The following is a 288,358-nucleotide window of genomic DNA, read 5'->3' on the forward strand; positions in this document are numbered from 1 at the left end:
TTATATGCGGTCATTTACATAATCATGACTACTTATCAATCAAGAAAACAAAAAGAATAGTCTTTCAACAATGTTTTTAAAAAGCTACTTTGTTTTATTTTTATTTTATTTGTTCGAAAAGGAGTGAGAAAGAGAGCTTGCCATCCACTGGTTTACTCCTCAAATACCTGCAAGGAACAGGGCTAGGCCATGCTAAAACTAAGATCCCTAAACTTCCATTCTGGCAGCATAGGTCTAACTACTAGAACCATTCCCTGTTGTCTCCCAGGTGCACATTAATTAGAAAGTAGGAATTAAGAATGGATCTGGACTTTGAACCTGGAACTTTGACATGCGGTGTAGCATCTTAATCATTATACCCCAAGAATATACTTAAAGGATACAGTAAAATTAATAATAATAATAACAACATATCACAGCTGGTTAAACGATCACTTAGAAAGCCTATGTTCCAGATTGGAGTGCTAGTTCAAGTCCTGGCTACCCAGTCACAGCTACCAATCCAGCTTCTGGGTTAAGCACCTGAGAAGTATCAGCAAAGGCTCAAGTACTTGAATTTCTGCCAACCATGTGGCAGACCTAGATGGAGTTCCAGGTTCCTTGCTTCAGCATGAATGAGCCCTAGCTGTTTGGGCCACTTGGAAAGTAAACGAGCAGGTGAAAGATGTGTTTCTCTCTCTCTCTCTCTCTCTCTCTCTTTCTCTCTCTCTCTCTCTCATTTTGCCTTTCTAATGAATAAAACTTCTCAAAAAGAAAATAAAAATTAGTGAGTTGAAATTATGTTACATTTATCTGACAGGAAACTTCTTCATCAATTAAGTTTTTGATGGGCAAGGACCTTAGTTCATTCTACTTCAGTGCCACAGAGCCAGATTCAACAAATATCAACAGAGTTGAATGAATCAGTATTGGTCTACAAATTGGTCACATATATACCCAAGAAACATCCCATTGTATGCATGCATGCATGTATGTATGTATGTATGTATAAATATTTGTATTTGTATTGTGACCTTTCAAGTTTGTAATATCTTGAAGTGTATAGGTGAGTGAATCTGTAGCAGCTTTTGGGGAACCTGATTTAATAAAATATTTTCTCTAATTGTATTTTTCTCTCCCTGTGTTCAAATCAACCATTAGTATCTCTCAAATAATTTGAAAATATTTGCTGGAGATGAATTCCATGGGGTCTATCCAGGAAGGAAGGCTACAATGTGTACTTTTATGGCAGGTACACATGATTTGTATAAAACAATTCTACAAGAGAATTTTATTGTTGTTTCCTTTGTACACTTCAGGAAAAAATATTCAGATATATTACTTAAGTATCCTAATGTCCTGTAAAGTATGGCATAGCTGAGGTATAGTCCTCAATCTGTCTGGCTTGCAGTATCTGTTGCAAAGGAGTAATAATTTTCTGTTACCATCCTCTCCTAATTCTGGCATCATAAATGACTCATTATATCTATTTTCTCAGTGATTTCTCTATTAATGTACCCAACATGATTTTTGGCTCTAATGAGCTATAGAACCCTTCTGCGACAGGTTTAGTTTTTATTCCTATTAGAAATCCTTTGTAGAAGTTCACAAAATGTCTGAAGTACCACAGAGAAACTCTTCCTAATTAGACTTCCTGCGAAATTTTCTAAATCCTAAAGTAGATACAATCTTTTACAGAAAGAAATAACTCAAAATACTCAAAACCTACCAATGTAGCCCCATTTTACTCGAAGTATAAAGTATCTGACTTCCTCTAGCATCCAGAACACTATGCTATCTGTGCTCATCTATGTGTCCTTCCTGACGATGCATCCAACTATTCTCTCCTTGGTTCAGGCTTCTCTGGCCTCCAACGTGTGCCATTCCTATTCCCAGATCAAGGAATTTGCAAAGGGTACTGATTCTGCTTAATATATTCTTTCTTGGTACACTGATAGTGCACTCCTTTATATCCTTTCAAGGCTTTTTTTTCCCAAAAGTCATCTTCCCAACGACATTTTTTTCTCCTAGGTTCCTACTTTAAATTGTAACCAAACATGGGAAAGAACTCTAATCAATACCCTGTTAAGCTGGTTTTCTTTTATTTGGAAGGCTGAGGGATAACATTTCTAACACTGTTTATATTTAAATTATTTTTAGCCTCATTATTCACTGTTGATAACTCCACTAGAATGTAAAGGTCACAAGACAGGGATTATTTTACACTTTTTTTTCACGTTGATACATTCTAAGTGAATGATTATATATGTAAACACATATATCCATATACACTCAAGTACCTGAATTTCCTGAAAGGAGTGGCCTTAAACAATAGTGACTGATAGTTATTTGGTTTATGAAATTATATTCAACCTACAGTACTTCATATTTCATTTGGATCAAAACACTTAGGAGAGTCTATGAATACAGTAGAAGATACACATTCATTTCACCAAAAGACAATTGAATATTATGCATATTTTATTGTCATCACTAAAATGAACTATATGAATTACAACTATTAGGAAGAAATACTTTTACATAAACTGAAAAATGGATACAGGAAAAAAAAAGACTAGCAAGACTGAAGTTCATCATTTCATCTATCTATAACTATTCATCCTTGAGCTTTCTGATGCCTCTTTAAGTCCATGCTATTCTCTAAGGTACAGCATTTTATTTCTCCAAACTCAAGAGGAAAACAGTCTTCCATCAAACATGGTGCTCTAACGCAGGCTTCCTTAAGCACTGCATCAGATTTATAGCTAGCTTCGTCACTTATCAATAAAGCTAGTATACACACCTTGCTCTATCTTGACAGCCGTCTCTCCAGATGTCAGGAACCAACGTTTACATAGACTCCTGACTTTATCTGGGCTCTGTGATGTACAATATAATGGCAACAAGACATTTTCTCTTTGTTCTAGGGAAACTTGAACCATAATGTGCCAGACTGGTGTTCATGCTGTGACAAAGAACAACACACTCCAGCATTTTCTCTCACTCTTTTTTTTTCTCTCTCCTCTCTCTCTTTTAAAGAAACAGGTGTTGGCGTGGATTAGAGAAAAATTACATCATCTTAAAGAGGAGCAGGAATGGAAAGGAGGAAAAAAAAATAGGGGAAAAAAGTGGCAACCAGACCCAAATGCATTTGCACATATAAAGCTGTTCTAATGAGAGCCAAATTGATTTGACATTCAGTGGCAGTTTGAAGCCAAGAAAAGCAAAGCAGCCTACAAAAGGCCTAGCTCATTGTTTATGGAGTGTCATACTGTATCATCTGTGAGACCAATAACAGGAATGGGAAGACCTTTAAAGACAGAGTGTGTGCTGGGATAGGGTGTGTAGATACCTCCAATGTCAAATCTGATAGACGGATTGTACACAGTTTCCTCAGCTGGGATGATATTTGTCAGATGAGGCAGATATTCATTGCAGATTACACATTAGACAGCAAATTTCTAAAGTATTAACATTCTTGGAGGATATATGTTATGCACAGGGGGATTTTGTGTTGATCAGGGGAAATGATTCTTATAAAAATATTAATCAATAAAACAGCTACGAACCGCGTGTCATCCAAATGGAACCATATATGTATACTGCTAGAGAAGCATCATAACCAAAGCAAAAAGCAAGCAGTGTACATTGCTGATGTACATGTATGTACAGTTCACAGAAGGAAGAATCATATGAAAATAGAAAATTTTTCTATTGACATTTTTTGAGAGAAGCTATATAAATGTTTAGTCATTTCAGGACTCTTAACTGGACAGGGATTTACTATTCTGTAGCTCACTATTAAAAATACTTAGAGAGGAATACAGTGTTTATTGAATGTCAGCATATGACAAGGTGGATTAAAAAGTCTTTCTAGAAATACAAGGGAAAATAGACTGTTAAAATCTGTGTACAATGAATAATTTCTTTCTCCATATCCTGTATCCTCAAGTCCAGTTTAAAAGCATTCTTCTGATATTAGATACTACATAAAATTCAGATTCAGTGTCTACTTTTGGGCCTCACAAAAGAAAACTGATTTCATTGCAGAGTATTGCTAAATGATGTAAAACCCAAAATTTCACCCTCTCTTATCTACATTTTCTTATCTCCATTCATTGGTCTAAATGAGATTGAATCTTAAGATATCTATACTTTATTGTGTCTTTCCAGTATAGATTTTATAGCACCATAAAATGCTGCCTATATGAAATGAAGAATAAACAAAATATGACAGAGCATATTAACATATCATGAATAACCAGAACCCCTTTTAATTTCAACATATACGTCTTTAATATAAACCTGAGAAATTAAAAGAATTATTGTTCATAGGAATAATAATAGTACAAATTGGAATTTTATTATTCACATTTACCTTCTACAGCTACAAGATCCTTATTCAGTCTCCTCCTCTCTGTATATCTGACTTTGCCATAAAAATAAATAAATGTTTAAAAAAATCCTTACTTGGTATTCCTATAATCTCAGAGTCTCTTGAAAATCCTCTGTCCCATACACTGCTATGGGTCAGAGGAAGTAAAGAAAAACAATTGGAAGAGTCGGTTGATCCCTTCTCCTAACTACCTGCATTCTGATACTGGTTTAAACACTTTTTGTAGTCCTCTTAAGGAGCATAAAGACCTTACTCTGAACCAAAGCATTCCTTTATCCCATACCCTGTGTAGGACACAAGAATGAAAGTTAAGGCTCAGACACAATGTTTGATATACAGTTCTCTCTCACCCTCTCTTATTACCACACTAACAGAGTCACTGCAAGGAATGCAATTCTCTAAATATTTATGGTACCAATGATGGCTTGATGCTGAGAATATATGGTTAAATAAAACTTGCTCTTTACCCTCAAGAAGATTTAATGTCATTTTCAGAGTATTGGACATTAGCAACCCTCACTCTGTAGCGATCGGAAGTTGTCACACCATCATCTGAGTTTATGCTACCCGGCTTATGCCATCTGAGCTTATGACTGCATGCCTCCTCCTCTCTTTCCTCTTCCCTTCCCTTCCCTTCCCTCCCCTTCCCTCCCCTTCCCTCCCCTCCCCTCCCCTTCCCTCCCCTCCCCTCCCCTCCCCTCCCCTCCCCTCCCCTCCCCTCCCCTCCCCTCCCCTCCCCTCCCCTCCCCTCCCCTCCTCTTCCCTTCCCTTCCCTCCCCTTCCCTTCCCTCCCCTCCCCTCCCCTCCCCTCCCCTCCCCTCCCCTTCCCTCCCCTCCCCTCCCCTCCCCTCCCCTCCCCTCCCCTTCCCTCCCCTTTCTCTTCCAGCCTTTCTACCTTCCTTCCCTCCATCCTTCCTTTTGTCTTTGAAAGGCAGACACATGGAGACAGAGGGAGCTCTTCCATTCCCAATTCATTCTCTAAATGCTTGCATCACTTGGTTTGGGCAGGTCAAACTCACAAACTCTGAACTCAATCCAGGTCTCCCACATGGGTGGTCACAACTTGAGCCACCATTTGTTACCTGCCATTGTGAGTATCAGCAGAAAGTTGGAATCCTAAGTGGAACTTGGATTTCAGCCTAAGCATTTTGGTATGAGATGAAGCTGTCTTAAGCAAAGACTTAACCGCTGTACAAAACACCCAGCCACACAGTGGTTACTTTCAAAATGTTTTCAAATAGGCAATTTTCTTTGATAACTTCAAGGAATTTTGTTATTTAATAGGACAGTTAAAATTAGGTTCTGATAGATAAATTATCAATCTATTGATTTAAGAGCAAAATTTGGTATGATGTAGAGACACAGATAGGTCATCCAAAAGGCACAGTTTAATTACATGTACCCTAGATCCACACTCCCTTTTTATGTGGTGATATAGTTTCTATGAAGAGCAATAAGTATATTTAAGTTCTTATTTACATCCATGGTCAATGGTTTTGAGAAATACTTTAAGAATAACTTTAATAGGGCCCGGCGGCGTGGCCTAGCGGCTAAAAGTCCTTGCCTTGAACGCCCCGAGATCCCATATGGGCCCCGTTCTAATCCCGGCAGCTCCACTTCCCATCCAGCTCCCTGCTTGTGGCCTGGGAAGGCAGTTGAGGAGGGCCCAATGCATTGGGACCCTGCACCCACATGGGAGACCCGGAAGAGGTTCCTGGTTCCCGGCATCGGATCGGTACGCACCGGCCATTGTGGCTCACTTGGGGAGTGAGCCATCGGACGGAAGATCTTCCTCTCTGTCTCTCCTCCTCCCTGTATATCTATCTGACTTTGTAATAAAAATAAATCTTTAAAAAAAAAAGAATAACTTTAATAAAATCTATTAGGGCGATCTATGGGTCCAACAAAGCAAAACAATTAATGTAATCATTCATTCTGAATCTTTCTCATACTAACCGATCCATGCTGATTTTTAAAAACTAAATGATTTTTTAAAAATCATTTTACTCCAACTTGATTAATATGAATTTCAACATTGCCTCTGCTTCTTCATAGATGGATAATCTAAAACAATTGAATTAGTCCTTTCTGTACCTTATTTTCTTCAACTATAAAATGGTGACAAAATAATGGTAATTTTAACCTCAGGAAAAATCCTAACAACATACTTTAAAATTAAATTTTAACATTCACTGGAATGTTAAATATTTACTTTTAATTTTCAAACCTCTATGTTTTTTAAAGATTTATTTATTTATTTATTTATTTATTTATTGGAAAATTAGAGTTCCAGAGAGGAGGAGAGACAGAGAAATCTTTCATTTTCTGGTAAACTTCCCAGATAGCATCAATGATCACAACTGGGTCAGGCTCAAGTTGGGATCTAGAAGCTTCATAATTTTGGAACCTCTATTTCTTTGATGTTGAGAGTAATATTAGTTAGGGAAAATATAAAGAAAGTGGGAGAAAGTTTGCCAATTATTTCTACCTGACAAATAACATCCCTTTTGGAATTGCTAGATAGTGTGTACTTAAAGTATATTAAAGAATCTTCTACTTCAACATGTCTTTACTGAACATGAATATGTGATTCTTCCCACTGGTTAAATCAGTATGGGATATACTATGTATTCCTTTCATGGTATCTCTTTACATATACTGTTATCACTTTTCTTCAAGTTGACCAGTCTCATTGATTGGATCATATTGAGACTAATTCCATAAATGTGTTTGCTACTCAACATCAGAACCAAAATCTCTTAGAAAAATATTTATATTTATTTTCTCAACTTTGTTTATAAACTAAAGTATGAGCCTAAATACAATAATTACTTAATCAGGTGCGAGAAGTAGGTATTATTACCATCTCTATATTGCAGCTGAATTAGAAGGAGTTTGGAACTGAAAAGAGAAATTCTGTAACACGGTTAAGTCAAGATAAACTTCAGTCTTGCATGTTCTTTACCCCAGATACATGGCTTCTTGGGACTATATGTACATTGTCATCTTTATAGGGATCACAGTCTTAGGTAACTGAGCGACAATAGGCCATTCTCAGCAATGACATACTGGCTGCCCTTTCAGAAGCAATAGCAAGAGATTACCATTTGTGGCATAAACAGTTCCACCAACCACATGTTTGGTAGTAAAATTTGTTTTTGTAGACATTTCACAAATCTGGAGTGGTGGAATCAATATTTTGCTGTTTACAATGAACTTTAGATGAAATGACTTCATGTTCAGTAAATGTACAATAAATAATGAAAATATATTAAGGAGCCTAAAAAAAAAAATCATCAAAACCAACTGACTTCTCCAGTAACCATACATTCTACTTTTAAACTAATTAATACATGTTCAATGTAATTCACATGCTTAAAAGATTAGGTTTAAGAGAATGCCATAGTCTAAATAAGTTTATAAAGTAGCATTACTTAGTATTTGGGAAAATTCTTTCTTTCTTTCTTTCTCCATTTAATTTTTTCTGCATCAATATCATATTAAAAAGGTACACAACATAATAAAAGCAACCCGAGTTTTAAATTGATATGTGAGTTTTCTATTCTTGACGCAATAGTTCTGTGTTGAATTTCATCAAGTGAAAAACGTTTTGCCGCTTCTCAACCTGAAGAGATGCATTCCTGTTGCTGAGACAGACAGGTAACAATTTTTTACTGGGTTACAGAACATTTATCACATTTAAATTGTAGATATTTGAAATGTTAGTTTGCAGGCAAACAAGCTTAGATCAGAGCTCATAATGCTGAAACATAAAAAAGTGCCTGCGATTAGGCAAAATGTCACAAAATCCATCATAACTTACACAGAGAAGCTGAACTCTTAGAACACTTTGTTTCCTACAGTACAAAAGAGATTTTTCTTTCTTCCAAATGCCACTTCTACAGCAAAAGAGAAAGAACAAATTAATGGGTAAAGATTGCTATTTGCGGGCACATTGAGATCATGAGAATATGCTGGCTTGTAGTCTGATAGTGAAAGTATGTAAAAGCAGTTAAAACTGAATCTGTATTCCTATCTGGGGCCGCTTAGTGTTAGAAAAAACAATTCCTCAAAAATCAAGCCTCATAATACTGTTTAGATTATTAGTACATAGTATAAAGCAATAATTTCCATCCATGATGATTTTATACAAATAGGATAGCACAAAAACTATTTTCAATATATTTTAAAAAAGAACATTTTCTCATGTATTTTTAAGAAATATGTCCACAAGAAATGATTCAAATTTTGCCTTGGTCTTGATATTTAAATGATAACACTAAAATAACCACAACTCTCAAACATTAAAAAAAAAACATGCATTCATTGAAGGTTCTAGACTGCTGTGGCTGTACTGAATAGAATGATTTTTGAAGAATAATACTGATATGCCTGAATGGGTAGATGCCCTTAACAGCTCGCTATTCATCCACAAAGCAAGGGTTTTGTAAAACTGCAATTCTAATACCTGTTCTAGAAAACATCTCTAAGCTCCATTTACTTCCCACAATTTCAAAGCCTCTAAATCTGGCTTGGTGTTCCCAGTCACTACCCTTTTACTCTGAAATTGTTTTGTGTTTCAATGGGCTGTTTAATTCGTCACTCTGGCTTTGGTCTGAGATATAATTCAGAAACCCCACAGCTTCATGCCATATGGTAGTACTATGTAATAGAAGTATAATGTGAGCCACATACATAATTTTCTCATGACCACATTTAAAAAAGTAAAAAGAACAGAGATAAGGAATTCTGCCACACACTGTACTTAATTCAATATGTGGAAAAAGGCATCATAAAATATTGGTATCTTGCCTTCTTTTCCTCATATTTTGGAAATCTGATATTTTTACACTTATAGTATATCTCATTTTGGACATACATGACATGTGCCCTATTGCTACATGCAACCAATGGCTACTATATCAAACAGTAGTGCACTAAAGTCCTTAGGTCACTATCATTTTAATTTCCAGAATCCTTACTTTTACTGGAGTATCAGACTCTGGCTGTCAGTAAGGATGGTTCATGCAGTTTGTTGCAATATTATTTGCTAGAGGCTCTGTATAAACGTTGGTATGTGTCTAATAATGAGAGAAGAATGCAGTGAGAACTGTTTGATTTTAGCTTAATGCTCTTTCTATGGTTCCTTATTATTCATTCAGTCAAAGGATGATGCTATTTTCATTGATTCTTGGGTGCATATTTCCAAAGAATTCAGACATTTAATCAGTAGCCCTGTTCACTATGATGAGCAATGATATCAAATATATATATATATATATATATATATAAACATGTGCAGGCAACTCATAGATATCAGGCATGATAAAAGAAAGTCTGTGTTAAATATGTGGGAAAGAGGTTTTCTCTTCACAAATAAGCAGAACTAACACTTGGGTAATGATTAAATCACATTAAGAAACCTCAAAGACGCATAAAAAGAGAAATTCTTCAAGGGTTTGGTTCTTGTTTATTTTTTAGAAATGAAGTGATCTAAAAAGAGAAGACAAGCTCGTTCAGTTATAGCCTTCATATAATTACCACAAACTCTAATGCAAATTAGACTGTAGGTCTGCTCAATGTACATTTCTGTGCTTGCCAAATTATGTTTGGCAATGTGGTCAAGCAAGAACAGATGCACACTGGGCCGAGTTTTCTTGGGCTGTTCAATAATTAGGAGGACCATGTATTATAATAAACCACATCCCTTTGGCTAAGATTTGGATGCAAATTGCACACTAATTCACTTCCAAGTTTTTTGGAAGCTCACCAAGAGAAATGGAAATCAGGGAAATATACTGTTTACTTCAGGAAATTTGTTTAAAACTAAATATGTCTCTTTTATAAGAGGCATTGGGGAACTCCATAAGAAATGTAACAATAGCTTTTTCAGGTTCTACTCAGCAGGAATAAGGAAGTGTTAACGTACTCCTTTGAAGAGCTTTCCTGTGTTACATGCCAATTCTAACCATCTCATTATGAATGCATTGGGAAAGTTGTAAGTGGAGGATAAACAGCAGTTTCCCATATCTGTAAAATATCATGTTCCTTAAATGGAGGGTGAAATCAGTTCAATGAATGAGGTTTGACATGGTCAACATTTTCTACAACTGACAGATTGGTAGCAGGGTGCCCCTTAAGTCAAAAAAAGGAATAGTTGAAAAATTTCCTGCAAAACCATAATATTCATTCTAATAATAAAAATCTTTGAATCATTTCAGCTGGTATTTCTTAATCCAATAATTGAAAACACTATCTAAAATAGAATATAAAAATGTTAAAGATGAGTCCTTAAAGACCAAAGCATATGCCACATTCACTGTATATCCTCATTAATTTGCAGTGAGATGTCACTGCCTTCCAGCATCACTCCTATTCTTAGATTTAGTTACATCCAATTGTGATGTTAAGGAGACCTGCACATTTGTTCCAAGTCTCTTTCTCCATACTCTATTTTTTGACTAGGTTTAAGTCCTCTATTAACCCAATCACTGACCGCGGTCTATGTATGCCTGGAACTTCCTTCCAGGCACAACTTACTGTCTCGCTGCAAGAAGCACAGTCAGCAGAGAGCTTCCAGCTGTCAGCTTTTTCAAAACCCTATCTCTGCTGTAGACAGCCATGTCACCTGAGGTCAGACCCTCATTGGATAAATAAGCCAGGCCACTGCGTACAACTCAACATGACTCTGAGAAACAATATTCACTCTAGAACTCTATTCGGCTCAATCCTTCACCTGTCTTTGTTATATTAATTCCCAATAAACACCCCAAGTTTCAGTTTATAGTCTGCTTCCAGAAAATTTGGCGTAAACCCAAGCTTCTGTTAGTGCCCATCTGCCCACCCTGAACATGAACGCTAGCACTTGACCATTTCCTCCAGTTGGACCAGGCACTCCAGCATCTGACTTTTGCCATCTTCTTCAGGACTCACAGTTAATTACTCTTTCAAAATAGTCCTCAATGTTTCCAAGCATATACTGCAGCCAATCATGTCATGTAATTCTTTAATTAACTGTAGAAACAGTGAGTACATACTACTGTAGTAGAGTTATACGTGCTTTTAATTATTATTTTTTAACTTTTTATTTAAAAATAATAGCAGATTCATATTAAGTTATGAGAAATAATACACCAAAATCCTATGTGTACTTCTTCCACTTCCCCTTAAAGGTAACATCACATCTAACCACATCACAATATCAAAAACAGAAAATTGTCTTTGACAGAACCAATTGATTTTAATCATATTTCTAGTTTTACATGTACCCAACTGTGTTTATATATAAATGCAATTTGATGCAATTGTATCTCACATATAGATTCATGGAATTAGCATATCGGTCAATATACAGAACAATTGCATCATCAGGATGCCTTATAGCTACAGTGATCGCCCTTGTAACTCCCCTCAGTAACCCTTTTAAACCACTAGTCTTTTTTTTAAAAATTAAATTTATTCATTAATTACATTGTGTTGTAATTTCATAGGAACTGGGATTCTCCTCCCACTTCCCCACACCCTCCCCTCATGGTGGTTAAACCACTAATCTTTTCTCCATTCCTATAATCTTATTATTTCAAGAATGCTATATAAATGAAATCTATAGCATGAGTGCTTGAAAATGTCTTTTTCCTTCAGTGGAACTCTCTTGAGATCTATACAAGGTATTGCTTATATCAATAGCGGAGTTTCATGGAAAAAGATGTACTACAGTTTGTTTAGCATTTTTCTATTGAAGAGCATTTGAGTTATTTCAAAGTTGGGGATATTATGACAAATCTTCTCTGAATATTCATGTACATGCTTTGGTGTAGATATACATTTTTGTGTCTCTGGAATGAATGTCAAAGATTCAATTGCTGGATCATCTGGTAAGCACACATTCACTCTAAAAAAAATTTCCACCTTCTTTACAAGGGTGGCTATGCCACTTTGTACTTATTACAAGAATATTTGAATGATCAATATCACCAACAGGATTTTGTATTTTATTTTGGGGACATTAATACTATTTTTATTACAGCCATTCTGATAGTGGTCATGATATCTTATTACTTTTGATTTGCCCTTTCCTAATAGCTAATGATGTTGGGCATCTTTTCATGTATGTTTTTGTCATCTATATATCCTCTTGAGCAAAATGTCTGTTTGTATTTTTACCCATTTTCTAACTGGATTACCTGCATTTTTGCAGTTGAGTTTGGAAATCCCTTTCTAGTTTTCATAGGCAAATTCTTCATCAAGTATGTGATGTAATACATTCTTCAAGTCTGTATTTTATTTTCTTATCTTTATAGTCTTTAGCAGATCAACTTTTTAAATTTGGATAAGATCCTATTCATCAACTTTTTCCTTTAATGGATTATGCCTTTGGAGTTAAATATAAGTAGTCAGTGCTCATTGTGTCTTTTTAGTTTTGTTTGATATTAATTTGATATTAATTTGGGGTATAGCATTGTCACAGAAGCCTCTGCCTATGATGCTGGCATGCCATATAAGTGCCATTTTAAGTCCCTACTGCTTCACGTCTGATCCAGCTCTCATGATGGCCTAAGGGAGCAGAGGAAGAGTGCAAGCATTTGGGACTCTACCACCCATATGGGAGACCCAGATGAAGCTTCTGACTCTTGATTCAGCATGGCCCAAAGCTGGTTATTGAAGTCATTGGAGAGTGAACCAAGGATGGAAGATCTCTATTTGTCTGTCTCTCAATCTCTCTGCCTATCTCTTTTTAAAAAGAAATTTTATTTTATTTCTTAGAAAAAACTAAGTCTCAAGGAAGCAGGCATTTAGCCCAGTGGTTAAGGCACATGCAGAGCACATCAGAGTATCTGTGTTTGATTTGTGGTTCCAGGTTTCTGCCCAATGAAGATCCTAACAGACACAAAATGGCTCAGGTAATTGGGTTCCTGCTACCCACAGGGGAGACCTGGATTCTATCCCCAGCTCCCAGGGTTGGCTTCAATTTTCTTTCTTTCTTTTTTTTTTTTAATTAATTACATTGCATTATGTGACACAGTCCCATATGCACTGGTATTCCCCCCCACCCCTTCCCAAATCCTCTCCCCCATGGTGGATTCCTCCACCTTGCTGCATTACCACAGTTCAAAATCAGTTGAGACTCTTTCATTGCAAGCATATACCAAGCATAGAGTCCAGCATCTCATTGCCCAGACAAATTCAACGGCTTGTTGGGGAGACCATCTCTGGTCTGAAGGTAGAGCCAGCACAGCACCATCCCTATTAATTAAAAGCCCCGACCTAACATCAGCAACAATTTACAACGTCATAGAATTAATTGACATAGTATTGAGCAACCAACATGTTAAAAAAAAATTTACAAAATGGTTGGCTTCAATTTTCAAAGAGCTATTATATAAGATTTTAAAAATCAAACAGCAGAAGCTTCCTGTTACAAATTGGAGAAAATTAGGAAAGACATCAGCTGTGTGAAATGAATATAATTAGACATTTTATTACAGAATATTTTTAAATGATGTACTCCCAATTCAGTGAGATGCATGATTGTTTATAAATGACACTCTTCTGTATGTTAAGTGAAAATCTGTTCATTTCTTTGTTCAACCAATATTTTAAATAATCACCACATGCCTAGTCTACTTCTGACTCACTTTAATTCAAAAACTGACTCCTGGCTTCAAGCCTGGTCTAGACCTGGCTATTGCAAATATGTGAGATATCAGCCAGAAGATGAAGGACCTCACTTTTCCTCTCATTCTTTCTCTCTCACGTACAAACATCCTCTTTTTCTCTTTTTCATGATGCTTATCAAGTAAACAAAGTCTTAAAAAGTTCATGTCTCCAATTAAATGCTACCAAGCATTCAAAGAAACAGGAAAGTATGATCCATAATCAAGTAGAAAACAAATTATTAGAAATATTTCAAACTGATATAGATAACACATTTAGAAAAATTTGATAATTGAATTAATATACTCTCAATTTTAATAAAATAGATAAAATATGAACAGGTTGGGGGAGAAAATAGGGGTTAAAAATTAGCTACAAGAATTAAAAGTAAAGTACATGAAGCAAAATTATATCAAATTGGATTAGGCAGAATAAACTACACAAAAAAATTAGCTTGAAAAATATCAGTGTAAATTGCACAAAATAAAGCATAAAGAGAAAAACAAGCGTGAAATAAAAATCATCCATCAGTTGTGGGAACGTTTCAGGAATTTCAATTAAGGATATTTCAATAATTAAAATAACAATGACTAATAACAAATAACAATGATTTAAATATTCCTAATTTTATGAATACTATAAACACACAAATCCAAGCATCTCTACAAAATTGAAGCCAAAGAAAATTATGCAAAAGCGTGTGATAATTGATTGTAAACTAAAAAAACAATCTCCATAGTGGACAGAGAAGACAAAGAAATTATGTACAAAATAAGAAATGATGCAAACTAGAAGACACAGGAAAATATTTTTTAAGGATCAAAGGGAAAATAACTGCCCATATAAAATGTTATATCCAGAAAAATTTTAAGAAAGATTTTTTAAATTGTATAACTTGCTCAAACATTAAAGAAATATTCATTTCTAGAAGACAGTAACTCAAGTAAAGATTAAAAGAAGCCTTTCAGACAGAATGAAACATCAAACTTGATGATAATTTGGATTTAACAAACCTTATGAAAACCTTACAAGACATTATTATATCCTTAAAGCAAAAGTACTAACATATATTGTGGGACTTATAAATCTGGAAGTAAAATTTATTACAAAGATTAACACAAAACTGGAAAAAATATGAATATAAGTCATAATTGCCTTATATTAAATATAAATTGATACAACATTATGTGGAGATAGGAATAAATGTATGTAATATAAAATATACAACATTATAAATATAAAGTGAAGTATAAGTAACATGCCATAATAGAGATAAAACATAATTAGTTTAAGCTAAAGGACAAAAGAAAGTGACAAAGAACAAATAAAGTCTATATATAGAAATATGATAGTTTTAAATTGGCTACATCAATTATTATACAACAAAATTATTTTGTTTTGCAAATAGTAATCATTCTGACTATTGTGATGACTTCATCAATGCATTTATAAACCTAACTGGTTGAATTGTCTATTTTAATTACCTACGGTTTCAATCATAGTGAATGTTTTAAATAACTGAAGTTTAAAGGAAAAAAAAATTAATATTGTAGTGGAGATCCTAGCCACAGCAATACAGCAAGAAAAAGAGAAAAGACACACAAATTATGAAAATAAATAAATCCATCTGTTTTTGGAGATAATATAGTTTTGCTATTGAAAAATCCTACTGTGGAGATGGCAAGTGCCTTTAGCAAAGTTACAGAACACAAAACTATACAGAAAAATAAATTTTATTTCTAAACTTTACAGGTTGAGAATCACTAATCTAAAATTGCAAATTCTGGAATGCTCCAAAATCCAAAACATTTGAGCACTACCATGATGCCACAATTGGAAAGTTGACCTCATGTTATGGGCCAGAGTCAGAATGCAGATGCACTAACAATATTCTTTTGGGCCAGTGTTTTAGGATAGTAAGTGAAACCAACTCCTGTGATACTGGCATCTCATCTGAGTGTTATTCATGTTCTGGTTTCTCCACTTCCAATCCAGCTCCCAGCTACTGGCCTGGGAATAGCAATGAAAGATGGGACCCTGTGACCCCATGGGAAACCAACAGAAAGCACCTTGCTTCAGATTTGCTGAGTCCTGGTCATGCAGCCATGATGTGTGTGAATAAGTTAATGGAGGATCTTTCTCTGTCTCCCCCTCTATCTTGCTCTCTGTAGCTCCCACTTTCAAATGAATAAACCTTAAATAAATAAATAAATACATTACTTTATTCAGACTATGTGTATAAGCTATATATGAAATGTAAATGGATTTCAAAATTAGAATTTGACCTATCCCCAAAGACATCTCATTATTTGTGTGAAAAATATGTCAACATCCAAAACCTGCAGCACAACTGACCCCAAGCATTTTAAATAAGTGATATTCAACTAATACTGTCTTTAAATTATAAGAAGCTAAAATCATAATGTATAAAAGACAGTCTCTTAAGAAGCTAAATTTTCAGGATACAAGCCTAGTTTTATTACCAAAGAAGGCTGTGGGGAATATTCATTGAGTTTTCATTGTGACAATGTTGTTTCTGCATAGGAACCAAGCTAGGGAGTACGGCTGTAGGTTCCAGAGAAATTTCCTTGGTTTCTTACACGAAAGGTTCTGCAGAAGCTTTATTTTTTCAGTAATATCAGCAGAACCTTACATCCAAGGTTATATGCATGCAATCCTTTTAATTATATTGCTAGATCTAATCCTGAGACCTGTGAGGTGGCTCAACAGACTAACTCTCTACCTGCAAGTGCTGGTATCCCATATGGGCATCAGTTTGTATCTCAGCTCTCCACTTCTCATCCAGCTTCCTGCTGGTGGCCTGAGAAAGCAATAGAGGATGGGACCCTGCACCTGTGTGGGAGACCTGGAGAAGGCTCCTGGCTTCAGATCAGTCCAGCTCGTCATTGTGGGCATTGGGGGAGATCTTTCTCTGACTCTACTGTTTGCAAAAGTGCCTTTCAGATCAAAATAAATAAATCTTTACCAAAAAACCTTCCACTTGATAAATCATAGTTCCTTAATATTAAAAAAAAAATGTTTGACTTCAAAAGACATTGCTAGGGCCCAGCGTAGTGGCTTAGTGGCTAAAGGCCTCGTCTTGAAAGCCCCGGGATCCCATATGGGCGCTGGTTCTAATACCGGCAGCCCCACTCCCCATTCAGCTCCCTGCTTGTGGCCTGGGAAAGTAGTCGAGGACGGCCCAAAGCCTTGGGACCCTGCACCCGCGTGGGAAACCCGAAGAAAGTTCTTGGCTCCTGGCTTTGGATGGGCAGAGCTGCTCCGGCTGTTGTAGTCACTTGGGAAGTGAATCATCAGATGGAAGATATTCCTCTCTGTTTCTCCTTCTCTATATATATCTGACTTTGCAATAAAAATAAATAAATCTTTAAAAAAAGACATTGCTAGTCAAATTTAAGAGCAATCTGTGTCTTACCCCAAATGTACTAAAACAGACTGTCTAAGGATGGAGGTCTACTAATAATTTGAATCATAAACAATAAGAATCATTGCCATATGTTCTTCAAAATGAAGTTCATTATATCATATTGATTGCCTCCAGGTAAAATCAGAGTCACAGTGAGAAACAGACAACACATTTACAAAATTTTTATTAAAGTACAATATACAAATCAAGAAATAGATAAAATGCACAGATGAATGAGTTTTGTTTCCTTTGATCACACTTAAGCATCCAATTTAAGAACAGCATCCAAATTAAGCATTGTCATACCCCAACAGTTCTCACTCTTACCAAACTATTTCTTTTTTCTTCTAATGTAAGAAATAAGAAATATATGTTATCATTTACATGGTAGGAATTAATGAAGCAATATTCATAAGAATATGCCCACCAACAAAATATCCATGCATAGCAAATTAACAAGTATTGGCCTGCAAAACTACATATTGTCTCCACACAATGGCCTTTCCATAGAATGCAGAGCATGATGAAAATGTCAAAATGAAATAGGAAAACCTTAGGCTAGAACTCAAAACTGATATTTGATTGCAGGTTTCAAAATGAATCACAGGAATTTTCACAAATGTTTATCAAGAAATTTTTTTCTTCAATCAACAAAACGATTCTTACCATAAGAAAACAATTTCTTCCAGAAAATGACTTTTTGAGATACTTTGTGAAGGTGACAAATAGTGGCATCAAAATTCTTTTGCCAATAGAGTTTGTCTATTCACAAATTGGATATCAAGAAAATCCCTGCACTAATATTGGTTTTTATCATCTTTTTCCTTGCCAATAATAATAATTTTTTTCTTCATCAGTATGCTTATAGTCAGACCGTAGTGGGTAAGCAGGAAGATAAAAATTTTTAATAAATTTGTTTGAATTTATATGAATCAGAAACAAATCCCACCACCAGTCAGAGGCTTAGCCTACTATGCCAGAGTGCCAACCATCTATAGTTGTCTAATTTTTAAGTTGATAATTTACTATGCTTATGACAGATGTTGTAACTATCCAAATGGCCCGTGGCAGAAAAAAAAGGTTCCCTACCCTTTTATGAGAAATAGAATCTCCAATGAATTTACAAACATATCTATTACTATTACAGCTATTATGCAGGATGAAACTCACCATACTTTAACATGAGACTCCCCCTAAAAAATAAGAGTAGAGTTATGGCCAAAAAGAGTTCACATTCACCAAATATATGGGTTCAGAGTTTTGCAATCTTATTTATCTAGTTACAAGCATGATACAGTAGTACCTCCTATTGCTTGTCATCTTGACTTCTAATCATGAGGACATTATTTTTTAAATTTTATTTATTTGAAGTAGAAATGGAGAAGGAGGAGGGTATAGTAAAACAGAGCTAGACCATTCACCTGCTGGTTTGCTCCCTAAATGCCCACAAAAGCCAGAGTTGGGTCAGGCCAAGGCCAATACCTGAAACTTAACCTAGGTCTCTTATGTGAATGGCAGAGATTCCACCACTTGAGCCACTGCATATTTCCAGGGTGCACATTATCAGGAGGCTGAAATGGGAGAAGAGCCAGAATTTGAATTGAGGCACTCCAATATGGGTTATGGCTATCCCAGTTGGCATCTTTGCTGTTCGCCAAATGCCCACTTCAGGGATGTCATTTATTTTTTTTAAGGATGTCATTTTTAATAGAAACGTGTTACCTTTACTTTATCCCCAATTCTCTCTTTTGGAAACTTTAATTTTCCAGTTAGTAGAAAAATGGACATTAGTTAACTGCAGAGATTACCAGAAAATAGATTGTGATCCTTTAGGGTATTATTCAGAATTCTTCTCTACTTTAAAAATAAGTGTTAGTCCCTTAAAGGTAGCAGTGATAACTTGTTGCATCACAATAAAATAATGCTGTACAAGGAAGAAACTATTATTGTTGCTCATTCTTGCTGTTCTTTTTCCATGGCCACAGGAAGCCAAATTACTAATCCTTTATTGGATTTGTCATTGAAAGTGTTGCCAGTACAGAGTTGGAAAGAGAAAACAATTGAGCTTCCTAAGCAGAACACAGAGCGCAAATCCTCGAATTAGCTCTAATAATTAAAACATCTTGCGAACACTTCAATGACAGGATAAACTCATCTGTCCCTAGCACAGGACTCCTATCAATTAACTCAGGCTTGAGCAGGCTGGTGCACAAAAAAGGCAATCCAAACGCAGAGGCTTACAGTTCAGACAAAGCCTGGTCTGGTCGGAGGCGGCCGCTCTGAGTGTTATCCTCAAGCCAAGTGCTTTTTAAATAAGTTTAACTACCAACAGGGGTTAATCTGAAATCAGTTTGATTCTATTTTTTTTAATAAATGCCTTTTAAAATCTGCTTTTATAATTTCTACTTATCAAGGATTGCCCTTCTGGTATAAAAACCGAGCCAAGACTCAGTTATCAAATACTATGAAGGGTTCTGTTAATTAGATGGTGTATCTGTGATGAATTGTTGACACTGAGATGATGTGTGTTAAATAATTTTAAAATATTCTGTGGGGCACTAACTTGGTGGCTCAAAGCATTATTTTTCCATTTTTTCAGACCTTTCTTTGAGCCAAATTAGAATTCTTTCGTAAAAATCCATGTGAAGGTTTATAATACATTTCTTAAACATAAAATCATTCATACATCCAAATTATTGTATATGAGAAAATAAATCTTCTTTATTAGGCTTCTGTAGCCCATTCTAACTAATCCAACCTCTTTCACATCCTGGTTGGTCTGTAACTGCTTGGTACAAACTGCCAGGAAATTCATCACTGCTGTTATTAAACACTATTCTCAGAATTTGCTCTTTTCATAGTGTTTCTTGTAAAAGCTCTTTTGGTGATTTTTTCCTCTGGCTTTTCTTTCTTTCTCCATATAGGGCAACCCAGGAGAAATCTCAGAAACTGAAATGTTCCCCCCGCCTCCCCATGTAGGTAAATTAAAGCTCCAGCTGCTGAGGGTTATTCTCTCTGTCAATTTTCTTTTTCAAGTTATGGTCTATAAAGTTAGAGGCCAAGAACAGTCCACAGGGAATAGCTTTAAGTCTTAGAACAAGTGGATATCTTTGTATTTTCTAAAGCAAAAAAATAACTGAGCACCAATCTTTAGCACAACAAAACCTAGTTTTAACTGTCTTATAAATTGCTACAAGTAAAAATCATTCTTTATCTTCTCAGTAATTTCATTTTTAAACTCCTCAAACATTTTAATTTACAACTTCAGTTCTTTCATTTATTCTCTAACTGATATGGTAAACTACAGCAGCGATGTCTTACAGAATCTCATGGCCTGAATTTTAGTGTTTAATTAATAATCAAGTGTTTAGCAAGTAAGTACACATGTCAGAAAAAGAGATGGTTATTTCAGGGTTTGAAGTTCTCTTTTAAAAATCATTAAATTCACATGAATCTTTATTTTAAATACTATGTTACCACTATTTGCATGGTCTCAGAAAAGTCAACTGACTAGGTTGTGTTTATAAAAGTAAGAAAATAGTACAAAAACAGCCTTTTCATCTCTAATAATCTATGATTTTTCTTCATCAGAAAAACTACAAATATGAAAGAATAACAATGACATTCAAATGAGGAAACACTTGGCAAATAATCATGCTAAACTGTTTTTGTTAAAGAAACTTATCAACAAAGAAAGGAGAACATTAGATATTGGGTGAAAGGAAAGAAAACCAGACAAAAGAGTGAGGATCTGACTGTATTCAAGCGTTTACCTCTTCAGCTTAGAAGCTACGAGTTGTCTTCCAAAAGCTTAGGTTCAGAACTAAAAGGCACAAGCCAGTGTCTGCCTGGTAGATATGGCACCCATGTTCCATATCACAGTGGCTGGGTTCAGTTTCATACTATGGCCCTAACACTTGCTTCCTGCCAGTGCAGACCCTAATAGGTAGCAAGCTTAACTCAGTGATGAGTTCCTACCACACACACAAGACCTGCATTGAGTTCCTAGCTCCTGGTTTAGCCATACATGTTACGAAATGAATCAGCAGATGGCAGTTCTATCTTTATGTTTTGTTTGCCTGTCTCTTTATCTCTCTGCCACTCAAAAAAAAAAAAAAAAAAGACTAATTTCATTAGTTTTTTTTTAATTTTGTACTACTTATTTTTAAGTTTTATTATTATGAAGAGAATAGATTTTTTTTTTAATTTAATTTTATGACACAATTTCATAGGCTCTGGGATTCCCCCAACCCCTCCAAAAAGCCCTCCCCCCCATACTGAATTCCTTCATATTGTTGCAGTAGTACAGTTCATATCCAATCATGATTCCTTCATTGCAGGTATGGACCGGCTGCTATACACCTTAAAATAGTTATAAGGTAACTGTATCATGTCTATTTTCATTTTTATATTTAGCAGCTTACTGTATTCAAATGTGATTTTGACTGAACTTCATGAATTTTAGGCTAGTCCAAACAGGTTTATAACTCAAACATGCCATATATTAACAATTGAGGAGCAGAACAGTTTTAGGAGGGGTGTGCAGAGAAATCTTCAAAATCTTAGTGAGGAGTAACTAATCTTTGTGTCCTACCTAGTAAGGTATATGGGAGTCCAAGCTGACTGTTTCCTGTCTGTTCTAAGCTTTCCTTATTGGTCTCTGTCTATCTGATCTAATTTTTTTTGGGGGGGGGAATTCCGGAGCGACCCTGATGGTGATTGCAAGAGAGGGTAGAGAGCCAAAGTTGGAACTAAGTAAGGACCAGAGAAAGCTCCTCTCCAGAGTCCCAAAAGTTTACTGTTCTTCTGTTTCTGAGGACCACTCAGGGCTCCTGGCTGTTGTTCTGATGATATTAGATCCTGTGAGGAAGAATCTGGGTTTCTTCCAGCCCGTGTAGGAGATCCGATAGGGGATGGATGACCTCAGAGTTCTCGGCCTGCGAGGGCATTCCAATTCCCCGTGGTCTCCTTGGCAGATGGGATATAGCCCTTGGTGCCCATACTGATAGTCCTTGGAGGATCCAGGAATCTCCATGATTGGGATACAAGCATCCTCCTGTCCTCCTGCTCCACTCTGGGGTCCCCCTGCTCTGTGCATATGACCTCCTGTTAAAGGGCTTTCAGGATCGCTCTCGGATCCCACTGTATGTCTTGATAGTTTTTGCTAATGTCCAATGCATATTTGAGTCTGCTGTCCGTAAGTTAACTGTTACAATCTTGATTGGTATACTTAACATTATGTTTCAAGGATACAATTCAATGAACATAACCATACTTCCTCCACTCTTTCCCTCCTCCTTCCTTTTCTCCTTAATATCTGCCATCATATAATTTACTTCATAATCACAGGCTTGATATAGTATTACCTTATTCTTTTATAAAACAGAAATGATATTACTCTATAACAATGGTTCAAAGGCACAGAGGAAGATACCTGGAAATGCCTTAATTACTATTGCATAATCTCTGTGCTTTTGTTTCTTTTGGGGAATGCTCAAACAAATTTGGGGACCCAGAGAGATGGCTCAGTTGGCTAATCCTCGTTTTACAAGGATTGCCATTTAGGTACTGGTTTGGGTTTCTGGCTGCTCCATTTCCCTTGAAGTTACCCGCTTGTAACCTGAGAAAGCAGTAGAGGATGGTCAAAGCCTTGGGACTCTGCACCCACACTGTAGACACAAAAGAGGCTCCTGGCTCCTGGCTTAGGATCTTCTCAGCTCCAGCCATTGCAGCCACCTGGGGAGTGAAGCAGTGGACAGAAGATCTTTCTCTCTGTCTCTCCTTCTCTCTGTAAATCTGCCTTTCTAATAAAAATAAATAAATGTCAAAAAAAATTCTGTCCTGAGGTGTGTGTTGGAGCACAGATAGTTGAGCTGCTATTGGAAGAACCGAAATCTCCATCATAGTGCCAGATTGTATACTGGTTATTCTGCTTCTAGTGCAGTTACTAATATATCCTGGAACACAGCAGGTGATGGTTCAAGTGATTGGCTTACTGTGAACCATGTAGGATCCCCAGAGTTCCCCAGCCTTAGCTACTGCAAGCATTTGGAAAATAAAACAATAAACAAAAGGTTTTCTCTCTTTCCTCCTCTGCTACTTCCCTTCCCCCTCTTTCCCATTCAAATGGGTCTAAATAACAAAATAAACAACTCAGAAATAAAATATTACTTTAGGGACACTAAAAAAAATCTACAGCTAAGGATAATTTTGTCAATATTTTTTTTTAAGATTTATTTTATTTTTATTACAAAGTCAGATATACTGAGAGGAAGAGAGATAGAGAGGAAGTGGAGCTGCCGGGATTAGAACCAGCGGCCATATGGGATCAAGGCGAGGACCTTAGCCACTAGGCCATGCTGCCGAGCCCAATTTTGTCAATCTTACCATGTTAGTCCTCATGGTGGAAATCATTGTGTTCACCCTGAGATTTAAGTATATAAAAAAATTGTATACATTTCTATACATACTTCTTGTGTTTCTCTTCTTGATTTTTCCTATTTCTTGACACAGAATTGAAAAAGCTACTAAAAATCAAACCAGTACTTAATATCTAAATCTTGCTGGTATATTTCAGGGCTGTTAGTATGTGTAGAGTATTTCTTCTCTATAAACTCTTTCAGATCCTCAAGGCATTTTCTATCATACTGAATCATGGCAAAGTAGCCATAGTATCTCAGCCTTTTAACAAAATGTTTTTATTAATATTTTCTTCATCTCCATTCCAGTTAAGGAAATTGAAAGAACCAATTATCAAAGGGGAAAGGTAATATGGCCAAAAAAAGGTAGTAAAAAGCATAGTGCACAGATTTTAATGATTTGCAGCATTTTATTTTTTCCTTCTAACTCCAAGAACTGGACAGTACCCAAGGTAAAACTACAAAAGCAGATGGGATAATCATCCCTTCCAGATACTTCTCCTGCTTTCTTTCCGCTTGCCTCCTTGAAATCCCACCAGAATCTTCTTTGTCTCAGGAATCTTTGTCTCAGGAACCCTTCCCAGTTTCTTCATTGCCCTGATACTCTATCTGGGTCAAAGTATTTTAACCAATTCCTCTTAGTCTTGTGTTTTGAATGTGATTTGGCTGGTAAAAGAGTAAATGGGAACACTTGAATACACCTAAATAAACGAATAATTATATTTAAGTGGAACTAATGGAAATGGAATAACTAAAACTTATAAAGTTATTATTTGAGAGTCAGAAGATAGAAGTGCGAGCAAGCAAGCGAGTGACAGCAAGGAATGGAGAGCTTTCAGGCTCCAGTTCACTCTCCAACTGCTTCCAACGGATGGGGCCTAGGCCAAGACTAATCTGGAGCCCAGAATATATTCTTCCAAATGGATCGATGGTGGGATTCCATTTACTTGAGCTATTACTGCTGCTTTTCAGGGTCTGAAAACAGAAGACTGGAGCCAGGAACCACAGCAGGGAAGAGAACCATGTACTCCAATAAAAAAATCAGCATTTTAATTGCTGGGCTAAACACCTTCTTCAGTTAAATCTTTTATCAAGGAACAAATAAGAAATCTGTACTCCCAGTTTTCCTTCATTAAGTTCTTGGATCATAGAAACAAAGTGATTTCCTTTAACCTCTTGCACAATCATTTCATTTTGAAACTGGAAACCTGAATAAAGGTTAAATGAATTCCTTAGCCCCACAGTCTAGGTTAAGGGAATAACTTATTTCCTCAATAAAAAGCATTCACTTGAAATCTCCTCAAACAAAACAGTTCCAACGTGAATCCCTAAAAAACAGAACCACCAAGTGCGGGAAAAAATATCAAAACACTCAAGATACGAAAATAAAGCATAACATATGTTTTAAGACTTAAAAAAATAGCAGAAATCTTAAGACTATTCCCTTAAAATAAGATCTTGTATTACTTTTATTTTCCTCCCATGATAAAGACTGGAAATATATACTTAAGTGATGATGAATTATTGACCACAGTTTAAAATAAAGTAGCACAAAGAAGATGGAAATTAAACAAATTCTATTGCCTCTAGAAATATTCTGAAGATTAGAACCAAAAATAATTGGTAATTGAGTATACAAAATATGTTGAAGAAGGGAATATCTAGAGAAATGTGTCTGTTTTCTGACTTAAGAGACCAAATGCTGCTGTTCAATCAGATGGCAAAACATGGAAAGGGAAATAGGGAGAAGGGGGAAGGGTCAATGATGAATTCGAAATTACATAAACACAGAATCTCACAGAACACAGAGACATTGGATATGAAGTTGTATCTACATAATTGAGCTCAATAGAAATATCTGTGACTTAAAAGTCATCATATATCAGCCAATGTGCTGATAAAAATATGTCAATAAAATAAAGATTGAGCTATGAAATATGCTAAAATATGGATAAATCTTGAAAATACTATATTAAGCAAAAGAAGCCAGATAGAAAAGGTCAGCTACTTTATGTCATTCCATATTTATGACATACCTAAAATAGGCAAAAACAGATTACTGCATGTTAGGGATTGGGGGAACAGGGAGTGACAGATAAATTGGTATAGTGAGGTTTTTTTCAGTGGCATGGGGTGATGGAAATATCACAGTTGCGCAACATTGCGAATGTTAACAGTCACCAAATTGTACAATTTTAAATGGTTAAAATGGCAAATTTCATGTTGTTAATTTTACTTAAAAAATAATAAACGTCTATGGAACACACTGTGGTCAGCCACAAGAATCACAGGAGAGATGCCAAGCACTGTGAGACAAGATTGTGTGCTCTGGGATGGGAAAGACACAGATACCAAAGGAACGTAGGAATAGAAGCAGAGAGAATGCTTTCAGTACTGAAGTACTAACATGCAGGAAAACGTGGGTTATGTTGACAGAGCAGCTGACAGCGCATCTGACAATCTGAGAAGAAGTCAAAGGTATCAGTAAAAAAAAGAATTGAGGCATGTGTATCCTGGAAGTTCTCCTCGCTTCTGAGAGGACAGCATTTCCTTTCTGCTGTTAGTGCTGAAAACACATTGTTTGAAGCAGTTCTAGAAAGCAGGTCAACTAGCTGATTCCTATAGTAAGTGCCTACATTAGAAGTTATGACTATGCCCTTTCTCCTAGTATTCCTTTTTTCACTTTAAATATATTTGGGATAAAGACAGCAATCATGAGATGTTCTTGGTGCAGTGTAAAAAAATTCTGTGTTCCCACACAGGTTCTTAGCTAGGTATAAAAGTCCTAAATATTGGCAAGCAACATTAGCATCCCTATTGTAGCTTTGCTGGTTTCAAAACCCAAAACAGCCTCAAGTTACCAGAACACTTATTTTCCTTTCTGTGATTTGATAGCAAAACCATTTATTCACTTCATTTATACTTTTGCTACTGTAGAGGACACAGACACCTTAGGTATCTAAAACGTTAATGATGGAATATAATGTTTAAAATCTGTAAACTAGTAAATTGTACACAGTAGAAATTTAGTTCGTAGAAAATATTTGATCAGCACCCACGGAGCGATGAAGCTGAATGGACTTGAATTAACCACTAAGCTCAGTCTGTCTCCCTTGGAGTCCTTGGACAAAGCTCCAATATTTTCTTCTGAATCTCTACAATATTCATCTTCATGACAGGGATCATTACCAGTTTTTTTTAAAAAATCAACACAAGAACAGACTGAATCTCAGCTTGAATTATTTAAAATGCATCACATCTACATTTGTGGATCCACCAAATCTACATACTATAAGGTAATCCCATAGCCATTGCTCCTTGGCAGTCACATCAGAGGAAGTAATCCCCTCCTCTGAATGTGCAGATAGATTTTGCGACTTGCTTCTATTACATGGACTATGGCAAAGATCATGGGATTAATTACATATATGCAAATATAGATATATTGTGGCACCCAAAGTGTTAGTTTTCCTTTCTCTCTGCTGCTGACATTGAATAAACAAGATGTTTTGAGTCCTAAAGCTGCTAGAAAAATAATCTACTAATAACTCAGGAGCCGTGGATGAAGATATTTCCCCAATCGAGCCTCTGGTGAGAACATAACCAATGTAATAACTTGACTACAGCCTGTAAGAACTCAAGCTAATGACCCAGCTAAGCTACAGCCAGACTTCTGGCTCACAGAAACTGAGAAAGACAATATATCTGTATGGTTTAAAATTCATTTTGATAATTCATCATGCAATGTTATAAAAGTAATTCAACTCCCAAGAAGCATGTTATTTTTTTTAAAAGATTTATTCATTTTATTACAGCCAGATATACAGAGAGGAGGAGAGACAGAGAGGAAGATCTTCCGTCCGATGATTCACTCCCCAAGTGGGCCGCAATGGGCCGATGCGTGCCGATCCAAAGCCGGGAACCTGGAACTTCTTCCGGGTCTCCCACGCCAGTGCAGGGTCCCAATGCATTGGGCCGTCCTCAACTGCTTTCCCAGGCCACAAGCAGGGAGCTGGATGGGAAGTGGAGCTGCCGGGATTAGAACCAGCACCCATATGGGATCCCGGGGCTTTCAAGGCGAGGACTTTAGCCGCTAGGCCACGCCGCCGGCCCGAAGCATGTTATTTAGAACTGATACAAATGAACCATGAACCATGAAAACATTAATCAAATATGTAGAGACTGGTAACTCTCTCTGCAGGACAGAAGGATAGCATCAAATGTAATTTAAAACTTGCTAATATGTGCATTTATTTAGAAAGTAGAGACAGAGTTCGGCTCGGCACAGTAGCCTAGCTGCTAAAGTTCTCGCCTTGAACATGCCAGGATCCCATATGGGTGCCAGTTCTAAAACTGGCAGCCGCGCTTACCATCCAGCTCCCTGCTTGTGGTCAGGGAAAGCAGTCGAGAATGGCCCAAATCCTTGGGACCCTGCACCAGTTGGGAGACCCAGAAGAGCTCATGGCTCCTGGCTTCAGATTGACACAGCTTCAGCCTTTACTGTCACTTGGGGAGTGAATCATCAGATGGAAGATCTTCCTCTCTCTCTTGCCTCCTCTCTCTATATATCTGACTTTGCAATAAAAATAAAATATAAATCTTAAAAAAGACAACGAATCAAGAAGGAAAAGAGAGAGAGAGAGAGCGCCCATCCACTAAGTTAATTAAACAACTGCTCAGATATCTGCAACACTGAGGTCTAGTTCAAGTTGAAGTCAGGGGGCTGAATTCAATCTGGGTCTGCCATGTGGTTGGCAGAAACCCATGCACTCACACCATCACCTACTGCTTTCCAGAATGTACCTTAGCATGCAACTAGGTCAGAAGCAGATATAAGATTAGAATCCAGGAATTCTGTTATAAAAAACAAATGATTCAAGTACCACCTTAATTTACACTGTAATAAATTCCCATTTCTAAACAATTTTCACACCAATTAGAGAACTTAAAAATAGAAATAGGTATAAATTCTCAATGTTAAGAATCCAAGTAAGAGAAATGGTACATCATACGACTTCTGAGCATGGAATTTAAGAAGTTTTAGGAAAGTTCCTATGTGCCTAACTCTCCTCAATCCAATAATAGAAGTAACCCTTTCATGGTTTTGCCTGAGGCTTTGAATTCTGGACATCTATAAATATTCTTTAAATGTAAGACATTTTAAACCATTGTCAACCATGTTCACACGCTGAAATTGAAATTTTACATGAAGAGTGAGGAGAAATATGACAATTCTGGTCAGGACAGCTCAGTCCTTCTATAATTATGTCTTTACCCAGACAAAACTTTTTACATTCACATAAAAGTGACATGCCCAAAAACAAACCCTATTTCCGGTTGTGGAAATTGAACTATTGACTTCAACAGGTAGTGTAATTGTCTTTTCCTTACTTTCCTCTTGTGTTTCCTGATTCTGTCTCTGGCTTCTATTTTCACCTGATTTAGTGACTACTTTCTAATTATCCTACCTTTAAGCACGACTCCATTATCTTTCCTATCATTACCTTTGAGACTGCAAGGATGAATGTGTAAATAATATCCCCCAGTACTTGCCTCCTTACCAGTGAAACCTTTTAGCCATCATTTTATTGGGGAAAATTCTGTATCTACAGATAAGATCTAGATATAGGCACCTACTGAGAGAGGAAAATGGTGTGAAGGAATGAAAAGGCCATAATACAATTTTATCTAGTTTACGGTTTGCATAATTTTGTGTGACTACTATTATCCACACAAGTAGGTATTTAGATCTTGAAATTACATGATCTAATATCTCTCCACAGAGAGACTCAACAATGCTTTAAAGAAAACAAAAATAACAACAACAATAAAAAAACAAGAACAGAAAATTCTTACTCTTTCCTAACTCTTTTTCACACTTACTGAATAATTGTTACATGCAAGGTCTTTGCAAGGCCAAAAAATAGCACTGTGATAGAAGCACAGAATGATAAAAAGGGGATGATCATATACGACTGGAATAGAGGAAGAGTTTGGGGAGCCAGGAATTAAAGCAACTGGCCTGTGATTCATTACTTCTTCTTTACCTTAAGGACACTTCTAGAAAAAGAATAAGTGTAATGATTTAACCTAGTATGCTTGCACATGTCTACCCAATCAAACTGTGGGCAGTCCTGTGAGATGTTCCAATCTGTTCCCTGCCTTCCCTGCGACTTCTACTTCTTTTAGCTCAATTGTACAGTCTGATTCTGGATAGTGGTAAGTCAGCTTTGATAATATAATCTTGGGCATTAGCTCAGTTTCCATGAAGGCAATAAACTGAAATGAGCTTCAGGAGTTACATGGAATTTTAAAAAGGTAAGATGAGGTGACTGTCAGTGTGAGCAGAGAAAAGACAGGTCCAGAGGTAAGGAAGTAGAAAAACACAGCATATGTTCAGGCCATAAAACACATTTTAGTTTGGTTGGATTATATATCCCATGTCTAAGGGGATAGTAATAGCTCAAAAAGGAAGTTGAGGGCTTTGAATTAAATTTCAGGCCAAGAATCGTATATTTCAGTCCATATGAAATTATGGTCCATTGAAGGTTTTGTATGATTACAACTGCAGTATTGACCAGTGGAACTTCAGGTAGATTGTGGCAGTAGCTGTGTGCAGGTTGTCTGTAAACATGCAGAAATTACCCAGATCAAGATATGGAATGGTTTAGCTCAAGGATTCTCAAAGGAGCATCATGAACTAAGGTGGTTCAAGTGACACAACTTAAAGTTCTCTTTGAGGATTTCATTGTCACTCTTTGCTTTGCTTTTTGAAGGTTTAAAAAGTGGTATTTGTTCATTTTGATGATAATTTAAAATTGAATATTCAGGAACAGTCAGATAACCACACTATTTTTGAATATTAACTTGAATTTTAGAACAGTTGTCTTAAAAAAGTTAATGCAAATTAAAATTATCATGTATTAATAAGGTAAAAAAATGGAAGAAATTTCAAATCTAAACCTGTATTCATGCCAAGGCAAAAGGCAAACATTATTACACTCATTTGAGTTTAAAAAAAGTAGAAGAATCATGTCTATAAAAAGTACCCAGTAAATACAGACATAGCTTCAAAAAATGTGAAAATGCATTTCCCTTTGCTTCTTAGGACCACTGCGTCTATCTTTCTCCCCTTGGTGTCTGTGACTTTCACAAGCAGTCATGGATCTCTGGTCTCTGGTTTCTAAAAGCTTTCAGAAAATGAGAGTCCGAAGCAGGTGGCTGAATAATGCAAACATGTCAGGAGATTTTGCTGGTTTCCTCCCAGCTGGATTCCTACAAGTTGATTGCAACCCTCTATAGCAGACTGTACCTTCCCTAAGTTGTTCCTCTCATAATCGTGGACACAGCCACCAAGTTCTTCATTTGCTTTCACAGTTTTCTAGGTAATGGCTCTTCACCATTACTACCCAGCAACTATTTAGTTTGTTTTAAGCTAGTCTACATAATTCCTACATCATCTTCAGTTACTCCTGAAACACCAGATTTTCTTCAATAATCCATCTGATACAATGAACCCAAATAGTCTTTAGCATGCTCATAATTGCAACATCGATTTTGTTACAGCAGCACAATATCATCTGTCACATTAAAATGAATGTGTTACTCTGAAAGGTACTACTTCGATAGTTTTATTTGTATTTAATTTATAAATATGCTTGATTTCTTAGTTGTATATGAGATCTAATGAAAAGAAGCTTATGCCTAGTTTTATGTTTGTGCATATTTAAGTAAGTTAATGGTAAACACTACTAAGAATAATTTCAATCAACATGAAGGAGTTTTATGAACCTTCACCTTCAAAAGAGGGTCATATATTAGGTAAATGTGAGAATTACTGGCCTAGTTTATTGCTTCCAACAAAGGTTCCAAAACATCTATACAAAGCATCATAAAAACTGTCAGAGTGTGAAATGGACAATTGATAGTGAATGAATACTGAAAGCCAAGAACTTCATAAAGTCCATGACTTCAGAATCCATGGCTAGGAACATTTGCACATTCTTCCACCCCTCACAGGGATCTGAGAGGGCCTATGTGAACTAACATTGCTGTATATGAATGCCAATATTAAAACTCCAGGTTGAGTTTTATTTTATAAACTGGTTCTTGGCACAGGTATGAGATGGATGTGGAACGTCAGCTAGAATAGCTAAGCTATATTGTAATAACAAATGAACCCAAAATATCAGCAGATTTACACAAAAAGGTTTTGTCCCATCAGCCTGATACAAGTCAGATGACTCTTTTTACAGCTGTCATCTAAGAATGATTTAGGAATTTGGTATGACTCTAGGTAAGGATCCTTGACAAATTAATGTTCTTTCTATCATTGATATTCTAGAAAAAAAGGTTATCTCATGTGTGCACTTAACATTTTTTGACTAGGAACAATGTAAACTTGCCACAGAAACTCAAAATAAATAGAAGGGAAGAAAATATAGGAAAATCGGTAAAAATTTCCTGAGCATCCTAAAGATGGATAAGTCCTGCAATTTTCTATATAAAAAGTGGAGCAGTCCAGATTAAAAGCAAACTTTCCATTCAAGCAAGCTTGCAAAACAATTTTTCAAAACATATGAAAAAGACCTACTACTAATCAAAATCAGGACTGTGATCAGAACATGATTTTTCTTTATATCAAATTAATTTCATAGAATCAAAGTACTTTTAAATAAGTATATTTTATAACCTATAGTGATAAATATTGGCTTCCATTTAGAAATTACAGAAAATAAGAATTCATATAAAAATGAGTTAACTAGAAATATAGTTATTGAATAAAAATGGCAATAGGTGCATAAAACTAAAACAGATGAAACTGAAGACATGAGTGGACAGTAGGAGAAAGAGGAAAGGGTCTATACAATGATCTAGAGACAATTAGATTTTTGAAAAAGAGAAGTTTGAGAATGATTCCCACAGTGAGCTAATAAAATTCTCAGAATAATAAAAAAGAGAAAATGGAAGAAAACATTCAAAGAGATATCAACTGAGATTTTTTTTAAAATTGAAGAAAATAGAAAATATATTGCAAATAGCAAGCTAATAAAATGATGTTACATTGAAATAAATGTTAAACTGTAAAATATCAAAGATTGAAAATCTGCTTTAAGAACCTATTGTAGAAAATAATTTTCACAATAAAAATTCAAATAGAGTAACAGGTTTCACATCCCCAGAAAATAATGAAAAATCTTTTCAAAACACTGAGTAAAAAGCTATCGGCTTAGAACTTCACAGTCTATTAAACTAATGCACAAGAAGGAGGGAAAATTCAATGCATTCTCAGATCTAAAAAGGCTTAGTTTACCATATATAAATCATACATAAACACTGTTAATAGACCTACTTCAACACAAAGGAAAGTGAACAAGGAATCTGAAGTATTTGCTATAAAATGTGAGGACAAAATAATAACATTTTATTAACAGTGATAAAATAATAACTAATAATGCTTAAAATGCAAAAATTTGAAAAGTCACACAAAACAGAATAATGAAGAGTAGTTGAGGGAGTTAAGACCTTTAACATGTTTGGTTTCCATTGCTTTGGGAGTGTGATATCACAAACTACTAGCTGTGGTGGGGAGTGCCTGGTAATGCTACAGTGTTTCACTTGAGAGAACAACAGAGACAGAGACAAGGCAGAAAATAGAGATTTTTCTATCTTTTAGTTCACTCCCCAAAGCCAAGAACAACTGGGCTGGTCCAGGACAAAGCCAAGAACCTAGAATTCTGTATAGGTCATCTTTATACATGGTTAGCTTGGAAGCAAAGGTGAGTCTTTTGAAATAATTTCTATTAGTCTAGGTAAGTAATTGTAGTTGAACTACTTGTAGAAGGTATGCATGTTTTTGAAATAATAAAGAAGTATTGTATTTCTGAATTTTGGGGGGTAGAACATAGTGTTCTTGTTCAGTTCTCCTCAAAGATTACAAAACTATACACAGAGACGTATGCAGTATAATGAACTTTTTCGCTGGTGCTAGCAAGGTGCACAGACTACTCAAAACTTTTATTAACAAACTGCACAAGACTTCCCAACTACATCATAACGATGCTTTACTTAAAAATAAATTTGCCATCTGCATGTGGTAAGAATGCAAATGATCTAATATAATTTCTTTCCTGAATTATAACATGAAGAAAAAAGTGTTTTGTGGTTGGAAAGTGGGAGCTCCTATCCAATGTCTTATATTTGGAGTTTTAGTTAGTATAAATATTTAGAATGATATCAAATTTTAGGTCCCTGAATATTCTTTGACTGTCCTAATTTAGTAACGAAAGAGTGACAACTTTAGAGGAGTTTATGTATAGTTGCTATTTGTAGCCATTGTAATGAATTCATCTGTAGCTCATTACTTTTTTTTAGATTTTATTTATTTTTATTGGCAAGGCAGATATACAGAGAGAAGCAGAAGCAAAGAGATAGGTCTTCCATCTGCTTCGCTGGTTCATTCCCCAAGTGGCCACAATAGCCAGAGCTGAGCCAATCCTAAGCCAGGAGCCAGTAACTACTTCCAGGTTACCACACAGGTGCAGGATCCTAAGGCTTTGGGCCATCTTTGACTGCTTCTACAGACCACAGTCTGGGAGTTGGAAGGGAAGTGGAGTAGCCGGGACAAAAACTGGCAGCATATGGGATCCCAGCACAGGTAAAGTGAGGACTTAAGCCACTTGGCTACTGCACTGGGCCCTGTAGCTCATTATTCTTATTGCAAGCAACAAATAGGTCTGTTGCTTAGTGATAGTGACTGTAAGAAGAATTTTACTACAAAAAATTCATTATACAAAATCTGTTACAATAAGGTTATTCTTTTTATAGATAGTAGATAAATGACCTGAGTATTTTTACTCTTCTATCATATTTTAAACATAATTAATATGAAATGTAACGATCAGTCTCTTATGGATCTGTCATTTGTGTCACAAGAAAACGCAAATTAAGTATATCAAAGGAACATAATTCATGCATTGACAATGTAAAAAAGTTCTTTTTTCTTAAAGATTTATATTATTTATTTGAAAGACAGAGTTACAGAGAGAAGGAAATACACAGACAGATTTTGCATCTACTGGTATATTCTCTAAAAGACTATACCAGCTATAATGGAGAGATCTGAAGCTAGGAGTTAGGGGAGCTTCTTCCTAGTTTCCCATATACACGCAGGGGCCCAAGGACTTGAGCCATTCTCCACCGCTTCCCCAGGTCACAAGCAAGGAGCTAAATTGGAAGTGGAATACTGGAGACATGAGAATCAGTGTTCATATGGAATGCCAGTCCATAGGAGGCCACTTAATGTACTACATCATGATGCCTATTCCTCCATTAGTTTTTGCTACTTAATCCAACAACTTTTGAGAACCCAAAACCCTGATTTGGTGAGTAGTGTGGATGTAGGAACAAAGCAAATATGAAATTTCATTTTACCATGGATTAAGTAAAATAATTTTGATATGATTGAGTCACTCCTGGCTTTTTACCTACGAATTCTCAGAAAAAGTAATGAAACCACCAATATTTATCCCTTGTTATCTCAAAACACATGAGGTGAGCAACAGTAGGACACAACATAGATTGAAACCATGAGAAAACAAATGCCTGAGTTCTAGAAGTCCTGCAAAGTTGTAAGGAGAAAGCACAATTTGGTAGGAAGAAAAAGGCAGGCGTTCAATGTATGAAGTTCAAAGTATAGCATAAATAAGCAGAACACAGGAGAGATTGAGTTTGTAATTTGTGTGTGTGCATGGCGGGGACTGTCCTCCACAATCTTTGACTTCTGTTCTAAAACAAAGTGTTTATAGGTATAAATAGAAACAAAATATGGACTACAAAAGAAAAGAGCTGTGCGCCTGTAATGCTAAGTAGAAAGCAAGATAGTTTGCAGTCAAATGGGTGCTCCTCTGGCCCATTCCAAGCTGAAGCTAATCATGTCACATCACCACTATTTCTTGGGAGGAAAATGCAGGAAAACAACAAAATGGTCAATGTCCTTTATCTCCTATCTTTCCAGAGTAAATTTATGTAACAGCTACTGTAGATCTGTCTAGTGTGTACATTACCTACTATTACATGCATTCCTATTTCAAAGACAATGCTACTAAACACACAGAACTAAAAATGGTATCATCATTTGCAGCTTTTATTTTAGAATGTAAGGACGATGGACAGGCAATGTTGTTCATATGCAACAATTCCACCTCTGATACATGATTTTCTATCACTGAATGATCAAAAGAAAACTAGCTTGCTGGTATGAATATAGGCTATTTTTCTAACTCAGCCTCAAGCTACTTCAACTTCGAGCTTCCCATTTTCAAAGACATTGAGTCTTAAGGGAAATGTTGTATTTTAAACTGCTATATCAAGTTGGCCAGTTAAAAAATGTAGCTACGTGGGATGCACATCTTATCCCAAACAGAAACCAGACAACATTTATTGGAATCTATATAAATAACCTCATTAGAGTAACATTTGGCATTAATACAAAACGATTTAAGTAAAAATTTTCCACATTGTGGAAGTTTCTAAACAATAATAAAATAAAATCTTGTCTTTCTTTTCTTTACTACCTCCTTCTTCCCTCCCAAATTAGCTTTTATTCTAAATGATCTTATTTTTAGCCAGGAAGAATTGACTTATTTCAAGTGGTAACCTCTTATAATTTATGGCAGAGATTTAATATAATAACATTTATATTGTAATGCTAGGCGATAAATGGACATGTTACTGTAAGCTAGTGAGGCTTTGTGCCCCCTGGCCCTTTGTCTATGGGTTAAATACACATTCATCAATTTGAAAATGAGGCACAAAATTTTTGTTTATTTTCATCTAGGTATATGGCATTGCAGCCTGAATGTAAATGTTTTGGTAGAAGCCCTGTCAATCAATACACTCTATTTTCTCCTGTTTTCTTCCTCCCAAATTCCGTATTTCACACCAGCAGAGACAACTTTAAACCATGCAAACAGGATGAATGCAAACCAGGTGTTTTGGAAAGAAAAAGGATTTTCAACAGGACTTAATCACAGTGACTCTGAGAGTAAAAGACATGTGTGACTGGGTTAGAACACTTTTGAGGTGACTTCAAAAAAATTTTATTTCTGTTTTGATCTTTTTAAAGATGCATTTAATCAGACAACAAATAGTAGTATATTTACTAGAAAAAACACATTTTATTTATTCCCCTGGTCCTATAAACAACCCTTAAACTATCTTTTAATGATAATTCTGTTTCTGAATAGTAATGCTAAAACAGGTATCTACATTGCCAGTGCTCCAAAGAAACGCCAATAATTACAGCCAGTACTTCTTTGAGGTTGCAGAGAGATATTCTTTCCATACAGATTCCACCCAGAACCACCTCAATCTATATAAGAAAAAGAACAGGTATGAGAAGTGAGGCATGACTTTAAGTAGGTAGCAATGATTATAAGGCTGAAAATCAAGACAATTGTTTTCACATGGAGGGGTAGGGATGGCACCCTACTCACCAGAGTAGATAAAAGCCCTGAATTATTCTGCATGACCACCAAGTTTCCCTACTCTTAATTTTTGGCAATTGCTGATAATTTATTTAAAACTTTCTAGGCTACATTCCAGGCTAGTTGGCCTATGTTGGATGTGAATAAAGGACAAAAAGATGGTACATGAGAGAAGGCTGTGACAAAATCCATTAGACATGGATCATGAGCCACTGAGTAATAGTACAAGTTTTAAGCTTTCTTCCAGCTTTTAACCCAAGAAGTCCGTCTCTTAAATTAAGGAACTTAAGCAGCAAAACCATTGTGGAATGTTTTTTAGAGAGGTGTGATACCAGAAGCAGGAAATTAAAACCAAACTGGATATTGCTCTACAAGAGATTATGAATGTGGGCATTTCTAATTCCCCAAGAAACAAGAGAAAAATAGTAGTCAATTAAAATTTAAAGGTATAACAGTATTGCCAAGGGAAAACCTGTAAAGGAAAGAAGCTATGTCCACCAGAGAAGCCTAGGGAAGGGGAAAGGAAAATGAGCCACAGATCTAACAGAAAGAGGAAAGCTCTGAATTGAATGGGAGATTAAAGTTGAAAAAAAACTGAGTAACTTTTTAAAACTAGAGATATTATTTTGATAAATGACTAAAAAGTCATGGAATTGGAGGGACTAGCTTTGCAAAATTGGAGATGTCAGTATGGTACAGTAATTATATAATACGTACTTCCTGCTTATCCTTCTGTAGACTGAGGGTCTTCAATAGATTCATTACAGATTAAACATTTTTTTGCATATTAAAATAAATTTTAGAATAAAATAAGTCCCTGAAAATAACATCACATCAACATATCGATACCATTTTTATGCATTTATTTTCAGGGTTTGTGCATATGTATATTTACATATTTATATAGTTATAATATCCAAATTTTATTTTAGAACCTGTATTATATTCTAGCATATTAAAACCATCCATTATAAAAGGTAGCTTCCATTTCATTAAATTGTTTAATAGTCTATAAGTATACCATATTTAAGCATATTTCTAAATTTTAGCATTACAGAAAATAAAATCTTATTTTCCATTCACAAGGCTTCCATGATTTTGTTGCTGTTTTCTTCTTTTGAAAAAAATGTATTTATTTGAAAGTGTGGTAAAAAAAATACAAAGGAGGAGTATGGAGCAGAAATAGAAAGATATCTTTAATCCACTATTTCACTCCACAAACGGTTACAGCAATCAGGGCTAGGTCAGGTTGAAGCCAGGACCTAGAACTCCATCTGGATTTCCTAGCTGGTAGCAGGGGGTTCCAACATCTTCCCTGAGCACATGATCAGAGAGCTGGATCAATAATAGACCAACCAGGACAAACAAATGCTCATATGAAATGCCCATTTTGCAGGCAGGTGGTTAACTTGCTGGGCCATAATGACCCCCCTTGAGCTATCTTAGTAGCATTGACTATGTACACTTCATAGGACTTTTGATATAATTAAATAATCAAATTTATTTCTAAATAGTTCTATAATGCAAAAAATTCAATCAGCAATAAACATATTTTGGCTTCCCTATAATTTCACTAGCATGATATGGTATATTATAAAATTTTGCTTACTTTAAGAAATATGAAATGGACCCTTACTGTTGTTTTGATTAGCAACCACATCTTGCATTCTTCATAAGGGAACACTTTTTATATTTACTGATTTTATTCTTTGGGGAAGTTGCCTTTTCATTTTCTTGGTCCATTTGTCTTTCTGAGATTTTGGTGTTATCATCTGTATTTTTATAAGTGGTTTACAGATTAAAAATACCAACTTAATTCTACTTTAAATCTGGGTACACTCCTTTAGTACTGATCTTTCCTTATATATGTGGTACGAGAATGGACACAGGCATCTCATGTCAGAATGGTCCCCTCTATCTAATTATTCTTGCCTTCTAAATTATTCAAAAGCTCAGGCCATTTGGGAGCAGAAGTTCATCATTTATTACATGATTCCCACTTAAGTAATTACATGTGCTAATTAGGACTATTCTTATGGCCTTCCTGAGGGACTGGATTCTCTAGGAATGAGAATCTTATTATGGTAGTCAGGGACAATGTGTGTGGGCAATGAAACCCCTCTCTGGCATTCCTCATCACTACAATTAATGGGGGAAAAAAGGGAGTTAGCTGTTTCTCTTCCTACTAGTTTCATCCCCTACTTCTATCCCAAAGCAGAAAATGTGTTGCCATTATGCAGTTAACAAAGAGGAAGGGTCTATACAGCCTTTCCCTGGAACTTGCATGAGATATATCAGGATGCAAGCAACAATTCCACAGAAAAAGACAATGAAGATGAAATTCTTTCAGATGTTTCATGTCCAGATAAGCTTTAGGGCCCTGGCTGTAATCTCCTAAAGAACAGATCTTCTAGCAACACGAGTAAAAGGATTGTATGTAGGTAACCTGAAGTTTCTCCTTATATTGCTGAAAAATAAAATGCAACAGAACCATCTTTGTAAGAAACCAAGGAAGTTTCTCTGGAACCCACAGCTATATTCCCTAGCTTGGTTCCTACATAGAAACAATAATGTCATAATGAGAACTCAATGAATATTTCCAGTAGCCTTCTTTAACAAGAATGCTAGGCCTGTGCCATAAAGTTAAAAAGAAAGGGGGGGGCAATGAGTACTAAATAAACGACAACGTTTTCTATTGTTTCATTGACTAACTACTTATTCCATCCTCCAGTGCTACCTCCTTAAATTTGCCAAGGCTTGGCTCATATTTTATCTTTCTGTGGGATCTCTCCCTATATTATAGCAATGAAAGGTTTGTTAAAATGAAAAAATGATGATTCTGAGGCAATGGTAAAAAACTTAATAAAGATTTGAGCATCTCCAGTTTCTGAACAAAAATACAGTCTAAAACTCAGATAACTGTCCATATAGATGACTAAACATCTTAAATTAAGATCCATATTACCTAAAATATCTCTAGTCACTCTTTTAATATAAGCAGATATGGATTTCTTGGAGATTTGCCCATAAAACTACAAATGAATCCAACATGGAAGGAAGATATTGCCAACCTTTCACAATTTGATACAAATTTCTTCATGAAGCTACTCAGTTACTTGTAGAAAATAGTTTTGAAAGAAACAAGAAATCAATCCAGAGAACAAAATGTTTTAAAGATAGTTTGAAGGCATATTTATGTTTTCTCTAAACTATAACTGCTAGATAAAAATCCATTAACAAATTTTTATCTATGTTAAACTGTAAATGAAAATTAAAAATCTGACTTAACATAGTCATAACAAAAAGGTCCATTTAAATTGTTGCCTGAAAGAATACTGTGAATACGAATTTGTTTTTCATAAAGGTGAAACCAAGGATCTATGCTCAGAATTTATGTTCTGGTAACTAAATTAATTCCCTGTTCTCAGCCCTAGAATGAACATAATTTGTTGCATACTCAATATCAATCCTTACTTTTGCTTTGTCAATAGGCCCCTGACTTGGAGAGGCAGCAATCTGTCCAGCTAAAAATACTTGTTTTCCCAGACTCCCTTGCATCCTAATCAGGTGGCACAGTCCTGCTTTAAGAAATGTAAGCAGACATCTGCTGGGATTGATGGGAAAGCTGTTGCTTTCCTGATATAGTTATCATGCATTCCTGCCTCCCTCCTCACTCCTTTATCTTTGCTTTGTGTCTGTTGAAATATTAGCATAAAACACAGCAAGCAGGCATTTTTCCTACAATCATAAGATGCCAAGATTGAGGGCAAAAGCCTACAAACTATATTGGGTAGAACAGAAAAAATGGAAATAATTCAGGTTACTGGTGACAAAATTAGGTTGCCACATCTATCCTGGATGATCTTCTCCCAAACTTGTTGCAAGAAACAAAATTAGTTTAGCCCACTGTGGCACTTTTCTGCTACATACAGCAAATACATCACAAACTGGTCTTCTCTGGACTTATGCTGACCCTACAGAAATACTATATCAGAACAGATGTTAGTATGTACTTTAAAAAACTTTACAAAAAGTTATTCTATGCACAATATCTACTATGATAAATACATCACCTGTTTCAAGCTGTGTTTCCTCTTTAGCATGCTATAAAGAATTCACATCCTTCCTTCCATCAAGAAATATTTATCTAGCATCTACTCCATTCTAGCACAAAATGTTTCTGTTATTAGAAATTATATTTAATTTTCATAAACTTGGTCTTCCACAAAACATGCTGATTGACTGTAATGACACTGACTGAATATTTTCATTCGCTACTTATTTATCTGATATTATATAAAATTCAAAGCATTTCTTCTATTTAGCTTTAAATACAGTTTCTAAAGTAGAAAATATCACTAAGCCATACTGAAAATTTTAAAGCAAGGAAAATCCAAATTTTTATTAAAAAATCTTGTTTAAGCAAATAATTTTTTAGACACGTAGGATTTTGTCCTTTTCTGGTTTGCACTGCCCTTAATTCTTATATGGGTCTGATTAAATTAGTGGGCATGGGTATAAAACAGCCCTTTCGAATGCTAATAAAAGATATGTTTTGTGTATTATAAATTCCGGTAAGTGTTGTTGAAAAGTAGCAGGCTGGCAAAAGATTTTAACTGGCAAGGCTTCCCAACTTGAATTAAATAGTCCAAATTGTCATTCATATAAATCTTGATACCGTGGGCCTCTTCACAGCTGGTGTTTTAGAAGTGTCTAAAATTAAACGATCAGCTATTGAGGCAGGGAGGGCACATTTAGCTAAGGACCGATACTCACTTTGCTTTTCCCTCTGGAGACTTGGTATTATTGGACCAGTTGTGAGTTTTAGTTCCATAAAGAATGAGCCTATTTTAGAGAAAGCCAGTTTGGGAAGAAACAAAATGCATAATAACCCTGTGTTGAGTATAAAGAATTAGAATGTAAAGAAAACACGAAAGAAGTCATTCATGAGTACAACTCAGAATACACAATGCTGGATGCACTGTATTTTCTACCAGGTCAGCGCCCTGCTATGACATAGATTCAGTAGGATTCACATGCCTTTTGTTTGTCTCTGTATTGGCAATATGCTTATAATGAACTGCATGGCTTCCATGAGCATACTAAGGATTAAATGAATTAGTTTTCTTGTTTGGTGTCACTAGTTCATCCTACTCCAATACAAAATGTTGACAATTTCAGAATTATGCATTAGTATAAAATATGGATCTGTGCACTTACGTTTGAATATAGACTATGGATTCTTTCTATTAGGCTGTTAAATAGATATTTAATTTCTTTCAAAACAACCATAAAATTTCTTTTTAATTTTTGTGATGTGATTAAACATGATTATTATGTTCTTTAAAGGGCTTTGAAATAAGTCTGAAGACAAGATCAATGTTAGTAGACTGTGTGCCATCTTTCCTCACCCTTCTTACACATATGCCTGAAGAGCCCCTCTGACGGGCAAGTATTTAAAAGCCACAGGCATTTGAGACCAGCATGATGGCCCTGGGAGTGAACCATCTGTGATGTCACTGGCACCCTTTTTCAGGTTACTCACATAAGTCTTGTTTGCTCTACTTCCAATCCAGTTTCCCATTGAAGCACGTAGGAAGGCAGCAGATGATGGCCCAAATATGTGGGCCCCGGCAAGTCAAGTGGGAGACTCAGATGGAGTTATTGCAGGCATTTTGGAAAAAAGAAGGTCATACTCTTTCTTTATATCTCCCTCAATCTCTTTTCAGTACTTTCAGGCATGCGGAAAAGGAAGGAGAGTTTAAAAACAGTTACCTAAATGAAAATATATAGTACTTACATAAAAATTCAAATTCAGCCTCTAATAAGATAATTACATGTATAGTCTTTCATTTTCTCAAAAGAAAAATCATTCATTTGTGCTAATATGAAACGTTTGATCAAAGTGCACTTGGTTATACTCGTTATCTTCCCTTCCAATATCATCTAATGTGCTTGAACACACACACACTGAATAAACCTGAAGAAGACTGGTATATGCATCTGTTGTGCTCTGATTCAAATAGTGTCACCTCAGTATAGGAAATCTAGTCAATGTAAGAAAGAAATGCCAGTATAGTTGTGTGGTGGGTAAAGCCATTTCCTGTAATACCAGTATGCCAGAAGGGTGCTGGACCAAGTCCCAGATACTCCACTTCGAATCTGACTTCCTGTCAATGCGCCTGGGAAAGCAGCAGAGGACAATCTAAGTGCTTGGGCCCCTGCACCATGTAGGAGATCCAAATGAAGCTCTTGCCTTTTGGCTTAAGCCTGGGCTCGCTGTGCCTAAAGCAGCCATTTGGGGAGTGAACAATAAAAGGAAAACATGCCTCTCTCTGTAAATGCTTTTCAAAAAAATGATATAAATCTTAAAAAAAAATCTAAGAGATGAAACTCTTACATAAACTTAAGCAAATAAACAGAATCACAGCATGAACAATCAATAATTCTTAAATCAGCAGAGGTGAAAGGGTAGAATGCTCTACTGAGAATATCAACTAGCATTTATTATCTGAGAATCTGATAATGCACCGTGTTGGGGAGTGTTCTCATTCTCTAGGGTATATACAATTTTACAACATTATCATTGTGGTTGTTGAGCCTATTCACATCATTAAAATCATTCTTGTCATTGATTTCATGAGGTTGCTTTGCATATCTCCTAACATAGGGCTAGCATCCCATAGGACTAGCAACTGGAGTGTCAGTTGAAATCCTGGCTGCTCTGTTTTTCCTATCAGGTGCCTTGCTAATATGCCCAGGAAAACAATGGCAGAAGGCCCAAGGACTTGCGCACCTGGCATCCACATGGAAGATCTGGATGGAGTTCCAAGTCCCTGGCTTTTTGCAGCCTTTTGGGGAGGGAACCAGCAGCTAGAAAATCTTCCTTTCTGTCTCTTCTTCTTTATGTTGTTTTGTTTTTCAAATAAATAAATAAATACATCTTTAGAAGAAAACACAAAAAGCGAAAAATGAAATTGAAGGCCTCATACTTCCTGACTTCAAAACATTTTAGGAAGTGACAGTAACCAAAATAGCATGAAACTGGCATAAAGACATGGAGAATATTGAAACATAGTAAGAGTTCAGAGAGAAACCCACACATACATAATTAAATGGAACTTCACAAGGGTGCCAACACTACACAATGGGAAGAGGCAGTCTCTCTAATAAATGATGTCGGGAAAACTGGATATTCATATGCAAACAAATGAAACAGAAGCTGAATCTTACATAATTCAGAAAAATCAATTCAAGGTAGATGAAAAAATAGACATAATATCTGAAATTTTAAAACTCACAAGATATAAACTTAAACATAAACTTTTGCAATGATTTATTGGGTACAAAAATAAAATTCAGGTAACAAAAGCAAGAACAGACAATTGCTCATCATGAATAATTATAAGGAATGGTAAATCTCACACCTATTAAAATGACCATTACACAAAAAATAAAATGTAAAAAAAAACAAAAATGAAAAAGCAAGTTTTGGCAAGAATGTGAAGGAGGAACACTTTAGTATTCTTGATGGGAATGCAAATGCTGCAATGGCTATTTAAGACAGTAAAGGCCTTTCCTAAGAACATTAAAAACAGAATCACCGTATTACCCAGCAAGCATTTTTCTAGGCATTTATTCAAAAGTAATAAAATCAACATCTAAAACAAATACTTGTGTCCTCACCTTTGTTGTAACAATATTCATAATACCCAAGACATGGAAACAATCTAAATGTCAACAAGATATGAATGAATAAAGAAAATATAATATATCACATATGAATATAATTCAGACACAGACTAGAAGGATAATCTGTAATATGCCATCAAATGGATTTACCTTGAAGACATTATACTAATTGGAACACCATGGATAGACAGACATTGCATGACTATACTTACAGGAGGTGTCTAAAGCAGTCAAACTCTAAAAGCAGAAAATAGAATGGTGATCTCCAGAGGCTGAGAAGCAGAGGAATATAGAGAGTTGCTTTTTGACAGCTGTAAACTTTCAGTCTCGCAGTTAAATATAATGTACTGTATTCTTAAAATTTTTTTCCAGAGGATAGATTGCATGTTTTGTGCTTTTTATTATAATATAAAAACTTAAATGACAGAGTGAACAACCGATATATTTTTGTTGTGTAATTGTTAATACACTTTATGCTCTATATGATCTCTTGAATTTTCATGTGGTTTTATGTATTCATCAACTATTGTCAAGACACCCACTTATTCACTGGCACTTACTGAGCATCTATGGCAAAATGAAAAGCATCATTTAATAATGGACATATAAAAAAACCTTACTATTGTAGAAAACTTTGCATTTTCTTATTTACTTTACCTAATTGTTCTTTTAAAAATGGTTTCTGATGCTATTATTTCCTTGAGAACAGATTTATACAAATGTTGCCAAAAAATTAAGACATAGTATTAAAGTCCTTTAAAAAATCAAGCCATACACTCAGGTTTGATTTATTAACAGAAGACCTGCAGAATGAGGAACACCAAAACAGGAAATGACAACTGTCTACCGTCTCAGCCTAGGTTGGGGCTTCTCTCTCATACCACTGTGCAGACTAAACTCTTCCAACAATTCAAAAGAAAAAGAACAACAGAGTTTGGCAAAAGAGAAAAGAATCTATGGTGGCTATAATAGCACCAGGAATTCAAGGAAGAATATGATTATGTTTATGTTGGTGCAAAAAATTTAGATCCATGCATATGCAGGATTCTCAAAAAGTTCATGGAAAGGCATGATATGAAAAATCTTAGGAATGGATTTCAAACTTTTCATGCACCAAATTAAGCTTGTATTTTGAAGTGTCCTAATAAAGACACAAGATAAGAATTTCTGCTTAAGGATCCCATTTTTTACACTATTCTCTGGAGTCTGGCTGTCCATTGGGACCCTTGCTCTCAGGTACATGTGTGAGCCGAGAAAGCCACCATTTGCTTATTATTCCCCTGGGGGCCACCCAGCTGCCAAGTGCCAGCTGCACAGAGGTGAATCAAGAGGCCTGCAGTCAAAAGGCAGCAGGATGGCCAATTGCCATCAATTTCTGCAGCAAGTCTGGCATCTTGGCATCTTGCTGCTCTCTCCCCTCCCCCAGGTTAACGCTGAGAACCTCGGCTTGGAAAGCTGCTTATCCTACCAACTTCAGCTGCTTCCCTCTCTCCCTGTGCCATTCTAATACTTTATCTTCATACACCCTGGTAGTAAAATGAGGTCTTTACTTATGAGACCACCCAAGGTCTAATGTAATTGTTTCTCTCCTCCTAGCCCCCACCCCCTCATACCCATGGGTAAAGACAGAATTGCCACGTCCCCCTTGGACCTGATTGCTAGGCAACAATCAGCCATGTGAATTTGTCACTTCTGTTTGGCGCAAATTTCAATTTCACCTCCAACTGTAACAGCACTGCTCGATATATTTTAGATGCCACTGTGGTTGGATGGCATCCCAGGAAAGATGTGAAGTGCTACTGCCAGGAATGAATGATTGGCATCGGGTAAAGCAATTCTCTGAACTCAGCCTTGGCATACCATTAATTGTTAAGTCTGTTCTGTTACCACCAACCTCTTGTCAGAATCATGTCTATTGTAAGCTTTTGCGACAAGAGTCCAAATGGTAGGGCTCTTTCCCTCCGTAAGATCCGAATTATGTCGATAATGAAGCAGTGGATTTCTCGACTCACAATATACCACTACTTCCTACTTCCATCTATTGGCTGCAATTTGGTGTGAAAAGAAAAATAGTTCCACTTCTGAATATTACTGAGCTAAGGAGTTACAGTGTGCCAATTCAGGTTCTGGCTTTAAGTTAGAGATTTACCTTCCTTGTGGTTTCTTCAACACAATTTGCTTTCTTTGTGGTAACAAATATTACAAAGAGGAAAAGAACAAGTTATTAAGGAAGAACATACAAATAATACTGAAGATACTCTGCTCAGAATAAATATGTGATATTTGACATGTAAAATTTACATACTGACATTAGATCAGAAAATATGCAACATGAAAATAATCATAACTCCTCAATTAACACATGCCACTTTTGCCAAAATGCAATGTTATAACCCCCAACTCTTCACCTAATATTTAAACATACATATGTGGAAAATTATTTGTTGTTAAAAAGACATTAAATTGCCTAGCCATGTATCTCGAACAGCCTTAAATAATCCACAATTGCTCAGTTGACTAAAGATGCAACCATGTTGAATGCATTCATTCGGTGATCTTTTCTAAATAATGGTGACACAGTAAAGATTAATTTTGATTTTTTCATTAATCCTTATCTACCAATTTTTAAGTCAATGGATTATTTTTTTGTGAGAATGTAAAAACATTCTCATTCTCACAAAGGTTGGAAATATTTTCCTGGAATGAGTTCTAATTAAATAGAAGGAGTCAGAGAGTTACAAGTAAAAATAATATCTTAGACTTTATGTGCAGTCTCTGATTCATTGGAAACAAAAGGAGATTCTGTAATAGTGTGAATGAACCATGAAGTGTGCATGTTCTTTTAAGAAAGGCCAAGGGTGCAGTTCTATTTTCTTAGCTCTGCTTTCATATTTATGTGTCTCATTTCCAGCTCATTGCTGATGCCTCAGTTGCGCTATCCATCACCACTTTTATCCTCCTTGTTCCTCAAAAAGAACATAAAAACCTTTTTTATGTGGTGGTAATATTATTGCAAATAAAAGCAAATACCAAAATCTTTATTAGTCTGCCAAAATAATAAACTATTTAATAAAAGCATGCTGTAAAAATAAGGTCATTTGCATCACTCAAGTTACTTGCAGGAAATACAGAGAAATATTGGTCAAAAAAGTACGAACTGACAGCAATTATTTCTGTTGTTCATCTGGCACACTGTGCAAGAGGGTTAAAATTTTGTTTGTATTTTGTATATTATCTAAGTGAAATGGCCTCAATGTTGCCCGAAACGGGACGCACATTTGAAAGTGAGAAAATATCCAGTCCTCACAAAATACCGATTTCCTCTTTGTAAAAAGGTTTTTGGTAAAGCAGATAGATTCACCAGACTTATTTCTTTTTGGTACCTTTTCTTTTTCAGAAATGTGTAAGGTGACCTTCTGATAACCTTGATATTCTAAGATTCACTGCCTAAATATTTACCATGTTAATATCCAATATTAATTTTATTTACTGTGGATTTGTGTTCATGCTTCAGCTGCATAATTTCCTCTCTTTTTATATTCACCTTTTGTCATTTCTGCCTGCACACCCACTTATGATTTTTTTGAGAAGGTTAGTTAAATAGTGAAAGTTAACAATAAATGTGCTATTTCTAAATAAATGTGTAAGTTTGATCTTTTATCCATTATAATACAAATTCACCAATCCTGTTCCCCTTGCAATTTCCACTCTTAGCTGGCAGACTTGTAAATATATTATTAATATGTTTGTGACACAGCAAAATCAGTAGCCATGGTGAGGATCAAAATATCAATTTGTAAAGACCTTATGTTCCTAATAACAACCTGTTTACCAGTTCTTCTACATAAAAAGTGAACACATTAAGTAAATATTATAAATCTTTCAAAAATCAGAGATTAAATATTTACATTATTTATTCCATGATGACATTTAAATTAAGAAAAGCTTTTAGTAGTCTAGCTTTTACCATCCCCTTTTGTTTTGTTTGCTTTAGGACACAAATTAACCATTGCCCATTTTATTGATAAGAAGGCAATATAAGAAAATGAGGTGCAATTGTTATACCAGGTAATAAGCTGTAGGATAATTCAAATATGGAAATTTGGAAACAAGAAATTACATTTCTATAGCCGATTAAGACAAATTCAGATAGTATATGTATGGACAAATTATGCTTTTCCAAAATTCATGTCTTAAAAAGCTAAGCCTTAATCCTTTGGAATATTACTATATTTGGAGACAGCATGTCAAAAGAAATTAAGCTTATATGAAGACAAACAAATAGATGCTAAAATAATCTGATTGTTGTCTTTACAAAGAGATAAAATGTGTATGTTCAAAGAGACACTAGAGCAACACAGCACAGAGGAATATGTGAAGAGGCAGCAGGATGGTAGCCTTCTGGAAGCCAAGAAGTGGTCATCGAGGTGATCAGTTCTGTCAGTATCTTGATCTTGGATTTCCAGCCTCAGGACTGTGAGAAAATACATTTCTGGTATATAAACCTCCCAGACTTTGGCTTTTTATAATGAAAGTCCCAGAAACTCAAACATTAGACCATACAAATATAGATTAAAAATAATGTAGCCTCCCCCTAAGGAGGAAGAAGAGACAGTAGAGATAGCACCAGGGTCCTCTGGGAGAAGCCACTGGGCTGGTGTCTTGGCATAGTAGGCTAAGCTTCTGCCTATGGTGCTGGCAGCCCATATAGGCATTGGTTGAAGTCCCAGCTGCTCCACTTACAATCCAGCTCCCTGCTTACAGACTGGGAAAGCAGTGGAAGATGGTTTACTTTCTTGAGCCCTGAACTCATGTGGGAGACCCAAAAGAAGCTTCCAGTTCCTGGCTTCAGAACAGCTCATCTTTGGCCATTGTGGCCATTTGGGGACAAACCAGTAGATGGAATTTCTCTCTCCCTTTGTCTGTGTGTGTGTGTGTGTGTGTGTGTGTGTGTGTGTGTGTGCGCTCTGCAATTCTTTCAAATAAAAATAAACCTTTGTTTTTAAAGTGTTAATTTTGGTCAGCCCTACTATTCAAATGGTTTGAATACAAACAAAATCGGATGGATTATAAGGGGTTCAAATTCATGGTAACAAAAAGAAACCATCCTGGGCCTGGTGTGATAAAAATCCTCACCTTGCATGCGCTGGGATCCCATATGGATGCCGGATATCCTGGCTGCTCCACTTGCCATCCAGCTCCCTGCTTGTGGCCTGGGAAAAAGGTTGAGGATGGCCAAAAGCCTTGGGACCCTGTACTTGTGTGGGAGACCCAGAAGATCTTGGCTCCTGGCTTTGGATTGGCTCAGCACCGGCTGTTGGGGCTGCTCAGGAATGAACAATTGGATGAAAGATATTCCTCTCTGTCTCTCCTTCGCTGTATATGTGACTTTCTAATAAAAAAAAATCTTTTTTAAAAATTAAAAAAAGAAATCATCCTAAGCACGTACATTTTGTTACTGCATCAATGTAATCTGAAAGCCTTGCTCTGCATTTGATATTCTTTTGTATCACGAGCATTCTTCGTTGTCTAAGGATCTACTTATTCTTTTATCCATGTATTTGAAAGGCAAAATTACAGAGAGAGAAAATGAGAAAAAGGGAGACAGCCACTGTATTCCTCCTCAAATGAATGCAATGCCTATGGCAGGATAAGAATAAAGACAGAGGCATGGAAATCCACCCAGGTCTCTGCACGGATGCAACAGGCCAATTACTTGGGCCACCTTCAACTACTTTCCCAGGCACATTAAAAGGATTGGAGTTGAAGTGGAACAGCTGGGACAGAAAGTGGTGCCTATATGAGAGGCCAGAGTCACAGGTAGTGACTTAACCCACAGTGCTACCACACCAGCCTCAAAAGCTCTTAACCTGTGGTTCACTGCAGCAACCTAGCGATATTTTATTTTAGGCCACATTTTGTGAGGTTTGTGTGTATTCATTGCAGTGGAGAAAGACATTACATCCCAGAAGTTAAGAAACACTTAAATTTCAGGAGACTATATCTGACCAGTAAATAGGAAATAGAGATTGTACCTTGATGGAAACAAAGATTAATATCATGACACATGATTTAATTAATATATTTAAATGGACAGCAAGATAATATCAAATGAATGATCTGACGGATCCTCATTGAGATGTACGGTTTGTTGGATGAAGAGACAAAGCTTAAAGTTATCAGTAGACCAAATAAAACACTCTTCCAAGTAATTAAACATTTTTGAGAGAATTAACTAACCTGTAGCTCCCAAGCTCATAAACATCACATAAATTCTGAAGACGTTTCAATATAGTATGTCCTAAGAAGGTATCTACATATTTGGTGAACCTTTCTCTATGAGGAAAAGAGCTCAGGGTTAAAATCTACCTGGGGCCCGTTGCTGTGTTTTGGTCAGTGACATTGTGAATAGTCTCTGGATGGTAATTGTTTTTTCTCGCTAATATTAATATTTGACAGTCCACCTAAACAGAATGGCTATTCCTCAAGTAATACTTCACGAGTTTGCCAAAGGTCATTACAATTTAAGCCATTTAAGGCTTTATCTAATTGTAATGTTGGAAATTGAGCTTGGGAGAAAATAACTACCTGTTGGAGAACCAAAAAAGCTGAAACACAATCTACATGGTTCTGCTTTGGGACCTAGATATCACTATTGGGCATAGTTTGGTTATAGGAACATAGATAGCAGGAAAACTCTCACCCTCCCCTTGGCTGCACAACTCCAGGCTCCATTCTTACTACTCAGTGGAAATCTACTGAGAAGGGACCAGGAGCAGACTGTTGTCTCCCTTTAAAAAGGAAGTGGAGACAGCATAGATAGCACCAGGGCCCTCTGGGAGAAGCATTTTACATGACCAGCAGTTTTTAAGTCCCATAGACATGACAGCCAAACGTTGCTTCATTCTTGCACAATGAATGGAGCTTTAAACTCTGGAGTGTGTAGTAAGGGGATGTCTAGAAAAAAAACTGGAATTCCTGTCTTTAATGGGAATATGAGTTTATAACACTGAAATCTCATAAATACAAATGAGATTTAACATAGTGCTCTTAAATAGCACTCCATAGACTTATAAAGTAGTTTTTAAAACATCTTGTTTTTTTTTATTTCTGAGGAAACTACAACTCAAAGATGATAAAAGCTCACAACAGATCCAGGATTCAAGGCTGGATTTATCTGGCTCCAGAGCCCATACTTTTTTCATAATAACAAATAAGTTGCTTCATTTTTGTTTTGTTTGACTTTGCTTGACCCATGCACTCTTATTGCTTGGTAAAATTTTTCAGGTCGCTATGTCTATGTGCACATGTAAGTCAACAAAAAAGCGATATTATCATCTCTCAGATAATAATTATCCACATATTTTAAGCAAAAATATATATGTCATTAAGAATATGGAAAGGGGCCCGGCGGCGTGGCCTAGTGGCTAAAGTCCTCGTCTTGAAAGCCCCGGGATCCCATATGGGCGCCGGTTCTAATCCTGGCAGCTCCACTTCCCATCCAGCTCCCTGCTTGTGGCCTGGGAAAGCAGTTGAGGATGGCCCAAGGCTTTGGGACCCTGCACCTGCGTGGGAAAACTGGAAGAGGTTCCTGGTTCCCGGCATCGGATCGGCGCACACCAGCTCATTGTGGCTCACTTGGGGAGTGAAACATCGGATGGAAGATCTTCCTCTCTGTCTCTCCTCCTCTCTGTATATCCGGCTTTCCAATAATAATTAAAAAAATATGGAAAAATATTGATTGGATGCTTACTGTGTGTTAGCATAGTTCTAAATGTTTCATATAAATTGTACAGTTTAATAGCAGTAAAACAAATAATGATGCTGATTCTTTGCTATTTCTATTTTATTGCTGAGGAAAGTTAGGCACACAAAATGAGATGATCACATTTGGCCAAGGCCACAATACTGTACTGCTTTAAAATACCCAGAATAAGAATCTGCACAAATCAGAAATATAACTTAAAATGCCATTTCATGGTGGGCATTTAGTCTATCAGTTAAGATACTGGTTAAGATGCCTGTGTTGAAATACCTGAATTCAATCTATCTCAAACTTCTAACTCCAGCTTCCTTAAAGCAGAGTTTGGGTGGCAGCAATGATAGCTCACATAATTAGGTAACTGCCAATCAAAGTCAAAGCCCTAGATTCAGTTCCCAGGTTGTAGCTTCAACCTAACTCAGTGCAAGCTGTTCTGGGTATTTGGAAAGTGAACCAGTTAATGAAAATGTTTTCTTTCTGTGTGTGTTCTTCTCCCTATATCTCCATATCTTTGCCTCTGAAATACATAAATAACAAAAGTTTATAATTTTCAAATGCTTTATTTGAAAAATAGAGACTGACATGAAAGCACATACAAAACACAAAAGACAGAAAGAGATGAAAGAGAGAAAGAATCTTTTATCTGCTGGTTCACTCCCCAAATGGTTACAACAGCCAGGGCTGTCTGGATGGAAGTCAGGAGCCCAGAACTCCATCCAGGTCTTCCACATGCATGCCAGGACCTCAAGCATTGGAGCCATCTTCTACTACTTTTCCAGGCCCGCTGGGAGGGAGCTGGTTTTGCAGTGGAGTAGCTGAGACTCATGGGAGCACCAATGTGGGATGCTGACCCACAGATGGCAGTTTTACCTTGCCACAATGTAAGTTCCAAATAACAAAATTTCTAAAAAATACCAGAACTTTAAAAATGCTATTTATGATCTTTTTCCAGTACATCGTGCAGTTTATGAATATCAGCAATGTGTTATTTTAAGTTTTACTTCCTTGCTTTGGTATTCTAACTTACTATGGGTTTTCAACAATAAATGCACTAGTTTTTCATTCTTCTACCAATATTCTTAATTTTATATCATGAGCACGTTTCAATATAGGACTGCATAGATTAAAGGACTCAGTGTTGTACAGTAATAGAAGGCAATGGTGACCAATGTTATTATTGGTCAGATACAATTTAAGCAAATTCTATGAATTATGAGTGCTTGGAGTAGATAATGGTGAGAATAAGCACTTAACAGTCCATACAGCCACAAAGTTTAGGGAATAATTAGTAAAATGGTTGAAACCCAAGAGACAATTATGGTACCAAAACAGACATCTGATATAGAAGAGAGAACAGGTTCCTCAAGTGACTTAGCAGTTTCCAATAACATCAGCAGTTGCAGTAAAAGCAAAGACTTCTAATCTTAGAATTTGGCAGGTGAGTGAGTAACAGATTTGCCAATGTAATGTTTTGATTTTTGAGAAATGAATGGATTTTTTTTGCCTTCTGCACATTCAGTCATATTTATTGCCCACTTAAGACATTGTTTTCAACTATTTTTTAATTAAAACTATTTGGGGTTGTCTATTAACTGAATTGCTCCCATGATTTTTTGCCCACTTTAAGGGTCTATAAGATAGCTTAAGTCTATGACAGCGAGTATATTACTGATAATGCTGCGACAGAGATCCACATAGAGAGGACCTAATTTAGAACCTGAGGTTTTCGGTGTTAAGAGTGTCTCCTTGGGCTTTACTGATTCTATCCAATTAGTAATGTCTCTCTCAACTTTTAAAAAAATTTTTACTGTTTCAATGTCAGGAGGAATGTTTAGAGTTATTTAGAATATTTTTATACTCCATAGCATCCCATCTTACATTTTTTTCAAGGCAATGAATGCCATATTAATGAAGGCTGTTGTCAATGCTATGCCAATAAAACTGCCAATTAAGCCAAGAACAGGTACTCTAAGAGAATTTTTCTGGACATAAATTAACTGAGTAATTGGCCTATATAAAAATATATTCTAAAAATAAATTTTCCACTAATAAGATCCTTTTGAATGCACTAGATTGCACCCAAACATTTTGTACATTGTCAGATTCTACACTAGCCTTATAAATACTCCCATAATCACTTGCTTTCTACAGGTAATGAAGTGGGCCTCAAAGGAAAAAGGACCATAAATTAACTATTCAGACGTGTCAACTTGAAGAGGAAAAACACCAAGCAAGACAATTATTGAAAACTATTTACAGAGCTGCTATTAACATTTTGCACAACGAAAACAGTCAATGGAAATGCACTATACTAACAGGGAAATTATAACTCAGAAAATTAGATTTTCTTTTTATCTATCTATCTATCAGAAAAATATTTGAGGAGGTTTCATGAAAATGAATCTAACTACTCTTATGATCAATTAAAATTATATAAATATGTTTACATGTATACATGTGTTATCATTATTTTGAAATATTTAAATTATGCCAATTATAATTTTATAAAGAATCTATTTTCTATAAACATACTAAATTTTCCAGTCAGAATATAAAACTACATAACAATTATGTTTAAATTGTGAGTGTGCAAACATTCACAAAAACAAAATGTGAAAAATTCAAAATCAATACTTACTCAAAGATACGATAAATGCTGCTTCTAAATTTATGTGATTATATTGTGTAATGACTAATTTAAGTATTCATTGTATTCATAGCATTAAACATGTTTCTTTGTTTTGACTGTATGGACACTTAAATAGTAAACTTTGCTTGCTTAAGTATCCTAATTTTTCATTCATATTATGTTTCAGTATTATTGTTTCAAGTTTTAAAAATGTATTTATTTGTATTTATTTGAAAAGGGGAGAGAGAGAACACACAAAAAAGCAGATATACATGTAGAGCTGTTATCTACTGGATCACTCATAATGCCCGCAACACCTGGGACTAGGACAAACCAAAGCCAGGTGCCGGGAAATCCATCTACCACATGGATGCGTGGATCCAAGAAAAACCAGGATCACTGGCAGGAGAGTTGAACCACAGAGAGACTTGAACCCACACACTACCAAACTGGACAAAGATGTCACAAACACATCTTAGTGATCATGCCACATGACTACCCAATGGTTTCTATTTTAAATCAATTAAATGGTATCAATGACATATTCTTCCTCATCACGCCTGAGTATTTCTGAAATACTGCTTACTATCTCTCTCTCTAAATACATATGTGCACATGCTCAAATTTAAGACCACGTTATAATTATATATACATGTAATCTAAAATATGAATTTCAACACAATTATATTTTAATCAATTTAGTTTTGAAAAATATTAAAACAAAGATGAAGAAAGACTACTAATGAAATGAAAGTTTAAAGAGAAAGTAACTGTAGATAAAATGTTCAAATTCTAATACATTGCTCCAATTTCAATGAATTTTTTTCCAATTGAAGTTTTTTTCAAAAGCTAATTTTTTCTTGCAAATTGTTCTGTTTCAGAGAAAAATGGGTTTTCGTGTAAGGAAGGTATTCAACTTACACTGTCAGCATGGAGTTACACTTAGAACTTAGTTTGTTGGACTGCTAAATTAATCTAACTACTAAGAAATATATAGATGGGCAAAAAAAACTTTTATCATCTAGAGTCAAGATACGGCTTTTAATGACTTCAGTTTATATGTCTCATGAAAAAAGAAATGACAGATGAATATGATGCTTACAGTCCTTCCGATATTATCAAAGATTTGGTGGGCCAGTTTTTAAATGATTCATTTATTTAAGCTCTGTAACACTGGCATTGTTGCCCAATATTTAAGAGAGAAAATGGTGGAACATCAGAAATGATGTCATCATATTTAATGTCATGCAGAAAATTTCTTGATAAGAAGATCAGAATATGTATGTTCTGTACTTTTCTTGTAATCCTTTTTCTCCAATAAGACTCTTGAAGAAAGACTTTCTTATTTTTAATAGGTTTTATCATAAGTTCAGAAATCCAGAACGTCTGAGTATATCATGACATTTTAAGAATTGCATAAGAAAGTTTTATGATTTGAAACTTATGGGCCCAGCGCTATAGCATAGCAGTTAAAGTCCTCACTTTGAACGCTCCAGGATCCCATATGGGCGCCAGTTCTAATCCCTGCAGCCCTGCTCCCCATCCAGCTCCCTGCCTGTGGCCTGGTAAAGCAGTTGAGGACAGCCCAAGGATTTGAGACCCTGCACCTGCATGGGAGACCTGGAAGAGGTTCCTGGCTTTGGATTGACTCAGCTCCATCCGTTGCTGCCGCTTGGGGAGTGAACCAGCAGAAAGATCTTCCTCTCTGCCTCTCTTTCTCTTTGTATATCTGCCTTTCCAATAAAAATAAAATAAATCTTTTTTAAAAAAGAATAAAGTTAGAATTCATCTTGAAAGCCCAATCTTAGATCTACTAGTAACACACTGTTCACTCAAACACTAATAATGTGATATATCTGTGATTCTGTATCCACATTTGTAAATGGAAAAGAAAATATTTTATTCAATCTATGTCACAGGGATGTTGTAGGATAAATGAAACAAGACTTGCTAAACTACTGGAAGCTTATCAAATGAAAGATTGTCTGTAAATCCAGGTCATAATTATATAACAGTAAATATTCCTGTCTTACCATACCTGGAACATCTTCCTAAATCAAAGTAACAATGAACACAACTACCAAATAAATGAAACTTTGAAAAAGGACTTTTTGAATAGTGATTTTTTTAAAAAGATTTATTTATTTTTATTGCAAAGTCAGATATACAGAGAGGAGGAGAGACAGAGAGGAAGATCTTCCATCAAGTGACCGCAACGGCCGGTGCTGTGCCAATCCGAAGCCAGGAACCTGGAACCTCCTCCAAGTCTCCCACATGGGTCCAGGGTCCCAAGGCTTTGGGCCATCCTCGACTGCTTTCCCAGGCCACAAGCAGGGAGCCAGACGGGAAGTGGAGCAGCCGGGATTAGAACCGGCGCCCATATGGGATCCCGCAGCGTTCAGGGCAAGGACTTTAGCCGCTAGGCCACGCTGCCGGACCCTGAATAGTATTTATTAAAACATTAATTTAACATTTCAAAAAACATTTTCAAAAAAAGTTCTATGATGCAATTTTATTGAAAATTTAATGATTTTAAGTGGATGTAGTTATTTTCAATACACTGAACAGGTAATAACTTCAAAAAGATTTTCATTATTTATCCCTTAATGAGACACCTTGACAATAGAATGTACAAAACTTTGGCGACTAATTTCAGAAAGATAAGGAAAAATAAGTTAATTGAAATAGGATGATGTCTTTCAAAAAAAGAAATTAGTGAAAGGTGAGTTGGGAGTGACAGGAGGTAAGATACGGAATTTATTTTGAACAGAATGAAGATGTAAGTGTTCAGCATTCCTTAAATTCTATTGTAATCCTATTTCAGAGGAATTTCACCAATACTTTTAAGCTAAAATATGTAGACCCTGTTATTTTGGATGAAACTATTAAAAAGTATGTATTTTTATGGTAGTTAGGAAGAATGAAATAAACCTATATGGAGTGACACAGAATGATGCCTGAAGTATATTTGGAAAAACAAAATACAAAATAGCATGCTCCCCTTGGAAAGAAATAAATGTAATATATGCTTTTATATTCATGAACTCATTATGGGAAGATACAGAAAATGGATAATGTGTTGCCTCATAAGAAGGGACCTGGGACTGTAACTCAAAGGAGTAATGATTTCATTGGCTCTAAAATCTCCCATTTAGATTGAGTACTGTTTGCATGTCAGCTATCTGTTTCCAATTCTTTTATATTTAATGTATTTGCTTTGTTTCTTGTGGATAAGCTTTCCTGTCCAATCTTTCAATTTGACATTCATCCTTTGATATAGTCAACAGTTTATGAAAGGTACTTAACACCAAAATCTCAAGTGTTACAATTTAAATTATTGAACATATACATGGAGATTGTAAAGAGGTAATATGTCTCAATACGACGGATTATTAGAATTTGGAAATGAAATGAAAATGTGAATGTATTTCAAGGTTTCTGGAAGAGAACACAGTAAAACAGAATGAGGACATAAGCTGTCTGCTGAGCTAAAATATTATTCTTAAATATGCGTTAAAGCATGTTGCCAATAATAGTGTATATTACAAGATTATTTTTAGATATTTATAAATTAATAATGCCTAGATGAAACCAATACAATTTATCAAAATCTGAGTGCCAAGCTTTGGGATATTGCTTGAGTGCCTGGGTTTGAGTCATGCCTCTGCTTTCAATCCAATTTCCAGCTGATGCACACCATACACAGCAGCGGGTTATGACTGTAGTGATTGAGTCACTGCCATGCATATGAGAAACCCGTATGGCATTCTGGGCTCCTGGCTTCAGTTTGGCACAGTCTTGATCGGTATAGGCATTTGCAGACTGGGCCAGTGGACAGAAAATTGATTCTCTCTCTTGCTCTCACTTTCTTATCTCTTTTTCTCTGTCTCCTTCCTACCTGTCAGAATGCATCCAACAAGATAAAATTCAGGGGTGACAGATGCTAGGAACTTGTTGAGAAGAGGCTCCAGAGAGAGAGAGGAGGCAAAGGGCTCCTCACCCAGAGTGAATGCTGCCTCCAGTGCATCCTTGGAAGTGTTTTCAAGCTCTCCTTGATAAAAGGCAAGCATTTGTGCTCTGTCTAGTCAGCTAACCAAGGACAGACAGTACTCCTTATCTATTCCCCATTTCAGCAGTGCTTTGATCAAGGCACTTTGTTAGCTTTCCTTGAATTCCCTGCTTACAGACATGACCTAGGTCTGAGTTGCGTTTGAACTATTGTTTTCCTGAATGTATGAAAACTGTAACCCTGGAAATAAACTTTTGTCAGTAGCCCACAAGAGCACTGTCCTTGCATTTCTTTCGGCTGCTTTCCTCCACAAGACTCACAAGATAAACTTGCACCTACCTCCTTTCCAAATACAATGAAAAGTGATTTTTTTTAAAAAGAAAGAAATTATGAGTGCCACTGAGAATGATCTGGGAAGCTATGTATTTTAAACTTCTGTGTAACTTCCAAGAAGATAAAACACAACTAAGATTATGCTTACTATATACAAAGATTTAAGACAGGTCCTCACACCTCTGTGTTTAATTAAACAGCCACTTTTAAACTCCTTGATCTAGAAATTCTAGAATGTTTCATGGTTTAGAAAAAGGAAAAAAATGCAAAATTACATTCCACTAGTAGATATACATATCCTCATCTCTTTCAAAGTTTAAGTCTTGCATTATAAATGGATATATTCAGAAAGGAAATTAATGAATGGTACCATTTACTAGGTAATAAAACAACATTTTCATTCTCACCAAATAAGTATTTTTCCAAATAAAATATCATTAGTTTCTAATAAACTTCTGTGCTTTTAATGTACTATTTCCAAAGTTCAGAATAGCCCTCTTACTCCAACAGTTTCCTCAGTCCCCTTTGCCCTTGATGATGTCACCATTTATCCTAACAAATGATGATCTGATTTCCATTAAAAAAACTTTTTTTAAGAAATGAAAACAAAACCAAAAATATCAAAACCTATGAGATGTGGCAATAAGAGTATTTAAAGGGGTATTAATCTTGTATATTGCAAGGAGGGTGCCTTCTATCAGAGAGAACATATGATATTTGTCCATTTGGAATTGACTTATTTCACCGAACATAGTGGTTTCCAGTTTGGATCATTTGTTTGCAAGTGGAGAAATTTCATTCTTTTTAATGACAGAGTTGTATTCCATGGGTAGATATATCGCAGTTTCTTTATCCTCTCTTCTTCGGATAGGATCTAGGTTGCTCCATGTCTTTGCTATTGTAAATTGTTCCGCTCTAAATATAGGATTACAGATCTCTGTTTCATATGCAAATTTAATTTCCTTTGGATATATCCCCCAAAATGGGATAGCTAGGTCATATGGCAGGTCAATTTTCAGTTCTCTTGCATAGTAGTTTTACTAATCTACACTCATTGAAGGAGGGTACCTTCCTCCCCACATCGGTGCCAGTAGATGTTGTTAGTGGAGCTCTGAATGTAGAATCATCTCACTGGAGTTAGGAGGTACAATCTCAATGTGGTTTTCATTTGTATTTCCCTGACAGCTAGGGAGCCTGAGCATTTTTTCATGCCTACTAGCCATCTGAATTTGTTCTTTTGAAAAATGCTTGTTTATGTCTTTTGTCTGTCTTCACATGGTTGTTTATTTTGCAGTTATTGAGTTTCTGAAGCTGTTTGTAAATCCTGGATATTAGCCCCCTATCAGTTGTGTAGTGTGCAAAGATTTTCTCCTGTTCTGTTGGTTGCTTCTTCACTTTGTTGATCATTTCCTTTGCTATACAGAAGCTTTTAATGTCTTCTTATATATCTTTTTGATATTTTATAATTTTCATCATAGAGGTCTTCTACTTCTTTGGTTAGGTGAATTCCACCCAAGGTATTTATGATTCCTCTCTGCTATTTTTAAAGTGGACTATACCTACAACTTCTTTCTCAGCCATGGAATTATTTTTGTAAAATATTGCCATCAATTTTTGTTCATTAATTGTGTATCTTGATATACTGTCAAATTCTCCTAAGCATTCCAACAGTTTCTTGATTGAGTCTTTTGGCTTTCCTAAGTAGAGGATCATGTCATCTGCAAACAGGGATAAATTTAAATCCTCATTTCCAATTTGAATTCCTTTAATTTGTTTTCCATGCCTAATAACTCTGGCAGGGATTTCCAATACTACATTGAATAGCAGTAGTGGAAGTTCTTCCATCAGCACCCTATATACTGATTTATGAAATGATACTCATGAGTTTTATACACTGTAGAAGTGAAGACAACAGCATACACGTTTCTGTAATTTCATCAATGTATTGCCTACATGTGAAACCAGCCTAAACACTTAAATATCCCACTTTCTTTTCCCAATCTTTCCCTGTTCTCTTCCCTTTCTTACTACTGATCTATTCTTTCAATTACCATCTACTGTCTTTGAGATATTATGTATTAACTTTAAAAACTCAAAAACAACAAAATATGCCTAAGAAATCAAAATGAAACAAAAATTAATCAATATCATTATCCAGACATAGCTACAATTGACTTGTAGAGGTATTTTTTCAGATCTTTCATTATATAAAATAGCAATTGATTTTGTGATGTAAACAGATAATTTAATTCTTACAACTATGTGTTAGAAGACCTTTTTACCCCATTTTGCAGAAAGTCAAACTAGAGAAAGTTTCAGCAAACTGTCTTTGATTAAAAAGCTTAGTGAATGGCAGTGGTCACATTGAAATTGAGGAAGTCTGACTATATAGTACTTACCTATATTCCTGGCTGGACATCCATGTACAATGCCCTATAAATGATGTTTATGCATTTTGGGATGCTAATTTAATCATATTATTCTTCTGGATACAGTTGCATGATAATAAACAGGTAGAAATTAACTTTTATACAAATTGAAGTACCTTTTTGCTGTGTGGATCTAAGATGACACACCCTCTACGTGGATATAACATTATGCATTTCTTTAACCAACTCTTTAATTACCAATATTCAGTTTGTTTTCTGTTTTAAATGTTACATATAACAATGCAAGAAATATTCTGATATTTGCATCTGCAGTATTTCCTATTATTTTCTCAAGATAAATCCCTAGGACTATATCTTACACTCCATGTGTGTTGCTATAACAAAAAACTGAGTTTGAGTAAATCATAACGAAAAGGATTTTAAGCTCACAATTCTGGAGGCAGGGATGTTTAAGGTCAATGCACCGACATCTGCTCAGCACCTGGTAAAGACTTGACACTGCACTGATTCCTAAAAGAGAAAACAGAAACATGAAGAACAGGTCAAGCATATGGGATGGTCTCACTTGATATCGACATGCTCTTGCAGCCACCAACCCAGTCCTGTGAGGTCTAGTTCAAATCTGTACAGGGTAGTCCTTTAAGGAAGACATTAACGCAATCATGAAGTGGCACCTTTATAACCTTATCACTTATCAAAGATCTCATCTTTTTACACTGCTACACTGATGAATTGAAACTTGGTCTGAGTTACGGCAGGGACAAATCAGACTAAGAAAGCTCACAGTACATTACAAATTTAATGTGTATTAACAAAGTTGTATTCACTTCTTCAGAAACTGAGCATAAGGCTTACCAACATTGTCTTCTATCCTAGCTTTTTTCTTCATTTTTGCTAACTTGAATGTTTAAAATACCAAATGATTACTTTGCGAGAACTTACATTCATAAGGCTTAGTAGGGCTAAATATTTAGTCTTCTTAAATATACAAGTATTACATATATAATTTTCTAAAATAGATATATATGAAGTAAAAAATTAGAACCTCTCTGTTTTAGTACACTCTGCAAAAGTATCACTCTAAGAGTGAAATTCATGACTTCCTATGGCTAACATCTACTTACATATTTTTGCATATCATATATATCAATTTTGCTTTGATATAAATGAAAACATCTTCTGCAGCTTTGTTTTTTATATTTGACATTCAACAATATGTCTTTGAAAGTTTTTCATTTTTCTTTATCTGTTACATGGTATCTTGTTGTATTGAGACATCATAGTGAAATCAACCAGTTATGTTTATTTGCATTATGTATTTCTTCAGCAAATAAACAGTAAGTTCTTACTATATGCTAGGAGTGTTCTAGAACTGAATACACAAGGTATCTGCCTTGATGATGCCCATTTTGCAAGTGATGCTGCAGCAGGAATTCTTATACATTTTTCACATATGTAAGGGCAAATAATTTGTAGGAAAAGGTATATGCATTTAAAAATTTTATGCGTGAACAGGAATCAGGTAATCCACAAATATTAGTAAAATACATCAGTAAATATGGCTCTTCAAATGACATAATTAACACATAAGCAAATATGTTTTATTTGGTTTACACAAGGGAAAATTTTGATTATTGGTTCCAACCTTAAAAAATTAGTTAACCAAAATTTAAATTTCTGTGGCATCTTGAAAAATTATATCTGGTAATATTGAAGCTGCAGTTGCACAGGGCAGTTGGAGTCAGGGTGATCAGTGCGGAGTACTTTTCTACAGACATTAGCATTTCAGGTCACATCACTCATTTCTGTTACCCACCTGGCAACTCTAGGTTTTGAATTTACTGTTTTCCTTCATAGAGTGAAGAAAAAATATATCTGAAAAAGAAAGGATAACCCAGATATACATGTTTAAGTTACCTCATATGCCAGTCCATATACACAATTTGTATTTAGAAAGAGGGATGGTCAACTTGGAGCCACAGAAAAAGAAGATTCAGGAGGTCCATGATGGTAATATTCTTCCCAGTATATTTTTAACACAATAACCAGATGTTTGCTTCAGTGTCTCATACAGCATACTAACTAGGGGTTAGAGAGCCTGAGTTTGAATCTTGGCTCCATCACTTACTAACTTTAGCAATTTTGGCAGACTATTTAACACTTTTGTATTCAGTTACTTCATCAGGAAATGGGAATAATGATGAATCCTACTTCATAAGTTTCCTGTGATATTTAAATAAATGATTGATTAATGGCAAGTTACAATTATTAATACAGATACATCAAACACTGAGATTCAAATGTCCTCAAATTTATACTCCAAAGGTTTATGTAATTCTTTTTTTCCTCTCTAAATCCTCACCAAGCTTCTGATGGCTTCCTGTTTGGTATGATTTAAGGGAAAATACACTAAAATTCTTTCAATGCATACTGTAGCATTCTTGATTTGATTACTTGAGTCTTTATCAATAATTATATCATTGAGATGTTCTGCCAAAAAAGCAGAATTTAGTGACAGCTTGCAACTAGTTTATTACCAGAAACAGTGTTTGGCTATACTTCCCCCTGGATAAACTGGCAAAGGAGTGAGGTTTATCTTTGAGATTGATTTTCCGTTCACCTATTTTGTTGAATAAAAACTAATCCATAGTCATTTATATTAGCAGCTTGAGACATTACAAAGCTGGTTCACAATACTTTGGAAAGATGAGTCTTGGGTCATTTCAATAAAATGCAAAATCAATTACTTTAGATTGCACTGATACAAAATGTATTAACTCATCATATCTTCTCATTTGAGTTACTTTTACAGTATCTCTACAGAAAACTGTGTTTATAGAGATTTTATTAAACCTAGTATTCTTGAAATTGGAGCACATTACATATAACCAAAGGGATATTATCAGTTAAAAGGAAGCTTTCCTTGATAACTTATTGGTCTTCTTAAAAAGTTTCCAGCAGGTGTTTGATGCAGTGGTGAAGATGTGATCCCTGCATCTCATATGGAATTGCCTGAGTTCAAGTCCCAGCTACACTTTCTAATCCAGCTTGCTGATAATACTGAATTACAGGGATCCCTGCCACCTACATGGAGGTGACTGAGTTTCAGCTCCTGTCTCCTAGCTCTGGCCTGTCTGAGTCCCAGTTATTGTGGGCATTCCATTAAAAACTGTTCTGTGAGTACCAATGCATGGGTAACAAAAAACACAAAAGTCTTTGGGGTAAAATCTTGCCTCTATAATCCATGAGCCAGCAATGAATATACTCAGTGACATTTTTTTTCAAGGTGCTGTAATTTCGTTATTGTTGTTGTTATAATCCATACCAGTTGTTGACCTTATTTCATGGCTTCTCATTTATGGGAATGTATAGTGTTGCACTAATAAAGACTACCATATCCAGATGTGGGCATACAATGCAATATGCATCCCTGCTTCCAAATCAAAGATGGATTCCCAATGAAATTGTTGGATATGTGTAAACAATTGGATGCTGGACTGTATGACATTGTTTGTAGCAGCAATGTTGGGGCACACTTAAATAACAGACTGATGGAATCATGACTGCTTATGAAGGACTAAACTTTTGAAGCAATATGGGAAAAATCTGTCGAGGGGAGGGGATTTAGGTGGGGGCAAATCCCGGTTTCTACAAAATTGTAACAAAAAATTTAAAAATTCAAAATAAAAATCTAACAACAAACAACAAAACAACTGTTCTTTGGGGATCCAGCACAGTAGCCTAGCAGCTAAAGTCCTCACCTTGCACACACCCAGATCCCACATGGGCACCGGTTCTAATCCCAGTGGCCCTGCTTCCCATCCAGTTCCCTGCCTGCGACCTGGCAAAGCAGTCGAGCACGGCCCAAAGCCTTGGGACCCTGCACCAGCATTGGGGACCTGGAAGAACATGGCTCCTAGCTTCGGATTGGCTCAGCTCCAGCCATTGTGGCCACTTGGGGAGTAAACCATCAGATGGAAGATCTTCCTCTCTGTCTCTTCTCCTCTCTGTATATCCACCTTTCCAATAAAAATAAATAAATCTTTAAAAAAAATGCCCACTGTGGAGACACAGCTGTCAGATAGCCTTTAGCTGCCCCATCTTCAGATTCAGGTTTTCAGCTTTATTTTGTAAACAAAGCTTAATCCTCTGCTAAATAAAGAAATCAACAAAAAGAAAGTAGAAAGCCACTGCTCTTTAGAAGTATAGACAAAGACTATAAGCAATAATCAAATTTCAAGATATCCATTTCACTCATACAAATTCATTTCTTTGCACTGTATGCATTAGCTACCACCTATCAGAGAAAACGTGTATTTGTCTTTTTGTGACTAGCTTATTTCACTAAGCATAATGATCTCCAATTATATACATAATAGTACCAAAACCCCCAAATTTCATTATTTATGTCTGAGTAGTATTCCATTGTGTGTGTGTGTGTGTGTGTGTGTGTGTGTGTGTGTGTGTGTGTTGGCGGGGAGGAGTGCCTTGATGTGTGTGTATTATGTCTTTGTCGTCTAGTCATCAACTGATGACATTTGGGATGCTTTTGCAATTTAGCCACTGTGAATTGAGTTGATATAAACATCAAAATAAAATAATTTTTTCTTATGCTGGTTTCATGTCTTGGGTAAGTTCCCAGGAGTGGAATGAATGGGTCACAAGGTAGATCTATTTTCAGATGTCTTTGGAACCTCCATACTATCTTCCATAATTATTGTGCAAGTTTATATTCATATCAACAAAGCGATAGGATATCTTTTAATATTACTGCTAGTGTATTCTGTTTATGGGTTTTTAGATGATGGCCATTCTCATTAGGGTGAGGTGAAAAGTCATTGTGGTATTTGTTTTCATCTTCCTAATGGCTAGTCATCTTGAGTATCTTTTCATGTATATTTGAGCCATTTGTATTTTATCCTTTGAAAAATGCCTGTTCATAGCCTTAGCCTATTTCTTTAATTGGATTGTTTGTTTTGTTGAGTTTCTTGAGCTCTTTATATAGTCTGGATATTAATCCTTTATCAAATGTGCACCTTGTAAATATTCCCTTCATTCTTTTGGCTGCTCTTTGACTTTGTTTTTCCTTTGCTGTGCAGAAACTTCTTATATTCACATAATTTAATAATTTTACATCTTAATTTTAGATTCATTATCCAGTGAGTTGATGTTTGCATATGGTGTAAGACACAGGTTTTGTTTCATATTTCTACCTGCAGAGATCCAATTTCCCAACATTTATCGAAAAGTCTGTCATTTCTCTAGAGGGTGATCTGAGCTCATTTGCCAAAGATTAGTTGGTAGTAGATCTATAGATTAATTTGGGGGTTTTCTAATCTGGTCCATTGCTCCTCGTGTTTATTTTTGTACCAGTTTCAGGATGTTTTGATTACAACTGCCCAGTATCATGTCTTGAAATCTATTGTGATGCCTACATCTTTGTTTTTACTGTTTAAAAATGCTTTAGGTATTTGGGGTCTCTTATGTTCCCATAAGAGTTTAGGCTCATGTATTCTAGTTATGAACAGAATGTCCAAAGTGTTTTGAATGGCATTGAATCTGCAAAGGGCTTTGGAGAGACTGGATATTCTGAATTAATTATTCCAAGATAATCCAATATTTTTGGGTTTTGCTCTCTTTTTTTCCTTAATGTTTTGTAATTTTCATTACAGAGATAGGTCATGTCCTTGATTAGGTTTGCCCCAGTGTATTTATTTCTTTGGTAGCTATTATAAATGGGACTGATTTTACAAGTTCTTTCTCAGCCATAACCTTGTTCATGTACACAAAAGCTACTGATTTTTTATGTGCTAATTTTATGTGCTGCAACTCTGCCAAATGCTATTAAGAAGTCCAGCAATCTTTTAATGGAGTTTTTTTGAGCTCTCTAGGTATAGGATCATGTCATCTGCAAATAGGCATATTTGGTTTCTTCCTTTCCCATTTGAATCCCTCTGGTTTCTTTGTCTTGACTAATGGCCCTGGCCAAAATTTCTAGAAGTATATTAAATAATGGCGAGAGTGGATATCCTTATCTGGTTCTGGATTTTAGATGAACTGTTTCCAGTTTATCTCCATTCAATACAATACTGTGTGTTTATCATATATTGCATTGATTATGTTGAAATGTCTCGCTATACTCAACTTGCTTTTTTTAATTAAGAAAGAATATTGCATTTTATCAGATATTTTCTCTGTATCTACTGTGATAGTCCTATAGTTTTATTCCTCAGTTTGCTAATGAGATGTATTACATTTATTATTTGTTTATGTTGAATTTCCCTTGCATCCTAGGAATAAATCCCACATGGTCCAGTGGATGATCCTTTAGATGTGTTGTTGGATTTGATTATCTAGTATTAGTTGAGGGGATTTTTGCATCTATGTTTATCAGGGATTTTTTTAAAGATTTATTTATTTTTATTGGAAAGGCAGATACACAGAAAGGAGAGACAGACAGGAAGATCTTCCGCCTGCTGGTCCACTCCCCACGAGGCCGCAATGACTGTAGTCGAGTCAATCCGAAGCCAGGAGCCTCCTCCAGGTCCCCAATGCTGGTGCAGGGTCCCAAAGTCTTGGGCTGTCCTCGACAGCATTCCCAGGCCACAGGCAGGGAGCTGGATGGGAAGTGGGGCTGCAGGGATTAGAACCGGCGCCCATATGGGATCCTGGCGCATCCAAGGCAAGGACCTTAACCGCTATGCTATCGCACCGGGCTCTATCAGGGATTTTGGCATACAATTGTTTTCCTTTGCTGTGTGCTTTTTGATCTTGGAATTAAGATGATGTAGACTTTACAGCAATTTGAGAGGATTTCTGCCTGTCAATTGTTTAGAATATTTTAAGAAGAATTGGGATTAGTTATTCTTTAAAAGCTTGAACAATAGTGTTGACCAAGATCACTTATTCTGTTTCTTGGTTTTCTTTCTCTAGTTGCTCTGTCCACTAAAGAAAGTGGGGTGTTGAAGCTCCCTAGTATTACTGCACTGGAGTTTATATCACCCTTTGGATTCATTAACATTTGTTATAAATAGTGAGGTACTCCAGCACTGGGTGCATATAATATAGCCACATATTCCTGTTGAACTGACCTTTACATAATGTCCTTTTTGTCTCTTTTAACAGCTTTTTTCCCCCCTTAGTGTCCATTTCATCTGACATTAGGATGGCACGCGGGCTCATTTTTATTTCCATTTTCATGGAATTTTTTTTTTTGCCATATCCTCCATGTGCATCTGGGTAGGCCATCCGCTGCTCCTTTCATCTTCATTCCTCCTGTATTTTGTTGGGGAGGTATGTTTCTTGTAGGCAGCATGTAGTTGGATTTTGCTCTATAACACAGTAAGCCTAGCTGTATCTTTTAAATTATAAGAATGGTTCTATTTACAGATACTCCCAAAGACATAGTGCAAAACTCTGGGCTTTGCTTCCCGCAATTCTGGGCCGAGCAGAGGGAGGGGTTGGATGCTCGTGTTTTCAAAGGTCGTCCTATCTTAAAAGAAGACAAAGCAAAAATCCGCTTAATGGCAAACCATGTACTGCTACCTCTTTGTTCTGAGGCCAGAAACAGATTTAGCAGAAACAGATTTTTTTGACTTATTTATTTTTAAATTTTGTTTTGATGATATTTACATAGTTGATTATGTTTGGAAGGACCCAGGATTAGAGAAAACTGGGTGACACCAATGTGTCCACATTTTCTTTTTCTTCTTCCTATATCTGGGGGGAGGAGGGAGATAAGGGGAGAGGCCGCACCCAGCTTCCCAACCATCTCAGTACCTGGAGATGTGGAATGGACACCCAATGTCACTAAAGGGTCCCTGATGTGAAACATGTTCCAAGGGTTCTGCTCAAGTGGTTTCAATAGTTTTGAAATGCTATCGATCTCACCATTGCAAGGATTGGCTGACCTAGTCCACCCCAGAGTCTCCATTTGCCTAGATATTCACTGCCAATGCTTCATTGGAGTAGTTGACCAATTTGTTTCCCCCCCTCCTTCTTCTGCTATGGTAACAGATATCCTCTGTAGGCTCCAATGGACTGCCATATCCTCCATGTGCATCTGGGTAGGCCATCCACTGCTCCATCTAAGCCACTGAGGAAGACCAGTTCTAACACACACTCTCCATGGTCAGTCCACAAATCCTGCAACTCTCCCCATGGACAGAGTTCTGAGTCCAACTGTTCACTTGGGGAGATCCCCAAACAAACCTCATCTGAAGTGATCCCAGACCTAACTCTTTGTGTGTGCTTGCTAGTATGGGGTCAGACTCTGCCACCCACAGCAGCCTATGCACACACTGCTAGTTGGAATTGCTGGGTTGTTTCTGTCTCCAATCCTGATTCTTACATAAACCATGAATGCTGAGGCACATATTTGGTCCTCACGTACACCAGCAGGAACTGCAGCCTAGTCATAGCAATCCCCAACAACCCTCACTAGCCCCATCACAATCCCTGGTTCCTGTGCTTGCCAATATGTGCAGCCAACTGGTCCAGTCTGTCCCACATCTCTTTTAGCTACTGTATATATCAATGGGCATTGAAGCCTGGCTCAACCTAACTGACCCCACTACCAGCCCACATTCATGCCAGTGGGTGCCACTGCCTGTCTAACCAGGCCCTCACCCAGCCCTGGTTTTCATGCTCACCAGTGTGAGTTGCAGTCCATTAGAGAAGTGCCTTCGGTTTCCCTACTGGGCCCATTCCAAGTCCTGGATCTTGCACTCTCCAGGTACTTCTGCAGTCTAACTTGACAGGATTTGCCCCCAGTCTCAGCACTGATGCTGCGGCAAAGCCCAAACAGCCTGCTCTTACCCTGGCCTATTCTTGCACCAGTGGGTAGAGTCACTTATCCCAGCCTTGCTCTTCCCCTAATCCAGTTCACCTGACCTGCAGGCCAACAGGTGTTGTAGCCCTCCCCCCACCAGCCTGGTCTGCCACTGATCCCAGTTATCAGGCTTGCTTATCGTAGCAGTAGCCCAGCAGAGAAGCTTCCTATAGCCCGATTACCAGGTCCGCACCAATCCCCACAGATCTCATGTGTGCTGGTGGGTACTGCAGCCCAGTCTGGCACGGCCCACCTCACCTCGGCATTTGCTAACGGGTGCTGCAGCTAGTCAGGTCTGTCCTGTCCCCAGTTCTACCTCATTATAGTGGGGGCCACAACTAAGTCCAGCCCAACAAGTCCCCCAGTCACAAACCTAATGTGAACCAGCTAGTGTTGCAACCTGACCCAGTCTGTCCTGTTTCTTGGATTTGACAGTGTGTGTTATGAACTAGCCCAGTCTGGCTTACCCCAAGACCTCACCCACACATATGCTGGTGGGTTTCATAACCTGGCATGGTCTGGGCTGCTCCCAGCCGTGCTTCTTATGCTCACCTGCAGGAACTGTGTCCTGACAAAGGAGTTCCCCAATATCCTATCAGATCTCCTCACCATGGCAGATCTCTTGCACACTGCTGGGTCCTTGGCCCAGCCTGATTTAATCCACCACCTGTCTTGGCAGGCCCTGCCTGACTGGCCCATACCCGTTCCAGTTCTTACTGTGGGTGCTACAGCCCAGCAATGCCTGGTCCATGCACAGAAACAGCTCTCCCACACTTCAGCATGTGCACAGATAGCCCAGTCCATCCTACATCCTCCCTGGCTCTCAAAAGCACCAGTGGATGCTTGAGTTGAGCCCAGTCTGGCACACCCCAGACCCAGTCTACATCCATGCAATGGATGTAGGACAGTGCAATAATGACTAGACTGGATGGCTGCTTCTATTCCAGCTCTTTCTTGTGTACTGGTTGGTGTCATGGCCCAGCCTAATGTGACCCATCCCCTATCCCAACACTCACTGGCAGGTACTATTATCTAGTTCTGATAGGTAGACCCCAGGTCTTAGCTTTTGTGTGCACCATGTGAATGGTGGTCGGCAGTGGTCAATACTAATTAGTCCAACTCGGTCTCCCACGTGGGTAGGTGTGTCAGTCTGATCCAGAAAGGTCCTCTGGCTTTCTCCCTCTAAACTGCTTAGTATCAGCCACCTCGCTGACCCTCAAGTACAGTGGCCTTGTTGATGGAAATCCTCCAGAAGTCATGCCTCACTTGGAACATACTCCCTCAGGAGTCCTCCATCCCACACATTCCTTTACCCACTTTCCTAAGCAAACCATAGTACCTGTGCCCAGGAGCTCATGGGTTCCCTAAGCTAGTTTTGTTTAAGCTATTAAAAACATAGCTAAAATATGTATGAATGCGAGAATAAGTTTGATGGCTGGAACAAGACCCACAGATACATGCTGTTTCCATAAATACAAATACATATATTGATCCAAAATGGATTGAGCCTATCATTTATATGGTTATCCTAATGAGATACTAAGCACAGAGCCTGGTTTAGTAATTTAGAAAGGTCATCATGTGATCACACTCAACTTTTTTTCCCTGATAATTATTTTAATTTTGATGATTTTTACATAGTTGATTAGGGTGATAAAGGTCAAGGAATACAGGAAGGTGGGTAAGATCATTATTTCCACATTCTCTTTTTTTCCTTCCTGTATCTGGGGAAAGGGGGAGATAAGGAGAGAAGTTATATCCAGTCTCCCAAATGCCTCTGTACCCTGGGATGGAGGAGTGTTCTGTTATAGTTTATCAAAATGTCTTACGATGTTAATAATTGCAACAATCTTCTGAGAAATGATAGTAAACAGTCAGCATCACCTTTCTAGTACTGAAATCCTTAATCTTGGCTTTCTATGACCTCATCCTAGTTTTAGCCTTGCTTTAATATATCTTCACAATTTGTCCTACTTGTCTCCCCGCTGCTCTTCAACATATAAAAATCATTCTTGTCTTGTTGCTTATTTGGAAAGTTTATTTTCTTCTGCTATTCCATTGTGTTCATATTTCATACCATATCCTTATTATAATCCTTATTTTGTCATTTCCACTCATAGGACTCTTGCCATATGCATTGCATAGTTTGTTCTTTTCAACATATGCTCCATGTTTGCTTAAAGTACTGGCTCTAACTCTTGAAACAGACTTCAAAGTTAACTCATTTTATAAATTTCTATAAGGAAGACTATTATTGTTCTACTCACACTGAGTACTGGGGCTGACAAGCCTAATGAAGCTGACGGCATACCCTGTAGTTGGTGTGATTCTAAGTCCCTTACACTTTACATTTACTTACCATAGTTCATGGCTTCCCCTCTTCCATATATCATATCTAAGCCCCCTCTGATTTTCTTGGCTCTACCCTCAAAACAGAGCGGCAATTCCCACCCTTCTTGGAAAATTCACTATCATGGTTGTAAGCCCCATCATCTCCCTCCTGGATTATTACAGCATCCCCTTAATGGATTTTTTCCTCAACACTGCAAAGTACAATGCTTTTTAAGGTTTTAAGCCACCCCCTCTGTTCAACAGGCTATAATCACCTTTTCCGTTCCTCTCTTCTTCAATCAGTCTAACTGCATTTCCTACCACCCTTACTCATTTTGTTCCAGCAATGATAATCCCGCCTTGCTCTTCCACAAATATATCACATACCCAGTGTTCAGCCGAGTTTTATCTTTTGCTTGTAATTATACAAATAGTCAACTCTCCTTCAAGTGAGCTTAATTGTAACACTCTTCAATTCTGTAATTTGCCTTTCTAACTCTTTCCTAATGGTCCTTAATTTGTACAGTAGTTGGTTCTTGAAAGGAACATATTAAATGTACTCGGCAACAGGATTTAACAGCTGAGTTTTCTTATGGCAAGATAGATTTCCTAGCTTCAACGTGCAAGTACTTCAACAAGTTGGCAGAAATCTTAATTACAAAAATAATTTGCAAGGATTTCAAAATCTACTTTGGTACCAATTTAAATTTCACACTTTCATTTCATTTTCCATTAACTTCCTTAAGTATTTAGTAAAGGGCCAAACTATTTGGGGGCTACGACAGGGTTAGCCATGGATACAGTGGGTTACTCCACCATAGGCATCACCTAGCAGAATGCTGGGTGGAATCAGGCTGCTCTGATTCCAATCTTCCTGCTGGTTAGCCTGGGGAAGCAGGAGAGGTTGCCCCAACCCCTCAGGCCCCTGCCACACCTCCCATGTGGGAGACCTGAGTGGAGCTTCAGACTCCCTCACTGTGGCTACCGGGAGAATGAACCACGAGGGTCAAACATCTTTACTTTGCCCTCTCTGAAACTCGGCTTAAAAAAAAAGTTACCACAGCCCTCAGAGGATTTTACCTCAGAGGATTTCACCTCTGAACCCTGTAAGTGGGAGGCCAAAGGAGACGTAAGTGATAAAGCTAATGAGTGTGGGTAGATGTTTGGGCACTTCTGAGGGAAATACTTCCTCATTCCTTGTACCGTTTAGACTTACACAATTCTCTTACCAAAGCCAATCCCGGAGCTGCTTTTACCAAAGCCAATCCGGAAGCACCCTGAGAGGACGGTGCGACGCGCACCTTGCCCTTGCTCCAATAGCTTCAATTCCCTGACTTAGGTGGTTACGGCACGCCTAAATTAATTTTTTCCGGGTCACCACTCCCTGCTACAAGGACAAGGCGCCCGTGAGACATATCCTACCCTCCTCTGCCAGTTCTCCCGCAGGCAGCTGCACGTGCCTCCGTGCCGGTCCGAGACAGGCGACGAAACGAACACCCGGGCGAGGCCCCACGGCGCGTCAATCTTGGGGAGGTGACTTCCCGGACTCCGCCCGCGCCCGGCGCACGCACGCATGCGCACTGCAGTCAGCATGAGGGTCGCGGCTCTGATCAGGTAAACAGCTCGGTGGAGCCGCTTCTCTCCTTCCCCGGCGGGCTCTCGTCCCATCCCGCCGTCCTTGGCGCCCGAGACGGCGTTTCTGTCAGACCCTGTTGGGCTCTGCCGTCTTACGGACTGCAGGAAGAGGTTTCGACGTCGGGCTATTGCCCGTCCCTTCTGACCCGAAGCTCCCGCTCTCGTCAGTGTTCCGACTCCGGGACCTGGGTTCACTGTGGATTCACTTCCCCTGCCACAGGTGGCCGAGTGCTGGACTTTTAAGTGCTGTCATGGCGTGACTGTGACAGCTGCTGCTGAATGCACTCAGTTCACGCTCCCGCCCCTTGTTCCTCTAGGCTGTTCTTGCTTCCTTGTCTTACAGGACGATTAGCTAGCTGCCCTTCATCTCCCTCGGGTGAGGCAGGCAAGACTTGTGCAGGTTGCTCACGTTCTAACAGTTTTACGTTAGGCCGGATGCTGTTACTTAGGGCATCCATCCTTGCGTTTTTTGTGGTGACCTTATAGTAACATATGCCATTTTCTAGAAGAAGTGTGAAATCTGTATTAGATCGTCTTAATTGGGTGTCAGAAGAATTATTCATGTGTCTGACCCACCTGCCATAGGCCACTAAATGTTACCATACATACTCACGTGAGGCCAGAGAGAATACTTGGGCAACATTTCGTGAGTTTAAACGACTTATGTATTTTGTTTCATGAAATTTGGACCTGTGTAGTCACAGATAAAATAACAGGATGTGTTTTCTTTTGTAAGCACATTGAAGGTTTCATTAAGCATTGTGATTCAACGCCCTAGGCAGTTGATGCTTGTTGAGGATCCTTGAACTGTTGAGGACTTGAGTAGTCCTTCAATCCATGCTAGTGACTTTGTCTCAGTCCCTTCTACTTTAGTGCCATGTTAGACTAATGTCACAATAATTACTGTTATTTAGTAAATTCCTCTGTGAAGTGAATGATTAAGCTTTTACCATTGTGGTTTTTATTTGGTCTAGATAGATAAGAACTTAATGACCCAGGAAATGAGTGATTACCCTGCCCATTCAGTTTGCCCAAAATTTCACTAGTTACAGACTTAGAACTATTAGAGACCAGAATACGTAAGTGTAATATGCTACAGAATAGAACTGTGTACAAGCTAGGGAGGGAAGCTTGAGTAGGCATGCGTAAGCATATGCTTGTGATATGCATGTCATACATGTCTCATATGTAGTTATATCTATGAACTTGTGTCTGTATAGGAACACTTCAAAAAGTACATGGAAATAGAATTAAAATGTAAGTTTTACTGAAAAAAAATTTGACATCAATAGAGAGTTACTCAAGTAGGGGAATATCCAAATCTGAAGAAGGGAGTATGTTTGAATATTTCACATTGCCTCTTGGACTTTTCCTCTCTTTGAAAGGGAACAAGAGGGAAGAATAATGGCTGAAGTAGGTACTGACGGGATGATATTTACCTTTGTCAATGGGATTGAGCATTCTGCTTTTTACCTCTGCAGAATTTGATTCCTTCAAGTATGTCAAACTTTGTCACTAGATTATGATTGCTATCATTGACTTGGCCCTTTAATTAGTGATGGTAACAAGTAGCAAGTTAGTGGAACATAATTGATGTTTTCCTACCTTTTTTTTTTTTAAACTAGACTAAGAAATTTATTAATCTTTGTTTCGAACTTTATTTCCAGGCTTTTTCAGCTTAATTGACTGCAAAGAATGATTTGTATGTAAGCAAAATGAAAAGAGCTGCACTGTCAAAGAGGCTTGAGCTTAAAAATATTAGCAGTCTAGATTTTATCAGATGATAAAACAATTTTGAAAAGCAGTTATAATATAAAATAGCAGCTCCCAGAAACTTCCTCAAGTTTTCCTACCCATTCTTAAGTAATTTCACCTAAGGAATACATCGAAAAAGTATCTAGGATATAAATAGCACTTTGTGTATTAAGCAAAACCACTATCACAAACCGAAGAGGTATTATACTCTGTTTAGAAAGTTCTTTGTTATAAAAGCTGTATTTTTAAATGTATTTTTTGAGCAACAACCTTAACCGCTGAGCTTCATTGTCTCAATGTGTTAATGATTTAGAAAAGGTCAACTGTTTGCTTTCTAATTGTAAAATAGTCTGTCACATATTCTGGCAAACTGAGCAAATAATATGTTTTGTTTCAATATATAGTTAGGCCATGTTGAATCATGATCTGCAACCTGATGTTTCTCTCCCTCCTCTCTCGGCATATTCTTCAGTGGTGGGAAGGACAGCTGTTATAATATGGTACAGTGCGTTGCTGCTGGGCATCAGATTGTTGCTTTAGCGAATTTAAGACCAGCTGATAACCAAGGTAAGTGTATGCCTCTATTGGGAAAGTCTCTAAATGATTGAAACCCCAATTTCATCATTGCATTGTATTATATATTTTATACAAAGGCAGAAAAAGTACCAGTATACACATTTGATACTATCGCATACATGATTCCTTGTAAAACTGGACATTAAGTTTTTCTACTTACGTATCTTATAGTTCTTCTATGAGAAAGATTATTAGACTTTCAATAGACAGGATACTGAAGCTCAGGATTTTATAAGGTTATACAAAGTAAAATGTCTGGCACAACATGCAGAGCTGAGATTTGAACCTGGCATTGTACAATACCATATCTAAATGTTAGAGATGCTGTACAGGATGACAAGACACGGTATTCATACCTCAGGAAACTTAGACATATATTAAAGTATGAATTCTTATTAAAAATACTGCAGCTTAGTGATCTTATGTGGAGTTCAAACATGGGACTTGAAAGAAACATAATGCAATACATTGCATTATCAGTTTGTCTGAACGATTGAACAGGACATCCACAAATCCATAGACCAATTTTGACTACTTTTTCCAATTTTCTCCTTCCTGTCTCAGAGGAAAAGTAAAATTTATGTAAAATATTGTTAATTAAAAATTCAGTAGTATATGGAGTAAGAATAATTTGAGGGGCAACCCAAGACTATGTAGCACACTCCAGCTGGTGGTGATGAATGTCGCCTGAAAGAACAGGGCTACCGACCCCAGTATCCTCCAAGCAGGCAAGATAGCCTAGTGGAGGGTGGAGGCAAAGATAAATTCCTGTTGGCTCCAGGCCTGTAGGCTGCCATCTCTGCCGGTTGGTCTGAACTTTAATTTTAAAACTCTGCCATGCGGAGGCTTTCGTGATAGAGAAGAGCGTGCCAGTGAGCACCTCAGACTTACAAATGCTTGCTGATGGAAGAGTTTGTGGTGGTCACAGAGTGCACTCCTGATTCTAGTTTCCAGGCTGAAAGCAGCCAAATGTGATTCCTCAGGGCACACTGGAGAAACTAATAAGCATCTCATCAAAAGCTACAGTTCAGGTTTGCTGGAACAACATTTGTTCTGGAAATTTAAGGAGACTGTCTTGGTTGTGGGCTTGGTTTTCACTTACGTGATCATTATTTGTCCACAACACCTAGACAGAGACTCTGGAAAGGGTCCAAAAGCAAATTGAGTCCATATAACTATATTCCAGCCTTTTATGCTATGTCTTAGAGGCCCTAGTTGAGAAAAAGTGTAATGGACTGATTTGTACCCTTGGTTCTTTGGAGCCTTGTGGTAGTGTCCATTTCCCATTTTCCTTTTCTGGATCATGAAAGGACAGAATAAAAACAGTAAAATAAATTAAAATAATTATACAAAATAAAGAGCTGGAAAAATGAGTAAGTTTTATACAAGAATGTTGATGGCTATGAGGTGGTAGATTGAGAGAGTTTAACTAATTTGATTTAAAGTCAACAGGAAGTTGGAATTGTGTGATTGTTTGAGTGGCTTCTTCTCCCCAAATGGTGGTAAAAGAATATGCAGTTGGAGTGTGACTATTAGAGCCAACTCCAATGTAGAACAAAGTTGGCTAAGAATAGATTCATAGCATTAGATTGATCAGTAGGGAGCCTGGAAAAAAATTTATTCCCATCAATGAGGGTAATGTGAACCTGTCATAAGATTGAAAAAAATCATCTCTTTAAATTTGCAGTAGGAACTTTTGTGGTATGTTAATTGAGGTGCTTCAGGCAACAGTGGAGCCTTTTGGTTTTATTTGATCTCACACCATTGTTATGTAGCTTCCATTAATAAAAATTACATCATGGTTAGGACTAAATGGAGCCTTAAGGGAAAATTATCTTCTAGGTTCTGAAACCAGTAAATTGTCTTTATTATTACACTAACATCAGAATGTTTCTTGCTGAGATTCTCAAACTTCTTGTAACAGACTGGTTCGGTGTTTCAGTATCCTTTTTTTAACCAGTTTAACTTTGAGATAAGGGAAGGCAGGAAGGTTTCTTTTTGGCCATATCTATTTTTCTTTAGGATCTCAGAATTTGGCATAGATAGGTTTATGATAAGCACCAAATTACCAGGGGGATTCAGAAACCTGATGAGTCAAAATGGAATGACACATGAAGGTGGCTTTGATTTTTGAAATGGCCATTAAAAGTTAATTTTTCATTCTTTTTAGTGGGACATTACACATTTGGCCCAAAGTCTGGACTTCCTTGAAATGTGTTATCATATAAATGTATCATATATATGTAAGCATTTATCAGATTCTTTTGTAACTTCTTTAACATATTATAATCACATTTTATGTCATTAAATATTATTCTACGTTAGCACTTCCTATTATTTCTCCTTTGTAACACATTTTGCCTCTTGAAATGAAAGTGTTCTATGAATAAACACTTTTGACAGTTCATGCCATGTCCCTTCACGTGAAGTACCAGAAGTACAGTAAACTGATGAGAAGCAACAATAAATGTGCTCATTTAACATTGTTGACCCTCAGGTCAAAAACTTACTTTACCTGGAACATTTTTCCATCGCATGCCTGGTAGACGAATTGCCTGCTCTTAATTTTTTTTGAAGATTTGTTTATTTTTATTACAAAGTCAGATATACAGAGAGGAGAGACAGAGAGGAAGGTCTTCTGTCCGATGATTCACTCCCCAAGCGAGTGCAACGGCCAGGAACCTGGAACCTCTTCCAGGTCTCCCACATGGGTGCAGGGTCCCAAAGCTTTGGGCCGTCCTTGACCGCTTTCCCAGGGAGCTGGATGGGAAGTGGAGCTGCCGGGATTAGAACCGGCGCCCATATGGGATCCCGGTGCGTTCAAAGCAAGGACTTTAGCCACTAGGCCATGGCGCCAGGCCCATGCTCTTAATTTTTAATCCGTTATAAATGAGCATGTTGATTGTATTTGAAAATAATCATTGTATCCTGATTCTTTTTAAATTAATAATTGCAATATCAAATGGTTATTCTAGTTTATTTTGTAGTTCATTAACCTGTTTTGAATATTTTACCCATCTTTGTGAAATGTTATAATAACCAGTGATCGTGTTACTTATTTGCTTATATAAGCATGTTTTTTTTACATATTTGTAACTGCTCTACAACATTGAATTTACATGTTTACAAGTTTTGTTGTGGTGGGTGAGCATGGGCACCGATGACCTGGTGAACGTCTACTCTATGCCCATGGGAGCCAAGGTGGTCCTGGTGCCCAAAAACTTGTCCACCATGTGCTGCGACGTGTGTAGCAACAGCTCCCTAGTGGCCACAGGGACCAGGGACTGCACCTCGTGTACCAGGTCACCTACTGAGTGGCCGTTCCCCGCCATGGGCTCCTTCTCCTGTGATGAGCCTTGAGGGATTGGGGGGTTCCTGTCAGCACTGTGAGGTTTAAGTTGGGAGTCCCAGGTCTTTGCTGTGGGTCACGTGGAATAAAGCATTCAACAGAAAAAAAAAAAGTACTGACTATAAAATATACCAAGAGCATGCACATTGTTTTGTAAATATTTGTCCCTTATTAAATGGATTTATTCATAGTCTTTCATGCAAGTCGAGGTGGCTTTTGAAGAACCATGAAATATTTGGTAAAGCATTTATGTAGCAGTATCTTCAATTGAATACACTAATCAAAATTGACTGAATACATTCTCTTTAAAAAAGTTTGTTGTATACAAATGTATTTTGAAAGTTACATATAACTGCTGACTTGAATTAGAAACAACTATTTGCATAAAGGCAGTGAGCTAAAGTAAATTTAAGTTCCATGTTGACTTTCAACAACCTAGATGCACTTCCAAATCCTCTTTGTCTTTTGCAATGTTTTATTGATTCTTTGCATTTTAATCATTGTAGTGGGGTCTGATGAGCTGGATAGCTACATGTATCAGACAGTGGGTCATCAAGCCATCGACTTGTATGCAGAGGCAATGGCTCTACCCCTCTATCGCCGGTCCATAAGAGGAAGAAGTTTGGACACAGGACTGGTGTACACCAAATGTGAAGGAGATGAGGTTGAAGATCTTTATGAGCTTTTGAAACTTGTTAAGGTATGCATAATGAACCAATTATAGTGTGTAGTTCATATTTACTGAATTATTTAGTTACATTATTGGTAGACTAACACTATCCCTCTCTTCCCTTTTTTTTCTTTATCTTTTTTTTTAGACAGAAAAAACAGACCTATTCACCTTTATATTAAGTGTATTTAAAAATAAGACATTCAGGAGCATGATTTTAGTAATTGCAGTTCAGAAATGGCCTGCAGTTCATGGTAGAGTACCTGAGTTTGCGTTAAATGCCTGAGAAGAGCAGTGGGATATATCTCAAGTAGCATTTTGGTTTCAAAAATATATAAAGCATTTTTTGAAATGGATAAAGAAAACGTTGAACATAGGTCTATAATTTATTGTTTCTTTATGTATAGCATAAGAAGTAGCTACTTTTCAAAGGAGATCATGGTGATTTGGTTTCTTTCCTCTTAGAAGATTGATGTTAATAAGAACTATTTTGATTATCTAATGAGAAAGACATAAAATGGTTCCACTTTTAGTGATTGACGCTATGTTCTTGTCAGTGTTCACCTTGAGATGTTTAATACTCAGTGCAAATCTTGGATTTTCAAATTTTCTTTTTCAGATTACATGGGAATTAAGCATTAAGATTTTTAAAATATAGCAGTATTACAAAATGAGGAGACTCTTACTAGGAGTAATTGAATTGCTTAAAAATCATGAACATGGTGATTCTGGAGAAATTCTATGATAATAAAAACCTTCGAAAAAAGGAAGCATAATAAATTACTAATGAATTTAATTAAGATGGGTAGAGTAGTAGTAATTAAGAAAAAATTTCCTTTTTGATCCATACTGTCTTTGGAGAAATGGATGCTTTGCCATTATCTTTATAGTAACCGTCAGTCATGACATAAATTGATGCTAATGTTAAATCTTGACAACTTCTGCTTTGGAAGTTCGTGCATGATAATTATAACTATAGTTGAAAGAGATGTTATCAAGTTGTCTGGGACTAAATAGTTCCTTTTTTCCTGTGTAGAAATATTAACTTTACAATAGAATACTTTAAGGACATAAATATTATAAATACATTACTTCTGTTGAAAGCATTGTATAAGTAGGGTTTTTTTGGTTAGGTCTGTTTGTAAAACACTGGCACAAAGATTCCAGGGCAGAGATTTCATAATTGAGTAATTATAGGAAAAAATGAGGATAAAATGCTACAATTTTTCACGTTAGTATTTTACTTGTTCTAAGAAGAAGAGCTGCATTTTTTAATCCTTTGAATATTAATGAAGTTTGAAAGCATTTAGATTTATTTCCATTTTATACATTTATAACAAATTGCAGTGTTTGACTTTCATATTTAAGTCAGTCTTTTTGTTTTTGTAACTCTTTTTCTCTACAAATATTGGAGCTAATTTTTGAATAAAAGATATACCGTTTTGCAAAGAATAGGGTTTACTAGTTAAAAGAAATGGGAAAGCCTAAAAAGATAGTTATAACTTTCCTACCTATTTTGTAGAGGTAAAGAAAGCTAAGAAATATAATAAGGCTTACTGTCTTACAGATTACCTTGTGACCCTGATAGTCGTAATTATATGTATTATAAATTTGCAAATTATCTGGTTTTCATGTGGCTGATTTTTAGTACTTAGAATTTCTTTAATATTGAAATGTAACTTTTGTTAGGGCCTATTGTGCTTTGGTTTGTTAATAACCTGTATTACTTCCTAAAAGTATAGTAATTTTTCAAGTTCTGTGTGTTGTCTTTTAAGTTACATAAACAATATAACCCTACTGAAAAATACATATAAACTTCATATTTCTATAGAAAATAAATTTAACAGTGTTTGATTTCTGTAATATTTTGGAACTGCTTTTAATTCCTATCTCATTGGCGTGGTTTTTTTTTTTTTTGTACCATTTGTTCACTTTTGTTAGAAAGGCAGATTGCCAGACATAAAGAGAAACAAAGAGAAAGATCTTCCATCCTCTTTCCCACTCCCCAGATGGCTGCAATGACCAGAGCTGAGCCAATCTAAAGATAGGAACAAGGAACTTTCTCCAGGTCTCTTGCATGGGTGCAGGGTCTGAAGGCTCTGGGTCATCCTTTACTGCTTTGCTGTGCCATATGCAGGAAGCTGGAAGGAAAGTGGAACAATTAGTACACGAACTGATGCCCGTATGGAATCCCGGTGCTTGCAGATTTGACAAACAAATGGCAGAGCACATAGAATTGAGGTCTAAGAGTGGCTCTGGGAAGTCCTCTTCCGTTCCCTGATTGATAAATGCTGCTTTTGACATTTTCTGTTCTTTTATTGTATGAGTTGGGAATGTCCAGCCAGATTAAGGCCTTTGTATCATTTGGTGAGATCTTGCCAAGGCAACCACAGGCAAAAATTGAAATTCAATAAACCCATAGCAGACTAATTTTTAAGTGGATAATTTTGTATGGCCTGCGGAAGGTGCTACAAATATCCAGATGGTCCTTGGCAGAAAAAAAGATTATCCACCCCTGCAACTATTCTACTGTCATTGGTCTTAATATCTTCTAGATTGAAACATTCTGTTGTCTTTGCTATGAGATTTCCTTTTAGTTCTCCCTACTTCCTAGTGATTTTTTTTGTAACTTTAGAAATTGTGTTTTTTTTTTTTATAATCAGGCCCTTTTATTTAGTTGTCTTTTACAAGGATGTGTTTCTCTTTATATAGACCGATCCCTACATTCTTTTTCTTTCTAAAGATTTTTTTTTTTTTTTTACAAAGTCAGATATACAGAGAGGAGGAGAGATAGAGAGGAAGATCTTCTGTCCAGTGATTCACTCCCCAAGTGAGTGCAACGGCCGGTGCTGTTACGATCCAGAGCCAGGAGCCAAGAACTTCCTCCGGGTCTCCCACGTGGTGCAGGATCCCAAAGCATTGGGCCATCCTCGACTGCTTTCCCAGGCCACAAGCAGGGAGCTAGATGGGAAGGTGGAGCCGCCGGGATTAGAACCGGCGCCCATATGGGATCCTGGCACATTTAAGGCGAGGACTTAGCTAGGCCATGCCCTCGGGCCCAGATCCCTACATTCTTAAGGCCCAAAAAGAATTTTACTCATTGAACTTTTTGTTTCCTAAAATATTATGATATTTTGGGGGTGTTTTTTTTCTCTTCATGTTGCGGGCTTTTCTCACAATTATCATTGGCCTGTTCAAATATACCATGTGTTTACCTGGAATTTTTGGTGTTACCCATATGCAAATGTAGGACTTTCTCAGACTGATTTAGTCATTATTCTTACTACTTCTCCTTTCTGAATCAAGAATTTAACTGAAAACTTTTTTTTCTTTGATGAATCCCTTTTGCTTTTCTTGATTTTGTGGTATTACACCATTTTTTAAAATTTTAACAGATTCCCATGGTCCAGAAATCTGTGTTAATTTCATTCTAATAGAAAGTGTTTGATACACTTCCCTAAATTAAATATCTCAATCTTTCCTTGGCATTTTTCTTCTGTAATGTTATTTTCCTCATTGAGTATCTTATCTTGGTGTTGCCTTTGAATGTCTTAGTAGACTTTTATATATTGTAATTTGAATATAATAAGTGAATGATCGCGTTTTTTATTTTTTAAGTGGAATGTTTAATGTTGAGAGAAATGAATCAATGATTAAATAAGTAGATGATAGGTTTTCTTAAAAATCATATATTAATTTAAAATTCTATGAACCATCAGTTGCCTCTATAAGTTTCTAATATTAGTTGAAAGTCATTTTATAAGAGACAGGGAATCATATTCAAATCATTTCAAATGAAAACCAAATTGATTGACAATAACCTATAGATATATTTCCCTACAAGTGAAGTAGATGTAGTATACAAATTACATAACCAAAGTCTACTTTTCGTGTTTGTCATTCTGTTTCTCTGTGTCTACTTCATGTTGACTGCTTAGGACTCTTGTTAAAGGGTAACTCTAAGTTACCTTTTTCCTAGTTCAATAGGATCAAAAACTCAGTCTTCTTAACTAACTAAAAGAAAAATACTATTGTTTGTTACTCAGTATTCTACCTCATATCATCCATGTGCCAGTCATTGTTGCAAGAAAATTTCATTAGATTGATCAGGCTTAGATCATGTGTCATTTCTGGAGTGAGAGATGGAGTCAGTACTGTTAGGACAACATTTTCTGAGAGTGAGGGTGATAAGGCTGTTGGTAGATAAGTGAGTTAGGTCTGGAAGGTAAACAGCAACATGTTTCCTAAAAAGTGGTGTTTCAGCCTTTTGCAGACTTGGAAACCATCCTCGATGATGATTCTTTTATTATTTCAATATCTTCCTCCTTTTCCTTTCAATTTCTTTCTTTCTGTGATGTTTCCTTCCTAACCTCCCCATTCTGTCTTTCTTTCTTCTTTGTCTTCTTTCAAAGACTTGGCCATTTGAGCCACAGCAGTGAGCTTCAGTGTTTAGTTGCTCATGATTTGTCCACATTAATATCATTTGTTGGTGAACTCAACAAGTTTCAAAATTACTTGTTATTTTACTACAAATATGTTGCTGTTTCTATATTTTCTTCTTCATAAAAAGCATCATTACTTACCTTATAACCTTATAACCTACAAAACCTGAGCCTCACTACTGGATTCCAACCACAGTACCTACTAGGTTACTAGAACCAGTGACTTCTAACATCTAGCACTTCAGGAACGTGAGACTTACCAAAATCAGCTAACTAGTCAGCTTGTCCATGATCTCTTCAGGCCTCTGCTACACTAGTATTATCTGTTGTACAATAGTACATTAGTATTGACTATAATGTCTTCCTTCACAGATTTTAATGTTATTGAGACACAAACAGAGATGCAAACACAAGGTAATGTTGCCCTCAAAGTATGCAATAAAGAGTGATAGGGATTCAGAGGCCAAAATGTTCCTGTATTGGAGAATCAAGAGACGCAATGAGATACTGTATATTTGTAAACTTGGAGTATTGCTCAGATCTTTTTAAAAATGTCTATTTATTTATTTTTTGAGAGGGAAAACACACTTATACACACACACACTCAGTGTGGTGGTGGAGAAAGAGACTTACACAGAAAGATTTTAGCTGCTGATTTATTTTCTAGGTATTTGGAACTGAAGTTTTCCATGTGAGTGAAAAGGATCCAACTGCCTAAGCTGACATTAACGTTTAGCTGAGATGGGAGCAGAGCTAGGACTCAAGCCCAGGCAATCCAGCATCAGAAGTGGGTGGCCTGTGTGTCGTCTTCATTGTTAGGTCAAATCCCCACCTAGATTGGTTGGATTTTGACAGAGGCATGCTTGGAAGAATGGCTAAACAGTGTTCCAAGCAAAGAGTAGAGCTGAGCTGTGTTAATCAACTTTTTGTCACTGTAACTGATTACCTAAGACAGCTGCTTTTGTTGGAAAGAGGGTTATTTTGGAGATCCATCATCCCTAACGTTGAATGAGGCTGAAGAAAGGCGGTGGCAGAACGTGTGAGGAGGAACAGTCATATGGTGAGGCAGACACTAGAGAGAGAACAGCTGGATCCTTCCCGGACTTACATAACCAGTCCTCTTGTAAGACCTGCCTTCTCTGATCATCCCTCTTAGAGGCTTAAAGACCTCCCAGAAGCCGTAATTGGATCAAACTTCCATCTTCTTTGTACCATACATCTATGACTTTGAGTCCTGACCATCTGCAGGTGATCAGGAGCCATATCCTTTCAAATCAAGGCATTATCCAAAATTTTAGAATCAGGAAATTATAGGATGTGTTGGGAAAATAGGAACTATTTTAATTTAGCAAGATTTCAGGGATTTATGTTTGCTTTTGTTTGCTTGTTTATTTGAAAGACAGTGACAGAGGGAGTGGAAAAGAGACAGAGTAAAAGGAATTTTTCATGTGCTGGTTCGATCCTCAAATGGTCACAACAGGCAGGACTCTGCCACGGCAAAGCCAGGAGCTTGGAATTGCACCCAGGCCTCCCTCTTGAGTAGCAGGGCTACAAGTATTTGGGCCATCCTCTGCTGCTTTCCCAGGTTGGATTGGAAATAGTATAGCTGTGAGTTCAAATAGTACTCACATGGTAGCTGAGTCACTAGTAGTGGCTTAACCTTATGCACCACAATGCAAACCACTAGATTTTAGAATTTGAAGAAAAATGAAAAGTGAGTCTATAAAAAGGTATTGAAATCAGCAGCATGTGTTAAGTGCAGCTCGAGGATTGCTTAGGCGGTAGAAAGCCTGAGAGGTAGTATTTTCCAGATTCATTTTATTATTTTTTTAAAGCTTTATTTATTTTTGTTGGGGAGTCATATTTACTGAGAGAAGGAGATAGAAATAAAGATCTTCCATCCACTGGTTCACTTCCCAAATGACCACAATGGCTGGAGCTGAGCCGATCTGAAGCCAGTAGCCAGGAGCTTCTTCCAGGTCTCCCATGTAGGTTCAGGGTCCAAGGCTTTGGGTCATCCTCGGCTGCTTTCCCAGGCTACAAGCAGAGAGATGGATGGAAGTGGAGCAGCTGGGGCCACTATCAGGTGTTCTTGTGGGATCCTGGCATGTGCATGGTGAGGATTTAGGTACTAGGCCACTATTCCACGCCCTCCAAATTCAATTTAATGGGTCACAACCATTTTCTTCTCTTCTCTTTTCTCTTCTCTTCTCTTCTCTTCTCTTCTCGTTTCTTTTCTTTTCTTTTCTTTCCTTTCTTTCTTCAGACCAAAGTAAAATAGAAAATATTGAAGCACATTGTACTTAATATAGGTAATTAATTATTCTTTTGTGTACCATTGCATATGTGTTTCCAGACATATTTCTGCTAGCATGTCACATTAGGGGTGTGTGTGTGTGTGTACATGTTTTATTATGTTGAGGAATTCTGTGGTTAAATAAACCCCACCTTTTGCTTGGTATCCACTTGGTGTCTTCATTTATTCACCTCATTAAATGTAATATCATGTTTCCTTTAACCTTTGAAAAACATTTTATTTCTCTTAAAGTACTTAATCTACCTTGACATAGAAACACATGTTTCTTTAAAAGTTTCTGTGGGTTTTGTTAAGGAATATTGAGTAATGTAAGGGTAACAATATTGTATTTCATTCTTTTCTGTTTTTTTTGTTATAACACTCCAGTAAAATTTGTGGACTGTATCAAACATTATGATGAATATTAATCATATAGAATTCAGTTATTCCGTTAGTAAAATGTAGATCTAACTTTCCTCTTATGTATCTGTTTTTGAGAACAAGCAGAAACATATATGAGAACATTAGGTTTCTATCATGAAAAATGCTGTATACATTATCCTTTTTTTTTTTTCTCAACTTGTCAACCTCATGTCATTCTCAGGTCTTTCCTTAGCTTCCAAAATTATCCAGTAAAGATGTCATTTTTTTCTATCACATACAAAGTTCTGTTAGTGTATTAGTATTCATTTGTAAATGCAAATGTCATTCTTCTTGACTTTATTAGTAAGTTACAGCAGAGAAGAAAAAGAATGATAATTGTTCGGATTTTGAAATAGTTTTTAATGGGACAAATTTGTATCAGATTGTTAATTTAATATATCCTTCAATGTTTGACCCACCTAAGTCATTTTTGTAATTTTTCAATTAGGTAATTAAGCCTTTGAAGAGATGTGGAATTAATACTTTCTATCCAGTTTCTAAATGAGTAAATTGAGGCAAGAAGCATTTTAAAATTAGATGGTTATGACACTAGCTGATTCCTGTATCCTAACTCCCACTGCCTTTATTCCATACCTGGTTCTTCTCCTGATCCCAACTTCTGATAAAGTGCACTGTTGTGGCAACAAGAGCTGGGTCCCTATCACCTGCAGAAGTGACCTGGATTGAATTCTCAGCTTCAAGCTTCTCAGGCCTAGCCGTGGGTCTCTCTGCCTGTCTATCTCTGTATCTCTCAAAGAAATAAAATACATTTTCAAAATTAAAGATGTATGTTTTTTATTTTGATGTTGCAACTGTTTTTGCATCCAAGTTCTTCTATTTTTACTGGTCATATAGTCTGGTGTTGATCACAGAAAGCTGGTAAGAGTGAGACTTGTGGACTTTAATAGCAGATAGTGGGATACTTTAACAAAGGAGCATAATTTGGAAGGGAGAGGTGTTGTTGAATTCCTTGGTGCTCTATGCACATTTTTTGTATATGTAAACTTTTCTGGGGAGATGTCCAATATTTATCGTATTTTTCACAGTGGTCTCTTCTTAAAAATTTAAGAATTACTTTTTAAAGCATAGACTTTAGAAAACGTTTTGGCCTGATAACACTACTGACTGTTTGAATCAGGATTGGGTTGTTTTCTGAGCTTTTAGCGCCTGCTGTTCTGTGTGTTGTGAGATCAGAGGGGGCATTGCATAGCATCCAAAGAGAGAAGTGTAACATGTGGCTAGCATCTGAGTCCAAACAAGGTACTCTGTGGCTCTCAGAAAAGACACTAAGAGCATCTCACAGAAAATGGTATTTAAAATTTAGGTGAGAAATGATGAGGACCATAGAAGGGCAACAAGCATGGAGACCTGACTGGTTTTTAAATAGGTTTTAGGATTTCATGTTTTATCATATTTAGATAGGGGTGCAAAAGCTATTGCTCCTGAATTCTTTAGTTTAGTATTGCTTTTAGTTGCATTTGTGAGGAATTTTTCTGCCTTCCTTTACATAGTTATTTGCACGTATAAGTTTAAGGGAGCCTCGCTGTTAGTTTATAACATCTTGAAGTTAGGGACTGTGAGTTTCAACTGTTGATACTCTGCAATAACCATGTCCCTTGTTGTTAGGAAAGACTTAGAATTGTTGTGATTGTTGCTGTATATTTGCTCTAGGGATGCTGTTGCTTTTGAATATTTTGTCAAATCACATAGTTAATTTTATAGTAATCTAAGAATGAAGCTTCAAGATTTGATATTTTTGATACTTTTGGTTTACTGAAACTGTTGGACAGTTTCTGTTGTCAGAACACTATAAGTCATGCAATTCACTTCACTTTTCTCTTGGTGTTATTGAAAAATCCAACAAGGAGGAGTAATTATTAAACATGTAATCAAAGTGATCTGTGTTCTCATTTCAGAGCTCTCAGAAGAAGTTTAGTTCATGACTACTGGAAGTATGATCTAGGTTATTAGTCCCATGGTAGACCATAGAAGTGTTTGTTAGTGATTCAAGATAAGATATATGTAGAAGCTGAAAAGCATTTAGGAACTTCAATGGTAATTTGAAAGGGTAATTTCATAAATTGACCAATAATAAATGTCACCTTGCATTTTGTATCTTTGAAGATTATTCTTATTGTAATTCATTTTTATTGTATTTCAGAAAAGATTGTATTATTAAAGGTTTGGAAAATTTTTTTCAGGGTGATGCTTAACATACTTTGAGTAGGGTTGATCTAGAAGTAGTGATAATATCGACCCTTTTTGCTTTGCTCTCTCATTACAGCTAAGTTGCACACACCAGCTGGGTGCCCTGTGATCCTGCATATTTTTTATACTGTCTGGGGATAGTGTCAGATCCCACAGATCGAGGGCTTAGTCCCCAAGACTGCCCACCTCAGATTCGTGCCCAAATCTAGTCCTCCAGAAATTCTGACCTACTGACTGCAGATTGCAGTTCCCATGCCTCCTCTTTAAGCTGGTTAATCTGACAGAGCATCTCTCAGAACTCACAGAAACACAATACCTACATTTACGGGTTCATTATAAATATTGCTTTAAAGGACACAAGCAGGTAGCCAGATGAGTAGCTCCATAGGATTAGGTGTGCAAACCTAAGGAAGTGTAGCTCTTACTGTCTTGTGAGGATGGGCATGTCTAGCAGTGGATGAACCTCTGTTTGCCTTTCTGCAGTTTTCCACATATTCCACTATCCAGAAGCTCTCCACACCCTGCTTTTTGTTTGTTTTGCTTTGTTTTGTTTTCTGAAGATGTCACTGCATAAGTATTATTGAATCATGGGCAATCCTATCAGAATGTGATTAAATGAAAAGAATGTGATTTACCGCTAGCAGACTCAGTGGATAAATCCAGCAAGGCTCATCTGTTCTTGACTTCCCTGTGTATCGTTCCTCCCTTAGCATGTTTTCAAATGTTCAGAAGTTTACCTTCAAATGGGGATGCAGGTTTAGCATATGAGCAGATATTTTTTCTGAGAAATAAATTCAAATGACCGAAAAAATGTTCTACCTCAGAAACTAAAACATGAAGTTATCACTTGAGTAGAAATAAGAAATGATACTCGGTCTGAGAAAGTGGTACTCCGCGTACTGTCAGCAACATTGTAAATTGGTTCAGACGGTAGAATAATTTGGCAGAACTCATCAGACACCCCGCCTTTACCAAGCAATTGCATTTACGGGAATCTAAACTAGGAAAATAGCTAAAACTACACTTGAAAATTTTTAAGTAATTGGCAATCTAAATTCTGATGTATCCATAATGTGGAATGCTGTGTAACATCAAAAGTGAAGCTGCAGATATACATCTGTACTTAGCATTAACAGTAGAATCTGTTGCCAAGTAGTCTGTGGGGTATCAAAGTTAGTTTCATAGAATGTATTTGAATAAGTCTATGCATAAAAGAAATCTGAATGATGTATCTTACATCTGAATGTGGATAGTATTAAAGAATATGCATTTTGCACATTTGAATATTTTCTATTTTTTCCTAATCAACATGTATTTGAAATTTCTTTGTTGAAGATTTGGCCTCTATTAAAAATGTACAGAATAGTATAGGGAGAAAAGAAACGATAATCAACATGAAGTTGGTCATTTCCTTGGTTCTTTCTGAAGGTTCAAGAGGAGCCTGTTTTTCTTTCAGAGCCGGTTCTTAAAGCTGTGTTTTAAAATTTTTTTTTTTCCTGCAACAAATGCCTATCGTTTTCTAAACAAGAAAGCCAATGTCTCAGTCAAGTTCGTAGAGTTATTTTCATTCACTTATGGTCCTGTTGTGTTAATACTGAATAAGCAGAGACAGCCTGACTGGTGGTGAAAGATGGTAAGCCAGCCTCAGGGCTTTCTGGTCAGTCCTAAACCTCTGACTGCCACGTTTTCCTAATTTCCCATTTCCAGGGCATCACTAGAGTGACCTTGCTGGCTGAATATGATGCTCTGAATCTCCAAGATTTTCACATGCATTTGGAAGTGGGCAGCCAGGCAATTGTTTACAGCACTCGAAATGAACTGTGCACTCACAGCAAGTTTGATAAACACACATTTCCTCCTTTTATCAGTGAGATTGCAGAATGTGAAGTACGAGTTTCCAGTTTTACTCATTCCCCCTCAACCCTTTTCCTGTTTAAAAACTTAGACATACTAATTGGATTCTGATATGTCCCTGTTTTTCATTCTGCTTACTGGTAGTTGACGGCTTATCCCTGTGCTTACCTAGGCAAGGTTTGGCAAATCTTCAAAAATAAACTTTCCATGCATTCATTCAGCTTAAAGGAGTTTCATCCCAAGGAATGTAATGTGAGCACTAATTAACAGTAATGACTGCTAATCACTTTGCTTTTTATACTCCTTTAGGAGCACTGCTATTATCCAGTGCAGTTAAGTAAAATGCTTGTATATGAATCAACAAAGCTGCATCCTTTTAGCATCTATTGCTCACAATCAAGCTTTGCATAAATTTGAGTTAACTAAAATTGATTTTAATATGCTGTGTTTTTCCAATAGTAAACTTAAATATCTAGTTAAAAATCTTGGCTATTAAAATCACCACCTGATTTCTTTCTGCTGCGATCATCTTTGTGCTAGGTCTTCTGAGTTTACAACACTTTCTCATAGATTTCTTTGAGATTGCATGACTTTATAGTTACACTAATACTTTTATTTTGCTGTAAGTACTTATTTTCTCAAATCAGGGAAAAACAGTAGGCTTGCTTTAACTCTTTTTGAATGTGTCTGTTCAGTTCCTGGAGGATCTGACAGATTCTTTAAATCATTTAATCCTTTTTAGAAATGTGCATTTCTACACATGGTTGTGTATTCAATAGTCATTACAAAAGGTTAGCTTATAGTACTTCTTTTTTTAAAAATTTTTTTGGGGGAAAGTCAAATTTATATAGAGAAGGAGAGACAAAGAGAAAGATTTTCCAGCCACTGGTTCACTCCCCAAGTAGCCACAATGGCCGAAGCTGAGCCATCTGAAGCCAGGAGCCAGGAGCTTCTTCTTGGTCTCCCACATGGGTGCAGGGAGCTTTGGGCAGTCCTTGACTGCTTCCCCAGGCCACAGGCAGGCAGCTGAGTGGGAAATGGAGCAACCAGGACAAGAACTGGTGCCCATGTGGGATCACAGGGCATATAAGGTGAGGACTTTAGCCATTAAGCAACTGCTGGGTCCTATTGTACTTCTAAGGTGGTACTACAAAGACTGTTTACTTGCATTCAGCACACCTGTAAATGGCCATGCCTCAAAAGGAGACTAAGCAAGACTGGTAAATTAATAACTTAAAGAAACCCTACTCAGGTTGCATTCTGGTTAAGTTAGTAAGTTAAATCATTGCAGCCTGTAATAGTTACTTTAACAATGCTTTTGAATTTTATTGGCTGAAAATAATTTGTTAAATTGGGACTTTTACAATACAATTAAATTGTACGTACCATGTAAAGCCCTTCTTTTCCTTTGGATTTATGAGTAGGATCAGTTGTTATTGAAGTATTTGTAACAGTTTCACAGTTGCACACTTTGATGTCAGAGAAGGTGCTAATCTCTTAGAAGTTTGAGGTTGACAAAATGAGTTGTGTACCCTTTTTTTCTTAGGAATTTGGAATTGTATAGTTAAAACTTTGATTTTTATTGTGGAAACTATGTAAAGGTTTATTTTCTTACCATATATACAAGTTGGTTTGGATCATGATGTCTAATTTTTATAGCTAATATTGTTAGTTCTTCAGAGGTTCAGCACCTCAGAACATTTGTTTTAATCCCACAGTGAGATAATTTATCCTTGAGTTTTGTAGTATTTATAAATAAATATTTAAAATTAAAAATTTTAAATTCAGAGAATTGTAAGAGAAGCAAAGTGAAAAAGGAAACAAAATGAGAGCTAAATTGGATGCTATCCAGATGTAATTCTAAGATTTGTGTGTATTGTTTCATGTAACTTATTTAAGATCGTGATACTGTTTGCATAATAGCATCATATATATTTTTGGAGCAAAAATTTGCTTTTCTACTTTGAGTTTTCATGGGTAATATAATTATGTCCAAAAAAAGTGGACATTTCAGTTTTCATTTCTTTTTTTTTTTCTTTTTTCAGTATTTGCTTTCATTTGAAAGTGATTGATCAGTGGCTGTCATTTCATCCAAAGAGGGGACGAATGGAATTGCCCTTTTAGACAAAAGTATGCAAACAGACTGCATTCTTTCTGGTGATAGAATTGCAGAAAGATTGCAGGAGGTGCCACATTCATTTTCCCATTGATTGTGAAGAGGCTTCTGCCACTGGGTGCTGTTTCCAAAGGATAAGGAGGTATGGTGATGAGTTACCTCTCGCAGAAAAGCACCACAATGGCAAAATGTGTGCAGCGCAGTGCTCTCGCTTTGACAGCTGTTTTTGTGAAGTTTTTTTCTCCCCATTGACGTCCAATGTATTTTAGGAAAACATACATTTTGGCTTTTTTTTTTCCTTTATGTAAGACTTAGATTTCTATGTGTTTGACCTGTTTGCGAAATTATACATTATAGATATTTTCTTTTCCAGGTTTCTATTGTAATGCTTCAAAGCTGATGCAACAGTGCCCTCTATAGTCCCTTAGTGAATAGTAGATGGATACAGATGATTTGGAATATTCAAGCTAAAAAGCAGGATATTATAATTTAATTTTTGCTGTAACAAGAGATCCCTTTCTCCTAGGTAGACATTCTTGTTTTTCACTGGTGGGTTTTCTTTAAACAAAGGGAACAAAAGGCCATTCTGAGTTTTCATTTAGAATTATTAGCTACTGCCTGTTATCCAGTGGTAAATCTCAAGTTTTATCAGGCATTCATCAGAGTAATATGAGATAGAAGGAATCTTATAAGCTGTACTGTCTCTTCATGGGTTAGGTATCCTTCTAAAGTTCAACTCCAAAAGGAATATTTAAGAATTAACTATTTTCCTTAGTATTTATTTCTTCTATTTAATTTGGATCTGAGTTGGCCTCCTAAAACTTAACTTTCACTTGTGCCTGAATTAAATAACCCAGGCTTTGTACATGACATTATATTAATTCAAAACAAGGGGATTACACAGTAACTAAAGTGTTTGTCACTCATTAGCATTGATTTAATTTATAGAGTTCCCTTCTCTTTTTTGGTTACCTATTTGTATAGGCTGATAGCTAAGTTATTCATTATAAAACACAAGAAGAGGTGAAGTTATTAATTGATAATAAAGGCAAACATTTTATTCAGATACGATTAGAAGAAAAAATTTTTCACAGATCAAGTTTATTTTCTTTTCCTAGAGTGTTTTAGTAAAAGGGTGTGAGCCAAGGTTCCAGTTTCTCCATGTATTTCCGTGTAGTGTTGGGCATATTTCTTTTTTTTTTTTTTAAAGACTTATTCATTTTTTTATTACAGCCAGATACACAGAGGAGGAGAGACAGATAGGAAGATCTTCCGTCCGATGATTCACTCCCCAAGTGAGCCGCAACGGGCCGGTGCGCGCTGATCCGATGCCGGGAACCTGGTACCTCCTCCGGGTCTCCCACGTGGGTGCAGGGTCCCAATGCACTGGGCCGTCCTCAACTGCTTTCCCAGGCCACAAGCAGGGAGCTGGCTGGGAAGTGGAGCTGCCGGGATTAGAACCGGCACCCATATGGGTTCCCGGTGCCTTCAAAGCGAGGACTTCAGCCGCTAGGCCACGCCGCCGGGCCCAATGTTGGGCATATTTCTTAACCACTGAACCTGCTTTTACATCTGTTAAGTGTAAGTAAAAATAGTTTATGCTTTGAGGTTTTTCTAAAGTGTTAGAGATAATGTATATAAATTTACCAGTCCAGCATAAACGCTCAAATATCATAGTGCTTTATATAAGACATTTTTAATGTAAGATATAGAATATACTTAGTGTATATTAAATGCTAGAAGTCAGGTCTGGCAGCTTGTGGTGATTTGTGTGTCACTACAGTCCTTCGTAGTGTGAACTGACAGAATGAGTTGTGCATCAGCTTGCAGCTCCTGTCACCCTCGTTCGGAAACTTCTTAACTGTGCTATGTTGTAGATGCGTATGCACACATTAGTAATTGGAAGTATGTTGAAAACTTCTGGGAAAGTTAAAGTGAACAAAATTTAAGCATTTTCCTCTTTTGGTATATTTGAGAATGTTTGGTTTTTTTTGTTTTTTTGTTTTTTTTTTTTAAAACCTGTGTTCTGTGTAAAAGCCTAGTGCCCTTTGTGTTTTCTAGATGTGTGATATTCGGCTTCTCCATCAGCTAGAAATAAGTCAGAGGCATCAAGTGATGAAAGTAGAACCGTTACAGCAGAAATGATAATAGGGGCCTAGAGTCTCCTCTTCAAGGAAGCAAAGTTAAGACTTACTTTATACAGTACTTTTTCTGGGTATATGTATCTATTGATAAACACCCGTTTTATTCTATGTGAGGAATTTGTTTTACTTTGGTTTGGATTCATAGCACCTAATTCTTTACCTAACATAAAAATGCTCAGTTAATGTTGTATTGATTCTGCATTTTTGTCACATCAGGCCATCCTTTACTTCTATGCAAGATGTAAAATATCACATATCCAAAAATGCTCTTTTTCTAAAAACATTTACTTATTTGAAAGGCAGAGTGACAGAGAAAGGAGAATAGGATAGAGAAAGATCTTCAGTCTGCTGGTTCACACCCCAAATGCCTACAACAGCTGGGACTTTCTTAGACAGGCCAAAGCCTGAAGCCAGGATCCATCCAAGTCTTCCACATGTAGGGCAGCAACCCAAGTACTTGGAACATTTTGCACTGCCTTGCAAGCATGATAACAGGGAGCTGGATTGGGAGTGGTGCCTGCATCTCAGAAGGTGACATAATCACTGTGTTACCACGCCAGCCCATAAAAGCACACAAATTAATGTGGCCATGCGATATTAAATTATCTGTGAACCATTTAAAGCCAGTGCACTGGTGTAGTGCAGCCACCCACATCTTGTATCAGAGTATGAGTTCCAGTCCTAGCACCTTGGGTTCTGAACCAACTTCTGCTAATGTATGCTGAAAAGCCAAAGATGTTGTCTCAAATTGTTGGGCTCCTACCACCTACATGTGAGACCCAGTTTGGTTCAGGTTTTTAGCTTTGGCTCAGCCCTAGCTGTTGTGAACATTTGAAGAAGTGAGCCATAAGTGGAAGAGTCTCTGCCTTTTAAGTAGATGATAATAGATAGATATACATTTAAAAATAGATTTCTGGTATAATTTATCTGATTTATTTTCTTATGATACAGTTCCATAGGCTCAGGTGATTCCCCTATTCCCTTTTCACCCTCCCTACTTACCTTCCCTCTCTCCCACTGCTTCCCCCTGTATTATTACAGTGGTATAGTCCTTCAGCAACAGTCACAAGTCCATTGTTCTGTTTATGTGTATCATGACATTGTAGGTATAGACAATAGTAGAGTCCAGCATCTTATTGTGAAGATATATTTATATTCATCTAGAGGAATTGTATAAGGGAAACTGTCATACTAGGAAGGGAAGATAACAGTGCAACATGCATCTCTACTCCTGAATAAAAATGGATTCCCAATGAAACTGACTTATTTTATATATATATTCAAACAGTTAATAAACTGGTACAATGGTATGATGGGTAAAGCCACCACCTGTGATGCCAGCATCACATTTGGGGTTGATTCCTGTCTGCACCACTTCTGAGTCAGCTCACTGCTGATGTGCCTGAAAAACAATGAAAGCTGGACCAAGTAGCTTGGGTCTCTGCACCCACATGCAGAGACTCTGAAAAGGCTTTTGGCTTCACATCTGCTCTGTCTTTGTAGCCATTTGGGGAGTGAACCAGCATATAGAAGATCTCCCAGACATTCCCTGTAACTCTGCCTTTCAAATAAATGCTATAAATATGTGTGAACTAGCACTTAGCAGGCAGTATGGAAATTTGCATCCTTTATATTGACGGGGAACATGACCTCAGACTCAAAGTTGTTCAGCGCTTATGAAATTGAACAAAATTGCCATTTAATATTGTTAAAGAATTCACAATTTTTGCAGAAATTAAGAGGTGAAGATAAGTGTTATTTATTTTTCTGTGAGTACATCTGAGCTAAAAATCGATGTTTCCACAAAGCCATGTTACAAAGGTTTTGTGGTATAAGTTAGCCAGATGAATACTTACATGTTTCCTCTTCCAGGCATTTCTCTCCCTCCCATCTGCCCTCCCTCCCTCTTTTGTCCTACTCACTCTTGGGTGTGGTTATGTGATTAGGTTATATTCGATAGAAGCAGGAAGTGCTTCGAAGCCTGACCCAGAAAGTCGAGGCATGACTGCATTTTTTCTTTCACTTGTGTGGTAAGTCCAGAAGCTTCATGTTCAAGATTGCAAAGGCATAGGATAGAAGGATGCTGTATCCCCGAGTCACTGTCAGGGTAAGAGCTGACTGACCCTTTTTTGTGAAGGAGAAATGAACGTATTTGCTTTCAGTCAGAGAAGCTTGTGGTTATAGGATATTGGAGGATATCTTGCTTTATTACCAATATAGTTTTATTTAATAATGGCTTTTGAAGAATTGTTCAATTCTAGAAAATATGTTTATTTTCAACCATGTGTGTTATGATTGACGAAGTACCTATTCCCATCTCTAGCAGGAGACACAGCTCTTGAAATATATCTTAATGCAAAGATATAGTCCATGTGTTCTCGCAAGGACAGATGTGTTGATTCATAAAGTAAAATCAGAGGGGCATGACCAATGTTGCTGTAATTCTTTGAAGTTGTTTAGAAAGCTACTGGAAACCGGGTGCTTAGAAATTCCAAACAAACAAAACTGAGACATCTGGCTCTGTTGTTGTTAAGAATTTCAGGGTCTTGGTGTGTGTGTGTGTATGTATGTATGTATTCTTTTTAATGCAAAATGCTTCTTCAACTAAATTTCCAGTTTCCACTATCGCAAACTGTGCTTCCAGTTTCTCCTAGATATTTAAGTCTGAATATTTTAGAATATTTCAAAAGTGTTAGGAATAAAAGCAAAGCTCTTATGATAATAAAAAAAACATTGTAGTTAAAAATAGTAGGACCTCTGGACCCCCGCCCTCCCTCGCAATGACCATCGGGATTGCTTCGAAAACCCCTCACAGCAAACAGACAATCATACAAACTTAAAAAAACCTAAAATAAATAGACAAACAACAGAAAATACAGCTTGAAATCTGACAGGAAAGAGCTGGCGTGGATTGGCTCATGCCTCGCTGGGTGGGACACAAAGATTAGTTACTCCTCACCATGGTGTTGAGGATTTTCCTGCACCCCCCCCCAAAAAAAAATGTGTTCTGCACCTTAAATGTCGACAAATATCTTGTTAGAGTTACAAGCCAGTCTAGATTATCCTAAAATCTGCCAAGATAAAAAAAAAATAGTAGGAGGAAATGAGCAGAAAAATTCAGTATTTGTGGTCAAGATATTAATTTATACAGTCTTGAATTTATCTGATGCTTCAGACATTTCAAGTGACCCAGTAATAGAAATGGTCTTAAATGGAAAACTTTTTAAAAAAAGATTTATTTATTTTTATTTATTTAGAAGAGAGTATTTCACAGGGAAGAGGAAAGACAGAGAATTTTCCATCTGTTGGTTCACTCCTCAAATGGCCTCAATGACCAGGACATGTCCAGGTGGAAGCCAAGAGCCCAGAGTGTCTTCCTAGACTCTAATGTGGGTGCAGAGGCCCAAGCACTTGTAGCTGTTGTCCACTGCATTCCCATGTGTGTTATCAGGGAGCTGGATTGAAAGAGGAGTTTCTAGGGCTCAGAGCTAGAGTCAGTGGAAGATGCTTAGCCTGTACAGCACCAGCTCCTACACATATCTTTTGAATTGTAGTTTTTCAAGATTCAGTAAAATGTTTTTGTTACAAAGTCTTATTTGTGTTTTATGTTGATTTCCAGTATGTTTGAATTAATGTTATAGGTAATAAACCAGATACTGTTTTTAGTGTAGCACATGGGTTAAAATTAGGACCGACAAATTTATCTTTTTTACCATTATAAAGAAGAAGTGTTTTAGTTGATGGGATGAAAATGGAAAAAAAAATCTTTCAATAAACAAATATGAGAGTTCTCTTTAAAATAATCACTAGTTATACTAAGAAACATGTTTAAAATTAAGCTGTGAATTACAAGACTGACAAAATGCTATCTACCAAAAAATTGAATAAGGTACTTTTTCCTTTGCTGAGAGTACCAAATTAAGAATCCACTTAATTAAAATAGTGATAAATGTCAATTGCATTACTGAAGACAGTGAAATACAGCTGCTCTGTCTGGTGAAAGCCTGCATAATTTACCAAGACTGTACAAAGAAGCAGTGCAACAGCCACTGCAGACCATTAGAGGCAATGTCCTGTTTATTCTACATACATTCCTTTTTTTAATTAAAATGTCAATGATAATTTTATAGCAGTTCTCAAAAAAAATCCTTTAAATTTTTGCAAGGTGGTAGAGTGTGAGACGAGATCATAGCTGCTGCTGTGCATGAAACAAATTAAACCTGAGGGGGAAATATAGCATGCTATCATTTTTATTAATTCAGTTGTCCTTATTATGAGTTGATATTGAGGTATGTGATGATTTTCTTCATATAAATTATACGTGACAGAAGTGTACTATAATATTTGAATATATATGTATTGAAAAATCTTTTCGAGCCACTAAGTATTGGATGGAGCCAGAAATAGTACTGCTTATAAATAAAGGTATAGATATGTATGTAGACTGTGAAAATCTCACAAGTGGGGCAGACATCTAGGAGTACGTATGTTGGAATTATTTTCCTCGGCTCCATCACTCAGTTATCATAAGGAATGCTACAGTGTTCTTTTATGACTGAGGCCAAAGAATGATTGCCTGGAAGTCGAAAACATGATTGAGAATCCCGGATGCATTGTATATTTTCAAATAATGATACAATGATTTTTTCATAAATATAGTTCAGCAAAAGGTGATGGTAGATTGCTTTCAAGGGTTGAGTTGGGTTTATATATTTACTGCCTGCTTGGATTTTAGATTTTAGCACATGCTATGACTTTGATTTTAAGTAACATTTTGATGCCTTGACTTTTCCATGTATAAAGTAATACTAATATTTGCATCATAGGATCATCCTGAGCATTTAATGAGATAATCTACATGGAATCATTTTACCTACAGCATCAAGAAAGGTTAACTAGGACATTATTATTTATCATTATGTGAAACACTTTCTGTTGTGTTGAGGTAACAGAGCATTGCTCATACTTATTAAAATAATTGTTGTCTGTTGATTTGCTTGTTAGAGAAGTTAGCTGTGTTTTTCCATGCTTTCGGTTTGTGTGGTAAAAATCCTGCTACTCCTAATTTTTTCTTTTTCTTTTTTTCTTTTTTTTTTAGCTCTTCATGTATCAGTATCTTTGGTACCTGTAAATATAATCACAAAGCTCATACATTTCAAACCGCTTCAGATTGGTGGAGACTGGAATTCATTGGATATTTTCTAAAGTTCAGTTTTTTTGCAGGCTTTCTCAGTTTCCCACACACTAAAAACTTCTTACTTAGGAAAACTTTGGAGGCAGGACATGGATGCATCACTAGGAATTTGAAATGGTTAATACAAGAAAACAATATGAGGAAGTTTGTTCTGTGTGCTTTTTTAAAATTTGAGCTTCAGTGAAAAAAAAAGGCACAGAGATAAGAATTTGCAGCTATGTAAATGACATTTATAACGTTTATACATGCTCTGTAGAGTATTAACATCCATTTCCTTTTTTTTTTTAATCTTGGGATATACTTGAAGTTTGTTTTTTTTTTAAGTACTAGAGATGTTGATCATTAAGGTACAGGTGGAGATAATATGGCATAGTGCCTGTCTCAGAAACTCAGCAATTAGTGATTTAAGGAAGAAAGTATATTGGTATCTATTAATCAAAATTATATTGATGATGGATTCTTTGTTTCTTAAAACAATCTTCCACATCCCTTATCATTTTCTTCTTGGTTCAGGAGTTGGTGTCTACCCTTCCTTGTTTTGCCAGTATTGCCATGTTTCTCCGGACAATGCTGTTTCTTAAGTCTCAGTGTTGCAGTAAGGATTTGGTTTAACAGATAAGTTGCTTAGGGTACACAGTTTCCATATTCAAGTAACTGACTCAAGTTGTAGCTCTAGTTCTGTTCCAGCTTCCTGCCAGGGTAGCAAGTGAAGGCTTTGGTCCTTGCTCCTCATGTGGGAGACCTGGTTTGGGTTCCAAACCCCTAGCTAGGATTAATTCAGTCCTGTCTGTTGAGGGTGTGTGGAGAGTGTATCATTGTTGTATTCTTTCTTTTTAAGTAACAGTATAAACAAAGTAATGGAAGCTCAGAAGGAAAAGGCATCAGTATTGCTCTGTAAATGCCTGCTTGAGGAGTTATGCTTGTGCTTTTTTGATTGCACTTATAACATTGATTAGTATTTTGAAGTAGTTAATAGTTTTGTCTTAGAGAAAATGGGGTTCTTTCAGAAATTCGTTGTTTCCTTTCTTAGTAACTGTATATTTCCAACCCTTTTACTTGATGTTTCTATTGAGTTGGAATCAGTTGATGAAACAATCTGAAAAGGAATTGATTAGAAACTTTAAATAAATAAACTCATGAACAGTTAAGGGAAAAGCTTGTTATCAATTCATATAGTAACTAATATTTTATAAAAAGGCATGTGTTGTGAATTACATTCTTCATTATGTAATGATCATTATCTGGACAATTTAGAGATGTATTTAAAAAAAGATTTATATATTTTTATTGGAAAGTCAGATATACAGAGAGGAGGAGAGACAGAGAGGAAGATCTTCTGTTGATTCACTCCCCAAGTGGCCGCAGTGGAGCTGAGCTGATCTGAAGCCAGGAGCCAGGAGCCTTTTCCGGGTCTCCCACACGGGTGTAGAGTTCCAAGACTTTGGACCATCCTCGACTGCTTTCCCGGGCCACAAGCAGGGAGCTGGATGGGAAGTGGAGCTGCCAGGACTAGAGCCGTCACCCAAATGGAATTCTAGTTCATGCAAGACAAGGACTTTAGCCACTAGCCTAGCACGGTGGGCCCTAGAAATGTATCTTAACTGTGTTATATAACACAGCAGTCTTTATATCTGTGAATTTTCGTGAACACCAAAATTAGGATCTGGAAAGGTGTTTTGCTATGATCTGATAGCAATTTGATAATTTATTTCCTCAGAGTCAGACCCAGAGATGGAATAAGCTTGCTACAACTGTTGTTATAGTTTTGTCTTAAATTAGCTGGTGTAGCTGTTTGACACATTTTTCATGATTAAAAAATAACATTAGCAGTAGAGGATAGCCTTTTTGGTTTCTCTAGTTGCTACATTCTAATATGATTTTCCATGCTATTTTAATTTTTGTTTGAATTTTTTTTTTTTTACTTAAATATCAAATTTTTCATCTTTCTCCTCTTAGGTAGTCTGAATAAAAACCATCTTTCTTGTGAGATTAGATTTTAGGTATTTGCTTTGTAAAAGCAATTAAGTTTTTATTCAGTAGAATAGTTTCTTTGTAACCATTTTCAGCTCTTGTCCCATTCTTCATGCCTTGTTTCTTGTTACTTCAATTCTTCCATAATTTTACTTGACATTTAGAATAGTTTTTTATTAAAATAAAATATATAAGAATGCTAAGAGTATGAAATTATTAGTCAGAATTGAATTACTCAGTGTTAATATCTGGTTAATTATTTTATGTACTCATATTTAACACACAGGCATAGAAATCCACAATTTTGCATCTGTGCCATATATATTGTGTATATAACTATACATTTTTAACTTAAAATATCAGTAGCATTTTTTTTCTCTTCATTAAAAGCTCTCATGAACATAATTTAATGGCTACTTAATATTCCATTGTATGGCTATATAATACTTTTCTTAATGAGTCCCTAATTTTGTAAATTAGATTGAATCTAATTTTACTATAAATAATAGAGCTTTGATGTTGGTACATCATTTATTGTCTGTATTTGAAAAATTAATTCCTTAGGATAGATTCTTAGCTTATAAAATTAATAGATCAGAGAATCCGGTTATTTATTTTTAAGGTCACTGATACATACTAAGTAGAATATTTCCATAAATGTTAGTGCATTTATTATTAAAGTTCATTTTAATTCTTCATTTAATGTATTTGAAATCTTAATTTGGTCTTCTACTTTTGTAGTTCTAGGTATTTGTTGAATACATAGCAGAGGTAGCATTCTACCCATATCTTACTGCATTTTATTCTTAAAAACAGTCAGAAATCATTTTTAGACCAACTCAGTCATGTAGTACTAGTCATAGGATGATTTTCCCCTATTGTGAGCAGTCAGTTTCCAGAGGTTTAATTGGATTTTAGCTGAAAGATTATCATCTGCAAAGTGGGATGGTTTTTTTTATGCTGTTCGCTATTAATTTGTGATGTGCATGATGACAGATTTGGATAAAAATGCATTTGTGCTATTTATGGAAGAGTTACAGATGTGATATTAAGTGTAACTTACCTTTTCAATAAATTTTATTTTCCAAATAACTTGGAGACAGCTGATTTATTTTCTGTTGGCATCTTTGTCATTCTTCAGGAATGAATGATTTCTAGAAATCTCTAGAAATGGTATCTAGGTTTCTCTCTAAATGTGATAGAATATTGGCATAGTCATGGGAAATTTATCATTTTGGGCAAAGGTATTTTTTTAAAGATTTATTTATTTTTATTGGAAAGGCAGATATGTATATAGCGAGGAGGAGAGACAGAGAGAAATATCTTCCACCCGATGATTCACTCCCCAAGTGACCACAATGGCTCGTGCTGCGATGATCCAAAGCAAGGAGCCAGGGGCTCTTCCAGGTTTCCCACGCAGGTGCAGGGTCCCAAGGCCATTGGCCATCCTCGACTGCTTTCCCAGGCCACAAGCAGGTTGCTGGATGGGAAGGTGGAGCTGCTGGAATTAGAACCAGCGCCCATATGGGGTCCTGGCACATTTCAGGTGAAGGACTTTAGCCACTAGACCACAGTGCTGGGCCCATGGGCAAAGGTTTTTAAACATGAAAAATGTTTTATTGTTTTCACATTGGGCAAATTATTAAACTATTACCTTGTGTTTACTCTATGTAGCATAGCAAATATTTTGTACTTCTATCATTTTTATGAACTTTTGTTATTAATGATAATTCCTGTTAGCCATTTCAAAACAAGCAAAGCAAAACTTTAGTGGTAGTAATTTTACTTTAGTTATTTGAGTTAGATTTACAGCAGTTCATGTAAGAATACAAGTTTTTGATAATTATTGCAAATTATTGTTTAGATTTTACAAAAAGCTATGTTATATCATTTTGGTGCTGCTAGTCACCTTTTACCGTTAGTCTTTTAGTTTCTCTGAGTTAATTCTTCCTGCGTTTAATTCATTGTATTCTTAGTGCAATTAGAGGATCCTGGCTTCTGTGACTTTAAGAAAAAAAATTCTGATCTGATTTGGTAGTTTCTTGTCTTTGATATGAAAATGCTGTTTCCACATCGAGTTGGGTTGTGTCTAAGTGGGAATGCTGTTGAGAAGGGTGTGTTACTGCTCTTTTCCAATTGCTGGGTCCTTATATTTCCACACCCTGCCCCCTGCTTTTCAGCTGTAAACATATCCATTTATGCATGGTATAAACACTTTTTATAGTTCCATTTTGCTCTTAATTTTTTCCTCTCTTTCTTATTCTGTCTTTTCTTTCTTGTTTTTTCTCCTTTATCTTTCTCACATTTGTGTATATGCACATACATACATATAAGTGAATTTTCAAGTGTTAGAGCTTAAGGATGCAAAACCAATTTTGATGCTTAAGAGTCTACTTAAATTATCTGCTTTCTCTTTTCTTATTTAAGTTATGGTCCTCTGCACTATGGTTGTGTTTTTATGAGCATAGATTGTTATGTCTTCTCACATTTTATACCTTTTAATGACTAGATGGTAGAACCAGATAAGCCCAAGGATTAGAGAGGCTTCAACTTTAGTGTGCTGACAAATCATCTGGAAAATTTACTAAAAATTCAGGTTCTGATTCAGTTGGTCTTAGACCCAAGGTGGTACCCGGTGATACTAGTGTTGCTAGTAAAAGGATACATGTTGAATCAACTAGAGTATATCACTTACTTAGAGAAGGAATATTTGGGTTTACTAGTCAGTTCCTTCATAAGGTAGCTTTCTTCACAAATCAGGAGGTTGGTCATTTATATTTTCCTTTGAACATAATTTGCAATGTTCCCCCTGTTTTCTCTGACTTAGGTGATTTTATTCATTCATACATTCATTTATATTTGAAAAGCAGATTTACAGGGAGAAGGAGAGAAAGATCATCTATCCATTGGTTCCCTCCCAAAATGGCCACAATGGCCAGAGCTGAGCCAATCTGAAGCCAAGTACCAGGAACTTCTTCTGGGTTTCCTATGCATGCAGGGTCCCAAGGCTTTGGGTCATCCTCTCATTGCTTTTCCAGGCCACAAGCAGGAAGCTGGATCAGAACTGGAGCAGTTAGGACACGAACTGGCACCCATATGGGATCCCAGTTCTTGCAGGGAGATTAGCCAATTGAGCCATTATGCTAGACTGGATTTTGTTTTACTTTTTATGGATTTATTTTATTTATTTGAAAGGCAGACTTGCAGAGAGAAGGAGAGACAGACAGACAGACAGATCTTCCACTCACTAGTTTACACTTTTCACACCCTCAACAGTGGCCTTGTTTTCCTGGGCTGGGCTAGTCTGAAGCTGTGAGCGAGGAGCTTCTTATTGGCCATCCCCTGCCACTTTCCTAGATGTATTAGCAGAGATCTGGAGCCAAAGTGGAGAAACCATGATTTAAACAGGCTCCCACATGGGATGCTGGCTACAGCTTTATTCATTTATGCTACAACACTGGCCTTAGATAATTTTAGGCAGAATTGTTGAAAAAAATCTTGAGTTCTAGATCTTCTGTCTTATCATATATAATGTCCTCAATTTAGTCTGCTGTTTTATGTACACTAATGATATGCACTGACATTTATTTTGGGTGTTTGAATTTTATGATTTGAGTGTTTAAATTTTATTATTGATGGTTGAAAAAACTTTTCTGCTTGGAGTTTTCAGACCAGGAAACAAGAAATGGGAAATTGGGAGATGTGGCCATAGAGTAAATGTAAACACTAAGTTAATGCATAGAAATGGTTCTGTTCTTTCTCATCTCTTCAGTTATTATTTTTCATTTAATTTACTATCCTATTTGAAAGGTAGGATTATAGAGAGCAGAGACAAAGGTAGAGACAGAACAGGATTGTCCATCTCTACCAGTTCATGCTTCAAATGACTGCAATAGGTGGGGCTTGATCAGGCTGAAACTAGGAGCCTGGAACGCCTTCCTGGTCTTTCACAAGGATGCTAGCGTCCCAAGTATTTGCACCATCATTCATTGCTTTCCCAGCCATATTAGAAGGGATCTGGATTGGAAGTGGGGTAACTCGGATTCCCTGTGCTCATAATGGATTTTGCAAGCAACAGCTTAATGCACTGTAGTACGACACTGGCCCTATCTCTGTGGTTATCACTAGAATCATGGTCAACCACATTGAAATGAATTATCTGTTGAAAGTGAGAAAATTATTTGATACATATGCAAGAGTTATTGTTATACTTTAATTTTTAGTTGACTTAAATCAGAGCCAGAAAAACAAACAAAACCAGAACACTCCCGCTGACACATGCCCCCATGTCTGCAGTGGCCAGTAGACCAAAGCTAGGAGCCAGGAACTCATCCAGGTGTTCTGTGTGGGAGAAAGGAGACCAACCACTTTGAACCAACACTGCTGCCTCCTCAGGTCGATGTTAGTAGGAAGGTAGAATCAGGAGCCAGAACCAGGGATCAAAGCCAGGTACTCCAGTGTGACATGAGAATCCTAAGTGCTGGGCTAAGTGTCTGCCCCTTTCATTTTAGATAAGATGTCTTATAAATAGAGAATGGCATAGCTTCTTGTGTAAAAAATGGACAGTTTCCAACAGTAGGGATATGCATCAGAACCAGTATAATGTTTATAACTTGAAAAGAAACATCATAAGACTGCATTCTACAGGTTGACCCATTTTTTTCCTGTCTTATAATGAAATGTTGCTATCATTAAAACACCTTTATCTTTAAAGATTGTAGTTGCAAAGTATCATGGTTAACATTTTTGAGGAGAAATGATATTGCCGTTATCTGAAATGACAGAAGTCACTGTAATATAAGCTTGAAAAATGGGAAGGCTTTTCCTTTGCCAGTAGCGCTGTGCCTGAAAATTAACTGCATTTTAATTTAGGAAAAAAAAATCACCCAACATGTATTTTGCTTTTTCAAACCTTTTTAAACATTATTCTAGAGCTAGGTATAACATTTAAGTTGTATTTCCAATCTGATTTGTCTGTATACTTTGAATGAGTATAGATTGCCCTTTCTTTAGTCAGCCTACATTTAAAAAGCTAATGTTTTGCCATAATACAGTAGAATTATTTGTGGTAATGTTACAAGTCTCTAAACTGCATGAACATTATCCTGCTGTTTTATTGTTTTATAATGTAAAAGTAAATGCAAGCATTAAGAAATGTGCAGTGCTGTCAGGCTCCTTCAGGATTTAAGAAAATTGCCCTATTGAAGAACTGAAAATAATCTTTCAGGTCGCAAAGAGCAGTTGCTCTAATATTGCCTAGCATTTTACTTTCCTCTTCTTTTTTCCTCTAACCATACTGGTGATTTGAGTCACTGCTGAAGAAACTCAGATTTTATTTGATTTTAGCAAACTGTTATTGCCTTGTAAGGATTACTTATAAAACAGCATGGTTGGAAACAGAAAGAATATAGAGGGCTCTATTCTTAATTTTGCCTAATTCTAAATCATGAATCCGCCCTTGTAGCAGCAAAAATTATGCAGTCTAGCTTCTTGATCCAGTTTATGAATTGATTTAACAGGCACAAATAGCATGTGTTAATCACAAAACTCTGAAATTATGTTGTGTTGCAAGCCCTTCATAAGAATGAAACAAATACACATACAGAATCTTAAAGGCACAACCTTCATGAAAGCTCTGATGTGGCATTTTGGATTTTTTCAGTGTGAAGAAGTAGCTATGTTTTCTGGTGTTTAGCCTTTTGTCGTATCTGTTTTAAAATATTTCCATTTAAATGCAGGTTTTGATTTTCCATCTGGGACTAGGTAGGAGCCATTCCATTATACTACTAAAAGAATAATCCACTTTAACACAACACTTCTCCCTAAAGGGATGGTCTTTTCTGGGCATAAGGTATTATTTTTCTCAGAATGATATTAACATTCATGATGTAGTGATTCTATCTTGATTTGAAAGATGTTTTGTTCTGTCAGTAAAAGGGATTAGAGAATATAGTTTGTATCCTATTGCTAAAAAATAGCCTTACTTTGCTCAAGATTAGGTATTAGAAATTTTGGGGTAGATGTGTAATTTATATTTTTATAATGTGAAAAACTAAGCACAGTGAAATGGAGATCAGCAAATCCATTAAATTGAATTCTTAAACATTGTGATATACATTGTTAAGAAATAGATCAAGTAACATGTTTGAAAATTTCTGAAGGTTTTTTTTTTTTTTTCTTTCATTTTCTTTGTGTTTTACAAAGAATTCTTTCGGGTACCTAGGGAAAGCATTAGAGCAACGAGGTACCGCATTCAGGGATGTAAATATGTTGATTTTGCCTTAGCCTTGAAATGTATTAAAACTTTAAGATAAAGGGGGATTACTTTAATTAAATGGAATGTCTCAAGCAGAAGAAGGAGAGTTCTGAAGGCCTTGCTACTATTTGGTGGCAGAGCTTGGTGTTTAGAATGTAGCTCTCCAAGGCTTAGAGCATGTGGGGACTCTGGGACGCCAGTGCTGTGCCCCTAGGCACGCTGTCATTCAGCCAGTAGATTAATTAACCAGAGGCTGCACAGGCTTTCTGCAGAACCTCATGCTTTCAGTCAGACCATTCTTGAGGCCGAGAACATGAGGGCTTAAAAAATATTGGACCTGTTTTTTAGAAAGTTTTTTGTTGTTAACAAACTGTGAATATATAATGATACTTTTTCTAAGAATAGTTTTGCTTAAAAACACATACATATATGTACATTTACATATGCACATAACAGTATAAAAATTATACATATATATCTTCTGTTTCCTGACAGAGTGATTTTAATGGGTTAAAAACTTAAAATCCCAACCACAATATGACATGTATAATTTCTCCAAAGAGGGCTTTCCTTGTATCAGCATACATCTTTAAAACTTCCTAATTAATGTCTTATTACATAACAGTGAATAGTAATTTCTAATTGCAATAGCAAACTTAGATATTTCATAAGTATACTGTTTTAACAGATAGCTATTTTGAATTCATACCTTTGATGTTGAAATTTTAAGAAAACTTGTTTTGGGGCAAAATTTTAATGCTAACCTTTACTTTGCTGTTCCTATAAAGATTTATATTCTCCATTGAAATTCAAACTTCTACCTATTAACTTAGGAGATTTCAACCATCAGCTTAAAATACATTCAATATAAAACTAGTCGCAACTCTGCCCATTCACAGTTTCTGTAACATGATCTTTGTCTTCAGCAAGGGCTTTTGTATTCATATAAATATAGCAGATATTTTGAAATGAATGAATATTTTTACATCAAAGTATTTTGCTTTAAAAACACTTTCAGAAATATATTTGAGCATATATTATCCCATATATTCATCTTAAAAATGAGTACAATCATTTGCTTTTTCCTCATTAAGTTTTACTTGTTTTATGATTATAGTAGGCATTGTTTACTGCTCTATGAAATATTGATGAATATTATTTTCTAAATATAGATAAAAAATTGTTACCATGATTTTTTTTGTGCTTTAACATTAGAAAATTCATGGAAATAATTAACTGCCATAAAAGCATTGTTTCATTTAGATTTTTAAAATCAGTGTAGAATACATTTCTCTCTTCCCTACATCCAACTTTTTTCCCTGACACTGTCAGTTTTTTAGCACTCTCACTGGAATTTATTTTGTTGTAGTAAATAAAAGACAAGTCATTATTAAACAGATTTTTCTGTTAATTCAATGTATGATTACCGTTTGCCATAGGTACTTTTAAGGGCTTTTATCCAAAATAAAATTCATTAAAAATGCAATTAAAAAAATCTATTGTTAATGACTGCTTGAGTGACTGGCTCATAATTGGCTCATTACAATAAAAAAGCAACTGTTTAAAAATCGTGACAATGAGCTACAGTACAGAGTGAACACTTCATTGTAAGGCCCTATGTGATTACAGGATCCTGAAGGTAAAAGCAGAGAAGCATGTTCAGTTGGAGCCTCCAGGATAACTTTCTCTTTTACTCCAGGACAGTGAGTTGAGGTCATGACCTAGCTCCGGCTGTAGAAGCAGTAGCCCTTCTTGTTGACAGTGTCCCAGTATGAAGGGCAAACATAGGTAACATAGTCCACTCAAATGCAGGTCCTCAGACCCCTCTTTGTTTCCCTTACCCAGAATCTTTTCAGTTGACTTAAATTACAAACTTGTAATCAGGAAATCTTTACTTCTGTTGGGACAAAAGTAACAAAGACAATATTGTCATACAAGCAGTTATTACCTGCCCCCTTGTTAATTCAGGAAAGCATGTAGATAGCTTCTTTTCAAGTTTGAGAGTTAAAAATGTGTGTGTGTGTGTGTGTATGTGTGTGTGTATGCCTAAAGTTTGTAGTTTGTTTTTTTTGTTAACATATTGTTTACTTAATATTTGTATTATTTTAAATCAAATCAAAAATCATTTCATTTCTAGGCTGTGGATCTTAAGTAAAAGTATAAACTTGTAAAACAGGAAGAAAAGTAGCATATACATGATACATTTTTTTCTTTACCAAATCAAAGTTTTATTTTTCTTTTTATGTTCTGGAGTTGCCAGTGATTTGACATACTGTATGTGAACTCTGCAGTGTCAAACTTTGTGATGTCATGTTAGCTGTTCTCTTTAGAGGATAAAATTTTTAAACACTGACAAGTGTAAATAAGAATGGTCATTAAATCTCTGCATAAAGTTCTACCTATAAGGCAAAATCCTGAGCTCTGACAGTAGTTGAAAGGGCTTCTTTTTTTTTTTATTTGTGTAGTAAATCAATAGAATGAATATCTTCTTTCTCTCTTCTCTCCCTATAATGCATTCAAATTAACAAATCTTTTTAAAGATAGAAAAATGGTAATGAAAAGATTATTTTTGTCTGTCTTCTCTAATATCAATTACAAGTATCTTTTCTTTAGCATAATAGAACTTTCTGGAAATATTTAGAATTTTATGAAAGGGCTTCTTTAATGAGCCCTGTATTTCCAAAATGCTTTTCCTGTTTGAAGCCAAAAAAAAAAAAAAAAAGTGAAAGTTTTAAGGATTGAGGACTCTTGCTTTTGTTTACTCTACAACATCAGTATAAACACTGGTTTTATGTTGTGGTGACTTTTCTTAAATGTAATTTTTTATTACATGTATTAAAATTTGAATTTTTTTGAACTCTGAGCTTTAGATCTGCCCATGTATGAACTTAAAATATAAGCAAGGCAGTGACTTCAAGATCAGAATCACTCATGACCAGTCAGATTATTAAATGCAATCAAAGCATGTTAATATTTGAAGTGTAATATAAATTAGGAAGCTCTCAGTAAGATTTCAGTAGTTTTTGAAGAATTAACACAGTTAATTGATCTCATTTAAGCTTAAGTAAACAAACTGCTTGAATATTTCATCATTACCCTATGCTTATCATACTACTTTACATTACTCTTACCAGTTTTGTAACCTATACATTTCTTTTTCTTAATAGAATTAAAAGGAAATATTGCAGAGAAAACAGCCATTGAAAACAATGGAAATTATGTTGCTTTCTGTTTTTCTTGAAGTATCAATCTAATGAAGTTTACATGTAATCTTGTAAGCAGAACCGCACAATGTATTTTTCACAGTTGAAGCTGAATGAGACATTCAGTCCACCTTATAGTTATGAGGTGTTGAGCATGCAAACTGATGCCTTTGTGATTTATAGATGTAGTTTGATAAACCCTTTGGTAAATGCCATGGCTGTATCATACTAGCACCAAAATATTTTATACATGGAAGAATTAATGTGGCTAGGAAAGCTGTTAAAATAAACACTTCAGTGTATGGTTCATGAGAATATTTGTTACTAGGAATGGTTTATAGTAGTTGTAATTTGATGATTATTTATGTTCCACTTTGTGGCTTGGAGACAAGCTTAACATTTCTGACATGTTTGGTGGGAGTCACTTTCATATATTTTATTACTTATACAAAGATTGCTTGTATAAGGTACAGTTCTTTGTTCATTGGCATTCAGAAAGAATCTTTACTTGCATTAATATTTAAACAATATCTCCTATATATTGCTAAGTTTTTAAGCATTTCATAGTCAACAATGATTAATTAAGGTTATGATGTGCCCTGTGATGTATTAATTTATCTTTTTATGTCCAGGAGGTATTGATTTGCAATACTGAAGTAGAGCAACATCCATTCATTTATCAAATGTGTTCTGAGTGGCTGCTCTGGGTCCTGGATGCAAATATCTGTAGAAGAATGATCCAGTTCTCTTAGGACTCATAGTCCAGATTACTAATGCTAACACAATATTGTAATGATAGGTTAAAATTAGAAAAACTATTGAATATAGTGGAGGAGAGAAAGATTAGTTTTCACCCAGGGAAGGCTCAGAATGGATAGTTGGAAAATAATGGTGAGTAAAGATTTTATCAGATGAATGAGTTCCAGACTGAAAGCACATTCTCAATAGAGCACGAGAATGTGACGAAGCACGCACATACTTCTCACAGGTTACTGTGACGAGACGCAGTGTGTAAGTAAGGACTACAGGACAGTTTGAGAGGACAGACTGGAAGCAGGTTGCATAAAGTCATGTGTGCTTTACTGAACAGTTTGGAGACCTCATGCTGTAGTACATGGTAGGTTTGTAGTTAAGAAGTAAAATGGTTAGATTTGTCACTTGTAGTTAACTAGAGGTAGCATTGAGTGAAAAGACATGGGGGTTAGCTCTTTTGAATATAATAGGACTAAGATAGTAAAAAATGAATAAACTGATGACCAAAGCAATCAGCATATAATTAATAATTTTGTGAGAAAATTAGCTATAGGTTAACCCAGTGATGAAATGTTGCATAGTAGATAAGTCCTTTGGCTCTCATACCTAGTTACCAAGCTACCAAAGACAAACTGTGACTTTGGGCAGATTATTCTGTCTTTGTGTGCTTCTACAAAGAGATTTATTTTTTTCATTCGGCAGAGATAAAAATTACCAATTTTCAGAGTTTCAGTGATGATGGAATGAGTTAATCTGTTATTATTATTTAGCTTGACAATAAAAAGGGTAGGTTTTTTTTAAAAAATACTTTGATATGAAATTAGATCGCTGTTTAGCATAAGCAAGGTGAGCGACATTAGAATATTTTTATGGATATGGAAATTTAACTGTGGGGTAAGTGGTGAGGGAAAAGAGTAGCAAAGTCCTGAAAAATTTTCATTTTATGCTTTCATAATTATGCAACCTAGTACTTTTGGTAGTGCATGAGGCCCCATTCTTTCTGCCTCAAGAAGCAATTTCATTTTTTTTTTAAGATTTGTTTTTGTTTGAAAGGTGATTTACAAAGAGGAGAAGAGGAGATTTTTCATACGCTGATTCACTCCCCAAATGGCAACAATAACCAGAGCTGAGCTGATCTGAAACCGGAAGCCAGAGGCTGCTTTTGATCTCCCATGTGGGTGCAGGGTCCCAAGAACTTGGGTTATCTCTGCTGCTTTCCTCGTTCTCAAGCAGGAAGCTGCATCAGAACTGAAACAGCCAGAATACAAATGGTGCCCTTATGGGATGCTGGCACATGAAGGTGGAGGATTATTAGCCTGTTGAACCACCATGCCGGCCCCCAGAATTAACTTCATTTTAAAACTGAATATGAAGAGTAAAATTGAGATAAGGAATAGAGAAACTGCCATACTACTGTCCATACAAGTTTTCATGTTTTCTCTTGAAAAGTGGGTGACTTGGGGGCCCAGCGTCATGGCCAAGCAGTTAAGGTCCTCGCCTTGAACGTGCTGGGATCCCATATTGGCACCCGTTCTAATCCTGGCGGCTCCATTTCCCATCCAGCTCCCTGCTTGTGGCCTGGAAGAGCAGTCCAGGATGGCCCAAAGCTTTGGGACCCTGCACCTGTGTGGGAGACCTGGAAGAGGTTCCAGGTTCCCGGCTTCGGATTGGCACAACACCAGCCATTGCACTCATATAGGGAGTGAATCATTGGACGGAAGATCTTCCTCTCTGTCTCTCTTCCTCTCTGTATATCTGACTTTGTAATAAAATAAATAAATCTTAAAAAAAGTAAAGTGGGTGGCTTGAAATGTAGAGTGGTATTTTGTTTTTGTTTTCAAATATTTTACCATTATAAATCTGTTTCAATGCAAGCTCCTCTGGTGCTCACAGTCCTCCAGGTGCATGATGAGAAAAGATATCCAAAATGGTGGTTAGGGCAAGAAGATAGATAGGTAGACAACTATTAAAGGCATGAATGAGATAAGATGCTAATTAATATTTGATCTTGAATGATTCTGTGTTTAATAAAGTCTTATTGTCTGTTCGAGCTATAGAAAACAAATAGGATGGTTTCCTGCATGAATAATGCTACATAGGTTCTTCTAAATGTCATAAGGAAGAGCACACATAGTATTAGACCATTCTATCTGATGAAACTTTTGGTCTGGTATCATCAGTTCATGTGATAGTTGGTATTTCTACTTGTTATTTTTATACTTTCGGGTACTATTTATAGAATTGTAACTATCCTTTACATATATAGTATTGTTAGCATGTTCATATTTAGAATGACTGCAGAATAATTAGATGTGTTTCATTTTGTTACTGTTAACCATTATTTGAGGCCATCTTTTCCTCTCCATTTTACTGTAGGTTGATAGAAATTTTGATAGATTGTCATGGTTGATACTCGATTTCCTTTTCCTCTTTCCTTATTCTGAATACAGGGACTGATTAAAGGACAAAAAGGAGACTAATTAAAAAGCTTTTTAGAAGTTTTATTTACATTCTTAAATATGAATTTAAAAAAAAAGTTCTAATAGCACAGGAAGAAAGAAATTAACCAATGGGAGGAAATAAAGTGATCAGAAACAGGTTTACAAGCACACACATATATGGGAACATATATTTATGATATATAATATATACACATGTGATCACTCTATTACAAGACAAGAATACAGTGTAATAAGAACAAACGGATGTTTATATAAAAATGTATATCATATTCATAGCTCGCACTATACACAAATCAATTTCAAGGGCACAACAAATGTATATGTAACAAATCCTTTACAAGACAGCACAGGAGAATATCCTTACAAGTTTGGAGTAGGAAAATATTCTTTAAAGCATAAAAATGCTTTATTTAATTACACAGGAATAATACAAGTAACATGAATTACTTTTAGTCACAAGAGTAGAAGATATTTTTTGACAAAAAAGATACTTTAAATTTATTTGCCTTTCAAAGTACTTACAACAAAAATAAAAAATATCTAGTACAAACCAACAGAGAAGTTAGAGAAAACAATAGAATGAGCAACGGACTTGACTAGTAAACTACCAAAAGAACATCAAAGCATCTAATGTCCTAATTCATCAAAGAACTAAAAATTAAAAGCATAGTATATCACATTATACACCACCAAAATTACTAATATTTACTAAAACAGCAACAACCACCACCTAGGTATGCTTAAGTGTTCGCAAGGATGTGGGCCAATTATAATTCTGATACATTGCTGATGAGGACCTAAACTGATAAAAATCATTTTGGAAGATGATATAGCAGAATCTACTGATGAAGAACATATATGTGTGTGTATAGCTATATAGATATATTGCTATATAGATATATATCAGAATTGAAGAAATTACAGCTCAATACTATAACCAACTTACTGTTAGAAGAAAATTGGGACCAAGGTTGCATCACAACAGGGCCAATGCTGAGCCACCCTCTGCAACACCAGCATCTTACTGGTTGAAGCCTCCGGAGCCCCCAGTTTGGCTCCCTGCAACATGCCTAGGAAAGTAGAAGATGGTCCCTACGCCATATGGAAACCCGGAATGCAGTTCCTGTCCTTCACGGCCAATTTGGGGAATGAAATCAGTGTATGTGTCTCTTTCTTCCTCTTATCTGGTGAAGCATTGTGTCTGGGTATGTATGTAAGAATGTTACATTGAGTAAATTACATACTTTATATTGATGTCTATCATCTGATTCTTTTGGGGCTTGAATAGAACAAAAGGATGGAGGAAGGAAGAATCCTTGCTGCCTCTCTGCCTCACTGCCTGAGCTAGAACATCAAACTTTTAACACTCAGTTGCTTCTAATTTTCAAAACTGGGTCCCAATTCTGTAACAGTAGCTCTTGAGCTCTAAGGCCTAATCCACTGGCTTTCCTAGGTCCCACAGATGGTAGATTATGGGACTTCTTAGCCTCCAGAATTACTCGAGGGGTAGGTGTATGTTCCTGTGAATGATTCTGGTTCTCAGAAGTAACCTCAATAATATGTACTCATATTTGATCATAGTAGGTATGATGATTAGCGACAGTGTTACAAGCAAATAGTTAGGAGGAGAACATGAAAGGATTTGGCTTAGCACAGTCTGCTATGTAAATTTTTTGTATGTATTGATGCAGTGATTTCACCATTGACCAAGCCATATAGCCAGCTAGCCTTGATGAAGCTGAGGTGTTGTATAATCTTATCTGTCTTTGTTCTTCCATTTTCTAGTATTGTATATATAATTCTCTTTAAATTACCGAACATGCTGAATGACACAATGTGTTTAAGCAAAGTAGCTCTCATCAGATATCTCATTCTTCCAGATATATTTTTTCCGAACTGAAAGATGGCTTAACGCTTTCTATTATTATTTTAGATGAGATCTTCTGCAATATGTTGTTGATATTGTACTGAAGTAAATACTGTATGCTTAAAGTCTCTCAGGGACTCTCATGAAAATGAGATGCATGTCCCAGGAGGCTATCTCAGAGAAGGGAAAATCTAAATAAAATGGCATGAATGAAGAGGAACACATGAATTTATCACAAGTATTATTCTTTTGTATAATCCTGAACCCAAAGAAAAGAAATGTTGGCACAACAGATTGCTATCATTATGTAGCTCTTTGTGGTCACATATGGCTTAAAAGCATAGCAATTCATAATTGTTCTTTTTCTGTCCAACAGACTGAAGGTATTTTGCCTTAAGAAGTGATGGAGTATAATTCAGTTATGTGTCGTAACCCACATTCGTTTGGTCTGCTACAAATTTCTCCTTGTGACTGACTATCCTGCATTTAAAAATTTTCTTTAAGAGAGTAAAAAGGAGTCACATGAACCTCAGACTTCACTGTTAAGTGGTATGAAATTGACCCAGGGATCAAGGTGCAGGTACCAAAGCTAGCAAACTTGGGTTGAACATATGCCAAAGAGGAACTGCTCAAATATCCTTTTAACCTTTGGGCATTTTCTTAAAGTTTAGGTTCACGTTATGCACAAGTACATTTTTACAATGGTTATAAATTTTTAATAGTTTCAAAGAATCTGTTTACCAAAAGCAGTTTATAAATTTTTTTACTACGTTGTAGGAGTTATTATAAGGTTTTACATTCAGACAAATTTATAAAAACAAATGGTCTAGATAACCTTTGTTCACATTTTTTAAAAGTTTAATTATACAAATCGATATATGAAGGTATAGAATTTGTTTTTTATCCTACCAAAGCAAAACAGTTAGTGATTTTTTGTGTATTGCTGCAGAAAAAGGATGTTTTAATATTTAATCTTATTAAATATACAAATGAGATCTGGTTACCTGTGACACAAGCCATGTGAATCTAGTTTAAGATACAAATATATTTCAAAGATAGAAGGGAATTCCATGAAACTGGGACCACGATTGGAGTACTTTCAAAAATTCTTATTTTGCTTTGCAGTGATGCTGCATTCCTGCTTCTCTGCCTATCCACTATATTTTGTTTCACTAGAATGGTTGTCTCAGATCACATGGCAGAAAATATGGCTGCCCTACACTTTGCAGAATTTTATGTTTCTGAAGAATTCATTTTAGCATAGGATTTAAATCTCTTAATTTCAATTTAAAATTTCTCAGAAGCAAACTTGTAGCCAGGTAGGAATGCACATTATTGAACAAGATAGTTATGGCAAGGGACAGAATTGTCTTATATAAGAAATGCCAATGATTACCTTGTGAGTAGTGGATCGTGTTCTTCTGAAAAAGCATGTTGGACCGACAGCACAGTATGTGTCCACTACCTTCAATGTTTCTAGGTGACTTTGTTGTAATTAAAATTACAAGCTCATATTTTTAGGTCACTTATTAAAACTTAATTCTGTTTATTTCTAAATTTCAGAGTCCTCAATAAGATTTCTTAATTTGATTTCCTTGATTTTTATAAAAGATTAATTTATTTTTTTTGGAAAGGCAGATTGACAGAGAGAAGGAGAGACAAAGATCTTCCATGTGCTAATTTAATCCCCAAATAGCCCCAACAGCCAGAGCTGAGCGATTCTAAAGCCAGGAGCCAGGATCTTCTGTTCAGGTCCCCCATGTTGGTATAGGTTCCCAAGGTATTAGGCCATCCTGCGCTGCCTTCCCAGGCCATAAGCAGGAAACTAAATCAGAAGTGGAGCAACTTGGGCACAAACTGGCTCCCATGTGGTATGCTTATGCTTGAAGGAGGAGGATTAGCCTGTTGCGCCAGAACAACAGCTCTGCTTTTCTTGAATTTAATTCCCATGTTAGGTATGAGTTTTATTTTTAAAATGCTGTTTAATTATTTAAACCATCTCATAATGGATTTCTTAAAAGTTATTTGGAGAGATGATGGGCACAAAGTAGGGAAGGTTTGGAATAAGGAGAAATCTGAATATGAACTTTGTCTCTGGGCATGCTTACTTACCATATCGTCATAATCCAAATATAATAATACTTTAATAAATTGCCAAGCTCCTCACAGGCTCAATGTAAGAAGGATCAGGTGAAATAATGAATGTGAGTAGACTTCATAAAGTATTATATCCAGACAAGCTATAATTAGATGTTTGAATTTGACATATGGAAAGTGAAGCATGGGAAAAGGAAGCCTTGCCTTGACAGCTGATCAGAGACTGATGAAGACATATGACTTTACTGAAGAACAAAGAACAACTGAAAAGAATGGCTGGGCACATTCATAATACGTAGCAATGAGAAAGTTGGATAAGCTATTAAAGATTGCCTATATTGAAAGATGATCCCTGCCAATATTTTATATGGAGAATAGACTCAGATGAGTTTATTAAATGACCCTCTCTAGGCAATAAAGAGTAAGATGATCTGTTATTTTGATATGATAGCATATCTTCACGTGTAATTTAATTTTGCTATAAACATTTGGAGATGAAGCTTGTGGCAACACAAAATCTCTATTGCCAAAACCAATCATTTCTTGTGAACTTTTGATGGGTTCCTCAAGTACATTCTATCTGTATATCTTTGTACAAATTGTTTAAACTTTATGTGATTTTGTTTCCTTATCTTTAAAAATTATGTGGCAGCAGTATCTACCACAGAGAACTGTTGTGGAAGTTAATTTTAAAATGTTAAGCATTTAAAATAATGTCTGGTATGTAGTAAGTGCTAAATAAAAGTTAAAATGGACATTTTCATGTAATGACTTCTTTTTCTATTGTGCAAATACTTTCTAATTTTGTGGAGCATGAAATATTTTCTTACATTTAGTTTCTACTATGATTTTGTTGCTCTTTTACCAATTCTATTATGAAAATTGTCAGATACACACAAAAGCAGGAGAAGAGTAGAACCAGTGTATCACTCATATGAGCAGGCAGCTTCCATGATGATGCTCAGGGACATCTTTTCCTTGGTATTAACACATTTTTGTAATCTCGCCTAATACTCCTAAGAGAATTTAGTGGAATGCCTCTCAGATTTGCTTAGAAAAAAGCTTTTGTTGTTTGTTTTTGATCTCCTGTGCTTTCTTTCCTTTCATTTTGCTTATTTCCTTGAGGGAAACCAGCTTACTGGTTTAATCTTTCCCATGGAGAGGACGACTTGGAAGTGAGTGAGAGGCCTCTGATAGACACTGAGAATTTGCCATTGTTAGTTGATAGTTGAGCAGCAGTGGTGCTACACCTTGCCATGGCCAGTTCAGTTCTACAAGGAACTGAATTTTTGTAACAGTCATGTAAAACAGCATGGAAGTACATCTTGGCCCTGAAATGATATCTTGACTGAAGCTTCATGAAGAATACTTGCTGCAGAGTTATCTAGCAAGGTTGTACTTGGATTTACAAACTCCACAATCTGTAAAATAGTACGTATTTGTTTTGAGCCAAGAAGTGAAATGATTTTTTTATGCAGTGATAGATTACTGTCCTAATTCATATTCTTTTGCTGTTACAGAGCATCTGACACTGACGGCTAATGATGTTTCATGTGTTTGTCATTTGTATTTCTTCCTTTGAGAACTTGTTTATTAGAATCCTTTTCCCATCTTTTTAAGATTTATTTACTTTTATTGCAACATCAGACAGACAGACAGGAGGAAAGAGAGAAGATCTTTCGTCCGCTGATCCACTCCAGAAGTGACCATAACGGCTGGTGCTGTGCCGATCCAAAGCCAGGAAACAGAAACTTCCTTCGGGTTTCCCACGTGGGTGCAGGGTCCCAATGCATTGGGCCATCCTCGACTGCTTTCCTAGGCCAAAAGCAGGGAGCTGGATGGGAAGTGGAGCTGCAGGGATTAGACCAGGTGCCTGTATGGGATCCTGGCTCAATCAAGGCAAGGACTTTAGCTGCTAGGCCACTGCACCGGGACCCCTTTGCCCATTTCTAAACTTGATTTTTGTTGTTGTTGAGCTTTTCAGTTACTGATGCATTTTTGTTATTAATCCTTTGTCAGGTGGTTTTGCAAATATATTTTCCCATTCTACTTGACATTTCTACACTCTATTGATCATTTCCTTTGCTGTGCAAAGGTTCTATGTTTGATATAGTCCTATTTGGCTGATTTTGCTTTTGTAGCCTGTGCTTTGGGGGGTCTAAGTGAAAAAGTCATCCCCAACATCAATTTCTTGTACCGTTTCAGGCCTTAATTTTAGGTCTTTCGTCTATCTTGAATGATTTTTGGTGTCTGGCAAGAGATGTGAATCTATTTTCACTGTTCCACATATATACATCTTATATTTATGTAAATTAATTTTTGGATTTTATATTCTATTCCATTATTCTGTATATTGACTTTGGTGCCAGTACAATGCATGCTGGGTTTTTTTAAGATTTAATTATTTTTATTGGAAAGGCAGATATACAGAGAGGAGAAGAGACAAAGAGGAAGATCTTTCATCTGATGGTTCACTCCCCAAGTGAGCACAACGGCTGGAGCCGAGTCAGTCCAAAGCCAGGAGCCAGGAGCTCTGGGTCTCCCACGCCAGTGCAGGGTCCCAAGGCTTTAGGCTGTCCTCGACTGCTTTCCCAGGCCACAAGCAGGGAGCCGGATGGGAAGCGGGGCTGCCGGGATTAGAATTGGTGACCATATGGCATCCCAGCACGTGCAAGGTGAGAACCTTAACCACTGAGCTATCGCGATGGGCCCCATGCATGCTGTTTTAATTACTGTTGCTTGGTATTGTCTTGAAGTCAAGTATGCTGATATTTCTAGCTTTATTTATTTATTTAGCTCAGGATCCCTTTCTCACTTCTAGGTCTTTTGTGATTCTGTATAAATTTTAGTATTGCTTTTTCCAATTTGGTAAGGAGTGTCATTAGTATTTTGAGAGCGATTGTATTGAATCTATAGATTGTTGTGGGTGGTTTAGACATTTAAGGAAATTGATTTTTCTGTGAGTAAGGAATATATTTTTGTATTTTTTGTCCTGTTTCGTCGCTGGTTTGTAACTTTCATTGTGGAATTCATTCACTTCTTTGGGCCCAACATGATAGCCTAGCCAGGATCCCATATGGGCCTCAGTTCACGCCCCAGTTATTCCACTTTCTATTCAGTTCCCTGCTTGTGGCCTGGGAAACCAATAGATGATGGTTCAAACACTTGGGACCCTGCACCTGCATAGGAGACCCAAAAGAAGCTCCTTACTTCATAACGGCTCAGGTCTGGGAATTGGGGCCACTTGGGGAGTGAACCAGTAGACTCATGATCTTTGTCTCTGTCTCTCTTTCTCTCTGTATCTGCTTTCCAATAAAAATTAAATCTTTAAAATTTTTTTTCCCTCTTCTTTGATTAAACTTATTTCCAATTATTTTACTTTTTCTGGCTATTATGAATTGAATTTATTTCTTGATTTTTTTTTCAGCGCTTTCATGGTAGCATACAGTAAAGCTAATTTTTTGTAGTTTTTTTTTCAATAACCTACTACTTCAATGAAGTGCTTTAGCAGCTTCTAACAGCTTCTTGATGCAGTGTTTACAGTTTTGCACGGACAATATGGATAATCTGGCTTCTCTTTTCCCGAATTGATGCTTTGTATTTCTCCGTAATTGCTCTTGCTATAACTTTTAGTACTATTGTTGAGTAAGTCTGACTTTTTATATGGAGTGAAAATTGGAAGGATTGACTTTAGATTAAATCTTCTGTGTACATATACAATTTTCACAGCACCAGTTACTAACGGAGAGTGTCCTTTATCTGGTGCATGTTTTTGTCAGCTTTGTCAAAGATTAATTAGCTATAAATGCATGGATTAATGTCTGATATCTTTATTCTTTTCTGTTCGCCGATTGATGTGTTGGTTTTGATGCCAATACCATCTTATTTTGGTTACAATAGTTTACCTAACTCTTGGTATCTGGTGTTGGTGAGTAAGGCTTCTTTTTATATAGTTATTTCTCAGCTTTACAAGGGGTTTGGATTCTAACAACTACTTAGTTAAGTTGAAAATAATGTAAACCAAAAATGCATTTGGTACAATAAAATTAACAAACATGATAGTGTAGTATCACAATACAGTATAAAATATGGGTTATTTTTCCTTGAGTTTATGTGGCTGACTGTGTACTTCTGCTTGCTGCTGTTAACCAGCATTGTTAGAGTATTGTTCCACCTATGACCAGACTGAAAAAGATCAAAATTGAAAATATGGCTTATACTGAATGCATACTGGTTTCATACCATTGTAAAATTTTTGCAGTTTGCAGTTTTAATGTTTTCTAGATGATGTCCCTTAAGATTTTCTTCTTTTTTTTCAGATTAAAAAAAAAATTTTAGCTCTAATCTTTAAGGCTAGGATGTATTTTTACTTATTATTTGTTTATGTTATGAGTTAAAGGTCTGAATTCAGCCTTTTGCGTTTTGAATATCCAATTATGACAGTATCACTTTTTGAAAAAGTTTGGAATGAACACAATTTAGCTGCCCTAATTTTAGACATTTAAAACCCCACATCTTATTTTGCCAGTTGATAGATTAAGCGAATAGTTTTGATATAATATCTGAAAGTAGGATCTTTGGAAAGTAATTAGATTGGAGTATATTTTAAGCTTGAGGATCAAATCATGATAACATCTTTAAAGAGAGTGGTGGACAAAAAGGCAGAGCGTGCTTGCTGGCTCCGCACACCATTGTCCCTCGATTGTGTTCACCCATTCACCAACCTTGTCAGAGGCCAGAGTAATAGAACCATCCAATTTTGGACTCTGAGCCTCCTGCAAACTCAAATAAACCTTCTTCCTTCTTAAGTAACTCCTTTCGTGTAATTCAAGGTAAAAATAGCTAACACACTAGTCTTTCCACCACTGAACTGCTTGGAGATTTTGTTAAGATCCATTGCCCATAAATGGATCTTGATTGGATTATATACGCCTAGTCTCAGTGCAGCACTATTGTCTTGATTATGATGGTTTTATGTTAAATTCATAATGCTTAGTAATCTAATAGTATATGTCTTCTCGTTTTGGTTTCTCTGTAGTCTTTGCTGTACAGGTTTATGATTAGCTGCAGAAAAGTTGCTAACTTCACCTCTCTGGTATCTCCAGCAATGTGTGTGGAGTATCAATTTATTCTATCCTGTCTTACTTTCTGATCTCCCAGTTAGATTCCTTACTAGTGTGAAGGTTCATTTCTTGACTCAGCCGGGATGGTAGCCCCAGGCTAACAGAGTCATTGGTATTCTCAGCTCATTTGCCAGGGAGATCACAGTTGTTATTGATAGTGCTTCTGGCTGCCCGAGTTTTTCTGTTTCAGCCCAAATCCAGTCAGACCCTCTCGTCCAATAAAACTGATGGTTTTCAAGCTTTGTCCTTCCTGGATTATAGAAGCAGACCCAGATGAGAAAGAATTTCATAGACTCCCAAGTTATGTAATTTTTCAGATACAATCATTCTTACATTGATATATGCCGTTGGTGAGTTTCCAGATCATTTAATGTTTTTTTTGACAGTTTTCTTCTTCTGAAATGACAGAATTTGTTGAATGAGAGATTCACCATACTGAAGTTCTACCTCTATTCTTTTTTAAACCTTTTGTTATATTTATTTATTTTTCTTTTCAAAAAAGAACAAATGGGCCCCAGCACAATGGCTCAGTGGCCCTGCACACAATGGTATCCGGTATGGGTGCTGGTTCATGTTCCAGCTGTTCCACTTCCCATCCAGCTGCCTGCTTGTGGCCTGGGAGGGCAGTGGAAGACAGCCCAAAGCCATGGGACCCTGCACCTGTATTGAAGGCCCAGAGGAAACTCCTGGCTCCTGGCTTCAGATCAGCTCAGTTGCGACCAATGTGGACACTTGATGAGTGATTCATTGGATAGATCTTTTCTCTCTTTTTCGCCTTCTCTCTATGGATCTGCCTTCCCAATTAAAATAGATAATCTTAAAAAAAAACAAGGAATACATGTTTTTAGCAGAGGATGAACAACATAATGGGAAACTATACTTAATAGCCTTCAACAATTAAGTCATAATCCACCTTGTTTAATTTATAAATTTACTCTTTTCTTCTGCTGTTAGTATTTTCTCCAGCCATCATGTATCAGTTAACTTATTTCATCATCTGTCCATGGGTAATAAGTTTCTTCTTTTCAAGTTTATTGTCAGTATCATTATCTATAAAAAAACAGGGTAATTTTATGTTTTCAAAATAATTTATTTTTATTAAATGTGTAAATTTGAAAGGCAGAACAACAGAGGGACATGTAGGGAAAGAGAGATCTCCCTTCTGTTGGGTCACTCCCCAGATGCCCACAGTAGCCCCTGCTGTACCAGGCTGTTCTCAGAAGCCAGAAAGTTAATCTGAGTCTCCCACATTGGTGTCAGGGATTCAGTCATTTGGGCAGTCACCTACTGCTTTCAAAGGTGCACATTAACAGGAAACTAGAATTGGAAGCAAAGGTAAAAGTCAAACTCGCGCATTCCGAAATGGAATGTAGGTGCTACAGCCATGGCTTGCCTGCGGCACCAAACACTTGTCCTGACAATAATTCTTAATTTGTTACATACTCATTTGCAGTGTTCAGGTCTCCAGCTTTTTTGAATATGTCTTAACATTGTTTTGACAGGTTTTTGTTTTAACCAGGATCTAAATAAGTTTCATATGTTTCGATTTGTTAAGCTTTATTCCATATTTTTTTCCTGTTTTTGAGGGGCGGGGCTGGTTTATTTGCTTGTCCAGTGAATATTCTAAATTCCCAGAGTGTTTATAGCCCCAAGGTGTAGTATAATATGTGTGTTGTTCTCTGTGGTAAATTCACCAAATGTTGTTATATAAACTGAAAAATTATGTTTATTTACTATTTTTTTTTAGATCTTATTTTATTTGAAAGGCAGGGTTATATAGAGAAGGGGCAAAAGAGAGACATACCTTCCATCTGCTGGTAAACTCCTCACATACCTGCAACAACCAGAGCTGAAGCCAAGCTGCTTTGAAGCAAAGAGCCAGGAGCTTCCTCCATGTCTCCTACATGGTAAAAGGCCCTAAACAGGGCCTGGCAGCATGGTCTAGTGGCTAAAGTCCTTGCCTTGAGTGCCCTGGGATCCCATATGGGTGCCAGCTCTAATCCCGGCAGCTCCACTTCCCATCCAGCTCTCTGCTTGTGACCTGGGAAAGCAGTCGAGGACGGCCCCAAAGCCTTGGGACCCTGCACTGGCGTGGGAGACCTGGAAGAGGTCCCTGGCTCCTGGCTTCGGATCGGAGTAGCACAGGCCATTGCGGCTCACTTGGGGAGTGAATCATTGGACAGAAGATCTTCCTCTCTGTCTCTCCTCCTCTCTGTACGTCTGACTTTGTAATAAAATAAATAAATCTTAAAAAAAAAAAAAAAACACCCAAACACCTGAGCCATCCTTTTCAGTTTTCCCAGGCCATAAGCAGCACATTGGATCAAAAGTGGAGTAGCCATAATGTGAACTTTCACCCATATTGGATGCAGGCAGAGGTTCAGCCTACTATGCACAGCATGACCCACTTATTTATCTTTTTTTTTTTCTTGAAGGAAATAATTTACTTTATTCATTTGAAAGGCAGAAGGTCAGAGAAAGAAACAGGCACATAGACAAAGATATCTCCATGTTGAAGCCAAGAACCTAAAATTTAATCCACATCTCCCACCTTTGTGATAGAGATCCAAGAAAATGAGCTGTAACCAGCTGCCTCCCTTGTGAGCATTAGCAAGAAGCGGTAGTTGGGAGTGAAACTGGTTCTTGAACCCAGGAACTCCAATATGGTATGAGGGCATTATGAGGGCATTATTTTTATTGGAAAGTCAGATATGCAGAGAGGAGGAGACAGAGAAGATCTTCCCCAAGTAGCCGCAATGGCCAGAGCTCATCTGATCCAAAACCAGGAGCCAAGAACTTCCTCTAGGTCTCCCATGTGGGTGCAGGGTCCCAAGGCTTTGGGCCATCCTCGACTGCTTTCCCAGACCACAAGCAGGAACTGGATAGGAGCGGGGCCGCCAGGATTAGAACCAATGCCCATAAGGCATCCCAGCACGTTCAAGGTGAGGACTTTAGTGCTACGCTATTGCACCAGGCCCTCCTAATACCTTTATATTGGCTAGTTTCAATTAGTAAATTTCAATATTTTAAAATATAAACATATGTATATATTTATATTTTATATATATGCATATTTTTTATTGGTCAGGCAGATTTACAGAGAGAAGAAGATATATAGAGAGATCTTCTATCTACTAATTCACTCCCCAAGTAGCTGCAGCAGGTGGAGCTGAGCTGATCCAAAGCCAGGAGCTTCTTCTGGGTCTCCCACGTGGGTATAGGATCTCAAGGCTTTGGGCCGTCCTCGACTGCTTTCCCAGGCCACAAGCAGGGAGCTGGATGGAAAGTGGGACTGCTGGGATTAAAACTGGGCCATATGGCATCCTGGTGCTTGAAGGCGAGGACTTAGGCTGCTAGACCACTGTGCTAGGCCCAATTTCAATGAGTTTTGAAGGGCACATTCAAGCTGTTAGTATTTGTAAAGATATATTTGAAAATATAGAAAATTACATTTATAATTCAATAATATACTTGTCCATTTAACAAATAAATTATTGCTTTATTAATTTTAGAGAATAATCCTACTTATGTAATGAGTCTCGTCAAAATGTTTTGATAATTTCATTTTTTATTGATTTTTAATACTCATGAATTGTACTTTTATGTAAGTCATGTAATGTTTTTATACATTTGAATATATAGAGAGAGGGTTAAAAGAAACTGTAATCTCCTAATGTGCGACATGCAGGGTTCAAAAGGAGTAGGAAGTAACCATAGAATCCTGTGACGTGAGAGGAAATCAAAAAAGCCCTGGAAATTGAGGAGGTCACTTCTTAGTGACCAATTGGCTTTTCATCCTGCGACCCTGAGACAATTTTTTAGTTGTTCTTCATTGAGCTCAGAATTGTGTAGTCAGGCCTAGGGCTGTAGCCTAGTGGCTAAAGTCCTTGCCTTTTATACACAGGGATGCCATATGGGCGCCAGTTCATGTCCTGGACACCCCTCTTCCCATCCAGCTTCCTTTTGTGCCCTGGGAAAGCTGTCCAGTACAGCCCAAAGCCTCAGAACCCTGTACCCATGTGGAAGACCCAGAAGCAGCTTCTGGCTCCTGGCTTTGGATCAGCTCAGCTTTGGCCATTGCAGTCACTGGGGTGGTGAATCAGCAGATGGAAGATGTTCCTTTCTATCTCTCCTTTTCTCTTATAATATATGACCTTCCAATAAAATAAGTAAGTCTTAAAAAAAAAAAAAAAACAGAAATGTGCAAAGAATTGAAGAAGCTTTAGCTTGCTTTTACCAGTGTTAGTCCTCATTGGATTCCCATTGTCTGAAGCATTTTCTAAAATCTATACCTTACTGCTGTTGCTAGCAGCTAGGAAAGCAAAACCACCTCCCCTGCTCTTCAGATACTCCTTTACTGAAGCACCAGTTTCATAGGATCTGTATTAAGGTTTTCAACATGTTGAGAATCAGTGTTTTTAAGATTCAAGATCATAAATCCCTAAATGGGTTGTATAAATTTTAGAATGCTAGATTACTTTAGTCTGTATGAATCTCTAATATTTAGCAACTTACATTTGGATAGAAGTGGCCCAGTTTCCCTTCTGTCACACTTTTACATACCGTGAAGCTGTATTTAGTGAAGAATGATATTCTTGTTATAGTTGAATAAATTATCAGAATAAAAAAGAAGTTTAAAAATGATGAGTTATTAATTTGGAATTATCTTCATCAGATGCTTTGGAACTCATGTTCTCCTTGATAAATGAATTTTTCATAACTACAGTCCGTTACATCAAAGATAATTTTCTATTCTTTTCTGATTTAGCTTCTTTCTTGCATTTGTGTCTGATAGCCTTCTTCTATAGTTATAATAATCTTAATTAGGAATCTTAGGATGCTTTGAAAATTGTAATATGCTTTGTAGTTTAAAGATTTACTTTTCTATCTAATAATTGTAAAGGCTTTTAAATTCTCTTATTAAAATAATCAGGCTCTTGATAATAGGTATTATTTTAAGTAGTAATATTACAAATGACTGCTGGTGCTCATTGTTGCAGGTTAAAAAATAGATCTACTTTGTTAATTAGTTTGGTTTCTTGCTACAGTTTCAGGATATCCTGAGTTTTTTTTTTTAGATATTGAGTTTGCAAAATTCATTTGAGATACTAGGTGTACTGTGTGCATAAATTATTTTGGAAATATATATGTCTCTTTGTAGGAAGACATATAACATTTAGTTTGCATGCTTATAGAAGTGTTCTGGTAGAAATAGCATTGGTCATAATACGTTTTTTGCAATAAAACCTCATTGAGAAGGAAATTTTCACTCTATATCTCAAGTCAATACATTGTTTCTGTTGTTTAAATGGGTTTGTGCTTCTCTGTATGTGTGTATACAATATACCTAACCTTTCCTTTAAGTTAATTGTTTTGTTAAAATTTCAAGGATGTTTTGAATATTGAATATAACATTGCTTTCTAAATGTTGTTTCGGTGGTAAGCAGTTGTGTTTAGTTATAAGCTTATCAGTAACCTTTACACATAATGTGATATTGTCTGAATGTCTTATTTTGTTCAGCTTTCCATGGCTCTGATGAAGCCTAAGGCTGCTGTTTCTTTGAGTTACCGATAATTTTTTATCTGATTAACTGACACATTTAGTTGAAATCAGACACAGCCCTTAGGCTGGGCATGGATTTAATTTAAAAAGTATCAAAGGTTTGCTCTGTGTGCTATTTAATCATCATGTTTATCAGGCAAAGAAAAATTACCGGAAGGACCATAGGGAGAGGGTTATCTTAAGGAGCAGTAGCTTGGGAAATTGATAATAGCTACAAGGTAATTTACTGCTAACTTTTACATTCATTAATACAACATTCCCCGCTAATAATTACAGTGCATGTAATATACTAATTAAATTGAAAGCATTTTCACAAATTTTCTTTTTGCTGAACCCTACGATGGTTGGATAAGAAGTGAGAATGTGAAATTGAAGAAAGCCCATGTAGTCACACCAATTTAAACAATTGATTAGTCGGCCAGCTAAAGCATTGTAGAGATAGAAAATGAAATCACCATGAATGTTTAGAACTCATTTTAAGCTATAGCAAGGGAATGAAAGTTTTGAATGAATGAAATCAGTATATACTATAGGTTTATAATATATTGTATTACACTAGTCTGACCTGTAAAAGTAATGCTTCTACCAGGAACCACTACATCACTACTCTCATGTGTATGATGGCTCCACTCTAATGAATGAATATGCCAAGTTGATGGAGTGTACAGATGTTACCAGCATCTTGGAGAACCTGTTTGTAATATGCGTCTTAACATTTATAGGACAATTCATTTAATGCTTCAGAAATATTTCGTTGCGTATAAAATAACTACCAGTTAATTTTTAAGAGAAAAATCTACTTCTTTCAAAGATTGCTTAACAGAATGAAAAACATTGAAAATGGGTTTATTTGAAATCTTGTGTAATTCAGACAAAATGTTTTATTTTGATAGTTGTTTTATAAGCGTACATTTTAAAGTAACAGAAAATCTCCAGGATTCTTTCATCACTTTCATTAATGATATGCATAGAATATAATAAAAACTAAAATAATACAATCATTTCAGCTTGTATGAGACATACAACCCCTAATTAAGAAGTCTTATGTTTGTAGCTATAATAAAGTATTATTCCATTGCTAATGTCTTTTGTCATAGTTACATAAATGCATTTGCTTTTGTTTAGTTTTTGAAAATCTCATGTTGTTTTCACTCTGCATAAGGAAAGTTTAATAGTTTCCATGGAAAGAAAATGTTATAAAACACAAAAAGCTTTATTAATTGAAAATATGCATAATCTTTTGTGCAGAGTTCTGTAGATCATTTTTCTGAACAGTATTCTCTGTGTTTGAGTGTTTTGAAGATCAAATACATTAAAATTTATAATGCACATTGTTACTGGCGAGCAGAATTTGATTTGAAATGTTTGCATCTGGTTAACAATTATAGGAACAAAAAATTATACAATCATGTTTTAAGGAGGTTTCAACTCTATATCCTAAGTGATAGATCTTGATGACTTTATAATCATGAAGTTGTCTTCCTCTGTATATTGAATATGTATAGTAGAAATAATCTAAATTTTTCAGAAAGGAGAAGCAAGACGTTTTATACTTTTGTGGGAACTTTTTTAAAAGTTAAAATTACTAGATTTTGTATAAGTGGTGGTTTTCTGATATATCAGAAGCAGGTTATTTCTAGCTTTTAGTCTTAGTAATTTCTTTGATAACCTGCTGTATAAAAAGTGAGAACATTATTCATTTGTTTTTTTCCTGATCATTTATTTCAACTAAGAAGCAGAGCTCAATCAGTTTTAGCTCATCTCTTATTCCATTACCCCAGTGTTAAACATGTCAACATTTTCTTATCTCAATAGCTTAATATCAAAATAATAGCCTTGCAAAGAAATCTAGACCTCTTCTTTTTCCTATAAGAGAACTAAGATCAGAGCACATAAGACTCTTGGTATATCAGAATTGTACACACAGTTTAGATGCTGTTTCTTTTATGAGACTTCAGTCAGTTGAGAACTTTTTTTTAGTTTTGTAATTTAAATTGGGTTTTAAAATCTTTTTATTAAAAACAGTCAATGTTGGGGGCCCGGCGGTGTGGCCTAGCGGCTAAAGTCCTCGCCTTGAAAGCCCCGGGATCCCATATGGGCGCCGGTTCTAACCCTGGCAGCTCCACTTCCCATCCAGCTCCCTGCTTGTGGCGTGGGAAAGCAGTCAAGGAAGGCCCAATGCTTTGGGACCCTGCACCCACGTGGGAGACCTGGAAGAGGTTCCAGGTTCCCGGCATCGGATCGGCGCGCACCGGCCCATTGTGGCTCACTTGGGGAGTGAATCATCGGATGGAAGATCTCCCTCTCTGTCTCTCCTCCTCTCTGTATATCTGACTTTGTAATAAAAATAAATCTTAAAAAAAAAAAAGAAACAGTCAGCGTTGGGCCCAGCGTGATGGCCTAGGGACTAAAGTCCTTACCTTGTATGCTCTTGGGTCCCATATGTGTTCCGGTTTTGATCCCCACAGCCCGGCTTTGCATCCAGCTCCCTGCTTGTGTCCTGGGATAGGCAGTTGAGGACGGCCCAGGGCTTTGGGACCCTGCGCCCACGTGGGAAATCTGGAGGAGGCTCCTGGCTTCGGATTGGCTCAACTCCAGCTGTTGTAGCCACTTGGAAAGTGAATCATGGGATGGAAGATCTTCCTCTCTGTTTCTCCTTCTCTCTGTATATCTGAATTTGCAATTTTTATTGCAAAAGAGTAAATTTCTTATCTTTAATTTTTCCTTTTTGTTTCTCCTCTACCGTTTGTAGCTGCTCATAGTAATGTCTTGATGCTTTGTTCCATAAAATTTTATTGTTCTTTCTACTTACTATTTTGTATTAATTTTCTGTTCATGTATTTTTTCACAGCTACATATAAGCTTCTTGAGGACAGACTGTTGCTTATATAACTTTTTAACATTCTTATTAGTTGGATTTATTTTTGCATTTACTATTATTTCTAATCTATATTTTACAGCTTTTTGAATTAGTAATTTTAACATTAATTTCTGATCTCTCTGGTGCTTATGTCCAAAACCTAATAATATTAAAATGTTAACTTGATACAACTCTGGCAGGATGTAATGTACTTCAAAGCAACATTAAAATTGACAGTTTCTTTAGCAACTGCATCAGATAAGTCTACTCTTCAGTGACTGACCACAAAATGCTAAAGGCTTGAACAAAGAAATATGTGATTCAACTTAATGAATGTGTTTACAGTAACACTGAAGTCTTTTTAATTGTCCCCAGATAGTTGATTGGTCATATTAGTCCATGCTCTGTCTGGAAAAACCTTAGCACAATTGGAATAGTGTCTCTGGTTAGTTCTCCAATTTTATGATTTCTGAATAGAATTCTTTTTTTTTTATTTTTTTATTTATATTGTTGACAATATTTACATAGTTACGGTAAAAAGGTTCAGGGGCTATAGGGAAGTAGGTAAGACTATTATGTCCATATTATTTCCTTCTTGTATCTGAGCTAAAGGAGGATATTGAGGGAGAAGCCCCACCCAGTTTCCCACCCTCCCCAAGTCCCGGATGTGGGGCATGCTCTGAGATCCTTGCTCAAGTGGTTTTAATAGTTCACCAGTTATGAATCGCTGCCATTTTTGCCACTCCCAGCTCGGTGAGATCGTTGAAGAATCCACTGATTGTTAGAGTCTTCATTTGCCCAGTATTTCACTGCCAACATATAGCTGAGGTGGTTGATTGACTTCTTCTGTCTTCTGTCTTTTCTTGACTAGAGTTCTGAGTCCAGCATTTCGATTGGGGAGATCCCCACAGAAACTTTGAGGTAATCCCAGACTAGTTTCTTGTATGTTCTAGCAAGCACAGGGCCCGGCACAGTCCATCTCCATGATCAGCTGATGGTTTCAATTGCTGGGTTGGTTCTGTTTTCAGTCCCGACTTCCACTGGAACCAATGGGTGTTGCAGTCCAGTCTGGTTCTGCCCAGCACGTACTTGGCCCTCACATAAACCAGTGGGAGCTGCAGCCTAGTCGGAGCGACCCATAATAACCCCCACCAGGCCCGCCCCCTACCCAGGTTTGCCAGTATGTGTAGCAGTAGACCAGTCTGTCCCCCATCCCATTTGGCTCTTGTACTTGTCAGTGGGTATTAAAGCTTAGTTCCATCTAACCAACTCAACCATCCAGCCCTCATGGATGTTATTGAGTGCATCTCTGTCTAGCCACCCCAGCCCCCATCCTAGTTTTTATGCTTTTCCGTGGGAGTAGTAACCCAAGAAGGGGGAACCCACTATTTCCCTCCCAGGTCTCTCTCAATCCCAGTTTATGCACTCTTCGGGTGGTTCTGTGGTTTGACTTGACAGAACTAGCCGCCAGTGCCAGCTTCTGCCCTCTGATGCTGTGGCTAAGCCCAAACAACCCTCACCCACTCTGATTTATACTTGCACCCACAGGAATGATCAGCCCAGCCTGGCTTTTCCCTGATCTAGTCCACATCAGACTCACAGGTGCTGTAGCCCTGCTTAGTCTGGTCTGTCCCCATCCCAGCCCACGCTCTCCAGTGGGAGTAGCTGTCCGGCGAGGGGACCAGCCCTTTAATCCCCTTGCCAGCTCTGCCCCTCCCTTCCTGGATCTCTCGTGTGCTGGTTGGGTGCTGCAGTCAAATCCAGTACAGGCAACCTCACCCTTGCATTCCATATTGTGCACTGGTTTTCTGTCATGAGCAAACCTGGCTCGACCCACACTCTGTTCTGGTGTCCGAATTTGCCAGTGTATGGATGACATGTACTGATTCAGCCTGATCTGCCCCCGACCCATGCCAAATGTATGCCAGTGGGAAACTTTCCATGGCCTATTCTGGGCGGTTTCCTATCATGCTTCTTGCGCTTACTTGCAGGGATTGTGTCCTGCCAGAGGAGTTGCCCAGGCTCCTCCATCAGAACCCCTCCCAATGCCAGATTTTGCGCATACCAGGGGATCCATGAGCCAGCCCTACTCAGTTCCCCTCCTGTCCTAGCAGGAATAGTATCTTTTCTTGGCTGGCTTTCAACCCATTCTGGTTCTTGTTGTTGGATGTTTCAGCCCAGCCATGGCTCGTCCATACCCACATACGGCTCACACATGGCTCAGTAGGGGGTTGAGACCTAGCTTAGTCAGTCCCACATCCATCCTGGTTCTCCAGAACACCAGACGGTGTTGGAGTCTGGCCTGGCCTGGTGCATCCAATCCCAGTCCACACTAGTGCCACGGGACACTACAACTGTTTTCCTAGTTAGAATGCAGCCCCCATTCCAGCACACGCGCCCCTTGGTGGGAACCTCTTCCCAGTTAGGGTGTCCCCTTAGCTCCCCAACCAGGCCTGTTCCCAGCCATAGATCACACGCATGCCAGTGGCTGCTCTGACTTATGATTTCTGAATAGAATTCTAAATATAATTGCTGGGATGGTTCAGAGACACTGAGTACCCACTGATCTCTACAACCTCTAGAACCATTTCTGATCTTCTGGTTCATTTCTAGATATGCCCAACACGTGGTATATGATCCTAAAACTGGAAAGCATTGGTGATCTCTTGATTTCTTGGATAGTGACTGCCTCTTGCTCTTGCTAGTCATTGAGTTCCTTCACATGTTCCACTTGGCCTTTCAGTTCTGTAACTTTGTATAATCAAATCCCTGGGCTTTTCTTTAAATTCTTAGTGTTTTTCTGTTTTTCTGATTGGATTCTAATATTGTATAAAAGTCCAATCATATCAGGTGCATCCTTAGTATTGGTGAGTGATAACATTTAAGTTAAAGGCTATGCCTTTATAATTATTATTGTATGATCAGCATAAATTGATCCTTCTCATGTAGTTTTTAAAATAATTTTGTGTTGACATTAAAATTTTGTTCCTTACTGTGATGCTTACATTTTTGTATTTGTTTTAATAATTTTAAATATTAGTATACAGGGAACAGATGTCATGAGTATCGTAAGTATGATTCCAGGAATACAGTGGTTTTCCTTTTTTATTTCTTTGTTTTTTTCTTTTTAATTTTTTATGATAATATGCGCCCAATTTAATTTATAGGTCTAATGTTCTTCTAAACAAAGAGTTCTACAAATGAAATAGATAGACCACTGTTCTCCATGGATACAAACAAGAGTTAACAACATTCAGATTACAAAGTGTCAGTATTTTTTTTTAAGATTTGCTTATTTATTTATTTGAAACGTAGAGTGACAGAGAGGGAGAGATCTTCTCATCTGTGATCCACTCCCTGAGCGACTACAACAAGTGGTCTGGGCCAGACCGAAGCCAAGATGCAGGAACCCCATCATGGCCTCCCAAATTGGTGACAGGTTCCCAAGTAAATGAGCTGTCTTTCACTTCCTTCCCAGACATACTAAACAGAAAGCTGAATTGGAAGCATTCCAGTCTGAGATGCTCACATTATAAGTGGTGACTTAACTTGCCTTGCCTCTATGCCAGCTCCATTCACAAGTGCTTATTTATTATTATTATTATTATTATTATTATTATTATTATTATTATTATTATTATTGCAGTGCCATAGGCTCTGGGATTTCCCTTACCCCCTTCCCATTACCCTTCTTCCTCACTGAGATCCCTTACATTATTACTATAGTATAGTTCTTCATAAACAATCATATGTCCATCGTTGCAGGCATGGACAATGGCATAGAGACTAGCATCCTAATGTCAAAATATAGTAAACAGTTTCATTGGGAGTCTATCTTTGGTCTGAAGTAAAGATGCATACTGCATTGTATCTTTACATCTGGATATGATAGTCTCCATTACAAGGTTACTATACATCTCAAGTGAAAGGCCGCAATACGAAATCAACAAAAGGAAGAAAAATAGAAATTTATAATGCAATGAAGTTCAATAACATGCTGCTACATGATAATCTCCATTCAGTTATTATGCATCCCCTTAAACGAAAAGCCACAAAACAAGTTTTGTTTTAAATGACTGATTATGAGGCACTATGGTTAGTGATAACTGAACTCAGAATCTGACAGAACTTAAAACACACATATCTTTTGTAACACCAGAGAAATTGCCTCACTATACAAATTAAGATGTAAAGGATTTAAAGGAGAGCATAGTTTCATCTGGTGAGTGGTATCAGGTATAGCTTCGTGGGTTGTGAAGAATGAGCAGGCTTACATTAGGTGGAGACTGAGTACAGGATTTGTTTAAGAAATTTTCAGAAGGAAAAGACTCAGAACAAAGACATAAAAATAGAAACTTAAGGACCTGGCGTGATAGCATGGCAGCTAAAGTCCTCACCTTGCACGCACTGGGATCCCATATGGGCACGGGTTCTAATCCCAGCGGCCCCACTTCCCATCCAGCTCCCTGCCTGTGGCCTGGGAAAGCTGTCGAGGAAGGCCCAAAGCTTTGGGACCCTACACCCGCATGGCAGACCCGGAAGAAGCTCCCGCTTCAGATTGGCTCAGCTCCAGCCATTGAAGCTGCTTGGAAAGTGAACCGTTGGATGGAAGATCTTCCTCTCTGTCTCTCCTCTCTGCATATCTGACTTTCCAATAAAAATAAATAAATCTTTTAAAAAATTAGGAGGTTAATACTTTCAGCCAAACGGTAAATGATTAAGAAAAGACTTTGTGGAAATGAAGGTAGTTCATTGAGAACATTTTGTTCGACAGTTACAGAATTATGGTGGCAGTAGATTGAGGGAGAAGAAATTAGAAGTGTACAGAGCATCTTTGTTGTCTCAGAATCTCTCTGGCAATACATAAAGCTCCCATGTAGAGGGAGTCTGGTATTTTTACATATTGAGTCTAGGTGATGGTATTAACAAAAAGAGAAAAATGAGGCAGTTAAGGATGATGAGGAAATAAGTGATGCTCTTCTTGCCCTTTGTGATTGTTTGAACTCTTCCCCATGTGTTACCTTGGTTTCCCAGTACATCCTTATGAACTAGAAATTGTCATTTGCATTTTGTTAGGAGACCTCGATGGTGAGAATGAAGAGACTTTACAAGATTCATTATTGGATTTTTGTAAACCTGAACCTTTTTATTAAGGTCTTGTCCTCCAGGTTTTAAAAATAATTCACTTTATTAGCTTCCTCTTGGTGATACTGAAAGTCGTGTTTTCTTTTAGCTGTCAGTTATAATTCTTGTAGTATTAAAGTAAGATTTAAATGACTTTAGTTAAATTTTTTAAAGATTTACTTATTTTTATTGGAAAGGCAGATATACGGAGAAAAGGAGAGACAGAGAGGAAGATCTTCCATCTGCTGGTTCACTCCCGAAGCGGCTACAATGGCTGGAGCTGAACCAATCCAAAACCAGGAGCCAGGAGCTTCTTTCGGGTCTCCCATGCGAGTGCAGGGTCCCAAGGCTTTGGGTCTTCCTCGATGGCTTTCCCAGGTCATAGGCAGGGAGCAGGATGGGAAGTGAGCCTGCCAGGATTTGAACCGGGAACAAATAGGATCCTGGCATGTACAAAACGAGGACTTTAGCTGCCATGCTATCGCACCTGGCCCATTTTAATTTAAAAAATTTTTTTTATTAATTACATTGCATTACGTGACACAATTTCATAGGCTTTGGAATTTCCCCCAACCCCTTCTCGTGCCCTTCCCCCTTGGTGGATTCCTCCACCCTGTTGCAGTATTACAGTTCAAGTTCAGTTGAGATTCTTTCATTGCAAGCATATACCAAGCATAGAGTCCAGCATCTTATTGTCCAGATAAATTCAATGGTTTCTTGGGGAGACCATCTCTGGTCTGAAGGTAGCGCTGGCAGAATATCATCCTGATCAATTAAAAGCCCCAACATAACATCAGCAACAATTTACAACATTATGGAATTAATTGACATGGTATTGAGTAACCAATATGTTAGAAAATCCAAGTTCTTGACTACATCCTGTGACTACTTCATTGACATTTCAATTTTAGTTTATATACAGAACCGGCTGCTATACACCTTAAAATGGCTGTAGCGTACTATTCAGCTGTCTCGTGTCTATTTTCATTTTAGTATTTAACAGTTTATAGTGTTGAAGCATAATTTTGCTGAACTTGGCAGATTTTAGGATAGCCTAAATGGCTTATAACTCTAACAAGACATATGTCAACAGTTTAGGTGCAGAACAGTTTTAGGAGGGGTGTGCAGAGAAATTTCAATACCCTAGTGAGGAGTAACTAATCTTTGTGTCCTGCCTAGTAAGGTGTATGTGAATCCATGCTGACCGTTTCCTGTCTGATTCTAAGCTTTCCTTGTTGTTCTCTGTCTATCTGTTCTAATTTTGTTTGTTTGTTTGTTTGTTTGTTTGTTTTGGGGGAGTGCTCTGGAGGGACCTTAATGGTCACTGCAGGAGAGGGTGGGGATTCAAAGTTGGAACTAAGTAAGTACCAGAGAAAGCTCCTCTCCCTAGGCCGCGAAGGAAGTTAACTGTTCTGTTTCTGCGGACCACTCAGTGCTCCTGGCTGTTGTTCTGATGACCTTGGATCCTTCAAGGCAGGATTTGGACTTCTTCCATCCCATGTGGTATCTCCAAACAGGGGTGGATTACCTCAGAGTTCTTGGCCTCCGAAGGCACTCCAATTCCCTGTGGTGTCCTTGGCAGTTGGGATGTAGTCCTTGGTGCCTGTGCTGATAGTCCTTGGTGAGGATCCGGGAATTTTTAAAAGGAAAGTTTTAAAGCTTTAAAGATTTTTCCTGTTAGCATAGTTGTTCACAGTTGAAGACAGAAGGTTTTGTTTTGTTTTGAATTTTGGTGTCCAAGTCATGCCTTTGGAGACTGAAAGTAGAGCAAACATTTGATCCAGGGGTTAAGACATTGAGATGCTTACAAACCATACTGCAGTATTTGGATCGAATCCTGGATCTACTGCTAATTCCAGCTGCCTACCAATATGCCCCACAAAAGGCAGCAGTTGATGATGACTCAAGTGGTTTTATCTGTGCCTCTGCCACTTTCTTGGGAAATTCTGGTAGAGTTCTTGGATACAGGTTTCAACTTGACTCGGCTGTTGTTTTGTTTTTTTCTTTTTTCTTGTTTGTTTATTGTTTGATTTTTCCAGCAGGTTTTTGGAGCCTAAATCACTGATGAAAGATCTATCTCTCTGTCTTTCATATAAAATGAAAATAAGTGAATAGAAAAATTTAAAATACTGCATATTAATAATATTTCTAAAAAGCTAAAGCAATATTTTCTTGTTCAATAAGGTATACACATAATACAAACACCTGATAAATTGAACTTTCATGCACTCTTACAACTTCCTGTTGAGTATTTCCTACATTTACTGCTTAGCAAAGTAGTATATTTTTCTCTATATTCACATGATTGGAAAGTTAGGCACTACCTCATTAAACAAAAGGGCTTTTTTTTGGGGGGGTGGCACAGATTTTCAGGTCAGTAATGCTAGAACATAAAGGTACCTATATTACATAACAAAAATACATTTTTTTTCACAGTTTTGATTTTCTTAAAGTGGTGGATGCTTCTCTGTCCTGATACAAAGCAAGATCCTGTTGGGAAATGGCATATGAGAGTCTTTCCATCATGATTACAGCAGCACATTGTGAGCTTTTCTAATCATGCCACTTGATTTAATACAAACATGGTGTGTGCCCCTTTGATTTTTCATCCTTCAATTCACCATATATCTTTACAGCATACGTTTTTGAAATTTTTATTTTCATTTCTTTTTCTCACCTATTTATTTTTGTGTTTTTCTTACCCTGTGACAGTTTACTTCTCATCAAAATTAATTTTTTAGAAGTGCTTTTGTCAAGGTCAGATATAACCAAAATCATTGGCTACTTATTAGTCCCCCAAAACACCCTACACATACACAATACTTTTCTCATATCTTTCCTTTACTTCTTTGTGATAATTGATGCTGTAGGTTCTCCCTTCTTTTTAAAACCTTCCTGACCTTCTCTGATATCCCTGCTTCCTAATTTTCCATCTGTCTCGGTGTCCTTGGTTTTAAGACATCTTTCTTTGTGCACATCCTAAGTGTTGTGGTTCTTCAGAACTTCTGTCTGTACCCACTCCTTTTTTTTTTTTTTAAGATTTTATTGTTATTGGAAAGCCGGATATACAGAGAGGAGGAGAGACAGAGAGGAAGATCTTCCATCCGATGATTCACTCCCCAAGTGAGCCGCAACGGGCCGGTACGTGCCAATCCGAAGCCGGGAACCAGGAACCTCTTCCGGGTCTCCCACACGGGTGCAGGGTCCCAAAGCTTTGGGCCGTTCTCGACTGCTTTCCCAGGCCACAAGCAGGGAGCTGGATGGGAAGTGGAGCCGCCGGGATTAGAACCGGCGTCCATATGGGATCCCGGGGCCACGCCGCCGGCCCCCACTCCTTCTTGTTTACACATCCTCACCATTATCTCACTTTCGCCCCTGACTTTAGCTACCTTTGCTTTCTGCGTTCCCATCATCCCATTATACCCGGTTTGGGTACTCTAGTTCCAGATGCCTATCTGATACTTATCCTTGAATGACCCAAAACATATAACATTCAATGCCAAAATGATACTCATCTTCTTCCCTAAATCTATCTTTATCTTATCAGATCACTGTTATTGCTGTCTGTCAAGTGACTGAGCCAGACCTCTGGGAACATTTTGATTTCTGTTCCCAGCTGTGTGCCACCAACATTTGTTGATCATTCATTCTGAATATATCACAAATCTGCCTTGTTGTGATAGCCATTTACTTAATTTAGGCTTTTATCATTTCTTAAATTCGTTTAGGAGCCGCCTACATAGTTATTTTGCTTCTACTTTAGAATTATGATGATACTCCTCCATAGTCTTGTAAAATCTGATTCTAGTTGCAGAATAGCTTTATGTACTTAAAGTCAGTGAACTGCACACTTTAAAAATTATTTGAATGGAAAATTTTATGCCGCATATATTTGACAAAAAACAAAGGTACTCTGGTGATGATATTGTGCTAAAAAAATCTCCCAGTCAATATTCCTTTCCTTCCTTCCTTCCTATCTTCCTTCCTTCCTAATCAGAGAAATTCTTTGTAAAGCATGACATATGCTGTTCATGTTATAACTTCTGCCTAGCTCCTGTCTCATCTTCTGCTACATGCTCCACATCCAAGTGTTAACCTTTCCACAGTTTCTATCTTTTCTTCTTCTTCATCATCTTTTTCTGTTGTTTCCTGAACAACCTCTGACTATTGTGATAACAAACAGTTTTAGTTTTTCATAACTATGTCAGACTTTTGCTTCCCAGTGTTAACTCTACGCAGAGGTTTTCCTTGTCTCCTACAGTGGAGTGAGTAAATGAGAGCAGTAGATGAGAACTAATAGATAATAGGAAATCTGCCTTACTATGAGAGAGCTGTGACCATTAAAGAGTTTGGAACAGAAAGACAGCTCCAGTGCATTGAGAAAGCAGTGTTTGGCAGGTGCTAGGATAGTTTATTGTACACATACCATGTATAGTCTGCTCCATAATATTTCCAAGTATGGTCTTTACCTGCCTCGTAATTCTCCCTCTTTCATTTGTTACTGAGTGAGCGTGAGCGAGTTATGTAGTATTTCTTTCCCTCAGTTTCCTCCTCTATAAAATGAAGCTATAACAAAAGCTCCCTTGAAGAGCTGTTAGAATGCTCAAATGGAATAATGCATATTGTTAAATGATAAACACAGGTATTAGTAGATCATTTTCTGATAAATCCAGTTTAAGTTAATATAAATGTTGAAGCATGGTAAACTTTAATATCCTTTTATCCAATGAGGAGATCGTTTGAGTAATTGAGTGAGATATGCACGCTTTCACTGTGATCCTATTATTACAGGTGGAATTTTATGTAACTTTTTTTTTCTTTGTGTTACTGGCTGAACAGTAGGTGTAACTTTTTCTGAGTGAGCAGTTAAAAAAAAATTTCTTAGCATCTTAAGAAGTTATTTCAAAATACAGTTTCTAAATGGATAAAGCAATACCAAGTTGAGCTGTGTAGGAATGAATACTTTTTTCATTCTTGTTATTTTTTAATAAACATTTTTCCCATGACATATATTTACATGCATAGGGTATTACACCTCCCCCACCTTTTTTCTCTTCTGCATCCCCATATCCCCCTCCTGTTATTCATCCCCAAATTATTACAATGGTGTAGTCATTCATTTCATTATTACAACTTAGCTATATATATATATATGTATATATAGTATCTACACACATATATAAAATAGAGTTAAATAATGTTGAAGTATAATGCATAATTTAAAATAACAGTGGAAATCTACCATTGTTTGGAGTAAAGATACGTGCAATATTATTTTCCAGTGTGCCACTCTTTCTTATATAGTTGTGTGTGTATGTGTGTATGTGTGTGTGTGTGTGTGTGTGTGTGTTTTCTGTGTGTTATGTTAGTTGGTGCACATTAGGGAGAACATGTGATGTTTGTCTTTTGGGGACTGCCTTATTTCACCAAGCATAGTGGTTTTCAACTAGGTGCATTTTGCTGTTTACAGTATGATTTCATTCTTCTTTTTGGCTAAGTAGTATTCCACAGAGTTAATATGCCACATTTTCTCTGTCCATTCATCAGTTAATGAGCATATGGGTTGTTTCCATGTCTTAGCTATTGTCAGTTGTGCTGCTATAAAATGAGGATTCAGGTACCTCTTTCATATGCAGATTTCATTTTGTTTGCTCAGAAAAGATGCGTGGTATGATTTCGGGTGTTTTTGTTTGTGTCATTTGCTTCATTTGTTTTTGATTTGCTGAGAATTGCCTTGTAGGCTAGCATGTCCGTTGCATGAGAAATTCACATGCAATGAGTAAAAGCATGTATATTCTGCAAGTTTGGGATGAAACATACTGTATGTATCTATTCCATCGTGTAGATTAGCTCTTGTTTGTTGATTTTCTATCTTGGTGATCTGTCCATTTATGAGAGTAGAGTGCTGAAGTTCCCCATTGCTGTTGTATTGGAGTGTTTAGATCCCTTGTCATTTGCCTTAAAATACCCAGATGCCATGGTTTTGGGTGCATATACAGTTACTAACATTTTTTTTTTTTACTGCTGCTTTATTCTCCTAACAAGGGTTACATAATTTATGCCTTCACTTATTTGGTTTTGTTGTTATTGTTGTTATAGTTAAACTATTTCCCTGATCTCGAAATGCCAACTTAAACTTTTAGCCAAATAAATTCTTGGGAAGCTCCAGTTTGAAACTTCACTATTAAACTACAGTTTCATACAGATTTAATTTGGTTTAGCATAGCTTCATAAATAAGAGTATGGAAGCAAAATAATGCTCTGGTTGTAAGTGGAAACAACTGACAAATTATGGTGATGTTGTGTGATTACTTTGTCATTTCATATTCTGCCATATCAAATTTTTCTGTTTGGTGGTAAAAGCTTACTAAGGGAAATGATGATCATGCTACAAGCTAGTTAGCTAATACTCTATCATGTGCTCAGTTAATGGGAAAACTTCAGATGGTGATAGTTTCCCATTTTAGAAAATTGGTATATTGATAATGGTTAGAAAAACAAAAGCTTTTTTAAGAAGTCAAGCAAAAATTTTAGTTAGATGCTTATGTATCTTATATAGCTCTAGTTAGATCTTTATACTTCATAACTATTGAAATATAAATATCAATTTCATCATTTTATATGAAATAATATTCATTTCTGTAGTAAGTTTGATTAGCCAGGGTGTATGCAGTTTTACTGAAGTGAAGAATTAGAAGTTTAAAAGGAAAAATATAAGCTTAATGCTTTACCATTCATATTAATCTCTTATTTAGCTGTCTGGGCCCTGGAATATCATTGACATTCACAGATGTTTCTTATGTAATAATGTCTTGTGTTGCCAGAAGTCCAAATACTGCTGCTCAGCTCTATAATTCAAGTGTGCTTCTTTAATAAATGGTTCATATTACAAAATGTTAAAATTCCTTTCAGATGAAAAACACTTCAAATTCAGTGGATCATTTTTTTTCTCAACAGGCAGGAACTCATTAACAGAATAACATTGCTAACCAAGGCATTTTTCAAAGAAAATAATGTCTGATAAATGCAAGCTGCATATCTTCTCATCTTTAGAAAAACTAGGCCTAGTTTATATTTACAAAAGGTACAGCTTGGTTTCAATTTATCTTGGTGGCTTTACGAACCAACATTCAGTATTGAGATATGTGAATATTGAGCAAATACAGTCTAAATTGGTGTATATTTTTACCTTGAATTTAACACTGTTCCCACATGGCTAAGTGCCTTTATCATCCCCGTCCCTAAATTCGGTGTCACCTAGCTAGAGGATGGGGTGATGGGAGGCTTTTGCACAGCGTTGGGTATGTTGCAGAGTAGAATTTCATCCCTATCCTTATGTGTATGTGTTCCTGACACTGTACTGTTCTTGTTTTAAGATTAGTCTGTAAGAAGGTGGCTAGGAACTCGCATTTACTTTTAACATATTGGTTACTCATTACTATGTCAATTAATTCCATAATGATGTAAATTTTTGCTGATGGTATGTTGGAGCTTTCAATTGACTGGGATGATACTCTGCTGGCTCTGTCTTCAGACCAGAGAGGGTATACCTAAGAAGCCGTTGAACTTGACTGGACAATAAGATGCTGGACTCTATGTTTGGTATACGCTTGCAATGGGGGAATCTCAACTGAACTTGAGCTGTGGTTATGCAACAAGGTGGAGGAATCCACCATGGTGGGAGGGTTTGGGGAGGGGTGGGGAGAACCCAAGTATCTATGTAACTGTGTCACATAATACAATGTAATTAATGAAGTTAAATAATAAATAATTAAAAAAAAAGATTAGTCTGTAAGAAATCTTTGGTTCTGGGTTAGAGTAGAAACCAAAGCATATTATGTCATTATTGGTTGTTTAATGTTAAACTACACAGGAAACTACAAAAAGGAGGTTGACAAATAGGATAGCATGATGTTTATTTTTAAAGTCAAGTTTTTTTCCTTTGGAAAACATTTCTTGGGTTTTGTACATAATGTTCTGTAAAGAAGCATATAACAGAAACTACTACTATTGTGCAGTTCTTCTTGTAGACCAAAGGACAGTTGAGTCACCATTTCTGACTAATTTGTGTTTGACATATTTTTTTTAATAAATACTTCCTCGTAATCATCCTCCAGGAAAGAATTCCTTCTGTTAATGCATTTTACTTTTTTTTAAGATTTATATATTTTATTGGAAAGTCAGATTGACAGAGAGAAAGATTTCCATGCACTGGTTCGCTCCCCAAGTGGCCACCATGGCTGTAGATGAGCTGATCTGAGCCAATTCAAAACTAGAATCCAAGTGCTGCTTCTGGGTTTCCCATGTTTGTGCAGGGTCCAAGGACTTTAGGCCGTCCTCAGCTGCTTTCTCAGGCCACAAGCAGGGAGCTGGATGGGAAGTGGAACAGCCAGGATGTGAACCAGCACCCATATGGAATCCAGGTGCTTGCAAGGCAAGGGTTTAACCACTAGGCTACTGCACTGGGACCCAAGTGCATTTTACTCTTTATAAATCTATGTAATATATTTCAACTAATTCTTTACATGTTTATTCTCCTACATTTTATTACTATATTTTATTTTTAATCATTAACTGTGCTCCTTTAAAATAGTTGTTTTCTCTCATCTTAGAATTTGTCACACAGTGGGGCTTTTAAAATTTCCATTTGATAAATATGTGAATAATTTTTCCTGACAGTTTACCTTTGCTTCAGTACAGAGGGGTGAGACTTGAGTACATATATTCATAGGTGTATTTTAACCGCTTTTTATCTTAGAAGATAATACATGTGTTATAAAAACATTCAGAAAGTACAAAGTTAGAAATGAAATCGCAAAATGAAATACTGCTACTTAGAAATAAACAGATATACAATTTTGTCTACATCTCTTTTTCTATACTTACTGATTTTTCAGACATGTCCAGGTATTTTAGAATGTCATCTTGATCAGTTTTTCACTTAACCTGATACCAATAAAAGTTTCTCATATTGCATATCATTGAAAATACATTTAATATATATATATATATATATGTTTTTTAAAGATTTATTTATTTTTATTGCAAAGTCAGACATATAGAAAGGAGGAGAGACAGAGAGACAGAGGGGAAGATCTTCCATCCGATGATTCACTCCCCACGTGGCTGCAATGGCCCAAACTGAGCTGATCTCAAGCCAGGTGCCAGGAGTCTCTTCTGGGTCTCCCACATGGGTGCATGGTCCCAAGGCTTTGGGTCGTTCTTGACTGCTTTCCCAGGCCACAAGCAGGGAGCAGGATGGGAAGTGGAACAGCCAGGATTAGAACTGGTGTCCATATGGGATCCCAGTGTGTTCAAGGCGAGGACTTTAGTCGCTAGGCTACCACATCGGATCTGAGAATACAATTTTGAATGAATGCTTTGCTATATTCTATTTTAAATATACCACTCTTTGTTCATATTTGGAATGGTAGAATTTTCCAGCTCTTCTTGCATTTACATTTTGAAGCATGCATTAAAAAATTAAATGGAAAGATATATATTGTAATTTTGCTGAAATAAATACAGCTACAACAGGTGATTCGAGAATTATTTTAGGAGGAAAAGTCAGAGACACCTCTGTGATTGTGAGTGAATCAGGAAAGCGCTCAAAGATGTTGATATCAGTGAGCTTGGCTGTATAGGCCATAACTGCTTTTATATATATTCGGAGCTTAATTTCCCCTCAAATAGGATGGGAAACCACCTAAGGATTTTAAATGGGGAAACCTACATGGATCAGGTTTATATTTTGAAATATCACTCTGGTTTCTTTGTGAAGCTAAATTTAGCAAGAAATAGTGGGTTTAGGATGGCCACTTACGAAACTCTTGTAGCAGTCTGAGTGGGAGGTGATGGTTGTTTGAACTAGAGTGGTAATGATGAAGAGAATGAGAAGTGGTTTGATTCCGGATATTTTCAGGAGTTGAGAACAATGGTACTGCTGTTTGATATGTCATAGGAAGAGCAAAATCATGGACTACTCTATGGTTTTTGGCTTGAATAATAATATTTTTACATAAAATTTTATGCAACATAATTAAATGCTTATACAATTCAATGTAAGCGTAATTTATTTAGAATAATTTTATGTAATACAAATGTTTTGTTTATATGTAAACATGTTTCTGTAATTATGAATTTGTGATAGTTATGTGTAATAAATATATGAAACATTTATTTGTATAACTAAATACATATATAGTGCCATTCTCTGAAGTGAGGGGAAGTATTGAAAGATTTCTGTTATGTGATGGGTATATATGCTTGAAACAAGAGCTTTGTTTTAAGTCTGTTAAACTAATGCTATGTTTTACTTAGAACGTTCAAATGCTCAGAATCAAATGCTGACTAGTTTTTTGAATAACATTATTCTGATTTTTGATATGTAATAGAAAATTCATTAAAAAAAGTATCTCGAGTAAAAACTTTCCAAGAATCATAAGTGAATGTATAAAACAAAAAGTAGATATCGACCTGGTCTTGCTTGTTAGTAAGAAGTCATACCTTCTTATTGTCTTATTAGCAACAACAAGATTTACCACCACTAGCAACTTCTTTCATTTTATATTGAAAGACCAAAGTCTGGACTATTAATACACTTACAGTTTGTATATATATGTACACATACTCTCTTGGTTTTGCAAAATATCGGCTGTTATTGCCTACGCATCAGTATAGGTACTTAGAGATGGTTGGTCTTCTTTTCCCTTAAACAAAGATACATCCTGAGAATCAGTTGATCATCTGTATTCAGCCCTTGAATTCTTCACATTGTTTTGTTTGTTAGACTTTCTAAATAGATGCTTGGTATAATGATGGTTTTTACCCACAGGAATGTGTGCAAATATTAATAATAATAAAGCTATGTTTTTGTCAGTTTGCATGTATATGCTTTTGGAAATGTCATCTCCATTGGTATGATTGTCAGTTTCGATCAGGTAGCTGCCTTTATTCTCAGTAATCCTGTTTTCACATTGACAAAAGCTGGGAGAGAAAGATGATGTAGCACAGGATCTATATCCTAATCTGGCCGTATCTGACTTTATAATCTCTCTGAATATACCTTATTTTCAAAATGAAGAGAACGATAATAGTTTACCTGGGAACATCATTAAAAAGTGGTATTATAATTATTGAATGACATGTTCTACTGTTTTTAACATTCAGTGATGCAATTGTTGACTGTATTTTTTGAGTTGAACTTATACATACATACTTTATAGTGACAGTGACATGAACTGGATAGCTTTCACTTGTGCTTGAAAACTGTGATTTAGAAGGTATCAGGCTGTTTTGAGTCCAGTCTTTGTTTCCAAACTAACTTCATTACTACAGACATTTTTTAATTAAATTTTTTATTTACATAAAGATAACAAGTTTTGCATGATTCTGCTACTGACAGGTTTTTGTGATTGTTTTTAAGATGTGTTTATTTTTACTTGAAAGGGAGAATTATGGAGAGAAGGAAAGACAAATATCTTCCATCCATTGGTTCAAGCTTCCCCAAATGGCTGCAAAAATGAGAACTGAGCTGATCCAAAGCCAGGAGCCAGGAGTCTCCTCTGTGACTCCCATTTGTGTGCAGGAGATCAAGGACCTGGGTAATCCTTTGCTGCTTTCCCAGGTCATAAGCAGGAAAACTGAGAAGCCAGGAAATGAACTGGTACCCAGATGGGATGTTGACACTTGAAGGTGGAAGATTAGCCTGTTGAGACATTGCATTGGCCGTTGTTACTTACATCTTTAAAATATTTATTTTCTGGGTCTGGTGCAGTGGCCTAGTGGCAAAAGTCCTCACCTTGCATAAGCCAGAATCCCGTAGAAGTGTAGGTTCATGTCTTGGCTGCTCCACTTCCTCCTAGTTGCCTGCTTGTGGCTTGTAGTTCAAAGCCTTGGGAACCTGCATCTGTGTGGGAGACCCGGAAAAAGCTTCAGACTCCTAGCTTCGAATCAGCTCAGCTCAGCTTCAGCCATTGTAGCCACTTGGGGAGTGAACCAGTGGATGGGAGATCATTTTTATAGAAATTTCCTCCGTATTTATTCATTCATTATTATTTTATCCTGATTTTGTCTCTTATCACAATTACAGTTCTCTTGTCATATCTCCACTGGATTCTCCTTCCTCTCTTCCATGTTGCTCTATCTTCAGGATCTTAAACTTATCCCTCTTTTTACCCTATGTCCTGCTGGGTCTTTGTTTTGCTTCTTTGCTGTTGTGACTTCAAGTGTTTGGTTACAGAACCTGCAAACTCCTGTTCACAACCATTCCCCTTCTCTGCAGTTTAGCTTTCTGTGGTTTCAGTTGTAGTCAACTGTGGTCCAAAAATTTTGAGTAGGGCCCGGCGGTGTGGCCTAACGGCTAAAGTCTTCGCCTTGAATGCCCCGGGATCCCATGTGGGCACCGGTTCTAGTCCTGGCAGCTCCACTTCCCATCCAGCTCCCTGCTTGTGGCCTGGGAGAGCAGTCGAGGACGGCCCAAAGCTTTGGGACCCTGCACCCACGAAAGGAGATCTGGAAGAGGTTCCTGGCTCCTGGCTTCGGATCGGCACGCACTAGCCATTGCTGCTCACTTGGGGAGTGAATCATAGGATGGAAGATCTTCCTCTCTGTCTCTCCTCCTCTTTGTATATCTGGCTTTCCAACAGTAATAAATAAATCTTTAAAAAAATGTTTTTTGAGTAAAAAGATGCAAAAGTAAGCAGTCTATAAGTTTTAAGTATGGTTAGTGTATTATCATAATTATTTTACTATGATTATTGTCAATATCTTATTCTGCCTAGTTTATAAATTAAACTTTATCATGCATGTGTATGTATAAGAAGAACTCTATATAGATTTCAGACTTTTGCTTTTGGTCTTGGAATGTATCCTCCATAGGAAGAAAAGAATACTGTACTCTCGAGTTCTATAGTTGTTCTCAGTGTAGCTTAAAGTTTTACTTTAGATAGTGCTATGAACCAAATTTTATTCCCACAAAATATTTATGTTCACATCCTAACTTCTAGTGTGATGGTAGATACTTGGATTGTTTCAAGTTTGGAGTTCTTAGAAACAAAGGTGCTGTGAAACTCCCTGTATCTTAGTGTGGATGTTTCCATTTCTCTTATGTCACTTTAGGATTTTAAGAAGTGAAACATCATTATATTTTTTATGTGGAAAAATAAGCCTAGTTATAGTGGGAACAGTAAGACTAGGGGTCTGGAGTAATGGGACTGATATGGTGGTTCAACAGGCTAATCCACTACCTGCAGTGCCAGCATCCCGTATGGATTCCTATTTTAGTAGCTGGTGCTCCATTTCCAATCCAGCTCCCTGCTGGACAGGGAAAGCAGTGGAGAATGCCTCAAGTCCTTTGACCCCCAAACCCACGTGGGAGACCCAGAAGAACCACTTGCCCCTCCTGGCTTTGTATTGGCTCAATTCTAGCTGCTGTGACTGTTTGGGGAATAAACAAGGGGGGGAAGATTCTCTCTCTGAGTCTGTCTGTCGATTAGTCTTTTGAATAAAAATAAATAAATCTAAACCCAAAGTAGAGAATGAGAAGGAGTCTGGTATGGGAGAATCAAGAAGGAAGGAAAGAGGCCAAATAATAATTTTTGAAAAACAACATTATAGACATACTCATAGGAATTGGGAATGAGCCAGCCAGAGAGAAGCAGCATGTATGATTCTAAGTAAATAGTAACTCAAAGAGATGCTAAATATTTGTTTTAAAGGAAAATACTGAGTTTATTTTACTTCACCTATTTTTTAGTTCAATCTGTTTGCTGGATATCTGTCTAATTTTTTCTATCCATTTTAATCCATATTAACTTTGTAGCATCTTTTAACTTGATCATACTTGAGTTTATAGTCTCTTCTAGGTCATTAATGTGTATGCTGGTCAGGCTAGTCCTTGTCCCTGTGGGACTCTGCTGAATATATTGCTAAATGTCCTTTGAAACTATGTTAATAATAATTCATCATTTCCTTACTGTGATAGAATTCTTTACCTACTGTGCTATATTGTTACCTGGACAATACCTCTAACATCTTTACTTTCTGGATGGTTCCATAGCAATCATCTTTTTCTAAGATGCAGAAATGAAATCATTATGCTCCCTCATCTATTTATGCCATTGCATAATTTAAAAAAAGAAGTTACTCAATCTGGGAAAATATTTTCTTTAAATAGAAATTTCACAAAAGTTTCCATCGAACATCAGTGAGTTTTTAAAAATATGTTAAGTGTGAAAACATTTTGGAAGTACTGCCTTAGTCTTCCTAAGGGGGGTCTCTGGTTATTCAAATTCTAAGAAAAAGAATATTTTTTTTCTACAGTTAAGAGGATGATTTGAATGTGTATAATTATTTGTTTCTGAATATAAATTGAATTTTCAGTAAATTAGCATGTTTCACAGTTTCCTAGATGAGAGATAGTGTATTTGTAATTTTCATAGGATGATGAAAGCACGAGCCTTGTGTTTATTTTTAAAAGTTGCATATCTTTCTTTGTTTCTAGGAAAAAGAAGACGTAGAAGGAGTATCAGTAGGTGCCATACTTTCTGATTATCAACGTGCCCGAGTAGAAAATGTGTAAGAGATCTTTAAGTTGTCATGTGTCTTTAAAATACATGTATTTAAAAATATGAATTAGTATAAAATAAATACACATAAATCATGCATAGATCTAATATTCTGTATGGCCTCTGGAACTAAATGTGTGTGTTTACCTAAATAACGAATGTCGCATTTTTGCTTTTTTTCTGTCATACAAGAAAACTTACATCACACATCACTGAACATTGCACATAAGAAAACTCCTAACTTCCTATGAAGAAAAATAATCTGTACTAAAATTTCAGAAACTGAGAAGCATTATTTTCAACTTTTCCATATTTGATTTGCTACATTCCTTTAATCTCTTTTGATTTATTTCATTAATATAAAAATCAGTCGCTAATAGAAGGAATTGTATAAAATTCAAAAAAAATTATGTTAAGGAAAATGCTCTCCTGAGTTCATAGAACTCAATTCTTGAATCAAAATATTCATGTGTTTTGAGTACTTACTTATGTACAAAGGCTTTTTAAACGATTTGTGTCCTCTACCATTCCTCTCCCTAAAAGACGTAGCACTGATTTAACATTTAGTCTTTATGCATAAACACAAAAATACTCAACTCCATTGATGTACTCAAAAATTATTATGTGAAATAATGATTATTTAAGGTTGGCAGTGCAAAATACCACCTGAATGAATTTATTTTTCAATTTTACTTTTTATGAGATATTATATAGACTTTGCATAATTGTGTCTGCATATTTATGGATGCCCCAGTTTATTTGGATTACACTTTGGTATGTAGATAAATGACTTGGCCATTCAGTTGAGTTAATAGAAGTAAGATAATGACGTTATTTATGAATCAGTTTTTGTTCTTGACAAACATATTGACTACCTCCTTAAAAACCTGCAGGTAATGAGCTTGAAAACTAAGGCTTTATATTTACTTTGTTTACTTTCTTTGTAATTCCACTGTGGGTTTAAGACAATTTTAAGACAGACTTTCTTAAGCTAACTAAGAAAAGGCTGAGTTAAAGCACAGTTATGTGCTGACTTCACACTTTTAGTAGTATATCAGAATCTCTGGACAGTGGAGGATAGAAATAGAGTAAGTTGAAAGAGGTCAAGCATGCAAAGTTTGAAAAAGGTTTGTTTTTTTACTTTGTGCCTACTGATGTTTGTGAGCAACTTGCTCCGTAGTGAGAACCTCATCCCAGGTAGGGTGTCCCCCCAGCTCCCCAAATTGACCTTTTCCTAACTGCAGATCCTGCATCTGACAGTGGCTGCTCTGACTCAGCTTATCTCATTACCACACGTGTCCTGGCCTCTGCCCAAGACACTGTGGCCCAGCATCCCTGACTAAAGTAGACTTGCCGGTGTAAGCACAAAGTTACATGCCCCTATCACTGGCAATCGCCTTGAATTCATGTTTCACCTATACAAAAGTTGGTCTAATTCATGAGTGTCCCTGAGCAGCTTTTACAATTTAAAAAGACCCAGAGCTCGCCGCTGGGCGGCCAGCAGGCAGAGCCTGGCACCACATAGAGCCCTTAGCCGGATCCCTCTTAGCCAAGACTCCACCGCACATCTGCCAACCTGCACAGTGGTTCAGTCCGTCCCAGCCCTAAGAATGGAATCCGCCCTGATTGGTCCTGCCGCCATGGCAGCAGAATGGAGCTAGTTTAGTCCAGCTCCCGGTTCGCCCTCATGGCTGCGACCAGAGGGTTGCGAGCCAGAGAGATCATTGTCCCTGGGCGTGGGGTGAGCAACTAATGTACGGATGGACTGCATATCCTTAATCTATAGATTAGAAGCTTTCTTTTCAGGAGTGGTATTGTGGCATAGTGGGTCGAGCCTTGACCTTCAATTCTGGGTTGCCACACAGGTGCTGATTCATGTCTGGGTTGCTCCACTTCCACTTCAGCACACTGCTAATGTTGTGGGAAAAGCAGTAGAAGTTGGCCCAAGTGTGTCTGGGCCCCTGAATCACATGTGGCGACTAAGAAGGAGCTCTCCTTTAAATACTTTTGATGTTGAAAAAAAATGGATTGTAAAGAATTTCTTCAGTGAGGAAAGTTTTGGTTTCTTACAAAAGTCAATGTAGTGTACATGAAGAAAATACTGCACTGTGTTAATGCCATATGTGAGTAAATGACCAAACGTGGTTCATTTAATAAGAATTTGGATTCTGAGAGAGAACTCACTGTAAGAACTCATTAAGAGCCAGGCAATGTTATACCACATGGAGATAATAAAGCTATTAAAAAATCTTAGAGATTAGGATTGATGAATTTTAAAACTATGGTTTGAAGTCTGACCTCAGCCACTTATTGTTGTGTGATTTGAGAAAGTCATTTGTCTTTCACTACTCTTTGCTGTATGCTTATTTATCCAGGAACTGTACTATATTCTTTATCTGTGTTAATTATTAATTATCTTAATTGATTAATCAGTTACATTTTCCCTGAAAGCAAAATCATAAAGCCAATGAGGAAGGTTGGCAATGCAGCCAACAGATTAGTTGAGAGGGGGCTGGTAGGATGTGATGATATGTTATGAGAGGAGAGTGCAGGAAGTGAGATATGACAAAACTACCCAGCATGAGATCTATGTAGATCTGTTTCAAAATTTTTTACCTTGAATAATAGGGAACGTAACGGGTTTTAAGAAGAGAAATGGGGCCTAGCACGATAGCGTGGTGGTTTAGGTCCTCGCCTTGCACGTGCCAGGATCCCATATGGTCGCCGGTTCTAATCCCAGTGGCCCCACTTCCCATCCAGCTCCCTGCTTGTGGCCTAGGAAAGCAGTTGAGGACAGCCCAAAGCTTTGGGACCCTGCACCCATGTGGGAGACCTGGAAGAAGCCAGAAGAGCTCCTGGCTCCTGGCTTTGGATTGTCTCAGCTCCAGCTGTTGCAGCCTCTTGGAAAGTGAACCATGGGATGGAAGATCTTCCTCTCTGTCTCTCTTAATCTCTGTATGTCCACTTTTCCAATAAAAATAAATAAATCTTAAAAAAAGAAGAGAAATAACATGTTTTAAAAGGATCACACTGTCTGCTGTTGAATGAAAGCAGATTTTTAGAAGGGTAAAGATTTTGAGGTGACAGATTATTAAGGTTCATACTAGAAAGTTAGCAGTGATACTAGCTTAAACAAAATAGCCAGGATGTGTGTAATGGTAGATTGGATGTGGTATGTGAAGAAGGGTAAAGTATGATTTAGCTTTGCAATCTTTTGATGTTACTTTGACAGTGAATTTTTTTCCTCTGTTTATGACATAAACAGTAAATGCTGGGAGTTACAGGTTACTTGACTTGCCAAACTCCTGCAGCTGGAAATCACAGTGAGGTTTCAAACCCAGATTCATCTGGGCTTCAAAGTCCATATCTTTTCCTAGTGTACCAATACAGTATACATATCAGATACTCAGTGAATTGTGCATTTTGTTTTGATTATTTTCTTTCCTCTCAAAATCAAATTCTTTAAAGACAGCAAAATAATAAATAAGTATAATAAAAAAGTTATACATTTAATCAATATTTAGTTATTTTATTAGGATTGTTTTTGTTGTTTTTTTTTAATATCTTCACAATTTTTAAACCCATGGGCGATTTAAAAGCCAGAGTTATCATCCATTGGCATTTATAAACTCTTTAAACTCTTTTGTATAGATCTAAACTTAGCGCCTTACTAAAATTAATATTTCTGGTCTGCCTGAAGATTTCACTTCTATCTGTTTATGCAGGGCACAAGGAAATTAAATATGTTTATGTTATATAAACCTCATTATGCAAAATGTGTTTTTTAAAGCATTTGAAATGCGAACATCTTTGAAAGAAGCATTATGCTTAAAATCAAAGTAATTACTGTGTATCCAAGTATGGGATGTTAAGATGTGATTTTATTTTTTGTTTCTTTTTCTTGTGCAGGTGTGAAAGGCTTGATCTCCAGCCTCTGGCTTACCTTTGGCAGAGAAACCAGGAAGAATTGCTCCGAGAGATGATAGCATCTAACATTCAAGCAGTAATCATCAAAGTCGCTGCTTTTGGTATGTAGCCAGGCTTTGAAGGGAGTTGTCATTTACCTCATAGATAATCTCAGTTCGCCAGTAAGCAGTTACAATGGAAAGGCAGAGTGACTTAGAATATAAATATACAGAATCACAAACAGAATTTAAGCAAGCAACTTGTGTATACAAGGAAAAAATTTTTTTAAGATTTATTTATTTTTTATTACAAAGTCAGATATACAGAGAGGAGAGAGACAGAGGGGAAGATCTTCCGTCTGATGATTCACTTCCCAAGTGAGCCACAACGGCCAGTGCTGCGCCGATTCGAAGCCGGAAACCGAGAACTTCTTCCAGGTCTCCCACACGGGTGCAGGGTTCCAAAGTTCCAAAGCCTTGGGCCATACTCGACTGCTTTCCCAGGCCACAAGCAGGGAGCTGGATGGGAAGTGGAGCCACTGGGACTAGAACCGGTGCCCATATGGGATCCCAGGGTGTTCAAGGCGAGGACTTTAGCCGCTAGGCCATGGCGCCGGCCCTACAAGGAAAATTGTAAAATGGGCTTTTGACTATTTGTCAAGGTGATCAATAAGTATAGCTGCTTTTTTTTTATTTTCCCCAAGCACTGGTTCTAAAACAATTATTGTATCATGACTCCTCTATTCCTCTGTGTAAACTCTTTTTATATGATTTAGAAATCAGTTTTGTGGAAACAGGAAATATTATGTAGAGTGTATGTCTGTGTGTGTTTCTGGAGCTTCTTAGAATATGTATTTGGCACAAAACATTATTTCCCTACATTTTAAAGTAAATTTTGATAATACTAAGGTAGAATTATTGGTTTTCTTTGTGTTATCAAAAATAGACAGTACTGAGTTTTGTTGAGAATGCTAAGAAAATCAGGTTTGAGAGAATATTATTTGATCTGTTAGCATAGACAGCAGATAGGTTGTAATCTGATTCCAGTAAGGATATTATATACGAACACACTTAATTTATTGTTTTCAATTTGTAATTATATTCGTGAGAAACCAGAGACTTTGAGTCTAATACGTTTGTTTCATGAACCTATTACAGAAAATGCCCTGCAGCCTCAGGGTTCCCAAAGCCCAAATCATGTTCCTCATTTGAGTGTTTGCCTTGATGATCTCCGAAATAACAAGGTCTCAAACTGTGGAAGACTTTACTGATAAATTCACAATTTAAACAGCACTAAAAGAAGTTGAACAGAGCAGGTCCCATAATATTTCTCTATAGTAAAAACAAGCTTCTCTCATCTTACTGAGGTCTTTAGTTAAAAACTTTCTTTAGAGAACCTGTAGTTTCCTTGGCTGTGAAACATAATGAAGACTGAAGTTACTTACATTCTTATTTCAAGAAAAAATTGCTGAACAGCTCTCATGATTATAGCTCTTGATATAGATGTATTTGGCATAGGCATTTCTACATGAATCTGTGCAGAAATCTCGCTGACTTTATCCCGTTCGCTCTTTTGGATCTTCTAAGATTGTATACTTTCATAGTGAAGAATGCAAGCTACTGGGCCCAGCATGGTTAGGGTCCTCACCTTATACGCACGTGGATCCCATATGGATGCAGGTGATAATCCTGGTGGTCCTGCTTCCCGTCTAGCTCCCTACTTGTGGCCTTGGAGGTCAGTCGGGGATTGCCCAAGGCCTTGGGACCCTGTGCCTGCATGGGAAACCTGGTGGAGGTATCGGGCTCCTGGCTTCGGGTCAGCGTAGCTCCAGCCTTTGCAGCCATTTGGGGAGTGTGTTGGTGCATGGAGGTTCTTGCTCTCTGTCTCTCCTCCTCTCTGTATATCTGAATTTCCAATTAAAAAAATTAAAACAAATTTTTTTAAAAGAATGCAAGCTACTTCACTGGAAGGTGCATGTTATTTCTGATTAGACTAAAACTTTAAGAGACTGCTGCATTGAAAAGACAGAGCCATAGAATTTGACATTATTGTCACATCTATAACAGAAAATGACTAATATTTTGTGTCATTTTATTTTTGTATAGTGCTGTATAAGGGTTATGAGTAGCAAAAAACTGTAGTAAACTAAATTATAAAGTATAAAACTGAGCTAATTTATTTTGGCATCTCAGCAAGAGTATGTAGCTGCTTTTAGCATTTGCAGCATATGTAGATTTTTTTTAAAGTAAGTTTAATCTTTAGAAAAATATTAAAGGGTATATTGATTTTAAAGGCCTTCAGAAGACATGAAACACGTGTTTCATGCACTATGTTCTATGTCACTAACTGTGAGTCATGTTTTGTTTTAAGAATTCTTTTACTGAAGCATAGCATAGAAAAAAGCTTAAACCCCAAATGTATAGCCTCGCATCTTTCACAAAGTGACTCTAGCAGTGCAGTCACTATTCAGGTCTCCTTATAGGTCATGGCAGGTATCTTCCTAGGTGACTCTTGTCCTCCCAAAGATTAGATCTCTCCTCACACCTGAACCTTCAGACTAATTTTTTTCTGTTTCTCAATTTAATGTTAATAGAATAATGTAACCCATTCTATATTGTTTCTTGCTTCCTTGGCTTGGTATTGTATTTATAAAATTCACCCATATTATTTAATAATACAGTAGTGTATTCATTCTCATTGTAGAATAGTGTGTTTCATTGTAAGATAACTCTGCCACTTAGCACTGCTTTCTGTTGTAGATCCGCAGGCAGCTTTCCAATTTGGTACTGCTGTGAACTTACAGGGCCATCCTTTACATTTTCTGATGCATCCCTAAAAGATACTTTTCTGCAAGAAGTCATGATTTCTTGCAGTGTGAAATTACGTGTGTATTTGAGTATTTGTGTATCTAACACCTATGAGATCCGATTTTTCAAAATCAAACTCAGGCCTATGTAAAGACTAAACTGATTATATATGCTACTCCTTCCTCTTTTCTTCCCATAATGAAAAAATAAGTGTCAAGGACACAGGAGATAAAACTCAACAATTACTGAGAATTAAAAAAAAAAAAATCAAGCAGCACATCTCCGATGTATTCTGGAAAGAAAGGAGTAAGGATTTTAATGAAGTCTCCTTATAAACATCAACTCATTAGAGACCTCATGGTAAAAATAAATAAATGAAAAAGACACACGGCATTTAGTAGATGTAAAAAGTCCTCCTTGACTTAGTTTAGCAGAATGTGTCTGGTTGTAAAACAGAGTGAGATAAAAGAGAAGACCACTTTTCATCACCAGAAAAGTATCTTCTCTTCTAAACATGTGTTATTTCTGAAATAGCCAATCACTAGAAAGACCATATAAATTAAAAGATGAGCTTAATCAGTTATATTATTTTATATAATGAAGGGTATCTTATTAGTTTTATTTATTTTTATTTTTAGTTAACTTACACGTACACATTCTTATGGTGTTTAGTGTGATATTTCAGCACATGTAGGCAGTGTATACTGATCAGATCAAAATGAGCAGCATTTCTATTTCCTTATCATTTCTCTCTCTCTTTTTTTTTTAAAGATTTATTTATTTCTACTTGAAAAACAGCTTTTACAGAGAGAGAAGAGATAGAGAGAGAAGGTCTTGCATCTGCTGGGTCACTCCCCAATTGGCTGTGATGGTCTGAGCCGAGCTGAATCTTGGAGCTAGGAACTTCTTCCAGCATTCCTGTGTGGGTGCAGGATATGAAGGACTTGCTTCATCCTCAATGCCTCCCCAGGCTATAAAGCAGAGAGCTGGGTCAGAAATGGAGCAGCTGGAACACAGTGCAGGTGCCACATGATAGAGGATTAGCTCACTACACTACCATGTTGGTCGTTCCTGATCATTTCTTTACATTTGGAACCGTTAACGCCTCTTTTCAGGTTCTTTATAAAATACATCATTGGTTATTGTGAACTGTGTCATCCCACTGCCCTGTACAGCATTTATTTATGTTCTTTCTAACTGTAATTGTTTATCTGTTTTCCAGCTTTTCTGTACTCTGCAATCCACTTCCAGTCGCTGAGTGTTACATTTTCAGGTGGACATTTTTTATGTCCATGCACATGATAGACAATTTGATATTTGCCTTTTGTGTCTGGCTTCTTCCTCTTAGCACAGTATCTTCCAGTTCCATCCATTTTGGTGCAAATGACTGGATTTCATCCTTTTTGTAGAGTAATAATATTCCATTGTGTATATATTCATCTACTTAACTCATTCATCCATTCATGGTTATATGAATTGAGTCTTTATCTTAGCAATTGTAATAATGGGGCTACAGATATACCTTTCATATGCTGATTTTATTTCTTTTGGAAATAGATTCAGAAGTGAGATACCTGGAACATGTGACACGAAACAAACTGGTGTCCACACGGGATGCGGGTGCCACAGGGCAGTAGATTAGCTTGTTACACTACCCTGCTGGTCCTTCCTAGTCATTTCTCTAAAATGGCTTTTTAATTTCCATTTCCTCTAGTAATGTGTATAACAATTACTTTTCCCCTATATCTTCACCAGCATTTATTATTTTTTGCTTTTGTGAAATAGCCATGTCAGTGAGATGATCTCTCATTCTGGTTTGAATGTGTGTTTCCCTGGAAGCTAATGATGTTGAGGGTTTTTTCATTTGTTTGTAGCTATTTGTATTCGCTGCTGATAAATTTCAATTCAGGTCATTTGCCCTTTCTTAATAATGTTTTGGGATGTTTAAAAATACTTCTTTACATATTCTGAGTTTTGATACTTTGTCAGAAACATAATTTGCTATTATGTTTTCTATGATGTGAATCATCTTTTCATTTTTGGTTGTTTTTTTATGTAGAAACTTTTTGGTTGAACATAATCTCATTTTACTATTTTTGCTTTTATTGTCTGTGTATTATAAGGTTGTTGTCAAAGTTTTTGCCTATGCCAGAGAGACATCCCCATACATTTTCTTCTAGCTCTTTCAGGTCTTACACTTAGGTCCTTGAATTGGTTTTTGTATAGGGTGAGAGATGAGTGGTGGATATGGAGCACAAATGTCTGTTTCCTGCACATGAATATCCAGCTATTCCGACACCGTTTATTTAAGCATCCTGTTCTTTCCCCAGCGTATGTTTTTAGAACTTTTGTCAAAGGCCAATTTGCTATAAATGTGTAGATTTATTTGTGATATCTTTATTCCTTTCCATTGGTCTATGTATTGATTGTTATGATAGTGGCATACTGTTTTGGTTACTATAGCCCTTGTAGTATGTCTCAAGCTTACATATTCTATTGTGAGGTGTTTGACTTTGTTCTTTTTCCTCAAATCTGCTTTGAATATTAAGGGCCTTTTTGCTCCAATATGAGATTAGCATTATTTTCTCTTGTTCTTTGAAGAATGCCACTGGCATTTAAATCAGGATAATATCAAATCTGCAAATCACTTTTGCCAGGAGTTTGTTTTTTTGGGGGGCTGGAGGGTGGAGTGTCTTCTTCAAAATTTTCTCCCATTATTTGCTAATTTTTACTTGTAGAAATCTAATATCCTTGGTTAAGTTTATTTCCATATCAAGCTTTTTTGTCTGTTTTTAGCTATTGTAAATGAGACTGGTTGTCATTATTTTTGTAGTTCATTTTTGGTTGTAAGATTTTTGCATGTTGACTTCCTATTCTGCAACTTGTTAGAATTAATAACTTCTAGTATTATTTTGCTGGAGTTTTAGGTTTTTATATCTGTAGAATAATATCATCTCCAAATAAGGTTAGTTTTACTTTTGTCTTTTCTGTTACTTTATTTCTAATGTCTTTTTTTTCAGGCTAACATTTCAAATACAATGTGGTGAAAATGAACAATACTGCCTTACTTCAGATATTGAAATACTTTCAGTTTTCCAACATAAAGTATGGTGCTGACTCTGAGTTTGTCATATGTAGCCATTATTATGTTGTAGTATATTCCTTCTATACCTAATTTGGTTAGAAATTATAACAAGAAGGGATATTGAATCTCATCAATGGCTTTTTCTCCATCTCTTTTTTTTTTTAAAGATTTATTCATTTTTATTGGAAAGTCAGATATACACAGAGGAGGAGAGACAGAGAGGAAGATCTTCCATCCGATGATTCACTCCCCAAGTAAGCCGCAACGGCCGGTGCGCACCGATCCGATGCCGGGAACCAGGAACCTCTTCCGGGTCTCCCACGTGGGTGCAGTGTCCCAAAGCTTTGGGCCGTCCTCAACTGCTTTCCCAGGCCACAAGCAGGGAGCTGGATGGGAAGTGGAGCTGCCAGGATTAGAACCGGCACCCATATGGGATCCCGGGGCTTTCAAGGCGAGGACTTTAGCCACTAGGCCACGCCGACGGGCCCTTTCTCCATCTCTTGAGATGACCATTTATATTTTTTCTGCATTCTGTTGATGTGTGTTGTATTTACTGATTTACATATGTTGAACTATTCTGGCATCTGTAGTATACATCCTACTTTATCATGATGAATGATTTATGGTTGTTGCAATTATTTGCTGATTTGAGAGGCGAAGAGAGATCCTGTCTGCTGGTTTACCCCCCAAGTGATTGCAGCAAGCATGCTGGGTTGAGCCTAAAGTCAGAAGCTAAAAAGTCAATGTAGGTTGCTTAACTGGACCATCACTACTGCTTTCCAACTTACATTGGGATGAACCTGTTAGGAATAGAGACAAGAATTGAACCCAGATACCGCTATACGGGATGTAGGCATCTTAAACTACAACTTAAATGCTAAGCTAAATTTTGTGCCCTGTAAGTGATTTTTTTGATGTGTTGTCATTTTTTAAAATACTATTTTGTTAAGAAATTTTGCATCTGTATTCATGAGAGATATTGTTCTTTGATTTGTTTTCTTTCTCTCTGTTCTTCCTCTATTCTTTCTGCTCTTGTGGTAAGTGTAATGCTGTGCTTTAGTTTTGAAGAGTTCTTTGTCTTTCAATTTTTTTTAGAATACTTTGAGAAGAATTTGGATTAGTTCTTTTTAAACAGTTTCATAGAAAACTGGCCAGTGAGTCTACCTCACTTTTTTTTTTTTTTGTTGGGAGATTTTTTCTTTCCTGATTGAGCATCATTATTAATTATTGGTCCACTCAACTTTTCTGTTTCTTTGTGGCTCAGTTTTTCTGAATTACATGTGTCCAAAAATTCACCCATTGCTTTTAGGTGTCATAGTTTCTAACATTGGCTACAAAAGGAAATAATGCTAGGACTTTGATTGCAAGGTTTCTGGTATTGGGGGGTAGGAATAAAGCTAAAGTTTCAAGTGCACAATTACACATGTTTCCAGTTGCACAAAATATTTCTTTATTTTTCCTGTTCTAATGGATCTATACTCAAAATTAGACATTCTGTACACAAAAGAGATAGAAAATACTGTGTAAGTCCCACTAAATTAGGCAGTTCATATTTATGAAGGTCCTAGATACATTCATGATTTCACTACCTGCCGGCAATTCAAGGACTAGCTGTAAGCACAGTGCCAAGTGTCTTGTGACTTTTTTTTCTTCAAATCCTGTAATGTATGCTAAGGAGAAGTGTTAACAAGGCTACTGTTTTTACTGGCTCTGTGGGTTTGTTATACAGCTACAGATCTGGCAATCCTAGTTATAAAGAAGGTTATGGGTCCAAATAGGTAATAAATGCAAATTGTGTGGGGGTGTCCTCACATGATGTAGGAAAGTGTTTAAAGGTGAATTACCTTTCCTTGGAGGGATGCAGTCATGTGATCTCAGTGTCAGAGCCTCTAGGCTAGAGATTAATACTGTTCGGTATCCTTTCCAGATTCTGTTATCCTTAACTGATGGTAAAACTCTGGATCTGTTTTCTGTAGAGAAAAATTTCAGTGATGTTCAAACTTTACCTAAGGCTTCCACCTTGAGAATTTCAGCAACATAGTGACACATTGCCACTTGATGATGCAACAAAAGAATAGTTCACAACTGTTACTGTCAAGTTCTTCATTTATGGACTGTACTTACCATTATGACAGTCTTTCTCACAAATTTATTATTTGTGAATTACATAGATGGGCGATTCTAAATCATAGAGTTTTTATAATCATTGTAGGTATAAATCAAATTAATATATTTCTACCTGGGCCATCTTCTGCAGCTTTCCCAGGTGCATTAGCAGGGAGATGGATTGGAAGTGGAGCAACTGACACTCCAACCAGCTCCCATATGGGATGCCAACACTATAGGTGGCAGTTTAACTGGCCCAGCACCACAATATGGATCCCTATAGGATTTTTCCTGCTAGTTTTCCCCATACTATCTATATAAAACTCCGGAGGAAAAAGTCTGCTATTCCAAATAGAAGCACTAGAGGGAGCGCTCTTCCAGAAGACTGACTACATCTGGGGATGGCCTTGGAGCTAGAACAGAGCTTTAAATAACTAGATTAAGACAGTATTTTCTTTCAGGCAACATCGTGTAAGTCATCAATACAGGAAGAATGCTTGTATGCTGTTGGGTGCCTGGGGAAGGGACTAATAATCACTGTGGATGTTATGTTTCCTAAGATCTCTGGCCAGGGAGTGTCAGACGCCAAGTTCAGGAAGCCCACTTACCAAAACACTACCATGAACCTCCATTATGTTAGGACTTTATTGAAGAGTATGACTTTATTTTTTTTTTTTTTTTTTAAGATTTATTCATTTTATTACAGCCAGATATACACAGAGGAGGAGAGACAGAGAGGAAGATCTTCCGTCCGATGATTCACTCCCCAAGTGAGCCGCAACGGGCCGATGCGTGCCAATCCGATGCCGGGAACCTGGAACCTCTTCCGGGTCTACCACGCGGGTGCAGGGTCCCAATGCATTGGGCCGTCCTCGACTGCTTTACCAGGCCACAAGCAGGGAGCTGGATGGGAAGTGGAGCTGCCGGGATTAGAACCGGCGCCCATATGGGATCCCGGGGCTTTCAAGGCGAGGACTTTAGCCGCTAGACCACGCCGCTGGGCCCGACTTTATTTTTTTAATAGGTAAACAAAAAATTATCTTTCCTATACAACACTGGTTAGGGCTGAACTTATAAAGGAACAACATTTGTTGTCCTGAGGAAAATATGTTGCATAATGACTTCTAGAAATCAATGACTATTACTATGTACTGTGTTATCTGGAAAGTAGTACTGTCCAAAACCAGAGGTATTCCAGAATTTATTGAACAAAAATATCTGGCCATCACTCTAGTCACTGTGAGTTTGAATGTTCATTAGCAAAGTTAGTTTTATTTGGAAGAATTGGAAAATGGGATAATCCTAATTCGACGTGTAGCTGATCTGGACAACTATATATGTCCAGTGTGTCGGAAGAGGACTTAGAGCTGTTCTGTGGGCCTGCTCCTTGTTTATTGTGCTTCTTTGATTACCTGTCTACTTCTTTTTAAAATTATTGGTAAAGGTTCATACTGGGCAAGATTGCCAAATTGCCTGCATCTAATTTAACAGTCCAGTATTTTGGTTTAACTGAATTTCTTCTTCATTTTATACCACACATTATGTATGTGGAGAAGCAGAGGGAATGATTTTATGTTTCTAAGTAGTTAGGGATTTTTAAATACATTTTACAAACCTGAGACCTAGACTAAAATGTAAGATTTGAAACTTTTTCATCACTGAAGAGACAAAACTCCAGAGATCTGCATATCTGGAGGTGTATGGTTGCATTTCAAAGGGGGAGAGAGGGCGATCAGAACTTTGGAAATATCTCCTAATTTTTGTATCCCCTAGACAGGTTTGTTTACATTCCTAAAGTGAAGACCTAAGTCTTTTGCTTTTTTTTTTTTTTTTTTTTGCTGAGTAATCACCAATACTTTTTTTTATTAAATTTATTCATTAATTACATTGTGTTGTAATTTCATAGGAACTGGGATTCTCCCCCCACTTCCCCGCACCCTCCCCCCATGGTGGGTTCCACCACTCTGTTGCGTAACCACAGTTCAAGTTCAGTTGAGATTCCCTCTTAGCAAGCATATGCCAAGCATAGAGTCCAGCATTTTATAGTCCAGTCAAGTCCAACTACTTATTGGGGAGACCCTCTCTGGTCTGAGGGCAGAGCCAGCAGAGTATCATCCCGATCAAATAAAAGCACTAACATATTATCAGCAACAATTAACATCATTATGGAATTAATTGACATAGTATTGAGCAGCCAACATGTTTAAAATAAATGTGATTTCTTAACCACATTCTGTGACCACCCCATTCACATTTCCATTTTAGTTTATATGCTACATATGACATAACATCCATAACATAACATGTTATGCATAACATCATATCTTCTTAAATTCAGGCGAACATGTGGTATCTAACCCTTTGGAATTGGCTCATTTCCCTTAGCATTATGGTTTCCAGTTTGGCCCATTTGGCCACAAAGAACTGCATTTTGTTTTTTTTAATAGCTGAGTAGTATTCCATGGAGTAGATGAACCATAGCTTTCTTATCCAATCCTCTGTTGATGGGCATTTTGGTTGTTTCCATGTTTTTGCAATTACTGATTGTGCGGCTATGAACATAGGAGTGTATGTTGGTTTCTCGTAAAACAGGTGTTTTGGATATATTCCTAGGAGAGCTATTGCTGGATCATACAGTATGTTGATTTTGAGTTGTTTGAATATTCTCCATACTGATTTCCATAGAGGCTGTACCAGCCTGCAGCCCCACCAGCAGGGGAGTAGAGTTCCCTTTTCCCCACAACCTCGCCAACAAGTGTTGGTGTTTTTCATGTGGGCCAGTCTTACTGGCGTTAGGTGGTACCTCATTGATGTTTTAATTTGGATTTCCCTTATTGCCAGGGAACTTGAGCATTTTTTCATATGTTTGTTTGCCATTTGGGATTGTTCCTTTGTGAAATGTCTGCCCATTTCCCATGCCCATTTCTTGAGCGGCTTGTTTGTTTTGGTGTTTTGGAACCCACACAGATACAGCCAAATAATCTTTGACAAAAGGACAAACGATAATCCTGGCAAATGGGAAGGTCTGTTCAATAAATGCTGTTGGGACAACTGGTTGATAGCCTGCAGAAACAAAAAGATAGACCGACATCTCTCACCATACACCAAGATCAAATCTAAATGGATAAAAGATCTAAACCTACATCCAGAAACCTTCAAACTTTTGGAAGAAAATGTTGGAAATACTCTGCAAGATCTAGGGGTAGGTCCCTACTTCCTAAAAAGGACTCCAAAAGCAATAGAAATCAAGACCAGAATAAACAAATGGGACCTCATCAAACTAAGAAGCTTCTGTACAGCAAAGGAAACAATCAATAAAGTTAAAAAGATGCTCACAGAATGGGAGAAGATCTTTGCGCACAACGTAGGTGATAGAGGGCTAATCTCCAGAATATACAAAGAACTACAAAACAGCCAAAACACCAAAACAAACAAGTCTTTTTTTTTTTTGAAGGATATTCTCTCAGAAAAGAAATGGGAGTAGGTGCCTTTTTCTCTGAAATTCAACATGCAGGTTTATGTTTGGAAGACTCCCCATCCACACTAAATTAAACCATTTACGTTATTATGTCTTGATCTAATCACATTACTCCTATGTTTAAAGATGGGCAGAGAAGTCACAACAGTATTACTTACTTACTGAGTGTAAACAGTAATAAATTATTCAGTTCAAGAGAAGTCATATTGACATTCAACATACTAATAAAGATTTTAAAACCTAAGAAGAATATTCAGAACAGTCTCAAAGTTAACAACTCGAAAATTACTCCTAAAACGTGATTTCTGAGAATTAAAAAGAAATTTTATTTGTTCCTTCCTGAATTTCTCCCATTTTTAAGTTTTTGTCTGAATTGTGTGAATACATTTTAGGATTTGTACACCCTTTGTTTTCAAAATTTATGGATAAACTACATGCTTCACTTATTTAGCATGTAAGATTGAGTGTTTTGGTATATTTGCAAGTTTTATAATCATCACCACAATCTAATTTTAGAATAATTCTGATTTTAAAATGTTTAAAAAAAACTCTGATACCCCTACCATTTTCCTTTTACTTCCTTCTGACTTTCATGTCCTCTCTGCACAGTCCAGGTACCATGGAAACCTAACATGTTGGTTTGCCTGTTCTGGAAGCTTCATGGTAGTGGAATCCTAGCATATGTAGTCTCTGTATTGGCTTCATTCACTTAGAGTAATGCTTTCAAAGTTCATTCATATCAGTTCTAAATTTTCTTTTTATTGACAAGAAAATGTTATTGTACCATTTCCCAAATATGGTAAGAATTTATAATATTTTAACTCTATCTCTCTTCTTGAGTTTTCATGCTTGCTTTACATTTTAATTCTATGCATATTTTTATTCTTACAATATATCATTTGAGGCTGTAAAAGCAAAATTCATTTCTGTTTACTTTTATGGCTCTCTGCCATTACACAGCATTCATGGTTAAGCCCTATTTTCCTCTAATAGCATTATTTTATTTGCCTGAATAACTCACTTTAATATTTCTTTTAGTGAGAGTTTGCTGGTGATAAATTCTGTGGGTTTTCTTTTTCTTTTTCAACATGATTGTATTTGACTTTCATTTTAAAAGTCATGTTTTCTAGGAACTGTACCAAATGTAGCTAGTCATAATTGTAACTGTATTCCTGTATAGTACAAGACCTTACAATATTTGGGCTTTTCTTCTCATGATTTATATGCTTTCTTTTAAAATTGATTACTTTCTGATTTTCTTGTTAATTTCTGTGATGACACTATTATCTTTGTTGCTGTTACTTGTCTTACTATACAGTGTTTATGCTTCCTAAATATTACTAGTTATTTGATTAGCATTTTCTTTTTTTAAGATTTATTAATTTTTATTGCAAAGGCAGATCTTACACAGAGGAGATACAAAAAGATCCTCTGTCTGCTGGTTCACGTCCCACATTGCCGTAATGGCCAGAGTTGAGTTAATTCAGTCAGGAGCTTCTGGATTCCCCAGCTGGGTACAGGGTTCCAAGGCCTTGGGCCATTTTCCACTGCTTTCCCAGACCACAAGCAGGAAGCTGGAAGGGAAGTACAACAGCCAGGACATGAACCAGCACCCACTTGGGATTCTGGTGGATAAAAGGCAAGAATTTAGCCACTAGACCATAGCACTGGACCCTTGATTACCATTTGTTATTGCATTTTGGTCTTCCACTTTTTGGGTCATTTTCTTGTTTATTGATGAGGCTAGCCAAGAGAAATACATGTTCCTGGTTTTTATTTTCTGAAAATTATTAATAGTTGTTCTTGAAATAGAGGATGTTTTGTTATATTCTGACTTCTTGAGTTATTTTGTCTCATAATTTAATGTATTTTTTCCTTCTAGTACCATTGTTGATTCTAAAAGGTCTACTTTTGATTTGATTATATCTATTTTTTCGATATGTGTCTTTGTTTTGAAGTGTTTTAAGATGTGCTATGTACTTTGTCTCTTCTGCAGTTTTAGCCCATTGTGTGTCACTACTGTAGGTTCATTTTTATTTAAATAAGTATTACACTGTTACATCTGAAACCTGTGTATTTATGCCTTCTGTCATTTCTAGAACATTCTTCTCCAGTATTTCTGGGATTCCTGATCTTAATTTATTAGGATATATCAGAGTATCTTTGTTTTTATCTTTTGTTTGTAACTAATTTGTCTGCATTAAGATGTGGCCTTTCTGGTGTTTTATTGAGTGATACAGGTATTTAATATTATATAACTCACTAGCAGGAGCCTATATATTAACTAGTATTGTGTCAGCTCTGGAAATTATTTAGCTCTCTAGTGTTTTTGCAAGCAGAGGTTTTTGTTTGTTTGCTTGTTGTTTTATTTTTTAATCAACATTGATGGAGTTTTACTTAACGTATGAACAAACTGGTCTTGAAGGCCAACTTGAATGCCCCCTGTTAGTTTTTGGAGCTCTTTATTTCTTTAATTCCCATCTCATAAGTTACTGTTTCACAAATTTTGAGTGACTCAGCTTTATTTTCTGGTATGTAGCACTGGGCTCAGAGCAATGTCTACACCTAGTTTAGAAACCACAATTCTGCTTTATACAGAGATCTCAGTGTAATTCTCTTCCTTAGGGAGATCCAAGTGTGATATATTTTTCTAGCAGAACTCTGGAGCTATTTAGTTGTCCATTTTATTGGGAAAGAACTTATTTTGTTTCATTTCTCACAACTCATCATTACTTAACTCATCCGAAAATAATTGGTCTTTTCATAAAAGTAACCTTTCATTACATTTCACTACATTTTTCTTATATTTTTGTCTGTTCTGTTATCTAACCTGTCTGTGCATTTATGCTTTTAGATGGATGCTTCATGCTTATATAGAATTTGAACTTTATTTTATCAATTTGAAAGGTAGAGATACAATGAGGAAGAGGCAGAGAGAGAAAGATCTTCCATCTTCTTATTTACTCCCCAGTGGCTGCAACAGCCAGAGGTAGGGTATAGTCAAGAGCCAGAAGATTCTTCCAGATCTCTGTCATAAAGGCAGAGGTCCAAAGATGTGGAGCCATCTTTTGCTCTTCTAGGAGCCGTAGCAGGGAGCTGGATCAGAAGTGGAGCAACACGGAGTTGAACTTGCTCCCCCATGGGGTGCTAGTGCTGCAGGTGGTCGCCAAAACTGCCACACCACAATGATGGACCCTATTTATGTAATGTTATAAATAGTAAGTTATAAATGACAAGTTAATTGTTTTTAGAGTTTTTCCCTGATTTTGTCATTAGTTTTTTAAAATTTTGTTATATGAAATAATTTATTATCCTCTGTTATTTTGGAAAGATTGTTTTTCTAATAATGATCTTCCATTTTTTCAAAGCTAGTCTTTAGCCTGTAGTGGTTTAATGGCCAAAAAAAATTACAGCACTCATAATGCCCTTTCCTAAATCAACATAAGGGATTTTGAAGACTGGGCCTATAGATGGATCAGAAACTTGACTCTGCTAGGTATGCTAAGGTCCAACTCTTATGAGGACCAAGCTTTGTTTCAAATCAGTCTGATGGTTATTTTGTTTGTTTGTTTGTTTTATGGTTTTAAGTTTATTTATAGTATATAACAAACTGGCAAGAAAGATGGAAATATCTGTATATTTTCAGGCTTTCTGTTCACCTGCCTATTACTCTTCTACAGATTCCTATATCCAATATTCTTCAAAAATTATGGAAATTAAAGATAATTTTATTTGTTGTAAAAAGCATTGAGATACTTGTAGGATTTTTATATTTAAATAAAACACATTTCTATGAATATTGAAAACCCCTTGTATCAAAAGCCCTAGGTCAAGTGCTAAAATAATTTTCAACCTTGGATGCATTTCAGAGTTCCATTTAAGTTTAAAATTACAATGACCAAGGTATACTACATTTCAATTAGGTCAGGATATTTGGGGATCAAACCCAAACAATTGTACTTTGCAAAGGCCCAATATGATTTGACTCCATTATGAAGCCAGCATACAGAACACATACTGATCTAGTACATAAAATTATCACACTACTGTCAGTGGACTCAATGTGAATATGGAAGTTAAGATTTTATTGGAACATAGTGATGCTCATTTGTTCATATTATTGTGTATTGCTACTTTTCATTATACAAACAATATCTTAGTAATTGTGAAATTGGCTTCTGAAGCCAATAATAATTTCAATGTTCTAGAGTGGAGCACGTTGCTGGAATTTGTTGAAAGTCTGCTAAGTAATTCATTCTAAGTGGCAGTCAAGATTAAGTACCAATCTCCCCCCCTCTTAAAGAGTTGGGCTTTTTGTCTTCCTATGTTACACTTGTTAATCTCACATTTTTATTTACTCTGCTAAAGGTTCTGCAGATGGAATGCAGTTATATGTTTTAGGAAATTGTAGATGGTTTTGTAACTTCTACTTAACAATATTTTTAATTGAGCTTAAAATGTTTAATATGAAGTATACAAAAATGCATTCATACTTGATGTTGATGGTGACTGACACTGATTTTTCTAAAAGGAAATTTTATATTAAGCATTTAAAAGCATAATTATAATGACTCTTACAAAGAGACTAGTTTTATAATGTCTTAAATTGTCACAAAGTTTTAGAGTGTAGTTGAATTTAAAAATCACTGATTTTTATTTCATTTTTGGCTACAGGATAAAGAAAAGATATCATTTGAATAAATTTCCCACCTGCCTTGGGCAGGAGTAATTAAGTATAAGCGAATTTAATGGAGCCTGAGTGCTCTGGGGTCGTTTAGCTGTGCTTCAATAATTGCATTTTAGTTTTGCAGCTGAGGTTATTTAACATATCAAACAGCAAATCTTAAAGAACAAATTGTCTACTTACTGTTTAGATAAATAAGAATAGGTACTTTGTGTATAAAGTAGCAATAAATGCATTTAAGAGTATATATGCCTGTTAGGAGAAGTGAATTGTGTTGATAGTATACAATTGTTAGATCTGTGGTCTTCACTCCTTCATATTGATCCACTTCATGCTACTTCTTTTCTTTTTCTGCATTCATTCAATTTAGTGTCAGTAAAAAGGTTCATGATTTCACTTACGCAACATTCATTTGATAAAGAAAATATATTTTTGGCAATTTGTTTTTCGATTCATTCTTAACAAAGTAAGATTTACATGCTCTAAGATTTGGATCCGTATTTTAGTACAAATCAGAAATTTTTTTTTTCTTTCTCACAAGCTAAGTTTGGCTCTTCTATTCAGAATCCCCAAGGATCAAGGACTGATTCAATCATTGTTGTGATTTTTACAGCTCTGGCTCATAAAAGTTATACAATAAAATAACAAGATAAAAAAGCACAACTGAAATATTATTCATATTAAAAATACCTTTCTTAAAGTCAGTATTGAATTATGTTGATTATTTCATATTATTAAATACATGATTAAAGAAATCCATATATGACATGGATGAGAAATTTGCCAGGAAATAGTAAAGAAAAACCAAACCACACTATTAGAAATGAACAATTTAGTATGTCAGATAAAAAAATACAGTGGAAAGCTTTAACAACAAACTCAGTGAGGCAGAAGGAAGAATATTTGAGCTATAAAACAAATCTTTGGAGATCTCTCAGACCAAAAAGAAATGTACAAGAAATTAGAAAAACCGTGTTCAAGATTTATGTGATATCATTAAATAGCATCTAAGTATCTTAGAAGTTCTACAAGGTATAAAAGGAAGGCTTAAAAGACTTTTCACTGAATAGCAGCAAAATTTTCCCTAATTTGCAGAAAGATATGGACATTTGCCAGAAAGCATATAGACTTCTAAAGCTATGATCAGGAAAGATCTTCACTATGACACATTATAATCAGACTTTCAGAACTAAAACATAAAGAAAAGATTCTAACATGTGTAAGAGAGAAATGCCAGATTACCTTCAGATAATCTCCAATGAAATTGACCGCTATTTTCTCATCAGAAACCATATAGGGGCCCAGCGCAGTTGCCTAGTGGCTAAGGTCCTCGTCTTGAAAGCGCCGGAATCCCATATTGGCACCGGTTCTAATCCCAGCAGCCCTGCTTCCCATCTAGCTCCCTGCTTGTGGCCTAGGACAATAGTCTAGGACAGCCCAAAGCCTTGGGACCCCGCACCCACGTGGGAGACCTGGAAGAAGCTTCTGGCTCCTGGCTTTGAATCAGTGCAGCACCGGATGTTGTGGTCATTTCGGGAGTGAGCCATTGGACGGAAGATCTTCCTCTCTGTCTCTAATCCTCTCTGTATATCTGACTTTGTAATAAGAATAAATAAATCTTAAAAAAAAAAAAAGAAACCATATAGGCTGGAGGAAATGGAGAGACATAGTCCAAGTCTTAAAAGAGAAAAACTGTCATCCTAGAATGCTGACCCAGAAAAGCTCAATTATAAATTAAGGTAAAATAAAAACCTTCAGAAACAAACAGAAATTGAAAGAACTTGTCACCATCTGACCAGCCGTACATGATACTTAAAAAAACAAAAACAAACAAAAGACAAACAAGCAAAAAACTAGACAGCATCCTAGTCAAAGTACAAAGAAAATCCAGAATAGAACAGTCATGAATAAGTGGCAGGACCAGGTCATTACTTATCAGTAATAGCCTTGAATGTAAGTAGTCTAAGTGTTCCAATTAGAAGACATAGTGTGGCTGAATGGATTAACAAACAGGAACTATCAATGGCCACCTGCAAGAAACACACCTCACCAGCAAAGAGCCATAAAAACTTAAAGTTAAATGGTGGAAAAAGTTACTCCATGCAAGCAGAAATCAAAAAGCAGTAAGACCAGTCATCCTAAGATTGGGAAAAAAAGTAGACTTCATTACCAAAGCTTAAAAGAGACAAAAGAGGACATAATGATTAAGGAATCAATTTCACTAAAAGATGTGACTATTGTAAATGTATATGCTTGACACCTGGCTATTTGAAGTATATGTTAATGGATTTAAGTAGAGATCAAAGCTCCAATACAAAAAATTACAAAGACTTCAACACCAAATCTTCATCAATGGATAGATCAACTCAACAGAAAAATGTATTATGTATGTGTGTGTGTATATCTCTCTCTTTCTCTCTCTCTATATATATAATATATAAAGAGATATCTATATATATTTAAAGTATTTGTTATATAACATGTTATAAAAAGATATATATTTTATATATCACATATTTATATGTTTATTATACATTTCTATGTAATATAGAAGATATGTGTTTATATTTTTATTTATATATAAATATATATAAAGAAAGGAACAGTAGAGCTAATCTAATCTATTGATGAATTTGATCTAATTGACATGATGGAATATTTCATCCCTCAGCTGCAAAATGCACATTATTTTCATCAGTGCGTGGGGCTTTCTCCAGATAGCCCATATATGAGACCATAAAATGAACCTGAAAAATTAAAAAAAATTGTTTCCTATTATCTTTTCAGACCATAATGGAATGAAGCTATATTTAAACAACTTAAAAATATGCTAAGCGAAATATGTTCCTGAATGAACAATGAGTCATAAAAGAATCAAAAGGGAAATAAGGGACTGCATTGGGAACCAGCAGGTTGTCTCAACTTTTAAAGCCAGCATCCCATATGATTCCCGTTCATATCCCAGCTGTTTTTGGCTCCAGATCCCTGCTCATGTTCCTGGAAACACAGTGGAAGTTGATCTTAATCCTTGGGCCCCTGCACCCACATGGAAGACCTGATAGAGTTACAGCCTCACTACTTTGGCTTGGCAGGTCACTATAGCCATTTGGGTATGAATCAGTGGAGTGAGGATTCATTCTCTCACTTGCATTCTGTCTTTTCTCTGTCTGTGTCTCTCACTACCTCTTCCTCTTTGTACCTCTGCCTTGCAAAACAATTCATTAATTTGGTTTTTAAAAAAAAGAAATAAAAAATTCTAGAAACAAAATGACAACACATCAGAATTTATAGTATATGGCAAAAGCACGGTTAAGAGGAAAATTTATGCCAGGTAAGATCAGGGAGCAACCAGTGTGGCAACTGAATCAGTAATAAAGAGCCCTGCCCCAAAACAAATCCAGGACTTGCTACCTTCACTGATTAATTCTGCCATACATTTAAAGAACTAACCCCAATTCTTAAAATATTCAAATTTTCTAAGAAACCTTTATTACTTTAATTCCAAAAAAGACACAACAGTGAAAGACAGCTGTAGACCAAAATCTTACATGGACATAAATACAAAAATCCTCAACAAAATACTAGCTAACTGGATCCAATCACACATCAAAAATATTATCCACCTGAACTAAGAGGTGTTTATCCCTGGGATGCAGGGATTGTTGAACATATGCAAATCAATAAACATGATACATTCTGTTAACACATTGATGAATAAAACCATGTGATTAACCCAATGGATGTAGAGAAAAATGGAGTCAAATACAAAATCCTTTCAGGATTAAAAAAGCCTAAGAAAATGGAGTGTTGAAAGAGCATAACTCTTGCATGTCATGCTGATTAAATTTGTTGGCAGCACTAAAGTTCTTGGAAACCTCTGATACTTCTGAATACTAGCATTGGAATTAACTTCCAATTACTAGCATTCAAGTTATCTCTCTGAAACAAGGGATTGTATCTGACAAGGCAAAATGTATAGGAATATGCGTTAATGAATGTCAGTCTCTAAAACCAACTTCACATTATGGAAGGTTACAGATGTCTTCCCAAAACCAGCTTCACGCTGTAGGAGGTAGAAGTAGTCTGCCTTTGAAAGAGTTAAAGATTTTCATGCATGATGTGTCAGTAATACTTTGTTCCTGCCAAAGGATCTGCTGCTGTCTGAGAGACAGCATTGACAGGGTTAATATACAGTACTGTTTTTTGCTTTAGCCCTCTGGTAAACTTGCAGCTATAGTAATATAAGAGAAAGGCAATACAGACCAACCATTAGATATCAAGTCTTTGCAAAATGTGTTAGGAGAAGAAGATTCTAAAAGCAAAAAATGCCAAATATATTAGGTATTAGCAACAGGTATGTGAACAAAATATTAAATGAAAAATACAGTTTTTTATGTTTTTCTATATTACCTACAAAGAGTTATTGCTTTTTTTTTCTTAACAGAAGGGAAGAGTGTGTTAAAATGGGACATGAGAGGGACTATAATTCATTCAGTGAGTGGCGAGTGACCAGAACGCTGAAAGTACAAGCAATATGCCATGTGAGAACTATTTAAAGGAACTTTATATTTAGCCTGAAGTGAAGCCAGGGGGTTACTGGGCCAAGGAGAACAAGGATTTTTATAGCAATCTGCAGTATTTGAAAGGCTGCTAGTACTTTCAGTGGTTTCAGAGGACAAGAAAAAGAGGAAGTTACACAGTAAACTATGTCTTGGTGCAGTATGAGATTTTTCTAACATTTGGACTCACAAGTATTGGTAGAGGAGCCCTACATAGTCCCTTGAGTAGAATTCTTCAAACTTCTACTTCATGTCCCTTGCTCTTTCGTGCAAATATAGTAAAAAGATTTGGAAGTTGCAAAATTAATAGCTACATAGAAACTTTGTGTTTGGATAGAAATTCCTTCTTTCTCTACTGGGTTCTGACTTGAATCTTAAAGGATGAAGATTTGCCTCCGTTGCATAAATTCATAGTATTGGCCATGAACTCAGTGCTTTGCAAAATTTTAGAAATAATTTGATAAAATACCAGTTGTAAAAAAGTACTGTTGGGTAAGTGCCCCAAAGTGACAGCTTCCAAGGAGATAACCTTCATTGGAATACTTGAAAATCAGTCTTATTACTTTGTTACCTTTTTTCCATTAACATTTGTATCTGTTCAGAGACAGTGATAAGAAACTTGTGAAAATCCCATTACATACTTATTTTGCCATTGAGAGTTGGTCTATTTCTTTTAATTGGGAGTTCATTTCTCTTTTCTACTATCATTTTGTCATTTTTCTACAATGATTTTTTTTAAAAGTGATTTATATTTATGGAAGAGTTAATTCAGTGTTAGAGAAGAAAAGAGAAATTGTCCCTGAAACTTTGCTTTTATTGCCTAGCAAGTTTTACAGTTAAGGCCAGAAGTTTCTCTTGTGGCCTTTCCTGAAGACTGTGCTTATTTATTTTCCCCAACAGTCTCATGTGACCTTGTTAAAAGCTTCATGTAATTCCCAAATAAATTACATTTACTGGTTTACTTCTATCTAGTATTTTATTGACATTTCCAGATAAGTTTAATAGGATGGAGAGAAACAGTGTTCTCTTTATAGACTCAGTGGGTGATTTGACCTTAGCAGGTTAACCTTATCCTGTTGTTGAGCGAAGCTATTTTTAATTAGCCTCTCTCAGTTCCTCCATTATCACCAAGAGATCCTCTGATTCATGATTCTGTAAATCTTCATTTCATTGCTTTTCTTTCCTAAATAAAAGTTTCATATTAGCAAAATCACAATATTTGGAAACGATTGCACGTGTTCTGAATTCACTGCATAGCCTCATCTGTAGCTCAGTCATTTCACACTTACTTCCATCAGAAACTCAGCTGAATACCATCCGACAGAGATGTTTTATTTCTGCAGAATTTCCCAAGTTGCTGTATTAGTCCCTCCTAAGAGAGTGTTCTCTGCTACCACCCCATAATGTCCTCACAAAGTGCCCTTGGAATAGTCATTTCCCCTCTGCCCCACACTGCACAGTTCAATGTAACACAAAATTAAATTGAAACTTGTCTGCTACTTCTAATCCTCTTATACTTGCTGTGCTTATTACCTGATGAGAAGCTCAGCAGTTGGCCCAACCACTCATGTTAACTCTTCCATCCACATGTTACCTTTTAAGCTCTTATTTTTAAAATATTCCTTTTCCTTTTAGTATGTAATCAGAAAAATAATGTCATGTAATAAGATAATCTCAGTGTATCCATTCATGTTTCAATGGAATTGTTTCCAGATTTCTCTTCAGCCTTTCAGATAATTACGGCACACATATCTTTCATAGCTCGTGTCCTTATCTGTGTTTAGCAGCCTGCATAGTTTTTAACTTCAGCATCTGCCTCTTGTAGGCTATCAAACTCTTTGTTCAGATCTCTAATATATACTTTTTAAGGTCTCACTCTTTGGGTTAGCATTAATATATGCTTGTGTTAATTTAAACGTGAGCTTTAATTGTGTGCCTGTTCCAATTCCTGAATTCCACTCCTACACATCCTCACCTCTGACAATTCCTCTACTCTGATCTCTCTTTTGTGAATGTCCCAGTAAGCTAATATATGGCATGCTAATTATTGCTTCTTCACACCATGCTCTTCCATCATTCATTAAGCTAATAATGGACATAATTAAAATCACTCATTGTAGTAGCCTTCCTAGGAAAGAAGGTTGGACAGTAAAAGTTCAAAGCAATTTGTATTATCCCTTCATATTCTATAGTTAACATAAAATTTATAATGTTTTTCATACTTGAACTTTGTTCAAATAATTGGTTTATTAAAAAAGGTTGCTTAATGCACTTTCAAGTATAGCTAATGATGATTTGAATGTAGTCTACCTTTATTCAAAGCACTTTAATCACAAAATTTCTAAACTTCTAACTCAAATATCAAAAGTTCCAGAATTCATTGTAAATAACTTACTATTTTAACTTTAAGGAAATTGTCAAAGATTAAATGTGAAATTCTGAATATGTATGATACAGTCTTTCTTTGAGCCTCAGATGCAAATACTACCAGTCATCTTTGAATAGATTCACCGCTTGCTTAGTTGGTAAAAGAGAGCAATAGATCGCAATAGCAGAGGAAATAAAACTCTGATTTTATTAATTTTATTTCTAGAATATCTTCTTATTCACTGGTTAGGAAATGGTATTCTAAAAAGTATATTAGTTCTATAGGTATTTGATACAATGTGAATATATTCCTTGAATTTTTATTAGACTAAACTTGTATCACAAACTGCTTTGTGTGTATATATGTGTATATATATGTGTGTGTGTGTATACACACATCATATGGATATATATCAATATATATACATAGAAATCTTTCATATTGTATATGGATATACACATATATGTGCATATGGGTATACGCATATGAGGGTATTTACAATTTTTTTGTTGTCATTTTTTTCAGTGATACAATTTGGTAGTGCATTATCACTTCCTCCCCATTTCCCCCATCCTTTAGTAATAGTCACAGATTTAATGTTCTGTTATTTAAGTGCATAACATTGTAGATACAGATGAAGGTAGAAAATCTAGTATTATATTGTCAAGATATATTCACCAGTCCTCATTGGGAGTAGAGATCCCTACTTCAACATACCTTCACTTCCTGGTATGCTAGTCTCCAATATACAGTTCATCAAGGAGACTATACGTATGTACTGGTTCACCTGTGTATCTGTTTGTTTTGTATTTTGTGTAAGTATTGCCTTATATAAAAAAAACATGTTTGTCCTTTTGAGATTAGGTTATTTCACTGAGCATAATAGTCTCTACTTGGGACCATTTTATTGCAAATGGTAAAATTTCATTTTTTAATGGCTGTGTAGTATTCCATGGAGTAGACGTACCAGAGTTTCTTTATCCATTCTTCTTTCAACAGGCATCTGGATTGTTTCCATGTCTTCACTATTGTGGACTGTGCTGTTATAAAAGTATGGTTGCAGATCACTTTCAATATGAAGACACTTTTACAAGCAGATAAAAATGTGGAACTAAAGTATATGTTTATTTTGAATCAAAACATTAGAATCTGTACATATAATAGGCCTCCAGAAAGTTTATGGGAAATATGTACTATGATAAAAGGTATACATTGATTTCATATAATCATCTAGGGAATAAATACTATATTATAATTCAGATATCTTTTTCCCTTCACCTCAACAAATTGATCTATTTATTTCTAATTTTTAAAAACCCAAAATACTTAAAAATGCTAATTTATAATAAAGGCTGTATTATAAAAAATGCTGTTATAAAAAGTTAACTTTTTATAATAACTCATATGGCTGTGCCAGGCAGCCTACACTAAACTATTATTTATGAATATATGTAGCATTGAGAAGCCATGTCACCAAGCCTTTTTCTAGTTTTCTGTGTATTAGTCAGAAGCACCAGAAGCAGCAGCAGAAGATGGCCCAAACATGGGAATCCCTGTTATGGGAGACCCCAGATGAAGCTGTTGGCTCCAGCATGGGCTCGCCATGACTATAGTGGACATCAGGGTTGTGAAACAGCATTTCTGTCTTTTCCCCTCTCTGTAACTCAAACGTTCAAATAAATAAATAGAAATACTTAAAAAATAGTATAATAGTGGCATGAAACAGGTGTTAAACCAGTGCAACCAGAATAGAAATTCCCAAAGCAAATCTATATGTTTGTGTTCAGCTTATATTCCTTAAGAGGACGAAAAGCATAGAACTGAAACTGGATGTCTACATGCAGAGGAATTCGTTCCTTATGTCACACTGTATGCAAAAAAAATTCAAAATGGATTAAAGAATCAAATACAATTCTTAGAATATAAAACTGTATTTGGGCTTATAAAGATAAAATAGAAAATTGTTTCTTGTCATTGTTCTGGGTAGTGATTTTTTGAGAGGGGGGCAGTGTTTGACACCAAAAGCAATGGTACATATGAACATGTAATATTAGCTACAGCCACTGCAAAGAAAAAAAAAAGAATGAAAAGGAGACCCATGAAACAGGAAACAATTTTTGCAAACTATACATCTGATAATGGAGTTCAGATTGAAAATATGCAAGAAACTCATTGAACCCAGTAATAAATACAAATGAGCTTAGAAATGAACAAAAAACTTGAACTGGCATTTATTAAGATATACAAATGAACAAAGGATGTGAAAAGATTCTCAGCTTCACTAATCATTACATAAATGTAAATTAAAACTACAATGCAACTGTCACATTTGTGAAAATAACTAATAATAGAAATATGAATGGCAAGAAGTGTTGGAGAAAATCTAACCCTTAAATATGCTTGATGATATTGTGAATCAGTATGGCCAATACGGAAACTGATGTAGAGGGTCCTCAATGAGTAATAGTGAGGCTAGGCATATGGGACAGCAGTTAAGATGCCATGTGGAGTGCCTGTATCCCATATATCTGAGTTTTGGGGTTGAAGCCCAATCTTGCTGCCTGTTACAGATTTCTGTTACTGTGCATCCCTAAGAGGCAGTAGGTAACAACTTGAGTAGATAAATCCCTGCCTCCTTTATAGGAGACTTGAATTGGGTTCATGGCTTCGGGCATCAGCCTGTCTCAGTCTGGGCTATTCCAGCCATTTGAGAAATGAGACAGCGAATGGGAGAACTTTATGAATCTCTACCTTTCCAATTAGCAAAAATTGTAAGGTGGTATTGAAATCAGAGTATTAAGAATACTTATAACCTCATGTATTTTTATATGTTAAATCATCTTCACACTGTTTGAATTAACTTTTATTTTAAAAACTCATTTTATTCCAATTATTGGAGGTACAATCCTTTTAAAAAATTATCTTCATTTTATTTGAGAGTAAGTGAGACAGACAAAGATCTTATATCTTCTGGTTTGCTTCTCAGATGTCCACAGTACCAGAATTGAACCAGGTAGAAACTGAGAGTTCAGAATTCAGTCAGGCCTCACACATGTTGGCAGGAACCAACATGCATGAGCCATCATATGCTATCCCAAAGGTACACATTAGCAGGAATTCAGACTAAAATTACAAGCTGGGCTTGAACCAAGGTACTTCAGTAAGGAATGTAGGTGTCGCAACCTGCAAAAAATGTCTACCCCTGAGGTGCTTTCTTTAAAAAAAAAAAAGTATGTGAAAATATTTCAGTAGAAATGCTACATTGGCCAACATTCCCACTTGTGGATATATATCCAAAAGAAATGAAATCAGTGTCTCAAAAGATACCTGCACATATATTCTTTCCAGCATTATTGAAATACCCAAAATACAGAAATAGTCTAAATGCTTCTGATAACACAAATAAATAAGGAAAATTTAGGAAGGCACATAGCTCTATTTTTTATCTTAAAAAAAAAAATAAATTCTGCCATTTGCAATGACATGCTTGAACCTGGGAGATAGTATGCCAAGTAAAATAAGCTGGAGACAGACCGTAACCACTTGTTTTCACATGTAGAATCTAAAAATGCCAAACTCATTATGGCATTATGGTGAAGCAGGTTAAATCACCACTTTCAACACTGGCTTCCCATCTCAAAGAGCCAGTTCGATTCCTACTTGTTCCCCTTTGAATCCAGTTCCATGCTAGTGTACCTGGAAAGGCAACAGATCATGACCCAAATATTTGGAACCTATGTGGAAATCTGAGATGGAATTTGGGGATCCTAGCTGTCGTATCATTTGGGACATGAACCAGTGGGTCAAAGATACCCCTCTCTCTATATATCTGACTTTGAAAAATAAATGTAGAATAGAAAGGTAGTAAGCAGAAGATGGAGTAAGAAGGGATTTGGAAATGGTACTCAAGGGGTACAAAAATTTAAATTATATAATATACTAAGTTCTGAAGAGCTAATATACAACATTATGACTATAGTTAGCCATATTGGATACTTAAAGTATTTGTTGTACACTTGAAATTTGCAAAGTTTGGATTTTGTCCATCATTTTCTGACACTTAGGAAATATAATTATTTAATGGATTTCTCTTAGCCAGGGATATTAAAGTTAACCTTGCATTTCAAAAAAATGAAAACATCCTATGTTTCACTTCAGAAAGGAATTGAAGTAAGCATTAAAAAAATAATATATCTAAATTAAAACTAGAAATAAGTTCTACAAAAACAGCGATGTTAGTTTTTCCACTTACAATGAAGGAAGAAATAAATGACAGTGTTTAAACACAAAGCCACTTCCCAAATACTTTTCATCCTGAAACAGTTGAAATACAGTATACAACACAAGAAGGAACAAAAATTCACCAATTAGCCCTCAATTTAATAAGCTGATGGATGTGTTAGAAAAACACAGATAAATTTGAATAAAAATTAGTGTTACAACCCTGCAATAACTTCCCTGTGACAGGTATTAGTAATTTGCTGATTCATTTTTAAAGGTTGGTTTTCATTTACACATCATAATTAAACAAATTCATAGGATACAATGAGTTTTTCTTAAGTGTGCTTAACATAAAAAAGTGGTAAATGTGTGAGATGATGGATATATTAATTAGTTTGAGTTTGGTGGTGAATATCTCATAATGGATACATACAACAAATATTCAAGTTGTACAACTTAGATACATAAAAATTCTAATAGTCAGCCATACCTTAGTAAACATGAAGAGAGAAAAATATGTATTTTGAGCAGCTTTTTGTTCCTGTAATGTTAACAGGAGTCATTCCTGTATTTTCTCATTTTACATATTTTCCAGAGTCATTTCATTTCATGCCTTCTATTTTTATATTAGTATATTCAGGTCAGATCTCTTTGCTGGGTTCCAACTCCATATACCCCCTGCCAATTAGATAGTTATCTTTTCTCTGATGATTCATAAGAGTTTCAAACACATATCTGAAATTTAGTTCACCTTTTATTTTCCTTCCAATTCTTTAATCTGTCCCACTGTTTTGTGTCAGAAAACAAAAGATGGTGCTTGTTGCCACATCTTACCATTTGCATGGAGTGAAAAACCAGAGAATCATCTTTGCGTTTTCTCCCTCCTGTATTTTCATGCTTAGAGCAGTATATGTTCATATTCTGCCTATCATACATTACTCTGAAATCTCTTTTCCTTTCATACCAGTGTTTTGTGTTTTGCATCATATCTCACCCAAAGTATGGCACATACTTTTGTTTCCTTTTTAACCTACCATCTTATTCTCTGCCATGGAACTAGACTGAATTAGACTGAGAAATTATTTTTAAGTCAGATTGCATCAGGTCATTCCCCTTGGAATCACTAGGTCTTCTCTGTAACCATACTTTCAATTATAAATTTTTTTCCCTTTTTTTTTTTGGAACAATCGGAATTTTTTTTTTTAAATAATCTTACTTAGTTGATTAGGATACAAAGGGTCAAGGGCTACAGGGTGTAAGTGGGTAATACCATTGTTTCCACACTAATATTATCATTTTTCCCTGTATCTGGGGTCAGGGGAGAAACAAAGGGAGAAGCCCCACCCAACCTCCCACCCACCGTAGATCCCCAACAGGAGGCGCGCTCCAAGGGTCCTGCTCAAACAGTTTGAATAGTTCATCAGTTCTGGATTGCTGCCAATCTCACAGTTCCAATCACAATGAAACCTATTCAGAGTCCACTGGCTGTTACAGTCTCTTCATTGTTGAGGTTCTAAGATCAGCAGTTCAGTTGGAGGGATCTCCAAAGAAACTTCATCTAGGATGATCCCAGACCTGATTCTTGCATGAGTTTGCTAGTTCAGAGTCCAGCACCGTCTGTCACACCAATCAGCTTATGCTCATGCTGGTCGTTGCGATCACTGGGTCAGTTCTGTTTCCAGCCCTGTCTTCCTCGTGAACCAGCGGGTGCTATAGTCCAGCTTGATCCTACCCACTTCATACTCGGTCCTCATGCAAACCAGTTGGAACTGCAGCCTAGTTGGGGCGACTGCCCATAACCCCCACCAGTTCTGCCCCCTACCCTGGTTCCCATGCTTGCCAGTATGTACCGCAGGCTTGTCAAGTCTGTCCCACATCCTGTTTAGCTCTCACACATGTCAGTGGGCATTGAAGCCTAGTTCAACCCAACCAACCTACTATCCAGCCCACACACCTACTGGCAGGTGCCTTTCTGTCTAGTCACCCGTGCCCCTGTCCTAGTTTTATGCTGTCCAGTGAGAGTGGTAACCCCAAGGGAGGTGCCCACTATTTCCCTTCTAGGCCACACCCACTCCCAGATTATGGACTCTCCAGGTGGTTCTGTGGTTTGACTTGACAGAATTAGCTCCCAGTGCCAGCCTCTGCCAGCTAATGCTACAGCTAAGCCCAGCCAACCCTCACCCACTCTAATTTTTGCTTGCACCAGTCGGAACAGTCAGCCCACCGTGGCCCTTCCCTTATCTAGCTCTCATGAGGCCCACAGGTGTTATAGCCCTGCCTAGTCTGATCTGCCCCCATCCTGACTCACGCTTTTCAATGGTAGTAGTTGTCCAGCAGGGAAGCCCACATTCCCTTGTCAGCTTTGCCTCCTCCCCCCGGTTTTCACATGTGCTATTTGGGCACTGCAACATCTGGTATGGCTCATCTCACCTTGGCATTCCTTAACATGTACTGGTATGTGTCGCAACCAAACCTGGCTCGACCCACACTCTATTATGGTGCTCAGATTCACCAGCGGGTGATGTGAACAGGTTCAGCCTGGTCTGCCCCCAACCCATGCCATGTGAGTACCAGTGGGATAATTTTTATTGCCTGTTCTGGGCTGTTTCCTATTGTGTTTCCTGCGCTAACCTGCAGGGATTGTGTCCTGCCAGAGAAGTTGTCCAGGCTCCTCCATCAGAAACTCTCCCAGTGCCAGATTTCGCACATACCAGTGGGTCCATGAGCCAGCCCTCCTCAGTTCACCTCCTGTCCTAGTGGCAACAGTGGCTTTTCCTGACTGGCCTTCAACCAAATCTGGTTCTTACTGTTGGATGTTTCAACCCAGCCACGGTTCTTCTATACCCCCATACAGCTCACACATGGTTCAGCAATGGCTGAGACTTAGCCTAGTCTGTCAACACATCTCCCCTGGTCCTCCAGAGCACCAGATGGTGTTGGAGTCTGGCCCGCTTGGCGCTTCCAGTCCCAAGTGAGATTACAACCATATCCTGATCAGAACACAGCCCCAATTCCAGCCCATGCACTCGTTGGTGGGAAACTCAACCCAGCTAGGGTGTCCCCTTAGTTCCCCAGTTGGGACTGTTCCCAGCCTTAGATCACTTGAAGGCCAGTGATTGCTCTGACTCAGCTTGGCAGAGCCCCTCACTTGTCCTGGCCCCTTAAATGCTGTGGCTTAGTGTTCCTGTCTCACGCAAATCAGTAGGTGCAAGGGCCTACTCGGCATGACCTGTGCTCCAACCTAATTTCTGTTGTTTCTTGTGAGTTAAGGTTTGTTTGGCCCTGTCCATTCTGCCCCCTTCCAGTGGCAGCCCGGCCCACCCCACATCCTATTTTAGGATGCACATTCAGGTGCTGCTGCCTTGACCTGCCCTGAGTGTTGTGGGTTCCTTTCCCTGTCAGTGATGGCAGGTGGTATGGTCACACCTAGCTTAGTCCATCACAACCCCAGCTTGTGAGCTAACCTGGGGGACTTGTACTTCCACAGGGTTGGGCCCACACAACCCCACAGAGTTTATCCCCAGACCAAGTTCTCTCACGTGCTGGATAGTGTCTTGACCCTACCAAATGTGACCACTCCACCAATCCACCACCCAGTCGGGTAATGGTACCTAACTCTGCCAAAGAGGCCCCCATCCATAGCTTTGTGGTGGGCTGGTGTGTGGAGATCAGTGATGTTCTATGCTAACAGCCCATCTCTAGATTCCTAATTGGGCTGGTGAATCTGTCTAACCCAAATTATCTTCTGGATACTTCCCTCCAAACCATCAGCCTCAGTCCCCACACATGCCTGAAACTTTCATGACCCTGCCACTGGGTATCACCCAAAATTCACTTCTCACCTACACTAAACCTAGCTTTATTCATGGGTGTCCCCAGGCAGCAACTAGATATCATAAAAACCCCAGAGTTCGCTGCCGGGCAGCCAGCAGGCAAAGCCTGGCGCCACTTGGTGCACTGGCCGCCCTGGGTGAAGCCGCAGACTCGTTCACTGCCTTCCAGCAGTGTCTTTGGCATGAGTCCCCAGCATTGGGTCCCTCCCAGCAGGGGCACCCCCCACAGCCACCACACTGCAGGGAGCTGCAGTTGCCTTGAACTCCTCCCAAACTCGCCCAGCCACAAGATCTTAGCGGCAGGGCAGAGCTAGGAATTTTAACCCAGTTCCCAAGTTCCCTCCTGGCAGACTTACCCTGAGGGAAGAGCTCTCTTGGGTCCTGGGGGAAGTTGCGGACTTTTTCACTGCCTTCCAGCAGTGTCTTTGGCGTGAGTCCCCAGCATTGGGTCTGACCCGGCAGGGGCACCCCCCCACAGCCACCACACTGCAGGGAGCTGCAGTTGCCCCCAATCCCAAGGCTCGAACCTCAATTATAAATTTGTTAAAATGAAACACAAAGGGCTGTAGGAGCTAGCATTTGTCTGCATTTGCCTTCATGTTTTCATGTCTTCACTATCTACTCTTTCAGTTTACAATAGTAGTAGTCATCATGTTGAAGACTGCTTAGAAAGATCCAGAAAATTCTTCTTTAAAAGTTAAGTCTTTGTTATACATAAATTTTTTCATGTTTTATTCTTTACATGTTAAAACTACCTAGTATTTTTAGAAGTAGGAAAATGAAGCATTAAAGCTATCAGTAGCAGCTGTTGGTTTGGTATTGCTTATCTTTTTTTTATGTTTGCCATAGATATTAGAATTATCCATGAAGTATCTGAGTCTACATTTTGTTACATAAACTGAAGAAAAATACCAAATGACAGATTTAGAACAGAAGTTTCATATTTACATGAGACAACACAACTTTTAAGATAATTAAGCATCTAGTGATCTTATTGTAGAAATGAGAAATCTGCAATTTGAAATGAGGCCTTTACCCTGATTATCCCTCTTTACTATATGAGCTCATTTTTACTTTAGAGATCACATAATCAGTTTTCTCTAATATTCGTTCTTGTTAACACAAGCTGTAATTTTATTTCAAGAGTGTTCAATTATGATTTTCAGTTTTATTCTGAGAAATAAGAAGGTTTACTTTAAAATGGGGTGATTTTGAAAGTGCAATCTAGTTCTGTGAAGCTAGCCTGCCAGAGATAGAATGAGAATATGTGTTGGTTTTCAAGATCCATGGGGTACTCAGTTCCTGTCTGTAATGGATTCATCAAGAATTATAGACAGAGTACAAATTGCTTCTCTGCGTGATTATAACTTTTGTAATACTACTTAGTGATTTTACAGTAAAAGTGTAGGTAAAACAGTTGAGCTGAGAATACAATTCATTTTACTTGACTTTTAAAAATAGCATTATCAAACATTTTGTGATGTTTCTTTCATCATATATTGAACTGTCGCAAAGAAATAAACCTCCACTTTCTTTCATGACAGTAGAAAATAAATTGACTGGCATAATTCAGCTGAGAAGTTGAAAAATGCATTGAAAAAGTGGAGCATAGCATGGTAGGGTTAACGTTTATTCATAGATGGTGCAATTAAATAAAACAGGCATTAACTTCAAGGTCAGTCAGTAAAGTAATAAAATTGAATATTTAATTGAATTGTAATTGCTTCCCATTGATACATGCAAGTAAAGTAAAAGAGATGTCAGCTCTACGAATTATGGCTCATCCTCCTAATTAATTTCTTAATTCCGCATGGACTTGCTTAGTTCTTGTTGTGGGTTTATTCATCCACCCAGCTTCCAGCCAGGAATGTCTGTTGGACCTGAATAAATGGTTAGCTGTCAGGACATACAGTAAATTTTTCTACACTTCAAAGAAAATCTTGTGAATAACTTCAGTGACTTATTCACTTAGATTAAAATATACTCTGATATCCTAGAAGTGCTATAACATCACCTTGGTCCTAAGAACCATAAATTTATTAACATTAATATTTCATTATGTTGATTTTTGTATCATCTAACCAAATTAATAAATTCAGTCAACTAGATGATGAGATTTTCATAGGAGATAAGGACACAATAAGACCCACATCATCACATCACATCACATCTCACTCATTCAGGAGATAAATTGAGTGGACTATTTGTGTATACTTTGTGTCAGTTCATGACCAAGGATTTATTAGAAAAGTGACAACTAAGTGGAATGAATCTAAAAAAATAACGTTTCTTTCAGCCATATGACCTTTCAGTCCTGTCTGCAAAGTCAGCATCTCCTATGAATGCTGCTTCAAGCGTTATGACTCGTGCCTCCCACAGAGGAAACCCAGATAAAGTTTCTGGCTCCTGGTTTTGACCTACTCAGAACTGGACCTTCGAGAGTGAACCAGAGAATAGAAGAGCTCTTCGTCTTTGTGTTTCCCTCTCTCTGTCCATCTCTGAAAATGTAACATTAAAATAAATAAATACTTTTTTAAAAAAGGAATGAATGTATTAGATGGAATTACAAATTACGAGGTATTATGCATGTGTATACTTTGTATAAGAGTCATTTTAATATAAGTGTGTTGTGTTTTAACACCATCGTTTAGTTGTATGTAGAAATACAGGAAGGTTCTTGTGAAGCAAACAAATTTAACTGCGTAGGGAACCAGAAGGGAAGTGGAGCAGCCAGGGTATGAGCCGGCATCCTTTGGGATTTCTGTGCATGCAAGGAGACAACTTTAACCACTAAGCCATCGTGCCTGGCTCATAAAGGATCATAAATATCGCAATTCTCTGTGCATATCATCTAGTTAGAAAATGTCAGTGCCAAAATAAATGAAAGAAAAAAAACTAATATTTTGGAATGCATGATTGTGGATATATTAGTTTTTTTAACTTAAAAAGATCTGTGTTTTAGGGGGAAGGGAGATAGGTTTTTAAAGGTCTTTCTTTAAAATTATTTTAATAATGTCTCATTCCACTTAAAAAACTGAAAGGAAATACCAGAAAATTAAAGCATCATTGTAAGAAAATCGCTGTTACACTGGTAGCATAATTCTTATTGGGAGCAAATGCCAGAAGTAATATGGTATAACTAATTGTTATGTCATGATGAAACTGAAATTAAATGCATTAATGGGTATGCAAAACCTGGGAGAGTATACCACTCAAAGATTTCCATTAAAGTAATCAAAAGTGAACTTTAATTGAAAAGTAGGAGGAGAAGCAGTGAGAAACAGTTGTGAGGATACATATTGGAAAACATGTTAATATGCCTAACTTTTCTTGCTAAAAATGATAAAACAAAAAATTATCATAGCAGCTCATATGGTGGAGCCTACTTAATGGCTGATATAAGCATGCTAACTTAAAATACATGATTTGGAGTGTATCAATATCAGTATGTCAACATGGTAAAAACTGGTCCAGACAGAAAATGATAAGTGTAAAATAATTAAGCTCAATTCTTTAGAGTTGTATTTATAAGAAATGTTAAACTGTGAAAGGACAATCATGGAGCTTTTAAGAGTTATCTATAGCAAAAACATACACAATTTTTTAAAATAAATGATAGACAAATATATGCCAGATAATAATTGAATTTAAAATGAGCATTTCATCCATATAAAGTAAGTTACAGAATAATCACAAATCGTTAAAAATATTTTTTTAATTTTCAACCACTGGTTTGAGAAAGGTATGAAACCCAAGTTTTATAAAATCTTTTTAGACAATAACACTGATGATACATACAAGTTACATAAAAGGTGAGACCATTGTAATATTTGTCTTTCTGGTTCTGTCTTGTTCCACCCAACAAGGTGTCTTCAAGTTGAGTCCATTTTGCTGCAGATAGCAGAATTTTAATCTTTTCTATAGCTGAATCATATCCATTGTGTATGCATCCCACATGTTTATCCATTCGTCTGATGATGGACACCTTAGTTGGGTCTAGATCTGGACTCTTAAGAATACTGCTGCTAGGGCCCGGCGGCGTGGCCTAGCGGCTAAAGTCCTCGCCTTGAAAGCCCCGGGATCCCATATGGGCGCCGGTTCTAATCCCGGCAGCTCCACTTCCCATCCAGCTCCCTGCTTGTGGCCTGGGAGAGCAGTTGAGGACGGCCCAATGCATTGGGACACTGCACCCGCGTGGGAGACCCGGAAGAGGTTCCAGGTTCCCGGCTTCGGATCGGCGCGCATCGGCCCGTTGCGGCTCACTTGGGGAGTGAATCATCGGACGGAAGATCTTCCTCTCTGTCTCTCCTCTGTATATATCTGGCTGTAATAAAAATGAATAAATCTTTAAAAAAAAAAAAAAAAAAAAAAAAAAAAAAAGAATACTGCTGCTGCCAAAATGCAGTTCTTTGTGGCCAAATGGGCCAAACTGGAAACCATAATGCTAAGGGAAATGAGCCAATCCCAAAAGGTTAAATACCACATGTTTGCCTTAATTTAAGATGATATGATGTTATGTATAACATGTTATGTTATGAATGTTATATGTTGTGTATAAACTAAAATTGAAATGTAAGTGAGGTGGTCACAGAAGGTGGCTAGGAACTCGCATTTACTTTTAACATATTGGTTACTCATTACTATGTCAATTAATTCCATAATGATGTAAATTTTTGCTGATGGTATGTTGGAGCTTTCAATTGACTGGGATGATACTCTGCTGGCTCTGTCTTCAGACCAGAAAGGGCATACCTAAGAAGCCGTTGAACTTGACTGGACAATAAGATGCTGGACTCTATGTTTGGTATACGCTTGCAATGGGGGAATCTCAACTGAACTTGAGCTGTGGTTATGCAACAAGGTGGAGGAATCCACCATGGTGGGAGGGTTAGGGGAGGGGTGGGGAGAACCCAAGTACCTATGAAACTGTGTCACATAATACAATGTAATTAATGAATTAAAAATAATAAATAATTAAAAAAAAAGAATACTGCTGCTGTAAACATGATGGTACAGACAATGCTTTGACCTTTCTGTTCCAGCCTTTTGGGTATATAGCCAGTAGTAGAATTGCTGGGCTATATGAAAGGTCTATTTCTAGTTGTTGTTGTTGTTTTTAATCTTCACAGGGTTTTCCACAGTGCCTGCACAAAATTTACACCCCACCAACACTTTATGAGTGTTTCCTTTTTTCCATATCCTCACCAGCATTTGTTAGTCTCTGTGTCTGCAATTTTAGCCATTCTGACTGGGATAAAGTGATACTGTGGTTTGGTTTGTATTTCTCTGATGACTAATGATATTGTACATTGTTCAAATATTTGTTGGGTATTTCTGTTTCTTCTTTTGACAAATATCTGTTGAAGTCCTCTGCTCATTTATAAACTGGATTGGTTTTTTTCTTGTTGTATTTTTAAGTCACTGTTACAATCTGGTTTTTAATCTTTTGTCAGATAGATAGTTTGCAAATATGTTTTCCCATTCCATTATGCCTTTTCAGTCTATGGTTTCCTTTGCTATATTAAAGATTGTGAGTTTGTTATAGTCCCAGTTGGTTAGTTTTGCTTTTGTAGCTTATGCTTTGGGGATCTTATCAGGTTGTCATACCGTACACCAGTGTCCTGGACTATTTCCTCTACATTTTGTTTTGCCAAATTTATAGTTTCAGATCTTAAGTTCAGAGGTCTTTGATCTGTTTTGAGTTGATTTTTGTATATGGTGAATCATATGAATCTAATTTCATTCCTCCATATGTAAATGTCCAGTTTTGCCAGTACCATTTGTCAAAGAGATTATCCACATGAATGTTAGTGTCATTATTTTCAGACCTGAGGAAAAAAATCTGTTATATATTGATTGGGGAATTTGATCTACTTAATATTAGTGGACAAAGAACATTCAGTATTTAGCTGACTTTCCTTTTGTTCATCTGATATGTGGTTGTAAGAAATGCTTACCAAAAAGACACCCAACTGGAAACAAAAAATGTTAATTAGTTTTTGTATACTTACTAAGCTGAATAGCTTAAGTCAGTAGTAAATAAATACAATTGGTGTTACTTAAGCAAATATATATATGTGAAAGTAAATTCCTACACTGAACTTGTTCATTTTATAGCCAATTTACGCCCTTTAGCTTTCTTTTTCTTGACAGGTTATTCTTGGTATACCAAAAAGACTTGCCATTTTCTGTGCTGTACTTTGTCTCCTGCACAAATGCTGCTATTATATTGACTATCTTCATAGAGAAATTCCCATGCCATTGGCACAACAATAATTTTTCAGAGTTGTGCTGTATTTAAGATTCATTTATATCTATTTGAAAGACATAGTTAAAGTGACAGAAATCTATCTGTCTTTCTATCTGTTTATCCATCAGTTCACTCCTCAAATGGATGCTACAGCCAGAGCTGGGCCCGAACAAAGTAAAGATCCAGTATCCCCCATCTGGGTGCAGGGAACTTACGTCATCTTCCAGTGCTTTTTCTAGACACATCAACAGGGAACTGGCTTGGAAACAGAGCAACTGAGACTCAAACTGGTGCTCATATGGGCTGCAGGTGATCCAGGTGGCAACTTTGCTTGCTATGCCACAATTCTGGTCCCTGTTTCTTTCTTTACTTAGGAGATGTATCATTAGACAAATGAAACATTTAATTTGAAGATCCAGTTTTTATGGCTATGTGCTAATATTAAGTAAGCTAATTATATATGTATAACCGTCTACCAGTCTTTCCTATTCCTATCCTCAAGTCATATGTCTGAAATTTAATTAAAATAGAAATAAATCAGATAATTTTTTCTGATTCCACTAAAAATTCCCATATTAATAAAATACCAAGGATTTAAATTTCATATCTTTAAAATGATACATTTTTTTCACCATCCTAGTCATAAGTTCTCAAATAAGGAGAAGGAATTTAAATGATACACCAAGTTGTTGATACAGTAGAAATGCAATTAGTGGAAACTTTTTTTGTTCAAGAACAAGAAAATTATTTTCCCAAGAACAGGAAAGTAAATAATAGCAAAGTACATTTTGCTTTTGGATAAAAGAAGTTTAAAACATACACACTGGTTTACTGGGCAAACCAGTTGGAAATGTGACTTTAAACTTCCCATGTAATAGTTATCTTAAAAACTTTGATTTTTTTTGACAGGTTTAGATCCAGATAAGCATCTTGGAAAAACCATAGAACAAATGGAACCTGTTCTCTTAGAGGTAAGACTTTTTACTAGTTTTCAAAATGTAGATAAAGGAGGAAAAATTACTGTGATATAGTGACCATTGAATTAAATTTATTTTAGAAAAAGTACAGATGCATTTAATATATATTTTATGAAAATTAAAATACTAATGGATATGTATAAAATTATGGAAATTATTGCCAACATTTTGACCCAAATACAGGAGTAAGTGAGGTATCCCAAAAGGAATTTGCTCAGTTGTAAGTTTGACGTCCATTGAATTGGACATTGTTAAGTACTCTACTCCTGACATACAGACTCTGTTATCAAATCCTTTGCCAGGGAAACTCCTGTAGAAGTTTCTTCTAGGAATTATGTTATCTAACCTCTTCTGTTTGGCAAGTTATGAAATTAACTTACCAACCAGTAAAGAAATTGTCAAAAGGTTTCAGATTAACCTTTTCCACCTGTATCATTGTCAAGTTATAAGGATGTCCCGCAAATCCTAGATTCAGTGTATTGCATTTGAGTTTTGGGAGCAGATCTTTTGTTTAGTGTGGCTAGATCAGTATAGTTATTACACTATTTTTAGTTTTTTCCCCACAATCATAATGGAAAAACCAAATTACCCTACTTCTGTGACAGAAGTCAACTTCTCTGATAAGTCATCATTTTCCTGTACCATGGAATTACTCCACTGATACTGCCATGACATGGTTAATACTATTACTGTGATAGGAACTGTCAGCTCTTGCACTTTCCAATACCTTCATGAGTTTTAAATTTTCTTTTGGAGTTATTATATTATTATTATTTAGTTTATTGATATATACCAAATGCCTAGAAATTCCAAAAACTTAATTTCTTCTTTTATTGTTATTTAGCACCTAACCTATGCCAAGCATATGGTAAAAATTTAAAAAAATCTAATTATTATATAATTGTGACAAATTATGTTTGTTTCTAGATGCTGTAGTGTAGTTTGTTGAAATCAGTCTGTAGTACGTGTTTATTTTTCATGTTTATCTAATAGGACTCTACTTATAGCAATTTGATTCATGGCTGTTATATCTATGTTACTGTATTCGCTATATCAGGCTAAATTTAGCTTATCAAACTTGCACACACATATATACTGTATTTTTTAAACACAATTTTCTTATGTATGCATAATGATTATGTCTGCAAAATAAAATTAAACTTTTGGACAATTAAGAAAAGAGAACTTCAATGATGAGGAAGCATGAATTTGGTGAAAGAACTTTTCATAATCTGTCTCCAAAATGTATAGTTATGAGTTTAGATTTCAAGCGCATAGATTCTTTTCATAAAAGAAAGTAACAGGGTTGGTGTTGTGGCACAGCCAGTTAAGCTGCCATTTCAGATGCCCACATGCAGGTTCGAGTCCCAGCTACTGTGCTTGTTTCTGATTAGCTGTTGGATAATGTGCTTGGGAATTAGCAGATGATGGTCAAGAACTTGGATTCCTGCCTTGCCTGTTTGAGAACTGGGTGGAGTTCCTGGATACAGTATGCCCCAGCGCTGGCTGTTGCTGCCATTGGAGGAGTGTACCACGATAGATGAACTTTCTATTTTTCCTTCTGTCTCCATTTTGTGGCTGTAATTTTCAAATAAATAAGTGAATAAAATCTTTGTCAGAAAAAAAGGCAAGTAAAATTTTGTCAATACCCAGCTATTGGTTGTAAATGATCCTTGAATTATTGCAGAATATTCAAACATTAAATGTACAGAAACAATTTTATTTAATGACAGCAACTTTCTCAACATTGTCTATCGATCATGCATGTTCCTAAAAGCATTTTCTTCCCATTCTCTGTAATAGCTATTTCATTCCCTTTCTATTTTCTTGAAGTTTCTAATGTTTTCACCTTTTTCATTTTAGAAAAATGAATGGCGTGTCTCCTCCTAACAAGAAGTAGAAGCCATCATGCTGGAAATGATCCTACTCCCAACTCCTTCCCTATTGACTTATCCATGCCCTCATTTATCCTCGCTTCCTGTAGTGACAGAAGCATTCTTCCTCCTGTATGTGACTGAGCCCTTACTATTGCTTGGATCCAAAAATTTACCTGCCCTCTCAGAGACCATGCAGTAAGCCAACTAACTACAGTATCTTCATTCTCTGTCTCAATCTCCTGTCAGATCTACATTGAGGATTCTCTCTAACCTAGTTCTTTCTCTTTCTTCCTCTGTATCTTTCCTCAGTGCTTCAAACCGAAAAACTGAAGATTTCCATTTATATATTCTTTGCCAGTACTTCTTCACAGATCAGTTGTGCCCATGTTCTTGGAGTCAGCCTTTTCTTTCCCCTTTGAAATAGATGAGTTCTGATCAAGATCATCTTCTCTCTCTGTATTACGAAACTCCCTTAACCTTGGGCCTTATTTGCTAGCTGCAAGTACTCTGTTGAAATGTTCTGTTGACATTCATGAAAAAATTTTCCCAAGTTTTTCACCTTTGGTTCTGTGTACTCCTGGTTCCATTTGCCAGTTCTTATTCTAGGCTTCTTTTTCCCCCTAGAATTTTTCTGCATAATCTCCATCACTCATAGTCTGTAGTTACTAGAACTGCTATTAAGACTCTTAAATGGTTCTTGCCAGGATTTCTCTGCTCAACACCAGTGGTTCTCTGGGTCACTGCAGATTGCATGTCTGCATGCTTGGTTGTGATCTTCATATCCACTGCTGTAAGTATCTCACTCAAAACTAAAAAAAAAAAATTTAGAGAAGAGTCCACATTACCTAGAAGCTGACATTCACATTCTTCAGTCTCTTCTTCATGATCTTGTGTGCTATATCTCCAGAGTATCTATTGAAATCCAGCCTCTTTTCACCATCTGCAGTACTACCATCAAACCATAATCATCTTTTTCTGAAATATTACATCACCGCTCCCCACGCACTGGGCCACTTCTACCGTTGTTCTGCTGTGATCCATTGCTTATATAGATACCAGAGTAATATTTTTAAATTAAAATTTATTCATATCACTACTTAGTATAAGGTTTCAATTTAAATGACTTTTCATGACAATTAGAACAAAATCCCAACTCCCTCTGAGACTGTGTATGACTGGCATTCCTTTCATGTTTTGATTCTTATCTTCCACTAGGCTCTTTCTTAAACGCTAAGCCACTGCCATCCTTGTAAATGCACTTTATATGTCCTTTTTCTCCTTAAGACTTTCCTCAGCCTGAAAATGTTTTATCCACAAATTATCATATGGGTAACATCTTCTCATAATTTAAGTGATATCTCACAGCACCTCCTCAAAAGAGCTCTCCATGTCTACTGGAGCTAAAATAGATCTCTCCAAGATACCGTGTGTTTCTATGTACTAGTATATTAGATGCCCTATTTAGTATATAATCTCTAAAAATGTTGCCAAGATATTAATTCTTTCATTTGCTTGTTCATCTGTCCATTACTCATTCAAATTGTCTTTGTGTTATTTAACATTCATTGATGTGACAGGTGAGTACGAAGCATAACTGATGCAATAACCAAATATTATCCTTGTTGTTGAAATTACAGTCTACTATAGATGTTTTCAGACTTGTTAAAATTTATTGGGGGCCTTGATAAAAATACATATAGCCTTTTCTCACCTCAAAGGGAAAGTCAGAGGTGCCAGAGATCTTACTTTTAAAGAAGCCCTAAATACTAATACAGTGAATCAATATAGGTATATCTTAGGGATTTGCAATTCTAGTTTTCAACTCCTGTTCTAGACTGTCACAATGAAGCAAAAAGTACAATAAAGCAATTCATAGTAAGTCTTTGATTTCCAGGGCACACTGTAGTTGTGTTTATCGGATATCATGGTCTATTTAAGTATGCAATAACATCGTCTACAAAGGGAATGCATATACTTTAGTTTTAAAATATGTCATTGCTAAAAAATTCTAAAAAATGACCTTAGCCTTCAGCTTGTTATCATTTTGTTGGTAGCGGGTCTTATCTTAAGACTGCCAATCAGTTGTGATGGTGGATAACATGTTGATGTGACTGAAAACCTCTTAAAATAAGATGATGATGTTTGCATCATCTGTTGTCTCTATCACACAACATGTGTATGCGGCATGGAATGCTGTTTGACTGCATTTTCCCCATGATTGAACTTTCTTCAAAATTATACTCAGCCTTCTCAAACCTTCCTACCACATTGTTACCAAATTTATATACTGTTGTTCATTCTCTTATTTCAACAATGTTCAAAGCATCTTTACTAGGAATAGATTTCATCTTAAAAAAAAACTGGTCCCTGTGGGTATCCATTAGAAGCAGCTCCTCATCCATTCAAATTTTATCATGAAATTGCCACAGTTCAGTTAAGTCTTTGGGCTTCTCTTGCAATATTTGTTTTCTTATTTCTACCACATCTATAATTACTTTCTCAACTGATCTTAAACCGATCAAAGCCATCCATGAATTTCGAGTTTCTTCTAAACTCTCATTAATGTTGATATTTTGATCACCTCCCGTGAATCGCAAGTGTTCTTAATAGCTTCTAGAATACTGAATATGTTCCATTAATCTTTCATCTACTCTGCCCAGCTCCATCACTGTCATGGAAACTATAACCTTATGAAAAATTTTTTAAAATAATAAGCCCTGAATGTCAAAACTACTTGATCTGTGGTCTTTAGAATGGAAGCAGACATGTAAACAATATTACTTAATGTGCATCTCCATCAGACCTCTTTGACCAGTGCTCTGTCAATGAGCAGTAACATTTTGAAAAGAATATTTCTTTCTGAGCAGTGGTGCCAATAGTAGGCTTAAGATACTCAGTAAACCATGTTTTCAACAGATGTGGTGTCATGCACGCCTTGTTCCGTTTGTGAAATCAGGCAGAGTAGTTTTAGTGCAGCTCCTAAGGACTCTAGAATTTTCAAAATGCTAAAGAAGCTTTAGCTTCAGTTTAAGCTTACCCTTGGCATTGTACCTGACAAGGCAGTCAGCCTGCCCTCCGAAGCTTTGAAGAATAGCATTGAGGAGGCCTCTCTACCTGTCAAAGTCCTACATTGTGTCTTCTCAGTTGTGTAGCTGTAATGTGTAAATTGAAAATATGTTATTTAGCATAGCCACCTTTATAAATTTTCATGCTTAGATCCTTTGTATAACTTCCTGCAGCTTGTACATCAGTATTTGCTGCTTAACCTTGAACGCTTACATAGCATTTTTTTTCTTAAATCATATGACCTGAGCTTACCTAGCTTCAACTCTTTTCTGTTGTAACTTCCTCACTTCATCATCCTTCACAGAATTGAAGAGAATTTTAACCTTGATCTAAGGTGACTTGGCTTGGAAGAATGTAAAGGCTGGTTTTATTTTCTCTCCAACCCACTAAGAACTTCTGCACTATCAGCAATAAGGATCTTTCACTTTCTTACCATCTAAGAGTTCACGGTAATATAGCACATTTCCTTCAAGAGCTTTTTTATTCAAATCATAACCTGAGACCTAGCTTTTAGCCTTTCTTGATTTTTGAAATAGCTTCTTTACAAGCTAAATCATCTACAGTTTTTCGTTTAAAGTGGAGAGAGGGAAGGAGCTGGAGAGATGGAGGGAGAAAGGAATCACTGTGTTCTTAGAATCACAGAAATCACATTGAATCTGTTAACTAAATATTTCTAAATAAATAGAAAAATTAAGTGATAGATAGGTGATTCTTCATTTCACTTGAATATTTAGAAACCACTGAAGGATTTATAATTAGCCTGGTTTCATAGTGTGTGTTTTGGGATATAGGAAAGACAGATTGAGAAGGAAAAAATAGAGGAATGGCCATCAATGGAGCAGTCAAATCACCTACCACACTAATTAATTAAGTTTAATGTTTTACATGATCACAATTTAAGACTCTTCCAATTAATTAAAAGAAAGTAGAGATGACATGTTTGTGTCTTATCTTCTGTATCCTTAATACCACTGGCCACATTCCAGGCCATCTTTCTACTTTTCAGTTTTTTTAATATAAGCATTCTTGAAAGTATCATCCTTTGGCTTCTGTGGTATTCCTTCTTCCTGAATTCTTTCTGTTCTTGGATCCTTTTTTAAGGAATTCCATAAATATTCTATTCTTTGGGCCTGGTATGATGGCTCATTTAGCTAAGTCTTCCCCTTACAAATGCCTGAATCCCAAATGGGCACCAATTTATGTCCCAACTGTTCCATTTCCCATCCAGCAACCTGCTTGTGACCTGGCAAAGCAGTAGAGGATGGCCCAAAGCCTTGGGACTATGCAGCCACATGGGAGACCTGGAAAAAACTCCTGGCTCCTGACCTTGGATCAGCTCAGCTCTGGCAATTATGACCACTTGGGGAATAAACAAACTAAATGAAAGATTTTCTCTCTGTTCTTCCTTCTCTCTGTAAATATGCCTTTCCAAAAAAACAAAATAAGTCTTCAAAAATATTCTACTTTTGTTATGTGTGATTCCATCCATAGTCTTGAACCTGTAATGACCTCATGACTTTAGCAGTTTGTCTTGTAGAACAATTGGTTTATTACTCTGTTACTCTACTCCCACGCTCTAGATGTACATTTTGCTGATAGCCAATACCTCCATCTTTTTAAGTGTCTCTAAGCACCTCCACCTTTAGTACATAACTGAACTTTGTTATCCTCAAGTTTCAGTGGCATTTTGATGTTTTCTTAGAGTAAAGTGCTCTTCGACTACTCATTTGTTCAAGCCAAAAAATAACTTGTAATGACGGTTTCATAAACCTTTTGTTCATAATTTAGGATATAGATCTTTCTAATTTTGCCTTCCTGTTACAATATTATTTTATGTTCTTTATATTAGTTTGAATCACATTATAATCTCCTCCAGATATTACATCTATTTTCCACCTTGAGTGTATCTTCTCCCTTTTCAACCTATTGTCCAGAGTAACATCAGAAAGATATATGAGAAATGAAAAGGTGTTCTTATCACACTTTCCTTATAAATTTTAAGAGATTTATTTATTTGAATGGTAGACTTTCAGAGGAAAAGACAGAGAGAGAGAGAGAAATCTTTAATCTGCTAGTTAACTCTCAAGTGGCTGTAACAGCAAGAGCATGGCTGGTCCAAAATCAGGAGGTAGGAGTCTTTTCCATGTCTCCCATATGGGTGGGGAGGCCTAACAACTTAGGCCACCTTCCATTGCTTTCCCAGGCACATTAGCAGGGACCCAGATTGCAAGCAAATGAGCCAAAACTGAAACCAGAATATTGGCACTACATGTGGCTGCTTTACCTTCGTGCCACAGAGCCTACCATGTTCCTTATGGATTTCTTCTATGTCTCTTGCTATTATAATTCTAAAATGAACATTAGTGTCCATATGGTTGGGGGCCATGTACAAGAGTCTCTCTAGAGCAAAATCCTGGGAGCAGAAATGCTACGTTAGATGATATATGTTTTACTTTCTACTGGACATTTGAAGACATTCATTTTCAACTTTGGTGCAATGACTTGAATCACACCAACTCTCCTACAAACTAGAAAAGTTGTATGGAATTATCTTTTAAAATAAAAGTTAGTGGGCACTGGAGTGGTGGTGCTGTGAGTTAAACCACCACCTACAATGCCAGTATCTGATATGGGTGCCAGTTTGAATCCAGCTGCTCCACTTCTGATTCAACTCCCTGCTAATGTGCCCAGAAGACAAGAGAAGGTCCCAAGGTCTTTGGCACCTGCACCCATGTGGGAGACTTGAATGGAGTTCCAGACTACTGTTGCTTTGTCCTGGTCCAGCCCTGGCTCTTTTGTGACTATTTTGGGAGTGAACCAGCTGATGGAAGATACTCATATTCTTTCTTTCTTTCTTTTTTCTTCCTTCCTTCCTTTATTTCTTTCTTTCTCTCTGTCTCTCTCTCTGTCTCTCTCTCTCTCTACCTCCCCGTCTCCTTCCCTCCATCCCTTTCTTTGCAACTCAGCCTTTCAAATAAATAAATACCTTAGGAATACAAGTAAACCAGAAATAGTATTCTTGCAAATACATCTAGTTCTGATTCATGTTAATTCTGGACAAAGTGATATGATCCTACTCTTACTGCCTATTTCTGTCTAAAAAAGAACATGATTCAGAGCCTCTAATCATTTCTCAAATATTTTGCTTGCAATTTTCAGCAATGAAAAATTGCTGATTCAGTCAGTAAGACAGGTTAAAAAAAACCTGAAGACTAGGAGAAAAACAAACCATAAAAGTATCTCTAGGACATATCTCATTAAATCACCAGATTTAGTCTAAAGTATCAGTAGCTCATGTGTTTAATATATTGAGAAGATGAAGTGCTTCAGGGGAGAACTGGAATATATGTGAAATAATCAAGTGGAGTTCTTCAGCTTAAAAGCATCTGAAATTAGGCATATAATATGCATGCATTTATTGGTAGATTAGACGCAACTGTACAGACAATGAAGGGAAGAGAGTGCAATACAGAAATACCCAGGTGAAGCACAGAAGAAGCAGGATGGAAAATAGAGGGGGGAAAATCATCATGCATGTAATTATACCACTTCAGGAAGAGAGAATACAGAATAGAACCCAATAAGACAGAAAATAGAAGGAAAAAATCATCATACATGTAATTGTATTGTTTCATGAATATGGTCGACACAGAACAGTATGGAACCAACAATGTCTGAAGAGATTTTACTACAGGACCCACCAGTGGTTATATTTGCTTTTTTTGACCAGCAGTTTTTTGGATGAAAAAAAAAACATTAAAGGGAAGCAGAGCAATTGATAATTGTGTAATTAGAACAAGAATTATTCTTCCTAACAGTTATGGAAAATTTTGCTAAGCAATCTGAATATCTGTTTCCCTCCATCTGACTTTTCATACCCTGATCCATGTGTACATGAGCTCTCCATAAAATGGTGCTCAATGAATGTTTACAAATTAGAAACACATGTTTGTATTTGTACTTTGTTCTTCTTGGGAGCACCTACAAAAAGTACCCTTGTTTTTTTGTTGGCTCACTTTTCTTATTGTTTGGCTTTACCGTGCCATTCAGATTACTGCTGATCTTAGAGGCAGAGTAGGATTTTCACAGAGCCATGCCTTAAATCCCTGAAGGTAGTTAGCCAGTAGCTGAAATTTAATAGATTTAAAATGCTAGCACCAACATTAAAGTAGACAAATATACAGTATGCAGATAAAACTGTACAGTATGCAGATAAAACTGAAGATTTAAGCCGTTGTTCTGGTGTTGGCAATAACAGAACATTAGAAACCACTCTTTCAGCTATGAGGGCTTTGGACTAAGAAATCTTTAAACAGGGAATCTATGATATTTTAAATGGAGGAGATAATCATAAAGCCTGGACACATGAGTTGAAAGATTCATATCTATGGCACCCAACTTAAATATTCTTAAGTCTTTTCTGAAGCTTTGGAACTTTAGTAGTTCTCAGTAACCTTGGAACTTCCCTAATAATAATATCAAGCATAATAGCTATGGATATGACTCTTTGTTGTTGTTCACAGGGCTAAGGAAATACATTGCTTTCTCTGTACTGCTCAGAAATTCTCTAAGCAAAACATATTTTTCTCTTTCCTGAGATGGTCAAAGAATCAGGGACAACAGAGTTTGGCTGCATGTATCCTCATTTACTACACATAGATATGGCCTCACTTTGAGCATAAACTGAGAAAGAATTTTATGCACAAATCAATCAGTCTATCTATATTATATATATAGTATATAAAATGGAATATATAAAAGTTTATATATTCCATGAGATTACTATAAATTGAACCCTAAATTTATACCACAAAAATAAATAAAGCTGGCATTCCTAAATGTATTGTAATACTTAAGTTTCTTTATTTCTTTTTTTTTCTTTTTTTTTTTTCATACATTTTTTTTTTAATTATTTATTATTTAACTTCAGTAATTACATTGTATTATGTGACACAATCCTATTGCTTATTATAACATTTTAAGATGCAATTGTTTATTTAAACATCAGAGTTACAGAGAGAGGGAGCTAGAGATAGAGAAATCTTCCGTCGCTGGTTCTTTCTCCCAGTGGTCTCAATGGCCAGGACTGAGTCAAGCCAGAGCCAGGAGTCTGGAGTATCCTCCAGGTTTCCCATGTGGATGCAGGGGCCCGAGGACTTGTGCCATCTGCTACTGCTTTCCAAAGCATGTTGGTGGGGAACTGGATGAGAAGTACAGCCATCCAGACATGAACCACTTCCCATAAGTATGCCAGTATCGCAAGCTACTTAACACTCTGCCACAGTACCAACCCTGTCTTATAATACTTTTAAATGACTTTAAACACATATTTTAAGTAGAAGGGCCACAATCTTCCTGTAGCTTTCACTCTTTTGGAATTAAATTTCCAGTATGATTATTTTTAGGACCAAGTAATATAATGGACATTTCTGCTGTCTAATTTTAAGGGTTTTTTAACTCATTTTTTAAAAAAAAATTTCTCCTATTTTCAGCTTTCTAAAAAGTATGGAGTCCATGTTTGTGGAGAAGGAGGAGAGTATGAAACATTCACTTTGGATTGCCCTCTGTTTAAGAAGAAAATAATTGTGTAAGATATCATTTCAACGTTTTCTTCCTTTTCCTTAAGTGAAAGAAACAACTTAACATTAAGCTTCAGGCAACTTTTGTTGGCAGAAATAGAACATGTCCTCCAAGTTCACAAACACTCAATTTGTTTAATACCAGTGAAGTCGTCTGAATACCTAAATCAATACCTGACAAGACGAGGCCGTCATAGAAGGTTGTAAACTTTTTAGACATTGCACTTTGGTTTACTTGCTGATTATGGCCTGCAGTAAAACTCGTACCTACACACTGACACTTTTATCCTTTCATGAAGTGCGAATTGCCTGTATTATTTATCTTTCATTACAGCTACATTTGATAAACTGCCACATCAGTAGCCTGTGGGTTCCATTAACTGCATCCTATGTTTCCTTTTTCTTAGCTTTAACAGCTTAGACTGGTAACACTAAACATTTCTCCTCAGTTACGTGGGGTGATTTTTACATGTACACTTGCTTTTAAATGAATAAATTTTATGGTGAGTATTGTGATTTCTTTGCTATAAGTTATTCAAATTAGTGTAGTGAAAAACAGAAACTTTTTTTCAGTTTATTACATTATTATCCATGTTCTTAATTAATGTTCTTTTCATGTGCTAAGAAAGTACTTTATCTGCTTCTTGAAAAAGATTGTCAGAATTATGCTTGTTTAAATGGACAGTTTAATAGTTTCAGTACTAAAACCTGAATTTTTTGTACATATAGCTGAGAGAGAAAACAATCTAAGGAAACTAAGAATACTCTAGGCAAATTTTCTGAAATTGCTTTTATCTAGTGACGCATGACAGGGTATTTTCATTACCATGTGCAATATTCATGTACTCTTGCTGTTTTGATATTGTTCTGTGTTGGTTTCCATTAATTACATGATATTTTATTTAACAAACATTTCATCAAGCACCTATGTCTGGAACATTCAGCTGGGCACATTTTATTTCCAAAATAATTTCTATCTTCAAAGTGATGAGAGAACACACCTGCGTATAGTTATGATATAAGGTAGTAAAAGATAAGAGTTGTAGATTCATGATTGGGAGATATTTCTTATGGCCAGTAAGAGCACAGAATGTGTTTAAATGGCAGGATTAGATGGAATTAACTGATAGGGGCGTAAGAATGTGTAAGAATGAAAAGACCATGCCTCTTTTGTGTATTCATGGTGCACTGCCATATGGTAACATTTACCATGAATTATTTATCTATGCCTGTCCATCTCCGCAAAAATAGGAAGAACTACACAGAAGAGAGGTATCCTGCTGAGTTCCACCCACACAGTCTTCCTCAACAAATGATTACTCAGTTGCAGTGAACAACTCATTTTAGAGCATTCTAACAAATTTTCCCTGACACTTTCTCTTTGATAGTGTAACTAAATCCCTTTATGTCACTATCTCTGTCATGCTTAAGTTTCTTTGTCTATAAAATGACATCATTGGAGATTTCATTTTTCAGACCTAGATAAGCAGATTTAGTTGTTATATATATTGATGAATTAATTTGTCATCTGAGCTTATTTTGTTTCACTTTTATGGATTCCATTTTTAGATTGCGGCTAGAGGTTATTGACTGGGATATATTCTTTTTAGTTGAAAAATGATATCCCTTATTCACAATCTTTTCATACCTGACTAACATGCAATAAATGTGATCACGTGAATGAATATACATTGTTCATTCTAAGATTGTATGAAATTGTTATTCTATCTAATTTGTATGACACAGTTTTTAAAATAATTTTAGTCCCGTAAGCATTTTAAAGAATTGATCATTGATAATACTAGCTTTTATAGAAATTTTGCTCTGCCTTATCTTATAAATTTGAATTCATTTTTGGAATATATATAACAATTCTTGATATATTTGTTGTAATACTATTCTATAATAATTAGCATGCAACTAATGGTTTTTTAGAATCCTACTTCAACTGTCTTACTTAAATGATATTTATGAAAAAAGGGGAAATGGGAAAGGATTTAGCCTAGCAGTTAAACCGCTGGTTGGGATGCCTCCAGACCATGTTGGAGTGTCTGGTTTCCAATGGCAGATATCTGGAAGAGAGCAGTTAGGACTGTGACAGGGTTCCTGCCATCCACACAGGAGACTCGTGCTTTCTACTACCTCTCTTTGACCCAGCCTCTGCCTTCAGTCATTCAGCAAGGGAACCAGAGGATGTGTGCATCTTTTTTCCTCCACCTAAGCCCTGTCATGTTCTTTGTCTTTTAAAATATATATGTTTTTAATTTTTCAAAGAAAAGATTATCATTATGGGGAGAAAACAATTAGTCTTTACATGCAAAATTATTTGTTTATAGTAAGGAAAGTTCTAAAACACAGGTTAAATTTTTGTTTGTTTAGGGAGGTAATTAATAGAAGTCAGGATGATTCTAGGAGTTAATTATAAATTTCATTTTTCCTAAATTCCAGTTAGTACATTAAAAATCCTGCAGGAAAGACCAATAGAACAGTTTGTGTTGGGATTTTTTTAATTAATCTGCAACACTTTATCATTTAGCTTTATGTTAATTATGATATAATTTTTTTTCTAAGACAAAACTTTGAGGTCTGAAGATGATGTTTGCATTTCTCCCCCCCAGGAGTCCTGATGAAAACATTTTTAGCCTAGCTATGTATATGAGGACACTTGTAGATCTTTAAAATAAAAAACATACTTTCTTGTAACTTGCTATGTGTGTATACATATATATCAGTAGGAAGAACTAAAATCCCAAAGTTGTGTTAGTGATCATTTCCTTTTCTTGGTTATTATCAGTTCCTTGATATCACATTTTTGAGTCATTCTTTTATTTCCATTTGAAGTATCCCTATTACTGTTACTGTGATGTTGCTGCATTGGGATTAATACATGGAGGAACAAGGAGAAAGAAAGGAAGGAAGAAACTACACTTAACACTATATGCCCATTTTCTACTTTTGTGACATAATCATATTTTCTATCAACTCAAGGCATGAGTCAATACAAAGCGCTGTATTATGGCATTTTATAGTGAGGATAAAATAAGTACATTGTATTACCTGCCTTCTTACAAGTTCTCTGTAGAACTTGTAAAATTATTTAAATCTATGCACTTTCAAAAATATAAATTGTAGATTGGCTCATTGGCTACATATTTTATATGGTTTCATTGGTGTATATGTATGTGCATAGATTAAAATATTAATATATGTAATAAACATGTATGGGAGGTATGTATACATGTAAAGATAAGTAAATGAAAAATCAGTGTGGGTTTCTGATCATTTGAGTAACTGCATTGTGAATGTGAGGAATTTTATCAAAGTTTGTGTATGAAGTCAGTTATTTAGCAAACAACTAGTAAAGCCAGGCAGTGCACTCTATACTCAGCCAGGTGTGAGATGGGGGTGGCAGACAAAAATGTCCAAAACCGATCCTTCTTTCTGAGGAAGAGAAACACATACATACACAAATATCATATAGTGGATGTGGTACATAAGGGCCGCAGATGCAGTTGCCACCAAGTAACCTGGCATGAACAGTTGATTCAAAAACATTTTTGTGTGGTGAATGTTTTCCCTATCTAGCAGCTAAGTCACCACTTAAGACCCCTGCATGCCCTATCAGACTGTGTGCATTGGCGCTCCTGCTGTGTTCCTGCTTTAAGCCTCCTGCTGGGAAGCAGTAGGTGAGTCCCTTAGGAGGTTAGGCTCCCACCATCCAAGTGGGAGGGCTAGAGTAAGTTCCCAACGTCTGGCTTCAACATGGGCTAACCCTACAGACATTCAGAGAGTGAACTGACTAGATTAGAATGATCTCTTTCTCTTTATCTCTCAAATAAACAATTTTTAAAGGTTTAATTTTTATGTTTGTGACCAAGTGCCATCATTTTGTTGCTACACATTTTACCAAATCAGTGATCCAAATGTTAACAACTTATTTAAAATAATGGAACTGCTTCCTGTGTTTTTAAAATGTAACACGTTCTCTCTCTTAATAAACAAAAAAAACCATAATTTGCTATTAGAACTTCAAACATAATCTCAGTTATTCCATATATGCTTTGTAGGATATTTTTGATACAGGTTGTGTTAATCTACATTTATCCATATGGTGCCAACAAGCAGTTCATACTATTTTACCTGAATGTAGTAATTACCATGTCAGACAATCAATTATAATGGCACTGATATGGCAGCCTGAAGAGTTCACCTAGAGCTTAAAACTATCACAAGCACTTCTTTGATGAAAGGTAATTGAGATTTTGTGTGAAATGCTGAGTGAATTGCCTCTTGGAAATGAAAAGTATAATGAAGGTACTAAGGTTTAATGTTTAGCCCCTACTAAGAAAATTTGTGCAAGTTAAATTGAGCAGGGATTTAAGCCTCAAAATTGTTCAGAAGGCGTTGAGTGACCATGAAGGCTGACTGAATATCCTTTTAAAGATTTTTTAAAAAGAAAAAAAAAAGTCACTGCTTAATGCCTAAGTTCTGTATTCTTCATCATTTTTCCAATTAAATAATGGGTTAATAAAATACATATTATACACTAATACAATTAAAAAGAAAATAAGGATTTTTTTGGTTTGGTCTCTTCTAGTCAGTAGCCAGAATGATTGCCACAATTTATGTGGTAGATAAATACATATGTGTGTGTGTGTGTCTGTGTATATATATATATATATATATATATATATATATATATATATATTTTGTATTTCAGGGATTCATCAGAAGTCGTCACACATTCTGCTGATGCATTTGCACCTGTGGCTTACCTACGCTTTTTAGAACTGCACTTGGAAGACAAGGCAAGTAAGCCAGAGACACACAGTAGCTTTTAAAGAAAGTGACAATATACGCATTTGCTGTGTATACAATGTTATAGAACAACAAATAGTAGGATAGAAGATACTAATTTTAATGATTTTTTCAGCTCCTTAATAAACAACTAAAATAGCACAATAGCTTATATTTTGAGAGATCTTTGTAATACAGAAGCAGTTTCTAAAAGACATCAGTTTAGTTGAAAAGAAATAATGAGTATATTAAATAATGGGCAGACAGTAGAGGACCAAATAGTAAGCAAGATAAGAATTCGATTATTATGCATCCGTTTAAACATTTAAGGATGAAATGGATTTCCATTATACGGTGTGAAGGGAGAAATAAAAACCTTTCCAAAAATATCCAGGAGAATAGATGTGCAAGGGCAACAAAGTACAGCAAAGAATTTCATTTTTAAACACATTGATTATCTACGGGCAGAACAATGTCAATTCAAAGGTATGTTGTGGAAGATAAAAGTGTGGATTACATTTTTTGATATATTGCTTTATGTTTGTCAGCAGAGAAATGATAACCTGAGGAAGAAGAATATGTTTACCAAACTAAATAATAATAATAACCAGAATATATGCATTCAAAAAAAGTGATACCTGAATTTATATAATGAAATGGTAGTGACAAAAGTTAAGATACGAAAAAGTCTTCTGTATCTATAGTGTTCTTTTCTCCAGTCTTAAAGTGCATTCATAGATTGAAAAATCAGGAGGGTTAAGGAAGATTCAACAAGGTAGGGAATGAATAGTAAACGCAGAAATTTTAGGATCGGAGTATTCCCACAGCAGAGAATAGTTACAGAAAAATGTCTATGGACTGGTGGATAATAGATTGTTGAATTGGCCTGGAACATTTCTCTTGGTGATGTTTTACAAAGAAAAAAAAAAAAAACAGTAACCTTCTGCAGACTCAATCCAGCGCGCATTCTGAAAGGTACGCCTACTTCTTGTTTCCCTATTACTATTGCTGTCATATACATAGTCAAAATATCAAAACCACTGAATGCCTTTTCCAGAAAAACCTGCCACGATACATTCAGCCCTACCTGAATTGCTGATATTCGCCTTGTTTTGCTATTTCATCAGTCTCCACAGTGCATTTACTCAATTGCAGATAACAGTTTTACTTGTTTGAAGTTCTATATTCACTGACACTGAACATATGTGGTACATTTTCTTTCTTCTCTCTGTCTTTTTTAGGTGTCTCCAGTGCCTGATAATTACAGAACATCTAATTGTATATATAATTCTTGAAAAATATTTTTTAAAACTGATAAGCTACCATTTTTATATGAAAACCACAAATACCTTTTTAATTTTGTCAGTTATTACAATCAGTTTTTTCTCATTACTTTTTATTTGTATCTTAGAAAAAATATACCATTATCAAAAAATTTGATGAAACCATTAATTTTTTTGGAAAAGTGTCTATGACTTGTTTGTAATTTTTACAAAATTCCTGGAGATTCGCGTTCTCTTTTGTTAACACATACTCCTTATAACCTGTGTGAGTTACGTACCTCCTTTTGTCCTTTTTACTTTACTTCCAACTCTCATTTCTACAACAAAAATGTCTTTTCTTTCATCACGGTGATTTTCTCTCCTTTTCTGTTTCTATATCTCTCTGTTGTGTGCTCACTTGGTTCTATTCGTACAGAAGTTTTTGAAAACTAAGTTGAAAAGGTAACCTCAATATTCAGCCAATCGATGAGTTTATTCCATCAAATGTCACCAAAGTGTTTTCTCATCGTAGTTTTATATTTTTTTTTACTTCTAAGATAAGGTAATTTTAATTTACATTATATTCAAAGGCTTATTCCTCAGCTTAATAAATTGTTCAGTAAATAAAAAGTGAAAAACCATAGTTCAGCAGGAATATAAACAAGGGCCATAAAGTTATCAAAATAAGTAAATCAATTTTGCTCATACGAAGTATGAGTTTTTAAGTAGCCACAAATCATTAAAACTATAGTGATATGTCATCCCTAATTATTTTTTTGACAAATACTTAATGTTTGACAAAACATTATACTTAAAGGAAAACTGATACAGGCATATCATTTATATTTCTAGTTTTTTTTTAAATTTTAGCTCATATGCATAAAAAGGAGAAAATGCAGGGTTTTTTTTTTTTCTGTGTCTGGCTTATTTCAATTCTCTGGTCTCATTTTAATTTATATTCATGGTTCAAAAATTTTAACACTAAAAGGTTGTGAGGAAGAATATTATTAATTCTTAATAGATATTGTATAGCTAAGTAAAAGGGGGGACAATTTTCATTTAACACCTGTGCTGACCTTAGACAACCAAAAAAAGAGCAACTTTTTTAGTTTCTGCAGGTGTCTTTTTTTTTTTTAAGTTTCTTTTTTTGGTCTGTTTTTTCAAATCTATTATTATCATCATCATTTTATGATACAGTTCCATAGGTCCTGAGATTTTCCTTATCCCCTGCCCAATTTCCTCCCACCACCGAGTTCCCCTGTATCATTACTAAAGTATAGTTCTTCATACACAGTTATTTGTCCATTGTCGTGGGCATGGACAGCGACAGAGTCCTGCATCCTATTGTCAAGATATAGTAAAAGGTTTCATTGTAAGTCCATCTTTAGTCTGGAAGTACTGATGCATACTGCATTGTATCCTCACATCTGGATATGGTAGTCTCCACTACACAGTTACTATACATCCCCTTAAATGAAAAGCCACAAAACAAAATCAACAACAGGAAGAAAAACAGAAGTTTAAAACACCATGAAGTTAAATAACATGCTACTAGATAGGAGAGTCCATTACACAGCTACTATACATCCCCTTAAATGAAAAGCTACAAAACAAAATCAACATCAGGAAGAAAAACAGAAGTTTAAAACACCATGAAGCTAAATAACATGCTACCGAATGACTAACGTGTCGCTGAAGAAATGAAAAGAAAATCAAGAACCTTCTTGAAGAAAATGATGCTATTGTATGATCTATGAGTCATTGAAGAATGTAATCAGAAGAATGAACCTAACAACAAAAACACGAAAACCCATGCGATATAGTTTCTGCTGATTTTTGTTGGTGAAATGTGTCTCTTCTAGACAACAAATAGATGGGTTTTGTTTTTTAATCCAGTCTTCTAATCTATGACATTTTATTGAGCTTAAGCTGTTTACATTCAGGGTTAATATGTATAGGTGGTACTTTGATTCTGTCATTTTAGCAATGGGTTGTTCATTGGTTTAGTCTTCTGTTGTCATTTTACTGGTATGTTCTTCACATTTGCCTTTGGTTTTGGTGGGTGCTATTCCTTTTCTCTGTGAAGAGAACATCTTGAAGTATCATTTGTAGGGCAGGTTTCAAAGAGGCAAATTCTTTTAACTTTTTTTTGTTTTGTTTTACTGTGGAAGAATTTTATTTCATTTTCAAAGACAAAGGAAAGCTTTGCTGGATATATTATCCTGGACCAACAATTTTTTTCTTTTAGAATTTGGAATATGTCTCCCCATTCTCTTCTGGCCTGTAGAGTTTCCTGTGAGAGGTCTCCTGTGAGTTTAATTATCATTCCTTTATATGTCAGTTGATTTTTTTTCATGTGCACATTTAAGGATCTTTTCCTTATGTTCGGTTGAAGAGAGCTTGACGACCATATGTTGTGATGAAGATCGCTTTTGATCAAGCCTGTTGGGAGTTGTATCTGCCTCTTCCTCTCATACATGCCAGCTCTGATTCCAATGCTGTCATTAATTCTCCTTTGTAACATTCATTATCCTGCTAAGCATTCTATGTACTGCTACACTGTTTTCTAAGTGGTATGATGATCAGTTAAGGATATTACCGCAAACTGCTATTTCACACTCACTCCCAGGATTTCCCCTCTGTATCCTTTACTAATATGGAGCCTTGGATATTCCTTTATCGTACCTACCACTTTTCTCCTCCATTGGCTCTGCTTATTCTCTTACCTACTGTCTCTTCTTCCATTTTGTTAGCTGCTACACTCTACCCTTGATGTAAGATTGAATTCAAATACTCACACACATTTATTCACAGAGGATGATGTGCCCTAATACTTTGTTTCTTCTTATTTTGATATAGAACTTTATTCCACTTTGTTGTAATTATTTAATGACTTTTTGTTTCTCCTAATTTGTACACTTGTTGAGGATGCTTCCTTTTTCACTTTTACACCCTGTGTAACAACTATTCACTCTGCAATAAGGACTTTTTAAACTTTGTTATATGATGTTTTCATATTCTATTTTTCCTTCATACTGAATCAGAGATCAGTGAATGCTCCATTTCATGTTGAGTACCGTTTCATGAGAGTTGCTTCCTTTCTTTTTGTTTTATTAAAGAAAATATTTTAATAAAGTTAAAATGCACAGTATTGAGATTATTGTAAATTTTAAGTTAGTTACTACTTTACAAATTATAATCATTCTTAAAATTTTGTATTAATTAATTTGCTTAAATTTTACCTTTAGATTATAATCTTAAATTATTTATAAGGGGTGTCAAAATGATGGGAACTAAATATGGGATACTAAACAGAATAACTTAATGATGAAAAGCTCTAGGTTAGAATTGGGGAAATATATTAAAATTTCTTTGGGGCCTTAACTTTATTGCTTATGGCAAACTTGATGCTGAAATGTACCATACATCACTGCAGTGACAGGCTTGAGAAAATGAAAAATACAAAGCTTTACATAAATCAACCAAAGGATCATATTAAAATACATAAACTTTAAAAGAAAAATCAAGTCTTAAACTTGGAACTACTCAGTAGAAACTCTTCCTTACATAGTTGTTTTATATTTTCAAATCTCTTGAAAGGAAATGACATATCAAATTTATTATTGGCAAAGCACTAGTTTAGGGAGACAAAACTTATAGAAATTTGGTCACAATTTTACTAATGCTTCCTGGTGTCACTTAGTACTTAAGTTTTCTTTGCCCAAATGATCCTAAAAGTACTGAAGTGTCCTGTTACCACTTAGACCTTCACTTTGTTTTCTATTAAATAGCATCATAGAACACTTTGATATTTTATACAGTTGTAAAAGTTCACATCCCTATGGTTGTAACTGTTATAAACAGCATTGATCTTCTGACCCAATCTTATCTGTTATTTTATTTTTATTTATTTATTCTAAAAATTTTGAAAAATAGTGTAACATTAAACTATTTCTGTGCTTTTAGTTTACTAAATTATTATTAGTAGTGATAATTAATTTAAGTTTAAACTATTTAAAACTAAATAAATTCTGTAATTTTCCATATAGACCTAGTTTTTAAGTGGTTCAAATTATTACACATTTATATTATTTGTCTTGGTAGAAAAGGACATGCTGAAGTCATTTAAACTTCTTCATAGGACACAAGTGAAAAAAGTACTCACATTGTTGGATTGAATACAATTGATTCTGTAGTAAAGTGTAGGTAAAGTCTTCTGGCAGGAAATCATATGATTAATTGTAAATGATGACTAAAAATATCAGGATAACAACTATTAAATATATTGTACCTGGTCTTACTGATAGCAAAACATATAATGCTTAGTTAGATTTTCTCCATGGAGGTATTTTGCTACTCTCTATGCCAACTCAATTTTTTTTCCTTATATCTGGTACAATAAAGAAGATAAAGGGTGATTTTTATTTTCCAATATCCGGCTCAAGAAATGCCTACCACAGCTCCCCTTCTCACCACTTTTGCCATGACTGAAGAGCAGAAAACTTAGTTGTTAAATAATCACTTGAAGCAGTCTTTAAAACCTAATGCTATGGGGCCCATCAAGATAGCATAACGGTTAAAGTCCTCACCATGAACACGCCAGGATCTCATATGGGCGCTGGTTTTAATCCCGGCGGCCCTGATTCCCATCCAGCTCCCTGCTTGTGGCCTGGGAAAGCAGCTGAGGACGGTCCAAAGCCTTGGGACCCTGCACCCATGTGGGAGACTTGGAAGAAGCTTCTAGCTCCTGGCTTCGGATCAGCGCAGCACCGGACATTGCGGTCACTTGGGGAATGAACCATCGTACGGAAGATCTTCTTTCTGTCTCTCCTCCTTTCTGTATATCTGACTTTGTAATAAAAATAAATAAATCTTAAAAAAAAAAAACCCTAATGCTATGAACTGAAATGGGTGCTAGTACTGGGACATTGGCAGTTAAACCACCACCTGCAACATTGGCATCTCATGTAGGCACCAGTTCAAGTTCTCACTGCTCCAATTCTGATCCAGCACCCTGCTGATGTGCCTGTAAAAACAGTGGAAGATGGCCCAAATGTTTGAGCCCTTTCACCCACTGGGAGACCTAGATAAAGCCCTGCTCCTGGACCTGGCATTGTGTCCCTCCGGAAAGTGAACCAGCAGATGGAAGATTCTCTCTCTCTCTCTCTTCTCTCTCTCTCCTCTACCCCCTTCCCTCCCTCCTTTTCTCCCTCCCTTCTTCTTTCTGTACTTCACTTTTCAAATAAATAAATACTTTAAAAAAAAACCTACATGGTACAACTTGGGATTTGGACAGACTTTGAGCCGTGGGTATTACCAAGTCACTGTTGCTGCAGAAGATAATTGAGGCAAATCAATAAATCAAACATTGGACTCATCGTTATGTACAGGGTTACTTATTACTGTAACTACAAAATGAACATATGGCACTATTAGGAATACAATAGTGGATTAAACAACCAAACATTGTTCATTTCATAGAATATGTATCCTGGGAACTGAAACAAAGAAGTAAATCAAATGTATTCACAGTAGAGAGAATGTGGGAAAATTAACTTCTGTCCATAGATATGAGTGGATTTGGTGGAATAAAAATTTGGAAATCCTGAGCTGCTTATGGTGACAGATCAAAACCAAGATTGAGAAGAGAAACAAAACTATTTCATCCACAATTATAGAAAATAGTTGTGAGTTTTGAATATTTGATGGGGTTGACTTCTTAGAAGCCTGAGGATACAGCTAAAGAATGAATCCATGAACTGGAAAAGAGGTCAGAAGAAAGTATTCAAAATGAAGTATGAAGAGAAACAAAGAAAATAGGCATAGAAGGATAAAAGGCATAGGAACAGTGAGAAGACCTAAAATGTATGTAATTAGACTGTCAGAAACAGAGTAGAATGATAATGTGAAAAATAGTATCTGAAAAGATAATGACTGAGAAAATTTCCAAATTTGTGAAACATATTAAGATAGATACAAAAGTCATTAAAACTGCTAAAACCTAAAGGTGAAGGAGCTAACTGGGGAATATCCAAGACAGGTTGAAACATGGGCTCTTTTCAGAAAATCAACAATTGGAAATGAAAACTGATCTTTCAGCAGAAAATTTGAAAGACAATAGAATTGTGACTGTTGTAGTACTAAGTGAAAATAACTCTCCTCTGAGAAGTCTATTCTCGGGAAAAAAAGACCCTTCAAGCAATGGTGAGCTGTTCAGAATTATGATAATACATTTTTCTCAAGATTAATAATGTACCTTCAGTTTGTTCATTTCATTGTATGTAATTTTTGCTTCAAGAAATGAACAAATATTTAGCTATAGTTAATAACATCGGTGATACATACTTTAAGAATTGTGATGTCTGTGTCTTACGGGGAAGTCCTAAGAAATTGAAGGATGTATGGAAAAATGAGTAAATAAAATGTTAATTATAAAGTTAGAGGTTGGTTATGTAGAGACATAAATTTGCTAAATTTTTTCTGCATTTAACATTTCTTTATAAAATTTTAAAACATTTGAGATAAAAAAAATTATCAAGCAAGAACTTAAAAATATATTGTTACTAGCACATTCACACCAAAGGGCAGTAAAAAGTGGTAAGGCAGAAAGAACTGATGCTAGATGTAATATCAGGGCCGCATAAAAGATCAAGGAGAGTGACCCAATGCAGTAGCCTAGCAGCTAAGGTCTTCCCCTTGCATGCACCAGGTCCCATATGAGCACCAGTTCTAATTCCAGCAGCCCCACTTCCCATCCAGCTCCCTGCTTGTGGCCTGGGAAAGCAGTCAAGGATGGCCCAAAGCCTTGGGACCTTGCACTGGCGTGGGAGACCTAGAGGAGGTTCCTGGCTCCTAGGCTTCAGATCAGCTCAGCTCCAGCTGTTACAGCCACTTGGGGAGTGAATCATCAGATGGAAGATCTTCCTCTGTCTCTCCTCCTTTCTGTGTATCTTTCTAATAAAAATCTTTTTTAAAAATCAAGGAGAAATGAAAACAAAGTGACAGTGTAAGTATGTTGGCTGTATTTAACAATACTATCTCACCATTTATGCAAGGCAATGCATTTTTTTCAAATAAGAATATTAGAGGAATTGTTAAAGCCACTGTATTTTGCATAAATAACACAAATGCTCACATCAAGGGTGACATATCAGAAACTAGGATAATTTATCCATGCACTGCATAGCAACATTTTTATCAACAATATAAATGATGGTGGAGCTCAGTAGTGACACCATTCCTTTCACAGCAATGCAGCCCAATGCAGACATGTTGAAAAGATTACTCTGAACCTCACTGGAGGATTCTCTGACTTTGCTATCAGCTGCATTCTGGAAGTACCCCTGTTCCCCTGTGGTCTCAGCTCCTTGTCTACTTGGTCTTGACCCTGCTGTATGCCTCCTTTGTGGAAAGGAGCCACACCAAACCATTTCTTCTGTAGCAGGCCCATAAAACTTGCGTTTTGGGCCCCGAAGTGGGCCTAGGACTTAGTTACACCCTCTTTTTCTGAAAAATATAGTGGGAGAAGTGCCTGTGCTTCCCTATAGTGGTGGGCCTACTGACCTCAGACCCACTGCTGTAATAAAGTAGCCCTTTCAGTAGGCCCTAGCCCCATTCTTAGATTTTAAGGACAATCCTGCCCACATATGAACCCTCCAGTAAACACATATATCCAGAACATAAGAGCACCACATCTAGAGGCAGATTATGTAGGGGAATTGTAGGCTCACCTCTGTGGGACTGCAACACCCACTGCTTCATATGGAGAGCCAATACTGGTGATGGGCTAAGCTAGGCTGCACTGCAGAACTCACCCAATAGGAACTCACCTGACACAGCAGCTGAAGCTTTGGAGGATATCAGGCAGGACCACGCTGAAGCACCTGCCAGCACATGGAGGTGCTGGGACTTAGGGCAGACCATGCTGAAAAGAGCTGCTGTTCCCACCAGCACCCCTAAATTCCAGGGCTTGGAACAGTTGTAGTAGGGGAACTTGGGGAACTCCTCTACTAGGCTGCTTCTGGGAGCACAAGAACTGAGGTTGGGAGTGGACCAGGACAGACAAGGCTGCAGAACTCATCAGTGTTTGTGTGGTCCAGGTCTGGAAGCAGGCTGAGTCAGGCCAGGGTGCAACGTCCACTGGCATGCATGAGAACTGGGACAAGATGTGGGCTGCATCCAACTGGGCTAGGCTACTACCCCCCACAAGCAAGAGCAAAGGCTTCAGGTAGGTCATGGTAGCCTGGGTTGAAGCATCCACCAGCATGCACAAGACCCAGAACTGGAAATGGACTTGGTAGAACAACTACGGGGACTCCCCTGCTAAGCTGCAGCTCCCACTGCTGAATGTGAGAGTCAGGGCTGTGGGCAGAACAGGCTGGACAGGACTGAAGTGTCCATCAGTATGCCTCTGGGCTGGGTAAGGGATTGGGCCAGACTGAACTAGGCTCCAGCATCCACTGGAGATTGCAAAAGCCTAAATGGGTGTGGGATGGGCCAGGCTGGGCTGCAGTACCCATTGTCATATGTGAGAACAGGGTCTGGAGGCAGACTGGGCAGCGTCAGTTTACAGACCACATTAGCACAAGTGAGAAAGAGGTTAGGGTGTAGGCCAGGCCTGGTTGGATTGCAGTACCCACCAGTTCACATGAGGTGTGGTGCTGGGAGTGGACCTGATGGGGCAATGCTGATGTACCCACTGGTGAGACCTGAGACTAGGGGGCAGGCTGGTCTGAACCAGGCTGTAGCACCTGCTGGTGAATGCCAAGACTAGGAGTGGGTCATCTCAGACTGGGCTGCAACATATGCTGGCATGCATAAGAACTGAGGGCTGATTGTCCATGCCTGCAACAATGGACATATGACTTTATGAAGAACTATATGATAGTAATAGTTTAGGGGAACTCAGAGAGGCAGGGTTTGGAGTGGGAGTAAGGGAAATCCCAGGGCCTATGGAACTGTTTCATAAAATGATGATGATGATGATGATGATGATGATAAGTAAATTTTTTTAAATTAAAAAACTGGGGGCTGGAAGCAGGCCTGGTAGGGGAACCTAGGTGACTTTCCTGCTGGTCCCACTGCTTTCAGTGGTGAGCATGGGAGCTGTGACTGGGATTAGGTCAGTCTGTGAGTGGGCCAGGCTGGGCTAGGCTACCATACCTACTGGCATGCACAAGAACTGGAATGTGTGTTGGCCAGCCAGGCTAGGCTGCAGCACCTCCTGGCAAGTGCCAGGATTGGGTGCAAGTCATGTCAGGCTGGACCATAGTGCCTCCTGTCAAGTGCAAGATCTGGGGTTGGGAGCATCCCTGACAGGGGAACTGTGAGCACTCCCCTGCTAGGCTATACCTACCTCTGGTGAGGTAGCCCAACAACCAGGGCTAGGGCAGACCAGGCTGGATTTGGTGGTGGCACCTGTCAGAATATATGTGGGCCAGTCTAGGGGTGGGTCAGGTTGAACTAAGCCACACTCACATGGGTGTGCATGAGATCCAAGCTTGGCTGGGCTAGACTGCCATAGAGGAGGTCATGCACAAAAACTAAGGCTCAGGCAGGCCTGGTGGAGGGTTACTGGGTGTTGCCTCAACTAGGCCATGGCATACACTGGTATTTGTGAAAACTGGGCTTGTTGTGGGCTGGCTGGATTGGGCCCCAGCATCCATCAGTTTGCGTAAGAGATGGAGCTGTGGCAAAACTAACCAGGCAGCTGCATCAAGCAGTATGTACATTAGCTGGTGCAGGTGATAGACCAAACCTGACCCTGTACTCACTTGCACACACAGAAATCAAGTCAAGTGTCACCCCAAAGTTTCTTGGGGGACTCCCTAGCTAGAGTGCTGGATTCAGATATTGGCTACAAGGAAAATCATAGGATGTGTAGTCCAACCTTGGAGTGCATATGTCGAGTCTGGACCTCCTCAGTTGCTAATGCCTGTAAAGTGCACAGCATGCCCAGATGTACAAGAGGGCCTTGACAGCCAGCTCAACTAGGCCAGCAGAGGAAGTCAGTTGTCTCATCAAAGAATGGAAACCAGGACAGGTTGGAAAATTCTCCTTGCCAATCTTTGCAGCATATTCTTGGGTATGTGGATGTACTAAAGTGGACTTTGCCAACCAATAGACTTTGCAAAGATTTTTCTCAACCAAGGAACAATGAAACCAACAACTTCTTAAGTATAGCAAAACCACTCAACTCTCAGACCACTCGTCCCCACATTGGGGTCTCTTAATGCATTGTCAGATGACCTCTCCTAGGTGCTGAGTGGTTTGACAGCATGGAGCAGCCCCTCCTCCTCTTCCCCTGTGGACAAAGGAATAAAAAATGGAACTGAAACAACTGTCGTGCCCACTTTCCTCCGTGCCTGACCCTCCCCAATCTGATTAGAGTACCACATGAGCTTGCATCCCTCTCAACTGTATAAACAATATCAAAAATAAAATTTAAATAATTTTAAAAGTTACATGAACACAAGGATCAGAAAACTATACCACCACCAAAAAGAACTAGTAAACTTGTAATGATCTAGGTTAAAAATATGGAGATTCATGAACTACTTCATAAAGAATCCAAAATTATAATTTTAAAGAAGCACAGTGAGTTACAAGAGAACAAGGATAACTATAAGATCATAATTCATAATGATTCATGAGTAAAATAAGTTTAATAAAGAAGGAAAACCCATTTAAAAGAATCCTAGAGCTGGAAAATACAATTACTGAACTGAACAATTCAGTGGGGAGTTAGAGAAGGACCAGTGAACTCAAACACAAGTCATTTAAAATTAGAGGGACAGAAATGAAATACAATAAGTAGAATGATGGAGCGTGAGGACAGAACTTATGATTTATAAAACAACCATCAAGGGAACTGATCAGTATAATTTCAGGTATATCAGAAATAGAAAAAATATACTATTTTGGCTTTAAAAAAATTATTTGGCTAAGAGCTTCCCAAAGCCATTGAAAGAAAATCATATCTTACATAATAGCCTAGTGGTTAAATCCTCGCCTTGCATCCACTAAGATTCCATATAGGCACCAGTTCGTATCCCTACCATGGCTGCTCCACTTCCCAGCCAGCCCCCTGCTCATGACTTGGGAAAGCAGGGGAGGACAGACCAAAGCCTTGAGATCCTGCACCAGTATGGAAGACCCTGAAGAAGCTCCTGGCTCCTGGCTACTGGCTTTGGATCAGCTCAGCTCCGGCTGTTGCAGCCACTTGGGGAATGAACCAGTGAACAGAAAGTCTTTCTTTATCTCTCTCTCTCTCTCTCTCTCTCTCTCTCTCTCTCTCTCTGAATATCTGGCTTTCCAATAAAAAAAAAAAAAAAGAAAAAGGCACGTCTTTATTTAGTAAGCTCAAGTATCTCCAAGTACATTGAACCTGAAGATGTTTACACCAATATATAATTAAATTATCAGAAGTCAGAGACAGAATTTTGAAAACTACAAAATAGCAAATTGTCACACAAAAGGGAGGTCCTATACAAATGATAGCACATATCTCAGCAAAAACCTTGCAATCCAGAGGAAAAATGTAGATATATAAAAATTAATATATATATATATATATATACACAAAAAACTGAAAGAAAACATGCCAATGAAGAAAAGTGAAAATGAGGGTGCCTTCTATCTGTAGAACCCTCTTTCAAATAAAAATAAATATTTTTAACAGTTTTTTAAATATATAACATAATGAAATGTGACTACTTCCAAGAATGCCAGGATGGCTCAACATACACATGTAAAAATCAACCATAATTAATATTCTACATTATATATTATATGTCACTTAATAGAATCAAGGATGAAGCCACCTTCATCTCTGCTGATGCCAAATGACATTTAATGCCCTGTGACAATATAAGCGCTAAACATTTGGAATTGAAAGCAATAAATACTCTAAAGGTTGTGTATGAAAAACCCAAATTCTCATATAGTGAAAAACTGCTAGATTTCCCTCCATGATCAGAAAGAAGCCACGGATATCCTGTTTTACTTCTATTGTACATAGTGCAAGGAATCTAACTAAATTAGGCAAGAACATAAAATAAGTGGCACATCAATCAGAAAAGGAAAAGGAAAATTGTCTCTGTTGATAGATGTTATGTGCACACATACATGCATGCACATTGCCAAAACTAATAAATTTAACCAAGCTGTAGGATGCAAAATTGACACACATGAAACAAATCTCAGCTTTGTTACTGTATGTTAGCTAGTATCAAACACGAAGGAAGATTGAGAAAAGAAGCTTATTTTCATTGGTACCACAAAAATAAAACACTTTTGAGATTTACTGAACCGAGCTGGTCAAAGAAATGTACACTGACAACTGCAAAACATTAAAAAAAGGAAAACAGAAATGAAGGTAAAGAATCTTGTAGTCATGGATTTGAAGAATTCATGCTGTTTAAAACAAAAAGTCCATGCTACCCCAAGTAATTTACACAGTGAAATCAGTTTCTATCAAAAATTCTGTAGCATTTTTTTTTTCAGAAATGGAAAAAGCTGTGGTAAAATTCATTTGGTACTTCAAGGAACTTTGAATAGTCAAAACAATCTTGAGAAAGAAAAAGAAAATTGTTTGTTTCATACTTTCTGATTTCAAAGCATCATAGAAGGCAACAGTAATAAAAACATACAGGCACAGAGACCAATGGTAACAATAGAGAGCCACAGGTGGATGTCTGCATCCATGCATATACATCCAAGTGTTTGACAGAGATGGCAAGATTACACAAGTACAATCTTTTCAACAAATAGCGTTAGGAAAGTTGTATATTAACTTGCAAAATAATAAATTTAGATCCTTAAACCATGTACCAAGAATAATTTTAAAAATAAAATTATTGTGCAATCACAGAATTCGCAACAGAAAACAAAGAAACTTTCATAATGCGTTAGGGTAAAGGTTCCTTCATCTGACACCAAAATTAGAGGTAAAAGTAACAAAAGCAAAAAACTTAATATGATGATGTTGAACTTGAAAACTTTGGCCCAGCAAAAGAAGCTGCTAATGTAAAAAGATAACTTACAGAAACTGTTTGTAGTTATTTTATGAGGTTAATATCCAAAATAAATGAAGAACTACAATTCAGTACCAGAAGAAACAAATAACCTGATTTAAAAATACGCACGCAAGGGACTGTTGTGTAGACATCTCTGATCAGAATGTACAAGTGACCAAAGCATGTAGAAAGGTGCTGAGGAAGCTAACACTGGCTCAGGCCTTTAACCCTCTGCTTGCAATGCCAGCATCTTATATGAGAGCGCTGCTTTAAGTTCAGATGCTCCGCCTCCAGTCCAGGTTCCTGTTCATGCACGTGGGCACAGCAGGTAATGCTTGAAGCACCCGAGCCCTTGTCACCCAGGTGAAATAACAAGATAAAGTTTCTGATCCTGGCTTCAGCCTAGTTAAGCTTTGGATCTTGTAGCCATCCAAGGAGTCAATGAGGAAGGAAATCAGGGGCAGGGAAGGAAGGCATCTCTGTTTTCCTCCCTTTGTTTCTATCTCTATGTGCTTTAAAATAAATATTTTTAAAAGTTGCTCAGTTTACTAATTATCAGGAAAACATAAATTAAATTACAATGAAATATCACTTCACATCCTTTATGATGGTGACTGACAATAAAACATGTATAATACCAGTGTTGTTAAATATCACAGGCAAGTGGCATCCTTCATTTTGAGGACTCACAGCTAGCCTGAGTAAAATGGCTAGCTACTCTGCCCTGTGGGAAATGATGGGAACCTGAAAATGGGTATTCTTTTACCTGGCAGGTAACCTAATGCCTGGCCATATGACCTGTGATCAGGGTATTGCTTACATGGGAAGCTTGTTTACAATAGTAGATGCTCTTGTGGCTCTTGGCTGACCCAACTTATGCCTGTGTGATCATTACTTTGGTGCAGGGATCACAAATTGTGTTCTCTCGAGCATCTTTAGGAAATCTTGATGGTGGGGTACCAGGCAGAGAAGGTATAATGAACAAGGAGGGTGATCCTCTAGCCCTGGACCATGTGAGAGTGTTATGAAGAACCGAAGAGAAAGATGAATTTGAATATAAAGGAATAGAGAGTGTGGATTCCCTTAAATTCATGGACAAATGCCTGAATGATCCATTGAAAGAAAGGATTGGACAGCCAGACACCAGTCAGTTAGTTGGAAAATAAACCTCTAAGTTATTATCTCTGGCCAATGGCTTAAGTCCTTTGTTTCTGGTGTTGTGCTCCTAATGCCTAGGCAGAAACTTTCTTTGTAGCATTGCCATTACAGCCTTGAATCTGTTGGTGAGAATGGAAGATAGTGCAGTACTATGGAAAAGAGAATAGAACTATACTAAGAAGAAACTGAAATTGAACTAACATATGGTCCAGGAATACAACTTATAAATATTTGGTTAAAGAACTGAAACAATGATCTCGGAAAGGGGTTTGTCATCCATGTTTATTACACTGCTGTGCAAAATACCCAAGATTTTGCAGCAACCTAAATGTGCATTAGTGAATGGATGAGTGCTTAAAGAAAATATGGCACATCAGTTTAGCGTAATATAATTCAAACCCCCAAAAAGAAGAAAATCTTGTCACGGTGAGAACATGAATACCACCTTTAGGAAATGATGCCACGTATAATAAGTCAGTATTGTAAAGATGAGTATGACTTGATTCCAGTTATCAAAACCTGAACTCTTAAGCAATCAAGTATGTGGGCAAGCATTTGGCTAAGATACATCGTGGGACACCTACATCAGTATCCACGTGCCTGGATCGTCATGATGCTTCAACGTGAAAGGACAAAAGCTTATGTTTAAGTTAGGGGAAAGATAAAGATTGGAATGACCACTTCCATTCAGTGGAAAAAGCAAGGCAAATAAATGAATGTATAATTTAGAAAGAAAAAAACTGTCATTGCTCATTGTCATTGCTTAATGGATTATTGTTACAGTATAGGGGAAAACAGTAGGGGGAGAGTGTGGTGGATGGTGGAATGGGAAATCCCTGAGCCTAAGGAACTGTATCATTAAAAATAAAGGATATATTTTTTAAAAATTCATGAAGAACCTACAGCAATGTTCTTAGCGTTAATACTGAGTTTGCCAAGGCTTCTGGGTACATGGTTAATTTCAAAATCAATTCAGTCTGTGTGTACCAAGAAACAGGGAATATATGATAGTTAACCTTCCACTCTGTGAAGTGACTTAGGCATATTTTCTTTCATGGCGGGCAGAGTGATAGAGATTTTCTAGCATCTGTAATCTCAAATTCTTTATAAAGTACGGATGATAATACTAAATCTTACTAAATTAATTTTTCTGTATTTTACCATTTTTTATTAACTGAAGAACATACTTTCTACATTTTCACAAGTTAAGCATGCAAGAAAACATTTTATTCTTAAGAAAAATGACCCTCTTCTTTACTGCTTAACCAAAAGCAAAGGGTTAAAGTTACTTTAGAAAATAAAATCTCCTGTGTCTTAACAGAAATTCCCCTAGATCAGATCGAAACACAGTTCAAAATCAGTTTGAAATAAGAACTAATATTTGCTTATATTTTTACATATTGTTTAATTGTGACATAATATAAAAATAAATAATCTTTCATTTCATTGCAACAATAAAGCTCAGAACAGAGTTTGGACGTCAGTAGCTCATCTTTCATTCTGTTTTTATTTAGACCATCACTCGTGTAGGGGAACATTATATAAAATACCATTTTATATACTCTTTAATTCATATCATTAATTCTGTTTAAAATCTAACAATCATTTGTTTGCCCAAATAAGTGAACACCTAAGGACAGAATATATAATTTGGGGAAATCCAGTGTTTTTATAACTTTCTTTTATATGTCTTCTTAATTATTTCTTAAAATAATTACAGATGGTAATTGAATCCTGAGAACCTTGAAAAGTAGTTTTTCACTTAACTGGAGCCTTTCTTTGCTTTCTCAGGTCAAGTATTTATATGTATGTTTTGAAGTTCTGGTTTAGACTTTGACCCAAACTTAATTATAAGCTAAGGGTCAGCACCATTGCATATAATGGGGCTTTCAGCTAGGGACAAATATTTTTCTAAAGACAGAGAACATTTTCAAATGAATTTGGGATCGGCAATTTACATGTGCTCTTTGAACTTAGTGTATGTCCTGTCAAGCTTTTTTCTTTGCAGCCTGGTTTCTTTTTATCACCAGTGGTAATCATAAACTTCTGGGGGAAAATGCGATCTTATAATAAAACATAGACCTGATGTTTCAAACTTATCTTAATTGGTTACTTCAGGTTTAATTAAGGTTGTTTAACCTTTCTTAAACACAGCTAACTGATATTAAACATGTAGAGTAATGAATGCCTAGGCAGAGAAAACCCAGGTTATATATTTGGTCCTGCTAATATTAGCTGAGTAGTCATGTAAGTGCATTGCTTCCTGCCTATCGTACCTCTCCCTCCCTTCCAAGTACAGTCATATTCTCCACATAGGAAAACAAATATCTAATGTTTTAAATATCATTTTCCTGATTTTAGAGTTAGATTTGCTTCCTTAGCATATTTCTATGGCTCCTGGTAGACTAAATTATGAGATTGATAAGAGATCCTTTCTGTCTTATTGCTGCTAACATTATAGTACTTGTAATTTCGCAAAGCCTAGCATTTAGTAGGCATTCAATAAATATTTGTTAGTGAAACTGAATTAGCCTAGAAATTTATCAATCTAAGAATAATATCTTACAGTAATAGATTCTACTACCCATCAGTAACATAGATAAAATAGTTACTGAAATATGAAATAATATTTAACCGGGAAGAAGGCAGTATAATCAAAAGATATGACATAATGAAGGGACCTATGTTATATAATGGGTGCTATTCCATGTGAGTGCTGGTTTGAGTCCTAGCTGCTCCTTTCCAATCCAACTCCCTGCAGATGTACCTGGGAAACCACTGAAAGGTGGCCCAAATCTTTGGGCCCATGCATCCACATGGGATTACAGTAAAATGACTCCTGGCTTCGGCCTGGCCCAGCCCCAGCTATTGTGCCCATTTGTGGAGTTAGCCAACAAATGGAAAATCTTGTCTCCCTCTGCCTCTCTCTGTCTCTCCTCCTCTCTCTGTAACTTTGCCTTTCAAATAAATAAGTGAATCTAAGAAATATGTGATTGACTTCTGTGCAGTTTATATAAACACGGTATCATCTCTTCTTAGTTTGTGCCAATGTTTAAATATAAAAAGTGATTATTGACAGATAAATATTAAAGGTAATTCATCTCCATAGTTAATCAAAAGGTCAAAATCCTTTCAAGTTGCTTAATAAGTGTTTTTAATTAAATAATATATGATATTTAAGACTTGTACCTGATACTTCACATAAAAACAACATTAATTACCAAATATGCTTTTTTAAAAGATTGATATATTTTCTTTGAAAGGCAGAGTTACAGAGAAAGGAGAGACAGTGACAGAGATCTTCCATCTGTTGTCTCACTCCGCATATTGTTGCAACTGGTTGAGCAAATCCAAACCCATAAGCCAGGAGATTCTTCCAGGGCTCCCACATGGGAGCAGGGGCCCAAGCCCTCAGGGTGTTCTCCGCTGCCTCCACTGACCATTAGCAGGGAACTGGATCAAAAGTGGGAATAGCCACTTCCCAACCAGTGCCCATATGGGATGTTGACGCTGCAGGTAGAGGCTTAGTGTACCATGCCATGACACCAGTCCCCAAATATGCTTTTAATATATTAACTTTCTAATTTTCAGATACTTTTTAAAGATTTTAATTTTTATTGGGAAGGGAGATTTACATAGAGAAGGAGAGACAGATATCTTCCACCCACTTATTCATTCCTCAAGGGCCATCAATGACTATAGCTGAGCCAATCTGAAGCCAGGAGCCTACTTCTAGGTGAGTGTACAGGGACGCAAGGACTTTGGCCATTTCTGCTTTCCTGGGCTACAGGCAGAAAGCTGGATGGGAAACAGAGCAGCCAGGATATGAACTGGCACCCTCACGTGATTCTGGCAGTTGAAAGATTAGCCAATTGAGCCATTGTGCTGGCCCTCTAATTTTCAGCTTTTTGGAAAAACAGACAGAACTAGAGAGACAAAGAAAGAGAACTTTACTCTGCTGCCCAGTCCCACCCCCACAAATGCCTGCAACAGCTAGGAGTCAGAAACTCGATTCATGTTTCCCACTTATGTAGCAGGGACCCAAGTATTTGAACCGTCACCCGCTGCTATTCATTCACACATTAGATTTGGAATTGGAATTGGAAACAGAGCAAGGGCTTAAACCTAGGCACTCTGAGATGGATGCAGAGTTTCGAGGCAGTGCAACCACTACACCAAATGTCCACCTCAGTTACTAAATAGACTGTAAGAATTAAGGTAAACATATTAGCCTCTTATTGGATTGTTTGTTAAGAGATTTCATTCAATTTTGATGTAAATATTTAAGGAATTTTTTTTAGATGTAATGTTGTTCTGGCTATCATTAAATGTCAAGAAGTTCCCTTTCTGGCTGATATTTTATTGTTTTATTATATACTTTTCATTTCTCATGTTTTCATAATATACTATGAAATATGAAATTTGCTTCAACACAATAATGATGAGAATAAGAAAATGTGAGGGGGGCCGGCACGATAGCCTAGTGGCTAAATCTTTACCTTCCATATACTAGGATCCCGTATGAATGCTGGTTTGTGTCTAGGTTGCTCCACTTCCCATCCTGCTCCCTGTTTGTGGCCTGGCAAAGTAGTAGTAGTGGACGACCCAAACCCTCAGGACTCACACCCATGTGGGAGAGCTGGAAGATGCTCCTGACTGCTTGCTGTGTATTGGCTCAGCTCCTGCCATTGTGGCGGGAATGAACCAGCAGACAGAATTCTTTCCATTTCTTCCTCTCTCATAAATCTGCCTTTCCAATGGGAATAGATAAATGTTAAGGAAAGAGTGAGAATATGAAGATTTCTTTAAAAGAAATTGTATCTGAAAAAAAACTCATATGGCATCCAATCTTTTAATTCCTTTTTTTCCATGAAGTTTTGAAGTACCCTCATATAGATGAACACTATTAGCCTGAGATATTGAGTTCTAATTTACTGCATCTGAAGGAAGGATCCCAAGTAATCCGTGAATTACTTCCATTGTAAGTTATTGAGAGGCAGGCATTTCGTCCAGAAGTTAAAAAGTTAAGATGACACGTGAGATTCTGTACCTTACAGAGGAGTGCCTGGGCATGGGTCCTGCTCCAGCTGCTGGCTGCTGGCCTGTGTGCATACTAGGTTACAGCAGATGGTAGCTTAGGTAGTTTTAAAGGATTGGGGAAAATATACATCATGAGCATGAATTAACCAAGTTTTTAATACCAATTTATTGATTTGATTTACAGGAAAATCTTCAACATTTTTCCTGTTGGCTGATACCATGAAAGCAGATATAAGAATATGTTTTGACATGAAAATGCATCGAAAACCCCACTTAGAGAGAACAGGCCTCCCGTGTCTGAATGCTAGATTTGAATTCCTGACAACAGCCTTTTGTGCAGACCTTGGGAGGCAGCAGTGATGATTCAAGTAATAGGGTTCCTGACACCTGACCTGAGATACCACGCACCTTCTGATGTCAGCCTTGGTTCAACCCCAACCATTGTGGTCCTTTCAGGAGTAAGCCAACATATGGGAGTTCTATTTCTCCCTCTCTCCTGGCTCTCAAATAAGTGAAATCTAATGAACTCCACTTTGTATTTTGTTTTCCTATTATAATACTTAAGTTTACTGTCAACTGTATTTTTTCTTGCATCTATTATAAACCAAATTTCATAAGAAATTAGTAGAATTCCTAAATGCCCACAACAGCCAGGGGCTGGGCCAAGCTTAAGCCAGGAACCTGGAACTCAATCCAGGCCTCTTTTGTGGGTGACAAATATCCAGGTACTTGAGCAGTCATCTGCTGTTTTTCAAGAGGAGCACTAGCAGCAAAGCTGAATGGGACATGGAGGAGCTGGGCCTCAGAATCAGGCCCTCCTGTGTGGAATGCAGGTATCCCTGCACCAAATGCCCATCCCAGCTATCATCTTTTTTAAAAATGTATTTCTTTTCTAGCTGAAATCGGTAGAATATCAAATAAACAGTAGTCCCTAATATCCTTATATACAAAAACAAAGAATTTTGAAGAATGAAAAATAAACATCTTCTGCCTGTTTGGTATTCTTGTATGGTGTTTTGGGTTCAACGCACTCATATACAGTAATAAAATCAGCCTAGATTGAATAGATTTAGTTTTTTACAAGTATGTCCTATACTTCAGCTTTATTCACTAACATTATATTGGCCTGCTTTGGGCAATGTTGATAATTCGTGACTTAATTAATTTATATAATTATATATAAGAACATTAGCCTGTGACTTCATAATGGTGTCTACTATTCCAAGATACAATGTTATTCCTTCCTGGGATATTTTAGAAAGATTGATTTATTTATCTGAGTAATTGCAGAAAGGGAGACAGAGAAAGACTAAGAGAAAGAAGTATCTTCTATCCATTACTTCATTCCTAAAATGGCCACAACAGAAGCCAAGAGCTTTATTCCTCTGGCTCTCCCATGTGAGTTGGCAGGGGCCCAGATACTCAGACCATTTTCTTCTGCTTTTCCTTGGTCCTTAGCAGGAAGCTGGATCTGAAGTGGAGCAGCCAGGACATAAACCGGCATCTGTATTGGGATGTTGACATCATGGGGTAGCAGTTTTACGTGCTATGCCACAGCACCAGCCCCTTTACTGATGATTTTTTACTTTTTACTTTCACTTTAAATAACTGTATGCTTTTTCCCACTTTCTTTGAGCAATTCATATTCTACCTGATATTATTGTAACACTATGATTTTGCTCCTATGTGTGATTGTAATTCATTAAGTATTCATGTGATTAGAGTATGGCATTTTATATCAGTCATTTACCATGTTATGTAACCAAATGGACCTGCCTGCCATTTTCAGGTGATGTATTTTCCACTTACTGGGTAAATGTCTCTTTTCTTTTGTGCTTTACTGTGAGTAAAATGTAAGCTGCACTTGCCAGTCCAATTTCCGCTTTTTTAGATTCCTGACTCATCATTTCTTGTTCTGCTCACTCATCTTTTTTCTGAGTGTTTGGCATCCTCCCACAAGCTGTTTGTGGATAACAATTATGTGAAGTGGACTGGAAGGAGGAGGGCATAGTTGCTGTAATGGAGGAAAAGGACCCCAAGGAAGCCACCTCCCATCTGAGAATCACTGACTCCTCCTACGAGGCTGTGACACAGACTTTACTGAATTGTTTTCTGTTTTTCTCCATCATTGTTTAGCAGTATATGGATAAGCAGTTAATTACAAACTTGCTGTTAAGATTCTTTTACTTCCAAGTCTTTAAAGAATACCAACAATAACACTCATCACCACTATTGTTACTGATAACTTTTTCAGAGGTGAATATTTTTTTAATTTTTCATATGTATAACATAAGTTAATACTAAATTATGAATTATTGAATGTATCACCAAGTACTCTCATTCTCTTCATTTTGGGCACCTAATAAATTGTAGAGTGGGAATCCAAACACAGGCATATGACCCCAAGGCATGAGCAATTTTAACCACAATGATATGCTGCCTTTTAAAAAGTACAATTAAGACAACATATTCATGATGCCAAAACAACTACTTCAAAAATGTGAAATTAACCAAAACCAGATTGATGTTAATTGATGCAAAAGACCCAAACTGACCAGATTACATTATCTTTCTGTTAATGCAGTGTAAGTCATTTTTGTAATAGGCAAAATGTAAGAATTAGCTGTCATAAATGTTTTTTATTTCTCTCTTTACCATCATGGACTCCTCCTGTTTTTTTAACTTCAGGTTTATCCGTTTTCCTAGTCTTAGAATTTATTTCTTTCAAAATTTCACATATGTCTAAAAAAACAAATAAAAAGAAAATCAATTTGGTTATTGAAACATCCACTTAATTTATGTAAAATTACATTGTTTGCAGATTTTGTTTTTTTGCAATTTAAACCAATACGATATTTTTAGGATACAAAACTTTAGACTTGTGAAGATTTTACCAGCCTACATCTGGGGAACTCATTCAGCTAATACAGGTGAGCTGCTAACTGTATGTTCACAAGCTGTTGTCCTGCCTTTGATCCCAGCCACAGCAGTTTTAAGTCATTCTGGCAATGTGATACCGTAAGTTATCGTTAAGCATTTATACTTTCTTCTGACACTGGGGCTTTCACTGAAGCCACAGGAAGTTGCTCAGCCTTTGAAGTAATGTTGGGATTACCTCTGTTTGCAGCAACCTTCAGCTCAAGGTAGACAGAAAAGAATATGCAGGGGGGATAAACATCTTCGTTGGAGCACATTCAGCATATTCCTCAGATAGAAGCCCCAGTATAATTGATTATTGGTTGCCCAGATCATTAACCAGTTCGTTAGCGTTGCTGGATTTTCCTTGTTCATCATACTCTCCATGTTTTCTCAGTCTGTTTCATAGCAATCATCCCCCAAATAAATTAACAACATCCACATTCAAATTTAGACTCTATTTTGGGACAACACAAACTGAGGTGGGCATGTACAGGATTCGGTGTTCTTTTGAATCTTTCGTCTTAATTTCAGATTTCCAGTGTTACTCTAAAATCTGTTCAGCCTGTGTAGGTATTACATGGTGGCATGACGTTTCCTCTTCAGGAGGATGATGAAGTTATGTTTACCCGAAATGTACATTTCAGTGTTTCAAATCTATAGATAAAAGTAAGAACTCTTGAAATCATTTGAAAAACAGGTGTTACTGTATCCTTAATTTCTCCATGTTAAAACCCAGTGAGAAGAATGCATTTCCTTTACTTGGAATCTCACTGTGCAGATTGTTATTTTTAACATGAATTCTGTTTTATAGGACTATATTTGGAAAGCGTTGATTTGACATCTGTCATTATAGCTTTCAACTACTTTTTCTTTTTCTTTCTTTACTTATTTATTTATTTGTTGTATTTCTCTTCAATGTCAAAAAGCAATGTCCTTGGGAAGATCCCCCAGTGGTTGCCAACGGATTAGCAGCATCACAGCCCTGCTTCTCTCATTCGGTGAAGAAAGTGTACTGTGTGCAGGTGCTCAAGCCTTTCCTTCTCTCCAAGGTTTTAATTTAGTGAGTGAAAAAACTATGTTGAAAATCTAGAAAAGGCACTTACAAGCTTATTTATTTTTTTTCTTTATCTGCCCCTAAACCTGATTCTCTGACTCTCTGGAATTAAATGAGACTCTAAGCATTAAGATCAATTGCCCAGTGATATGCAATCGTTGAGCAATTCATAAGTGTCAAAATTTTAGAAAATTAAAAATAAAATCTGTGAATTTGAGTTATCTCTAAAATACATTCTGAAGGTTTATGCAAATAACTGTGGCTCCTGTCTGTGGTCAGGTCTCTTGGATGCTGCATGGGTTGTTTCCTAAAGTGCTTTTGTTAGCACCGTAAGTTCAAATTAAGTTTTCTGGAAAGCTGTTCCTGCTGTACATGTTGGCATCTCCGATTAGGTCAGTGGTCATAAATCTCGTTTGTGCACTTAATGCAAAGGCAAGAGTGCCCTCTGGGGAGCCATGAGAGTCAGAGCCCTCACTCTGCCCCCCTTACAAGACATGGACATATGCAACAAAAAGCTCCCATTTTGTTTTGCATCTTTCTTCATTTAAAACTTTAAATAAAGAAGGTTTATGCAGGCTTCTTTTTCATTCATAAAAATGGAAATAGCCCTTACTGTCTGCACGAGTAGGCTTATATTCTTGTTCACGAATTCGCATGATAGATTGGTCTATAAAAATCTTTACGTTTGCCTGTGCAGCTGAGTTCACAACTGAATACAAAATGATAAAATAAAAAAGGCTCTAGCATTTTTGCAGAAAGCAAAGAAGTCATGTCTTCTGGATGGCCCTTAAGCTAGATTTTTAACAGCCAGAAATCAGCCAGAAAATGTATGATCATGTTTGCTCAAAAGGCACAATGTTTAGCATAAATTATTAGGACAAAACCTGTAAATTAATGCAAAAGGATGCTTGAACATTTTTTTAAATTTTCATCCTATTTCTATGGAAGACTACTGATACATACATTTGTGTGTGTATCTGATTTTACCTTTTTCTGCATTATAGGTTAAAACAGAAATGATGGATTGTGTCTCTGACCAGTCCAGCAGCCTGTTTCTTTCAACACATAGCCATGTGTTTACTGTTTTAGCTATATTGCTTTCAGTTTCTGGCAAAACAGTCAGTTCTTGATCCTGAGTAGAAAATGTCAGTGCTCACATTTCCTGTGGGGCTTTGCCCTTTTGTGAATAGGTAGGGGAGAACTAAATGAATTACGATGCTGTCATCTGAGGAAACCACAGTGTATTTCTGTGCCAAATTTCAGCGAGAACAGAGCTGATCATCTGCTTATACAAGACTTTCCTTGAACTCTAACAGTTCAGTCAATCTTCTGCCTGTTCCCTTTCATGCTGTGAAAATCTAACATGAAGAAGTCCTTTTAACCTGCCTTTTGCAAGGTTAATTGATTTAATAACTCCCAAGGAAGATAATTTTGCCAGAGGAGTTTAGAAATCTAAACTTGGAAATTTAAGAATTTGGAGTTTCATAATTGAGCTAAAATAAAATTAAGACTAATGAGGTTTATAATTCAAATAGCTTAGAGAGAATGTACATGTCTTATTAATTTCTTCAGTGCTGACATAATCATATTTCACAATTTGATTTCCCTCAGTTATATAGAAAAATAAATATTACTAGATAGCATATACAGGTATTGTTATTTATATATCACTATGTAAGCAATTATTAATATTAGCTTTCTGAGTATTATTATTATTAGCTAATAAGCATTGTTACCTTCTGATTTTATGGCTTATTGTATTTCAGTGCTTCTCAATAACTGCTAGTTTGTTTTCCCTAATATTTTTTACATATGCCTAAAGAAGTGCTTCACAAAAATTAATGGCATTATTTTCCTACCTATTTGTAATAATGCATTGGGAAAAAATTGCAATATCATAAATTGATCTTATGGATTTTTAAAATTCTTTTTAAAGATTTATTAATTATTTTCTGAAAGGTAAATTTATACAGAGATGGGGTGATGACAATAGAGAGATCTTCCATCTTCTGATTCATTCCCCAAATGGCAAGAACTGAGTGAGTCTGAAGCCAGAAACCTGGAACTTCTTCCAGATCTCCCACGTGGGTGCAGGGGCCCAAGTTCTTGAGCCATTCTCACAGCTTTCCCAGTTCTTATGCAGGGAGCTGATTCAGAAGTGGGGCAGCTGGGTCACAAACCAGAGCCCACAGGACTGCACTGACTTGCTTCAATTTAATATTTTAACTTTAATTTTGTCACACTATTTTGAAATAACTAAATTTAAATGTTAACTTCAGATGTGTTTATTAATAAAGCATTTTCCGTCACTGTTTCTCTTATACGTTCTTCTGTTTTTCACCTGTTCTTTTGGCTAGCTGCATCCTAGGATTTTTCTTTCCATAACACTCACCCAGCAATAACTTATTTGTACATGTTATATGTCAGGTACTATGCTTGATATTGGGTTTTCTCAGAGGATGAATTAGAAATCTTCTGAATATTTAGAGAAAAAAGTGGGCAGATGGATGTAATTATACCAAGTGGACAAGAGACAATGGAAGAAAAAAGGAGAGTGAAGGTGGGGGAGGGGAGAGGAGAAGAAGGGAATAGAAATAAATAGTTACAGGGAAATTCACCTGTGTCCCTAACTCAAGTTTTTTTGGAATCCTGGTTTTTTATAGAATTGCTAGATAACAATGCATCAAACATAGATTTAAATAGTATCTTAAGACATAGAAGTAAAGGAAGGTGTGATGATACAGAGGACCTAGAGATAGTAGCTCAGGAGACTGACATTGTGACGTTGTAGCTAACACAGCTTCAATTCTGTCTATGGTGCCAGCATCCCATATGGGTGCTGATTTGAGTCTCAGATGCTCCATTTCTGATCCAGCTCTTTTGGGAAGTGAACCAGCAGATGGAAATTCTCTCTCTCTCTCTCTCTCTCTCTCTCTTTCTTACTCTGTCTCTCCTCTCTGTAACTCCATCGTTGAAATAAAAACAAAATAAATCTTTTAAAAAGGGATGATACTGAAAAGGAACACCAGATAGTAGCTGAAAAGGGATGCAGAAAAGTATTATCATAAGTCAATCTGGAAGCATTATATGTGATTTTCTTTGTTTGCCATTGAGACACAAAGGACTAGCATGGAGGGATTTTTGCAGAGGAAATAGTTCTATACACTGTTGTTGAATTTTTAAAGATTTATTTATTTGAGGGATTTACAAAAAGAGGGGACACATACACACAGAGGAAGAGGGAAAGAGAGATCTTCCATTGTTTTTACACTTCCCAAGTGGCACAGTGGCTAGTGCTGAGCTGGGCAGTAGCCAGGAGCTGCACTCTGAGTTTGCCACCTGAGTGGCAGGAGACAAAGTACCTTCCACTGCCTTCCCTTGGCCATTAGCAAGAGAGCTAGGTAAGCAGTAGAGCAGCCAGGACAGGAACTAGCACCCATATTGGATGCTAGTGTGATGGGTGGTGCCTTTACCCTCTGTGCCACAATGCTGATCTCTCAGGGAATGTTTTTGTTCACTCCCTGAAGACTCTTCCAGTCACCTTCCCTTCCCTACTAAAAATGTAGCTGGCTGTAAACTCTCCTGGGTCTGTCTTTGCCCAGATACTACAGCCTCTGCCTTTTCATAATGAGGAAATATGGAACTCATTATCTTTTTTCACTTGTGTGTTTGCTAAACTTCATCCAAATGTGAGGCAGCTTTGATGGCTCCTGTTAACAGTGAAAATGAACAAACTAACCGGAGCAGACTCATAACTTAAAGGAGAGTTGAAATACACAAAAAGCAAGTTATAGAATAATGTCTAATAGTTGTGAAGGCTCACAAAAGTCATTAACTCAGGGATTAGATAACCGAAGTATGAAGTAGATCATGTCAAAATAAACAAAGTGAAGAGTATATGCTCTAGACTAGGGAGAGGAGCTTTCTCTGGTACTTACTTAGTTCCAACTTTGGATCCCCACCCTCTCCTGCAATGACCATCAGGGTTGCCCCGGAGCCCCCCCTAAAAACAAAACAACAACAACAAAAATTAGAATAGATAGAGAACAACAAAGAAAGTTTAGAACCAGACAGAAAACAGTCAGCGGGGACTCACATATACTTTATTAGGCAGGACACAAAAATAAGTTACTCCTCACTGGGGAATTGAAGATTTCTCTGCACACCTCTCCTAAAACTGTTCTGCACCTAAACTGTTGACATATGCCCTGTTAAAGTTATAAGCCAGTTTGGACTATCCTAAAATCTGCCAAGTTCACTAAAAATTAGCTTCAGTACAATAAACTGCTAAATGCAAAAATGAAAATAGACATGAGACAGCTGAATAGTATCCTATTGCCATTTTAAAGTGGATAGAAGCCAGTTGTATATGAACTAAAATTGAAGTGTCAATGAAGTAGTCGCAGGACTTGGTTAAGAACCTGCATTTTCTAACATATCAGTCACTCAATACCATGTCAATTAACTCCATAATGTTGTAAACATGTTATGTTATGTTATGTTATGTTATGTTATGTTATGTTATGTTATGTTATGATGTGACTTTTAATTGGTTGGGACAATATTCTGCCAGCTCTTCTTTTAGGCCAGAGATGAATTTATCTGGACAATAAGATGCTGGACTCTATGCATGGTACATGTTTGCAATGAAAGAAACATGACTGAATTTGAACTGTAATACTGCACCAAGGTGGAGTAATCCACCATGGGGGAGGGCACAGGGAGAGGTTGGGGGAACCTCAGAGCCTATGAAACTATGTCATAAAATGAAATGCAATTAAAAAACAGCAAATGCAGAGTTTATGCTCTGTCTAAAGTTAATTGAAATTTTCTATTCATCTAACAGAGAATTTACTTATGGTCTCTGAATGAACGCATCAGTTGTATTTTCTAAATGAGGAAACTAGGGCCTGAAAAATATTAGCAGTTGATGTGTCACAGCACATGAGCAGTATTGCTGGAACTATAACGCCTGTCTCCTGATGACTGTCTTCACAAACTTTCAACACTATTGAAAGAACTTTTGCAAGCAATTTTACTGCAAAATTTGCAACCTCTTGAATTGTATTGCAAAGTAAATACAAAACCAGTCCAAGAATTACAAGACTTGAATTATTAAGGCAGCAAAGCATTAATCATACAATGTTACAGGACATTTAATAAGGTCTTTGTCTTGTAGTTCAATCTACCTAGAATGTTTCTTTCCCCTAACCCCCACTTATGTGTAAATCAGTTTCTTAGTACTTTTAGTATCTGCTAAGAAAACATGGACAAGCTCAAAGTCAGAAACAAATATCAGATGCCTCAGTGAAGTCTTCCCGAATCTTCCTCCTATGATTACCACACACTCCCTCTAATACTTTCTTTACCACTTCCCTGTGTTACACATCTCTCTGATACTCACTCCTATCTAACATGGGATATGTTTTACTTTAGCTTTGTTTATTCTGTGATTACTCCTGGCTAGAATGTGCTAAAGATTCTAACATCCTGAAGGCACTTAATAAAGAGTTGATAAATATTACATAAAACACTAACATTTTATCATGTACAAAATCAGTACTTTCAAAAGAAAGAGAAAAAGTGATTTAGAAAATTGATATGTAACTCATTATTTCTATACATCTAATCTATAAAGACCAAATAGCCCTTAATAGATGCTTATATCCTATGTTTGACAAATAAGAAATACTTCTTTTTGGCACTTTTCAAGAACAATGATAAAATGTTTCAGCCATTAAATATCTGAGATGAATAACTGCAACTTAATGTTTCATCACAGTTTATACATGAATATTAAGAAAACTCAGTTGTATCAACAAGAGTCAACATTAGTGACAGTGTAAGTCTATGTTCAGCCTCAGAAGACACTTGAAAGTATTAGTCCTTATTTCCACTTCTATAGCAATGTATTTGTTTTATGCTCCATGTATTTGCCAGTACTTAATATTATTTTAAAGTTTTGTCTATTTTGGTTACTATGCCATGGCGTATCATTTTGGTTTTAACTTCTGTTTCTTTGTTCATGAAAATTAGCATCTTTCCATGTATTTTTCAGTCACTTTAATATTCTCTTGTGTAAAATACCTATTGGAGTGTGTTGTCTTTAGTACTTTTTGTTGATTTACAAAATTCCTTTATATATTCTGGATATAGGACTTTGGCAAATAAGTGTTTTCAATTTTTGTCTCCTATTTTGTTCCTTTTTAAACTCCCAAAGATATTGGTAGGAACACAGTTTGGTAATTTAGTAAAGTGTGATTATGTTTTTCAAAATTTGGCCTTGAAGATATTTTGTGTACCTTTCACATTTGTATCTGCAGTTCTCTTGAATTTGTTTTTCTGTTTGACATAAGATTCAGATTTTATGTTTTCCATATGGATATACAGTTGTACAAGTACCATTGACTGACAGGATAATTCTTCATCTACAGTTTATCTCATGAATTAAGTGATCATAAAACTCCTTCCAATGCTTTGATCTGTTTTGTTGGTCAATTTGTGGGTTTTTTTTAGTACCATAGTGTTTTATTATTATTATTACTTTAATTATAATACCATTTTAGAAAAGATTTATTTATTTGTTTATTGAAAAGGCAGAGTAATATTATTAGTGTGAGATAAAAATCTTCTATCCTCTGGTTCCTTCCCCGATGCCAGGGTTCAGCCAAGATGAAGCCAGGAATCAGATACCTTATCTGGGCTTTCCCACACCCATGGAGAGGGCCTATGTAAACGGAACATCATCCACTGTATTCCCAGGCACATTATTGGCAAGATGGGGTCAAAGCATAGCAGCCAAGACTCTGACACTCCCATACACGATGCCAGTGCCACAAATGGTAGCTTAATCTAATGATAGTTTAACCCACTGTGCCTCTGGAGTGCTCCCTGCAGTAACTTGTCACAAAATCTTGATATTCAATGAAATAAATTCTTCAGCTTTGTTGATCAGAAATATCTGACCTCTTAACTCTGAACTTTTAACTTGTATATTTTTATTTAAAATGCAGAGTAACAAAGAGAGAAGGAGAGGGACTGATTTCTTCCTTCTGCCTTTTGACTCTGTATGTAACTGCAACAACTAGAGATTGGGCTAAGCCAAAGCCAGGAAGCAGGAACTCCAGCCAGTCTCCCACATGTGTGGCACAAATCCCAATATTTGAAACATCATCTGCTGTTTTCCAGATTAATTAGGAGGAGCCTGGATCAGAAATGGAAAGCCAGGACTCAACCTGGCATTCAAACATGGGCTGCCAGCATCACAAGCAGTGATTTAACCTGTATAACATGGAGGACCCAGTGTTACTGTTTTAGAAGCAATATCTCAATTTCAACCAAAATGAAAAAAGCCTTGTCATTTTTTTCAGGAATTCCTTTAATATATAAAATAATCAGATGAGAATTGTTAGTTCTGTAATCCTGAGACTTCTAATTCATGAATTTGGTATATACTGCATTATTAATTTAAAAAATTCCTAAGCCAGCATTGTGTTGTAGCAGGTAGTGCCAATTTGAGTACTGACTGTTCTGCTTCCTATCCAGCTTCCTGCTAATGGCCTGGGAAAAGCAACAAAACCTGAGCCAAGTTTTTGGATACCTGTGACCAATGTTGGAGAATTAGAAGGAGCTCTTGGCTTTAGTTAGGTTCAGCCTCAACTCTTGCAGCCATCTGCAGAGCAAGCAAATGAATGCAAGATCCCTCTCTCTCTCTCTCTCTCTCTCTCTCTCTCTCTCTCTCTCTCTCCCCTCCCCTCCCCTCCCCTCCCCTCCCCTCCCCTCCCCTCCCCTCCCCTCCCCTCCCCTCCCCTCCCCTCCCCTCCCCTCCCCTCCCCTCCCCTCCCCTCCCCTCCCCTCCCCTCCCTCCCCTCCCCTCCCCTCCCCTCCCCTCCCCTCCCTCCCCTCCCCTCCCCTCCCCTCCCCTCCCTCCCCTCCCTCCTCTCCCTCCTCTCCCCTCCCCTCCCTTCCCTCCCCTCCCCTCCCCTCCCCTCCCTCCCCTTCCTGCCTCCCTCCCTCCTTCCCTTTCTCTTGACTCATTCAAATAAATTTTTTTTAAAGTTACCTATTTAACTTAGCTGGTAACATACATAAAATAAACAGTAAGGATGTTTAAAACAAAGATTTAAAGAAGAGCTAGACTGACAGGAAAAGAACCTGATTCACTTACTGGCTGTTGGTTTAATTTTGGGTGGTAAAACCATCCCATCAGCTATTTGTTCCAAGTGCAGCTGAGGCTGTCATCTAGACTCAGGTCAGAGCCACAGAGATATGAATCTAATGCTGATAGAGAGACTCCCAGGGGGTAATTTGATAACAGAAGTATGAGCTAGGTTCACCACATCAAGGAAGACATGTTTAACATTGAAAAGATAAAAAAAGATTAAAAAAAACTACCTGAACTACCTGGTGGCCTGACCAGAACTCAGATAGTCAAAACCTGTGCTCAGAATCAGGAGGAAAATGATTGTCACAGAAACCAAGAACTTTCATAGGAGCTGCAATAATCAGGCATTCAGGGGCATATTCACAAATATAAATTGATTATCAAGAATCACCCACAATTTCAGAAAGAGCAAAATAGACATAAAATATTGGCATAAAACTCAAGAAACTAGAAGTCAGCCCTTTGGGAAACTGAGTTAATGGGGGGGGGGAGAAAATTAATCATTATAATCAGTTTCACATAAATTAAGAAAGATACATGTGTTTTAACAAAACTAGGCGCTAAGATAATAAATAATAAGTTACTAAAAATAAAAGCTTTGTGTTTGGGATGAATAGTAGAAAAAATAGCCATTACCATCAGCTTATTCAGAAAAAAGCTGGAGCTAAAAAATTGTACATAATCTATTACAAAAGTCACAAACACGTGGGAAAAGCACAGGAGTTTGTTATAATCAGTGATCTCTACTTCTCTCTTGGGCTTGAAGTTTCTTTGGCATCATGGGATTGTGCATTAGGTTCAGTCTTTCAGAGATAGGAAAGAGAATATGAAGTCACAAAAGCAAAGGATTGAGAACAACAGAAATAACCAAGTTATAAAGAATAGTGAAGGGCCCAGCACAATGGCTTAGTGGCTAAATCCTCACCTTGCAAGTACCAGCATCCCATATAAGCACCTGTTCGTGTACTGAGGTTTCACTTCCCATCCAGCTCTTTGGTTGTGACCTAGGAAAGCAGTAGAGGATGGACCAAAGCCTTGGGATCGTGCACCTGTGTGGGAGTCCTGAAAGAAGCTCCTGGCACCTGGTTTAAGATTTGGACCATTTGAGGAGTGAAACAGTGGATGGAAGATCTCTCTGTCTCTCCCATTCTGTAAATCTGATCTTCCTTTCCAAAAGAAAAAAAAAGTTGTTTTTTTTAATGTGGAAAAATTTGTGTTTTTGAAACTGACACATTTATCTTGGGTAAATCTATCTGTTTCCTTCCATTCCTACAGTTATCCAGTTTTATTTGAGGTTCTTTTGAGAGTTGCCTTGTAGCTTTATACTGCAAACTTCTGTGTCTGCTGATTTATCATCTTAGCTGAGTTTCATTTAACACTGATTATGTATCAGGAACTACATTAATTACTTAGTGGTGGGATACACTTAAGCACATTGGCTTTAATGCCTCTGATTTTCTCTGTATATAACAAAGCTTCTCTATTGTCCAGGGCTATAACACTATTATGGATGTGCTATTAAAGGATTATATAAGAACAGAATTACTATTTTTTTGGCTACTTAGCTATAAAATTATAAGTAGAGGTTTAAGGTAGAAATTTGTCAGGTGTTCCCAAATCATTTCCCATGGAATTCTGGTAGCAATAATTTTTCAGTGCTAATGATCAGCAAATATTTATTGGTTGGATTCTGGTAACACAGTTAACTTTTTATTGGTAACTGTGAAAATTATTTTCTAGTATTTTAAAGCATTTTGATAGAGTAATTTTGGAACATCCATTTTTATTTAGGAATAAATACATCTTAGGGAAATAATATTTAAAAACAAAATGATGCAATTTCAGGTGAACAATAGACTTTTAGTAAAGTGTCTAAAATGGCAGGACTAAAGAGATCAGCTGGTAACCACACTGTTTGGGATAAACTACTGAATTTGAGGGCAGTCACCCTGGCTGTTCATATTTGGGAGTTTCACGGCATCCTGTATTCACTTGGTAAACAAAAGTATGCTGAAGGGAGAAAAAAAAAGATATTTTCTCCTCCTTTTCCAAGTAGAACACTCTTTTGGATGTATTCCCAAAAATATGTTCATTGAAATGGGATCAAAAAATTTTAAATCCAGACAAAATATATAATAACAAATGAGACATTCTAGAAATAGGTACTCATGTAATTTTTATGCAGAGCATTATACTAGAGAAATATGTTTCCCAAAAGAAAGCAAAAAAATCTTTTTCTTGACAAGTTAGAGATTAAAATAATTCTCCTATAAAATAACTCAATGCCCAATCACAGGTAGATAAGCAAAAAAAAAAAAAAAAAGGATTTGGAAGTTAGTTTTGCTTCCCCAAAGTTTACACTGTTTTGCTTGTTAAGTCTGGTGCCCCTTTGTGCTTGTGTTGTTATCATTGGGTTAGCTAATAACCCAAATGATAACAAATTCTTTAGCAATCATGGAGTAAAAGAATGGGGCTTTCAGTTGATCGGGACGCTATTCTACCAGCTCTACCTTCAGACCAGAGATGGTCTCCTGAAGAAACCGTTGAATTTATCTGGACAATAAGATGCTGGACTCTATTCTTGGTATATGTATGCAAAGAAAGAATCTTGACCTAATTTGAACTGTAATACTGCAACAAAGTGGAGGAATCTGCTGTGGGGGAAGGACACAAGGAGGGTTTGGGGGAATCCCAGAGCCTATGAAACTGTGTCACAAAATGCAATGTAATTAACAATAATAATAAAAGAATGGTTAGAGAATTGTGGCATTAACTGGAGACATCAGTACTACTCTCCACAAGATCTCCTCCTCATTGTAGGTCCATTGCAGGGAGCTACTAAGAGGAGCATAGAGCCATAGGTGGGTTATTCCATCACTCCCCAGGACCATCAAGTTACAGTAACCTAAGATTTGAAAATCCTCTTTTCCATTATTCACAAGTCAGAAATATTCATCTAGTGCTCTACACCTAGAGGTCAAGCGCAGTAGACATTTAATAGACATTTATGAGCTACTCCACTCTGATAAGCAAACACTAAGTTTACAATTTCTGCCCTCCCCCCAATACACACATCTGATGCTAAAAGAACCAAACGTTGAGTAATAACCAACACAAGCACAAAGGGGCACCAGACTTAACAAGCAAAACAGTGTAAACTTTGGGGAAGCAAAACTAACTTCCAAAGCAAAGAAAACAAAATTATTTAACTTACTATCCTTAAGGAACGTTTAGTATAGCAATGAAGCAAAAAGCTGCTGTCAAAATGAAGCTATTTGTGCTTTTAATAAAAAAAAGAGAGAGAGAGAGAGAGAGAGAGAGAGAGAGAAAGCACGCAGCAGTTGGGCTGACTAGTTGAAAAAGCAGACTAAAGATTTGTTTAATGAAATGAAAGATTGGACCAACTAATTTCCACACAACTCTATGCAAATTGGCAGAGAGGTGAAAAGTGTAAGTTGCTGTCCTTCACATCCTTCCTTTCCATTTTTGGGTTTGCAGATTCCCATTCTTGCTGCAACTGTTTCTCAGTCTTTCTTTCCCAGTTTGCATACCTGCCAGAAACTGCTTGCTGCTCTTGTATGTTGATATCACACTCTTAACTTTTCAGAATTGCTAAAGATATGGTTTTAGATTTACATTTATAATGTAACTTCAGTTGAGTTTGGGAGAGGGACAAGAAATAAAAACTTTGGTTCAATCTGTCATGTTGAATCACAGAAATGTAATCTTAAATTTTGAGAAAAGAGCCTCTCCACATTCAGGACCTTGATTTCTTCTTTCTTGTAAAATTCACTTTATTCTTTTCTGTTTTGTATATTTTTCAGGATATGTCTAGAAACCATGTTTTATTCCTCAATAAATTGACTCCTCCACCAGAGTGACAGGAAAATGGATGACAAGGAAGGTCTTGCCTGCGGAGTGTTTCTCAATGACCACCAGTTAGCATTAAACCGTGTAGGAGGTCTGTCAAGGTAAGGAGAGTTGCTACGGTTTTTCACTGTTTTATACCAAGTGAGTATAGACTAGTTGTCCGTACAATTGACTTTTCAAAATTGTTTTCTTTTCAAAATAGAGAAACTTTTAAATATTGAAAAGGGAAGAAAAAGTCTACATCTGATTTCATCTATAAAAACGATCATAGAAATATATTGCACATAACTTACACAAAAATGTGTTATGCATGGTACAAGTACATAACTTAGACAATGGCTGAGATACCCACAACCCATATCAGAGTACGTAGTTCTATTCCTGATTCTAGCTCTCAACTCCAGCATCCTGACAGTGCAAATCCCAGGAGGCAGCAAACAATAGCTAAAGTGAGTGCACCCATGTTACCCACCTGGGAGACCTAGATTGAGTTCTCAATGCCATACGCTAGACCTGGCTCAGCCACAGTTGTTTGGGGACATTTAGGGAGTATACTGGCAGATGGGAACTCCATCTTTTTCTCTCTCTGTTTCCCTCCTTCCCTCCTTCTCTCTCTCCTCTCTCTTTGCCTAGCAAATACATTCCAAAAGCATCTAGGTGCAATTCAGAATTGTTGATAACTGACTGAAACTAAATTCCAACTTATAGTATTAGTCTAAATTTTCGAAATGATTCCTGAATCCAGTTTAGCAATAGAAAACTTGTAGTAGTTCTTACTTGTTCTGGTGTTAGTTTAGAATAGGAGGCAAAGATGATCGTTTTTTGACTATTTATTTCTATCTGAATTAAATAGTGATAAATGATTATTCTTTATTATTTTAGACTCCTGAAATGTGTAATTTGTTGAGCCTTGCATTATGGCCCAACCATAATCCACATAAACAATTATTGCAAATAAGCTATATGCACTTAAAAAGTATGAATATTTAACTATAACTGCTTAGAAGGTTGTTTATGGGCAATTAAGCAAAGTTTATTTAAAGTGTTACTTCAATCTGAATCTCTGCTGAAGCTTGTTTCCCCTTTCTTAGTAACTGAGAGAAGTGGCAGTGTGGATTTGTCTTCTGTATATTGGCGATTTTTACTTTAGATATTTAAAGATATGTGAAATGGAATTCAGAACTATTCTATCTTACTGGTGTATTTCTTTGTGTCATGCATTCTGTATTAATAATACAATATGTCAGATTTTTTTCAATTAATATTTCCATGGTGTATCTTTTTCACCTTTTTATTTCCATCCTTTCTTCATGCTTGTACATAAGTAAATCTTTTAAAATGGCACATAAGCTATTTGCAGTTTAAAAATATTTTCATTTTAAAATAAGAAAATTCTTCAATGCAATCAATGATATATATGTGCTTACACGTGTGACATACTGTATACTTACCTCACCTGTTTCATGTTCCTTTCTCCTTTTTTGTATCATTAAAGAATAATTATATACCCTTTATTTTTCTATTCCCCTCATTAATGGTTTGTTAATTTTATATTTAGATATATATTTATATGTATATATAATTGCTATATACAATTATATAAATATAATTGCTGTTTTCAGTATGCACCCTAAAGAATACAATATGCTGTCTGAACAAACGACAATTTAACATAACTTTGTATATTTATACTTCTTCAACAATTCTAGGATCTTAGAATAAGTACATATTACTATGTCTCGTGTTGTTGTCACACATCATCTTCATTCTACTCATGTTTTACTTGCAGCAGATATCAAAGTCACTGTTTTCAGCAATGAATAATCATTTCCATTCACCAATGTTTTGACTATTTTTATCATATCTCATTTCTTCCTGAACTTTGGTTTCTGTTTGGGTTCATTTTCCCTTTTTCAGCAGAATTCACCTTACTATTCTTTTCAGTGAGGCTCTGCTGTTAAAATTTTTACTTGTATTTTCATGGTCTGCAAATGTCTTTATTTTATTCTGGGGGAATATTTTGATGGCTATAAAATGCTAGAAGGAGTTTTCTTTCAGAAACCTGAAGATATCATTATGTTGCCGCCTTTATTATTTCCACTGAGAAATCAATCATAATTCTTACTGTTGTACTTTACAAGTAATGTATATTATTGCTCTTTAGTTATTGGCAAATTTCTTTTTTTTTTTTTTTTGTCTTTGGTTTTCAGTGGTTTTAGTCTCATGTACTTGGATGTGGTTTTCTTTGCCTTCATTTTCTTCACTTTTGAAATTCTTTACCTTTATCTTTTCAATAGTTTCTGACCTACTTTCCCCCCGCCCTCCCTCTCTCTCTCTCTTTCCTTCTCATCCCCTCTGGGGTCTCTTTCTGTCTCAGCTGCTCTGGGGCTCTAGTTAAGTATAACTTTTTACAGTCCCATTGCACACATATAATCTTCAATATTTTCAGCATTTTTATTTACCAAGTTTCAATACAAATGTTTTTTGATATTTTTCCCAGACAACTAATTTTCACTTTAGCTTTTCAGTGCTCCATTAACTCTCCTAGTGAGTTAATTTCAGTTGTTATGGCTTCTTATTTCCAGAATTATATTGCATTCTTTTAAAAAATTAAACGACCTGACATGCAGTAAGCACAGCTTTTCTTTCTTTCTCTCTCTCTCTCTCTCTCTCTCTCTCTCTCTCTCTTTATTTTTCTTAATAGAGTTCCTTAGGCTCAGGTTTTTTATTCAAGCAGTTAATTCAATAAGATGAATCATTTATGCATCTGTTTTATTCCTCTTGCCTTTTGTTATATTTGTCTTTTCATTAATGATAATTATTATGTTCATTTAACTGTCAGGACTCTGGCTAATGCTACTTCTCTCTGCATGGATCTGGGTAATCAATACAGTAATGAAATATGACTTTATTATAATTCTGAGATTCAGTTACAAATTTTATAACATTCAATCTGCCTCTTGTTTCTTCCAACTCTTCCAAATGTGTCCACCTAGGTTCCTACTTGGGATATTGGGGATTTTGGCTTAGTATCCCTCACTTTTAAAAGTGTCTAAACTACTTTTTGTGTGTACAGGATCTAAGATAGTGAAAAAACCTTGAGTAGTAATTTCTTGGTTTTCCACCCAGTTCTTATTCCTCTAGCTTTATACAATATAATAATTCCACAAATTATTTCTTATTCTTTAAATCATTTCTCCTTTTTTATTTGACTCTGGAAAGGAATGGCATCTATCACAATACACACACATAGTCTTAGAAGGTAGTGCTTTTCTAGTCTCTGCACATACAGGAGCTGAGAAACCTGCAGCAGTCTCATGTAATCTTTCCCTGGTACTCAAGTTGAGTTTGTTTTCTTTTTGTTCTTTTCCTCAGTAGGCTTCAGACTTTGCGTCATTAAAGTAGTTATTCATGTTTGGAATAGTCATAAGATTATAAAACAGCGTTTGGAAGGAACCTAAGACATCATCTTCTGTTGGCTAACCTCCCACACAGTACAGAAATGTTTCCTGCTGCATCCTTGGCATATGCTCATCCGGTCTCAATTTGGATATCTTCAGCAAAGGAGCTCATCATTTCCTGAAACAATCCATTCTGTTGGACAACTCTATTTTAAAAATCCTTATGTTGAGCTAAAATATGCCTCTTAGTAACTTATACCCATTTACTCATTGTTTCAAGTTTGCCTTCTGGAGTAAGTCAAAACAAGGGAACATTTAGATGGCTATACTCAAAGCAGCTATAAATGGCATTCTTGCCTCTTTTTATCCCCCTTTCTTGTCCTAAATTGTTAAACATAAATTACTATGATTGATTTAATAATCCTAAGTGAGAGCATCTATTTCCTAATGATTTAAAAAAAACACAAATCTCTTCAGGCTGGTGGCAAGGTTTAGCAAGCTAATCCTCTGCCTGCAGTACTGGCATCCCAGTGGGCACTGGTTCATATCCCAGCTGCTCCACTTTTGATCCAGCACCATGCTTATGACCTTGCAAAGAAGCAGAAAATGTTCCAACATCTTGGATACCGGGACCCACATGGGAGGCCCAGAGAAAGCTCCTGGCTTCAGATTTACTCATCTTTGGCCATTGCAGCCATTTGGGGCTTAAGCTAGTGGGTAGAAGATCGCTTTGTCTCTCTCCTTCTCTCTGTAATTCTGCCTTTCAAAAACAAAACAAAACAAAACTAAAAAACAAATCTCAGTGACATTTTGAAGATAAATCCTTTGAAAATTACCTTGAACTGTATTTTTTGTGTAGAAAAAAGTAGGCTGCTTTCCATTTTATTTCAAAATTTATTTATTTGTTTATTTATTTATTTGAAAGGAAGAATTTCAGAGCGAAAAGGGATGGAGACAGAGAGGGAGCTTTCCTCTGCTGATTTGTTCCCTAAATGGCCATGCTGAATCCATGAGCCAGGATCTTCCTCCACAAGGGTTCAGCAGCTCAGAATCTTCAGTCATCTTTTGCTGTTTTTCCAATCACATTGGCAGGGAGCTGGATTGAAGTGGAACAGCTTGGACTTGAACTGCTACCCCTATAGGATGCCAGCTCTGCAGTCAGCAGCTTTACCTGATACACCATAGCACCAGCCCCCCATAAATTTGGAAAGATGAGCACCAGCTCCTGTAAATTTTCGAAGATGATGTTATTTAACTATTTATGGAAACATAGAGGAAATCAAGCTTAAATAACCAAGATGTGGTTGCAATCTAGAGATGTAGTTTTGCTTTCTGTTGATCTTTTTTGGTTATCATTAAAACCTGTTATGAATGAATAATAGAATAATCATATAGCAGCTAGTATTTATTATTTACTATGTACAATTCATTTATTGAGTATTTATTATGTGCAATTCATATATCTTTTTCTCTACTTTGAAACCAAATTATCTGCTCAATGAAGACCATTCAGTACCTTGCAGTATAATGTATGTTCTAAACAAAATGCTGAGTCTCAGATAAGTTACTGCTAGCAATTAATTATACTAAAGCAACAGATGGATACTAAAATTATTTGGGTAGACTAAGACCTGTATCACTCTGTGTAAAGTGAGCTTCAGATTGTTCCTTTGTTTTTGCTCAGGAATTTCATATGCCAGGGGCGTTTTTTTCAAATAGTTCTGAAAGGCATGATAAATGCCTATTTTGCTTAGGACTTAACTGTGCTCCTACAACTTCTCCTCTCCATAAAGAATGCTTTTGTAAGCAACAATTGACACTATTTTTTAGCCTGTCAAAAATTTAAAAAATAATAATAATTTTTTGCTCTACCCTTGCTCAGGCAAATGGAGGAAACCATGAAATGTAGGCTACACTCACTATTCTTGGCCAGTCACTTAAGAAATGAAAAGAGTTAGGGTTGAAAGCATGTGTTATTACTGAAATTTTCAGAGCATAGTGCTTCAATTACTTGACAAAAATCTCATAGTTTAAGAGTAATCCCCTGATCCCTAAAGAATGCTTGTCCTCATTGCTAGAGGCTTTGTCCACTTGGGCTTCGTAACCAAATGGCTTAATTGGTCTGGGATAGGGACCAGTGTGTGATTTTACAAAACTCCCAGGTAATTCAAATGTACTATTTAAAAAGGTTGATTTATTTACTTGAAAGGCAGAGTTTCAAAGAGAAAAAGAGAAAGACAGAGAAATCTTCCATCCACTGGTTCACTCTCCAAATGACTTTAGCAGTCAGAATTGGGCTACTCTGAAGCCAGGAGCCAGGAGTTTCCTCCAAGTCTCATGTGAGTGCAAGAGCCAGGCGCTTGGGCCATCTTTGGTTGCTTTCCTAGGTACATTAGCAGGAGGCTGGATAGGAAGTGGAGCAGCTGGGACTCAAACCAGCACCCAGATGGAGTGCCAGCACCACAGCCAGAAGCTTTACCTGCTCTCTCTCAGGTTCAGCCCCTGGATGTATTCAAAGATTGACAGTCACCATGCTAAAGGTATGTAACACTAAATCAAAAAATGGTGGGAGAGAAGAGGTTCTGCTTCTAAAAGTTTTTATTTCAAGTTCTGGTGCAAGGGAAGTACCACTGACTATTATAAGGTACATGCACAAAGATCTCACAGATTATAGATACTTACAACTCAAAATCAACATATTATGCTATAATGGTGATTAATTCTGCAAGAAATGTTTTGTATGGTGCCAGCTAGATCAAGAGTAGAAAAGAATGTATTTTTCCTGAAAAGCATGTTCTTTTAACCTCAACCTGACAGAAACACTTGGATAATGATCATAACATGGTGAGTTTGTTTCATTTTGCAATGTTTCTTATATACAAATCATGTCAAAGCAATGATTAGGCAAATATTAGAGAAAAATAACATAGAAATACTTTCTGTTCTCACATTTTAATTATTTAAAATGAGTTTAAGGCTGTTACTACCAATTCTTTCTGGAATAGGGCAAATTCAACACAACTAATTTTCATTAGAAACAGTATTAAATGGTTGTCATACAGAAACACCTCCTGGTTCGTGCCATGTTTTGTATCTTATGCTTTGCCACATGAGTCTCTGCAAGGAGGCCCTAGGGTGAGTTGAGGAATTTGTTTTTACTTAAATATCGAGTGCTGTTTTTCTTCTGGACTTTATATCATCATGTACTTTGCTCCCTTTGCACTTTGGCCACTCTGTTTCCTCAGTAAATTATATCCCAGAATGATGCCAAATTGGCCAGGTATTTCTGATTCTGCCTGGGAGAATGGAATGTATCTCATGGGAGCCAGCAGCTCTGTTCTCGCACAAGACACTGGTTCATAATGATGCCAGAGTCATACCCCAACCCAGCTTCAGTTGTCAGAGTTAATAGTTTCCTCACGCTCCTCCTGTGAAGGATATTGTAGCCAAGCTTGTGCACATGACTTCAGTTCATAAAAGGTTTACAAGTACAGCTGGAATGTTTAGCATTTGATTGTTACATAAATAAGTATGTGAGAACATATGTAAACTGGAGAGTGTTAGTACCAGATGTTCCAGTAACATTATCATGTACTTTGAATGTCCGTTCTCACTTTGAACTTGTTTATTTTGGCAGTTCTCTTTATCTGCTTACTTCCAGATAAGCACATCTTACTCTATGCAGAATGTTGATCCTCTCATTGTTATATTCAAATGTCATTTATATTTTAAATATAGAAGTATGAATAACACAGGCATGAGATAATTTTAACATACATATCCTTAAATTACAAAATATTTCAGTTTCTAATGCTTTTGCAGTTTAAAGAAAAAAAAAATTCTCTGAACCTTTTAAAAGTTGCTTTTGTGGCTATTTACCCTTAACTTCAGTATCTGTTCCCTAAAAATAAGAGTATTATATTACATACAAGTGTACTTAAAACTGATGTATTTTTCCCAAGCTTCCATCTCTATTCTAATCTTATTATTTGGTCTAAAGATACCTTTAATAGCATTGTTTTGAACACTTTACAAAGTTTTCTTTGTCTTTTACCATTGACACTCAAAAACCGTGATTCTCTTTTCTCTTATTAATAAGAAAAAAGTTTTGTGGTGATATTATGCAATATTTTTATGGGTACATTGAGGCTATGCATTCTGTCCTGAATATGAAGTGATTTATTGTTCTCAGAACTTCAACTCTGGAGGCACACTATGCCATCAGATTTTAATAGTGTTATTCATTTGTATGACTTATAGGATCACCCAATTTTGCTGCCATATGGTTATCAATGTTTCTCTTACAACTAGTAAGAAATTTGTATCAAAGAAATTTAATGCAGATGTTTTAGAGCATAGCTTTGTAGGTTACCTAAGCTAATCTGAATCGTTGTGTAACAGCTATCCTGGAAGAACCCTAAACCTGCAGATTTTCTTTCCTCTTTTCTTTGTCCTGGAAATGCTCTCTTTCACTCACCTTGCTCTGAAACTGCCTTTTGTACGTAAGTTTAGGCCACCTATCTTTGCTTTTTTTAATTTTTATTTATTTATTTTTTAATATATATTTATTTTGAATTTTGAATTGTATGGTGCAATTTTGTGTAGGCTGGGATTTCCCCCCCCCACAACTCCCAACCCCCATCAGTTTTTCCCATTTTGTTACAATAGTATAGTTCTTCATAAGGAATCATAATTCTGAGGTCTATCATATATAGACATGGGGGTATAGTGGAACATGCATCCCTGCATCCAGACAAAAGATGGAATCCCAATGAAACTGATGGACATGTGTAGACAGTGGGATGCTGGACTGTCTGACATTGTCTGTACCAAAAAATGTCGGGGTGCACTTAAAGAAGAGACTGAATGAAACTGATGGACATGTGTAGACAGTGGGATGCTGGACTGTCTGACATTGTCTGTACCAAAAAATGTCGGGGTGCACTTAAATAAGAGACTGATAGAACTGTCTTTACTTTCTAATGACTCCTACCCCACTTCTCCTTTTGGACCTTCCCCTGTCTAGATCTTTCTGTTGACATCAGATTGAACATGTTGGGTGTATACTCTGCAGTAGGTTCTGCGAAGGTACTTACAGGGTTCTGGGAACTCTAGTGCTGTGACAACTTAGTGAAAGAGTATTGGAAGTAAAAGTTTAAATGTGGTCAAGAATGATATCAAAGGACTGAGACTAGAACTTAGTACTTCACTTCATAATGAGAGTTTATGTAAGTCCCATGAAAACAGAAACAAAAACAATCAATCTGGAGATTCAAAGCCATCTGCTTGGAAGAAGTGGTACAATTTGTTTAAGATTTAGAATCAATGCTCTGAATCTGGCGGAAGGTGTCAGTATGTTTCGCAAAGAAGCCAGTGTGTCAATGTGAAAGTCTGACCCCCACCCAGCTGAGGCTCAGTAAGGGGGATGGACTCAGGAAGGAGTGGATCAGGATCTAAAGGAAAATTAGCATAGTAAGGAGTAGTAGGAGCAAAAGATTTGAAAAGGCAAGTAGATAAATGATTTCTATTTTTAAATAGGTCTAGGAATTGTACATCAAGAATGGATACCTAGTTCTAGGGAAAAGAGAGTCAGTGAGCCTGCTGCTTAAATTTTCTCCCATAGGGAAAAGTATTTGATTTACATATAACAGTAAAAAAAATTTTTTGAAAAAAATATTTGACAACACTGTGTTTTGACTTCCAACTTCCAAAGATACAGCAAAATAAAGGGGCAAAAAAGCAGTGTACCCTAAGTAAAAATCGCTGTAATTAGCATTCTTACAGAGTGAGCTGTAGATTTACTGGAGACTACATACTAAGGGGAAAAATACCAGAGCACCAGAATAGCACATCAATCATGTGAGACTGTCTGACAGCCTCAAAGAGGATATCCTGGCTGCAGAAAGCACATTGCAGTCTTTAGGCTCAGGGCCTAGGTCAGAACAAACCAAGAATGAAAGATGAGCAATTTTGAGAGCAACCAGCTGGCTTAAGGTGATCCAAAGTGCACAGATGTGAAAGGCTTACTGTTCCAACAATACCATTACCAACACAAGAATAACAGAGTAGCCATTAAAATGAATTACAAAACATGATTTTTACCATGTTGACCCTTGAAATATATTTGTATGTTTTGCTTCCATCATGTTAATTCTCTACCACAATTTTAATATACTTTTATTTGGTATCTTCTAGTTGATGGCTAAAAAAAAATCCAGCTTTTATTATAAAACATGACAATTATATTGTGATAAATCCTTATAAGAATTATGTACAGGATTCTGTTTTTAAATGGTTTAAGCAAAATAACCAAGAATCTATGATGTATGCTTGCTTCAGATTTCCTCAAACTCTAACAAATTTTGTGGCAAGTGGAGGTGGTAGAGCTCAGTCAATTACAGATATTCTGTACTGGTACTTGAACAGAAAAGGCAATCATTCAAAACTGAAAACCTAAAACGTTTGCATGAGAATAGTCGGGAACACACATGATTTAGGAAAAAATAATAAGTTTGTTTTTGCAGAGGCTCTGTGACTATAAAGCTAAACTCATGAAAAACAGTTCTACATTCTTTACATTTAGAACCATTGTTATATTTAATGATAATTAATACTTTTCAAGTATAAAGAATGTTACTAGTAATTACTGTAGAGTAAATGAAGATTTTTTTAAGTGAAGTATCTTTTAGCATCTACCTGAATCAAAGGTATGCAAGTTTATCATTCTACAAATATGATTAAATACGTAAAAGGTTTTCTAACATATCTCTAGAATGCTTGAATGCATGTTATAATTTTATGGGTTTTTTTTAAAGATTTTATTATTATTGGAAAGCCAGATATACAGAGAGGAGGAGAGATAGAGAGGAAGATCTTCCATCCGATGTTTCACTCCCCAAGTGAGCCGCAACGGGCCGGTACACGCCAATCCGATGCCAGGACCTGGAACCTCTTCCAGGTCTCCCACGCGGGTGCAGGGTTCCAAAGCTTTGGGCCGTCCTCGACTGCTTTCCCAGGCCACAAGCAGGGAGCTGGATGGGAAGTGGAGCTGCCGGATTAGAACCGGCGCCCATATGGGATCCCGGGGCGTTCAAGGCGAGGACTTTAGCCGCTAGGCCATGCCACCGGGACCTATAATTTTATGTTTTATGTCTTAGACCATTCAAGGAGATTTTCCTGTTTGCTCTCATGTGAAAATGTGCAACAGTGATATTAAAAGTACCCCCTCTGTGACTAGTTGTCTCCAATTCTAGGACATAGCAACAGTATCAAATAGGCAAAATGCAAATCTGATTATCAGTCTCTCTAAGTACATCAAATTGGTTTGTTATTTGTATTCAGAAAATGTGAGAGTAAGACTAATTTAGCTGTCGCTTGCTTTTTGTTTCTGTTTTTTCAAATCATCATAAAGATGAGCTTTGAAGAATGACTTGAGCAATTTCTTTATTTTTTTTTATTCTCAGGTTAGTGTCACTTCAAAAATAAAAATAGGCACTTTGATACATCAGGAATAATGCAGGATATAAACAGGCTTAGAATATTCTTATCTATAGTAACCCTTCCCAACACACATAGAGACGGATTGAAAACCAGATTTGGCATTTCAAATATTTTTCTCCCAAGGCAAAAGCTTTAGGGTGTTTTTTTGGAATTAAAGATTCAGAGATGAAAAGAGTGAGATTTATTATTGTCTCTGTCAGCCTGGGACTGCTCTTTGCAGTCATTTTATAATACTGGGCCTATCTGTTCTTAAATGTTTCACCTGGTGAAATAGGCTGCTCCAATGAACAATATGCTAAATCTGAGGACACATGTCCTAAGATTTTGAATGAACCATAATAGTCTGATAAAATAAAGAAATTTGTTGAAAGAGAAGCTTAAACATAGAATTGAAAGTAGTGACAAGTCACAGCAACATAATGTGTATATAATCAGAGCAAAACACTTAGGATCTGTAATACAGTATTTAATCAAGCAAAATGTGAGAGGTTTAGACTGGCCTAGATTTGGTCAATCAGATAATTAGACAAATGTTGTTAAATGAAATTAACATTAGCTGGTCTTGTTCCACCAAAATATTTAGGTAGTTTTACATAAATATAGGCACTATTCCTTTCTTAATGTTTCTATACCTTTGCCATGAAATGTAAACCTGTAAGATCTTTCAAATATTGTTATTTTTATGCAGTTTTTTTCTGAAGTGCTTTTTGCTTAACAGTTATCATCAGAACCTAACCTAGTTGCAGGGCTTGAAGTATAAATTAAATTTTTTTAAAAAGTCATTTCACAATCCTACATTCTTCTGAGATGAAGGAAGAAAATAATTTTCCTTTAAAAAAAAAAAAAAAAGATAATCCTGGCCTGGTGTGATAGCTCCACTGGCTAATCCTCCATCCCCAAGTGCCAGCATCTAATATGGGTGCTGGTTTGTGGCCCAGCTGACTGCTCCACTTCCCATCCACCCAACAGATGATAGCTTTGGTCCTTGGGACCTGGCGTTCACATAGGAGACCCGGAAGAAGCTCCTGGCTCTGGATTGGCACAGCTCCAGCCATTGTGGCCACCTTGGGGAGTAAAGCAGTGGACAAAAGATCTTTCTCTGTCTCTCCTTGTCTCTGGAAATCTACCTTTCTAATAAAAGTGAATAAATTTAAAAAAAAAACTATATTTCCATTTTTCCAAAACATTGAATACTCAGATAAAATGTTGTCACTTATTTCCCCCATTTTATCTTTAGAGTAACTGATCTGAGTAATTTTCTCTTCATCAAAACTGACAGATTATTTTACATGATGAACATGTTATTTGTGATTACAGTGGCATTTCCTCAAGGTACACAGGAGATCTGGCTTGAGGGATCTCTTATACCATTTACTCTATTTGCAGATGATCCCTGATAATAGTCAGACTTTATCGTGGTTCAAACGTGATCCGCATTCCAGGAAACTTTACTTTAATATTGAATTTTGATCTTTTCAGAGGAGTGCAATATGTGATAGGGCTGTACCTTTTTATAATGCTTCCTTGTGATGCCGGGAAATGGTAGTGAAGTGCAGCTCCCAGGCAGCTCCATGCTAACAAAGATAACCAACTGATAGTACATGGAGTACTGTGATGCTGACCAAGTTAGATCTAGTGTATGCCATTTTTTGTTTAGAATATTTTCAATTTCCAATGCAGTTATCAGGGAGTAATCCACTGAAGGTGAAGGAATATGTGCATGATTTTGGCAGTTTAACAACTGTGAGCCTCAGTCTTTTTATATTAGCAGAAATGCTTGTTTTTGGAGTGAATATCAGATAAGATGAAGCAATGAATGCGATTCATAAGGGCTAATACGCACTATTATTTGCACTAACAAAGAATTGAAAAATTTATTTAATAAATTGTATTTTTCCATTGGACTACATACTGACTGTACTGTACTTTACAGATGGTATTATTAAACTCACATATTAAAGGTAAAAAGGAGGAGGCGCAGTGGAATCAGTATTTTTCAGTATCCTGCTCCAGCATCATGATGGAAAAATCAAACCATGCCTTATTCTCTAACTTCTATGTAATTGAATTTCTACCTCCTTCTTAAGCAACAATGCTTTCCCATGACATCATATCTGTCAGAGAAGGAAACTCCTTGTGGGGGGTGCTATAAATTGTGGAACAAAGTGTGTTGGCACCACCACAGAAAAACATTCTACTGCCAGCACCACCTCACTCCACAATTACTCCAGACTTTATTTTTTAAGGTATAAGTCATCTGTAATATGTAACTGATAAATCTAATATGCAACTGATTTGAGTATCAGAAGCCTATTCAAATTTAAATCAAGGTGCATGTTTAGCTGAAATGCCTTAAGAAGAAAATAAAAAAGAAAAACCTTCATTATGAATATGAGATAATTACTTTTCAAAAATCATTGCAACCCCAGTCCTAGAAGGGGCCACAGGTTTAATTGTGGGTGTGCTATTTACAGATTAATTAGGACATTTAACTTCGTTTTTTACACCACAGAATTAATCCCATAAAAATTAGTGATCTCGAAGGACTCAGTTGTCAACTCTGACAAGATCTCTTTGCCATAATCTATTAAAATGCTGCTTTTATCTTGTCTTGCCTGTGTCATATTTTATGGATTTTTTCATAAACACTGCCTATACTTCATAAATGTCTCAATTTTCTAGTCTATTAACATTACTTCAAAAGCAATTGATAAAAGAGTAGGGCATGCATGAAATAATACACCAATAATGTGAAGTGCTGGAGGCAAGAACAGTGGGTAGGATCCGCACAGCTTGTGAGCTGAAACAATGAAAGGATGTTTTATCTACTGCAATAAAGAAACAAATGATCATTTTTGATAGTAGGAAAAAAAAGAATGCTAGTAATTGGGCAGATGAAAAATGGGTTACACAGAAAATACAGCATATTTTGAAAATGACAAGTGAAATGAGAAAATAAACATCCCCAAGTATCTATTTACATTAGGGGAACCTTATCTCTTCAGTTGCTAGAGATGTGATATTCAGCTTGATTTAGCTTAGTTCTAGATAGTTTACACTATACATATGAAAATGTTTCCTTTGTATCAGTGCATTTTTAAAAGTCAATAACGTATGTATACATAAAATAGCTTTGACGTAGCTTTTTAATCTATGTGACATAATCATCTAATGTTTGAAAATTGGTTTAATTTTCCTTTTACTTTATAGAAAATATATTAACAGCATCCTCTTTCTATTTGTAAAGCCCTAATATAACATCTTAATTACATAATGAATCTAGAATCTTATCTGGATTTATAGATCAGAATTAATTTCACAACCCATCTTAAGAAATATTTATATATTTTATTTGAAAAGTAGTTGCAGAGAAAGACACAGAATGAGAGAGACACAAAGATCTTTCATCCAGTGATTTGCTCCCCTAATGGTTATAATGGTTAGGGTTGGGCCAGACTGAAGCCAGGAGCCTTGAACGCCATCTGGATCCACCACGTGAGTACAAAGTCCCAGGTACTTGGCTCATCCTCTGCCCCATCCTCAGCCCCATTCGCAGGGAACTGGATCAGAAGGGAAACAATGAGGAAACAGCTGGTGCCCAGATAGGATGCCAGCATCACTGGCAGCAGCTTAATCCATTATGCCAAACAGCCTACTTTTTCAGTACTTAGTTGGTAATTTTATTTTTAAATGAACTAACTGGAACACAGGAGAAAGAGTATTATGAAAAGGGTATTATGAAAAAGATTCTCTGATTTTCCTTTCATTTCTACTTTTTCTATTTTACCACTTGATTTAGCTGAATGAAGCAAGATTCTGTCTGAGCTTTCAGAACGTGGCAGTGTTATATGTTATATAACTGAATACACCAGAAAATACAATAATAGTTTCACAATCAAGCTTTTGTGTTGCCTAAATGGGTGGAAACTTTGAATAGAGTGATTCATCCTAATAGGAACAAGAATGTTTCTATTGTGATTTAGAGAGAGGCATGGTAAATGTAGTCACCCAGGTTTTGATTTGATACTGGGAAGAAAAATCAAGAAGCCAGTTCATCAGTTTATAGAAGTTAAGATACAAAAGATAATGAGAAAGAATACTAGTGAAATACAGAAGTATTAGTCACCTAAATTTATAATACCTGCCTAAATACTTCTGTATTATTTTCAACCAATACAAAGTAGCTAGAGTTAGTATAGATAGAATAGATTCTGAGATTTTAAGGAGAAAACACAGAACATTATCAAAAAGTAAAGCAATTAAGAGTATAGTTCAAACACAGAGACTGAAACATGGGCCAGGCCTGGACAGATGTGAACCCACATGCAGTAGGACCTCTGAATAATGCTAAAAAAAATTCTTGAGGAAGGATCATACAAGTAGACCCTAAAATTGATGTTAAAACCAGGATTTGGGAAGTATATGGTTATGACCAGGCAAATAGTATGAACAGGTTATTGGTAATGACCAGGCTGATCCACATTTCTTAAGCTTTTCAGATTGAACACGGTAAGTAAAATTACTTTCAAAAAACCCAGTTGAGTCAGGGTTGTGGTGCAGGGGGTTAAGCTACCACCTGCAGATCCGACATCCCATATAAGCAAAGGTTCAAGTCCCTGATGGGCACTGGGAAACAGCCGAGTATGGTCCAAGGGGAGCCCTAGACTCGTATGGTTGACCAGAATAGAGTTCTCAGCTCCTGGCTTCAGCCTGCCACAGCACTGATCATTGTCACCATTTAGAGATTGAACCAGCAAGTGGAAGAGCCCTTTCCTGTCTCTTCCTGTTTCTCTGTAACTCTTTCAAATATGTTAACTATTTAAAATAAAATGCAATACATTTAAGACAAACTTATACTATATACAATTGAAAGGAATGTTCATGAAACATTGTTTCCCTAACTTCATGTATCTCTGACATTTTAAAATCTAGTTTATATTACTTAAAATGTATTATAACTCCATTAAATTGATTTTTATTACTACTATATTACTTATGCCTTGACCACAGAAATGGGTAATTGAGGTATGATAGAGTAAGAGGTTGATGGAAATGTAAAATTCAAATGTCTGAAAGTCTACAAGATCAGATGGATAGTCTTGTCTTAGACTTGAAAGTCATGAAGGATGAAGACATTTAATGGCATGAGGGGGACATTGAAAGGCATATTAAATTAGCACTTGAACACGTGTCAAGGTGAGAGGTGCTTACCTATCAAGGAAGGAAATTGTGGAATAGTTTTGTGGTGGTTTGTTCTAAAAAGTTGGAGGTTAAAAAACTAGGTAAGATGCTCAGGCCCTACACTGTGGTTGGAAAAGAAAAGCCAACTTCCAGTTTGAAATAGCTAGGCAAGGATGTGTACTTGAAGTGTATCTTGTTTAAGTATGAGCAAAAATGTGAAGGAAAAGTTAAGAGATGGGATTACAGCTATGAGCCGGCTAGGGAATTGCTGCTGAGAGATTGTGATTGTTGTAGGATTCAGGGAACGGTCTGGGGAGGTCAATGATGGGTTTTTGAAAATGAGATGAAAAGCTTGGACTGAGATTAAGGGTGAGTTTGGCTAATCTAGTTTGTAATACAAGGGAAAATGGATAGTCAGCCCCTATTAGTTTTTTCTAAAGGTTTGTTTAGCTGTTGTGTTGACATGAGATGTTTCCATTGAGATGTATAGGGTCTCACTAGTAAAAAAGTGGTAATTCCCTGCAATCCAGAAGTACCTTATATGGCAACAGGAGGTAGAGCTCCAGCTGTGAAGGTAGACAGCAACAGTGAGGGCGCACAGCAGCTCATTTTACAGCAAGAGCTTCGCACATGCTCCAACCTGTGCTTGCATACCAATTAGTTATCTTCTCTCTAATCTAGGCACAAATCTCACATCCTCAGGGAGACTTTTTGGTTCCCTAGCTTCTTTGTCTAGGCTCTTATTGTGTCTTGCACCAATCTGCTTTTGTTCATTGTAATATCTTAAGCATGATGTATGGCATAAAATAGGTTCTCCACAAAATAAAATCAGATATGAAATTAAACCTGGCGGACATTGATGAAAAAAAGGTAGAAAAGATAAGGAAAGGCATATGGATCCGAGAGGAGATGCTGTTCAAGTTGCAAAATGCTTCTTGTTGCATTTAGTAGGACTCCTTTTGAAGGTCTGTGATTCAATCCTAGCTAATCTTAAAAGAACACTATAAACCCAGTATCTAAATAAAAAACTATTTATAAACATTATTATTATTATTTATTACATTGCATTATGTGACACAGTTTTATAGGTACTGGAATTCCCACCACTCCTCCCCAAACCCTCCCCCATGGTGGATTCCTCCACCTTGTTGCATTACCACAGTCCAAGGTCAGTTGAGATTCTTTCATTGCAAGCATATACCAAGCATAGAGTCCAGCCTCTCATTGTCCAGATAAGTTCAACGGCTTGTTGGGGAGACCATCTCTGGTCTGAAAATAGAGCCAGCAGAGTATCATCCTGATCGATTAAAAGCCCCAACATAACATCAGCAACAATTTATAACGTTACGGAATTAATTGACATAATATTGAGTCACCAATATGTTAAAAAAAAATGCAAGTTCTTAACCACATCCTGTGACTACTTCATTGACATTTCAATTTTAGTTTATATACAACCAGGTTCTATATACCTTAAAATGGCTATAGATTACTATTCAGCTGTCTCGTGTCTATTTTCATTATAGTATTTAGCATTTTATAGCGTTGAAGCATAATTTTGCTGAACCTGGCTTTTTTTCGGGTAGTCCAAACTGGCTTATAACTAACAAGACATATGTCAACAGTTTAGGTGCAGAACAGTTTTAGGAGGGGTGTGCAGAGAAATCTTCAATACCCTAGTGAGGAGTAACTAATCTTTGTGTCCCACCTAGTAAGGTATAAGTGAATCCACGCTGACCGTTTCCTGTCTGATTCTAAGCTTTCCTTGTTGTTCTCTGTCTATCTATTCTAGATTGTTTGTTTGTTTTGAGGGGTTTCCAGAGCCTATGATATTCCGTAATGGGGCGGGAGAGCAGAGAAATCTTCCATCTCCCTAGAATGTGTGAGGAAGACGTGAAATATAACCTACCAGGATCATAACTGGTAACTCATAGACAACAGACTCGAATCAGCATTATACAATAGTTAAACTACAAAGACATTTAGGGGGAATCAAGAGCGATTCTGACAACCTCTTAACAGGAGGTCATATGCACAGAGCAGGGGGGGACCCCAGAGCGCAGCAGGGGGACAGGAAGAGGCTTGCAACCCTGAAGACTCCCGAATCCTCACCAAGGACTATCAGTACGAGCACCAAGGACTACATCCCAAATACCAAGGAGACCATGGGGAATTGGAGTGCCTTCGGAGGCAGAGAACTCTGAGGTCATCCACTCCCTCTTGGATCTACCACGTGGGATGGAAGAAGTCCAAATCCTTCCTCGGAGGATCCAAGGGCATCAGAACAACATCTAAGAGCCCTGAGCAGTCCGCAGAAACAGAAGAACAGTAAACTTCCTTCGGGACTAGGGAGGGGAGCTTTCTCTGGTCCTCGCTTGGTTCCAACATTATTTTTTAAAAGCTTATCTTTATTTGAAAGGCGAGTGACCCAGAGACAGGAATAGAATTTCCCTCTGTTCACTGTCTAAATGCTTGAAACATTGTAGACTGTACTAATCCAGAGCCAAGAGCCAAGAACTTAATCTAGCTCTCCCACGTGAGTGACAGAAACCCAAGGAGTTGGATCATCATTCTGCTGCTTGCCAGGGTGCCCAATAGCAGAATCATGGATTGGAACTGGCCTTGCAACTCCATCTCAAGTGCAAATGTGAAAACTCTATCTCAATCTCAACTGTGAAATGGGATGTGGGCATCTGAAGTAGCAGCATAGCCTACTGCACAATAACACCTGCCCCTAAAGACCATGTTAATAGTAACAGCAATCATCAGAGGATCTGAGATTACAATTCAAAAGATGGTCAATTAAAAGGTGTAAAAACCCAGTCTTGAGGAAATAATAATTTGTTATGCTTCTGTTAAGTAGCTAAGGGAGCAGTGTGGATCCAGGAAAGAAGAGAAACTTTTAGGGTATGAGTAAGGAGGAGATTAGAGGAGAGAGAAGGAAGTAGTATTGCAGGATATTGACGCAATGAAACAACTGGCTATATTTGGAGTAGATTTGGAACTGGGATTCTTTCAGACTGTGGGTATACCAAAGAAAATGCAGAAGGGAAGAAGTTAGACCTGGAGTGAACAACTGGACTATCTGACATGTAAATCTCTTTCCCCACTGATTACAACTTTGAACCCAAGGATTAAAACACCAAAAGGTTTTATCAGAACTGTGTTTTCTCTCTATGCTAATACGTGTCATCCAGGACAAATACTGTAAGGGAATAATATAGAATTAGGTCATTTTGGACAAAAGTCATAACAAAGTTGAATGATCACTGCTGGGAGATTTCATTCCCTTTTCTTTTTAATTTTTTACTACTGAGAAACACTGTTACATTCCTTTCACACTCAACTCCCTTTGTGCATTCATAGTACACTCTCTTCATTTGTCTCGTTAAGACCTGTGTGTGAGAAAAGATTCCAGCCAATGCCCTTCCCCCACTCCTTCCACTTACTAGATCATCACTCAATAGCAGAGTGGAACACCTCTGAGCAATCACAGAGTCTCATCTTTCTAAAGGAAAGGAATTCAGCCACTGGCCCTTCAAAACTGCATTAACTCCTTCATGCCAACAGCATACTGGCTTAGCATTAGGGAGGAATTAATTCACTCTGTGGCTCCCAGAAAGCCTGAATACACGTAAAAGGGAGAAAGCACAGTTTCTATTTCTCCTATTCAGGGCCTTGGAAACAATTAGGATTAGTTTTATATTTTTGTGTGGAAGCAGTGATATGAATTCCAAAGCCATATAAGAAAAGGAGATAAGCCTATATTTTAAGCAAAATAGTTCTGGTTTAGATACATTATAGCTGCACAATGTCATTATGAGATATGAGGAGATAACTAAATTATTCATGTTATGATTTTATTTGTATTCTATTCTTTATTTTTCCAATAAAATGTCCTATTTGTTATTAAAACTAGCAGGTTTTATAAAGAGATTTATGTTAATTACACACAAAGATGCTTTAGTCAGAATAACAAATTCTACAGTGAATTTCAGTTTTTAATGTGTGATCTCTATGTTGTAGGATATTTCTTGCTAATGGTTTATGCCATCTCTATATCTGGTGATCTTTGAACTCCATGTTCATTATTATGGTTATAGCTGTACCCAAATGGCAGCACATTATTAAAATATGAGGTAATGATTGAAGAAATGGATATAATTGTGCTTGTAAAGGAAAACAAGCCTTCTAGGAGTAAGTTTTTAGAAGGCAAAATAATAACTTTTAAATGTTACACTCAAAGTAAACACATACGGCAGATGAAAAATGCCAGGTTTCCAGGCAAAGAGTGGGAGAGACTGAACAAAAGAACAAGGACTGTCTCAAAAAAGTTGCTCACTTATTATTTCTTTAAATTAGGAGCTCTCCCAGGATTTCACTTGGATGATTTGAATTTTTTAAATCATCTGAATGAATCAAAATAAAAAGTTTTTTATTTCATGAAGCTCTAAAGTAATGATCCTACCAATAAATAGCACCATTGCTGACTTTGTAGTACTAACCTCAGTAGGCCTGAACAAAACAGTGAACACTACTCCCTGACACGTGCAGAACCATGTTAGTCCTAAATGTTCAGGACAAGGTATGGGCATCAAATATGTTTAGAACAGGATACAGAAATGCCATGCTTCACATGGATACCCTGACTTGAAGGGCTGGTCTTCAGGCTGTTAGAAATCTTACAGAGATCATTAGTATACTGCATTTTCTCCAGAAGCAGATGTATTCATTACTTAAGATCAGGAAGACAATTTAATTTTTTAGCATATCTTAATGTAATAATAGCTTATCCTGCTAGGTGTCTGGATGGCTTTTACTTAGAATACAACTATAAAGAGTATGTTTTTAGTGCTTTCCTAACTTTTTAAACAAAAGGTATATGAAAATGTGTTTTGAAATTGCAAGAACCTTTAGATTATTTGTACTGATACCTTTCTTCACACTAGTGCTCTTAGAACTCAGTTTTGAACATGTTTTGAAAAAAGCAAAAGGCGTTTATATAAAGAGGCACAAATGCTGATAATGAATTAAATATTCAGGGAAAAGGAAGGGCCATAGGCAAGGTTAGAGAAAGAAATGAATGTGCAAAGAGAATTGATTGTCTATTTGATCATTTTAAGAAGGCAAGCTGATAGTTTTCAGCATGAAGATATCACAACATCTTTGGTGACTGAGATGCTGGAAGTGAATCCTAGAAAGCTGAGGGCATGAGAATATTAAGGTAGTACAAGAAAATTCGTCATTTCTCCTGACTCAGTCTCCTCCTTCAGAAGAATTCTGTTTTTCAAATAAACAAAAAGTGAAATGTGAAAGAATCAGAATTTTTTAAAAAATAAAATAAAAGATCTCTATCCTAAAAGCAGAAGTGAAGTGCTGTAGAGTTTTCTCATAACATAAAATCTATGGAATAAGCTGTGTTGCACTCATGCTTCCTGGACTGATAACAGTGCTTAGCGTATTCTTCCTACTGGTGTTGACTGTCAGGTAATAGTCATGTAGCTTTTTACTTTAAATTATTACTGAGTTATAAAGCCTTTCTGTTAAAGGTGGCATTGGGGTAATTTTGGCAATGCTTCTGCTTTCCTCCTTTTGAGATTAGGTTAATTAGCTGTTAATGGTTTTAGAGCAGAAGTAAGCAAGTTCTTTTTCTTACCTGTGAATAATATTTATAGTGGACATTGTTTCTTTTTTGACAAATTTGACTTTTATTGGGAACCCTTAATATTCACCTCAAGTGAATGGAATGTTACCTTTTAAAATCCATTGCAATTAGTTACGGTTACATGACAAAAAAAAATGTATCACCTAAACTAAAAGTGATAAACACCCTATCCTTCTAGTAACAAATATCTGTGACGAGCACAAAGGGCTGGGTTTCAAGTGGCAGAGGGAGGGATGGAAGTGGGTAATTATTTGTAGCAATGCTTTTACTGTTGCTCGAAATGAGACAGACTAACTGTGGCAGCAGTCATTTTGCTGAATCAAAGTCCATGTTAGTCGCATTATACACTGCCACAAAAGGTTGTTAAGGCTGGTATTAGCATGTACCACTGAGGACATTGGAAGGACTCGATCTGTCACACTAAATCGCCTTCTTGCCCTCAACCATTGAAGTCTCTAGCTCCTCTGACATGTTCTTTCATTAATGGCCTGGCCTTGACAACTGATCCTAATTGCCTCTGAACCGCACTTCATGTATTATTGGTGTCTGCCTGCCCTGGTTCATGTCAACAAGCCACAGCATGCACAGGGTGTGCCCAATGCCTTTGCTGAAACGATGTTCACATCGTCATATTCCTCTGAGGGGCTTGGGTCTCACTGGGAGTGAAGTAGAAGGCTAAAGCTCCTCTTGTCTCTTAGTAATACCTTAACGTTGATTTGTGCTGGGTATGTGTTAAGCTTATCTAAGAATTCAGTAAAATATCGAAGCAATTATCCAACATTTCAGAACAGATGCAAATGCTGAGTTAAATTTACACTTACTTTAGAGAGTGGTAAAAATGTGTGCGTGTTGTAAAATCTTTTTCACCTTTAGTTAAAATGGTTTGTGTTCCTTTTTAGCTTAGCATGGTTTGTGTTCTCTTTTCCTTGATTGTGCGTAAGAATTTCAGTTTGACAGATGATCATGGCTGAAAAGGTCTTTAATGTTATGTGGCTTCCAGGTACAAGAACACATTAGACCAAATGCCCCAAAAGTAAAACACTGAAACTCTGTATAGCATGTTTTAGCCTGAGCACTTACCAACAGATTTCTATTTACTGAATTTTCTAAAAAAAAAAAAAGTCTAGCTCAGTACATTTACATGTATTTTAAAAACCTTTATTTTTTTGTTCTGATATTCCAGGTAATATTTTAAAGGGCAAATGAATTTAGGCACATTTCAATTTATAAAGTGAATTTTTCGCTCATAGAATAGTATTTTAAATTCTTAAAAGAGAATATTAAATACTCGAGATATTTACCTCTTGTTCCAAATGTCTCTGAGATTTAAAATCTACCTCATTCCTTTAGCAGTGTTTTACAATCATAGCTCCTAACAATAGCATGGAATTCTTTCAATCTTTTCATCCTTTTTTTTATTTATGTAAGGCAGTTTTCTGGTGAGCCTTTTAAGCATGCAAGTTCTACCCATGATCATAAAAAATAAATCATAGAAGCTCTTCGGTGCTAGGTATCATTTAGCCTAATCTAGACAGTGACATTTGGGCCACTAACAGCATAATCATGGTTATTGCTACAAATTGCTCCATGTTTGAGTTTTAATGCTATAAGTAAATTATGCCAGCAGATAAAATATATGTTTCTTTGGGAATTAAACATGTTTATTTCAGCAATGTGGCCATAGACCATCACGTAGATGCGAGGCTTCTATCATGTAGTAATACTGCCACCTTCTGAAGCAAGGAAGAATTGTCATCATCAAGATTAGCTGCCTGACACTGACTTCTCAGGTGACCATTTTCAGATATCTAGCAGCATTCAGCTTCCAAGAGAAAGCATCAAAGTCTAGAAATTATTGGTCATCACTTATACAAGTGATATTTTGTTTTAATTTGTTCAAGTAAGTTGGAATGAATTCAAGTATACAGTGATCAGCAAAAATACAATTTCTTCTTCTCATTTAGCCACCAACTGCCTTTTATTTCTTGGATGGTACAGCATTTTTCCTGTTGGGTGTGCAGTTTTCTGTCAAACAGCTCATTTGACATACAGTTAATCTGGTATGGAAGTTTCCCAGCAAAAACAGTTTCCTGCCAGAAGTGGGGCAGTGGTGGCCACAGCTGGGATTGTGAGAAAAGCATGGAAAATGTTTTCCTATCATTCAATCAGACAGTATGCCCCTCAGCAGAATAGCAAGCCCTCCTGATTCCTTAGAATTAGTGAGATTAGCATGAAGTACATAATGCAGGATGATGGAATTTGTCATAATTTGCATTGTCCTGGAAAAATGCGGGTTGATAGAGCGATGCATCTTAGAGCATGTCATGTCCCACGGGCAGGTCACAGAGGAAGCTTGGCAGAAATAATTTTGTGATATGTGCATCAGTTGCAAATACTTCATAAGTGATTTGTCAAAATAACACAAAATAAATAGGAAGAGGTTAGAAATGTAGAAAAGTAGCATCTCAAAAAATTAGGTATGCCATGTTCCAATATCACATTTTTAATGATTAAATGAAAATGCATGCAATGGAAGCTTTCATTCTCATTTAGGTTTCAAGTCCTCAAAGCTTTATTGCTAATTTTTGCCTGTTTTCATGATGTAAGAGACAAATCTGAAAAATAATAGGTATGGTTCTCCAAAGCTAATTTGTTGCAGTCCATTGCAGAAAATATAAAATAGAACTGCATTAGGAGAGGTTCTCTGAAACTGTGCCTCCTGACCTTGATAATGTTCCCAAACTGAAGACCAGAAAGGATAATCAGTATGTAGTTGACAAAATGAACATGACAGTGTTACTTATCTGCAGCAGCATTTCTGGAAATGGGCATGTAGAATTCAGACAGGCAAGGGAGCATGCTTATCTAGTAGAGCATTGCAAAAATGAAAGGTCCAATGTCAGATATTGTCCATGGTTTATTTATGGAGCACCTGACTGTGATGCCACTGTCTTTGATATTTGGAAATTTCTTCTACCCATGGACATCATAACTAGTGTTTACAGGTTATGTTATTTATCATTTCAATATATGCTTCTACTCCACAGAACATTTGCAGTGTCTCCTTTATTTGTCTTTATACATTTCAAAGAAAAGATTAATGCTGGCAGTTCAGTAACACTGATCTTTTATGACAGTTGAACAATTGTGGGTTGAGGGTCTAATAAAAAAATTTAAGTTAGGAGTTTAAGGAAAATGAAAAAATAATCAATTGTGAGAATCAGGCTTATAAGAAAATGTTTCTTCTTACTATAGTGTTAGGTAGGAAGAATATCATTTTCTCAGATAGTTATAATTGCAAATTTGGGTTTATGAAAACTAAAATTATGCTTGGGCACAGCTCAACATGAATAAATCTTTCAACACCCAGTACCTGGAAACTTGATACACATGAAACTAATAATGCCCTACAATTACAAGTGAATCAAGAACTGTGTGAAGTTTTTAAAAAGTTATTTATTGAGTTCTATAACATGAAAGTGACTCTGAATAATGTTAGTTAAATCATGTGTTGTTTTACAATAATAGCCTCCTGTATATACTTCATATGTTTTTAAGCTTGCTTCCCATCTGTATTCTTCCAAACTGAGACCTTTCAAACTATTTTACTAATCAGACTTAATAGTTGCTTCATGGTAGTAATTATCAAAAACTAGTTTTTTATGACCATTGCTTCTCTGGCATATTACCTCTTGATTCATGAACAACATTTTTTTAATGAACTCTATTTGCTGAATTGTAACTTTTCAGCCCAATTTCACCAACATGGCTCTAGATGAATATCCTGCATAATATTTGTTCCAAGTAAGAGCTGGCATTCTAGACTCCATTTTTATTGTCTTTATGCTTGTTTTTAAGCTATTTTTCCTTTTTTTATTTTTGATGTTGTTTGTACTGAAAAACAAAAATAAAGCTCCTGTTGCTTTTTCTCACAGGAAAATGTCTTTGCTCACAGGACATGTATTTGCACTACCAGATAAGTTGCCTTTGTTATAGCTTTCTAACATTTTCCCATAAGCAGCAGAATCATACTAAGTCTTCCTGGAAAGGCAGATATGACAGAGGGAAAGAGAGGAAGATCTTCCATCTGTTGGTTCACCCCCCAAATAGCCACAAGGTCAGAGCCCAACCAATCCAAACCCAGGAGCCAAGAGCTTCTGCTAGGTTTCCCAGGTGGGTGCAGGGTTCCAAAGCTTTGAGCCATCCTTTACTGCTTTCTCAAACCATTGCTAGAGAGCTGGATTGAACCTGGAGCAGCCAGGACACGAATGCTTGCAGACAAGTGGATTAGCCACTTGAACCATCATACCGGCCCCCCAAAAAAATTTTTAATGAAGATTTAAATTCAATTTTCATGTGAAGCTTTCTAAACTGAACAGACAGTGCGATGAACTAGATGGGTCAATTTTGCAGACTTTAAGCTTTACAACTCTGTTACTGTAAGCAATGTAGCTTACTAATGCTAGTTAACACTTTGTGTCTCTCCAAAGTCATTCTCTCAGGCAGTAGAACTCTCACTGGTTACAATCCCTCTTCTGATTCCACTGAAGAACACTGTGCCAGAGTTTATCTGCTTACAAGATGGAGAAGGGAATGAGCAGAGAAGGCCCAATCAAAAATTTTCATCAGGACTTATTTATTGAGCAAAACCCCTCATCATGAGTTAATGGCATTGCCACTCTGTGTGTGAGTCTCAGAGAATAAAGCAGTAGCTAAAGGAATTAGCTCAGTAACATGCTGTCATCACTTCTGGACTATATCCAGTCTTGATGTTTTCCTCAAAAATTTATTGCTACTGCATTACTGAAGAACCTGTTAGTTCTGTTGTTAACAGAGTATCTATTCTGTGTTTTTTTTTTTAATCTAGTTCTATGATCGATCCAAATCTCTAATTTATTTGAGAATGAATTGATCGTCTTTGCCCAGGACAGGTGGCCTGAGGAAGCAAACTTTTCCATTCTGCTTTCACTAATTTTCCATTAATAACATAGTACCTCGAAAACTACTGATAGGCATTTGGATGGTTTCTTTGCAATTTGTCCTTGCTTCAGTAGCTTTCTCTATGAACTTTCATCTTTATTTATTTATTTATTCATTATTTTTAATTCATTAATTACATTGTATTATGTGACACAGTTTCATAGGTACTTGGAGTCTCCCCACCCCTCCCCAAACCCTCCCACCATGGTGGATTCCTCCACCTTGTTGCATAACCACAGCTCAAGTTCAGTTGAGATTCCCCCATTGCAAGCATATACCAAACATAGAGTCCAGCATCTTATTGTCCAGTCAAGTTCAACAGCTTCTTAGGTATACCCTCTCTGGTCTGAAGACAGAGCCAGCAGAGTATCATCCCGATCAATTAAAAGCTCCATCACATCATTATGGAATTAATTGACATAGTAATGAGTAACCAATATGGTAAAAGTAAATGTGAGTTCTTAACCACCTTCTGTGACCAATTCATTGACATTTCAATTTTAGTTTATACACAACATATAACATACATAACATAACATGTTATACATAACATCATATCATCTTAAATTAAGGCAAACATGTGGTATTTAACCTTTTGGGATTGGCTCATTTCCCTTAGCATTATGGTTTCCAGTTTGGCCCATTTGGCCACAAAGAACTGCATTTTGTTTTTTTTTAATAGCTGAGTAGTATTCCATGAAGTAGATGAACCATAGCTTTCTTATCCAATCCTCTGCTGATGGGCATTTTGGCTGCTTCCATGTTTTTGCAATTACTGATTGTGCTGCTATGAACATAAGAGTGCATGTTGGTTTCTCATAAAACAAGTGTTCTGGATATATTCCTAGGAGAGCTATTGCTGGATCATACAGTATGTTGATTTTTTTTTTAATTATTTATTATTTAACTTCAGTAATTACATTGTATTATGTGACACAGTTACATAGATACTTGGGTTCTCCCCACCCCTCCCCAAACCCTCCCACCATGGTGGATTCCTCCACCTTATTGCATAACCACAGCTCAAGTTCAGTTGAGATTTCCCCATTGCAAGCGTATACCAAACATAGAGTCCAGCATCTTATTGTCCCGTCAAGTTCAACGGTTTCTTAGGTATACCCTCTCTGGTCTGATGACAGAGCCAGCAGAGTATCATCCCAGTCAATTGAAAGCTCCAACATACCATCAGCAAAAATTTACATCATTATGGAATTAATTGACATAGTAATGAGTAACCAATATGTTAAAAGTAAATGCGGGTTCCCAGCCACCTTCTGTGACCACCTCACCTATACTTCAATTTTAGTTTATACACAACATATAACATTCAAAACATAACATGTTATACATAACATCATATCATCTTAAATTAAGGCAAACATGTGGTATTTAACCTTTTGGGATTGGCTCATTTCCCTTAGCATTATGGTTTCCAGTTTGGCCCATTTGGCCACAAAGAACTGCATTTTGTTTTTTTTTAATAGCTGAGTAGTATTCCATGAAGTAGATGAACCATAGCTTTCTTATCCAATCCTCTGCTGATGGGCATTTTGGCTGCTTCCATGTTTTTGCAATTACTGATTGTGCTGCTATGAACATAAGAGTGCATGTTGGTTTCTCATAAAACAAGTGTTCTGGATATATTCCTAGGAGAGCTATTGCTGGATCATACAGTATGTTGATTTTGAGTTGTTTGAATGTTTTCCATACTGATTTCCATAGAGGCTGTACCAGCCTGCAGCCCCACCAGCAGTGGAGTAGGGTTCCCTTTTCCCTGCAACCTCGCCAACAAGTGTTGTTGGTGCTTTTATTCATGTGGGCCAGTCTTACTGGCATTAGGTGGTACCTCATTGATGTTTTAATTTGGATTTCCCTTATTGCCAGGGAACTTGAGCATTTTTTCATATGTTTATTTGCCATTTGGGTTTGTTCCTTTGTGAAGTGTCTGCCCATTTCCCATGCCCATTTCTTGAGTGGCTTGTTTGTTTTGGTGTTTTGGCTGTTTTGTAGTTCTTTGTATATTCTGGAGATTAGCCCTCTATCACCTACGTAGTGCGCAAAGATCTTCTCCCATTCTGTGGGCTGCTTTTTAACTTTATTGATTGTTTCCTTTGCTGTACAGAAGCTTCTTAGTTTGATGAGGTCCCATTTGTTTATTCTGGTCTTGATTTCTATTGCTTTTGGAGTCCTTTTTAGGAAGTAGGGACCTACCCCTAGATCTTGCAGAGTATTTCCAACATTTTCTTCCAAAAGTTTAAAGGTTTCTGGATGTAGGTTTAGATCTTTTATCCATTTAGATTTGATCTTGGTGTATGGTGAGAGATGTCGGTCTATCTTTTTGTTTCTGCACGCTATCAACCAGTTGTCCCAACAGCATTTATTGAACAGACCTTCCCTTTTGCCAGGATTATCGTTTGTCCTTTTGTCAAAGATTATTTGGCTGTATCTGTGTGGGTTCCCGTCTGGTGTTTCTCTTCTGCTCCATTGATCTTCCTCTCTATCTTTGTGCTATGAACTTTCATCTTAGAGTTAGATACAGAAGCACAAACACATCCACAAACTCTCAAACTCAATCGTAGATAATGGCTAGATGTACTTGAAAGCTACTGTCTGCATCATATACACTGAATATATTCCAAAGAAATATAAATCAATGTTGAGCAGAAATCATTCTCTCATTTAGGCGCAATTCTGGTTCTTCTGACTTTCTTTACCTTTACTACAATAATTTCAAATATTCTCACATCAAGCTTAATTTAGCTCATTTATTTTAGCCCATTTCTGACAGACTAGGAGATTTCCTTTTTAGGACAAATTTCTGTTCTGCAAAAAGACCTACTACAAGGACTTCATGAGTGTGTATGTCAAGTTTGAGGCAGAAACAAATATGATGACTTTTATGGTTTAAAAAATGTGACAAACCTGTGTAGGTAATGTCCTTCTCTAAAAAAGAACGCTCTGTTAACAAATGTTGTCACTGAATTTATGGATGAATCCTCCAAAATTATGCAGATTGAGATGCATTAAAACATCTGCCCCCAGTAGAGAGTAATATAAAATAATTATAAGGGTACTTCAAAAAGCTCATAGAAAATGTAGTTAACATATAAGCTTACTTTGGTACAAATGTTTAAAATCCGTGCATAATTTTTTATATGTATCATCCATGGAATTTTTGAAGCCTCCTTGTATATTCTTTATTTCTTCTTTTCTTGTTAGTATTAACAATTTTCTAAAGAATTTAGAAGTAACCAATTCATTTTTAAAATCAACTGTTGAATTGAATGTTTCAATAAAAAGTAAATGACCAGTCTTAATATTCTTAATATTCAGAATTGCTCTAAATCCAGTGAACATTTATTTATGAAAATTTGAGAAAATTCACAGTAAGTTCATCCTAAATGAACATACCATAAAGGATAAAACTGTTTTACCCTATCTAATAATGCTTAAAATTTTATTAAGTTATCTACATACTGCAGTTTTGAAATTTGGACCTTTACTCTGTAAGGCAAATTGGTAAATAGTTCTCTATAACTTTGAAAACTCAAGTAAAGTCTTTCACTTCATATTTCGTATTTGGATTGTCATTAACGCTGTGCTGTTGCGACATGCACAACTTTCTGCTGTAGCATCAGCTATCAATTTTTTGTGTGTTTTACAAATCTAACCATTCCAGCTTTAAATTCTGTGCCTTTAATGACAAGGAGATACAAGTTACTTTTATCAACCCATGCCTCCAATATCATTTTGTTTAAGATTTTTGGCTGTCCATTGCTGAAACCTACTAAAGCTGCTTAAGGCAGATGGTAGGAAAACTATTGTTATGCTGCTGTACTGTCTCGTTGGGGGTTAGTGCTTTAACATATAAGTTTGGGGATGGGGAATTTAGTACACAGCATCATACGTCCTAGGCACCAGGTTTTGTTACAAGAAGTTTAGGTATACTAAAGACTTTACTGCTCATGTTAAACCCTATAAAATATATCCACCATTGCATAAATGAGGAGAAGTAAGCAGAAAACACTAACAAGTAACCAGTCTTTGGGTTATATAGTTTTTAAGTGATAAACCCAAGTTTAAGCACAATTGTCTGGCTAAAGAAGATATTGAATATTAAAGCTAAGCTATCCTTGCTGATGTCAACAGAACTCCTCTATCATCTCTGCTTCCATCTGGGTGTTTGTCCTTAGTTCATCACAGATTCCTCTGTGTCCTTAGTCCATGTATAGAATCATGACAGGTCTTCAGCCTAGGGTATCCTTTCTACACTCCTCTTAATCAACACCGCATAGAGCTGACAAATCCTAGCTGAGAATCTAGTACCAACTTGGGTCAACTTTGATCTACAGAGTGCCTGACAACATTGACTAAAGAAAGTGAAATTATGAGTGGTGACTAGGAGTCCACTCCAAATGCATGACTCTCACTGCTACTTTGCTTCTTGACTCTAACAGTTTGTGCCCTGTATATTTGACTCCAGTTGCTTACACACTACATGTATGAGTGCAGCTGCCTATGCCCAGGGCGTGTGACACCAACTGTTTATGTCCTGTATGTATTACTCCTAACTGCCAAAATGGATGAATGATGCTCTCCTTGCTCCTTTACTATTGTTCTCCCTGGAAGTGGTATCTTTTAATTCAGATGCTCTGAATTCCAGTTTAACTGTTGTGTGTATGTATCACGTTTGTTTTGTCCTGCTGTTCTGAATAAATATTTGCAGAGGATGTATTTTTCCTTTTTTTCTTCAAGATGTGAGAAAGAAAGGTAACTAATTGGGGACAAAGAGCAGAAAAGGTGAATAATGCCTGTTTGTTTCACCCAACGGGCTATTATTTGAATCCTCCTATTCTGAGGGGAAATGTGTGTGGATTTGGCAGCATGACAACTTTGTAGGAATAAGGGTGAGTTTTATAATGTGAAAGAAGTTTGGCTGAACTAACCATTTTGTACAAAAGCCTTGTTTGGCTGCTGTGGTTTCCTTGGCATGTTCATACCCTGTCTTGACTGCATGTCTCTCTCTCTCTCTTCCTGATTAGATCAAGACTATAAGACCATGTGATTTGTAGGTAGATGGTCTTGGCTTTAACTCCCCCCCTTCTGCTGTTTTATAAGCTATGTGACCTTTGGCAAGTACTGACTAGGCTGAGTCTGTGTACTGAGCTGCAAAACAAAAATGATTTTTATATGGTAAAAGCCATTGTGGGAACCAAATGGAAATATATATATATCTTATATGTGTTAGAAGCGCAACAATATGAATTTTTTCCTCAAATTTGTTTCAAAAATCACAATAATCAAAATACATGGTATAATGAGTCCTTCAGGAAGCTGTCATTCCCTGCACATTGAGAACATTTTGGTAGAACTCAGCAGTTAAGCCATCTGATTCAGGGCTTTTCTTGGTTGTGAGGGATTTAATTACTGATTCAATCTCAGTCCATGTTATAGGTCTATTTAGATTATTAATTGCCTCATGATTCAATTTTGGTATATTGTATGAGTCCAAAAAATCTATCCATTTCTTCTGGGTCTTCTGATTTGTTGGCATATTTTTGTTTGTAATAGTTCCCAATAATTCTATGTAGGTCTGAGGTATTTGTTTTTATATTTCTCTTTTCATCTCTGATGCTATTGGTTAATATTTCCTTCCTGCTTTTTTTGATTAGTTGGGCTAGTGGGGAATCTGTTTTATTGGTTTTCTCAAAGAACCAGCTCTTTGATTCATTGATCTTATGTATAGTTCTTTTGGTCTCTATTTGGTTTATTTCTTCCCTTATGTTTGGTTATTTATTTTTTCCTGCTGATCTTGGGATTGCTTTGCTGTTGTTTTTCTGTTATTTCAAATGTAAGATTAGCTTATTTACTTTTTGCTTTTCTAATTTCTTAACATAGGCATTGATTGAGATGAGCTTTCCTCTTAACACTGCCTCGATTGTGTTGCATAAGTTTTGATATGTTATGTTGATGCCTTCATTTGTTTCAAGCAATTTTTTATATTTTCCCTTTGATTTCCTCTCTAACTCATTGCTCATTTGGTAGCATATTATTCAGTCTCCATGTATTTGCATGTATTCCTGGGAGTTTTGATTAATTGATCTCTAGTTTATTCCATGATGGTCTGAGAAGATGAATAATATAATTTCAATTTTTAAGAATTTGCTGAGGCTTATTTCGTGACCTATCACATGGTCAGTCCTGGAGAAAGTTGCATACTGATGAAAAAAGTGTATTCTCTGTATGTAGGATGGAAGGTTCTGTATATATCAACTAAGTCTATTTGCAGTAGTGTCTGGGTGAGTTCTGTTGTTTCATTGCTGAATTTCAGTCTTGTTGATCCGTCCATTTATGTTAATGGGGCATTAGGGTCCCCCAGTATTATTGTATTGGAGCTTGTTTTTCCCTTTAAATAAATTAATATTTGTTTCACATAGCTAGGTGCTGTGGCATTTGGGGTGTATACATTTATTATTGTGATCTCTTCTTGCTGAATGGAACCTGTGATCATTATGTGGTATCCTTCTTCATGTCTTTTAATGTTTTTCACATCAAAGTCTATTATCTAATATAGGAATAGCTATACCTGCACATCTTCCTTATCATTAGCTTGGAATATCTTTTTACATCCTTCTACTTTTAGTTCCTGCGATCTTGGTTGGTAAGATGTGTCTCCTTTGGGCAACAAATAGATGGGTTTTTTTTTAATCCAGTCTACTAATTAATGACATTTTACTGATGAGTTTAAGCCATTAATATTCACAGTTAATATGGATAGGTGATTGTTTGGTCCTGTCAATTTGGCAATGGGTTGTTCTTTGATTTAGTCTTCTGTTGTCCTTTTACTGGGATGCTCTCCAGATTTGCCTTTGGTTTTGTTGGATGTTATTCCTTTTCTCTGTCAAAAGAACATCTTGAAGTATCATTGGTAGGGTAAATCTGAAAGAGGCCAACTATATGTGCTTTTTGTGTTTTTGCTGTGGAAGAATCTTATTTCATTTTCAAAGACAAAGGAAAGCTTTGCTGGATAAGTTCTTCTGGGCTGACAATTTTTTCCCTTTAGAGTCTGGAATATGACACTCCATTCTCTTCTGGCCTGTAGAGTTTCCTGTGAGAGGTCATCTGTGGGCCTGACTGGAGTTCCTTTTTACATCATTTGATATTTTTCACATGCCAGCAAGTTTAAGGATTTTTCCCTTATGTTCAACTGAAGAGAACTTGATTATCATGTGTCATGGTGAAAATTTATTTTGGTCAACTCTATTGGGAGTTCTGTTGCCCTCCTGGATGTTGTTTCCCAATTCTTTCTCTAGATTAGGGAAGTTTTCATTGATTATTTCATTGAATCACAGCTTTAAGCTCAGTTTCTTTTTCTGTACCTTTTGGAACTCTTATATTTGACTGTTTAATAGTGGCTCTTAATTCTTGAAAACTTTTTTTGCTTGACCCAGTTCCACTTCCAGCTTTCTTTATTGTTTCCACATTGAGTCAAGAAATAGCTTCAAATTCTGATATTTTTTTCTGCCTCCTTCATTCTATTATTGAGTATTTCCACTGAATTTTTAATTTGTTCCATTTCTATTTCCTGTATGATATATTCTTTAAATTCCTTGAACTCCTGTTTGTGATTCTTTATTGATAAGAAGCTTTATAACAAGTTTTTAAAAAACTCTTTATCCCCCCATTTTCTTGATGTCTTCCTTGGTTAACTCTGAGGTTGGCAAAGGCTTTTGCTCCTTTCCAGGGGAGTGTTCAGTAATATTCACTGTGCCTCTGTTTCTTCTTTTGTTCTTGATTATTGTATTTCTGGTTAGCAGTTTCTTCTCCTTAGGGCAAGTTTCTAAGCCATGTCACCCACAGCTCTACAGATTGATTTTATTGATTGAGTTTGGTACCTGATTCTTCATTTATAGTCACTTGTGCCACTCCCTCTAGCAAGTTTCAGGCTTAGACTCTTGTGCTAAGCTTCCAACAGACTCCCTTCATAGCCCCAGCTCCTTGCTCAGCACTCTCTACCTCCCATGTTCCTATGCTGTGGCCACATCATTGCCTCTATGACCTTTCTCCCACTTCTGGTTCAATCAGTGCCCAGAATTAGGGAAACACTGGATGTCCTAAATAACTAGGTTGTTCATGGTGTTGATTTTGTCACAACATGCTGGCTGTTAGTTCTGAGGGCCACCCGGTTCTATCTTGGGTGAAATCTGCAGGGTACTAAGTCAGTACTGTTTTCCATGCACTGAACCTGAAGCAATTTTTGCTCCCAACTACGTGCATTTGCAGCTCACTATTGTCCCTCCATTCCCACAGCCTTTGGTCCACTACACAAAATGGTGGCTGATGCAACACTGGTGGGGGGCTGGGCTGTGAAATCCATCCTGTTCCTGCACTGCCCCTTAGAGTCTGCTGCTCTGTCTCTTGCTTGCTGTGCAATCAAACAAATCATCAGGATGGGCAGTTCTTTGCCTGTGTTCACCTCCCAAGCTCCTGGTGAACTCCCTTTCCCACCTGGCTGCCGCTGGAGCTCTGGATGCTGGTAGAGCTTAGATGGCTGCTCGCTGACCGCTGCTGGGTTATCTGGTCACTACACTACCATTCCATTGTCTCCACTGTTTCCCTGTGTCCAAGGTCTCCAGTTACCCCTCTGCTGTTGGCCTGTCCTCTACTATTTCCTAGAATCTGCCCTTTGTGCTTCACCCTGGCTAATGATTCTCCATCAGTTTAATCCTGACCACTCCCTATACTGCCATTTTGCCTTCCCCCCATTGAGAGCATATTGCAGGAACCTCTTAGTACTTAGGGATAGCAGGATGTATATGAAAAGAAGCTTAGATGTTTCATAGATGGTCTTAGAGAACCAGAGTAGTAGAAATCAGACAAAATGCATGGACTAAATCTAAAATTGTATGGAAATAACTATTAAAATTGTATTGTCTGCATATACCACTTGAGGTAATCTTTGTGGGGATTGGGGGACAAAATGTCACATTAGACACGGCTTACTTCTATCCAAGATTTGTGAGGCAAAACCCACATGTTTCTGTTTGTCTTCGAAGTTATCTTGCCTTTAACCCACAATACAAATAATAAAATAGCTGACAGATTTAGCAGGACTGGATGCACTCTGTTAACAATATAATTTCCATGAAAATGATCATCTATTTCAACATAATATAAAGTGTAGTTTAGAGCAAGTCATCTTTCATTACCATTGTTTCCTTCATTTCTGTTTCCCTTATTTTCATAGTTGGTGCCAATAGGTACCATTCTTTTGGTTTCGTAGACAGAAATTCCAACTCTGTGGATTGCATCGTGTGTTTCATTTAATGTTTTGATGAGTTTAGAAGCATGCCCTTAATATTGTGGAAATATGTAGACAATTTTTTTAATATGTCCCTGAAATTTTTTGAAATAGGCTTATTTGTATTGGCTGAATGCACAAAATAAGTCTAAACATCTCATATTCAAGTACAAGTTCTACTTGCTCTTACAGAGTTATTCAAACTGTTAGGTAGCAGATTCAGAACAGAAAAAGAGAGATATGGAGTAGGAATTTCACAGACAAATTGGAGTTATTATCAAATAGAAAAGTAAGTCCATAAAGAGTCACCAATTGCCCATGTAGATGGAGCAGCCACATGGCAGAGGCTCAGTCCTTCAGCAGCCTGGGCATTTTCCAGTTAGGATCTAGGGGTGGGGAGGATCCCAAGGAAATGAAGGAGTGGTTGGGGTCCAGGATCAGCTTTTCAAGAGCATTTCAATTTTGTTAGGCTTCATTCGCTGAGCACACAGCAATGCATGAGAGTGGGATGGGTGGCTGAAGTCCTTGTCTTGCATGTGCTAGGATCCCATATTGGCACTGTTCTAATCCCGGTAGCCCTGCTTCCCATCCTGCTTGTGGCCTGGGAAAGTAGTCAAGGACAGCCCAAAGCCTTGGAACCCTGCACCCACGTGGGAGACCTGGAAGAGGCTCCTAGCTTCGAATCAGTGCAGCTCCCGCGATTGTGGCTGCTTGGGGAGTGAATCAACGGATGGAAGATCTTCCTCTATGACTTTGCAATAAAAATAAAGAAATCTTAGAGAGAGAGAGAGAGAGAGAGAGAGAGAGAGAGAGAGAGAGAGGGAGAGAGGGAGAGAGAGTAAGTGGGATGGAGGCAGGTTAGCCTGGTGCTTTGAGATGCAACGTGAGAGCCCATGGTAGAGGATTCTCTGTTTGCTATGGTGAGGACATACATCACAAATTTATTTTCCTGCTCCCTAATCAAACCATATAACTATTTTTTTAATCTTAAAAAATAAGCAATATGAAAAGTTGGGAAAGTTTTTAGATAATAATGGAGCAAAACAAAAAGTATACATGGAAAGTGGTTGGAATTATTAAGCTCAGAAAGAAATGAATTTGGGCCCAGTGCAATAGTGTAGCAGCTAAAGTCCTCCATCTTGCACACTCCAGGATCCCATATGGGTGCCAGTTCTAATCCCAGCAGCTCCACTTCCCATCCATCTCCCTGCCTGTGGCCCAGGAATGCAGTCAAGAATGGCCCAAAGCTTTGGGACCCTGCAGCCATGTGGGAGAGCTGGAAGAAGCTCCTGGCTCCTGGCTTCGGATTGGCCCAGTTCCAACCATTGTGGCCACTTGGGAAGTGAACCATCGGATGGAAAATCTTCCCCTCTGCCTCTCCTCCTCTCTGTATATCTACCTTTCCAATAAAAATAAATAATTCTTTAAAAAAGAAAGAAAGAAAGAAATGAATTTGGGATGCATTACTCATCATCCAACATATGAAAGGATTTGATTTAAATGTACCTTACAATATGTTGGGTATGTCTGTGGTTGGTTATAGAATATCCAAGGAGGAGTCCAAATAGGAACTGATATTGAGGAGTTACTTTAAGTGATCCAACAGTATAACCATGTGCTTAGAGATTTGTATCGTAAAAAGCTGATTTTTGTGTTGAAAACATCCAGGTTGCCATTATTTTATATGCAACCTATTCTGTATTTAATTCTACTTAATTCTGCTTTGCCTAATGGCCTTTCCTGGTTCCCCTCCTTTCCTACATCCTTTCCTTTCCTGTCTTATTTTTATCCTCATGTGCCCTAATAGTGTTAAGTTTTATAAAACCCACTTCCTGAACCTTTGTTCATTGTATACCTTTAAAAAAATTTTTTTTCTAGTTTTTTTTAACCTATCTGTCCCTACAAATTCGTTAACATGACTTCATGTGTGACTTCAAGTCTTCTACTCTTATATTTCTAAATATATTGTATTATTGGTATGCTCCCACTCAAAATCCTTCACTTTTCTTTAATATACAACATCAAACTGAAAAGATTTTGCCTGACCTTCATTAGTTTATACACATAGCAGTAGAATACTGGACTAACAAAATCCTCATGAGGTTCTCAAACCAAAGTACAGGGACTGAAGGCTGAGTTAGAGATAACACTAACAAAGGCCTGAAACCTTCAGATTATGGGTTAGGCCTGAATCTGCCTTTTTGCGATCTGAGAAGGCCACAAGTTGCAATAAACAAATCACCAGGACTGAGTTCATTGAAACTCCTGAGAAGCTCTAGGCTGGCAGGATTCAGGAGCCTGAGGAACTGAAGGCAGTTAAGGAGGATGAGTGCTTGTTTCTGTAAGGGTTTATCGTTATGCTTGGTGGGCGAGAAAACAGCAGTAGCAGCAGCAGTCCCAACTGACACAAGAAAAAGGCCTTAATTCTCTTATAGATCTAGACTAAGTAGAAGAAGAGAAGCAGGAAAGACCATCTACCCTTGCATATGATCTTTTAGCATGTCAGTAAGAGTGGTCAAACCAGTTTAAAGGCCTGGTGCAATGTCTCCATGGGCTAATCCTCCACCTCCAAGCACCAGAATGCTGTATGTACTCTGATTTGTCTCCTGGCAGATTACCAGAGGTAAACAGTTGGCCTTTAGCCATACATTAAATATATTGTTTTCGTTGTTAAATCTATAATCAATCTTATGAATATTTGAACTAACCAGGCCTTCCTTCTTCCCTTCCTGGTAATGCCCATGTCCTGCTTATGGCTGAGTGTGCAGTATATGATTACTGTTCCTTCAACTGTCTATTTTAAACAAATACATAAACATCATATTCAAATTGTAAGGTCCACACTATGTAAGAATCATTCCACTGACTATTCACATAACCATATATTTGTTGCAGCAGCAAGCACCATTTGAATAGCAGTGCATACTCTGAAAATGATATAAGGAAATCCTTTCTGATTACTTCTTATGTAGAGGTTACTTTAGAGTATATGATTTCATGTTACACATACTTTCTAGAAAGAACATGTTCTTATGTACATCCTGGAATACTTGGATTCAGAGTTCACTGGTTAAAACTAAATTAGTTGCCTATTAAGTTGTCTGCTACCCATTTCAATATTAACAAGGCAAAGTAGATGTTTTGTTCTGTTGAGTAGGTTATTTCAAAATACTGCTATTGCCACAAATGTCGTGTCAAGAAAAAAAAACTTTTTTTATAATTTGTGAATTTCCTTTTTTGTTTGTTTTTTCTTTGCATCAATTTCTTATTTTTCCCTGACCATTGTTTAAAAAAAAACTTGTATAAAACTTAACTCTAACATATTATGGAAATAAGTATATATGATTTGTAAAGATAATAGACTAGTTTTATTCCAAAAATCAAAGCTATGGAACTTGTTTTTCTAGACAAAAAAAGTGTCTTGCTGGATGCTAGCACCTTCAGCAGCTATTATTATAGTGTAGCAAAGGAGGACTCTTGCAGATGGAGACAGTCATGCTAAGATTCACACCAGACCTTGTCCTTCTATGCCTTCCCCCACCCCTGTGCAAAGGAATCTGCCAGATCATATTCCTTTCTTTGAAGAACTGCCTAAAGAATGTCAGTTCAGTCTGGCTACACTTAGGCATCATGTGGAAGATTGTGAATGCCTTCAAGAAAAAGAGACATTCTGAAAAATGTAACGTAAGGGTTATCAAAGGAAGTAGTTTGGCTCTCTGAGCCTGGATTGAGTTTACTTCATTTACATAATAATGGTTTCTTACGTTTGTATGATGCTTTTTCCTTTTCAGAGTATTTTGGGAATAAGTATTTTACTTGATTCTCATTATAGCCTTGATTTAGTTTGACATGATTTTACTATATTTATGGTCAAAAGTAGTATTGTTATTTTTTGTTCTGACCTCTAGAACCAGTAGTTTGTGCTTGGTTGTTATCTTGGATGGATTGTATTTCATGCTGTGGACTTCATCAAAATAATATAATGATTTCTGCCAACACTAATTAAGAACATTGGAATTATAATATATGTACATTCAGTCATTTCCAAATATCCAGTGAAACTCTCTAAATCTTGATTTGCATGTTATGTTCATAATCTGCCTATCTGATGTCTATCTGACCCTTATCAGAGTTAGAAATCTGACCTTCTACCCAGAATATCTTGCATGCAATACTGACCTTGTGTTGGGAGTTCAGTTATCATCCTATGCCATGTTCATATGTACATTTGTACCTAACTCAGTAAATACTTATTCAATGAATAAATACAGAAAAGACTATTACATATTACCATGCCAAACTGATACTCCATCTAAAGAGTATTCCCATATGTGTAGTTGTTGTGTGTCAAATAAAGTAAAGAAATAACTTAAAAATGAAATGGATATTGATAGAAATCTGTGACCTT

At 36.7% G+C, this 288,358-nt stretch overlaps 1 protein-coding gene across 2 annotated transcripts; it reads left to right on the plus strand.

Moving 5' to 3' along the window:
• Positions 1 to 74,664: 74,664 nt before the first annotated feature.
• On the plus strand, positions 74,665 to 213,517 carry DPH6 (diphthamine biosynthesis 6). 2 transcript variants are annotated; one of them, XM_004578194.3, is made up of 9 exons: positions 74,691 to 74,952; positions 77,201 to 77,295; positions 81,160 to 81,353; positions 153,783 to 153,856; positions 157,756 to 157,874; positions 196,053 to 196,114; positions 206,556 to 206,650; positions 211,363 to 211,450; positions 212,681 to 213,517. In XM_004578194.3, the coding sequence occupies exons 1-9, from the start codon at positions 74,912 to 74,914 to the stop codon at positions 212,732 to 212,734; spliced, it is 822 nt and encodes a 273-aa protein (XP_004578251.2). In that variant the 5' UTR covers positions 74,691 to 74,911; the 3' UTR covers positions 212,735 to 213,517. The 2 variants fall into 2 exon arrangements, with proteins under 2 accessions (XP_058522084.1, XP_004578251.2); XM_058666101.1 differs by lacking the exons at positions 153,783 to 153,856; positions 157,756 to 157,874; positions 196,053 to 196,114; ... (1 more) ...; positions 211,363 to 211,450; positions 212,681 to 213,517 and adding an exon at positions 92,400 to 93,424 and having other exon boundaries at positions 74,665 to 74,952.
• The last annotated feature ends 74,841 nt before the right edge of the window (positions 213,518 to 288,358 follow it).

The sequence above is a fragment of the Ochotona princeps genome, chromosome 6, assembly GCF_030435755.1.
Source record: "Ochotona princeps isolate mOchPri1 chromosome 6, mOchPri1.hap1, whole genome shotgun sequence".
NCBI classification, from domain to species: Eukaryota; Metazoa; Chordata; class Mammalia; order Lagomorpha; family Ochotonidae; genus Ochotona; species Ochotona princeps.

Coding starts and splice junctions, on each gene's coding strand:
- DPH6 (XM_004578194.3), top strand. CDS start 74,912: ATGCGCACTGCAGTCAGCATGAGGGTCGCGGCTCTGATCAG. Junction 74,953..77,200: donor AGGGTCGCGGCTCTGATCAG/GTAAACAGCTCG, acceptor CATATTCTTCAG/TGGTGGGAAGGACAGCTGTT. Junction 81,354..153,782: donor AGCTTTTGAAACTTGTTAAG/GTATGCATAATG, acceptor CTTTGTTTCTAG/GAAAAAGAAGACGTAGAAGG.